This window comes from Pipra filicauda, unplaced genomic scaffold (assembly GCF_003945595.2).
Source record: "Pipra filicauda isolate LSUMZ 115617 unplaced genomic scaffold, ASM394559v2 scaffold163_size1657671_pilon, whole genome shotgun sequence".
Classification (NCBI taxonomy): Eukaryota; Metazoa; Chordata; class Aves; order Passeriformes; family Pipridae; genus Pipra; species Pipra filicauda.
This window is the reverse complement of record NW_024104140.1, coordinates 794,024-1,048,978: the sequence shown is the minus strand read 5'-3', so window position 1 is coordinate 1,048,978 and position 254,955 is coordinate 794,024. Positions and strand designations below refer to the sequence as shown.

Here is a 254,955-nt window from a genome sequence, read left to right as displayed (position 1 = left end):
CAAGCAAAAAAACCCAAAAACAAACAAACAAACAAAAAAAAAAAAAAAGGAGAAAAAAAAAGCGAAGGCAGGGAGGGAGCAAAAGAAAGCAACACAAAGACCACATAACACATAGTTGCATTAAGGATGTGTAAAACAGTTCCATGTCACTCACCCAGACTTGTTTTGCAGGTATATCAGCAAATACTAGATAGAGATCTCAATAAATCGATCTGTTGTTACAAATAATTTTATTCCAAGCAGCTTCAACATGTTATCATTCCGTAGGCTCACCTTCCAACTCTGCATTAGATCAGGGAACAAGACCATCCTACATAAGTGACAAAGAGTTTTCATACAGAACTGACAAATGAACCTCCCTTTATTGTCACCCAAGTATGTGTCACATCTTATCTGGAAATTCTCTGACAATGACCCTAGACCCAAGTCAATGTCCACAGCTTTTTCTTGGACCCCACCCAGGTCATCATTTTCTCCTCAGCCTACTTTCCCCCTCTGCCCTTGCTTTGTAAGGGAAAGAAGAGAAGGTGTACTGGCTTGAGCTTGGAGGCTGTGGCTTGTCTACCTAGACAGCCCTCTTTGCCTGGCTAAGGGAAGGCATCAGTGCCATTTGCTCACCCAGGAATATGACAGCAAAGCTGGTAGAGCAAACAGCCTCACCAATACTTCCACAAAGCCACTCACATTAGCTGTTTTCAGTACTCAGTGCTGGCTGAGCGTTGCTAGCTCTGCTCCTCTCTTGCTAGGTCAGCCAAGAGACAAGGAAACAAAAATAAGCTCTTTCTAGCACCACCTTCCACACCAAGAAAAACATGTTTACTCCTCCCCATCCATGTGAACGCTTCTGTTCCAGAAGCCTGATGGCTTTATTCTTCCTGGAGTCCTGCTGCTGCCAGTTTTCAGGGCAGCGACTCTGCCGCAGCCTCATGGACCAGCAGAGCTGGACTACCCAAGGCAAAATAAGTTTGGGGTGGCCAAAGCCAATGCCAGGTTCACCAACTTGGGCAGAGTCCTGCAGCAGGGCAGGGCAGACAGCACTGATTGGACCCACGGACGCACCCAGACGAGGCGACGTGATGAACCATGTACGAGGTCCAGTATCACTACGAGGTAGTTCAGGAACGATCAGCGGGAGATGGTGCCAGGAATAGAACTGGAAACACAGGTCCAAGGTTCACCCAGGAGATGGGGCTGGAGAGAGGAACTCCTGTAACATAACTGGGCAGGGACTGAAGGTGCTGGACTGAGATGAAATGGAGCTCCTGCCCCATGGGCAGGGTGTGTAACTGGGGCCCCAAAAGTACTTGTGTAAAGGTCATCGAGGTCTAGTTAGCGCACCTAAACTCCAGTTCTCCTAAGCATATCAAGCGGGATTCTGAGGCAAAGTCCTTCCAGACTTGACAGCAGTGTCTCTGCCTCCTGCCCCACTTTTGGAGCCAGCCTAGGAACAGCGGAGGTACAGTGTGGCCACGCAGGCCATGGGGCTAACAGCACAGCTCAGGAGCTTCACTAGCTCCTGGGGGAAGAGGCACTTAGACAACGTGTAGGGAGGAAATGTGTGGGAAGAAAGCATGACTAGATTGCAGAAGAGTGATGCCTAACTGAGGGGATGCTTGGGATCCCACCACAGATGGGGAGATCCAGTGAATGTGTAGATGAGCCACCGAGGCACTCGGTCAGCAAGCTGATTTTGAAGACTTAAATGAGAGATTTCAGTAGCTCTGTCAGAATCACACTGGTATACTGAAGCAAAAGGGATTTATAAAAGACTGGGTGCAAGGAAATTTCCTCATCCTATAAGAATTTCAGGGACTTGCAGAGGGGCAGAGGCAATTGTCTCAAGTAAAGATAATAAATACCACCTCCAAACTAAAAACCTTTTTTTTACATTTCAGTAAGGTTGAAAATGTTTGAAATATGTATAGGCTGTTTCAAACCCTTTCTCTTAACCAATTTTTTCAGAGGAAAACTACATCAAATCCACCCTCTTCTTCCAAGCGACTTTTGGTTTGACAAGTCAGCATGTTTCCTGATGGCCAAGTGTTTGCCTGGCAGACTCCGACGCTCACGTTGTCGCGAGTCGTTAACCCTCGACACCTGCACTATCCTGTGCCCATCCATCACAGTCGCAACTCAAGAGCACCTGCCCACAACAGCCGCCACGCGTGGCCCTTGCTCGCTTTCCTCCCGCAGGATCCGTGCCGCGGCTGGAGCGACGCCCCCGAGGAACCCCTCTGCCCGCACGAAGGCCCCGGCGGCACCTCCTCTCCCGCACCGCAGCGGCGGGGGGAGTCTCCGAGGGGGAGGAGCAGCGCGGGCTCCCCACGGACACCCCACCGGGAAGGCGTTCCGCGCAAGCCCGGCGGGCGGGGGAAGGAGCAAGGGGGGTACCGGCGGTGGCAGCAGGAGGCGGCGACGGGGCGGGCAGCGGACCCGGGGCGTGGCGCGGTCCGGCGGCGCCGGGAGGCGGCTCAGTCCCCGCTGCCAGCCGAGGGCGGCCGGCCCCGCGGAGCAGCCGCCCAGCCCGGCCCGCCCCGCGCCGAAGCCGCCGGCCGGCGAGGGCGGCAGCATGAGCGGCGGGCGTAGCGGGCGATCCGCCGTGAAGATGGAGGCGCCGTTTTACCCCGAGGAAGGACTGGAGCTGCTGCCCGACTTCGTGCCGCTGCCGGGTTTCGGTACCGCCGGCGGACCTGGAGCCGATGCGGCGGCGGCGGGGCAGAAGCTGCTGCTGGGCGCCGGGAAGAAGCGAGACCTGTCGGCCGCCGCCCCCGCGCCGCTCCCGGGGCCCTTCACCCTTCGCCCGCCCGCCGGCGCCCGCGGCAGCGCGGCCGCTCTTCGCCTGCTGCCGCCGCCGCCCGCCGCCGCCGCCGCCCCACCGCCCACCGCGGGCTCCGCGGAGCCGGGGAGCGGCGGCGGGGCGGCGGCGGCCCGCGGCGGCCCGGAGGCCGCGCTGGGGTCGGCTGCGGAGCTGCCGCTGCTGAAGCTGCCGCCGGCCGCCGACCTGGAGCAGCTGCTGATCCAGGGGGGCGCGGGCCTGGGCGCGGGCAGCCCGGGGCCAGCGGCGCCCGGGGCGGGGAGCGGCGGGGCGGCGGCGGCGGGGCCGTTCCTCTACCGGCAGCCGGTGACGCAGGAGCAGGAGGGTTTCGCCGACGGCTTCGTCAAGGCCCTGGCCGACCTGCACAAGCAGAACCAGCTCCTGGCGCCGCCGCCACCGCTGTCCGCGCCGGGACCCTGCTGCACCGCCCGCCCGGGGCCGCCGGGAGCCCCCGCCGCTGCCGCCGCCGACCCTCCGGCCGTCTACACCAACCTGAGCGGCTTCAACCCCGCGGGGCCGCTGAGCCCCTCGGGCAGCGCCTACCCCGCCACCTCCGCCCCGCCGCCGCCGCCGCCGGGCCTGGCCTTCGGCGCGGCGGGTCTGGGGAGCGGGCGGCTGCCGCCGGCGCGGTCCCTGGAGGAGCCGCAGACGGTGCCCGAGGTGCCGCCGTCGGCGGGCGGGGAGGGCGGTAGCAGCGCGCCGACGCCGCCGTCGCTGTCGCCGCTGGACGCGGAGAGCCAGGAGCGGCTGAAAGCAGAGCGCAAGCGGCTGCGGAACCGCATCGCCGCCTCCAAGTGCCGCCGGCGGAAGCTGGAGCGCATCGCCCGGCTGGAGGAGAAGGTGAAGGCGCTCAAGGGGCAGAACGCCGAGCTGGCCGCCACCGCCAACCTGCTCCGCGCCCAGGTCACCCAGCTGCAGGGCCGCGTCCGCAGCCACCTCTCCTCGGGCTGCCACATCAACGCCGCCGGGCATCCTCCTCCCCATGCCGCCGCCCAGCCCAGGGAGGCTCCCCCCGAGGCGGCCGTCGCCGCGCCGGAGACCAGCGCCTGCTGAGGAGGGACACCCCGCCGGCCCCGGCCCCATCCCGCCCGGGGGCACCGCGGGGCCAAGGTGCGCGCCCGCCGCCGCCCTTCTGCTGTTATTATTTTTATTATTATTATTAATTATTATTATTTATTTGCGCCCGGAGAAGGCGTTTTTGCGGGAGCCGGGTGTTGCTAAGCGTTTCCCGAGATCTGTAGATGTCGCATTCAGCAGCGAGGGTCTCCGTGGGTGGTTCTGGGGCAGGTGGTTATTTTTCAGTGAAGTACTTGAGGTCTGTAGAGATTTCGGAAAATAAGAAAATTACTGTTTACAGAAAGATTCAACTTTATTTTCATGGGGGATATAAAACGTGTGTTTCCTAATACACCTTACTGAACTGTATAGCAATGGATAAGCTTTTCAAACTTAAAAAAAATAGCCAGAATCATACCTTTTGAAAAGATGTGCGTGTGTATATATATATTTAAAACATAATATGGCTATGTATATTTTCTTGGTATTGATAAAGAACTTTTTTTAAAATACTGTCTTTCTCTAGAGCTTTAATTTGCCATTGAGAGTTAAGACAGCTGTGTGGGTGCTCTTGCACTTACATGGCTTTGATTTTAAAATCGAACCCTGGAGGGAAGTGATTTTTGTTGTAAATCTTAAGCAGGATGAAATGCATTGCTGACTCAGTCATATGAAAATACTTTTCTAAACTGTATGCTCCATATTTCTTCTGCCAGTGAAAACTTGGGGCATTGATAGTTATTTATTGAAACTTGAACACTTTTGGACGTTGCCTAGACCTTATTTTTCTAGATAACACGTTAGTAGAGAAAATGGTTACTTTGGCAAAAAGAGCTTTACCTTTTTTTCCCTTCACTGTGTACATTCCAGTAGTGTTTGCTCTTTACTCGGTATAGTAACCATTCAGTGCTATACAGAAAAGGGCTCAGGTTTGGGGTGGGTTAGCTGTAAGGTGATAATTCCATTGTATTCTGTTTGAATAAATCACAGAAATATTATGGAGAAGTAGATTTATTTTTCAGTAGAAATCTGTGTATCTTGCTTCTTGGTCTACTTTGTTCTAAAGAAACTTTCTGCAATACTCTAGAGACAGAAAGAGCACTAGAATGTGAAATGTTTTTCTGGTTGGCAAGAATTGGTGTGATTTATTTCTTTGTCAAGAATTTACTAGTAGGAGAGTATAGCAAAGGAACTGTTTCCTCTGATTAGACATAATCCTCAATAAGTTTTTGAAAGCTTTAGGTCCCTTGCTCGGTACCACTGCCTACCTTGCTTCTGCTGCACCTTTTTATTTTGAGCATAGCCGCTACCGCAGCGCTGCCGAGCCCTGTACAGGCGTGGTGCAGTGGGAAGGGTCTGTCGGAGTGTGACGGTCACCCCCACCAGAAGCCCCTCGGTGCAGAGGCCGCGGGCTGGCCCCGCCGCTGGGGGAGGGCAGGGCTTCTCCTGAGCAGATCCAGCTGCAGCGCGGGGCCCTCTCCCCTCGTTGAAACTGTGCTTAAAAACTCTGCTTTAACTCAGAGGCAAATCTTACGTGGGGATATGTGTCTGTGCCAGCTGGTGAAAATGGGGAATTGTGTGAGGAGCCAAGGGGGCATAGACATCTTTATGTGTACAGCAATTGCTCAGATCCCTTAAAGCCACTCAGGAGCTGGTAAACACCTCTTAACTTCTTCGGAAGGCTACACTTGATGATTTGAAATTCAAGAAGAGAGGGATAGACTCACATTTTTTCATGCTTTTATCGGGGATACGTGAGTGCTATCTGTTCAGAAATTTGAGCTGCAGCAATCAAGTGTATGAGCTTTTCCTCGTAGTGCATAGTCGTTCCTGGCACGTGCGAAATGACATGACAATGCATAGTAATTGTGTTATTGTAGCCGAGATGCTCTGAGGATATTTCTTTTCTTAATGCATATGCAAATTAGGTAGAAGCCATATTAATCATTGTATAACTGTTTAATCATGTCACCAGAGCCTTTTTCGGTGGTTGAAGTGATGCCTGTAACAGTACCTTCTGCTATAAGAGTTACTAATGAGCAGATAAAACAATATTTTGATCTTAGCACAGGTTTAAAGACTTCTTAAGGGCATCCTGAACCATACAGCATGCAATCTGTAGCACTTCCTGTTATATAATAACGGGGCGAAAAATATGGTTTTTACTTTCTGGTAGTCCTCACCCTCCATCTGCAAAGATGCTGCAAGACTGGAGAAACTGATAAAGATTTTTCTTTCCCCCCACCCTTAACATGCTTTCCCTAGTGAGAGAGGCAATGCTGCCTGGGAGATGTGAGATGCTTTACTGTAGATGTAGCAAGGTGTGGATTTTTTTTAAGGAATCCTGGAAAAAATCGTAAAAAATTACACTGCTGTTTTGGTCCTTGTATTTGTAAATGAGTGCAGGGCTAGGTAAAGCTCTTGTGGTAGCACACAGGACAAATGCAGCCGTGCAGTACTTGTTCTTATTTTATCATTTATGGTCATAATAAATTAGCAATATGCAAGCGGAAGTGGGGGATCCATAAGACACAAGAAATCACTGCAATTCCCACTCACGGGCAGGGCTGTAATGGGCTGTAGTCTAGGAGGGTTGTAAAGAGCTCCCCCTTCTCAGCATGGTAGTGTTTAAGCTGGAAACCACCCCACGTTACCTCGCTCCCGTTTGAACTTTCTGCAAGAGCAGTCTCACACTCAGCCTCCCAAAGGTCTCGTGTGGCGGCTTCTTCGATAGCCTGCTCTGTGTTCTAGCTGACATCTGTTAGGTGGTAGAAGTGCTGACAGAACTGCCCTGTTACCCTGATGAGAGGCTACTAGTGTGGCCTGCAGCTCTAGCTCTGTGCCAGAGGTTACTATTCTGGTAGTAGGGTTGCCAAAAGAAAAAAAAAATGTGTTCTTTAGAGTGACAGGTTACCTTCATAAATGCCTTCTTTTATCTGGTATTTAGGCTAAGACAGAGGATCTAACACTGACATGATGAAAATTTGAGAATAGTGTTGGGGTGGTTGGTTGTTTTTCCCTATTGATTCTGCTAAAGGTTACTTTATCTATAGCAGATATTTGAGTGGAAAGCCTAAGCACCTAGCAGTTTAAACCAATATAAAAAGACTCAGGAGTGCTTAATTGCTGCAGCTGTCATACTTGATTGTTCTTGTCTTCTAAAATGTATCAGTGCAGACTTCTGGCTCTGCAGTGTTCCTAAATCTTTCAATATGGCTTCTCTATTTTGTCTGCCTTTTTTCTTCAGTTTGTGGCTGAATGTCTATTTCTTGTAGGTTTTGATTTTCTGCCTAAAACTTTGGTCACTGTGAGATGCTAAAAGATAGATACTGGGTAAAAAAATTTCCAGACTGTTTATATGATTTCTATCCATGTAGCTCATTTTCAGTAACTGGCAGCAAGTTGGCTCTGTGTCACTGTGAAGGGAAAAAAAAAAAAAAAAAGGCCCTAATAATCCTCACAAACAAAACCCCAAACAAAACACTTTATGTTCACTGTAATCTTAGCACTTTTTAGCATTTTCCTTCGTCCTTCAAAAGTACCATGCTTTGTTATACTTGTGCACACTACTCGCTTGTCCTTGCGAAGATTCTCGCTGCATGACTTGATTTGCAGGCTACCCCGATGCCCTTCTGATCCGGTTTTGCATTCCAGATGTGGACCCCGTAACAAACAAACACCCCTCTTTGTTTCTTTGCCCTAGGTGTAATCTGTACTCTGGAGATTTCGCAGTCTCTTCCTTTGTCTGTGTCGGGTGGTGGATGCTTGCTTCTGTGCACATCTCGCTAGCTGACGTCTTGGTTTAGATGCAAAGTGCCTTCTTATTTAGGTGCTACAGCAAAATAGCTTTGATTTATATATGGCTTTCGTTTATTTGAATTGTTATCAGATCTTTTCTGTCTTGGGGAGGAGGAGGAGGAGGAGGAATGGTTTTGGTAAGGGAAGTCTTGTTCACCCCTTCCTTGGGCAGAGGGTGGAGCTCCTGTCAGATATGCCCCCACTTGCTGTGAGTACAAGGAAAGTACTCTGCCAGGACTGCCTCAAGTGATGGCATTGCTAAGAAACGTGGTTGGTTTGGTCTACAGCATAGAACAGGTAGTGAAGTCTGTCAGTATCACAAGGTCTCCAGATAGGTCCGGGTGGTCAGCGAGGGGTTCTTACGACTTTCACTGTGGCTCCAGGTCAAGCCCATTTGTCATGCTTAGAGACCAATTCCCAAAACACAAGTACTTTGCACACTTTGAAAAGTGTAGGTGTTTGGGGGTAGTAAGTCCTGAGCATGGAGAGGAGTAATTCTGGTGGTGATAGCGATGATTTCTGTCATGAGCCATTGATGATCTTACAAGATCTAAATATCTCTACAGATTTGGACTCTTCACTGCATGTCAGTAGTCACTGCTGACCTTACCACAATTCTCCATTGTCTTGGTTTGTATTTATGTCTTTACTGAAGGAATAGTCATGAGGCATCCTTTGTTCATTTAAATATCTGATTGACTGTGTCTGTTTCACCTTTGACAAAGGAGTGATCTCCCCAAGTTAAGCCCTGAGGCATTCTGCTGTTTGCAGCTCCTAAAGTGGAAATTCATTTGGCAACTAATTTTCAATCAGTTATATAGCTCATTGATGCTTTCCAGAGTACTGTATGGTATTGTTTGATGGTGTTGAAGTACAGATGTATGCTACGTCTGAATTACTAGTTGTGCTGAAAATAGTGTCTTGGCTGCCATTACCAGAGTCTTGGCTATTGGAATCTAGCAGCTTCTTAGAGAAAAGTTTTCTATATCTGAGATTAATATGCAAGAAAAAAAAAAACACCATCTAATTCTTCATTCTTCATAAGTCATTCTTCAACACATTTTATGTGTCCTGCTTCTGGAGTGCAAGTTAAAAAAGAAAAAGCGATGCGTTACATTTTTGTTTATTCATATGTGCAGCTGTAGCTGCTGCTGGATGATTTTGCCCTTTCCTTACTTGATTCTCCTGGTGTCTATGTTTAGCAAGTAGACAAACTAGAGTATGACATATCCTTTTACATATTTGATTTGTAGAAAACCACTTCCATTTTTCCAGTATTTTGTTTGAAGTTTTATTGTAGGAATGAGTTTTGAAGAGTTCTCAGTCTGTTTTGACACTCGTTGGTTGCTTCTTTTGATCAGCACTGTGTGCAGTGACTGCACATAGTCCAGCAGAGTTAGACAGTAAAATCTGTCAGTAAATCAACTTTTTCAACATTTGGCAAACCTTTATCAGCAGAAAAAGTCTTGGACAGAAAGCTTTCACAGTGCATAATAATCATGCAAATGTTAGCTGATCCTTCTCATGCCACAGTCACTTGCTGTGGGGTTGCAGGGTTTACTGTACCTGATGCAGTATGATAAATGTTCTTGTGACAAAGTGCAGAATCTAAAGTTTGTAGGAAACTTGTTAATCTTGCTGCACATGGTGCAACTTTACTGTGAAGGTGTTGATGAATTAAATCTGAATATATGGAGACTCAGGCCATTATGGTACATTATGAGAGACAAGAGGTTGTAGTAATTTGTAATTACTCCTGTCCACTGTTTCAAAGATCTGTCTCTTTTTATCCTATGAAGTGGCTTGCAGCTGTTTGTGCTGTGAAACTTCTCTCCTCAGTAACTTGAAGGTGGGACAGAAGCAACTTCTCCACGAAGTGGTCATGTGTGACAAGCTAAATGTAGGTTTCTGAGAAACACTACAACAGTGAGTGCACAGTGGAGACCCTACTGCTCTTGTCTGTGTGTTGCTAAAAGGGCCTAGAAATGTATACACATAATTCGTAACAAGAGCAACTTTCAGAGACTCCATCCCCTTGCCTTGCTGCAGGCATTGATCCTTGCTGCTTGCTTAAGTCTGGAAGCACATTTTCCTAAGCTATTGCATACCTGAAGGTTTGCTTTCAATATAGTCACAAACCGGATCTCTGCTTGGATGTTGAAACAGTTGGCTGCGTATGGGTCAATCAGAATGCCTTGCTCTAGTTGCATTTGCAGGGCCCTGCTGAGGAAACAGTGGTGGGGAGAGGAAGGAAGCCAGGCTAGAATCTCTGTCTTCACATCAATGCAACTTTTGGTTGAGTTGTCTTGACGAAAGTGTTATACTGATGTAAAAACACTGAATCTTGGTCTTGTGTCTGCAGGGGACATGAGTTCTTGTGCTGGAGTTCTGCTTTGGGTGGTATCCTCTCAAGTCAGTGAGGACTAACTGAAGAAACAGCAAATCCAACCTTTATGAACTAATTCTTCTGAAGCACACAGACACCTGCAAACACATGTCAAGACATTGTGCATGGATACCAGCATGCATAGAGAAAGGCATGGCCACATAAAGGAACTGTGATTTTCCTTAGCTGCAGCAGTACACGATGGGGGTTTTCATATTCTTTTGTTGTGGTCGAGTTGTTCCAGAAGAAAACTAAGCTGCATTTCTGTCTGTGATTACAACGTGATTTTTTTTTTTTTTTTTTTAGATTTCCAGTCATATCAGAGGACTGTCAAATCTTGCAATGCTAAGTTAACACAAAAAGATAATTTTGAAGTCACATTTAGCCTTAATGTTTTCTGAAGTGCTGCAGTTTGTGTGTAGTAGTTTACTATAAAGTGAAGGGACGGTTATTATAAATAACGTTTGTAAGGGAGTCGCCCTGAAAAATTACCTATCTGCCATTTGCTTTTTTGTGCACTATCAAAAAGTCTGTATCCATAGTGTAGCTAGCTGTAAATTGAGTTTTGCTCTGAGTTTCTAGTGCTAGTAACAAACATAGTCTGCAATAGTTCAAGGAGTATATATTCTGGCTAAATGGCTTTCCTGAAAGAATTATAGTTTCTGTAGGAATGCTTTGAAGTGATGGTTGGGTATGAAGCCTTGCTAACATGGAGATAATAGATATGACCAGTTCACTGTGCACTAATACACTGCTGGATTCTGATATTTAGCACACTGCTGATAAGATTTACTACTACTGTTACTTACTGGTTAAGACCTAGTTATGGGTGGAATTGTAAGCCACCTAAATAAGGTCCATACAGTCCGGAGAGCTGTGTCACTGGAGATCAGTAACAGACCCTCCATCCCATCCCAAGGGAAAAAAAAAAAAGTCTTTGGTTGCAGTCTGTTTGTTTTGGTTTTGCAAGTTCAGTTACTTTTCTAGATTAAGTCCTACTTTACTCTTCCCTCAAAATCTATTTAAATAAATTTTAAAACCTTTCTGCTTAGTACCTTGAAGCATCTCTTGCAACTGTTCCATTACATTCAGTGGCAACTGTGCAATTGTGGTATTACTGCTGTGATAGATGGAGAAAGCTGAGGCTGTTAACAGTCAGGCTTCTCATTGGATCCTGAACATATTAAAAATCATGACCAGTAACTTGAACTCTGAGGAGCTGTTTGGTATCATTTTCTTGTGCTCTTCAGAAAGCATCCCGCTGCCCTCAGGGATGTGTGTCCCTCCTGCCTCATATGGAAAATTGACCTTTAAAAATTAAGTCTTACAAATAAATAAATAAATAAATAAATAAATAAATAAATTCTGGTACATGCTGAGCAGTTTGAAAGATAACACATTGAACTTGACAATCTTTCCCATACCTCTCTTTCATAAATTTCTTGATTTTCCTTATGCAGGACATAAGCAATGAGGTGGCGTAGAATAAAGTTAGTGCACTGTTCCAGAGAATGTGTTTAGGATACCCTCCTTTTTCCCTAGTAACTGCTATGGAAAGATAGCAGTAGAAGATACTGAAATAAAAATTGCCCTTCTTCATGAGTAGGTTGAACTCTTGTTCAGAGGTTGAACGCTTGTTTTTTTCCAACTCTTACCATTCTGTCTTTTAATATTCTTGTTGGTAGGGTGACAGAAATAGCGAGAAAATGCTAACCAATAATTGGGAAATTAAATATTCTTGTTATATATAATATGTCACATAAGCTATGGCCATTAGTAGCTAGGACACCTATTTACAAGTCTGCTAGATGACACCTTCAGAATTGAGAATTCCTAAAATACAGCCTAAGTGTCATTACCAGTTCAAACCATTTTCTACCAGTTACTAGAATGGTATTGTAAATCCTTGTGATTTTTGAAAGTCTTTGTGTACACCCTAGTGAAATCACAGCACAAGCTGATATGTCTGTGGTATTTTTGTGGTATGATATCACTTTCCCAGCAGGCCAAAAGTGTCTAATAAAGTTTACTTCTTTATTCCTTTCCCTATTGATAATAGTTAGAGATGCTAATTGGAGGAATCAGCAACAGTGAGGAAAAAAAAAAAAGGAATCCAAGGAAGAAATAGTATTTATCTCTGAAACAGTATATAATGGTAATACTTATTGTATGTTTAAGTGCCAGATAATTAAGCTTGCTCTTCAGAATGCTTTTTAAGTTACTTTGTTTAGTTATTAGTGCTTAAGTTACTTATCTTCTTTGGAAACTGTGCCCCTCCCTGTTTGGCCTGGTGACTGGTGATTTCACACTTAGCCTTATTTGTTTAAAGCCATAGCAACCACCATGCTGAAATGTCATCAAGTAAAGCCCAGCTCTGAATGCTGACTGATGATGCAAAGCTCTGCTCTCTAATAAAATGCGGCCCGTGAAGGACGAGCTCCAAAAGGCAGCTACGCCCTCTCTTCAAGCATTTGCTCTAATTTCAAGGCTTTGCCATGTGGTGTTGCTCAACGTGTAGCAAAACAAGTTCTTGCAAGCCCCTTGAGCATTCCTCTGAATGTAACAGATTAGATATTCAGGCTTCGTTAACTCTCCCGGCTCCCCCCCCCCCACATCCTTCCTCCTCTCCACCTCCCCGAGGAAAAGAAAAACCAACAGGACCAAACCGAAACAAAGAAAAAAAAAAAACAAAAAACAAAAAAAACCACCAAAACAAACCTAAACCTGGAAGGAAAGGCCCAACACAGGTAAATCTTGGAGAATTGTTTTGCTTTGTTGCAAAGTGCTGTTAATTACAGAGACACTTAGCGCAGTTCTAACATCTGAGCCGTCAATCCAAACACTGATTTTGCTTTAGTTGCACTTTGCTACTTTGTACGGTACAAAGGGAAGTGAATAACTGTTGCAATATGGTATTGTGCAATTCCTGCCTTTTAAATAGAGAATGATCGGCAAGTCTGCATAGGCCTCTCACCCACCAAAATTTGGCCACTGATTTTTGCCACTCCCAGTCTTTTTAATAAGGAATGGGTTTACTGGCTTCTTAAGGTCACGAGGAGAGAAGGGTAGAGTTGTTAAGAGAGGGCAGTATCAGGGCTATTCTGCTGTGAAAGGCCCTGAGCCTCCTGGGCCTTAAAACTCAGATCTGTTTGATTAGCTCTCGTTTATTATGTCTGGAGGTAATTTTTAGGCTCCCTATGTAGGGACTTACCAGGAAAGGTGGCTGGGTTTGTATTGCTGAATAAGTCTTTGGTGAAGTAGCTTTTCAGCTTTCTGTGTTTTTCCATATGTGGAGTACAACATCCTTCCAGGGCAGTTTCTCTTTTCTGGAGTGGCTCATATAAAGCTGGCTTGTTGTTCCTGCAGTTTCTGCCTAGACTGAAAAATCTCTCTGAGGTTTAGGAGACTGCACATGTTCCCTTGCTGTGTGGTGTTCGAGGTGGCATGTTTGTATGACTCAAAATAGAACCCCTGAAAAAGGAGGAGCTCTGGTTAGGTGCAACCTGAAATCCATCCTTCTTTGAGCAGTGTGTCTTTCTGCTCAGTTGAACAGAGCAACTAGCTTCCATGAAATAAAGGAGGAGAGAGCTCTTGGGCAGTGACCCAGCTTCGAAAATGCTTGGTGTTTTCTGGTTCTTGCTGACCTTCCATGATGCAGAAAACACTTAATGGTCTGCAGTACTATAATCACAACACCTTGCAATATTGTGAGCTGGGGCTGCTGCTGGTGTCGTGCAAGTTCTGTCGTCCTCACTGGGATTTGTGCCACATGACAATTAACAGACCAAGTGATTTCCTGAAAATGCAAAGAGGCCCCTCCCTGCTGCATCACGACAAGCATCTCCAAGCTCTCTTTTTGTCCAAAAGGAGAAGTGTGAGCAAACTGCCACTTCTACAGCTCTTCTATCCAAACTGGTTCTTCATAGTGGCATGAAGGCGTGGCGCTGAAACTTTCTTCTTCAGGGTAGCTGTTCGAAATGAAAGGTGGAGGCAGAGCAGTTCAGATTTGGCTTTGCTCTTCCAGCAGCTTACTTGCTGGAAGCTGGGGGGTGGGTGTCTGCCTGCATCTTTTCCTGGGTTTTTGCAAGTTGGGTTTATGTGAACCTTCTTATTCTGCCTTATTAAATTAGCTGGCACAGAGGAAGCCTCTGAGAAACCCTTTAAAAATCTCTGCTTTTGGAAGAATATTATAAGATTACAGCATGTGAATAGATTTAAAAGACCAACCAACCAAACAAAAACCACAAAAGCAACCCAAAACAGACAACAAAACAAATAACCTTCATTCGGATACAATAGATCTTTTTATACCTGATTAATCTTGGGAAGTCTTCAGTCAGGTGTGCTAGCAAGGACATTGCACACAGATGGAGATAATAGCGAAACAAAATTTAGTAGCTACTCATTTGCTGGATTTGGTCAGGAGAGATTTTCAAGAACACTTCTGAGACCTTTTTTTCTGATGTGGTGATTTTTTTTTTTAATGTAAAAAAGCTACAGGGCTTAATAGTATACAACTGAGGATTATGTCCATAGTAATTTTTTTACGTTACTTTTGCAAACTGTGTAGTATTATATTAAAAATACTTATTTCTGAGACAAAGTGGACAATATTGGCATCTTGCACTTGTTTAAATGTAAAACTTTTTCTTAATTTAGTGATGTGCTTAGGAGAATACTGTAACTTACTGAATATACAATGATGATAACTGTGTTTACAATAATTTTCAAATTCCTACTGTTCAGTGGTAGCCAACTTGTTTAGGAATTAAAAGTAAGGCATACTGCAATTGGCAATCTTGGAAAAATTAACTCAGTGCTGCTACCACTAAATACTGTGGGATGGATAACGTGGGTTTAAATGGCAGGAGGATTGTATTCCAAGCCTCTGTCTTAAGTACTTATGACTAAAAGGCGACTTGCCTTGTGCTCATTTATGTATCCCTGTGTGTAGTACATCAGTTAGAAATCTGTTAATGATTGATTTGTAACATTAGAACCTTTATGGAGATCACAGTAGGGGTTTTGTTTGTTTTTGTTTGTGAACAGACACTTAGACATTTTGGAATGTATAACATTGATCCTTGTGCTGGAATTGTTTACATGCAAAAGGTATTTATGATTTTTTGCAAACTGCAATGTGCAATTTTGTACATGTGTTTTAAACTAAAGAGTTTATAAGGAAGATATTGTATGTACAGTACTTGGACATGAGTATTATTTCTTTGATATAAATATCTAGAGGAAAATTAAAATTGCTTTATATTCATATTTTTGGCTGTGTTTTTTATTATTTTAGCAAGAAATCTGAAGTTAGCTTAAGACATAGTTGACATTGTGTTGGAAAATCCAAGAAGAATTTTTTGATCTGGGCTTTTAAAAAATATTTTAAAATCATGTTTAATACACTGCTTCTTTTGATTGTGTCAGCATTTTGAAGTGCAGGGAGGGAAGAATTTCTTCTTGTAAGAATGCTGCTCTTTGGGGTAACTTCCCTATGTGCTAGAACAGTTGCAAGTCAAAAAGTAAACCTTTAAAAGTGGCAAAATTGGATAAGAGACCGATATCACCACCAACTCTGGTGATATCAGATTTCAGGCTCTTACTAAGAAAAGCTGACTGGAGTTGTCAGCCCTGTGGAACAGGACTCCAGTTACCCATGTCTTGACTTTTCTGTTTCAACAGAAAAACCTTTTTTCCAGTTAAACTGTTCTGACCCACATCTGGAATAAATCTGTTGAAATAAGGCAATTCTTTTTCTTTCCCACGATCACTCTTGTGCACATTGATACATCTTGGCGTATTCCCGAAGGAGAGCTACTCAGTAAACATCACCACGTGCTAAAAACACTTCTGAAAGCTCCCCTGCCCTGGGAAGGGAGCCCTGCCTTCCGGATACATCCTTCCAAAGCAGTGATGATGGGATGGACTGAGTGCCAAGCCCCACCAAGAATGCTCCAAGGATGCCAATTTCGAGTGAGAGCTGAGAAACTCGGCAGTGCTGGTGGCGTTGGCTACGCCAGCTCACATGCTGGCACACAGCTGGACCCTGACCATTCTCTAGAGTGCATGGGTTCCAGATCTGGCACTGAGGACACAGTAGAGAGAACATTTTGTTCTGGTTTAGGATAGGAATGCTAGGATTTCAGAAACACGACAAAGTTGGAGGGGTGGGAAGAGCAGAGAAGGAAGCTGTGAGCACACCGTAGTTCAGGCTGTTGTATGTTGGCACTTAGGGTTTAAGGACACATAATCAGCTTGGTGTGTGATTGCTGTGACTTCTAAGTGTCAACTGTGCATCCTCCAGTGCTCTGGGAGTTACTTGATGCTCTTTAATCTCTGTGTTGTGCATGGCTGCAGGCCGTGTTTCACATGTCCTAGTCAGACCATTCTTTGCAGATTTCTGCTCTACTCAAGACAGATTTCTTCCTGTGAGAGTCTGTAGCACTACTGCAATAGTCTTGATGCTTTTCAGATTAATTGCAGACAACAAGATGATGAGAGCCTTTAATGATTTGAGAGATGTTTGGGGGTATTGTTAATTTTTTACATCAATTTGAACTTCAGAGCATAGTTCCATGGAAAAGTGTTTTGAAGATGTGGTGTAGGAACCAGTCTCCTTGTTCTCTTTAAGCTTTGAGTTCCTCTGGCTTTAAGTGCCTCAGAATGGTGCCTCCAGAAGTGCTCAGGGAGGAGATAGTTGAGACTGATTGTGCTTTGTTATCCACAGGGTATGGAGTAAAGTTTGGCTGCTTTGTACTGGTTGAATAACTTGCAGGCTTGTGATCAGGGTTTTTTTCTTCTGAGATGATCCCTTTCTCCTCCGTCACTGCCTCCGGGTTCCTTGCAAGAGTGAAACAGACATGGCCCTTACACAGCTTCCAAAACCAGTGTCCTAATGTAGAACAGCAACTAAATAACATAGTTTATTCGTGGGCGCTGCACATATTCCGGACTGAGTGAGGCAAAGGCCCAGTGGTGCTTTTGCAGCAGACTATTTCTTTTCCTTCAGCCTGGGTGACTGAGGTTCTGGCATACGCCTTTCAGGTAGATCTGGCAATAGCATGAGTTGCCTGAAGTCAAGTAGCAGGTGACACACAAAAGCTGTGAACCTCTCTCACTTGTCCTGATGTGGGCTGGTTACTTTCTGTTTCACCTGCAGCTGGCTGCATTAAAGTAATTTTTGAGTTTTCCCTTTCTCTGGTGTGAGTTAGCAATGCAGAAGATATGACAGGCAAATTGCATTGGGTTTCCCCCCACCAACAGTAAATTAGGTCAGAAAGTATAAATGACAGGATTTTGGAACGCTTGGGCAGATGTATTTCATCATCTGAGCCACTCTGCCGAATCCGAAATTCATACCTTCATCATTCTTGCTACAGCCCTCAAATATCAGTCCCAGAAAGACCCTGCTGCAGGTGGAGAGTTAATGACTGTAAGTGATGGGTACATTGGTTGGATGAACCAGGGACGTGGTTGGATGGCGGGAGGCTGTTCCCTACTGTCAGCCTGTGGTCTGCAAGTTGGGCAGGTGTGGAGGCTTGATTCCTGAGATTCCAAGTTGCAAAGGCTAGTCACAGATCCCTGGATATGTGTCATGTCCCATGATTTGTGTAACGCATCATAACGGGTGAGTTTTGGGGGGCATCTCAAAGATCACTCTTCAGGTATAGAGTAACCCAGACCAGGAGATGCAAGAGAAGACAAGTAGGGCAGCCAGAGCACATCATTTCTACCCATCACCTTGCAGCTTTTAGTAATCTGTGGACACACCTGGAGTCAGCCATTCTCTGAGCCGTACTGCTGAGTTAAAAGGACTCCAGCTGTGCTCTGACCTGGCAGCTCCTGTGCACCTGTAGCTGCAGAATCACATAACCCACACACAGCAGCAGCTCTGCACCAGATATGTCTGGGATTGAATGTCCATCACTTACTGGTTGTTTTTTGTTTCTTTGTTTTCTTTAATCAAGCAAGTTTTTTCCTGGTAAAACAGGTCCAGTTTCCATAGGGAGCAGGATATCAAACAGCTTGGTCGTCCATGGCCCTTAGCTGTGGGGCCCAACTGAAAGGAATATGAAACAGGTTGTTAGCTGCAACTGTTGCACCTGCTTGCCAGCCTCAATGAGGGGCCTTACGCAAATCTTACCCCTGAAGGAGGTTTCCAGCTACCATAGCCTGTGCCCTAAAGTGGAATAGCAATGCACCTGCGTTACCCTATTCCTCATCAAACAGTGGGACCTCCGTGAAGGGTTGACCCTGACTGGATGCCAGGTGCCCACCAAAGCCACTCTATCACTTCCTCCCACAACTGGACAGGGGGAGAGAGAAAATAACAAAAGGCTCAGGGTTGTGATAACGACAGGGAGAGGTCACACACCAATTACCATCACAGGCAAAATGGACTTGACTTGGGAAAACTAGTTGCACTTATTACCAGTCAAAATCTGAGCAGGATAACATGTAAAATAAATCCTAAAAACACCTTCTCCCCACCCCTCCTTCCTTGTTGGGCTAAACTTTATTCCCAGTGCCCTTCCTCCTCCCCCCAGGAGCGCAGGGAGATGAAGAATGGGGGTTATGATCAGTTCATCATGTTATTTCTGGTAGTGCTTCTTCCTCAGGGAGAGGAGTCCTTCTGCTCCAGTGTGGATCCTCCACAGGGTCAAAAGTCTTACCAGCAAACCTGCTCCAGTGTGGGCTCCTCTCCCCAAGGGTCTGCAGGTTCCTTCCAGGACCCAGCTCCAGCATGGCTTTCCCATGGGGTCACAGCCTCCTTTGGGCATCCATGTCTCTGGTGTGGGCTCCTCCATGGGCTGCAGCTGAATCTCTCCATGGACCTCCATGGGCTGCAGGGGAACACCTGCTCCACCATGGTCTGTGCCACGGGCTGCAGGGGAATGTGCTCCAGTGCCTAAAGCACCTCCTCCCCCTCCTTCTCCACCGTCAGTGGTGTCTGCAGAGTTGTTCCTCTCACAATTCTCACTCCTCTCTTCTCTGGGTTGATCTCAATAGATTAACAACTCTCCCTCCTCACCTATAATATCTCTTTCATAGTGCAGCTATTTTTGGTTGGTGTTGAACAACCAAACAGTTCCTTCTATGAAATAACTTTTTTTTGTCCTTAAATATGTTATCACAGAGGCATTACTACCACCTCTGATGGCTCGGCCTTGGCCAGAGGTGGGTCCGTCCTGGACCTGGCTGGGATTTGCTCTGTGGGACATGGAGGGAAGCTTCTACCAGCTTCCCACAGAAGCAACTCCTGTAGCCCTCCTGCTACCACAGTGCTGCCACACAAAACAAATACAACCTCCTGATGTTCTGGAGTTCCTGATGCTTATAGATGGTTGCAAAGAGAAACTCTTTGTCCTCCTCTCCACCCTGTTCCCATCCTTTCTCTATGCCTGAGCTCTCCTTTGGTGCCTCCCACTCACTGCATTTCTCTCACCCTAACACTGCAAATCCATCTGCTCCCTCAGGCTGCATCTGGCAGCCTCCCCAGCTCCCCTCCCTCTCTCTTTGCCTTTCTTGCCCAGGTGTGTGTGGGCACTTTGCTGTGCAGCAAACTAAATACATGTTCCTGGAGAGAGAAGGGCATGTTGGCAGAAGTGTTATCCTCCACAGTTTCATCTGCCAATGTATAAAAGTGGAAAATCTCAGTTCAATGAACTAGTAAACTGATGGACAACCGCAACTGTAGAGGGGAGGGAGCCTCTGCCTAACAGGTGAGTGTTGTGAGCCAGCAGGTTCAGCACAGCCTTGTTCTCCTATGCTGGGCAGGGCCAGAGTAAAGCCACAGAAAGAATGTGGGCTTTGTGGATTTGCCCCTCGGCTCCAGGGAGATCTTGGATCTCACTTCTCTTTGGGTTTCATGTTTAACAGGCTTAAATACTGGAGAAAACGCAGGTAAATCCCAGACAGAAAATTACACAAAATTGAGACTAATGTAAATACTTAGGGGTAAAACACCAGCATGGGGAGACTTGTTACTGTTCTTCAAAACACGCTTTAGAAAATCTGCAACTTGAAGGTAATTAGGGAAGCACATCAGAGGTGCCAGATTACCTCTGCTGTTTTGCCACAGGCCAAGGCTCTCCAGTATTTGCGGTTGAGATTAAATAAGAGTTGACTGGGAGGGAATGTATTCCAATATCCTTCTCTTATCACTGTAGCCTTCTGAGAAGTGATGGAGTTCAAAATCCTGGTGCTGGCCAGCTGGGTTGATCTCAATAGATTAACAACTCTCCCTCCTCACCTATAATATCTCTCTTTCATAGTGCAGCTATTTTTGGTTGGTGTTGAACAAAATGCTTTCTTACTGACTATTCTGAAGTCTGTTGCAGGCTACCTGAGAGCATGTACTATGGATAAAGACAAACCCAAGCCAAAACCCAGCTGTGCAAATGACTGGCCATCTCATTAAACCATTGAACATCCTGAACCCTCAATATCCCCCTTGGATCGCCTCTTCTGAAGGTGCTGAAGTCCAGCTGATCACAAGTTCTGGAGATTCTAAGGGACACTTTTGCCCGTGGGACACTGTTTAGAAACAACCATGTGGGATTTCCTGCGCCTATGGCTCTGACAGCATGACTCACAACAAGCTTTTCCCAATGCCTTACCAGTTAATCCTTTCAGTTTCTTCAAATGAGACATGGGGCAAATGTGACTCATTGTCATTTCTGGAAATGACAGATTTGCAAAGTGAGGCCCAGGGGCGTGTCTGCCTTGTGCCATGCAGCTGGGATCAATGGGCAGTCGATTCCTGACCTCACTCCCTTTCCCTTCTACTTTCAAAATTAGCGTTGCTACTTTCCTTTTGATGGCCAAAACCCAGAGAAACTTTCTAGTGTCCTCTGTCACTTTTATGTGAAGTGAATGTTCTGGGCCAGAAAGAAAGAGAAATTGCTTGAAGGGAAGAATTTGCCACATGTCAAACTCCGTGCTGTTGTTGCTTTACCAAAACCATACACTTCAATTCCTCTGTGAACACACCAACTTTGCAAGAAGCTCCAGGAGGGCAAGCCCTTCCTTTTTGGACAGACTGGTGACTGTTATAGCTGGTTGCTGCAGTGCTGGCAGCTGGTCTAGTGCATCATATTTATCCCTTTGCACTCTTTCTCACTGCTCCATGCCACTGCAGCAGTTGCACTGCCTCCCTAGAGCAGGCATCCTGCAGCACAGTGTGTCCATCTGGCTGGGGACTGGCACGACAGCAGGATCCTGACCTTCCAGTGTGCTGCTCTTCCCCGGTACCAAAGCTGCTACTCCACTCCAACAGTCCTCACGATCTACATTAGGACTGGTGTTAGTCCCGCCTAAACTTCTTCAGGTGCATAAGGGCCATCTTTGCTATCAGGGCACACAGGGAGCACTTTGGGGGCCTTTGCCCCACTGCTGTGGAACAGGAAGCATCTGGCAGCACCTTTGAGCTTTTCGGGCCGTGAGCTTAGGAGAGGGAGGAAAAAAAAAAGAAAAGAGAATTTAAGAAAAGGGAAATTAATTTTATTCTTGCTCCTTGAGTACTAAGGGGAGTATGTGGTACTCAGCCAAACTGGGCACCCCACTGAGAGTGGCTTGCATCTCCTCATGGGAACTCAGTCCAGTGGAATAAGACTACACTCATAAATAAATGTAGCCCACCCAGGTGACAGCTCTGCTTGCAAGGCACCTTCAGGTGGGGGGAAAGGTGCAATTCCAAGCCTCCACTCATCTGGGCTTGCTGCAGAGCAGAGTTGCAGCAGACTGAGACACAGGGGCTTGGCATTTTCACAAATGTCCACGGAAAGCAGGCCTGGTGTCTGCTCCATCTCTTCACATCCTGGCGCTTACTGGAGGGCTACTCACAGCTAGCACACTCCCCAGCCAGGACACACTTGTAAAGACTGTGGGTAGGTTTGACAGCTGGGAACATCTCTGACCTCTGTGTTTGCCTGTGTCAAGGAAGGAGGGCGGGCAGGAGAGCGGTGCATGCAAATCCCGTGCCCTTGTGGCTTGGCCACCCCAGGGTGTGGGTGGGGTAAGCACAACGTTCAAGGCACTGCAGTGAGAACCTGGGCAAGGAGGAATGAGGTAGCGTCTGAGGCCACAGAGCAAATATTTGCCTGCAATGCACTCTGGCAGATAACTGAAAGGCAGCCAGCAAAGGGTGGAGAAGGCTGGTGGAGACAAGGCGCTGCTTGTTTGCTCAGCCACACAGAGGACATGAGTGCAAAGCCAGGGCCATTCAGGCCTCAGAAGTAGCTGTAAAAAGTGAAGAACAGGAGCGGGCCAGTCACAGCCAGTCTACATGTGCCTGAATGCCCTCTGAGCGCAGGTATGAGCATCATATCAGAGGTGGCTCACCTGCCTGTGGTCTGCTGGCTTGTACCTCTGAGAAGTAGCTTTGCAGGCAGGGAGAGGGAGGTTGAAGACCTTCCTGTGCTGTTTCTCTTCCTCCATGCCTGCAGAAGGAGCTGCCCATCACTGAGCTCCGTCTGGGGAGGCTGAGACTGGGGAGGAACACAGGTGACAGCAGCTCCTGACCCCATCTTGAGTCTACGAACTTTACTGTTTGCACAGTCAAACAAGCTGCATTTACCTCCTGCTGGTCTGTGCCATCAGGTGTTTCATGATTCATTCGGCTGGGAACCTTTCTGTTATCTGGTGAGGTGCAAGAGCAGATCATACATCACTAACCTGCTTGCCCTTCTCTTCCCATCAAAAAAGTCACTGGGCTAGGCATAACTTTGTTATGTTCAAAAAATCAGATATAAAAAGGCAGAAAATAGTATTTTGTAGTGCTTTATTCTGAGCAATAGCAAAACTCAGGCTCTGTATGGACGGGACAGATGTTTGGGTTTGTGCTGAAGGGGTGACATTCTTTTTTTTTTTTTTTTGTACTTGGTTCTGTTGTTCACAAAATCTGTGTGTATCTTGCTTCCTCAGACCGATTTGATAGCATGGGGAAGGTTTCATCCTGGTGGTAACAGCTGTCTTGGCCCCAGAAGTGGGTGTTTCGGTGTGACTGTGTCTCCTCCAGCACGAGGAACTACTGGAGCAAGAAGCTCTGGCTCCAGGCCAGGCAGAGAGCACAAGGGCATCCACTTGTGCCCCACTGCCTCTCTCCCAGAAGACTTCAGATGGTTTCTCTTCAGTTTTCTCACAGCCATACTTTTGCTGTGAAAAGCCATATTGAGTTAGACGCCACCTTCGTGTTCAGGGGTGAAAAACTTTTTGTGTACTGGTGTAGCCTTGGAGGGAAGCCTCCCGGCCCCTTTGGAGGTGCAGAGGTGCTGGATGATACACTCCAACACCTGAAAAGAAAGAGGAATGCCCAGTTGTGTCCCTGAGGGATGGTTTGCTGGCTCCCTCCCTGCGCTGGATAATGCTTCCTCCCCGCAGTAACTACTGGGAGTAGGGGGAGATTGTGGTGTGGGGAGCCTCACACAAGGTCCAGCCACCACGACCTGCCCTGCTCCCTGCATTTTTGCCTCTCTCTCCACCTCTGGACTGCACATGGGCTGAGGCAGCTCAGATTGTACCCCCAGAGGAAAAGTCTGCCCTTCGAAGGCAGACCCCACACCCACTCAGGACAAACCCGGGAAGGAGGGGCTGGCGGTACTGTGGGGAGGCAGCTTGCTTTTTCAACTGATCAGTCCTTTCTACAGGGTTGCCCTTTCTTGTCCCAAATCTGTTACAAGCTGGAAACACGATACCAGGTTCTGCGAAACTGCTCATCCAAAGTTGGTGAGACTGTGGGGCTATTTGACACAGCTCCCTGGATGATGGCAGCAGGCTCTTCAGAAAAGAGTGAGGTGGGATAAAAGAACTTCATCTATTGCTGATGAGCATTTGGGAACTTTTGGAGGGAAAGGTTGTCCTAGGGCTTCCACATTTATCAGTTCTCACGGAATTAGTGCCACAGGCCTGTCCAGAGGCTTTTGGAAACTGCACAAACTCTTAACATCACCAGCTCCATCAGCAGAGGGTAACTATGCACCTTGTGAAGCAGCTTGTCCTTTTGCTGAGTTTAAGAACTGTTCTCTGCTAACTCCATGGGGTGTTACCCACACCTGGTGGCATGAGAAGCAGTGAATAGTGATTTCCCTGTCACATATAGCATCTAAGTCCTGGTTTTTTAGACCTCTACCATACCTCCTCTGTTTTGCAGGTTAAGAGTCTTAGTACTTCTGCTGTGTCCTGGCAGAGAACTATCCTGCACTTCCAGCTTCTTGGACTCTATCCTGTCCTGCCACTGCCTCCATCTTAAGATGGGGAGGCATCTAGGTGGAGGGCTCACAACACAGAAAAGTGAGAATTTTATGGTGAGATGCACCAACAAATTAGTTTATTACCTTTATTACCCTTCTCATAATTCTCAACCTTTTATTTCCTTTTCTAACCACTACTGAGCACACCAAACCACCCACAGCAGCTCTGGGATCTCTTCCTTGGTGACAACAGCTGACATGGAGTCCGTCAGTCTGCACCCATGGCAGGGGTTGCTGTTGCCCCATGGCTGCTACTTCATGCTCATGAAAGCTGAGTTCCATCTGCTAATTCATTGCTAAATTACTTTGACATTGTAGGCGCCTTCTGCTGTTGTTAAGTAGAGAGACACTGCTTGTTAGACTCCTGGCCACCAGGTAAACCTTAAACCTTAAACCTTAAAAAAGATGACTAAGGGATCAGGACCCCTGAGTTTGCAAAGAGTCTGAAACAAGAGCATAAAGGTATAACTTACCCTGTCCTCAATGCAGCCACTATTGCTACTTCTCAGAAACACAGAGATGACGGATTGATATTTAGAGATTTACCCCACCCTTTCTTATCTGAGTTGTTTTTCTTTCGGGTCAGCCTTTGGATCTGGTTATGCCTTTGGAAAGGCTAAGGCTGCTCCAAATGTTGGATTGCACTTCAGCACCCAGTGTTGTTGCTGGGGAGCGTTGACTTTCCCCACAGCAGATGGAGCACTCATGTGACACTCCGTACACTATGTATCATCTATTTACATCTTTTTTTACATTAGCAACAGATGGCTTGGCATAATTATATTTTTTTAAATTAGGGGAAAATATGTATCTAAAACTTCACATATTTTCTGGAGCCTATGGTTTTTACTTTTGCAGCACCAATGCTGAGGTCTTTCAGGGAAGGACCTCCCTTACCTTTCCATTGCCTTCTGTGAAGAGGTGTCACTCTAAACATGCAGGTAGATACAATAGCAGTATGGAAGCGGAAACTCTCCCAATCATGCAAGGGGGAGAGAAAAAGGCAGCTCTGAAGGAAGCAGGACAAAAGGGAGAAGAAACAAACTTATGGACAGTATTAGGAGGGAAGGGAAGAAGAAAAGGATTAGTGCTGACAAACCCTACCTTCAAAAGCTGATTGAACTCAAGTCCTACAAAAGCATGACTTTGCTTCAGAGATATAAAACTTAGCAAAACATGAACTCAACAGTTGGTTTCCTCTTGTTCCTCTTTTGGCATATAAGGCTGTAAGCACGGGGGCCCTGCTATCAAATTTTTCTCAGGAAATACACAACTTGCTGTGGAGAACAGTTAGTGTAAACCAGGACTCCTCCATACTCATGTGACTCCCAAAGCTGGGGCTGTAAGCAAGCTGCGAGGTTGGTTTGACTTAGCAGCGCTGATGCTGTCGCAGGAGGAGGCCCTTATTAAGGCCATGAGAAGAGATACAGGACAAACCAAGAGCAGCCAAGGCACTGAAATCTCTTTATCAGACTACATTTGCTTGGAAAGCAAAAGGTGTTTGAATGAGGAGGGACGACAGACATCCCCAAAATCGCCGAACGCAGGCATCACCCTTGTGTACAGTGTCAAGCCTTGTGCACTGGCAATGTGCAAGGCTGCTGCCATCTGTTGGGAAGTGGCTGGGGCTTGGTGGGAGAGGGCTGCCAGAGAAGGGTGTGAGAAAGCTATTGGGACACTGGGTTTAATCTGCATTCCTTACTGCAAAGGGCCGTATCAGAGGGAAAGGAGCCCTCTGTGGGGTAGTACATCTGCCCACAACCTCATCAGTGCCACGGCGCTGTCCGTAGGCAAGTTGTCTGATCTTCCTTGTATCAATGGGACAAATTAGAGTACAGCTTCGAGTGGAAAATATTTTTGATTGCAACAGTCCCTGTGAAACCTCCCTTGGAGCACAGCCCACCTGCAATACCACAATGTGTGGGCAAAGGCCGTGGGACCCCTCGGTGGCCAACGGGCCAGTGGGCTCTGTGTTTGTAAACAGGTCTTTTTCTAGCTCAGGCACGTACCTCTAATGTCTGGGATGTCATTCTTCTGCTAAATTATTCTGACCCGTGGACCTTTGCTTCAGTAAATCAGATGATGTGCCTAGCGGTTATTGCTTGGTGTTTCTTAGCAAGCAAACATGGTATGGTGGGTGGATGCAAAGCTAGTTTACATTTTTACGCTAGTTTTACTCCTCTGTAAATCCTACTCAGTAATGACTAATCCCCAAGTTGATTCCCCTTTCCCATTCGGATTATTTTATTTTTGCTAGATTTTGGTACTTAATAAAGTTTAACCCTTTAGGGTCTATCTGTTGTGTGATTTTTCACATGCTAAAAGAAGTGGCTGGCTCCAAGGCAATACCCCAATGAAGATTAAAGGACACAGCCCCCTCCAAGAAAGCATAAATGCTTAAGGAAAATGCACAGAAAGAGCAGATTGCAAAAGAAACTACGGCAAAGACCTACAAGGAGTCAGACAAGACACCAAGACTAGGTGTAATACTCTGAGAAGCCCACCTGTCTTGTGTCTATTCCTGAATCTTCCCACAATAGCAAGGACAGTTTGGGCCATGCAGTCCCTGCTTCCCTGCCATTGTCTTTAGCAAGAACAACACTACCCAGGAGTCACTCTCCTGCCTGAAGCAAGGAGAACAGAAACAATGCTATGCTCCTTTGAAAAGGCTTGTGCAACCAATTAATTCCTGCTGGGCTTTGGTCACTCTGTCTGCAGCAGCTCAAAGAAGTAACAGACCCTGAGAAGCCAGGTAGTCCTCAAAAAAGGTCTCATTCCGTACTGGGGGCTGCTTTTTAGGCATTTCCTGGCAGGCTGGTGGTCCCTGACCCTCTTTCTTCTCCAAAGGGTAAAGATCTCCCTACTTCCTTCTCCCATTCCTGGCAACGAAACACCAGCAATCTCCTGGATTATGAGGAGATGTTTCAGCTCTCTCCTATGCCCCTTTGCCCCAGATCTACCACAGCATCTGCAGTGCCCTTGTGAGTCACTGAGGCACTCAGTGAGGACAGCAGACTGCTGCAGAGCAGGAGGTAAGACAGGACAAGTTCTGCTGGGGCTGAGGTAGTGTGGCTAATTCTGCTGCTAATCTAACATCTCAAATTACCACCAATTGCCTGTTTCTTATGAGCCAGGTGAATCAACAGTGAAAATCTGAATCCAGGAAAGGGTTTTCCTAGCAGCCTCGAATGGGAAGTTCACAGGATTTCCAGAGGAATGGCTTTGCTGGCACCATGTTGCCAGTCCTTGTGGTTTTAATCATGTGTTTTGTATGGTTGGTTTCTTTCCTAGCTTTCTTGCAGTTGCAGTATGATTACTGACTGAGTTTTCTCTTCTTCTTTTCACCTTGAGACAATCCTTGCTTGTGGGAGTTGCGTACGAAACCGTGAGAATAAGAACCCCAGGGGCTCAAAATACCCATATGTAAATAAAGGTTAGCACCACAGAGATTACTTTCAAAGCAGTGCCTTGTTTTTCATCAAGAAAAGACTTGCACCTGACATCAGTGACAGAGAAAACCAGTCTCTCTAGATGTGACTGAAACTGCGTGCAACAGCTCCTCAGTACACGGGCTCTTCTCCAGCCTCCCAGGCGCAAACACGGCCGTGCCTCACTAGGAGGTCTGTGTGATGCTGTGCTTCTTCTGGTCTTCATTCTCCACAGTCACCAAACCAGGAGGCACTACTAAGGGAAATTACACATATAAGCCAAAAGGCTGCTGGACTGCAAGCTCTTCTTAGGAAAAGGCAGCAGACCCCCCAGCTCCTTGTCTGGAGGAGAGGCAGAACCACAGAGCTGTGCTGAACTGTCTTCTTCAGGTTGCTACATGAGGAGTTTAGCACTTTGACCACAGACATTTCTACCTTCCTTCCCGATGTCTGTGAGATGCAAGAGAGTTAAGGAGTTGGCTATAAGGGATATTCAGGGGTAAGGTGTGAACTGTTGTGGAATATGAGCAAGTGATTAATCAGAATTTGCTTTGCAATTCTCACAGCTTTCCTTACACAGAACAGTAAGAAAGGAGGACTGGAATGAACAAAACTGCAAAAACCTGCAAGGAAAAGAGAAATGAAACTACAGCAGCTTCAGGTCAGGTTGGTTGGATGCTGGAGACCCTAGATGGGATGAAAACATAAACTGACATAAACTGGCAAGCTGATGAGGCATATTTTGGGCCAACCTGCAATAAGTTGAATACCACAACTCTCCTTAGAGCCCAGGCACTATGGCAGTCTCATCAGAAAACACCAACCCCTGGCATCTAGATGGTGAAGAAGGCAAGAAGGACAAAAGTGTGACCTTATGCTCTGGGGAGTAAGGACACATCCCATGGGATGATGGGAAGCCTCTCCCTGGAAAAGGTGATTTACTTGGCAGCACTTGACTGCCCTATATAAAGTGTGGCATGGATTATTTTCAGGTTCTGCTGCAACCCCATCTTGGTAAGCGAAGAAATAAGTTTCCAGAATGAGGGCAAAAAGAGGGAGGAGGGATAAAATAATTCTTGACTGTGAAGCACAACATATGCTAGCGTGAAGCTGAACAGCTTTCCATGAAACATATTCTAGCCAAGCTATTACTAACACCTGATACACCCATGGTTCCCCATCGGTTACCTGCCAGCAATGAGCAATGGACTCAATATTATCAATTATGTTCCTTTCCCCTCTCCTTCCCTCCCACCAATTAAGCATCTGTTAATCATGAAAAAACATTCTTCTTCTTGGAAAATATCGGACAAACAATGAGTTTTACTAATAACATGGAATATTATTGTAAATAATCATTAAGGTGTCCCGAAATAAGGTGGAGCCATATTGCCATAGCATCGATTCTAAACACTGCTATTTAGCAAAAGTTCTGGGGAAAGGAAAGCTGGTCAGGTCTTCCAGATGATGCTTACAGGTAATGTGTATCAGAAACACCAGAAGCAATACAGACTTGGTCAGATCAGGCTTCTTTGGTCTCACACCTATTAAGGCTGAGAACAGCTGCCATGAAAGCAGACACCTTTTAATTGTTCTGCTCCTTCCCCAGGACTGGCTGTGCAGAAAACTGTCACTGCCTGCCTTCAGAAGCCTCCCAGGAGATGTTTCACCAGACAAAATCTTCTCCTCATTCACTTTGGCAAATTTCTTCTAATCTAAGTCTCATTTGCTACTGTTCAAGCTCAGCCATATTCATTCCTCCAATCATACCTAATGCAGGAAATAGCACCCTCTTTTAACATATTTAAAGACTCTTGTCTTCCTCAGTCTATCCTGGAGTCAAAATACCAGTTTCTCCAACCTTTACTTCCGGATCTATTTTCTAGTGTTGTCATAATTCTTGTGCCTTCGACCTAGCATTAGCATAAACAAAGAGAGACAAGATACTCAGATGACCTCATAGAGGACCATGCAGCACCAATAAGAGTAGATCATACAATTAGAAATTTACTCTAAGAGGACACTTTTTGCTCCCCGCCACCCCCGCCACACCCTTTGATTTCACTCACTCAACCCAGCAGCCCTAACACTTGCCCTGAAGGCCGCAGTAGAAATGTCCATGGCAGGATCTGGGATTACTTAGGCACAAACAAAATGTACCTTGGATAGACTTCTATGTGGATGCTGAAGTGACAAATATCTTACATAAGGCAATGTGATACAGAGCAGGGGCAAACCAAGAGGTTGAATCCAAGCTGTAGAATGGGAAACTTAACTCTAACCTCCTGTGTTTTTTTGCTCATTTTGCAGTATTAATTATTTATTATTTGGATTGGCTTCTCACACCCTGAATGAACAAAATGACTGATTTACAGAAAGCACTCCTACTTACCACAGTCTCTGATGATGTGCTGTCCACATGGGAGCAGGATCTGCAGACCTGTCTCTGCCCTGAACATCTGCAGGTTCCTGAGTTGAGGGAATCATATACTGAATGAAATTCAGCAGCTTCTTCCCCTGATCAAAAACACACTGCCCACAAAAGGGAAGAAGGCAACCATCTCAAAGAAACACGGATATTAAGACTTACTGCTCTGTCTCCTTGCAACAAATGCCTGTGTGGCTTCCAGTGTTGGCGACTAACGGGCAGTTTCCTGTTTGGCTGGCAGCTGGGAGCAGAAAATCTACCTACAACGTTAACTGTGCAACAGACTTCCTAAAAAAGCCATCTACTTTGGCAGCCTTGGCTGAGGAACTCTTGAGTGTTTAGCTGAGCTTCCCATGGCAAGCACAGGGGCATCAAGCATAAGGACAAGTGTGTACCTGATTTAACAGCATGTTACCAAATATGCAATTACATGTTTCACCATAAACACTGGAACTGTGTGCCAAAGCAGGCTACAAAGTTCACAAAAGACTTCACCCAACTTGTCACAGGACTTCCCGGCTAATACTTTTTAGACATTTCTTAGCAAAATGGAACATGTTTTCCTGATGCCCAGGGCCTTGTCGTGACGTGAATCAAGGAAGGCCCAGAACCGCAGCACACACCAGCCACATTTGGTTCTTCCCAGCCTTCATCCTTCCTGTAAACCTACAGAGACTATTCGCTGTTTCCTTACATTCTCATCCACTTGGCTTTATACCTTTTTTTTTTGCTTGAGGATTGTTCTGTGAAGGTGCTAACTGCTCATTTGTACCGGTTTATCACCCCGAAAGCTTAGTGCCCACGGATCTGAAGGTACTGCTCAGGGAAGGACATCCCATTTGCAATATACTTTTGGGACTAAGATCTTGGAAATTTCATAATCTTTATAATGGCAATCATAAAGATGAAAACCACTCAGTTATCTCTGAACACTCTGTCCACAGACATCAAGTCAAGAGTTGATCAAGACTGCAGAGGAGTTACTGCCTGCAGAGGCCTAGAAGACAAGGAGGCTAATGTGTATGCCTCAAACACCAACAAGCTGTGGGGTCAACCATGGATTGCTGGTAATTACACACAAGGATTGTTGGTGACAACACACTGTGAGAAAGAACAGGATGTGGCTGGAGAAAGGGCCATATGGAGGTAGGGCAGCACATTTCTGGGACAAACTTCCTTGTTCTGGCTCCTGGAGATAAACACAACACAGCACAGCGTGAGCACAGGAATGAGGTTGAGAATGGGCAGGGGCTGTAGGGGTGGATCAAGACCTCCAAGATCCAAAGATCCCCGAAGCCCTCCAACCCATTTCCAGGAAGGTCTAGGAGAATGGACTGTGCATAAATATTAATTTGCACAGAAAATGAGACATTTATCTCCAAGGCAGATAAATTTGTCTATAAAAGGTACCCACACTGAGCCCAGGTGCACAGTCACCCCCAGGACACCCCAGCTGGCTTGATGCTGGAGCCAGGACTGGTGATCTGTCTTTCCCTCCCCCTTTCTTTCTCTCTGCCCCTCTTTAATTCATCTCTCTGTTCCCTTTCACCCTATCCCACTCTTCAAAACCCACAACCTACTTTTATAGTAGGTCCAGGACTAACACACCAATTTCCATGCGAAGTGTGTAATTCACTAATAAAACCTTGTAAGCTTTTGCAGACCCTCTGATTTTTGTCATTCCTTTCAACCATGAGCACCTATGAATCTTGAGTGCTCCCTTTCCCTTAAGGGTGGGATGCCACACTGACAACTTTAACCCAGGGAAGTGGAAAAAAGGGGAAATAAAAAAATATTGGAGCCAGAAAGTCAATAAAACAATACAGGAGAATCTCTTACTTTAACAGCAATTTATTATCATTAAAAGTAACAACAAGTAGTTTTATATCCTTTTGTCTTAAAAATCTAGTGTAACATACTGCTACAGTTCTATGAAACTTACAGCAAAATTGTATCCCCAAACCACACCGTTCTGCCTGGTCCTCACAGACATCACTGGTGTGGCACACGAACAGCACAGAAACGGATCGCTCTGTACAGCGATGACCATTAGGCCTCAAGATGCTACAAGTTACTGTGTAAGAGCTATTAAATATAACTTCTGTTTTCCTCCTTGTTAATATTGCTGGAACAATCATGTATTTCACAAAGGTTTTTGGTGACACTGTCATCATTTAAGGACTGTATTTTATCTCCGTACCTCTTCCTGATACAGTTTTCCATTTTTTTCTTCCCGCCCCCCCCCCCTCCAGTGACACGCCTACCCCATCCCAGGAGACAAAACCAAGCACACAGCAACACATATTTTCTTCACATCCTGAAGCCAGGGCTCAGCTCTAGCCCTTACCTTTAACGCTGCTGCCAGAACAACTTGGCAGCACACAGTTCAGGAATAACACACGCTCATGTTTTAATCTTCAGCTTCTTGGGAGCTCTAGAGCTTAGGTTAAGTTCAAGATAAGTGCCCAAGACAGCTAATTTACAGCTATTTCAGATTTGTGTAAAGGAGCAGCAGCCAGACGCTGCAGGACAGATGCATCTTCACATTACACAAAAAGGCCTGAGCAAGTCATAATACTGCTTGTCACCAGCTTGCAGGACCAAAAAAAGAGTATCCACAAGCAAGCACGCGTATTGGTGAAAAAGAAGGATGGTCCTAATTCTGTCAAGCATTTAATGTGTTGAATTTAAGCTTACAATGTTACCCAATATTCAAAAGTAAGCAGAAGCCTCTGAGTGAAACCTTTCTGGCCATCAGAAATGTACTGAAGAAAAGGAACATGGGGAAATTTCATACAGGCATTCAGATGTGGTTTGTGTATGACTAAAGGTACGCCAGAAGGTCTGCTCTTCAGGAGCAGACCCCTTAGACTGGATGCATATTTCCGCATGAACTTCACAGTAGCGTGTGGGATTGGGAAGCTCAAAGAACACAAATCAGCAAGCAGGTTCATGTGCATCTATATCCACTCTGGATTTAGAAAACCACGGGAAAATGAGAAACACAATCATAGGGTAAAAGTATGGAGGAGATATTAGATCAACAAATTCTGTGAATGGACTCCAGTTATTGTACAACAGCAGTTCACACTCTTCTCTAAACAGACCTACAAGTTAAACTCCAGGAGAAAAGGGGGCGTTAAATTTACTCAATTAAAAATAAATTTTTGGAGTTTGCCCTCAGCTGGATTTCTCGGGAAAACAAAAAAAACCCCAAAACAATACTTCCAGCAAAACTGTGAAATCTTGTCTTACCTAACATCCTAGACCACTATCTTGCTTTGTAAATGTACCTAACAGCTTATAAATATCCCATGCTTACTCAATAATATTTTAATGACTTTTAACTGAGGTAGCCACTAAACCATCACCATACATTAGCAGTGCCAACAAAATGGGAAAAGCTCAACTGAGAAGCTCAAGAACAGTGAGTTTGCAAAAGCCAACAGCACTTGTTTCCAAAAATTTAATTTTCTGTCTAGCTGTCCTCCTCCTACCCTTGTTGCACTTCCCTTTTCTCTTCTTGCCCATCTCTAACAAACAGCAATAAAGAAAAATTTAGCTTTCCAGTTAATTTGTAGAATGTCTCTGGATTTTCAAAAGTAAGTTTTCAAATGAAGAATCAGAGAATTTTGTTTTAAATGAATGTCATTTAAAACACTGACACTGAAGGACAATCTCCACACCCAACCACTGACACCTCAGGTTCCAGCTCTATCATCTTCCTGCACATGCCTAAGTGTGGAAAGACACCTGCATGGGGAAAACACTGAAATTGTGAAAAGGTCCCTTTCATTGTAAGTCTCATATATGTAAACACGCTAAGAATCATCTGTCAATTCACTGTCTTTCAAGTACTCAGGAAGTTAAAATAAAATTGCAATCATCATTCTTCTAGCTAAAAAATACATTGATCTGTCACATCCTGGACCTTTCTAGTGGCGTTCCCTGCTTAAAATGAAAGTATTTTCAAATTACTATGATAGCCTGTGCTCAAATTCAACATGAAAAAAAAAAAAAAGATCAGCTTTAGGGATGATTAATACCCTGGTATTTTTAAAAACATTTCCAGGATTTTTTTGTGGTCCCTTATCACAGATATTTTTCAAGGTAATTCAGAACCCCTTCTCTCCACATCCAAGTCAACCAACCAAAAAAGAAAATGTAGATCAGATACCTTGTGCACATACCCAAACACAAAACCAAAATGGTATGAATTGCATGCAACTGTACACAGTGCAGTTCAAGCAACACTGAGGTGTCACCCTTGCTTTTGTGAAGCATCTGGACAACAGCAAACTGCGGGGTGATAATTGTAATGCAGTCTTTGGGTTTCTTCTTCCACAGAGACACACAAAGCTACTTTTATTTCAAAAAACTCTACCCCACAACAGTAAGACATCGAACAATTTAGCCATGACAACTGTACTGTGAAGAATTTCTGAATTTTCTTACATTTGTTTAGATCACTCAAATGGACTTACTGTTTGAAGTCCTTTACTAGAATTTTATTTTCACAAACCACAACACACCAAAAAGGTGTTTCCTGCTTTGATTAGATACAGCTGTTCATCAGGTGGAAGTAGATGAAGGTAGTTTATTACAACACAATAAAACTAATCTCCTCCTTATGAAGCATATGAAACGCACAAATTAAAGATTCCAGTTAAGCATCACCACGTATCAACCCTTCATACTTATATGAGCCAACCAGCTAAGAAACTGTTACTACTAAAATTGTACACAGGCACCTTGCCATATCATACTTACACTACAGTTCTCTTTTTAAAACATTCCACAACTGCCTCTGCTTTAGGGCCATTTTCGTCCATTTCATCTGTTCAGACGCTGTGTCACCACTTCTCGGTACATGATAGAGATATATATCAGCAGAAGAAAAATGACAAAGAAATCATCCAAGAAACCCAGAATTCCGAAGAGTGCTTCAGGAAGAAAATCCAGAGGTGAAGCCAGGTAGAGCAAGGCTCCAATTAAGCAGAGGAATATTCTGATGCGAAACATCCAGAAGAGGCCCCCAACAGAAAACATCTCCCTGAAAGCATGTCGCAGTAAAGTGGGCAGATCCATAATTCTTTCCATAATCTATAAAGAAACCAAAAGTTAATATTTGGCTTTAGCAACACATCCACGCTAAATTGAAGTTTCTATTACTACATTACAGATTAGAAACTTTTAGTTTATAGCAATTAAAACAAAAACCAGTAAGAAAAGACTTTAACGATTTAGTTTTGTGGGGTAATACAGCAGATTGGGAATAAATATGCTTTTAATAAATAGTCAAACTATGTTATTGTATAATATAAAACATACATCACTAGGAAATACATTGGCATCTGCTATGAAGGAAAAGCAATGACTACTGGAGGAAAACAAATATACTAAAGAACCTTTAATCCATTCCTGGCTCCTTTCTATTTTTCTACTATGATTCTGACACATTAGTGAGGGACTGCTCAGTAGAAAATATTTGGGCTTTGGTTGTGAAGAGGAGAAAGGGGTGAACTTTTACATTTTTTTTAAACCTGTTCCTTTCTACTGTACACAGTTTCTACACAGGGCCATTAAACTCCATTAAAATGAGTTATTGCCAAGGCTGAAAAGGTTTTCGAGAAAGGAATTTTGTGTGCGGTGAAGGCAAAACACTGTGTATAAATCAAAGACAATTTATCTAGTCTAATTAGGGCATTAGTGCAGACTTCTGATGAGCTGTCAGACGAGTTACTGGGGACTAGACACAGAGCCCACAGAGAGGTCTAATGGAGCCTGAAAGGTAGTCTCAAACCATTCTGGATCAAAAGCATAACTGCTTTGTGGTTTAGAACACGAAAAAAACCCCCTCCCTCTTCTGTCTCTTTGGACTGTAAATTTTTCTTGCTGATGTTTTCTCACTATATCCAAATCCAATGGACAAATGAAGATAAGCAGGGAGTTACTAGTATGTGTGCATGTTCCTTTCACCTTGTGAATCAGCACACACACAGAAGACAGGCTCACAAGGCTGACATTCAAAAGTTTGCAGAACTGTTTAGCTGTTTATAGAAAAAAAAATCCTGTTTTCATCACTCAGAGAGGAGCATAAAGACTGCAGTATAATCTGTGAGGAAAATTAAAAACTCAAGACAGCATATAGCTTGAAATCTGAAGAAGAAAGGCACAGAGTAGAACCTTTTCTAATCAATGTAAAGAGATCAATCAAATGAATATTCTTACTTGCAGGTCATGTATTTCAGTAAGTATTTTTAATAATTATTGATCCTTTCAAAATAATGACTCATACCTAAAAAGCAGCTTAACACATGACCAGGGAACTCAAGGCTTACTAGCAGTTCTCACTCACAACAAAAATGCAAGTTTCTGTACATTTCCACAAATTACAAATGAATAACTTTGAGGTCTTGGGTTTGACCTAACTATATAAATGTGAATTTCCTAAAAAAAAAAACTTGCCTGAGACCCAGGCATCATGAAAAGAAAATCCATACTCCAGGGCAAAACAAAAAAGGAAGGGGGGAAAAATCATAAAAAAATTGCTTTTCATCTCTCCTAAACCCACTGACTTCCGCCCAAATTTACCCAAAACTTACAGATCTAGGCTGTCCAGAGAATCTCCGATTGTAATCACTAACATCTTGAAACACTTGGTTTGCACCCTGCTGATCTTCACCAAAAAGTGGTAAAAACAACGTTACCTAGGCACAAGAGGGAGGTTGTGTTACATGTGCAACTGTTTTTTAAATGCATTGTGAACCATAAATGAGAACAGTCATCTTCAGTTAACTACACAGAACAAACTTTGGTTTAGTTTAATATTTAATAGGAGAATAAACTGAAACTAAATAAACTAACATGGATACCGCTATTAAGTTTTAACTAATTAATTGCTTACAGTTCTTTGCAGAATATTAATTTTTAAAGAGATTGTTAAAAAAAAAACAACCAAGAACCTTCCTTTCAAAAGAGGCTTACAGATATTTTTTCTAAACACCTAAATGCTTTATATTTCATAAGTGGGACAGATGATTATGAGAACAAAGTCAATTTACCAAATTAATCTAATTTTGTTTCTTAAAGTGAAAATCAAATAAAGCAATCAAGGAGGCCTTTCTTTTTCTATTGTTAGAATGGCCTTGTATGTCAACAAACAAGCTGCAAAACTTACATTTTTGCTTATGAGTATTCATACCAAGATGAAGGAGAATAATACAGAATAATAAATGAACAGCTCTTCAGTAAGCACAGAGAATTCTGCTCTGTTCTTGGGTTAACTTTCATGCAAACATAGAGCAATATGGAAGGTCATATTCACAGAATCACAGTATCACAAGTCCTACTCAGCCCTGCACAGACCCATCCCCAAGAGTCACACCATGTGCCTGAGAGTATCATCCAAATCTTCCTTGAACTCTGTCAGCCTTGGTGCTGTGACCACTTCCCAGGGGAGCCTGTTCAGTGCCCAACCACTCTCTGGGTGAAGAACCTCTTCCTAATATCCAACCTAAACCTCCCCTGACATAACTTCAGGCCATTCCTTCAACTCCTGTCACTGGTCACCACAGAGCAGAGATCAGTGCCTGCCCCTCCTCTTCCCCTCCCAAGGAAGTTGTAACTGCAATGAGCTCTCCCCTCAGTCTCCTCTTCTCCAGCTGAACACACCAAGTGCCCTCAGCTGCTCCTCACACGGCTTCTCCTCAAGGCCCTTCACCATGTTCATTGCCCTCCTTTGGACACTCTCTAACAGCTTCATATCCTTCCTGTATTGTGGTGCCCCAAACTGCCACAATATTCACATATATCTTGAATCTGTGTGGCAGTCACGTTTAGCAGATGACAGCATGAGCAGATCTATATTCAACTCCTAGCCCTGCCACAAACCTTCTGTATGACTCATGTTGTTCATGTGTACATACTTCCCCTCCTCATTTATAAATTAGGGTGAGAATGAACACATAACCATGCAAGCAGTACCACCTAATTTATCTGTTGCTCAGAGGAAGGTAAATGAATATAGATGTAAGGAAAGACACTAAAAAAATCACTTTCCCCCTTCCTCACTTTTAGCTTTTGTGTCTTTTTCCTCACTGACTACACTCTAAACCTACACCTTCTTCCTCCAGTCATACCTATTATTCTTTCCTTCATCTGTGTTCTTACAGTCATTTGTCCTGCTGAAAAACACAATCAAAGCAGGATATAATAGAGGGGTAAGGGCAAGAAGCAAGTTATACAATTCATCACAGGTTAGTAGCTTTGTAGTTTGTGCACTGATAAAATAAAGATGTACTTTTGTTAAAACATACACTATCAGAGACTCAAGAGATCCTAAGAAAGAGTTAATGAGTTGCAGGAACATATTTCAAACTGACAATGTAAGTAAGTCGCGTAGGAAGTAAGTTAATGCTTGCTCTACAAAGCTCAAATTAATAATACATACAAGATAAAAATAGGGACAAAATAAGAAATTGACATGGATAGGTTTTTTTGGTAGGGAGAGAAGGAAGGGAGAGGGTACTTCTCAGAAACCAGTAGTGTACTGCCTACTGGCAGTCTTCCAGAACAGCCAGGCCTTTCAGATGCAAGTTCTGGTAAAGAAGTTTTATTAGATCCCAAACAGAAAGCATGAAAGGATCATAGTTAAAATCCCACAATTTTCTGTTTTCATATACTCTTTTACAGAAAAATGTCTGACTTAGCGCTGTTTACTTATATTTGAGTTGCAGAAACAATCCGTATTTTTTGAGCTGTTTGGGAAAGCAAAAAGTTCAGAAAAACTGAATGTCCACTATTGATGTCTTTACATATCTCTCTATTAAGTCAGCTTCTCAGACTTCTTCATCTGTCAGCCTCACTGCTGAGGTTCACATGTAAGTGCCTTGAGGAAAGCTGTACTAGATAGCCAAATTGTCAGGTTCACAACTTCTTAAAATATTACCGTCTGCCTGCAGATTGGACAACGGATGGCACCGAGCCATGAGCCATACCTCCAGTAGGCAATAATGCAGGAACCTGATGAAAGCAAGTTACAGACATTTAAACTTCTGAGCTGAAAAACCTCATTGCCTGAAACAATACGTTACACACCAAGGAAAACAACAGAAGTGTATAAGCAGTTAGGTTAAATCTATGTTTTCTTATGTAATTTTGTATACAGCATTCACTGAAGGTGCCAAGAACCAAAATATTCAAATTCAATGCTATTAATGAGAAAAATCCTGAACAGGATTCAACTGAATCATGAATTTTAAGGTATTACTTCCTGAAAACAAAGCAAATTTTTTAGTCATTAAGAAACAGATAATTAAAATTTTTGCCAGTTCAAAATGTAAAAGTCACAAAAATGTCAGGAGGTATAAAATTTATCCTAAAAACTTGGCTGTATCACCAGAGTTTCAACAGATGAAGAAATATATCAAAATGTGAGTACTTTAACTGTTCTCCAAACTTGTACATTTTTTCATTTAAACAACTAGGCATGGTATGCACTATATGTTCCATAAAACTAGATGAATGCCGTGAAAGAATCCTACTGGGAACCTGAAGGAGAGGAAGCAAAATGCTGTTCAGGATGTTTACATATAAATTTGAATAGCAGGGCCACACACACAAAAAAAAAAAACAACCAGAAAGGCAAACGCTTTAATCATTGTGAACTTGGCCTTAATTCTTCAGGACTTCCAAGAAAAAAAATATTCTCTGAGATAAAAATAATATCAAGCAGAATGTTTTACTCTTTCTAAACCAGTTTTCCTAAATAGCACATTTCCAAATGTTTTTCAGTCTCTTCAGTTGTTTACTGCAATGGAAAAAAATTATACTCTTTGACACTTTAGAATTAACCACATTTGAAGTCCTGATAGCATAGAAAAAAAGTGAAGCACACTCTCAAAGTGACTGTTTATTAACAAATGTGTTTTCTCATCTACTTATATAAAAAAAAAAATGTTTCTAATGCAGACTAAAAGGCAGTTAAAAGCAAACAAAGCTTTGAATTAGGGTGCCTGTACTTGTGCCAAAAGTTTGTATTCCCGTTCTGGTTTTATCTTTGCAACTTGGGAGTTTTTCTTGCTTACCACAGAAGAGATGCCCGCAGTTTGTTTCTATAGGAAACGTAGCCTGCTGCAAACAGACTGGACAGGACATGTCTGTATAAAAGCGATGTCGGTCACCAGCAGAGGCATCCTGCAGGAACAGCAGAGAAATGCAAAGTGTTAAGAGATACTATTTTTATATAAGTCTACTGGGTTTAAAATAATAATAATAAATTAGCATTCATTTACTACAAGTCAAACACACCGAGCTATGTGAAATGAAGGAGAAATATATTTAAACGCAAAAATCAAACCCACTTAAATGCACTGATTCACTAAGCAAGTTCTTCTTGTGACCAGCCCATTATTTTCCCTTCATCTGTTATATAAGTGTGTGCTTCACGGTTGAAGACCACAAAGAAAGAACCTCCTTGGTTCTTCACATTGAGTTAGGCTAGATATGCTGAAGCATGAATAACAACCTCAGATCTATATTGTTATTTCATTATCCTAGACAGTAGATCTGTCCAGAACCAGGTAACTGAACTGCTGCTTACCAGCTGCAGCATTTAGTGTTTTCAAGCCCAAGCACAGACACCAGCTTGTGTAAGTCACTGTCATGAAATAGTTTTTCTCCTCATCTTGCTGTATTTGTCTTCCCCATAAATATGCACTGTCATTATTTCAAGAAGTATCACAGCGAAAGACTCTTCTCAACATTCTCCAGAGGAATGGCTTTTCACTCTGGGGCTGGTACTCAGAAATTTCCAGTAACTTGGCCTAGACTCTACCTGTCAGAACCAGATGCAGTCATAGAATCAAGGAATGGTCTGAACTGGAAGGACCTTTAAAGATCACCCAGTTCCAACCCTTCTGCCAGGGGCAGGGACACCTTTCATTAGACTAGGTTGTTCCATGCCATGTCCAACCTAGCCTTGAACACTTCCAGGGATGGGGCATCCATAACTTCTTTGGGCAACCTGTTCTGGTGCCTCACCACCCTAAGACTAAAGAATTTCTCCCTTATGTCCCATCTAAACCTATCTTCTTTCGGTTTGAAACCATTGCCCCCTATCCTGTTACTAACGGCTTTGGTAAAAGAGTTTCTGTCACTCTTTGCTGCTTGGCTCTTGCTGCTGTGCCATTGTTCTGCTACACACTGTTTTATCAGTCTAAATACCTAAGCCCTCTCCTGCCTCGGCAACTGTACTCCAGATTTCCTTTCCTTTACCACTAAGTTCCCAGGAGCACTGCAGGAAAGCACACAGCGTCATCCAACATACTCCACCTTGTGGCAAAAACTTGTTTGAGAAAAAGAACCAGCCAAATAATTAGTTTTAATTAAGAAAGCCTATGTTATCCCATTACTTGATGAATTTCAAAGATGCCCCTGCACAGTAAGTAAGCTTCTGTAACCAGCTTCTTCCAGAACCTCAGAGAAGTCTACACTACCCCATATCAGAGAGCAGAATGATGGCAAAGCTCAGCACAGCACCTGCTCTGTTTGAAGCTGCTGACGAAGAGCTCGCACTAGCTCTTGATTTTCTGGATGTATGTTCTGATGTTCATTTCTGTGAAAGGAAACACAAGCAATAAAAAAACACTGTGACCCAACGCTGAGAAATAAGTCACTGGAAAAAAATATGAAACTTGAACAAAGGGCAAAAAAAAAATCATTCTTTCCTGCTTTAAAGGACTTTAAAGGAAGTACACAAATAATTAAGGAAACAGGACATTTATTCTGGATCCTAAAGTTACTTTGGACATTTAAAGCTGTAAAGCAGCCAGATTTTTCAGACAGACTCCATAATCAATCATTAAATCCTGTTAAAACTAGATCTGAATCTGAAAAACAATTAAACCACAAACCTACAAAAACTGAAGTTGCTTGAAAGCTTTTATATTAAACATGCAGAAATAATTTTCAATTATGTCTCCACTGCTAGTTTTTTACTTGTTGGTTTACTCATAGATTTATTATTTTTTCACTTACTGCCTAAGTTATAGAGTTGAAACCTCCTAACTATTTCAATTTTATCTGCTACATAACATTTACATAAGAAAGGGTAGACAAACTCTTAGATTTAGAATGTTGAATTTATGTAACTATCAGCAGACTGGATATAAAAAGAAATCATTCTTTTAAAATCACTCTTTTTTTAAAAAAGAAAGACTCTACAGGCAAGAAAACGACAGGTTGGAGATGCCAAGAGGAATCATAGGGAAGGGACTCACTGAAGAAAGGAGGATGGATATATTACAAATTTGAAATTCAAAAGCACAATGGGAACTGAATTGGAATTAAAAAAATATGCTGACAACAATTTTTATGCTTTATTTATTCATATGGATTTCAATGGTGGTACATTCTGCTCATCACTGTTGAGGTCTCAGCTGGATTCTGTTCTCCATTTTGTGCTAAATGCATAAAAACATATAGAGAAGATGGAGGAAGTTCAGAAGAGAATAAGAACTATTGCCCACATTTTTTAAACACTAAAGAAAGAAGAAATGCCAGTCTATAAAGAAGACTGTTCATGGAGAGAAAAGGGGACAGGATAAGGCTTTCATTCTATAGATATGAGCAATTATTTCCCACAGTTATCTAAGGCTCATGGAAAACCATTTTTAACCACTAAGTGTACAAGACAAGAGAAGATTACTTCAGGGTATTGTGATCTATCCTTGACTAGAAGCTAAAAAAAAACAAACATGTTGCAATGCTTCCAGTGATATCTAGGCAAGCTGATCCTCTGTAAAAGATGAGGGCTGGACTGGCCGAATTTTTAGGACATTTTTTGGTCACAGTTCTATTACATCATTTCCTCAATGGCTCCAGGAGCTTCTGCAATATTTTCCTTCATTTAATGTGGGCAATCACAATACTGCATTACTGCTATGTTTAACATTTTATCTACTTCATTCTTTCTTCAAGGAGGAATAGACAAGTCCCATTTTTTTCATACTAATACCTTCATGGCTATCTGTAAAGAGTGAATGTATTTAACATTAATGTGGGTGACATGTATGAAAGTTATATAAAGAGAAGGCTCTATTAAAATTCTTCTTACCCACCCTGAGTCTCCATGAGTCAGATTTTGTGGATGTTGTCTGTCATACATGTTATACGTATAAAAGTATTTTCTTGTTTAGATGCTACAAACCTTCAGTTTGCCAGAACTTTTGATACATATGGAAATTCAATTCAATTCACACAAGAGTAGAAGATGTGAATTATAAGCCAGTTTAATTTGATTTCTCCACAAACAACTAATTGCAAATTCGCTGCTAAAATGTTAATTTATATGACTTTACCCTGGTATCACATGCTGTGCTGAGTAGATGAGAGCATTTGTACAGCTGTAGAGGTATAGCATATACTGTCACTTATGCATAAGATGATGAGGTAGCAAAACACTGTGTAATATTCAGGAAGGTACAGGCACAGCTCGAGACACATCAAACTCATAACTCCTGTCATGTAATTAGAGTGAGAAGATAAATTAAATAAATGAAAACCAGTATGCTGCTATGCAACTAAAGGTATTATCAAACACAGGCCAGAAAGAAATGAAGTTAGATGCAAAGGCTTTTTACTTCCCCACTGCGGAGTGCTAGTACTCCAAAACTTGAGGAAAAAAGTCCCATGATGTGGAAAGATTGTATTATGTACCACAGAGGGACCCACAGAAATACTATTATTGGAAGGAGGAAGGCTGCCTACTCATACAGTGTGCAGTGTCACACAAGGAAAGTTAGGGACAGTACTTATGGGGACTGGTGCATCGCTGTGCAGTGATGGCCACTGTTAATTTTCAAGGATTAAGATCTCACTTCTGCTGAAAATATTGACTTCATCTTATAATCAAACCATATGATGGGATAGAAAAATGAGTTAAAAGGTCTAAACCTGCAGATCCATAAACATAGAGTAGGTAAGTCATCTGGGACAAACAGGAAATCCCTAGTAGAGAATTAAAGGGTAAGTCTCCCTTGTCTCTCTCTCAATTTGTTGACTAGTCTGAATTTTTACAATCTCACTTGTAATGTGACAACCTACTCACCGGTTTTAAAGATGATGGAAAGAAATCTGGCTTCATTTTATCAAAATTCATAATTCAAAAACATACAGGCTTTACAAAAGTATCATGTAGTACCTGGACTAAACATCTGCAACTTGCTACACATGTTAATTATGGATAGTAAGTTTCTCTGCCAGAAGCATGAACACCTTCAGCTCATGCCTTGATGTGATGTTTCATTGAGTTCTCAGCGCTGGAAACAAGTACAGTAACCATATCCCTTAACAGATCTTTCCATATTCCACTTCTGCCTCCTAAGATCTACTGCAACAGGTACTCATCTACTTTTCCTTTTTATTCTGTTCCTGCAACTGTTCATTACCCTAAGCATTCTTTCACGTATTCTTACCCAGGACCTGCTCCTACCCAACTTCAGTATTTCAGATGTTGCGTACAGAAATATGGGTGGCAAAGAGACTGGGCTAATGGACACAGTATAAGGATCACACAGATCATTTTAATGCCTAAGATAACAAGATAAGAAGAAGAAAATACCCTTCTTCTCCCCCACTTTGTGCTAAATAAATTAAAAGTACTATAGCTTTTTTACTGTACAGCTTTTCTACCATACTGTGCAGATTTTTATGGTGACAACACAAAGGAGGTAGAGAAAAAGTGCTGCTGAATACAGGTAATTTCAGAAGGTACCAGAAGGCAGAGCAGAGAGGTAAGAGGATGCTGGTAAGACTGTCAGTCATCACAGAATCCCAGCATATAATGAGCTGGAAGGGACTCACAAGGATCATCAAGTCCAACCTCTGGCCCTATGCAGAATCCCAAGAATCACACCATGTGCCTGAGAGTGCTTCTTGAACTCTGTCAGGTTTGGTGCTGGGACCAGTTCCCTGGGGAGCCCGTTCCAGTGCCCAATCACCCTCTGGGAGAAAAACTTTTTCCTGGTACCTAATCTAAACCTCCCCTGACTCAGCTTCAGGCAATTTCCTCGAGTCCTGTCACTGGACAAGACTCATAAAATGCAGAAGTAAACAAGCTTCCAGACTGGAAGCTTTGTGTCTGAGTTTGTTTGCCCCTCCAGAAAATAAACCAATGAAGTATGTAGCAGGATCCACAGACAAACCTTTTACCTAGGTCATTACACTGCAGAGGTAGTTAGTAATTAGCCCTTATCTCCCTCTCCAAGTAACCTTTCATCATTGATGTATCGCCTCCCTGAACTCCAGTTCTGACTGAACTCCTGCTACTCTTGCCCACTGCTGACCCTCTCTTCTTTTTTCATGTTCCTAACTTACTTAACAAAGTTCAAAAACAAAGTGTTACTTTTTTAATATTTTAAACTTAATTTTTAAACTAAAGACAATTCAAGTCACAAATGCCAAAAATGCCAACATAATGGATAGAGAAGTCATTAGAGAGCAGAGGTAAAAGAGGCCATCTTGAAACAATCTGAGTAACTGGAACAGTTTTGGGGAAAAAAGGCAAGGTGAAGAGAATATGTTTCTCCTAAGATTCCTTTGTGGTCTCCCGGCCCTGAACAGCAGCCCCGCCTTGCAGTCCTATCAAGCTTTCCCACTTCTAGTTTCTTTTCTAGGTTGCTCTCAAGCAACTTCTACCCCCCTAATATTTCTCCTATGGACATATCCTCCTCAGTAAATTTCATAATGCCAATGTGTAACTAAAATTGAGTTCTCTTGGTTGTGAAAACTACTCTGTCTTCAAAAGTCTACAGACATCCATAAAAACAAAAAGAAGCCAATCTGAAGCTCAGACTCATTTTCCCAAAACACATAGGGTAAGATATTTGCTAGATTGTAAAGAAAAACTCTGAAATGAAAATAAGCTTTGATGACTTGACCATTAAGAGTTACTGAATTCTGAATTTAGTGTTTTGATTTATGAAAAGCATATTAAAGTCCACTGTTCTAACAGCATATTCGTCTATAAACAAATCAGTCAATTTGTTTGAAGTTTTTGGGTTTGGCTTCTTTTTTTTTTTTTTTGGGAGGAGACTGTGTCTAAAACATACATTGTAGGATTATACCCCACTTCAGTTTTGGAGTCACTGTTGACAAATCTGTACTTTGTAACCAAATATGACACAGCAGCCATACAGACAGTGAATTCAACCACTTTCAGTTTTAAGGAATGATGAACATTATTCAGTCTGATCATCTGAAGATAAGGAAGAGTTAAACTCCACTTTTGAGAAATGCATCATTTCATTCTAACCGTGAGTTAAACCACGAAAGAGAGTAAGCGATCAAACAAACACTTCCTTAATGTCAAAAAGTCAGTTTTTATGTACCAATGCAAAAATTTGTCAAGAAAGTTAGAATTTTATAAACGCAGGTATGCTGATTAATTCCTGTCAACATATTCTCACCTTAAAAGCGTATATACCAGAGCAGCAATGAAAGTGAAACTGAGCACAACTGCCACCAGTACCTGGTCACTTATTCCTTCTATAACTGAATCATTATCTAGCTTCAAACTCTGAACTTCTGCTTGGTGACTGGCCATCACAGCTCTAAAATGTAAAAAGAAATACACACATATACATAAATATTAAGACACACGTGTGCACACATACATTATAAACATAGTTACAAACAATATATATACTCATCTATTCATATACACAACAAACTCCTGAAACGACAGAATAGTCATTGCTGGGGGAAAAACTGTAAAGGAAGAAGGAATGGATCTATTTTTACTTAACACTGAGCTTGCTGTAAAGGTCTTGTGCAGTAGCAAACAGATCTTAAATGACTGTGTTGTGATTTAAAGATTTAAAAAAAAAAACAACAAACTCTCAGTTTACCTGGGAATCTTTACAAAATAAATTGCATAGAGATAGGTCATTACTGAATCGGACATATTCTAAAGAGAGTTTATTTAAAAAATTTATAATGACTCTGCATTATCAAGCATTTTAGTTATTACACATCACATAATTCCTGCTAGGCTACGCCAACACAGAAACCTAATTTTCACTACTTAGTGAATAAAGAAAAAAGAATATTTGGGGTTTATCTGTTTTTAGTGTTTAATGCCCATTTGCATACACAGGAATCACCCAATGCATATTATACTTTGTCTGTCTTATCTGTGCTTTACTATTCTTCAGCTGGAAAGATGTGTGGAACTCAAAAAAAAAAAAAAAAGAGTATTATCAGGCTTTCCTAGTCAGACTCATTTGTTTTATATTAATTTCACATATGTAGCCATCAGAATGACTGGCAGATGCTAACATTTATTAAGCTACATCACTAACCTACAGCTGGAGACCTGCAAAATAAAATAAGTTTCCAACACACTGCTACATCATTCCTGTTGCAATCACAGTGAAATAAACAACAGCTGTGAATATTATGAAATCAGAAGGGTGAATGACATAAAAAGTCATACTGAAGCTATATCCATACACAGTTGAAGCATTTTTCATATGGAGCTGACATCAAATCCCAGTATCAGTTTCTGAAGGCAGGTAAGACAGGTATCATTTGCTCTATTTCCCAGTCCAGTGTGTTTGCCTTAAGCTTGAAAGCTTTCATCAGTGTTTCTCTACACTTCACGGCCCATGTGTCATATTTTAATTTAAACTTTGCTGTGTAGCAAACATCACCAGACACCCTCTGGCCCTGAATTAATTGCAAAACTGAAATGAAATAACAAGTCATCAGGATTTTAGTGGATACCTGGAATGACTACCCTGGCAATACTTCAACATGCCAGTCAATGGCTAATATGAAAGTGTCATCTTTTCCATAAGACAGCTAGCCTCACCCTTCAGATTTTCTCTAGTATGAGCAGTGGAGCTTTTTTTCCACGCTTCCTTAAGTTTGTGGGGGCTGCCCTCTTGTAGCAGCAACACAAGAAAAGCTGATACATTCTAACAGCATTGTTAAAAAGGGTAAGTGGTATAGCATAATAAAGCACCATAAGAGCAGAGCAAACTCATAGAGAATGAAGGGGAGATTCCTTTAATTGTCATATTTTTGGGTTTTCACTGTGAAAACGAAAATGGAATAATGAAGTATATATGAAGTGAAACAATAAACTAAGTTATCATAAGCGTCCCAGTCTGAACTGAGACTATTATTTCTGTAACTACAGTCATAAGTTTTTGCTAATTACAGCTTTCCATAAGCAACTGTGTCATAGTCTAACTACTGAAATGTCATTTAGTATTTGGAAAGAGTAACTTCTCCCGAAGGTGGAACACCAGTGACTCATCAACAGGCGTGTTTGAAGTAGGTCAGTATTAAGACAAGTTTCGTATATACTAATGAATAAAAGACCAGATCTTTGTGGAAAGGTCTTACATGGGAGCATCAGCCTACATGAGGAGTTACAGCATTTCTCTGCATAGCTAATTACACAATTATATTCCTATAGTTAAAGCCATGAGGCTTTAACTACAAGGAGATATTGTGTAAGTTTTCTGAGCAGCAATTCCCTGGTGCTGAGGATTTGTACTAGATGCTGTGATGCCTCCCCAGCTCAGCATTCCCAAGCTGCATACTTAATTTCTTTGCACATCCAATCCTGAAGAGGATTCTCTCTCTTACAATACACCATTCTGGGACAGTCATTTTCCACAACTGTGCATTCTAGTGCCTTCAGTTCTTATGTTTTCTCTCCTTAAGTACCATCGCCACTCCACTAATTTTTACAGTGTCACATCGTAATTTCTGGGTTGACCACTCAGAACAAAATCAGAAGTAAATGCCAGGGAACTGGTATGTGTTAATCCCTCCATTGTCCTCCATTAGTTCTGTTAGAATAGACCAACATGCCAAGAACAACTATATCCCATGAAGTATGAAAAATTTTTCTTTTCCTTTTTTTTTTTTTTTTCAGAAATACACACTGTGGCAGAGATACAGATGACTTAGCTAACACCTGAAAGGTTTCCTTTGCTTGGTGCACTTTGAAACCAACATATGTATTGTCAATATCACACTAACTTAACTCAGTTTCCCTGAACAGCCTTCAAGACATCCAACCTGGAGCTCTCTCTCCCTCTCTGTATATTCCTTGCAACAACACTCTTAATCCTTATCTGCCTACCATTAATAGTACTCACTACATCTGCTTGCCTTCATTTCTGCTCATGCACTTTTCTTGAAATACCAAACTACAGTGCAAAAGTTACCAGCAGAACCCGAAAAAGAAACACACAGATCCTCACCTTCTCTTCCTTCTTGCACATAACGCCAGTTATTTGTATCTACTTCGCCCCTTCACTTTGCAACATACATGATTTTACAAGAGCCATTTTCACACAAACATAGTGTCCAACGGGAATTCTTGCAAAGTCTTTCTCGCTACATAAGACGCCACTCCCTCAGACACTTCCTCTTCACTTGTGTATCAACACTGCAAAGATGTATAGAGGCGGGAGCGGAATCCCCGCCTCAGTCTCACGCCCAGCTGCTTCTATCACTAAATTCTAGAGAAGACAAGCTATCAATGCTAAAGGCTCATTTTGTTCATATTTTAACTTACTTGCTGCTTCTGGACAGCCAACAAGTGCTGAGCATATTTTCCTCATTATCTCTAGTGCTTTTTCTGAATCAGATCATTGCACAGGAGAGCTGACGTGAATTGTGTAGAACTACACAATTGTGTAGGAACTACAAACAGAAGGGTATCAGTTCAAAAGACCAATACATACTTTCTCTGAATTCAAGCCTCACTAGAGACAGTAACAATCTCCTCCTCCTCCGGTTATCTCTGAGTTAGCATGTTAAAAAAGCAGTGGCTACAAGGAAAAACAACGTTAAAATAAACTATTAGAAAAAAATGTCTGCCTGAAGGAGGAAGGAATTTTCTGATTTCAAGTTTGTTTTGAATGTTTTCAAACAAAATATCTAGAACTGCAAGCTTGCAGTTCATGTTTTTTAAGGTGCAACCACAACAGCCCATGAAGACGTCTGCAGCAGTTTGCATGCGTGGTAGGCTAGGTAACAGTACTAAAATAGCTGCTGAGGAATCTTGCCTCGTAGTGCTTGTGTTTAGCAGAGGTGCTCTTTCAGGTGGTACAACTAATAAGCAAGATATTGGTGATTTAATTCTTAAATAAAGTAATGAACATGCTTCAGTCTTCAAACGGCATTCATAAAGACTGTATGTCAGAGAAGACTTCCAGAATCAGACTTTATCATAAAAACCTACATACTATAGGTATATATTAATTCAATAAAAACCATATATTGGTTATACTTAATACTTTTTCTCTTTTTAGCCATTTAACAAGGATGGCTTTCTTAAATGAAAGCTCAATTCTGCCCTGTGTTCCAATTAGTTGACGAAAACCAAGCCACATCCAACAATACTCACATCAGAACTGGAATTCGTACAATCAACTTCAGAATGTTAAAAGTATCACTTGCAAAGTTTAAAAAAACTGACAAAAATGTTGGGCCTTTTTCCTACATTAAAAACAGCAATAAAGAGGCCTAAAACTTAATTTCCAGTTTTATTTCATCTTATCCTCAGATCATTGGCACTTGCTTGAAGTGAAACAATATAGAAAGAGAAAAAAAAGACAAGGAATCACTCCTCCATTCCACTTGGGATAGCTAAGTTACAGCTTGACATTGCAGCACTGTACGTAGACTGGGATCAGGTTTATCTGATAGCTACAGAATGTAAACAACCTCAGACTGAACTGCCCACAAAATGCTTGGCAATAGAAAGGAATGCAATTTGCTGTTTGCAAAATCACGCAGTTTTGTTTGCAAAAACTGTCAGAAACTAACCATCTGAACAGAAAACCATCTTATCTACTATCAAACTGGAGTGATCATTGACACAACGTAACATTAATTTAGTTACATTTCAAATAAGAATCTACGTACCTTTCAAAAGTTACATTTTTCCCCTCTGTGGTTATGTATGAACAGTGCATGCAGGTTTAAGCAAGAAAAGGAGAGCCATTGTAAGCAATACCGCAAGTACGACGTCTTTCATTCTTGGAAACCCATACAGATCCCATGGAAATGTCAGAGCATGAGGAAATGCACTACTGTGGATGTATCAGTTCTTAATTTTACAGATTTGAAAAGTATTATTAAAATTTTCAATGTTCAACAGACAGCACAGATACGATATCCCATGCTACGGCTCATAAAGAAATTAAAACCATACAGTGTTTACCATGATATGCTAAATACCTGTTGTCAGCTATCCAAAGTGACAGTATTCCCAGAGTTTTCTGAAGGATTTGAACTTTTCCAAGTTTATCAGGGAAGTACCATATGCTAATATACTCTCAAAACCATGGAGAGTTTTAGAACCCACTACCAAAGGAATGTGCAAGTGTAGTGAAAAAGAAATAAGATGCTCTCTTGATGTCTGAGAAATTAACAGTGAGGTAACACACAAGGAATACTGCTGTGAGATACAAGTCATTAACTTTATTAACCTACACGTTATTAACTGTACTGTATTGGCTTTGAGGGTTTGGTACAATTTGCTCAAAATCAGAAAAGTAACCTCTATAACAATATGTCCTTTTGGGGACAGGCTGGGAGTGAACGGGATGGAACAATGGGATTTGGGTTTTTTTCACTTATTTCAGTTTTATTTTGAGTGTCTTCCTCTTGATGCAGTACTGGCAGCCACCATCAGTACTTGAAAAAATTATGAAGTTAAGGCAGTGAAGGTGGGCTAGTGTGCAAATAAGAACTTGCAATTCCTTTTGCCATTTTGTTGTCTTTTATTAGCAAAAACATCATCTCTGCCCCTTAAAAATGCTGCTTAATTTGTAGAGATCATGTGTTTTCCAGGAGAAGATAATTCATCTCCAACTAGTAAAACATTGTGAGTCACGCTTTCTCAAGAACAAAAAGGCTTTAAATCCTCAAAATTTTCTTCCATGGTATGAGAAACAAATAAATTAAAAATTGGCTTAATTTGTATCAACATGTTTCTAATAAGATTGGCCTGTTTTAGATAACACGAATCAACTTCGAAGAATTTAAACATACTAAAACAGAGCATGTTCTGTAATCCGCCTCCTGAACACATATTAGCTTATATTGAAATATCTAAGGCATAAATTTAGCATATTTCATTTCAGGGAAAAATAGACAAAAGTTCCCACAATAAAGGCAAATTCTTATCTGTAGGGCAATAATTGAGATCTCTCCCATCAGATGTTATCCAATTACTTTCTGCTTCAGGTTAGTAACAGGTCACGGCCACTGCGTGTGGTTGAGAACAGGACTCTGTGAATGGATTTGACCCAGCAAACTGGATCTTACAGTTATTTATGCTCTCTTTCTATAAGAGCTCAAAGACACGCCCAGACTGCATTCAGAAAGAGTTAACAACAGCAGGTATGAAATAAGCATGATTAACAGTAAAAGTATTGAAGACTCTATGAGTTTACTGGCCCAAATCCTAGATCAGTTTACTGGCCTAAATCCTGAGATGATACATTTTATACAGGTTCTTCAGTGTACTGAAGTTGGACTTCAAAATAGTGATGTAAGCAAATATAGCACTCTAAACCAGAAACAATGGAAATGATGGATTGTGTACTCCAAAGAAACGGTTCTAAGGAAAGAGAATTTATTAGCTTTTCATTTTTGTGAGCACAGTCTTACTTGAATAAAGCATACACAACAATCTCTAATATTAAGTATCTCCATACAGTTTAAAAATCAGGAGGAGAAATCTAAAGGACACATTTACTAAGTGAAATTAAAAAAAAAAAAATCAAATATAGCAACATATAACAGAAGATACATTCTGTGAGAAAATTGCTAAAACTGACTTGGGATCATCCTACTAGGGTTTCATGTAGTATGTTAATGCATGATTGTTAAGAGTTACAAATTAGCTCAACTGGTACAATGAAATTACAGCCACACTCAGCTGTATATAATATTCAGTTACATCTTCACCGTGAACCATCTTTGCTTTCAGGACTGTACATTCATGTGCATGCATGCTCTTTGCAAAAGAGAAAGGAAAAAGCCTAAAGAGTCTTGCCAAAAGAGGGTAAGAGCAATTTCAGAAGGCAAATAATGGTTTTGTTCAGTCTACCTTAAGAACTGACCAACTGAGGCACTTGCCTGGTAAAGCAGGTTTCTGCAAGGTCTGAGGTCAGCAGTCTCTGAGGCACATTTTTTCCTGAAGAGAAAAGAAGAAAGAAGAAAAAAAGAAATATTTTATTTTGCTGATGGAATCATGCTTTGCAAGTTAAAAATAATGTAGACACGAATTCCAGATGCAATGCAGTAAGGGAAATTCTATTGAGAAAACAAAAAGTCTCTAAATATTTTTCTCGTGAGCTTGAAACCACATGGATGGCTTGAAGCAAAAACGACAAATTCAATGGCCTGTATAGCGTTACTACTTTGAGTATCTGTCTGGGTGATGCACGACCTGTTAAAATGACTCCCAACAAAGTCTTGCACTGCTTTTTAAGGCTAAAACATACCAAAAGGTATAGAGTTGTAAACAAACCAGAGGGTGGACCTGAATCCATATGCAGATAGGAGCATGAGGAAGAGCCTGACAACGCCTTCATTTTGGATATCTGACTTCCCTGATCAGGCAGGAAGAAGAAGAAAATATTGTCACTTAACTATAATAATGTTTACTGAAATACGGTAACGCTTCAGCTAAGAATGTAGAGGCTTCAAATCTCTTCCAGGAAAAGTGCCCAAGAATTCCTTATCATAGAAAGCAACACTGGCATATACAACCTCATATGTAAAATAGGCATCAAGACAAAAAAAAATTACTGTATTTGATTGTGTCAACAAAATACAAGCTACACCTCATGGCAACAAGCAAAGCAGTGGGAAACGGGATCTAAAGGAAGATATGGCAGAAAACCTTAATGAAAAATACCTGTGTTAATCACTGTTTGTCAAAAGTACCAAGCATATTGCTCAAAGCACACATTAAAACTTATAATGGAACGTTATAGTTGTGCAGCTTTCTAAGACTTTAAAACTCATTCCCAAATGTGAAAGCTACCTTTAAATGTAGATTGGATTTATAACTTAAACGGCATGTTATACAATGAGATCAGTCAGATGGTACTTTAGTGGGAAGACTTGAAAGTTTTCATGGCTTCTACAATACATTTTAGTTCAAAATAGGCTGACAAAAAGGGAGCACTCAGATTTTGTCCACGCTACTAATTTATTTAATGGAAGAACTCTGAGAAACAGAGGAAAAAGCGGCAGCTTCTACATTTGCAACCCTTTTTTTCTTGGCTGTTTATCCAATTCTCAGCTGTTATCAGTGCACTGTGCCTGGTACTCCATGCTGTTGCATGTCAGGCCAGCTGTTAACTGATAGGGAACTGCAGAACTTATCATGATGTCACACATTGTCATTGCAAACTTCAGATGGGCCAGAATTTAACTGACTACCAAGAAAGAGTTTCTCAAACTCTTCAGGTGACCCCTTCATGGCATGCTGGAGAGCTCCTCTGGCCAGGGCATAGTGAGGAAGCAGGAGCTCTCTGGCCACAGACAGACTCCTTGTCTTTGAGATTAAAAATTAACTGAATTACCTGAAGAATCACACATAATCAATTAGGTCAGAAGAGACCTCTGAGATCATCAAGCCCAACCTATGACCAAACTCCACCGTGTCAACCAGACCGTGGCACTGAGTGCCATGTCCAGTCTTTCCTTAAACACCTCCAGGGACGGTGACACCACCATCTCCCTGGGCAGCCCATTCCAATGTCTAATCACTCTTTCTGTGAAGAAATTCTTCCTAGTCACCATTTGGAGCTAGTGCTAAGTATAGAATATTAGAATGTTAAGGGTTGGAAGGGACTTTAAAGACGACCTAGTCCCAACCCTCTCTGTCATGAACAGGGACACCTCTCACTAGACCAGGTTGCTCAAGGCCTTATCCAACCTGGCCTTGAACACCCCCAGGGTTGGGACACCCACAACCTCCTTGGGCAATCGGTTCCACTGTCTCACCACACTTACGACAAAATATTTCTTCCTGATATCTTACCTAAACTTCCCCTCTTTCAGTTTGTACCCATTACTGCTTGCCCTATCACTACCGCTCCTGATGAAGAGTCCCTTTCCAGCTTCCCCGTAGGCTCCCTTCAGATACTGGAAGCTTTTCTCTTCTTTAATTTTTACTAGAGCCAAGTTCTGTTGAAAGTAAGTCAACATCTACTCCAAAAAAGAGAGGAAAACCTCGTAGAGGCCACTCCTTCCTCGAACCAAGCCACACTAGATACTAAAAGAAGAATGTCTGATGTCTGTGGGTGCAAAGCTGTTTTCGACTACAAGAAGAGAGGAAAACCTTGCAGAGGCTGCCCCTTTCACTAACAGGAGAACCTCCGTGGGTGCAGGGTCATTTCCTGCTCCAGAAAGAGAATAAAACCTCGTAGGGGCCGCTCCACCCACACGCCAAGCCACAGCACGCTCACAGGAGGACGCTGTGGGTGCAGCACCCTCACAAGCCCACGCTCCCAGCCCCGCCGGACCCTGTCCCAACCAGCTCCTCCGCGCCCGCAGCCGAGGGCACACACACAGCCGGGGGGAGGGAAGGGCGCCGAGCTCTCCTCCCGCAGCGCTGCTGGCGGCGCAGGAGGTGCCGCGGCGGGCCCGCAGCGGAGGGGAGCGGGCCGCGCCCCCCTCTCCGTCCCGCCGGTGCCCTGGCCGGGCGCAGGGGGCGGCCGGCGGGCCCCGCAGTCCCCCGCGGTACCTCAGCTCCGCTCGCCGCCGGCCCGGCCCGGCCCCGCCCCGCTCGCCGCCGGGTCGCGCCGCGACCCCGCCCCGCCCCGCGGCCGCCGTGCGCAGGCGCGCGGCCGGGCCCCGTCAGGGCGCGGTGACGTGTGGGCGCCACCGCCCGGCCCGGGACGGGGCGGGGCGGGAGCGGCGGTACCGACCCGGCCGCGGCCCCGCAGCCCCGCCATGTTCAACGTGGAGAGCCTGGAGCGCGCCGAGCTGGGCGAGAGCCTCCTCACCTGGGTGAGTGCCGCGCTCCCGCCCGCGCTGCGCTGGGCCCTGCCGCAGGGACGCGGCGCCGGGCGCCTCCCGCCCCCCCGCCGCCCCGCTGCGGCGGGAGAGGCGCCGCGCCCCGGAGCCCGCCCCGAGCCGGGCTCTGCGGGGCCCCGGGGGACCGGCCTCGCCTTGTCCGTGCCCTGTCTTGTCGCTCCGGGGGTGCCCGCGGCGAGGCCTTGCTCCGCCCGAGCGCTGCCCCCGCGGCGGGCGAACAAAAGGCCGGGGCCGGCGCGGCCGAGGGAGCGCCCCCGGAGCGCCCGGGCTGTGCGGGTCAGCTGCGGGCCCTGGCTTTGGTCCTGTCCCCGGTCCTGTCCCCGCTGTGCCGTCCGTGTGTCACTGCCCCGCTGTTCTGGCCCGCCCGCCGCTCTCGGCCCCGTTTCTGACCAGAAACTTGTATTTCCGCCTGCTTGTTTTTCTCTGTATTTAAGCAGCGCTTGAGTCTCGAGAGACAAAATTCCACCGGCGAAGTCGAGGATGATACAGTATAAACCTAATCGGTTGATATATCCGTCCCTGGAGGTCTTCAAGGCCATCTTGGATGGGACGCTGAGCAACCTGGTCTAAATGAAAGATGTCTCTGCCCACGGCAGGGGAGTTGGAACAAGATTATCTTCAGTGCCCCCTTCCAACCCAAACCATTCTACGATTCTATGATTTTATGCTAAGAATTACTTTATCTCATTTTAATGTTTGGAGATTTGTCCAAAAACGTCTTCAGGTTACACTGTCACTCCAAGAGCAGCCAAAATATAATGGACGTTTAGCTGGGTTTGCAGTTACTCTGTAACCTGAGCAGGGACTGTAACATAGCCGCAAAACTTTGTATTTCTGTAGCAGCTGATTTGGTGGTTAGTTGTCTCTAACCCCGGGTTTGGTTTTGTGGCAGGTTTGGAGTTTTTTTTCCCCCCTCTATAAAAAAAAATGCCAAGGAAGTACTCGTTTATGAAACTCTGCAGTACAGTTGACTGTTGAAGAGAAACAGAGATTTTCAGGTATCTGGTGTATGAGAGACCAGAGCTGACTGAAGCTCAGATGGTGATGAGTAAGTTCCTGGGGAATGACAGGTTAGGTTTCTCTGTGAAACCTTTCTCAAAAAGGATGAGCAAGGAAAATTCACTAATTGTTAGAGGTGAGCAAGTGGCCTGGACATTACAGAAGGCGAGGTTTTGGGGAAGAATGTGCCCCAGTGCTTCATACAAGTCTGGAATAAGTAACTGAGTTTCTCTTTCCTTCATATTCCTGCCAATTTTAGCATCTTTGTTATGGTTGGCCACTTGTCTTGCTTTTGGTTTTCCATGCTTTCTCTTTCAGAAGTTGGGAAGTCCCAACATGAGGAATTCGATGTGTGTCAATACCGGCAAAGAAAGGCTGAGTGAGAGGCTCAGTCTTTATAATCTGCAGTCCTAAAGCTGTACCTATCCAGTGGGGTCTGGTCCTCTCTGTAGTAATGGTCCACACAGGTCCCTTTACAATTCTCAACTTTGCAGCCCCTCAGATACTGAGCTAATGAAGAAACTAGCCTTATCTTTTTGTGGTCAGCAGAAACAGTAGATCCTCTTGAACAGCTTTAGATTTGGTCAACATGATTCTGAGATGAATGTGTGAAGTTATGGGTTATTTTTACAGTTTCATCATTTTTTATGTGAATGTGGCTTTGAAACAGACTCAATAAAAAAAAAAAGACGATTTCAGAGAGGTGATTTCAGTTTATTCCAGGATACATGAAAATTGCAAAAGAGGCAATGAAGTTTTTTGTTCCTCAATGAAACTGAGTGTTTATAAACAAGATGGCTTTTTTTTTTTTTTTTTTTTTTTTTTTTTTTTTTTTTTGTCTGGCCTTCTCTCAAATCCCATAATGATTCTTGGGAAACCGTTCATTTAGATGGGAGAGGAGAGCTGTCTTAATAGCATTTTATGCGTATCTCGGATGGCCAGCCTTTTCCCATTATGCCAGAGAAGCTGGCTGCTCCTGAAAACTGGTTTAGCCTCCCAGGTTGCTTGTTTAACATTCATACAGATGTACCTAAACAGGTTTGTCTGTGTTTTGAATAGATAAGGCTTTCCACACGTGTGAGAACCTGTTCAACCTAAACTGAATGTTTGCTCAGATGGATATAGGGTCACATGAAAGTGTTCCTCCCCCTGCCAACTCATTGGAGGGGAAAGGGGACTACCAGCCCCTTTTACCTTGCAGGCCTGTGATTCCTATTCTGGTATGTTTAAGCTGGAGCAGGCTGCTTACCTATGAATATGTTTTGGTTTATTTTCAAAGATTTTGCCAATGCCCATTTTTGTCATTATACTCTAACTCGGGGTGTGATTCTCATTTTTTTTTTCACCTCTCTTACGGTAGCATCAAATGGGTTCATAAATAATTTTCGTTCAGGATTTTAAACAGCTGGGTGAGCTTTGGCTTTCTACCACTTTAGCAGGTGACCATGATTTTATTTTCAGGCAGACAGGGTAGTGGTGACTTGAGCAAAACTGAACTGAGGACCTGAGAGCAAATACTGACTGATCTTATATATACTTTAGCAGTGGTTTCTACGTAACTGCCTAACTAACTCTCCACCACTCTCCCCCGCCGGAAACCTCTTCAGAGACTATTCTGTGTGCTATGGGATTGTTATCCAAGATGCACTTCACCCAGGGCACTTTAGAAAAATGTAGCTGTTAAGGTAAAGCTACAATAATATTAAAATTGTTTCAGCGTATCTAATAGAGATTCACAATGTCTTTTTTCGTTTAAAACTTAAGAATGGTCCAAATATAAACAAATGGGTTTTTCTGGTTTGTTTTTGGTTTTGGTTTTTTTTTTTTTTCTTTTTTCTTTTTGTGTAGCGTCAGGGCTGCTCGCAACTCAGATACATAGCTAAGGCATTTCTTAAAACGTGGAGAGCTGTCAAATGTGCCTGTGGCAGTTACACTTTAAAATGTCTTTAAAGTCGGTGTGGTGGCTACAGGCTTTTCCTGTGTAACCTGAGAAATTTTCTTTTTTAACATAGAACTAAGACGTGATACCGAAAAGATTGCTTAGCATTGGTATGTAAACAGTAGGATTCCTCAATGAGGTCACTGCTGAGTGGCTATGAGTAGCAAATTGCTGTGAAGGTGTCATGAAACTTCTTTCATTGTGATGAATATCTCTTATTTTGCTATGTGCTGCCTCCACTGAGCTGTGTCTTGCCTGCTTTCTTTTTTTTTTCAAACCCTCAAGGCCGAATATAGTTTCTGTTAAAACTTCTGTGATAAGTGAGAACTTTTTAAACACTGCAAGGCCCCTGCTTTGGCACCTTCTGTTTTAGAAGCACTTCGGCCACTTATGTGATATGAGTCCTTTGACCTTTCTTCCTTTTCAGCTGAAAAATCTCTTCAGTACAGTGTATCTCTGTCTTCTGTGTGGTGGCCTATCCCCAGCTGGAAGGATTTGTCTGTGTTGGTATGAAATATAGAGACCATGTGAGCAAGTGGTGAAACAGATTTTGATTCCTCAGGAAGGCTGCTTTTAAATGCTTGGTAGGCACCCTTTTCAGAGAGAATCAAATTGCTGGAAATTAGTGGGAAAGCTATTTTCTGCTACTGTCCAGTTATGTTCTTTTTAGATTATGTGGTTCTTGATCCTGTGCATCTATGTTTTTAAGTGCTCTTCCGGTCCTTGTAGATGCCAAGATCATAGGCGACTTGCTAAGCCTGTTTAAATTCTTTCTTCTTCCAGTCCTTGATCACTGACCACAAAGTCGTAGGGTTTCATTTTCTTTTGATGATAGAATTGCATCAGCATCTCTTACCTCTTGAAAAAAAAATCAAATTTCAGGAGTGTTCGATTGTGCTCATGATGACAGCGAGTCAAGAAGGCAGTTTTTTTGAATGATGTTGCTGTTAAGATAGAAGCAAAAAAACACCCTGAGCTTGTCAGCAGTCATGGATTATGGGTTGAGGAACCTGGCAGATCACAGCCCCTGTAACTGATATGAAGGACCAGTAGACTGAGCAACCTTTTTTTATTTTTTATGACCTCTCACTGATATGGTAAAGAATTTATTGCTCCACCCTTTAAAGGGATAGCTGTCTGAGACAGTGATATTCTGAGTGTAACATTTGCTGTGCTTGAAGGAGCTGGAGTGTCTAGCACCATTGTTAGGTTATAGGGATTTTTTTAACCTATTGCCAAGAGGTCAAGCAAAAGCAGAGGCACTTCTCTTCAAGATTACATTGTAAAGCAAGTGATAGGAGGCTGCTAACATATGAATACAATAATTAAAGATAATTAAGATAAAGTTTGCATGTGTTGCTCCCTATTCCCCCATCTTTTAAAAGGCAGCAAGAGAAAGGAAGACTGGAGACAGAATTTGGACCTGCAGGTATTTTTTTGTTATATGCATTTTGACACAGTGTTAGTTTTTCATTCTTTGGGGCCTTGTCCCAAATTCTGCCTTTTTTCAATTTTCTGCTTTCTGAAGAGCTGTTCTGTATGGTGATACATTTATAGCAATTGCAAGTTCTCTGGAGAAATAAACATTTAGCTATGATTTAGTATGTGCTCAATTTCAGCTCCCAGTTCTGCCCCCTCATTTTTTGGTGAGGGGTTGCCTAGAGAAGAAACAGACTTTGCTGCTAGGAACTGTGAACCTTAAACAGTGTAAAGGAAACAACTTTTCTGTTATCTTGTTAATCTTGAGGTGGGAGGTGCAGAGAGAAATCTGTTTCTATCTTTTCTGAAATACTTAAGCAGTTATTTCAGAGAGATGAAGTCAAACTGTGAATTATGCACAATTGTCTGTGTTAACTGTGAGGCCATTTTTTGAGGCCCTGGAACTGTAAGATAATGTTCTGTTATTTTTTTCTTCCTTGACCATCAGAAATTTTTGCTGCGATGTGTTTGACCTATAAAGCAAATCAGACTTGCAAGTTGAGTCTTGGGCCTCTCCCCTGCCCTTGCTGCTCTCTGCTTTCTCGCCTGACTCTTAAGTACTGAGATTATTTAGAAAGACTTGCCTAGATTTGGTTGGCTAAGTGCCTCTAGCTTCAGAGCCTAAGTCTGGGGTTGTTTAATCAATTTAATTTGCAAGTCCTAGTGATTAATTAAAAAAAACAAACAAACAACGAGGTTATTTGCCACACGACAAACTACACTAGCACAAGGTTAAGGCAGGAATGTGTGGCTGGAAGTGAGGGGAAGAGGGTAGTAATGTCCTTGTGGCTTTTGTTGCCAACAGGCTGGTAGGTCCTGCCACACAGGAAAGGGAAAGGGATTAACTCCTTCCCCAAACTGCTGGTAGTGGTTTCCCGCCCTGCAGAGTATGCATGTGTTGTTTTTCTTGTTCCCTTACTTTGCCATACGTGACTAAAGTCATTCCTGTGAGTTACTTAATACTTCCAATTCAGGGCAGGGAACAAAGAGACAACATGGAAAAGAGGAGAAGGTGGAGGGAAAAACTCTCTACGGTTAAAGGCGGGGGAGTCGGGCCAGCACTCCAGTCCTGCCTGTGGCAGGCAAAAGCTTCTGAATGAAGACAAAGCTGGAGTTGTGTTTCAGTGGACTAGCTGGGGCCACAAAGGGATGGGAACTTTTCAAAGGGGGCACACAGGAAATGTTTTTGAGTGGTGCAGGTAGTGGAGCAAGTATTGCACAAGAAGATGCATTGTGAATCTGGTAATAATGTGCTTCAGCCCTTGAATTCTTAAGGCTCTTTCATGCTGTTTAGCTGCAAGCCTCTTTGCAACTGTATACTACACTGAAAGTGAAGTGCTTTGTATCCTCTGTGGAAGTCCTGTTGACTATTTGGAGCTAAATCTTTCAGAGTAGCTAAGTTATTTAAACTAAACAACAAATGCATATTTATGGCCCATATGATTTATGTCTTGGGGACAATAGATCTGGGAAATGAGCATCTGTGTTTTATTCATTGCAGAGTTGCAAAGCAGTAAATGAGTTACAGCCTTTTCTACATTCCAGGATTACATAAGATAAACCTTTGAGTGAACTTTTTTGCCATGGCAGCAAGGTATCCATAGTTTTACTTCAATATAAGAATAAGTAGAAGAAAGTGTGTGATCAACTGCAACAGACGTTATGGGGAGTTTTTTATTTCTTTGTTAGGGTTTTTTTTAATTTTTATTAATTCGACCACACTTTTTGTGGCTAGGGAAAAAACAAATAACAGAACACAAACAGCAGGACTTGATCACTCTGGCACGGTTTAGATGGTTTTATTTTATGGACTATGTCAAAAGATGGCTGCCTTTTTACATGGTGGCTAATGCCTTCTTTAAGGAATCATGGAATTTGGTCTGAAAAATCTTGTTCTGCTTACCTGCACAGTCTCCATGAAGTTCAGGAAAATGTTTGTTAAAATATAAATAAGTAAAAGGAGAAGACTTGAACTGCAAGATATGCTGGTTTTAGTGCTGTGCTATACATTTGTGTTACCAGTTCTAGAATCTGTTAAGTCTGAAATTTCTTATCCTGATGAAAACTTAGTGCCAGCTCTCTCTGGGAGACATCTGAATCCTATCTTTTAGCTGCTAAATCTTTCTTACTCTTGTGATCCTATGAGAGCCTGTGTTTCCACACTGATCAGGAAGTTTGTACAGATGATATTTAAGTAGAACTTAGTGCTTTGGGATTCATCTTCTGTGCCTTTGGGTTCTTTATTTCACCTGTCAATAGAGACAGGATTTCTCTTCTGTATTATAACTGCAAGAAGGTGCAAAGGGAAAAGTGTCACTTATGTTCACTTTATTTTTTTTTGGTTTTTTTTGTTGGTGTGTTGTTGTTGTTTAAGTAATATTAGAAACATGTATAAATTTGGAAAGTTCCTCTGTCTTGCCACTAGCCAAGAATTTAATGGACTTTACTTGGGCTTATGCCATCACATAGAAGCTCTGCCCTGCAGCCTGTTGTTTATTTTAGTATGGATCATTTTGGGCACATTTGCCTGGTGCTATGCAGGTTTCTAGTAGTCTAGCAGTCTTCATTCAGAATAAAAAGAATTTCGCTCTTCTGTTCATTGAGCACTGTTCTGCTATTTGCATTGAACACCTACTTTTAGAGGACAGTTTCATTATCCTCCTTTGGTGAAACTTCATTCATCCCAACTCTATTTGTTAGATTATCATCTAGGTTTCTGTGAGTGAGAATATTGAAGACAGAAGATATGCTGCTCCCATGTTTAATGTTACATAATTTTAAGTGTGTTATTTTGTCATCTCTGGGTAGTAGAGATGGAAATTTTTGTGCTCTGATTGGCAGAGTTTACGGTGGTTCCCGTAAACCCTACCATTTGTGATTTTTTTTTTTTTTTCTTTTTTCCATGAGAAGATGTTCCTAGTCTTAAAAGGCTCTTCTGGGGCTTTCTAAAATTCATTGGTGCTTGGTGGAGGGTGAATGTTTGTATCCTACAAATGCAGGGGCATTGAGGTAATGTTTGGCAATTTTGCACTTTATTAGTAGCTTGTATTTTGAGAAAAGAAGAGAAATCATCAATTGGTAAATACTTCTTTCAAATAAAACATGATGAAATAGGTGGAAGCTTGGAAAGAACTGTTGGTTTATGGTGCTCTGTTAGGCCTTCTTATTATGTATTATATTTTCATTCTATCTTCATTACAAGTGCTGTGTAGAATTCTTTTTCGTCAGTTGGCTCCTCTGGCTCTCAAAGGAATATATTCATTTTTACCCCAGGGGTTGGTAGGTTAGCTTGTCTTCTCATGAATGTTTCTGAAACGGTTAAACCAAATACCATTCAGACTTTGAGACTCTGTTCATTGTATCGTAATGATTTGTCATACTTGAACACTCCAGTTAGCAGCAATTTAGTGGCAATGCCAAGGTAGTGCAGTAGCAACTGGCTTACACTGTCATGGCTGTCTCATCTCCCAAGTCCTTTAGTAAGTAACCTTTAGTCAAGGTGTATCTTCTGCTTTCTGCACTGTGTTTCTGCAAGGGAAATATTTAATCTTTTGAAAATCTGCACTTAGAATGAAGTGTTTTGGTTGAGGTCTTTCATAGGTTTGACCAGTTTAGATATTTGGGGTTAAACACAGTATACATAAAATGAGAAGGAAATTAATAAAAAATTAGCATTCAAGTCCTTCCCCCAAAAGTATCCCTTGCCTGGCCAGTAATGTAATAACCTTGCCATTTCACTGCTTGGCTAATTGAGTGCCTACCATTACAGCTGGATTGCAAAGTATCTCTTGAGGTTTTAATAATAGAAGTCTGAAAACCTAAAAAAATCAGTGGAACTATCCAGAAATTCAAATCCTGGAATGAAACTGTTGCTTATTAGAAATCTATTTCCCCATTGTTTGTCTCATACAGTCTGCTGTTGTCTTGGAAAGCATGAAAAAATAGCTTATGCCATGACTATTCAAGCAGAAGATAGCAGTGCTACCAACTATGAGGAGAAAAATGGGTGAACAAGGATCAAAGTTATCTAGAAGCACGGGATCTGGTTATAGGATAGGAGTCAAATTCTCATTTGAAAGGTGTGTCTTAATACAAGAATTCAGCATCTGAAGGACAACTGTGTGTGAAGAACATAATTAGCTTGCCATTGTGGAAAGAATTTATGTTCTGGTTTCCTCCAGGTATTGAAGCTGAGTAAAATTTGTTTTAATGAGGTTGTTGCAGATCTTGTAGGTAATATGGGGTAACTGTACAAAGACAGAAGTATCCAACCCTCCTTTATCTTCTCTGCCAGTTTACTCTTTCAAGTGTTTTTGCTAATGGTCTGTGTTACGCATCCAACCCAGTGAGGCTGGTTCCTTTCTTGTCTCCTTTCACACCCGCTTCTCCCTGTCTTATATGTGTGATCTGTACCTTCTGTGATGACACAGTATTATTCTAGGCTCTACATGGCAGCTAACTCTAAGCTTGCATAGTCAGTTCCAAACCCATAGGAAAATAGTGGATAAATAATTCTAAACTGTCGTTGACATGGTTTAGCCATGGCTGGCAATTAAGTATCATAGGGGTGCTCTCTTTTTCCCCCCCTGCTCCTGGGCCAGTTGGGAGGAGAATTGCAAAGAAAAGGTAAGCCTTGCAGGTTTAGATAAGAACAATTTAATAATTGGAAAAAACCCACCACCACTCTGATAAATAACTAGTTGGAAACTGGGTGTTACCGTTTGTTGTGTTTGTGCATAAGGTAACCAGTCACACAGTGTTTTATCTGCTAAGAACCACTAAAAGTGATTTCAGGTATTATTTCAAAAGAATACTTAGAAGGTTTATTATGCAACTGCATCAGTGATAAAAACCAAACAGTGTATATAATCACTGTGCAAAGAGCAGGTCTTTCATTATCTCTTAGTGTTGAGAAGAGAAAGGAGAATTTTTTTTTTTCTTTGATGTAGAAGGAGGTTGCTTTGTTTGGTTTTTACTTTTTCTTCCCCTGAAGTTTCGGGGAATGCTGGATTCCCCATCACAAGTTTTATCCCAGTTTTCTCCTACTGTCTTTGACAACTGAGTGTTTATCCGGTTCTCTGACCTTCATATCAAATGTATTTTCATGAAATACATTTTTGCATCCTATCCCTAGTAGATAACAAATCCTTATTAGTCATATATGTAATTGGGAACTGTAACTCAGATTTTTCTAAGGTATTGTCTCTTCCTGAAGCAATTATTTAGTCCCTGGTGATAACTACCTTTGCATTCAAAGAGTTACTTGCTACTCCTTCTTTTAAGGTTTGTATAAAAATACTCAAGTTTGTGTCTGTGTAGATCAGAGATCTGGATTAATATCTAATAAAATTAAATAAAAGAACCCTTAGTTGATGAAAAGGTGTGAAGGCCTATTAGAGGTAGTGATTGAGCCAAGTGGTTGGGTTTTTTTCCTCCCTTTTATTTTCCAAGAGTTTTTTCTTATAAAATCATAGATTAGTTTGTGTAGTAGGGGACTTAAAAGTCAAATAGTCCAATCCCCCTTGCCTTGAGTAGGGGCCTAATGAACTAGATCAGGTTGCTCAGAGCCCAATCCAGCCTTACCAGGGAAGGCTCATCTACCACCTCTCTGAGCAACCTGCTTTAGTGTTTCACCACCCTCATCATAAAATAATTCTTCCTTATATCTAGCCTGGGTCTACGCTCTTTCGGTTTAAAACCATTATCCCTTGTCCTGTCTCTACAGGCCCTATTAAAAAGTCTGTCCCCACCTTTCCTTTAAGTACTGAAAGGCCACAGTGAGGGATCCCTGGAGCCTTCTCCACTCCAGGCTGAACAACCCTGACTCTCTCAGCCTTTTCCTCCTAGGAGGAAAATCCTCTGAGCAGTTTTGTCACTCTCCTCAGGACCTGCTCCAACAGGTCCATGTCTTTCTTGTGCTAAGGGTGGTAAGGTTTCATGAGAGTAGAGTAGAGGGGGAGAATCACCTCCCTTGACATGCTGCTCAGAGTTCTTTTGATGAACCAACCAGGATATGGTTGGCACGTTGATGGGTCATGTCCAGCCTCTCACCCACCAGCACCCCCAAGTCCTTCTCTGCAGGTCTGCTCTCGATCCATGCATCCCCCAGCCTGTGCTGATAACAGGGGTTGCCCTGACCCAGCTGCATCACCGTGCACATGGCCTTGTTGAACCTCATGAGGTTCATGTGGGCCCACACACATGATGTCGGGGCTCCATATAGCGATACTGGGGAAAAATACCCAAGAATCCTGTCAGGGAATGGGAATTAATTGACAGCTTTGTGCAACTAACGATGGGGACCCTATTGCAAAGCACTCAGGATTTAGGAGCAGAGGAGCAGTTCCAGCAGGAAGAGAGAGAAGTCTCCCAGAAGGAAACAAATCACAATGCAGAGGAAGAGCACTGTTTTAACAGGTGTTACTGAATAGCTGTTCAGAGGGACTCACACCCACATGCACACAAAAATTTGCTTATTTGTCTCCATGGCTGGACTCTGCTTCTGCATTGCCACATTCTTATCATTTTGTCCCTTCTAGAAAATGAACTCTGCTGTTTCTTAGAGCACTTCAGGATACTGTAGAACTATCTGAGAATGGTATAGGAGTTTAACTTTGACATAAATTTGTAAAGATGTTTTATGGAAGAGTTTTTGAAGAGAACTTGTTACTATCATATCTCTGAAGGATAATCTCTGAAGGATATGAAAAGGATACAGTTCTTTTTTAAAGATTTGAATAAATGCTTTGCAGCATAAATTTGACACAGTTGAAATATACAAGCAAATAAAATACACTTGTTACGAAATTTAAGTGTATGTGAAGAAACAAGTCATGTTAGTTTCAACCTTTCTTTCTGTTCTTTGTCATCTAACTATGAAAAACATTAGTATTCTCAATGGCACATGAATCCTTGTGCTTTTGAACATGGACATCATTTGTGACTATTCATTGGTCACAGCTGAACTTGATCAGCAAACATACTCTGGGGACTCTTTTCTTTGGCTCTTCATGGATATCATTGCTGGATTTTTTCCTAATTGAATGCTAGGGTTTTTTTCTTCCAGAGTAAAGGAAAGAAAGGAACATTCACCTAGGTGCCTGTTCTCCAAATAAATGTTAAGTGGCATTGCTGGCGTGCTAACATGACGTTCCGAAGGTATTGTGAGAATCTGACTGTTGTGCTCTTGGTTTTTTTGAGGGCCTTCTCTTCAGAGAAGGACCTGCAAAATTTTCCGCTGTTACATGAGTTGCCTTTTATTGTAAGACACATACATAAAGGGTATTTATTGGGAAATGACTCTGACCAGTATTACTGTTTCAAATGCCACTAAAACAGGAATGGTTGTACATTATGTTCAGAAAAAAATTGGTTGACGTATTTATTTATGTACTCTGAAGCTGTAAGAGCTCTTGTAGCATGTCTTGTCTGTGGTGCATATGAGCACTCCTTTCTACAAATAAACCCAGGCTTCTCCTAGGAGAAGGATAGTAGCAGAGAGCATTAGGCAGATACCCTCCAAATAACGTCATCAACGTTATTTTCACAGCACTCATCCACGTCATTTAAAATTAATGTTCATTCGAAATAATGTAGACCCATTAAAAAGATTGTGCTGAAGCAGATAGACTCTTCTTCTCACCAAGAGAGGAAGGAAGAAAAGAGCTTTGCTTTGTGGACTGTAGTGCCTGTCACAGTGTTGATAAAACACCCTGAAGTATTCAGAACACTAGTAGTGCATAGACCCATTAGAGTGTAGCAGCACTTGGTTCTTCTCTTCCGTCTGATAGTAGGGAATAATTAAGTTTGGAATACGTCACTCTGCGTTTGATCTTCTGGTTGTGGGAAGCTGATGAACAATTTGTGTGATCAGCGTTACTTCTAAAAACCGAGTTTCTTACATATGTTAATTGAGACAGTGGATTTTTTTGAATGTATGCTCTGGAAATACTTGCATGGTCCAGTGACTTTTCAAAGTAGAAAATGTGGTGGAAAATTAGCCTTTTGGAGAATGTAGTACTGTTATTTGCAGCAAAGTTTATTGTGAAAGCAAGGATGCTAAGCCCTGTTCTTTTCTTTGAATGCTGTTAAATATAAAGCTTTTTAAACCTAACATGTACACTAAATGCACTTGTGGAGTTTAATCTGTTCTGTTTGCTACTGCTAGAATTTTTTTAAACTTTTGAAAATTCTTTGACATTCAAGTAAAAGAAAATAACCTTTTCCTTTTTACCACAGATCCAGACATTTAATGTTGAGGCACCATGCCAGACCGTGGAAGATTTAACGAGTGGGGTTGTGATGGCCCAGGTCCTTCAAAAAATGTAAGGAATTGTTTACTTAATGAACTAAGTTTTATTATTCGTACATTTTTCTGTATTTACATGTGTTTTAGTTCAGTCTTGGCTGGTATTCCATAAGGATGTGGCTTTTCCTATGCTTAGATGGTACTTGAAACTGGAACATGACTAATGTGATTTTTCTCTGTAGTTTTCAGATAACTAGCTTAAATGAAAAAAAAAAGCTTTGTTTTAGGGAGATGTTTATTCGAGGTGAACTTAGTGAAAATAAGTTGGATTAAAACAAAACTTACAGATTCACACTTAAAGTTGAAACCAGTGCAAGCTGAGGTAACTGGCCCTGATCATTGCTTGAAACTGCAGTCAGTGATGTTAGAATTAGTTTCATGCAATAAAACTTCTGTGATAAACTGAATGGAACTGTCAGTTTAGTGATGCACAGTTGGAAGTACTTGTCTTTCAGTTTGTTTCCACTACCTCTTGCCTGTTCACTGGACACCACTGAGATTATGTGACGGTATAAAGAAGGAGCCATCAGGCTATTTATACACAGGATTGGTAAGATCCTACTGAGCCTTCTCTTCTTGAGGCTAAAAAAACAGAACAGCTCACTCAGTCTCACCTTGTATGACAGATCCTGCAGTCTGTTAATCATCTTATTTGCCCTTTGCTGAACTTCTTTGTATGTCCAGGTCCCTCTCATACTGGAGAACCCAGGATGCAACACTTCAGATGTAGTCTTACCAGACCTGAGTAGTGCCTCCCTTGGCCTGCTGCCAATGATCTTCCCAACACAGCCCAGGTTGTCGTTGGCCTTCTTGGCTACAAGGACATGTTGCTGGAGTGTTTTCAGCTTGGTTTCTACCCAGCTTCTTGTTTGCAAAGCTGCTTTCCAGCCAGTTGGCCCCCAGCATATACTGGTGTATGGTGTTTATTTGCATGTACCTTTGTGAAATGTGTAAGGTTTCTGTCAGCCTGTTTTTCCAGCTCGTCACATTCCTCCTAAATGGCAGCACAACTATCAGGTGTATCAAACACTCCTTCCGTTTTTACACTGTATGACAAATTTCCCTCTGTTCCATCATCTGGGTCCCTATTAAAAACATTTAACGGTATCAACCCCTTGGGTAGGCTGCTAATAGCCTGGGCTCCAGCTGGATTTCATGCTTCTGCTCATAAACCTTTGAGCCTGGCATTTCAGCCATTTTTCAGCCCACCTTGCTATGCACTTACCCAAGTTGTGCTTCATCAGTTTGTCCAGGATGATGTTATCCTGCTCAGGCAATCTGTAGCAGGAATATATAACAGTGTGACTTATCTTGGTCTGCTTGATCATCCTGACCCATAATTTCTTAGCTGGCTCATATCCATCTGAAGACAGAGCTCATGCATTCCCACTGCTCTCTCGCATGAAGGGCATCTCCCTTGTCACTGCCTTCTCAGCTTGTTCTTCCTAAAGAGCCTGTATGCATTCGTGGCAGCAGCCTTGTCATGGGAGCCATCCTACCATGTCTTCATGATCCCAGTGAGACTGTGGCCTTGTAACTACATGCAGAGCTCTGTTTCTTCCTGTTTGTTCTCCATGCTGCATGCATTAGTGCACAAGCACTCCACGTAAGCATCCAGTCTTGCTGAGTCCCAAGAATGAAGCTTTCCCTGGAGTGTTTTTCTGTAGGCCTTTCCTCATTTATGTGCATATGCTTGGGGTGATCCCTCTTCACCCAGCCCTGTTTTGTTGACTGTGAGGTATCTCTTGTTCACATTGTCCCACATTCTTTGTTTTTCAACAGAGTCCACTACTTTGTCACTAAATGTTCCTTTCTCTATTTTTCCTTCTACAAAACTGGTCTAACCAGGTTGGCCAGCCTGTTGGTGAAGATGCATTTGCCCACCACAGTCAGGTGGATCCTATCTCTTCAAAGCAGTCCTTGATTCTCAAAATGATTCAGTGGCCATCGAAACTAAAACCTTGCCAACACCAGTTCACAGCTGGTTGTTGACCTGCAGGATGTGTCTGTTCCTCAGAACCCTCTCACTAACTGATGCAGCTGGGAAGAACATCAGTTGAGCCTTTGCCATAGCTTCGAAAGCCACATAATCACACTGTACTTTCCAGGTTTCCATAGCTGTACAGCTTGTGCCAAGATGGAAGAGCAGGAAGAGTAATTGTGTAAGAGCTGGACAAGCTTTGGCAGTCTTTCAACAATGCCAGGAATTCAAACCCCTAGCAAGCAGCAACCCTTCTTAGATGGTGTTAGTCAGAAGATCAGGGTCCTCCATTGTGCTAACTCTTGCCACTCCCCTCTTGTGTTGCAGCACGGCTCAGGTTTGGTGGACGCAGATGGTTTGTTTGACAGAGCTCCTGACACTGTAACTGCTGTGAGGACACTGAATCTGTTCTGTAGGTTCAGATCCTCAGGAGCAGGAGCCTTACTGCTGGTGAGAGAAGTTCACAGGAAGGATAAAAGAGGGACAAGAGGAAGTCTCCATGTAGTCAGATATTTCAAAGCAACACTTTTAAGCATGTGGTTCTGAGATAGTGTTTTCAATTGATGAAGTGATGTTTCAAAAACAGATGTAAAATACAAATATTGCATTTCTGTAGCATGATTTTAAAATATTTCCTATGACAACTGCGGTACTGCCACTGAACACAGAAATTCTTTACTTTGCCCAGTTTATATAGTAAAGATCACCTAAACAATTTATAATTCTTTCTTTATGCCTTAGGTAATGATTTGAACCTGACAAAATTAGTGTTTGACTATCTTACTTTCTAATAGTTGTGTTTTAGATTTAACATTTTGCTTACTTGTGTAATGGATACGGAGGATCTCATGCAGCAATTTAGCAACAAATATTGCTAAATCTTGATTTAATTCTTGTTGAGATAAACTTTGAAGAGCAACAGCAATCTGATCTTGGATTGTACAAGAGAAATCACAGAATATGGTGAGTTGGAAGGGACTCACAGGGATCATCGAGTCCAAAAATGATGGCCCGAAAGAATACCCCAAGAGTCACACCATGTGCCTGAGAGTATCATCCAAATGCTTCTTGAACTCTGTCAGCCTTGGTGCTGTGCCCACTGCCCTGGGGAGCCTGTTCAGTGCCCAACCACTCTCTGGGTGAAGAACCTTTTTCTAATATCCAACCTAAACTTCCTCTGACAGAACCTCAGGCCATTCCCTCAGGTCCTGTCACTGGTCACCACAGAGAAGAGATCAGTGCCTGCCCCTCCTCTTCCCCTCCCAAGGAAGTTGTAACTGCAATGAGCTCTCCCCTCAGTCTCCTCTTCTCCAGCTGAACACACCAAGTGCCCTCAGCTGCTCCTCACACGGCTTCCCCTCAAGACCCTTCATCATCTTCATTGCCCTTCTTTGGACACTCTCTAACAGCTTCATATCCTTCCTGTATTGTGGTGCCCTAAACTGCCACAATATTCCAGGTCAGGCCGCCCCAGGTCAGAGCAGAGCAGGACAATCCCCTCCCTGGCCTGGCTGGTGATGCTTTGCCTGATGCCCCCAGGACAGGGTTGGCCCTCCTGGCTGCCAGGGCACTGCTGACTCAGACTCAACTTGCCATGACCAGGACCCCCAGGACCCTTTCTGTGGCACTGCTTTCCAGCCTCTCATTCCTCAGTCTGTATGTTAATATATGAACAATCTTTGGGGGAAAGTATTATTGCTGCCTTTTTTTTTTTTTAACCAGAAGAGTAGAAGATACACTTCTTATTACACATTGTTTAACAGCAGATTGGTCTAATTGATTTTTGAAGTAGGGTTGCAGAATAGCCAAACATTGTCTGTTTTCCTGGATGTGAGAGATTGGAATATAGGTCAGATACAGGGATCAGCATTTGTATTGCTGAATAGAAAACTAATCAGGAGCATGTTGACAAAGCCATTTTAAGTATTCCTTCTTTAAAACAAAAACAAATTCAACCCTACCAATGAAATCCTCTTTGTGCTCCTTTGAAAAGATACCACAGGAAGAATGTGTAGGGAATTAGGGAATGTTCAACAATTTGAAGCAAGTCTAGAGCAGGCTTTTGTAGTCTACCCTTCTTTTTATGTAAGGAGCACTGGCAGGTAGAGAAATGTGTAAGAGCAAGACTTAAGGTTATTTGAAAAAGTCATGCAGTGACATTAAATAGCAAAGAAAGGTGCTTTCACAGCCTGAAAGCACCAGATCACTGCAAACCTGTCATTTGCAGTGAAAACTTGAACACTTGTCTTTCACATGAAAATCTGTCAAAAAGGTAATCTTCAAAGGGCAAGTTTATTGTCTTGGCTGCAGACACAAAAGTGAAGTGCTGTTACTTTTATTCCATTGAGGAGGGTAAAGTACTATTTTTGTAATTCATGTTTCTTGGAAATTGGGTGTTTTTCAGTATAGCTGCCTCCTATTTGAGTCTCTTTATCAGTATGTGTTCTTTGAGCCTACTAGTATTAAGAGGTTAATTAGGTAAAGGCTGAAATAACAGATTAATATATCCGGTGAGAATTTAAAAAAAAAAGAAAAAAGTTCATTAGGAATTAAGAAAATATTGTCAATGAAAAAATCAAATTAAGTGAGGCAGAGCAGTGATGAAAATTTAAAGATATTGGGGTGGTCCAGTGATCTGGATGTATTTCCATAGGAGAGTGAGGATAATGTTTGTTCCGGAAAACCTAAAAATTTGAAAGTGAACTGTATTGTTTCTGGTTTTTTTAACCTCTACCTTAATAGGAAGAGTTCACTGGTACTTATGAGGAGAGGAGGTAGTAGTTTATCGTAAGGAACAGTTTTTGAGAGACCCCTAGTTTGGGGAATTTGTTGTTTTAGACATAGAGAAAATGTGCACAATAAAGAACTGTAGGATTTATTGTCAGTAAAATTAAAAAGGAGGAACATTGCTTATTCATCAGCTGATAAAAACTAGCTGTGCCTTGTGCCAAGTGTTCAGAAGGGGCCAAAAGCTTCTTCCATTGTTCTGAATTCTTTTGTACATAGTTCTCAATATTTTTTGGATTCAACCCATTTGTAGGTAAGGACCATTCAATCACAACAAATATATCAGAATTCTTTGTAACAAAGCTGCTGCAAGAAAGGAAGAAAAGGTTGCAGCAGAAATTACTAACCCCTTCAGAAGCTTTTCACTTCTAATGTAGTATGTGGTAGAAAATGGCAGAAATGTGTTCTATGTAACCAAGCATTTTGCTTACAGTCTCAGTTGTTAATAAAGTTATTGGTAAATCCCTGAGGGACATTTTATTTCTTTATAGCATAAACCTTTATCTTCAAATTTCAGGTTAAAGTACCATTGAATGAAATTCTCCAGTGCTGACTATATTGTCTTGGAGGAGGAAAATCAACCTAAGCTTTAGCTTACTTTTTTTTGTGTTATTCTGTAAGATTCACTATTTGTTTGTTTTCAGATGTGAAGGTTATTGGTCCTGACTGGCAGTGGTATGAAATACAGTAAGATAAGATGCCTGTACATAATCAGTGTTGATGATTATTTTACAGAGTGTTGTTGTATTCCAGGAGAAAGATTGGAAGCAAAAGATGTTTAAACTGTCTATGAGTAGACTGTCTACCTAAAATCATGTAGCTTATGCTGGTAGAAGTGCCATAGCTTGCTTCTGAGTTGCATCCTTATTTTCTTTCTTTCTTTTTTTTTTAGCCTTCTCAGGTGTTCTTTATGTTTTTACTGTCCACTGGTATCCCTAGAACAGCATAATTTCCTGTTTTATACTATGTTTTAAAATTTTCCTTTCATCTCACTCTGGAGACTGTTTAGTACCAGGTGTCCCTCTTGTTTTGATTCTCCCTTCCTGTGTCATACTGGCCTTGGTAAATGCAAGAGATGGTATGTATTTTCATCTGTGCATCGTGTCCTCTTAATGAATTATTCATTTGATATATTATACATTGCAGCACACTGTGTATGTTTTGACACATGCAGAACACAAAAGCCATGCTAATACATTATTGCTGGGGGAGGGAATTTTTTGTAAACAGACGTTTCTTGAAGCAGTTTACTGTACCACTGTCAAAATGAGTAATAATCATGAGTTATACTACATGCTCTGTGGGTTGGTTTTCTTCAGAAGAGTATTTCTGTCTCTTGGCATCTGTGATATGGAGAGATGACTGCTTAAATAAAGGAAAATTTGCATACAAAATAAGATGGAGATGGTATAAATGAGCACTGCTGAAAACATCACATGAAGTGATAGAGCATTATCAACAGTGCTCTGAAGAAAAGTCCCAATTATCTACAGTACTATTCAGATACTAGGCAGTAATCAACTGATACACAAATACCTTTCTAAACCTGAAAAGTTATCCAGTGCAAGAGATTGTCTAAGTTTGGATCTAGGCTCAGGAACTTATTGAATTCAAAATACTTGGTTCATGAACGAGTCATCTCCTGGTAATGGTGATGTTCCATCCACTGCCCTTGTTTAGTGCAGTGATTCTTCAAAATGAGATGGCAGGTTTAGCTGTGCAGTTCTCAACACACATTTTTTGTATTTCCTTAGGTGATGCTTTTTCAAACACCATAAGAATGACACTGTTGTTTTCTAATGACGCAGACTAAGGCAGTTAAAAAATTCTGAATATGATTGAATCGTGATTCCCAAAAATTTAGCAGAGGAAAACTTGTTTGCAGCAAGGACTGTGAATGACCTAACATCTAGAAGCCCCTTTTAAGAAGTATGTGTAGAAATCCTTGTGGAATAGCTTTTATTTCAGATTTGATTTCCAATAGTTTGATATATAGAGAAAGCATTTCTGTTGGTATTAATCATGAACTTTAATTGGACTTTCGAAGACAGAAATGAAATTATAAGGGCAGGTGATTTATTTGAAGGAAAGAATGATCTCTGGATTTTCTTGGTGTTGATACCCAACCTGTTGCTTATCTGCTTATTGTATTCCTGGCAAAGTGTTTTTCCAGTATGCAACTAATTATTGTGTAACCTGTATGAAGATTCTCTAAGGGCAGTTTTTGGTGCTATTTTGACAACTGTTATATGGGCATGATTTTGAATGGGTTGCCTGTGAGCTGCTGGACCCTTGGCTGCTTCCATGAGATTTGTATACATAAAAGTAAAAAAACCAATAGGATCTGTGGAAGAGGACTGCCACACTGAGCTTAGATTTAATTCTCAGGGACCTTCCTTACGTATGTCTAATGACATATATAAAGGTTTAGGTAGCCTATGACTCCCATCAAGACTGTAAAAGGTGTTTGCTGATCCATGTGTTATTTTTACAGTAGTAACTGAGAAAAACTGCCTGTTTTCTTTTCCTGAGGCTTCCTGAGTAAAGTGAGTTAGTTCTAACCCTGAAATTAACAGCTGATGCTGTTATTGATGCCCTTATTGTTGTAAATTGGGTATGCAATATCAGCTGTCCAGTCAGTCCAAATATAATTTTCCTTGTGAGAGATATTGTTTATGCTTAGCCATGTTGCTTCTTAGAGTCATTATTTAGCATGAAAATGGTAAGTCAATTTTCATGGCACTGTGGCCTTGAAGTAGCTGGAGATGTAAGTGATCAAGTGCACACAAATGAAGCTATGCCATCAACAGGGTGCAAGGTCTTAGAAAAATGAGTAGTAATAGGATTCTGAACTACTCTACTCAGGCAACGTGTCAGACAGAAGAGGTAGTCATTTAAATGACCTCAAGCCTGAGATTGGGGCTTAATGACTAAGGTGTACTCACAGTTTCTCTAACCTGTTTTTAATGAATACTCTACACTCTTTGTGTTTCAGAGACCCTGCTTACTTCGATGAAAATTGGCTGAACAGAATCAAAACAGAAGTAGGAGATAATTGGAGGCTGAAGGTATTTGAATTACTTTGCTTGTCTGCGAATTTCTATTTCAGTTCTTAATACAGTATTGTGCCTAAACACTGGCATATTTCCAGATTAGGACCTTGCTTTATAGTACATAATTTTGAATTTTCAACTGTTTTAGTTACACTTATTTGATTTTAAATTTCTTATGTTGTTTTAGTACTGCACAGTTTAGCAAAGAAAAGACATTTTGAACTTGTAAATAGGTTTCAATGATTTAAAAGGAAAATATTAAAACAAATTTTATGCATCAATTACCTCTCTTGTTTTTCAGATGTTGAACGAAAGATTTTTCTTTTTAATGCACAGTGTGAAAGTAGCTTTAAAAAAGGAGCTCTGAGAAGCAGCTGCATAAAAAGAGGAGCATAATAAGCAATATATTTAAAGAAAAATGGCAAAGTGTTTCTTCCTTTTACTTTTTCAGTTCTGCGGAACTGCTGAGCTTTAGGAGAGGAAGTTGCGTTTCTTCTGTGTTTCTACTCAGCATGGTTTTCCACCACAGTCTTTTTGCTGGGTCATTTGTATCACTTGGCATTCTAGTACTTTCTCTGCAAACCTTAAGGCAATCAAGTTTCCAGTTCTATGACTGAGGAACATTTTGCTTTAGAACCCAAAGAACACAGTTGTACATGCAGATGGCAGTGTAGTTTCTGAGTACTTTTGTTCAGAGAGTGATCTATGCACCTTTCTGAATTTCCATTTTTAGCCTGACTAGTTGGGAGAACAGAGCAGTTATGGTTTGGCTGTTAGTTCATGTTTCCTGTGTTCCAGCTACCAAAAACCATTCTGAGCATCTCAGGAATGGCTACAGCTGTGAAAAGCTTTAGTACTTGCAGGCTTGTCAGCATCACTGGCTGAATTGCCTGAGACAAAGATGGAGCACGCTGCTGCTGTGTATGTTTTGATTTAGTCAGTAGACCTATCGGCATGGTCTGTGCTGTCTGGCCAGCTGTGTGCAAGTCTGGAATGCTTTAGAATGTTTTGTCTAGTAGGGCTGCCAGCAAAAATGTGGGTAAATTGATGAGGATATATTGACTGACTGATGAATAAAGGACATCATCCTTAAAAAAGCTTTAAAACTCTTTTGAGTTCTGCTGCATGTAGAGCAGTTAATTTAAATGACCTTTCCAAAGAAGTGTATGGAATTGCAAGTGAACGGCTGGATACAAGATTTTACTTTTCTGTAAAATATTTCTTTGGGGTTTTTTTCTAAGTATTAATTTTTTAAGTATTTCATATTGAAGTCTTCACTGTTAAATGCGGAGAACAACAAATTGAGAACTGTTTGTTATAATAGCATTTCAGCTGATTGAAAGCAGAGCAGCAGCTTCTGTAGCTGTCATATGGAGCTTGAGGAATAAATATTTTTTTATGTCTCCCACCAATTTGGCAGATGCAAGGCTTAGCAGGTGTGAAAAAAAAAAAAAAGCTGAGCAATCTAGTAACTTCCTTATGTGACTGACAGTGGAAAAACATCGGGTCAAATTTCAGTTTCTTTCTGATGTCATTCCATCTTGTTTTTCATGTACCTATGTAAACAAGAACTAAAGACTTATTATTTTTTTGTTTAAAAAGGATGTATAATCCAGCTTTTTGTACAGCACTTCCCTTTTCATGAAGAATACTAGAAGACATAAGTGTGATACTTTAACTCTTATTTTTTTAACCAGAAGAGTAATCCTATAGTTTGCCAAGTGTTCTTCTTTATATGTGAGTAAACATTATTAGTAGATGTCTATCAACCAATCAGTCATTTATAGTCTGGCTTGTGGGAACACTTCAGTCTGTGCATTTCTATTCATAGAATCATTTAGGCTGGAAAAGACTTTTAAGATCATCAAGTCCAACTGTTAACTCAGCACTGCCAAGTCCACCACTGAACCATGTCCCCAAGTGGCACATCTACACATCTAAATACCTCCGAGGACAGTGGCTCCACCACTTCCTTGGGCAGGCTGCTCCAGTGCTACATAACCTTTTTGGTGAAGGATTTTTTCCTAATAGCCCATCTAAACTTCCCCTTGTACAACTTGAGGCCATTTCCTCTTGTCCTGTCACTTGCTAATTGGGAGAAGACTGACCCCCCCCACACGTCACTGCAGCCTTCTTTTAGGCGTGTGTTTGTTACTAGATTTAACATGTAGGCAGCATACTTGAATGACTCCATGTTGTAGATTTCCTTTCATGTTTTAAGAAGTGCCATGAGAATTGATAACTGGATTACCTCACTGCCTCACAAGTCGTGATAATGACTGCATTATATTCCTTTTGCTGAACACAGTCACTCTCTGCCTCTGACACCATATGGTATAATAATCACCACATGTACAAGCCCTCAGTGAAGGAACCAGTCTGGGAGGGGAACATATATAAAAACAATCCAAAATTTAACGTGCAGGTAGTTCTGCTTTGTGAAACTCTGGTTAGGAGAGCCTGCAGAGGTAAGTGTAGGCCTGATACAGCCCTCCTAATCACTGTTGATAGAAGTACTCAGAAAATGATAGAATCATAGACTTATTAAGCCTTGGAAAAGACATTTATGATCAAATCTAACTGTCAACCTAGTGCCACTACCATGTTCACCATTACAATGTGTCCCCAAATGCAATATCTGCGTATTTTTTGAACACTTCCAGGGATGGTGACTCCACCACTTGGCTGAGCTGTCTGTTCCAATGTTCTACAACACTTTCCATGAAAGTTTTTTCCTAATATTTAATCCAAAATTCCCTGGCACAACATTAGGCTATTTCCTCTTGTCCTGTCCTGTCCTGTCACTTGTTACCTGGGAGAAGGTAATCGGTGATGTGATTATTAATTTTAAATTGTGTGTTGTCCTGTATGGAGAATAACAAGAATATATGGCTCAGCTTTCATTATTTTTTTTGTTTAGCAGTTCATTTTCTGATAACTGCAATAATGTGGTCATTAAAAATATTTTTCCTGTTGCTGTACCAGTTTAAAAGAAATGGATAAATTCACAAGGATCTTTTTATGTTCTTGGTTTCAGGGCAAGTTGCCAGACTTGAGAGATTGAGAAATGCACAGGATAGAAAAAGGGAAATGTTAGAACTCAGTGGACTTGCAAAGTAGGAACCATTCAGCAAACATTCTAGTTTTTACAGCTGACCAGTGTTTAGTAGAGAAACGTGTTACTTCTTCAGGGTTGCATACATCAGCACGCAGAACAGTTTGTGTCTTCCTTTGGGCAACAAAGAAACTTACTTGTCATCTGCAATTTTATGATGGTTAAAAAAATAAAAGGCAAACCCATTATCTCTTTCATTATGTACAACTGAATGCTTTAGTATAGTCAGAGTTTAAATTGTGTACGACCTAGCATTTCATGCTGAAGAAGATGACATCTTGAACATAAAACCTTTATTGAAAATGGAAGACAGCACAGAAAGGAATTCTGTTGCTAAAATTTTCCAGGAATGAAATTCCTTAACCAAGGTACAAGTTATTGATTTGATACACACATGTCAGTTTTGGCAATTACAGAATAAACTGTTGACTGTCTGAGGTATGGGATAAAATTGTCACCCCTTTTTTTCCTCCCCTTCTATTCAGTGTGGGAAGCTTGGGAAAGGAAGGAAATATATTATTTCCTTGATTTTTGACTTCTGGACTTTTTGCTTTGGCATTCAGACTACAGCATCAGTTTAAAGTACAATTTTATTGATGTATATAGTAGCAAGCTGTGTTTGTTCCAGGTCTGAATAGCACGTTCAAACAGCAGGAGCCACTAGACTTTCTGCAACTAGTACAGTTTGAGTGATACCTGTTTGGTATAATATTGCAAAATGGAATAACCAATGAATGCTGCAATCTAAGTAAACAAACATGATTTTTGAGAATTAATTTTGACTCCCTGCAATAGTACAGTTGTTTTTGCTCTGAATTCTTCTACAGTACAAGCTGGCTTGACTGGTGGAGTAGTGGAAGCTAGTTTTCAGTGTACAGCATTGTTTTGCTACTACTTTCTTGTTCTTTTGCAGGGTAAGGAGCACTTATTCATCAGCATCCTTTTAAAGGGTTTTTATCTGTTATGGGTGGAAGCCTGTCATGTGAATGTTTTTTTTTCTTCAAGCAATAAGCAGAGATTATAGGTGTATTGTAAGCCAGCATTCATTTCTGTCACAAAGATAATTAGCGACTGATATATTTAATTGTCTTTTGATATATCCTTAATTCCTAAGTCAACAGTATCTCCAAATATAAGTTGCACGTGGGACTGCTGTCTGTGGTTCAGACCCGCATTTAATTTTTCTTTCCTTGTCAAGGATGTGGCTGTATATGTTCTTTTGGGGATTTTCTTTCTGTAGAAGACAGTCTGAAGGGGGATAGCCCCCAAAGCTAGTGATATAGTCTTTCTCTAAGTTCAATCTGTAATCAGCAATGAGACATGCTTCTGCAAAATGCAGTATAAGTCAGAAACCTAATGTGTGTGGTGGGAACGATGCAAACGATGCATGCACAGGCTCCCTCCCCACCCACACTCCCACACCCACCTATCCCTTCTCACCCCTCACCCCCCTTTTAAGTGCAGATGGGAAGAATGCACCTTAATGAGATATCTGAATTCTTGAAACGCTTGAGAGTGTGCCATAGCAACACTTCCAGAGGTTACTCAGGATCTGAAATAAACAAAGTCAATTCACACAGGGTCTTCAGCACAAACAGGATTTCAGTCATACTAAGAATAATGCAAAATTGGGGGCTGGCTGTTATAATGTTGGAGAAAAAACAAAAGGCTAGATAACCCATGTCCCCTTTTTGTCAACCATCACAAGCTTAAGGGCATTTTCTGCTGTCCACTTCATCAGGCTTTCCCTTCGTTACACAACTAAATTCATAAAGAGAGAAATCTAGACAGACCTGAGGTTGGAAACAGAGAGTAAATTGTAACTAAATAAATAGAGATTTCATATGACAGGTTTTCATAAAAGGATTTCATAAAAGAAAAATAGGAGAGAAAAAGACCAAACATTGGGTTGAATGGTGTTGCCAGATCACATCATCCCTGCATTCATTCCAGTCAGTTTATCGGGTTAATGCTGTGTTCTAAGGGTCAATCTCATACTGAAAGCTGTGTGCTGAGTATGTAGTACTATACTATAGCCAGATGGCTACTGCCTGAGAGGGTAGTGATAATTGAACATGGAGAACACTCACACAGCTCTGCTGTGGATATTAGTGAAATTTAAGTGTCCAAAGAAGGATTGAGAACATGCAGGTTGCCTTTGTGGATGCAATAGCTCCCGCCCTTTGTGAAAGGAGATTGGGGAAATAAAACAGAAAGGGCAGATGGAAAAAGAGATTGAAAATGGAGAGAGATTTGTCTAGAAACACCTAATGGTCCATCTGTTGTGAGCTGCAACAGCTTTTGAGCATAGTTGTGACTTTTTTTTACCCCAGGAAGTTTCATGTGTTTTCCAACAGAGGTATGGATGCAGGGAATGGATGTTAAAAGGGATTGGGAGGGTAGTGTATGTGCTTTGTATGGAAAAGGAGGAAGTCACATTGCTGATGCAAGCAAACAGCCATCCCATGTAGTCGTGGGCTAATGTCCAAAGGATGATATGGCACTTAATAGTCATGGTTGATATTTGAAATTCTATCTATTGTGTTCTGTCATTACATAATTTAATGGTCTTCATTAACTAGAGTTAGGTTTTCCCCATGTGCTTAAGAAAGAGAAAAGTAATTCTGAGCAACCATCACCTGCTGTGATTTAGATTTCCGATCTAATTGGTTGTCTTTTACACTTTCTCAGGCTGTTCATTTTCATTCAGCTGCTTACAGTCTGCCTTCCTTGTGCTATGACCTCAGAAATGTTAGTGGAGCTGCTGAGTTGAATCTCAAAGTACAAAACATTGGTGATAGTTTCTCTGTGATGATTCTCTGCTGGTGGCAGTAGAACCATTCTAAGTATATTCACTGCAAATGAGTTAAAAAAAAAAGCTGAGAGCCCTCTGAGTAATACTGAAAATCATTGTTAAGTTTAAGTCAGTCTATAAAGAAACTGCTTTACCCTCACAGTTGACTGATTACGTGCCAGATATAAAGATGGTACAGTTAATTCTTGAAAGCAAGTTACTAATACTGTTGGTTGACAGTGGAATAAAATAGGATTGCAAAGTCAAGATTTCTTTTTGATTTTGTTTGTTGTTCTCTTTTTCCAAGGATTCTGCCCTGTGTGCTAGTTTTTGTGACAGATTTTGATCAATATTGGTTTTGTTCCAGTATCTCAACTCTAAGCTTTATGAAGGTTATATAGATGAAGATGACTCTTTGTGTTTAAGGGCTTTTACTTAAAAAATGCTTACAAGGAAAGGGGAAATGAAGTATTTCATAGGTGGATACTTTCCTTTTTGTTTCTCATTTTTTTGGGATTATGTTCAAGTTCAAGGTTCCTCACAATGTTCTCATCGGTAAACTGGACTTAAATTCTGCAACATGGCCTTTGCGTTTCTGTGGCTCTTTCTGCAGCAGACTCAGGTAAATTACAAACTGGAAGATTTCAATGAATCAAGTTTGAAAATTATGTTCCAATCAGCGCAGTATTCTTTGTGGTGATTTGACATAAAAATAAAATTTCTTAATTTCTTTAAATTCTTAAATCTGTTGCAGACTTTGGTTATGATTGTGCATTGCATTTGAGTGGTGGTGGTGGTTGCTTTTGGGCAGATAGCTAAGAGATAGTTGTAGCTCTTACAGAAACATGCTGGGTAGTGCAGAAAAAGTGTATGTTCCAGAGTAGAGGGTGTAAACTAATTATTATGCTGTTATGGGAGGGACAGTAAATGTTGTTATATACTTACTATAAAGTAGCATCTCCAGTTCTCATTCTAGGTTGTCAGGGTATTTGATGTGTCGCTTTTCAAGTCCAAATGAGTTTTTGTTTCTTGCGTCACTTAAAATTCAGTGATTTTGAAGACAAAAATGTTCTTACATCTTAATAAGGGATCAGTTTCTGGTGCTTCTTTCCAAAGGGGAGCGGATTAATAGGAGTAAGGTAATCAGATGTTATCACTGTGGATCTCATGGCAAAAATCTTTTAGTGTGTGTATGTAGTCTGTTCCTTTCTTGAGTTTGGATTTTGCTTTCATCACCTCGTTTTGTCTGTTGACTGTGTTGAAGTGTTGAGTTTGTCCCTGGATTTCAGTATCATGTTTCCTAACAGTGCTTCATCATATCGTTTGAAAGGTAAATGACTTCTGTCAGTGGACAGAATCTCGTAATTGAGTATTTCTGGAATGCAATCAAGAGTCTAAAAGTTATTGTGGGCTTCAAAGACAGTTGGAACTTGAGAGGTTTTGCTCTCCCTTCGTTATAGTTTCAGTTTGCTGCTGTGGCTACTGCAGTCAGCAGCAGACCTTTGTGAGTCCTATTTCAATCACTTTCATTCTCTGCAGATCCTGTTTAGACTTCATGGAGTCATAGGATCATTTAGACCAGAAAAGATCCTTAAGATCATAGAATCAAACCATAAACCCAACCCTACCAAGGCCACCAATAAGCCATGTCCCAACGCACCATATCTATGCATCTCATTCACACCTCTTTGCACACCCCAGGGATGGTGACTCAGTCGCTTCCCTGGGCAGCCTATTCCGATGCTTGATAACTCTTTTTGGTGAAAATATGCTTCCTAATACCCAATCTATACCTGCCCTGGCACAACTTGACAAACTCCCTAGATACAACATCCTTTCAAGTAGCTGCAGAAGGTGATAAAGTCACCCCTAAGCTTCCTTTTCTCCAAGCTAAACAACCCCAGCTCCCTCAACTGCTCCTCCATCCCAGGAAACAGTGCACTCCTACTATTATCTGAATTCTTTGCCTAAATACTTGACCATAAATTGGTGGTAATCTGTTGAAGTTACTTTCAGTAAAGTAACTTTCAGCTTTTTTTTGGTCTAAATTTCACCTACGAGACCCACTGGGCATCTTTATAATTTTAAACACACCCTTTATTCTCAGAGGCGTGATGCAAATGGGTTTTTGGAAAGGGAGCAGTATTCAGTACTAGGGAAATGTGGCATAGATTCTGTACAGCAGGAGACACTTAACTGGTGCTGTTGGTTATGCAAGTGAACAGAAGCTACCTTTGTATAGCAGTGAAGTCATCACTGAGAAATGTGAATTTTGCCTTGATACTGTAAGACAGACATTCAATTGTAAGAACTGAGAGGGGGGTGGGGAGGGAATGACAAGAATAAAAATGAAAGAACTAAGAGGAATAATTATTGAGAAAGATAACAATTTAAATTTACATTGGTTGGGAATAAAGGAGAATATTGAGCAATAGCTGGTTTTGGTTTGGAAGAAGAGGTTTACCTCTACAGAGAGTGGATTACTAGGATACTTCAAGAGAAGAAAGGAGGAAAAGAATGCTTCAACTTCTGGATACAAAGATAATCCTAAGATAAACAAGTGCTCAAAAAAAATTTGTGCTTTAAAATTTGATCTAAAGCCTATCCAAGACAATGTGATCTTTTTCATAGATAGAAATGGATTCTTTCAATTAATAAAGATTTTTGATCCTGTCTGGAAGTCTGATCATAAGAGACTATTGCATAAATTTCATGATTATGTAATTATATGCTTCTTTTGTGTGATTCCTCTGTGATTACTTACTTTAAGATCATTTCTCTGTAATTTATCTCCTGTATTTATTGTATTTCCTCCTTCTTGTCAAATAGGTAAGCAACCTGAAGAAAATTTTGAAAGGAATATTGGATTACAATCATGAGGTAAGAATGGTTTTAAATAATCTACATCTACATACCTTTATAGTTACATATTTTAGTTAACCGGTTGAATATAAATTGTATTCTACAAGTGAAGTACTGATGTTTTCTTGGCATAGATAGTGATTCATGGCCTGTTCTCCAGTCTTAGCCTTCTCTAAAACTTCTCACCTGTTTTATTGACTACTCAGAGGTCCCAGGGAAGCCTGATGTGCAAATTCTGTCATACAAACATTAGATGGCCTTACTGAGTATGTTCTGGTCATGGACTTCAACAGCACCTGTGTTTGATTTTTGTTTTTTCCCCTCCTCCTCTGCAGTTAAAGTCTACCTTTTCCCTTATTTTTCTCGTAAGGAGAGAGAGTAAAGCGTTTCTTGCCTCTCCCCACATTAAGATTTTATATGAAATATTTTAATTCTGGAATATTGGAGTCACCCCGTGGCATTTTCTCTTATTCTGAGAAAACTCAGAAATTAACCATTACAGAGGAGTCAGAATACAGTATTTTTTCCAGTGGTGAATCTTCAGCTGAAATATGTTTTCAGTTTCAGTGATGTTTTGAGGCAAATTGATCTGTACAGGCTGCAGCACAAAATCTATGCTTGTCTCAAAATATTAACTTCTCATAAATACTTCAGAGATTAAGTTATTTGTTAATAAACTGAAGTCTTTCAGAAAAAAAGTTAGACTTATGAGCCATTCAGCAAGTGGTTAGATGTCCATGTTGAAATAAATGTTGAAAATCGGTGGTTAGGCAAGCTGGTCATAACTGGAAATACCAAAAAGAAACATTGGGGTTTTGTTATGGAAAATTAATATTACTAAGACAAAGTGATGCAAGCTTCTTTTTGACTGGTTAGTATATATGATGATTAAGTCTCTGGTGTGAAAACTTTACTACTAGGCAAGTTCTGAGCTGTTTCAAGCTGACTAACTTCTGCAAAGGTAATGCACATTTATAAGTCTGACTGGAATTTGGTTTAGTTTCTTTTTTTTTTCTGCTGAGGGAGGCGATGCTGGTGGTGATAGTTGAGATGACAGGATTCTACTATGAATCCTGCTTATGTTTTCCTCAATCTGATTCCTTCTCCTAGAGCCACCTTGTACTAAAATATAGGTGTGATTGCATGTGGATTTTACCTGATGTAGCTAAAAGACTTTGAAAAATGTATATGCTAACATTTTCCCTTCTCCAGAATTCAGAAATTTGTGTTGTGTTCAGGAGGACAGTCTTTCAATAGCTATGTTACATTGCTGTCTTTATCAATTATACTATGGAAGAACAAGAAGCCAAAGTTAACTATTTATAGCTCGCATGCTTTGTTATGCCCCACTAATCTTGCTGCAGAATTCTACTCCTCTGGAACTGAAATTTTTAAAATTTTTTTGTAAAGATATTTACTTAGTTTTTAAAGGTATTTCGTAACATTTTGAAAAAGGGTTAAATGCTCTTTTTCATCTCAAAATAGTTACTGCAAAGTCTATCCTCCATTTTCGTATTTCTTTCAGGTTTGTTTTTTTTTTCCAACAGGAATGAATCTGGGTCCTTTAAAGTAGACAGATATTTTTAGCAGTGTTGAAACTAATTCTTTGAGAAAACTGTTTAAAAAATTCCACAACACAAAAAGCACCAAACACAACAAGAAAAACTCAACCACAACACTCCCACAAAAACCAACTCTAGAAACTTCTGAGTGCCTTGTTTTCTTTGTGGTCTTCATATACATTACATACTTTTTCTAAATACCTTTACCTAGTTTCTTGTTTTCTCAAGTATTGCACGTAAAGGGCAAGCAGCAAACGACTGATTCCCTCTATAGTCATTGTTTCCTTATTACACCCTGTTTAAGAAGTTAGTTTCTTTTTATCTCCAATTAATGTGTCATAGATGTGTTTTAATTCCAAATTTCATATTCATATTTTCAAGCCTCTCTTCAATAAAGAGCAATTTAGCAGAATTGTTTAATTCCATCTACTGACAATCATTAATGTAGTCGTAATGATAAATCAGATAACACTATTGTGAGTCACATGGGCTTTTGTTTTGTTGGTTTTTTTCTTTCTTTCTGCATGTGGGCTGTTTAATTACATATCATTGTACTACTAACTGAGATTATCTTCCATGGAACATCTCTCTTAGCTGTGAGACTTGCAAGTTATCCTTAAATTTGCTAGAAGTGCAAGGCTTAGTGATCTGAGTTTTTTGCTTATATTTTTCACCTGTCAGTGTTAGACATATGTATTGTATAGGTGAAATATTTAATTTCTTGGCTTTATAGTAGTAAGAAATGTCAGATTTGTGTATAATATTTTATGCTACATGAGGTGTTTTTAGTTGTTGGGTTTTTTTAATGGAGTGCTTTAAAAAAAAATCAATTATCCGTGTGGTGGCCTGCTTTTGTTACCTTCTATCTGAAGAAAAAAAATCTTGCCAAGTGTGTAACTCGTAGTTGCTTATGAGTCGATGCTCATAAGTGTCGTGTTGGTCATGTTTGTCTTCTCCTAAATATTATTTGTGTCAAACAGTATGATTTAATATTTGGATGTTAGGCGATATACTTTGTTTTAAAGGTGGATTTAAAGTAAGAGTGAACTGCTCTTGTTGATTATGAACCATTGTTGTACAAAATGTGTGTGTATGTATATGTGCAGTGATACAGCCATGTAATTACTGGGTCTTTACACAGATTCTGGGGCAACAGATAAATGACTTCACCCTTCCTGATGTTAACCTAATTGGAGAGCATGCTGATGCTGCAGAGCTTGGGAGAATGCTTCAGCTTATTTTGGGATGCGCTGTGAATTGTGAACAGAAGCAAGGTAATAAATTTTAAGAGCATGTTTTCTTGCTTGTTATGTAAATACTTAGAGGAAAAACTCTATTTCCCGTGTTTCTGTCAGAGACAAATGTAGGGTTTTTTTCAGTGGTGACATGATTTTGTCCTACGGGTAGTAACTGTCGTTTTGTTAAAAGCTTCCTTAGTTTTGGAGACTCACACTGTGGAATTGATTTTGCTTCCAACATACATATTTTCAATTTGGGTTTGCTGAGCTGAAAAATCACTCTACAAAGGAAAATTCTGGGGCCTACCTTTTAACCATTTATGAGGTAGATTACGATAGTTAAGAATGGACATATGTGATTGTTGCATTATTCTGTGTGACTCCTGATTTTAGGAATGCATTCCAGTCATTACCTTAACTACACGGGTGAAAGCTTTGCCTGAAGATGTGTCTGGTGTGATCTAGGATGCTGTAGTTTCTGAGAGCAACTGCAAACATTCATTCTAAACACTTAAAACACAAGACATGGTCATATGAATAGAAAATACATGTTTGGGAAAATAAGACTATTTCTACTGCGTTTACGTTACAGTTGCACCAAATATATGTCTCTTCTGATTTAACTCAATCTGGTTTTGGTGGCAGCCAGGGTTTAAGACCTTTTGTCTTCCTCTTGCTTGATTCATCTTAACTTTTACTGCTAGTTTCCCCTTTCAGTTTTCTCAGGTGACTAAATCACTTTAGTTTCTCCTTCTGAAATTACTTTTGTTCTCTTAAACAGGAGATGGTCTGGCTATCTTATTAATTAAAGTAGAGGGAATGTTATTCCATGAGTATATAAATAACTGGTTTATTAACCCTCCTGTCCTCTCTGTTTTCTGTAAAATTATCTTCCTTCCTTTGGGTGACTATTTGTCACCCTCAGGTGGGAAGTATATCTTATTCTTGTCTGTCCTTTACTCTCTCAGTTTGGATATTAAAAATGTACATGTTTGAAATATCAGAACAGTCTAGTTTTATGTACTTGGAGTGAGATTTGGCATGAGGTAATTAACCAGTTAGAGTTGACTTTTCCCCAGTATCTTTCCCTTAGGCACATCATTGAAAGAATACAGGTCATGTGTAAAGGAGTTCATATCTATCTGGAAACTGCATTATACTGGGCAAGTCATTAACTCCTTGACTTAGTCTAAATGTCAGAATTTGCCCTTCTGACCACTGTATTGTTTCTCAAAGTATCTCATCTGTAACTCACATCTATACATACATAGGTGAGGAGTGAAAAAGTGGAGGGGGACTTAATTTGTGGGATAACACAGGAATAAGAGCAGAAAGCAAGAATGGATGTGAAAATGCTTTGAAATGAGAATGCTGTAGGAAGGCAGGACATTATTGTTAAACTTATGGAAAAGTACAACCTATGCAAGGATTGTGTACCTGAAGAGCCTGACTAGTTTGGGAACAAATGGAGAAAAGGACTGAAAGTAGTTATAACAGAACTGTGAGGTGCCAGAAGGAAAAGATAATTATGTACTTTTTTGGTTGTTGTAGAGTTCAAATAAGCTGGATTTATGTCTGATCAGACTTCTGATAAAATCCTGTTGAGTTTGTTGTGGTGGGACTTGACTGGTGATTATGCATTTCAGTGTCATCCATGGCACCTACTCATTTTGTAGGAAGGATGCAGTTTCTGATCTTCTGTTCTCTGACTTGAATTTTAACCGTGACGTTTCAGAATGCTCTTTTTTTTTTTTTCAGAGTACATCCAGACCATAATGATGATGGAAGAATCAGTTCAACATGTTGTCATGACAGCCATTCAGGAGGTATGCTGGGATGCCCCCAGTGTATGAAAGTTCTGCCTTTTTCAGTATTTTACAACAATATGCTTTTTCCTACTTTGGAAAAACTTAGTTGGAAGTAAAGAAAATAAGGGGTGTAGATTTTGCCTTTTTACAGGGAAAAATATCTTATTTTTTCCTTAGAAAAATCTTGCTTTATGTCAAGGAACTCTGGTTGAATGTCCCACTTTTCTTTAAATCTAGAAGATTGGAACTTCTAGATATTTTTTATATTGGATTCCCTTTCCTTTATCTTTCCCACCCTGTGAATCCTAAAATACACTAGACTGATTTTATATGGGTAACCAAATACTCTAGAATTTCATCAAAATTTGTACCTTGAAATTGCAAAACTTCATGGGCTGCTATTTTTTTTTAAATTTTGTTGACAAGTGAAAAGGAAGAGAATTAGAGAGCAGAGTATTCTTCTGTCAGTTGTAGTGTTATGATACATAATGATGATATGTAATGATAAATAATATGAATATATAGGAATAATATAATAGGCTGCTATGTTTTTACAAGTTAGTGAGTATACTCCAGTGCATTTTGTTAGTTGTTTGTTATACTCCAGTGCATTTGTGGTTAAAACCTCAGTGTTAGCCACTATAGCCCTGAACCCCCCATGTGACTTCTTAGAAGCCAGAATACCCACAAGTGAAGTGCCTATCAGTCTTCATAAATGGAGGTTTACTGCGGGGCAGGCCACTAAGGAAAGCTGGAAACCACTGGTAATCCCATTTCTTTTGAACCTGAACAAGAGAAATTAAATTCCACATTAGGCTCTAGAGCAATTTCACTTCTCTGGAATGTCTGAATGTAGAAAGAGGTGTCAGTAAGCCTACAAGGGACCCTGTCCCCTGTCATCACTTCAACCATGCAGTCATACATTCAGTTGTCAGTGTGTGGAGTGCTGTCTACAACCATGTAGAGTAGACTTTTGAAATGAGCATTGAAAGAATTGTTACGCTCAATCATCTTCCAGTGGGTGCTGCCAAGCACCAGTTTGCTGGAGTTTTGGGATATTTTACTTTTTTCTATTTTTTGTGGCTGTAATACAGTGTTTTGGTGAAGCTTTCTAATGCTTTTTATTAAATCCAAATTTCAGCATCACTGTATTCTGCACTGCCTTGAAATAGAAAACCTTATTTTATCCTCCCTCTTTCTGTTAAAAATCTCCTATTTAATTTTTCTAAAAGTCTTCTTCATTTGGTATAATAGCCAGATTTGAAGCAGCCCACAGTTTTCAGCATTTTTGATGAGTAAACTTTGAAGTTTTTTTGTATTTGTGCCCTTTCTCTGAGTCGGTGAGTAGAAGTACGGGAGAAATCACTGGGTCTGTTTTTCTGGAACAGATTTTTGAAACTCACTGAATCAAAAAGCTTACCATTCAGATACTGGCATAGTTCTGAGTGATTTTAATGCTACTTTCCAAGCTGCTTAGAAATCCAAGGCATTTCAGGACCAAATAAGGAGGATCTCAGGTGCTCAATGAAGAGGTGAGAAAGCGTCTCAGACTTTGATACACTTTGAGAGCAGGACCTCCTTCCACTGCTTTTTAATGGGCTTGGAGTCTGGAGAAGTCCAGGGTCAACTGGAAGGTGGCAAAGATTATCCAAATTTTCAAGAAGAGAAAGAAGACAGACACTGGCCACTGCAGGCCTGTCTCATGTCAGTGCTTGGCAAAATTGTGGAGAAGGTTATTCTGGGAGTTAGGTCATAGCCAGCACAGATTCACATGGGGTGAAACTTCACTGGATTTAAGGAGGATTTTCTATTTCTTGGGCTCACAGCAGCTCTCAGAATTCAAGTGACTTGGAACAAGCAATATGTAGGAGACTCCAAAATAAGATGCCTAGGAAAGTAGGTATATGTACGTGTTTGAAAAGTTGCTGTACATCACCTTGTCCAAATGTTCCAAAGTGTTTGACATTGCAGGTACTCTTTCTTTAAAATTAGGTATGTCAGAAGACCTCTCTAAGCTTTACTGATGTATTATGAAATTTATTTTTCTGTTTCAGTCGAGCACATATAAATTTTTTTGGATGCTTCTTTGGTTTTCATAAATCATCTTACTCAGGAAAGTATATCATGAGGCACAGTAGAACAAGTTTTATCTAGTTTTTTTGCATGTAGAAGGTAATTTTTTCAATGGAAGAAGCAGCATATAATGTTCTAAATTTTAGTTGATTATTTTATTTTTTAATAACTTGTGACTCTTCAACATTTCCTTTCTTCACTTATTTAAATGTTTAAAATATGCCTTGTGCTCCATAAGGTTTTATAAATTTAACAGTGCTTGTTTTTAACAAATAACAGTGTTATTTTGTTCAGTGTAGTCAAATTGATCTGGTGTGTTGCCACTACCTAGATTCTTAGATGCTAATCTTCACGTATACACATCTAAAGACAAGCTGTGCACAAGACAGAGGATTTCATGTATTAATATGCATAATATTACAGTTATTTTTAATTTCATGGGGTTTAGATTTTTTAAAGGCCAAAAATCTTTCCTTACGGAAATTATTTTGGCCATTGTGTGTTTTTCTTTCTTTTCCTTTCCTTGACATCTTTTGGAAATTCTTCTGCCACTTTCCCAAGTCTTTTTCTTGAACAGCAAAGTTCAGTATTTATGAAGACGGTAGCTGAGGCAAATAATCTACTTACCTTTGCTGTTTAAAACACCTCTAAACTTGATCACTTAGCAGGTGTCTGTGCAGGTCAAGTTGAGAGTCAGAACAATACTAGAGGTAGTGTCAAAACTTGCCTGGGGTGAATAGGAAAAGGAACTTACTGTCTGGGTTAATACTGACTGTGTTACTTCCACTGTTTGGTTTTGTGGGTTTTTCCCCTGCTGTATTTTGTCTTGACTGTTTAAAGCTTTATCTTGTGTGAAGTAAAAGTGGTTTTTTAATAGTTAGGAAATAATACAAAAGTATTTTGTTGCATCTGTCAACAGATAGACTGGAGGATAGACTGAATACCAACTGGAGGAAGAAAGTCCACCTGCTTTAAAGGATACACAGTGTCATACATAGCCTTGACTCTTTAAAACAAACATAAAGATGTTTCAAAAAAGAAAACCTGAGTACAGAAGCTAGATTTTTGTCATTGTTTTTGTGGACACTTAAACGAACTTGTAAAATATTATCATTACAGAAGAAGCATTTCAGATAAAGCAAGTGTTTTGGACTGTTAAAATCATCAACTGAATGGTTCAACTGCATTTGCAAAATCACATATAGGGGAAAAAAAAGCTTTCATAATTCAGGTTATTCATGCATGCAGATTTTGTGATAGTTTTACCCATTCCCTAATCTTTATGTATCCATGACAACACAACTTGTTCACATTTCCCAAGGAAAGCAATTAAAATGTGAAGGTTTTAATAATATAGGATTAGCAGACCTTCAAGTATTATGTGAGATATCATACCAAAGCTGTGAGCATGAAGAGGTACATATGTAAAGGATTAACATGGAATGACAACTGCTGCTCATAAAACTACACAAATAATTATAAGTATTATCATGTTGTCCAGGTTATTGCACCATTTGTAATCCAGACTGACCTTTTTATGCAAAATAAACCGGAAAAAGAAAAAGACAGTAAATGCTAGTGCATTTCACTGTCAGAAGCTCTTAAGCAGGGTTTTCCTTCTCATGTAGACACCTACTGCAATTGCTTGATTTTGCTGGCACTTCTTTTTTTCCCCTTTTTATAATTTCTGCATATCATCCTCCATTAAAGTTACAGGTGCAAATAAGTAATAATACTATACTTTAGCTAAATGGTGAGCTTGGAACTGAAGGCCAGTTCCAGTGCTGCAGAATCTTGAAGGCAGACCTTTATTCCTCCTGTAGTCTGCTCCAGAAGAAAACTAAAGCTGTAAGGGGAGACTGAGGAGGCCACTTCCTTCTGCTTTTTATTCACTTAACTTATTTGAAATACAAATGAAATGAAGTTTGCCCCTGTAAACTCAAAAGTCTTGGCATTGACCCATACCTCTCAATTCCTCATGTTCTAATATCGCACTTGCAGGCTGCATGTGAAACCCTGAAAGTACAGCAGTATTTAATTAAGTTTTTCTGAATATGAGCTTTAAGTAAAGGAGATATATAGCAGACCCAGTAAGTAAATTTGATTTAAAAATTAGTATCAACCTACTAGTATCATCAGATTAGCAATAAATAATGCATGTACCATTGAGCAGATAACTGATTATACAAGCATTTTGGAGCTCTAAATTTCAGTAATATCAGAGAATGCTGATTGACCAGAAACACAACGAAGAATGGAGGAAACTAGGCAAGTCTCTTACCTTGTATTTTTCAGGTGGATGGAAGGTTGTAGTGTGTGCTTTGAGTTGACAAACATATCTGTATGGAATCCTAAGACACAGCATTCAGTAAAACTTTTCTTGAAATTTTCAGAAAATCTGACTGAAGAGGGAGAAGTTTGGATAGGTGGGTGGAGTTGTGCTCTGTTGGCTGTGCTATTTAGGGTAAAGTGTTTCCTATTAAGTGGGAAGAAACTGTGTAGAGGCGATCCAGAAGCAGAGTGTGATCAAGACATTTTGTTGCATAAACCATTGTCCCAGTGTATGGGGAGATGTGTAGGGGAAAGATGGATACACTCCTTTACCCTGATACCTTTTCATCCCACTCCTTAACTTCAATTTATTATTAACTGTTGATCAGAAGTTGGTTTCCTGTGTCAGTTGTGAGTTATCTGTCAGTATCCTTCCTGTTATTTGTCTGGTTGTGCGACTTACTGGACACAAAACAATCCCTTAGATTTCATCTTTAGCATTCCCCCCATAGCACAGGCCATCAGATTGCAAGGTGCTTCCTGTTGCATTGAGTCAGTCATCTGCACGTGTGTCTATGGCTCTCACCCTCGGTGCCTCATGCATGCTTTCCATGACATTCCTAACGCACCCCATGGAGTTAAATTCACAAGTGCTGTGTAACATTCAGGGTACATCCAGACCACGTATCTCCACTACCTAATCCTGCTCCAGATAATGTCCTCTTTTCTGGACGTTTCTGCTTAAGGGCTCTCCAGAACATTGTGTTTGGCGAGAGATGACAAAACTCACTGAAGAAAATAGGGATTATATTAGTGGCCTTGGCCTGCTTCCTGTACGGCAGTTCACGGGAGCAGTGACACCACAGTGGCCTCTAGTGGGTTGTGCGGTCACTGGTATTCCTTTTTACTGTAAGCCTTGTGGAGGTCCGTTGAGCTTGTTTTCTGAAGAGGAAGTTGTGCTCGGGCCAGAAAGGGGGGGCTGCTGTTAGGGACGTGTTGTTGCACACCCCTGCAGGCTGAGCGGGACCCGCCGGCTGGAAAGTGCTGGCTTGGCGGGCGGAACTTACTTGTGTGCTTGTGAACACACGTGTCCAGTGTTTGCAAACAGTTTTGGGATATGAAACAGGGAAGAGGAGTTCAGTATTTGGTTAATAGGGGATATCCCTTTAGTCATCTGGAAAAGCGTTTTAACAGTAGCTGGTGAAATGCAGTAATTGAAACATGTAAGACTTGTCACAGAGCAGGGAGGGATTGGAAGTTTTTGTTTAAATGATAATAATCTTAGATTAGGGCCTTACATTATAGACAAGTTTGTAATGCCACTATATATGGTAACGAAGAAGACGTGACTTCATTTTTCCAGGGACAGCTCTGAGGCTAGGGAGTTTCTAATTATTGTTACAGGGACTCTGGGCTTCATGCAATGCTTCATCTTGGAGTGGTTTTGTCGTTGTAAACATGTAGACAAAATGGAAGAAATTTGACAAACATTGTCATGGTCTGAGGAGGACTGTTGAGGACAGGTAGATTAATTTAAGCATTAGTTATGCAGGTAAATCCCAATTAAGGATATGGCAAAAGGGAGATGTAAGTGTATAAATATTTGAATGATGTAAATGTCAAACAGAGATTTTTCACTTGTACACACTGGTATAAACAGAAAGGATTGAGAACAAACGAAGGCTCTGTGCCATGTATTCCAAAAACTTTGTCAAGGAAAAGTAATGCGAAAGCACTGTTTTCTGGAAGGAATAAATGAAACCCTGTCTCTGGAGAGAGTAACCAGGCTGGACCAGGGGTCTTAGGGAAAAAATCTAGTCCTGACTTTGGTTAGGACGGGGCTTTTTTGATTGGAACATCCATGAATTGTGTCATTGGAGAGCTCTTAAAACTTATGAGCTCTTTCTCTTTTTTTTAATAAGCTCATCAGTCAATTTTATAGGACTTGATTTGGGGTTTTGTGCTGAGGGTTTGATAGTGGTTTGGGGTTTTTTGTTGTTTTGTTTTAGGTTTTTTGTTTGTTTGTTTCTGGGGTTTGGTTGGTTTTTTTTTTTAAACATATTTTAAATATTACAAAACCACCTTCAGGTATTCCTGCAATAAAATAGGTTAGTACACAATGAATTGTAATATTCATTTCAGGAATGCACTTTACAGAGTTTCTCTTTAAATTTGAAAATTACAGACAACTCCAGAGCAGAATTTTGTTCATCTTTGTTTTGCACTATTAGCTGATGATATGTCCCAAACTTTAGTGAAATAAATAAATGCATATGAACTTCCAGGTAATTGAAGCATGAAAGCCACTAGCAGAGAACAATTAAAAGAAGATCTTGCATGGTGTGTTGGTATCTACCATCATTCCAATGCCACTTCAGTAAAATATTTAGCGGGGTGTACTGTAGACTTCATCATAGATGAAGAATGTGCATTGTCAGAAGAAAAAGAGATGATGTAAGGGGTTTTTTTTTACCACTCTAAATATTATAAATTATGAAGATTATTTTTTTCTGGTTTTGTTTCTGAAGATATCTTATGTAAAAATGAAGTTAAAAACTTTCAAATTAAGTCAGATTAAAACTCCCAAAAGTAAAAACAAGCTTGGTGTTTCGTTGAAACTTAGGTTTTAATATAAAAGTAAGTCCTTGTTTTTTCTAATCCAGTGTAATCTAATTGCAGTTGATGAGTAAAGAGTCTCCAGTCTCTGTTGGAAATGATGCTTACGTTGACCTTGATCGGCAGGTATCTAAGACCAAATGTTTCTTTTCCTTCCATCATACCACATCAGTGGCCAGTCCTTTTTCTGTATTAAGAACTCTGTCTTTTTTTTTTTTTTTTTTTAATCATTAAAGTGTTTTGTGGGAAAGTCAAATGAGGAGTGGAAAACTAAATTTCAGTAGTAAATTTCAGAGTCCTTTAGGTTTATAGATTGAGTTTACTCCTATTCTGTGTTTAAGGGAAAAAAAAAAAAGTTGATTTGGAAAACCAGTCTAGCTGTATGACATAATAAAACAAACTGCAGATTGGTACAAATCTTTAGGTATTGAGAAAGGATAAAAAATGTGTAGTATTTGAATAAAACTTTTTATGCGTGTGAATAAAACTTTTCCTGACTCCCAAAGTCAGTTAAAAAAAAAAATCAACAAACAAATCAAAACAAACACATGCATATTTGAGGTCCTGGAACCGGTCCAGTACATAAGAGAAGTTCTCAAATATAACCCTTCCCTGTCTGATATATTTAAAAAATATGCAAAACCAATTAGTTTTACTAACTTAACTTCATGCTAACCCTATCCTGCTTCCTCAGATTTTTTTCTAATTGAGAAGTATCGTACAGTGGTTTTCCCTGTGTTCCTCCACCATACTTTTTCTGCAGAAATATGTAAATGCTGGCAGATTAAATTAAGTTCTATATGTAAACAGGCCCTGAGAAATAAACTTGCACATACCAAATATGATGATGCTATTTGAGAAAGCCCATTTAAATTTCATCATGTATAATAGCACATCTATATCTATGTCTATATACATAACATGCACACACCTATAGCTATGTTTATGTTAACTGGATTAATTTGTAAACTGACAAGATACATATCTTTGAATATTGAGCCCTTGAAAGGAAATACCTGAATATTTACCACTGCTTACAAGATTCAGTGCCCTTTTTCAGAAGGGTAGGCTTCTCTGTCACCACGTTAGTTGTATCCCTGTTGTGCACTAAGAATAGCTCCCTTTACTAGAGAGATTTTACCCTAATTGTCCATTCCCTGTATTCCGCCTTCCAGTCCTTTCAAAACTAGATTGAAAATTGAAATTATGTACTCTCTGATTCTGTAAAGAAAAGTGGTATTGACAGTTTTTTTCAGTGTAGAGATTTGATGAGTTCTTCAGACCCGAGTTCAAGTGTTTTTGGCTCAATTCATAGAGCAGATGTGATAATTCTAATATAAGAGCAAATATTACTTTTGGGTAGTTTTACTTTTTACTAATACACAAACTAAACAGTAATCACACCTGCTTCTTTTTTTCTTTATAAGAGTGGAATTGCCTGAGCTTTTCAAAAATTTAATATATTACCTAACTGTGAAAATTTTACAGTCATGTAGTTCAGAATATTTTTAATTGGATCACAGAGACTGATGACAGTGTTAATGTTTGTTGTTTATGCTAGCTGAAGAAAACTACAGAAGAATTAAATGAAGCACTAGCAACAAAAGAAGAAATTGCCCAGAGATGTCACGAGTTAGATATGCAGGTAAGTTTGCTATAGTGTCTGTATTGATTTTCAAGTGGGGAAAAAGATGTGTTAACTTTTAGGCAGCTGAAAATAAGCAGTATAGTGTGGAAAACAATTTTTAAACGGGAGATGAAAATGGCACAGTAGTTATTTTGCTTCACTTGTGCTAGCAGAATGAATGTCATTGTTTTCTTATCTTGATGCAAAGTTGCCAGTATGAAGATGACTCACACTGATGAAACTTTTTTTCATTGTGGTAGGAAGGGTTTGAGCTGTGTGGTAAAACTGTTGCGGTAGAGCACTAAGACAGGTTCTGCTGCTGTAACAGTTTCAGTTCAGTGTTAAATACCAGTAGGAAGTTACTGCAGACTATCAGCTGTGCATGGGTTTTGACTAAGTTTTACTTTAAGTCAATCATACCTCATCTGGAAGATACGAGGAGTGTGAGGAGGAAGCCCTGAAAGGCGTTGCCATTGTAACCCTGTTTTGGAGTATAATTCAGGCTTTTTGCCAAACAGTTCAGTAACCGTTGGAATTAATGAAGCTGATCTGTGTGCTCGTGGTTAATATGTGAACCCATGTTTCAGCTGTTGTTTGAGTTGGAGCACTCTGAGTTCTTCACGCCACTGCCTGTTTCCACAGCGTTGGTGGAAACTGAGTCATCTTTGGAACTGTGTTCCTCTTTTGGACCTGCTTGCAGTTAGTCCTTACTGTGGAAAGCTAGTTTTATTTGTTTGCTGGGAGAGTATGCAGACTTAATTATGATGAAGTTATCTTCTGTCATAACAAAGACTTTTTCTTTCAATGCCAGTGCAAAATACGTTAAAGAATAGTTACATATTCTGTGTGGTAAATCTGCCCCTAATGTTGCAATATGTTGGTTACATCACTTAGCAATTGAATGCCTATTAAATGATACAGTATATTCCTGTGAAATGTGATTATTATTGTAATCTATGTGTTTCTGTTTGTGGGTTGTGTTGATATTTTATTATGTGCACAAAAAAGTATTTCTCTCTGAAGCTGGATGGATCAGTTATTCTAGTCCATGCTTTTATTACAACAGGTTGCAGCCCTCCAAGAGGAGAAGAGCAGCCTGCTTGCTGAGAACCAGATTTTGATGGAACGCTTAAATCAGTCTGATTCTATTGAAGATCCCAACAGCCCTGCAGGTCGTAGGCACCTGCAGCTGCAGACACAACTAGAACAGCTCCAAGAGGAAACATTCAGGTAGAAAAGCTACGCTTGATTAGATTGTTTGTAGCTGGCAACATATGTGACTTAGATACTTCTGGTTCTGCTGGCAATTATGAATGAGTATAATGGGTGACATAACCACAGTAGTACAGTTTTTACAGTGTCGTACACATTATGATTTACCTCTTTACAAGCTCTAGCATAACAAAATGCATCGGCTTAATGCTGAAAAGCTGTATACATGTCACTCTCTACTCTGTGAGTTATTTTGAATTGTTTGCATGCAGTCATTTCACCCATGTTTTTCAAAATCAGTGAGAATTAAAAATAGCATGCTTTCCTTTACCCAAATTATTCTAATTGCATTTTTAAGGTGTAGAAATTCGTAGACTAAGGTCTGCTACAGGCAGTTCTACAGGTGGCGTTATTACATAGCAAAGTATGTCCTTCTCTGAACTTGAAAACAGATTGTTTCATATCTGAAACATGGAGATTATCCACATGTGATCTCTGCGTTTCATTTGCATTTCCTCACCCTGTGGAAATACAATCCCTCTGTAAATCTCCTTCCTGGTTCTTTTGAGAATTGCTTCCAGGCTGTGTGTGCCTATTCTGCTGAAGAAAGCTGGTTCACTTCACTTTTTCATCCTCTTTGCCATACTTTCCCTCTCTTTCTTCAGTGAAACCATGGTATTTCTTTACACTGACAGTTTTTCTTTCGCTATGCACTGCCTTTTACTCTAATTTTGGGTTCTGAAGGTCATTCTAAACATTTTTCTCCTGTGAGACTCATTCCTGGTCTCCTTTATCTCCTTCCCCTGCCTTCATAGCATGTGGTTTCTACTGGCAATTTGTACATGTTACTTCCAGCTCTACCTGATCAAGCAGGACATATGTACAGCTGAATTGATGTCCAGTGTGGTACAACTGTTTTTATCCAGTCTTGACTCTTTGTCCTTTGACACTATTAGTCTGTCACGATCCAAATGTTTGTTGTTTGTGGTTTAAATGACTTAAAGACTTTCTCTTGTCTCCATTCTTGTAGACTCTTTTTGGATAAAATCCTTTTTTTACCCCTCATGCCCATATCTCCCTTTCTGGATTGATCATGTTTTAGTTTCAGATCAAAATCGCTGTAGGACTTCTGTTCCAGATTGTGTCCTTTTCCATTCATTCAAAATACTTTGACAAAGTTACTATTACTTGTTCCCTTTTTTCACTGACAGGTCAATGGAGCTTTGCCTATGTGTGCTGTATGCAAGCAGTTTACTCCAGCAACTTTGATCTGAGTTCTTTACTTTTTAACTAAAAACCTGGTTCTTCAGGTGTGCTGGACATGCACAGGCTCTTTATGAGTAAATAAATAAAATGACTTTGTTGAGAGCTCTATGGCATTTATAACATCTGACAATCAGGTCAAAATTGTTGAAGGAGTTGGACAACTGAACAAAATCTTACGATAAATGTATCATGTTCAAACTCTGTATGTTCCAAGATGAAAAAAGGTGAAAATTTCTGCTTGAGCTTCCTTTGTGAAAAACTACTATTGCAGAAGAAACCTGAGGATTGTCTTTATGAGAGCATACATTACCTTTTGATTTTCCAAGTAGAAAGACTGATATCAGGTTGGGAGCATCAAAAAAGTCAATCTGCTTCTATGTTTTGAATAAGCACATTGGGCTGTTCTCCTTCGCTGCAACAGAAGGCCATTTCATGTGTTTTTAGAGGGGATGATGATGAGGAAAGGTAAGTGTGGCTCAAGATGGAAAGTTATTTTCTGTTTTTCTTCATTTTTACAGATTAGAAGCTGCCAAAGATGACTATCGAATACGCTGTGAGGAACTTGAAAAGGAAATTGCAGAATTGAGACAACAAACAGAAGAGCTTACTACACTGGCAGAGGAGGCTCAGTCTTTGAAGGATGAGATAGATGTACTCAGGTAAATTCTGTTCCATTAATCCTTTTTTAACTATTAACTTTTAATTTGTGTACTTAATCTACATTATCTTTTGTTTAAATAATTTAAATATTAAATATAAATGCTTTCTCAATGCCAAGGTTCTTCTGGATCCTCCAGTTTAATTCTGCTTAAGTAAAATAGTTGTTTATTGTGTACCTTGATCACTAGCTATGAGTAGACTTAGCAGTTCTACGCAATCTTATGGTTATTACAGGGCACTTGGTGATCTCTTGAGTATTTGCTACTCACCTTCATCATGACTTGGGCATCTGTTCTCGTCAGGAAACTATGGCCTTTCCTAGGTTTGCATTGTTTGGACTTTGGGTGTGCTTTTGGTTCATCAAATAATGCTAGTATGAACACCTGTTGCAGCTCTCACTGTCACTGGATCTTAGCATACAAAGTTGTCATGATTTGATGATGCTAGGGGTTTGTAGGGTGGGACAGCCACTTTTGCTGTGGAACATAATCCTTCAGTATTGGTGCCTTGCTGCAATGAGTTATTCAGAACAGTTACCCATTCTCTCTCCCAAGGCTTTGTTTTAATATTGCCGTTTCTAATTCGCCAGCAGCTTTCTATCAAAGCTTTCTGTCTTTATCCCCTCTGTCATTAATATAAGGAATGAACCCATCAGGCTGCATAATTTCATAAACTGTCTGTGTGGGTGCCATAGGTTCAAAGAGTAATTCCTTGTTGCAAGAGAGAGGCTCTGCACTTCACTGGGGATCATAGAGATTTGGCTTGCCTCAGCATCTCATAAACTGGCCCATCAATTCGGTGGGAGATTCCCTGGATTTCATAGGAAGTTGAGTCTGTAAATGATTTGGTTCAAAAATGAAACCAAGGCCAGTGCTAGTGGTAGAGGGGTGGGTGGTTGTTGGGGTGTGGGCAGTTGCTGTCCTGGCAGTGCAGTGGATATATTAAAAAAACTCTGAGAAGTTGTGAACAGAGCCTGGTGTTTCTTTTCTTTCTCTCATTTTTTTTTTTTTAGAAGGAATCAAATTCCAAACAAATCAAACACAGTACTTTACTTCTGTGTCACCAAGTGTGAGTTGCCCAGGAGATGGATCTTTATGATTTTATTCCTGGCTCTCATTAAAACAAGTTGGAGGCCAGAAAGTTTTCTTCTTTAGCCTTGTAAAATGCAGAATAGAAGATAATTTGGAATTGAAAGGAAATGAGTGGGAATGAAGTTGTGTTAACTACTGTTTTAAGATTGGAAGCAGATAAGAAAGCTGTATTAGGAAGAGTGATAGTTTCTAAAGGACCTCTATCAGCAGTAATTTGAGTTGACAAACAGTCATATGGGAGGAAAGCAAGTAATATAAAAGTGAAAACATTAGTAATAAGAGAATATGATTGCTTTATTATTCTCCTCATGATGTCTCAGAATGTCTTCTGCATTAAGGCAAAATAGTGAGGAAGCATTTAACTTTGTTAGTTTTATTCGTTTTCTGAGTTCAAATTCAATACAAATCTATCCCTTCAGGCATTCTTCTGATAAAGTAGCCAAGTTAGAAAGCCAGGTAGAGTCATACAAAAAGAAATTGGAAGATCTGGGTGATTTGCGGCGTCAAGTGAAGCTTTTAGAAGAGAAGAATACAATGTACATGCAAAATACTGTGAGCCTGGAGGAAGAATTAAGGAAGGCCAACGCAGCTCGCAGTCAGCTGGAAACATACAAGAGACAGGTGAGGACAAGCACCATCAATGCAACAGTACTCCCTATTGTTCACCACTTTCTCTTCCTAATATGGTTAATACCTCAAAGTAAAAAACAAACTATAAAAAACCATCTCCTTCTGTTTAGAAGATTTCCGTGTTTTGTAGGTACTACCTTTGTCCTCCTTTCCTGCAATTCTTGTCGTTATTACAGGATTATATTAGTTTGCCGATAAGCAGTATTTCTTACATTTAAAAAATCAGCAGAAGTTAGGGGTTCTTTCCTAAATTATTCCCAATTCATATTCAATAGCAGGGCTTGAATTTGAGCCTCTTCTTTTAGAGAAAGTTATCTACCTTTCGCTTAAAATTTTCCAGAAGTGAGGAATGCACCACAGCTGAGGTAGATTATTCCTCCAGTTAAGTAACCTCTCCTTTTTAAGGTTCTGGTCTCTGATACTTCTGAATTTTTCCAGATAAGAAGAGAGAAGGACACATGTCGTCCCTGTTGTTTATATGCACTCAGCAGAGTACAAAATGTGTCACCGGCACACTCTCGGAGTGAAAGGCATCTGCTTATCCTCCTGCTTATCAAAGTGCCATGTGATGCTGTTTCTGTAAAGGTGGACGATGTGCTTTAATCTTCTCTCTGCTTCTATGCTACAGGGACATGACATCATACTGGCATTCTTGCTACAGGGCCAGGCAGAGCATGGGTCATTAAAGTATTAGTGCCTGCTCTGTGTTTCTGCCTGATTGAATGGTCACAGCACAGAGTCCCTGTTTGTCACCTTACAGTAGAATAAAACACAGAAAAAAGCACTAACAACATTGCAAGCCCAGGAGCAATGTGTTTCCCTAAGACTTAATAGCTCTTTTTTCCTGCACTTGGCCATCTCATTTATTAAGACAACTAGTTTCAGCCTCTGTGGCCTAGTTGTAAATACAGCCCAAATATTTTCACCAGAAAAAATATGAAATAACAGACAATTCCTGTAGTGGAACATGTCCTGTGTATGAAGTATCCAACCCCACTCATGAGAATGCCATCAGAGGAATTTTTTCTTTGATTTAGAAGCATTGTGCTATGCAGATGTAAGTGCTTGATTCAAACTCTTATAGTAATTTGCAAGGAAATGGCACCTCCACTGCACACAGCAGAAGCCTTCTCTAAGAAACTTTATTGCAGCGTTAAGAATTGAAATGTGAAGATTCCAGAATAATTTTTTCGTAATTTAATTCAGCCCCTTTGTGCATGTGCATTCTGATATATTTTTAACAGTATGTCTTGCTTTTCTTTGTTGCAAAATTCCTGCTTTACTCATTCCACACTGAGATAACGCTTAGTAAATGTGATGGCAGTTCATTTTTATTTTTTTTAATCTTATGCATTACCATGAAACTGTGTATCTTTCTATACCCTCACAAGTCCTAATTCAAGACAATTATACAATTTATTTCCTGCTGTGTTTTTCTGCATGCCATTACCATAGCTTGAGTGATTACAAACATTAATGCATTTTTTTCAATTTGAGGTGAAAATTTACATCTTTTGCAAGTGGGGACACAATCACAGGTGTGAAGGCCTGTGTATTTTTTTTATACCTGCATTTATTGTGATAACCCCAGTGATGGATGTCACATCCGAGAAACGAAATATTTTCATATCTAATATTTTATTTTTTTAATGTCAGAAAATGCAGGCCTGTGCTGTTTTCACGGCCTTTAATTTAAGAACAACAGCAGCAAATTCCTTCTCTAAGACTTGCATATTTCAGGCCTTGTAGATATTTTGCTGTAGCTGTACACATTGAAAATAAAAGGCAGTAAGAAAAACTGGCTAGTCTTAATGTAAGTAGCGCTTCACAATTTAAGTTAATCTCTTCCTGTCTAATCTGAAAGCCATGAAAAAGCCTTCTTATAAATTCCTTCAGAAGAAGCTGTATGTCTTTATCTGAGTCTTCATTGACCTTTTGTGTTTGCAGTTCAGTTTTTATTGACCTTACTTGCTTCAGTGCTCTCTGCGTTATGAGCTTTACTAATGTTCTGGGAATGAATCTTTGCTAGTAAAGGCTGAGAATTTTGAAAAGGCAAGATTTCACTGATTTGCCTCCTACTGTGCTCAGCTTTCATGTTTCTGCTCACTTAATTTTAAAAGCTCTTTACTGATCTCTAGTTGAAAGCATACCTGCGGCTTTGTTAGCAGTGTTTCTCCCCGAAATAAGGAAAACTCTTTATAAGCCTGTGGCCAAATCTTTATATTAACGTATTAGAAATTATTAGGAAATCTCAGGTTAAGAAATGTTACTTGTCTGCATGAACTGGTAGGTGTAGGTAATTTGCTTTCTTCAGAGTTTTTTCTTCTTACTAGGCTTCTCAGAATGCAGGGAGATTTTTCTGCTTTTCCTAAGCTCTTTGATCCCTAGAATTACATAGCTTTTTTTCTGTAAAACTTGCTTGAGCTTAAATTCTTGTTTTAGATGTACTGAAAATACTTCACTAGTTTTTGTGTCTTTTGCTTGCACTAAGACCTAATATTTGAATGCTGTTTATTTTGCTGAAACACAGAACAACTTATGAAAGAAGTTTTAGTGTGTCCTGTAGGTAGTTATTTCACTTGTTTACAACATGACTCATGGTGCATGGTAACGGGCTACTTTGTCTTTTGTATTTTGTTTTAATATTTGCAGACACATTATTGATTCTTGTTCTCACAGGCAGTTGAACTACAAAACAGGTTATCTGAAGAGTCCAAGAAAGCTGATAAATTAGATTATGAATGCAAACGACTGAAAGAAAAAGTAGACAGCCTCCAAAAAGAAAAAGATGTAAGTGCCAAGGTGTTATTTTTTTGTTAGTAATGATAGCAACTTTGTAACACAGAGATATGGTAATTAGAGTTAGCAGTCTTTTTAAATTAGGAAGTCTTTTTTCAGCTAAAATTTTCTAATGTTTCTGTACAAGATACTTTTTAAACCTAAGAGTTGTACAGCATGGAATAAAGTGACTGTACAAAAACATATGCAACCCATTTTTAAGAGGAGGAGCGTTCTTATTTGGCATCTGAAGTTGTTTACTATTTACCATGAGAAGGTTAATAAATACCCAGGGTAATTTTCATGTATTCTGAAAAACTGTTTACAGTAGGGTTTCTATGGTATCATCTTAGAACTAAACTCCTGTTGCATTTTTTTTTCTAAGGCATTCTTCGAGGTACCATCCGTGTACTTCTCTTTGGGGAGTCATGATTACTGTAGCAAGAGGCTTAGTAGTTGTGTAGAGGGAAGTGTCCTTTGTGGCGATCTCACCTTTTATGACAGCTCCTTGTTGATCTATCTTACACTGCCAACATGGAACACACAGGGTAGATACTAACCTGTCCCCTTCCACTTGTGTCATTTGCTGCTAGTGATTCTGCAATTGATTGCTCTCTTTTGCCAGTACTGATCCTTCAAACTTCTCTTGCACACTGTTGTTTCTTACCAGTTTACTTTGGCTTGTTTCTTGGGAATGTATATGCAGGTGCCTCAGACTACCTCAAACCAAGGTCAGCACTTTGAGTTAGCAGTTTCTTAGACATGTTGTAATTATCAGTCCATCAATACAGCTGTCAGAAGCTCTGTAGGCTTTTTCCTCAATAGTCATATTTCATGTCCAGTTCTTTCTGAAATTTCCAGGCCCTGCACCTGAATATCATTTCAACTGAAAGTTTTCAGTTATTTTATGTTCATAGGTCATTGATTTCTATTTTTTATTAAATTTTTGGACACTTGACCTTCAGATCACTTCAATCTGCCTTTCATTTCAGGCTGAAATGCTTGTAGTAATTGTATTTGTACTGTGCTTTGGCTTTCTTTCCTGCTCTTTATTTTTGAATTTAGGTGGTTTTTTTCCCCAGTGCTTTTGTTTGACAGTGGTAAAGTTGTCTCTGTGGCTTATCCATTGCTTAGTGGACCATTTCATCTTGCACAAAGGATCTGAATTGCAGGCCATTGTCATACAGTTTTCCATTTTACCCCCTGACAAATAGTATTTTTTTGGGCTGTTTTTAAGTATATTCTTTTGGATGCCTGTGAGAAACAGATTACAGCTAGAAGTCTCTCATCATATGGATGTAGTGATTCACTCACTGTCAGTTACCTACTCTTTCTGTTCCCTCTTGTCACAATACTTATCAGTAAGGTAGCCCACCACAGGTCATAAGCTGTGTAGTGCTATCTTGTTAGTTATATTTTGGATGCAGTTACTGAAATTGATTTTACCCTTTTCTTTATGTTCTGGCAAAGCATGGTAGTGTGTTTGATATCTTCAGCTATGTAGCTTGGAACTTTACCTCTGTGGTGTGTTATGTGATAAGTACTAAGATAATTTGATGAGTTGCTTGTCTAAATGAAGCCCTTGAGCTTTTTCTAGCCATTACAATATTCTGGCATTTGATAATCAACTGTTAATAGAATGAAATGCAAGGACCTCTCAGCTAACACAACTTCATACCTACACAGAGCCAAGATCTGTCCTGGACCATTTAGTAATACTGAACGTATCTAATTTTGGAGCAAACTGCAGCTTGGATCATTACAGAGTTGCCATTTTCTTCTTTCGTTTTTGACTCTTGGCAACATTCTGCACAAAGACTTGGTGCTATCTGTAGATTCTCATTTTTTTTTGCCAGAAGGTGACTTGTGCCAAACTGAGAGAGTATTTGCCTGATGCTACTAAATAACACATCTCTCTGGATCCCAAGGTGGTCCAGTCCTGTTCTTCAGTTCTCTTTGGACCGAGTCTTAAGCAACTAGTTTTCTTTTATGGCCAAGATTCTGATGAGTGGCAAGGCCAGCTGATACACAGGTGGAATGGGATATGGAAATGCTGCTCACACTTTCACTGGTAAAAGAAAAACAAAATGGAGTGAAAGCAGTTTGTTTATGTTGACTGTGTACTCGCCTGCTCTTTATTTCGCTCCTGTGTAAACCTTGGATACATGGTGAGGGAAAATTCTATACTCTCTTAATTCACTTCCCTTTGCCTTGGAATCAGCCCCAATGAAAGGAAAAGGAAAATATCTGACTGGCCACAGTGGATACAATTTACTACCCATACTGTAACTTTGCATCTCTAATTATCTCAATTTTGTAAGCTTGTACCCTGTTTTTTCTAGCCTCTTAAGATCAGCAACTCTTCTCCAAAAAAACACCACTGGCCATGTGGAATATATAATACTTAAATTTATTCTATTGTGAAATAGACTGAGATACCTTAATTTCAAAATAATCTCTAGAATTGCATTAAATTCTTTTTGAAGTGTTGAAGTCTATGCCTTTTGGTGACCTGTATACTGTTAAAGATGGGTGTGTAGTGCCAAGACTGATGTTTGTTATTTGTTCTCTTTCCAATTGTTCTCTTTCCAATTGTTCTCTTTCCGATTATTCAGAGATTAAGAACAGAAAGGGATTCCTTGAAAGAAACTATTGAAGAGCTTAGATGTGTACAAGCTCAGGAGGGTCAACTCACCACTACAGGTAAAAGACAAATAAGGAGATTAAATGCCTCTTTTCTAAAATTTACAGGACCTCTCTGGAGAGTGTTGATTGTGCTTTTGTTTAGCACACAATAAGTTTAAGCTCCTCTCAAATCAGAAGTGAAAAACTGCTTCAACTATTCATAACTTCCTGACCAAGCAAAGACTTCGCATATTACTTCAGTCAATCAGAAATTTTACTCTCTTCCCTGGTGTGATATTTTTATAATGTATATCTGATTTCTGTGTAGTTACATAATTTTCTTTAGAGACATATTTTTTCATGATGTTTCATGTGTTGTGGTTCATTTCTATCTGTAATGTTGCATAGCTTTGTAGTTCTTAGATAAGCTAATGAGCAGAAAAGAAATTGCAAAATTATTTCTTCAGAATGGATGAAGTCTGAAGTAATTATTAATCTCCAAATGAACTGGTGCTTGCCTGTCTGTCTTACTGTAGCCTTTGTGTCATTTTACGTTGTCTAGCAGTAGTCTAAAACTGTAAATTTCTAAAACAGTGTTTACTTCTTTTCATGTAAAGAAAGTAAGTGGTGTGCTTGCAAAATTTTTTACTTTTCCTTACTCAGGATTGATGCCTCTGGGAAGACAAGAGCCTTCCGACAGTTTAGCAGCAGAAATCATTACTCCTGAAATAAAGTAAGCTAATATGTGCTTTGTTTTACTAACCTTTACAGTGGTCTAAGGCAAGTTGAATCTGAGTCAGCAGTGCCCTGGTAGCCAGGAGGGCCAACCATGTCCTGGGGGCATCAGGCAAAGCATCACCAGCTGGGTGAGGGAGGGGATTGTCCTACTCTGCTCTGACCTGGGGTGGCCCCAGCCTGAATATTGTGGCAGTTTGGGGCACTGCAATATAAGAAGCACATAAAGCTATTATAGAGTATCCAGAGGAGGGCCATGAGGATGGTGAAGGGACTGAAGGGGAAGCTGTATGAGAAGCAGCTGAGGTCACTTGGTCTGTTCAGCCTGGAGAAGACCTCATGGTGGTTTTCATCTTCCTAGTGAGGGGAAGAGGAGGGGCAGACATTGATCTCTTCTCTGGGGTTACCAGTGACAGAACCTGAGGGAATGGCCTGAACTTGTGTCAGGGGAGGTTTAGATTGGATATTAGGAAAAGATTCTTCCCCCAGAGGGCGGTTGGGCACTGAACAGGCTCCCCAGGGCAGTGGTCACAGCATCAAACCTGGCAGAGTTCAAGAAGATGAGGCTCAGGTGCATGGTGTGGTTCTTGGGGATGGTTCTGAGCAGGGCCAGGAGTTCGACTTTGATGATTCCTCTGGGCTACCAAATTACTGGATTTTCTCTAAGCATACATGTTTCCATGTACACTGTTTCCAGCAGGAAGGTGGCTTCCATGCCTGTTTGTTAGAGATGGACAGTAGCAGTGACTGCTGTATGTCTGAAACTTCCTGATCTGGAGGTCCAGGCTTTTGCTTCTGCTGATGAATGGGGAAGACTGCACAAAGCAGCCCTCTACAGAAGTAGCTGTAGTGCTCTCTTGACCCCCCCCATGGTGACAGAACATGGCACCTTTCTTGGTCCCCTAGAGAAGACCTGCAGACCAAATGGGAGTATTTCCTGAGGCAGTTCAGTCCGTGGCCTATCAGATTACTTGTGGTAATCAGCAAATTAAAGTGACACAAGGAGTTGTCAAGGCTCATTGAAAAAGCTTTAAACTAGATTTAAAGGGGAAATGGATAAAGCCAGGGTCACCAGAGATAAGCCGGGAACCCTGTTGTTCTGTTTTCACAGAATCATTGGGGCATTCACAGCTTCTGAGGGCAACCTGTGCCAGTGCCTCAAAACGCTCACCACCTTCAAAAGAATTTTTTTTCTCGTATCTAATCCAAATATTTTTTACTTTGAAGCCATTCCCCCTTGTCTTTTTACTCCATGTCCTTGTAAAAATTCCCTTTCCAGCTCTCTTGTAGACTTGCTGCAGGTACTGAAAGGCTTCCCTGAGATATCCCTGGATCTTCCTTGGCCTGAACAACCCCAACTCTCTCAACCTTTCCTCATAGGAGAGGTATTCCATCCCTGTGATCAACACAGTGGCGTCCTCTGCACTCACTTCAATTGGTCCTGTGCTGAGCACCCCAGAGCTGGATGCAGTGTTACATGTGGGATCTCACCAGAGCAGACTAGAAGGACAGAATCTCCTCCCTTTCCCTGCTGGCCACGCTGCTATTGATGCAGCCCAGGACACAATTGGCTTTCTGGGCTGTGAGTGCACATTGCTGGGTCATGTCCAGCCTCTCACCCACCAGCACCCCCAGATCCTTCTCAGCAGGGCTGCTCTCAATCTGTTCATCCCCAGCCTGTGCTGATACTGGGAGTTGCCCTGACCCAGGTGCAGCACTGTGCACTTAGCCTTGTTGAACCTTATGAGTTTTCCATGGGCCCACTTCTTGAGCTTGTCCAGGTCCCTCTGGATGGCATCCTGTCATTCAGGGGTAGATTTGGGGGTGTTGTTTAATGGCTGAACATGAGCCAGCAGTGTGCTCAGGTGCCAAGAAGACCAGTGGCATCCTAGCTTGTATCAGCAGTAGTGTGGCCTGCAGGACCAGGGCAGTGATTGTCGCCCTGTACTCAGCACTGATGAGGCCACACCTCAAGTACTGTGTCCAGTTCCAGGCCCGTCACTTCAAGAAGGACATTAGGGTGCTAGAGCATGTCCAGGAAAGGACAATGGAGCCAGTGAAGGGTCTAGAGTATAAATCATACAAGGAGCAGGGGGGAGGAGGTGTTTATTCTGGAGAAAAGGAGGCTCAGGGGTGACCTTGTCACTCTCTACCACCACCTGAAAGGAGGTTTTAACATGGCGGGGGTTGGTCTCTTCTCCCAAGTAATAAGAGGTGGGACAAGAGGATATGGTCTCAAGTTGTGCCAGGGGAGATTTAGACTGGCTATTTGGAATCAAGTGTTGTCTAGCATTGGAACAGCCTACCCAGAGAAGTGTTTGAATCACCATCTCTGAAGGTATTTGAGAAATGTGTAGATGTGGTGCCTGGGAACATGGTTCTATGGTGGACTTGGCAGTGCTGGGGTTATGTTTAGATTTGATGATCTTAATAGTCTTTTTCAGCCCAAATGATTTTGTGAAAACAGATCAACAGGGTTGAAGTGACTTGCTCAGGTTTATGCAGTAGTTCAGTGAGCTGAGATTACAGCCTTCCTTCACACTTGGGTATTGAGTTTTGCATTCTTCGTGTTCGCCCTATATCTATTCAGCTGTACTCTTGAGCTCTAATAGGGGTACTCAGGTGATTTCCTTGTGTTGTGCTTTCTACAGTTACAGTTCCTTGAATTAAGTTTGTGTTTGGGGTTTTGAAGAGACATGGTTGTTGTCTTCAGCTGTCTTAAACTGTCTTGCTTGAATAGGTAAAGATGATATTTGTAAAGATGATACTACCTATGGTAAACTGTCTTCTTCGTTATAGAGTCTGGCATTCTTTTTTCTACAAAATTGTGTTTTATGTGTTTAGGGAGAAACTCATTCGCCTTCAGCATGAGAACAAGATGTTAAAATTGAACCAAGAAGGTTCTGACAATGAAAAGATTGCCTTGTTGCAGAGCCTTCTTGATGATGCAAACTTACGGAAGAATGAACTGGAGACAGAAAACAGGTAAGAATTTTTGTCCTCTGTTTCACTTGACTTTTCTAATAATACCATATACTTTTGACTGTACTGTGTCCAATGCAGGCATCCCCAGGACAAGAAACACATGGACTTAGTGGAGTCAGTACTGTGAAAGGCCACAGTGGTGTGATTACAGGACTGCTGTGTCTTTCATGAGTAGAATCTGAAGGATAGAGACTGTGTAGCATGGAAAAGAGAAGGCTCAGGGTGGATCTTATCAATATATCTTACCAAAGTATCTGATGGGAGAGTCTAAAGGAGATAGAGCTAGACTAGACTCTTCTCTGTGATGCTCAGTAAAAGAGCAAGAGGCAGTGGGCAGAGCTTAAAACACATTTTATTTTGTCTGAATGTAAGAACATACTTTTTTTTTTTATTTTGCTGTGAGGGTTGCTGAACACTGGATTATGTTGCCTAGAGAGGTTGTGTCCATCCTTGGGGATATTTAAAACTCAACAGGACATGTTCCCAGGCAACCTGCCCTAGCTGACCCTGCTAGATTGAGGCAATCGTCATACAGATATCCATGGGACCAGAAAGTGCATCTGAGCATGCCACAGTAGTTGGCTGTTATTGATGTGAGGCTGCTCTCTATCTAACCTTCCTCTGTCTCCCCCTTCAATTGGGTAAAGCACGTGAAGCCTGGGAAAAGGTAAATGCTGCACTCACCTTCAAGAAGAGCAAGAAAAAGAGTATGAAGAACTACAGAGACTGGTCAGCCACAGCTCACTTTCTGGGAAATTCATAAAGCAACTCCATCCAGAATCTGTTTCTAGTTGCATGAGGGACAAGAAAATAATTGGAAAGGTCAACATGAATTTATTCAGAGCAAATCATGCGTAACTAAACCAATTGTCTTGATGATGATATGACTGCACATCTGAAGAAGGGTGAACAGAGGATGGTACTTAGCTTAGCTTCAGCAAAGCCTTTGACACAGTGTCCCATGGTATCCTTATGTTTAGAATGGTGGTTAGATATAAACTAAAGAAGTGGACACTAAAGTGATCAGAAAATTGGCTGGACAGTGGTTGGACAGCTGAGTCTAATATGTTATTGTTAGTGATATGAAACCCAAGTGGCAACCAGTTCCTCAGGCGTCAATACCAGGACCAGTGCTGTCCATCACCTTTATAAACAGCTTGACTGATGAGAGGGACTACTCTCTCAGCAGGTTTGAGGATGGTACCACTTTGGGAGGAGCCACTGATATCCTGAAAGGGAGAGCTGTTATTCAGAGGTGCTCAACAGTACAGAGAAATGAGCTGATGGGAGCCCTGTCCCTGGCTAGGACCAGTAGGCTGTAGAGCAGCTCTGCTGCCAAAGCCTTGGGGTTCTACTGGGCAGCAAAGTAGGATGTGTTATCTGGGGACCTTGCAGTTGACTATGATCTTGACTGCCCTCAGCAAGGTGCAAGCAATCAGTCTGGGAAAATGATTGTTCACCTCTCATCGGTACTTAAGATATCACATCTGGACGTAACATATTTTGGATTCCCCAGTAGAAGGAAGAGGTGGATGTGTAGGAGTGCAGCAGAACACCTCTGAGGTGAGGGATGCTGGAGCACGTGATAGGGGGAGAACAAAATCAAGAACTGGGTTTGTCCAGGCCAAAGAAAAGGTGGATTAGAGGAGATCATACTGTCATCTGCATCTGCATGATGGAAAGGTGTCAAGAAGACAGAGTCAGGCTCTTCTCAAGAGAGTGTAAGTGGAAGGACAAGAGGCAACAGACGCAATATGGAGTACAGGTCTGAGCTCTAGAAGAGAAGCTCAAAGGCCTCTATCCTTAGAAGTGTCCAAACCTGGTACTGCATGTGGTTGCCAGCAATCTGCTGTAGGTGCACCTGCTTTAAGGAGGAGGCTGGATTTATACAACCTCTGGAGATCCCTTTCCAACCTACGGGTCTATAGGATTCTGTAACTGTAAAAGCAGTAAGCTAGCAGCTCTCACACAGTGAACTGATAGTTAGAAACTCCTGTTTCATGTGTATAGAAATGATTTCTGCATGCATTTATGTTGTCCTGGAAGAGTATCAGAATGTTCTGGATGACAATAGTAAATGTTTGTAAGTTTTATGTAAATTTTTTTGCGAATAAATTACAGTATTGCACCTGTTGTGTAGATAATCTGAAAACACCGGACACTAAAAATATGACTTCCTCTTGCAGTTGTTTGGGTTTTTTCTGAAAAACATATGTTGTTTCTGTTATCTCTTTCCTAGATTGGTAAATCAGAGACTTCTAGAAGTGCAGTCCCAGGTTGAAGAACTACAAAAATCTTTACAGGATCAAGGTTCAAAAGCTGAAGATGTAAGTAGAAATGTGCATCAAACTTACATTCGAATACTTACCATTTTTGAAACTTTGACCTTTTTGTAAAAAAAACTATGTAAAAGAAATATACACACAGATTTCTGATAGTTTTCCATATTTACTCGTGTGGTCTTATCACTAAATTGTGCTTCTCTAAATAGGATGTGAGATATTTGTGTAGAATAGAAAACCATCCTATGTAGAGAAGGTGTCAAATATGTTTTATTTGAATAATTGTGTCTGTTCCAATAGAAAACTTAGCATTTATTTAATTAGAATAGAGAGTTTTACAGGGAATTAGGGAAATGTTGATTCTCTGTGAATAAAGTATTTGAAGTTATTTTTGGTTTAGTTTTCTTAATGAGAATTAAGGCCTTTCCAGCCAGTGGAAGCTCTGCAATTGTTGATGTAAATGTATCTCATAATGGAAAAAAACAGGCAGACCAAAAAAGTAAAATAATTAGGCCCTCAACATCATGCAGCATTTTCTGTTTCTATATACAGAGTTAATTTTATTTTAAATGTAAGAATACATATTGCAGCTGAGTTACTGTGGAAAACAACTTTCAGTCTTCCACTCAAAAATTGTTTACCATCTTTTGTATTTGAAAAAAGAAGCTCTAGAACTTTCTTGAAAGCAGTGATTTGTTGGATTGTACATGCACAGTGTATGCTCACACTCTCACTGTATTGTGTTGCTAATTGGCAACAAATTTTAATGTGTTGCTTTCTATTTTTGTGGTTTTGTTTTAACTAATTTATATAAAATATGGAAGTTTCTACTAGCTGCTTATGTTCATTTAAGAGTGTGTTTAATTTAGCTTATCCTTTTAATTTTCAGAATAAACTATATGAATGTAAAACATCTAGTCGATTTCCAATAAGATTATTTTCCTAAGTAACTTAGGGCATATTTTAGAACGCATTTTAAAATAGGCCCATTCTGAGATGTTCTTTGTCTTGGTTATTGGCCAAAATCAAATTTTTCAGGATGAACTAGAATATGAAAAAATTATTCTCAGGCATTGACTATTGTAAATGATCCTTTTCTAATTGTATTCAGCTTTATTTACTATGATTTTAATTGTGTCCCTTTTTGAGGCTCTGGTTGGGACAGAAATTTAGGATGTGTCTGCGTCTCGCTTACAGGACTGATTGCAGCCTGTGTAGGTGCCATCTGAAATGATTCTGTTGACAGCACAACACCACGGCACAGCCTCTGTGTGTGCCAGGCAGCCCTTGTCAAATCAGAGCTGGCAAGTTCGTGGTGCAGTTGCTGCACTCACAAGCCTCTGTGTAGGTCTGACCATACCACTGGTGATTTGTGGGCCCTAATCCCATGGCCTGTTTCGCTTAGTCTGGTGTGTAGGATTTCATGTATTCCTAAAGAAGCAAAGGAGTGAGTGTAGACTCAGAGAAGGGTTGAGGATGCAAGAACCTCTGACGTTATGGTCACCACATGCAGTCTCCCTGACAAAGCAAAGCAAACCTCAGAAGTTAAACCCAGCTGCTTAAGTAGATGGAAGTTGGGGCTAACTGAGTTACCCATAAGGTATTAATACAAACAGAGGGATTCTTCAGAAGCATGAGAAAAAGTGTTAGGAGAGACATGGCGCACAGTTCATTAATAGATCATTTTCAGCACATTTCCTCTGTTTTTTCATTACTTTTCTGCAACAATGCACAGAAATCCATATTTTTATATACTTGGACTTTAAATGTGCTCAATCCAGAAAACTAAAGACTCCAGTTTAATTCAAAATTGTGTGATGAGTGATAAGGTCTGTTTTTTGTTGAGGTTTTGTTTGGTTTTAAAGTTGAAGTTATTTTTAGGCCTGTAAGTAGTAGAAGTACTACCCTAACACAGGCAAGTGTCATTGTGGAGAAACATGCTGTGTGCCAAGGTCCATACGGGGAAGCAGTTTGATTTTGTATTGAAGTGCAGTGGAAGGCAGCTGTTCAAAAGGTGTCGCTGCCACTGGGCCTGTAATGGGCACTGATGTGTTCTCTTGTGATGAATGATTAGTCCATCCTGGCTGTTGCCTTGCTAGCCAGGGAAAAGCCTCCTTACCCCAGCCTTCTGGACTTTAGGATCAACTCAGACATGTCTCGTGTGGTCAGAATAGGTTTGATTTATTGTCCTTTAGAAACCATAGTCATGTGGGGGCTGCTCAGCCGTTACCCCAAACAGTTTTGACTAAATCATTTGTATGCTTATCATCACTGTCCTTTCTCATCCTTGTTCTCATGTTCTCTGCCCTCATCCCTTCCTATATAAACACTGCCTTTAGTTACTTCTGCCCCACTTGCTAAGTCCATCCCACGCCTGATGTTTCTCATAATGTTACACATGCAAACTTGGTCTTATGTGCTGTTACTGACACAACACCTGCCTAGGAGGTCCCCACAACTCCGTTACCTGTGAAGTTTGGCCACTTTGCTCGTTTGGTGAAACACTGGTTGCCTGGAGAAGGTGTGGATGCCCCATCCATGGAAGCATTCAAGGTTGGGCAGGGCTCTGAGCAACCTGATCTCGTTGAAGATGTCCCTGCTTACTGCGGGGAATTTGGCTGAGACCTTTAAAGGTCCCTACCAACCCAAACAATTCTGTGATTACTCTTAACATGTGTGAAATCTGACCATCCCTTGTGGTGTTGTTTGTCACTTTCATCATCCTCTCACAGCCTTACCAGTTTCATCAAGCAGTTTTCTGAAGTGATGTCCCACAGTTTCCCTTACCCTGCTAAGTCAGCTTAACCTCAAGCCAGAGCCTAGCCATCTACCTGTGACATTAACATATAAAACAAAACCAAATTTTGTCCTGAAAAGGTAGACAGACCTGTTTCTTTGGCTTTTTAAGTATGAAAGAAATTTCCAGCAAAAAGACTTTTTTTCAGTATTTTTTTAATGCAAAAGAAAGATAGCAATTGGATACCTGTTTCCTAAAACCACACTGTAAAAAGTATTTTGTTCTGCTGTTTTGTAAGTGGAACTTGGCTGCAGCTGGAGGAAAAAGCAAATTACTAAGCGTGCATTTGCTGATTTTTACAGTTCTGTTATAGATATGTACTTCTATTATGAACAGATAAAACATTTTAATGAAGTTAAATGTAAAGCTGGGTCAAAATTAGATAAAGGTTTTGTTTGGGTTTTTTTGGTTTTTTTTTAGGTTGGGATTTTTATAGGAAACTTCCTATGATATAACAACAATTATAGTAATTACATTGTAGAAGCAGAAGATTTGTGTATGAGTCCTTAAAGCTTACTGAGGCTGCAAAAAAACCAGGAGTAATGTTTGCCCATTTTTAGAGTAATTTATTTGAATTTATCTACCTGGCTACAAGTATATACAGGATCTTTGGGTGTGTAAAATTACACATTTTATGTTTTAGTCTTTTTCCTAATCTTGTCTTTTGGGTAAATTGCTGTGGGTAAACTCAGTTCTGCTTCTTTTAGTTATTTATCACAATTAGTGCTATTTATCACAATTAGTTTCTTACTTGTGAGAACATGATCTGTTTTGGTGAGAGAGGGGTTACTCCCACAACAGTGCAGGTAGGAGGCAAACAAGTGCAGAAATACAGCAGGGGAGTGAATGTGGACTGGTAGTTGTGTCTGTGCCAAGCTAAACCCAAGTGCAATAGAAGGACGGCAAAAGAAAAGCTGAGTTCAGTTTTTATTAGGGAAATGGGCACTGCTTCCAACTTTTTCCTATCCTGTCCTAACCAACCAGTAGTCCCCTGAATGATCAGATATAAGTGGTGATGCCAGTTCAAATGGTTTGTGACCGAGAAAGATGCATACAAATATTTTTTTTGTTACAGAAATGGTGATGTTGCTACAGTTGTTCAGAGGACTGGAAAATTAAAAAGCCACATGGTCAAAACATGCAAATCCTTAACTGCTACAAATTTCTGACTGTGAAATCAATAGAGTTTTGCTGGCTTGTTTTTACAGCTCTCCACCTTGCTTATAGTGGCAGTAAGAAAATCTCATTTGAAATAATGTAAAAACACCCCCCAGGAATGTGATCAAAGACAGTATTTTGAAGTATAGCCAAGCTAAAAAGCAATATTTCTATTAGCAAGGTGTCTAAACCTATATTGAAAGAGCATTGGAGAAAAAACAATGAAGTAATTTTGTTGATGATTTTATCTAATAATTTGATGGTGATCTGGACCATCAGTCACGTGCTAAACCTCAGGCATGATTAGTACTGGATAAATACAAATCAATATGACATTTTCAGATTTAAATGTTCTACGTTGTTTTGTATTCAATCAGTGTGGCAATAACACAATTCAGCATCACACCACAAAAACACACACACATGCATCCCTTAATTTTTATTGTAGCCCAAGAGACTGCTTGTTTCCCTTCGCTTTGTTGGTTGTATGATTTTTATTTTAAAATGACTTTCCAAAATAGCAGTTGCTCTCTTTTGAAATTCTGTGTTTAAACACAATGATTTATAAATGTACTTCCTTATTATTTTTACATTTTTGGGTTTAGTGATGTGTTTTAGAAAATGTTACAGGATGAAATTGCTCATAAGAACAGAGGAAAAAATTGCGCATGTGTGAAAAAGTACATAGCTTTAACTTTTTCTGTTCATGACTTTCTAAATAGTTTCTTCTGTTGGCTGCTGTTTTGCTTTATACTAATGTCATCTCTGTTTCTTGGCATGGGCTTCTGCTCAAGGCTATTGTGAGTATGGCTTTCTATTTACTTAACACTACTTTCAGTTCATAGACATTTATTGGGTTTATTTTTTTTGAAAGATACTCACCCTGTATGAAGTGAGTTTAAAATTTAAAATTTTCCTCAAAGCTTTTATTTAAAGAGCTTATCTAAATGTGATTTAACCAGAAAGTGGAACACTGTAAGTTGTATGGTAATTTTTATGTGTCTGTAATCAGTAAAGATAAGAAACAGAGAAAAGGTAGAATTTCTGCTATGCTTCAGTCAGAAATACTCTACTCCTTCTGGTTTCTATGGGGATGGGAATTTACTTCAACTAATTTGCTACATGTCTTCATGCAAATTGCAGTGCAATGTTGGTAGGATAGCTCTTGCAAATTTTGCTGCACTTTTCAATTTCAGGTTAATTTACCAAGTCTAATTACAAAAGAACTGAACAAATTAAAACAATAGAATTTTGTCATTTATGGATCTTGCTTTTACTGATCTAGTTCCTGGGGAAATATTAGTAAGGTTCTAAAGCATTCTAATTTTACTGAAGTCACACAGTTGTGGAGAGAAAGATTGCTACCACAGAGGGTCCTTTATAGTTGTGATCTAAAACTGAAGTAATAAAGTTGTATTTTGATTAGAATGTCAAAATTACATGTTTTAAAATAATTTTAAAGTTATGCTAAAACTTCACAATATATTAAAATAAAATGTTTAACTTTCTGTTTTAGTCAATTCTTCTGAAAAAGAAACTTGAAGAACATCTGTAAGTATTTCTGTTTGCCTATTTTGTTTGCAATTTGAAATGGTGTGTTTTCCGTATGATAAGGAAGGCAGACAGAATCCTGGATCTGGAAAATATACAGCTCAGAGAAATTAGATAACACAGGAATGTTTGGGAATCTGCTGTTCAGATTCTATTTTTATTTCATACAGAGCCATTGTGAAAGCAATAAGACCCATGAAAAAAAACCATCATTTTGTGTTGGTTAGAAAACTTCACTTAACATTGTGTAAATCTTTGCTCTGAAGGACTAAGTAATTTTGTTCTAAGGAAAGCGTGTTATATATAAACAAAATTAATTTGTTTACTCTTTAGTATATATTATGACACAAAAGGTAATACTTTAGGGAGTCCTATCATTTTGTTGCACTATTTTTGCACATCTTTTACTTGCCTAAAATGCAAAGAGATGTTTGCTTTTTGACTGTCTTTGTTTCTGTTGCCTTTGGGTTTAGCCATTCTTTCTGAGTGTAATCTCCATTATCAGTATTCATTTTAGGCACTCACTGTACAACTAACTCTTAAAGAAACTGTTTCCTGTTGCAGTTCTCCATAGACCATATTTTTCATCTTACTTAACAAATATTTTCACAGTCACACTGTCACTTGTCCTCATGCCCTACAGCAAAAAAATCAATCATGCTCTCAGAAATGTATCACTCTCTGAGGATTTTCTGTACTGCTTAATGGTCATTCAAGCACAGTAATAATATTGGGAAAACAATATGTGCTTTTGTGGTTTGTAACAGTGAGAAGCTCCATGAAGCTAACAATGAGCTACAGAAGAAACGAGCTATTATTGAAGATTTGGAACCAAGATGCAATAACAGTTGTGAGTTACCTGTGCAGTCCATTTCTTTTCTTTGTAAAGTATTTCATGTGCAAGGTCTTTAATTTTAATACCTTAAGGAGGTGTCAGGTAAGCAAAATGTACATTTTTAGTGGAAGTGACATCTATGTTATTAATTTCTCTGAAAACTGTGGTGACCAGAAAGATGGTTCTAACACTTGACGTGCATGGGATAACATTTTAGAGACCACTGTAGTAAGAAATCATAGAATCACAGAACATTAAGGGATTGGAATGGACCTTAGAGATCATCTAGTCCTGACCCCCACTGACAATGGTCATAGAAATATCAGGTCACTGTCATAACTGCCACTGAACTTCAGATGTTCAGAACTGTCATGTCTCATAAGACCCTAATTTAGAAGATCCTTTCTACCATCACGATTTTATTTTTACTTTCAATATATATTCCTTCAGTGTGTTTTCAAAAATATGTTGTAATATATATATATATATATATATATATATATCATATTGCTCAGATGGTATCCAGCACCCAGAGTCTAGCTGGGTTTTAGAACCTTACTGCTACATGTTTTCCAGAGAAGTAATGAAGGAGGTAGTTTGGTTTTTTTTTTCCCAGGACTATTTATAATAGAACAACTTAAAAGATTGTAACCGATGGCAGTTTTTTTGATTTGTGGTAAAAAGATTTCATTCGTAACAAGGTGGTGGAAAAAATAGAAAAAGATAGAGTTTTCTGAGATCTGAAAAGTTGTATAAAGGTGTAAAAGTAATAGTGGCTCGACATATACACTTATACCAACGCAGGAAAAAGCTGTGCAATGAAATTGTCCTACTGGTCTCCATTGCTGCTTAAGAAAATATGAGGAGAAAATTATATTTCTATATGTCATATTTCTAATAAACTGTGTCCAGTGTTACAGTTTAGCAGATTTAAGCAAGAGTTGTGCCTGGTAAGAATTATTCCTCTTACAAAATAGGAAAAATCATATTTGTCTGTATTACATGCCAAGATATTATAGAAGCTGTAAGTCGTTAGTAAACTAGTTTTCTAAGTGTGTTCAGTAAAGAGATTTATTGATTATTCCATTTCTCTTTATTTTTCATAATTTCAAAAAGCAAAATTTGTGTAAAAAAAAGCTGTCTTATGAGATTATATGGGAGTACACATTTGTAGTGTGTTTCTGAGCTGTTCAATAATTAAAATTGTGATATCTGCTAAATCAGGTTCCTTATGTCAGCTTCTCTTAACTGAAATATACTTTAGCTGTGTCTTAAATGTCTGTTGTAAAACATTAAAATATGCATAATATAATGATGATATTTTCCAATGTGTCCCTCTCCTGACATAAAGCACTTAAAATTGAAGAATTACAAGAAGCTTTACGGAAGAAGGAGGAGGAAATGAAACAAATGGAAGAACGATACAAAAAGTATTTGGAAAAGGCCAAAAGTGTAAGTCGATGTGTTTCATGTTAATCATCCTGCTCTGACAGACTGCATTCCATGTGCACTTTGTGGGAATAAAAATAAAGGAGTTATCTGTATACACACTACTAATAAGTAAAAAAGAAGGAAGGTCCAGTGAGTTCTTTTTATCTTCTTATTGTTACGGTACCTAATATGGATTAATTCTGCAGAAGATTTTACCCCATTTTTGTGACTCTTTTATTGATGCTTTTTCCGAGTAAAGGGATCTTTTTAACTATACCACCTTTTCATAGCTGTTACATTCAACTGATGATATTCAGCATTCCCCTTGCCTTTATCTAACACATGCTTCTGTCGAGAAGGTGACTAATATTTAAGTATGATATTGAGGGTGTGGGTAAACTACCAGCTTTGAAATTACAATATTGTGTTCTTAATCATAGTCACATTCCTTCTCTTACTATACTTTGATATTTTGTTTGAGTTTCTCAAAAGCATATCAGTGTCTTTGTTCATCTGACCATGGTGTAGTATCATTTGCATTGGATACGTGTCATTACATTGGAATCTGCAAGTAGGTTCCTAATTTGGCAAAATTTAATCGTGTCTTCCTTTACTTCTGTGTAGTTTCCTGAATGACTGATGTTTCAAAAGTCTTCAGGAAATCTAATCAAATAATTTTTTTTCAATTTTAACTTTTTGTAATCTTTTTGTCAAAAAAAAAAATTATTTTTTTTCCATTTCTTATTGTTGTTATTGTTGGTTTCTGGTGGGGGTTTTTTGTGAAGATCAGTAGAGTCATTATACTCTTCCACTGTACAAAGTGCATTCAGGTCTAACATGTATTTTCTTAGAAAAATAGCATGCTTTTATAGAATCATAGAATCATTAAGGTTGGAAAAGACATCCAAGATCATAGAGTCCATCCTTTGACTCATCACCACCTTGTCAACTAGACCATGGCACCAAGTGCCACGTCCAGTTGCTTCTTGAACACCTCCCGGGATGGTGACTCCACCACCTCCCTGGACAGTCTGTTCCAATGTTTAACAACTCTTTCCATGAAGAAATTCCTCAGATGTTCTAATGCATCATGGTTAATGAGAGAAGTAGATGTGTTTTAAGTCACATTTTTGTTTCTTAACCTGACTTAAAAGGTCCTTAATCCTTAACAAGATTGCTTTTTCAGGATTTAGTGAAAGACAAACTGGTTTTCTTTTACAGGTCATCCGCACATTAGATCCTAAACAGAACCAGGGTGCTGCTCCTGAGATTCAGGCACTGAAAAATCAGTTGCAGGAGCGGGACAGAATGTTTCATTCTCTGGAGGTAGTAATCCTTGTGTTTTGTGGCAGATGATCATTGTTTTTTAGTTAGAGACTTAACACTTTTATTATACTTTGGTTTTAAATCTATGCTTTTTTATGTTTTGTAGAAAGAATATGAGAAAACAAAAAGTCAAAGAGAAATGGAGGAAAAATTTATCGTTAGTGCCTGGTACAATATGGTAAGAATCTACCAAACTTTTTATTTGAAAAAAAAAAGAGGAAAGAAGATGTTAATATTACTTGTTTATGGCTTGTTTATAACAGTATTCATTCATTGACAGTAATTTTGGTTGGAAGGCATTTTCCAACACACAAACACGGAAACAAATACTTTTTAGTAATTTTAAGCTATCACCGTATAAAAATATGTTCCTGTGATAACCTCGGGGTAAATTAAAAGGAACATGCTTGTAATTTTCAAGTTTTAAAATCAGAAATGGCTCAGATCAGTGTTCTGTAATCCCAGACTTTCAATTACACAAAATTACAGTGCTCAAATTTACTTTCTTCTTTGATTCTTTGCTGTTTTTAATGAAGGGGCACTATCAAAGCACTTCAGCTTACTTGCTGCAGTAAGTGCTCTGAAAAATTACCCATTTAACTTCAGAGCAAGTTTGGCCACATACCGATGCTGAGGACAGCAGCAAGACCCTCACCTAAATTATTCAAACAGTAAATCTGAATAGAAGAGGTGACCTGTGCAGCCATACAGCTTTTGCTAGGCCTGTATGCTGGGAGAGTTGTCACCTTCATCAAATGTGTTCAAGACTTCTCTTTGGCATACTAGTTGCATTGAAATTGTTCTTCATATAGAAAGACTCCTTAACCTGTGTAACTTCCATGTTTTGTTCTGCTCCACCATAAAATTCGAATTCCTCCTCTCTGTATTCCCTCGGAAGAGTTTCCTTCTTGCTGTTCTGCATCTTTGTTACGTCCATGAATGGCAAGCCCAAAAGCAGAGTGTTTGAATTGTTTACATACTTGAAGGCATGTTCAGGTGACTAGTGTCCTTGACCAGTTTTATAACCTTAGTCCCACTGACAAGCAGGAGACAAGCCTGAGCTAAGACCTGTCAAGCTAAGACCTGTCTCAGTGTTCAGTGACCTGTCATGAACACTGAGATGATCTCTGATAGCTTTGTCTGTGTCAAGCCTTTAATTAGCCTCTGCTTTTATACACAACTGCACAAGCCATCACAGCTTTCCTGCTTGCATTTATGCCTCATGAAAACATACTGTCTCTCAAGATGTGCTCCTGACATATGAGCTGGTGTTTTCAAAGGGGACCATGATACCTAAACTATTTTCAGAGGAAAAGTACTTTTCTAGCTCAACATGCTAAACAAGCCGGGGATGGGGGGAGCCCTTTTGAAAAGAATTGTCTGGTTGCCGTGAGTTTATGTGGAGAACCATATCTTGAGATCTTAGACAATTGCTCTAAACCTGGACAGCAATTGGGGTGGGGAGGGGGAAGAACTCCACACTGAGTGTTAGGGGAGAATATGTTACCTTTATCCTTGACAATGCGGTGCTTTGTGTATGGAATTCAAGGTGGTCAGGGTTGGTGAAGAAGGAGATAATAAACAAAATGCAAATGATTAAAGTTGTTCAGTGTTATGTGTTGGTATTCACTGAGAAGTTTCTCTTTGTCCGCAGGGGATGACTCTGCACAAAAAAGCAGCAGAAGATAGACTGGCTAGTACAGGCTCAGGACAGTCCTTCCTGGCTAGACAAAGGCAAGCCACGAGCACAAGGAGATCTTACCCTGGTCATGTTCAGCCAGCAACAGCAAGGTAGAGAAGCCTTGCCTTTAGAAAGAAAACTGCCCTGTGATCCAGGCCACTTCTGTTGCAAGTGACAACATTCAAGGAAAATAAACCAGCATCCTTTCTCTTTCTCCCTTGTTACTGCTATTATTTTACAGTTCAGGAAAGGGTTTTATTATGGTTTCTCATTGTTCTGTAATGCCCTTTGCTTATATTTTTGAAGTCCATTTCTCTCTCTCTCTCTCCCTCTCTGCATTTTTTGAATGTGCCAAAATTTTAAAACCATCTAGAGGAGTGCTGTATCATAACAGTCTTATTTGTATGAAGCCTGGTCTCTTATGAAAAGCCTTATGTGGACCATGTAACAATGTAAACTTCTTGTCACAGTTGGTACTTTTGTGCCATAAGGGTTGCTATGCTTTATATAAGACTGTTCTTGTTCAAAGGGAATTAGGCTTTTTATTTCATGTGCTAACCCGTTGCTTCAGAAAAATGCTGAAATCTCATTACAGAAATGCAAAATTAGAATATAATGCTATTGTGAAATATATTTCCTGCTACAAAACTTACCAATGCAAAAAAGAATGATTTTTTTTTTCTTTTCAAACCTCCTACATGCGAAGTTTGTTCTTATTCTTGGCATTTGATAGGGAAGCAGGATGATTTTTTTCAGGTTTTTCTTTATCAACTGGTGTTACCTCTTTTGCTCATAGAGATGAATATTTTCAAATGGTTTGTTCCACTCTTCTTGGTCAAGTGTACACTTAAATACATATTCTAAAAAAGTGGAGAAATACTTAGAATGCTCTAATACGCTACTGCATCATCCATTTAAAAAGGACATTTGTTTTAAATTTTATAATTATGGATGAGCAACACATAATGGATCAAGGCCCCGATTAATATTGTTAATGTATTCCAGTTGTCATCCCCTACTAAAATACTTGCTTTTAATATATTGATTCTGGGGATAATTGTATTAGTTGCCTTACTAATGGTACCAGTGCCTTCAGGTGAGTTTGTTGCTGACTTTGTTGGAAACTGGCTGTGATTTGTTGTACTGCCTTTTGAGTATGTAGCTTCTTAATTGTTGTAGTACCTTCATGTTCATCAGTGGGGTGGATGGAGGTTCCTCCTATTTAGGTTCTGTTCCTACCAAGTTGTGCTTCTTCTCCTGACTAATTCTCTGCATTCCCTATCATTTTTGTTGAAGAATTTTTGGACACAGAGAACCTGAATATTGGTTGAAACTTCCATATACATACATCTTGTTGTAATTTAGTTTTAAATAGTTTTCATTTAGAGACTGTTTGGACCCTGATGCACATGCAGTTGGTTTATAAATTTATTCTTTTACTTTATTTTAATGCCCTCCCAAGTGAAGACATTTTGTTATAAATCCCTTTAGAGAAAATACATAGTAGCATTTATTAATCATCTGAATGTCTATGTTAATTCACAAGTTGGGTAGAATGAGCAAAGGATAATTAAAACAAGCACACATAGATTAAAGGGTAATAAACAGATGAATGACATTTTTAGGTACTGCTGTTTTATTCTCAAGTACATGATCTGTTTCAGTCTAGGCTAAGAAATACATTCAGTATGTGTCTGAAAATAATTTTCAGTTCTGGTTATCCACCCCCCCCCCCGAAAACAGATACTGAATTGTACTGATTGAATGTAGCTTTACTCCTCACATTTGGAAAAAGATGGTTTTCTGAAAGTTCTCTTTACTTATTCAGGGTATGACAGGTCTGGGCTGTGGTTGCAAGGATTAGGTAAGACATTGCAAAGTTTCTTGTGTGCAGGAAGGTAACAATGTGAAGGAAGTTGAGGACAATTTCTGTAGCTCAGTGAGGTGATACTCATTTTGCTGTCTCTTACTGAGATACAGAATGCTGTGTGTGTTGTCTGGCAAGATGACTACAGTTTTTGTGGGACATCTTTCATTGATCTTGTCGTGAAATGTATTCTAGTAATTTGAAGAACTGTTTGCCGCATGCTGTGCGTGAACAGGAGCAAGTAAGATCAGTTGATGTTCTTGTTTGAGATTACAGCATTTTATATCAGAGAAAGAACCTAAGAATACCTAAAGCTTCCTTTTTATTTTAATCTGTCTGGCCTTTTCTGTTACTAAACTGCCAAAGGGTATTTGTGAAAGAAAGGAATGTGACCTTAACGGGGAGCTTTATCTCTTAATTTTGTGTCAAAATTTAATTCCCTATTGCTGTTAATCAAGCACAGGTCTAAAATAACTAGGACATGGTCTGCAAACTAGAATACAACTAGTTGCTTTTATTTTGTTAACACTTGTTTTACCATTTTGCCTCCAAAGTTTGGATGATTAGTTAGGAGATGAACAAATGCTGGTTAGAGGCCTTGTCTTTTCCTTTTACTTTCCAATCTCTCATGACTTCTTTTGCTTCTTGGTGGTTTTTGGCTTTTCTCTTCTGCTTTGTGATTCTGTCTTTCCTTTTCCCTCAAGATAAGACACTGAAGTGTTTTCTGTAGTTCCCTTCAAGCATATATAGCATCATTATGTAGCATCAAAGAGCAAAACAAGACTAATATTGAATCTAAACTTTCCTGTTGCCCACAGTGATTGTTGGGCAAGTGAACAATCATTATGTCTTTTGAGAATTTACAAACCTGCAGAAATTCTGGTATTTCCCAGAATTTTTGCTGAATATAAAAACCTAAAAATGTACTGCACTCTTACAGAAATATACTTGATTGTTGTCCAGTTCCAGTAAGTCATTTGTTCTGCAATAAGGAATTTAATTCCTTATTCTTTAGCATTTTAGTTCTATTACTTGCTGCATGCATCCATTGTTAATCTTTGGGTGTGGATGAATGCAAGTGGTTAACATCATTAAACCTCCTCTTTCACAAGAACAGCTTCTTTATTCGAAGGGTTCAAGCTTCATTATTTTCCTTGCTTGTTATGTAGCTTTGGAAGTAGTGTGGTATTAAGAAAAAGAAGAAGCTCGGAGTGTAACTCCAGGGAATAAACACATATATAGGTGAGCCACCAGTGAATGTTCTTTATTTGTCTTATCTTCAGTAATAAAAGAATATAAGCAATAAACCCAAGCTATAAAACAGAATTCTCTCATTACATTGGATAGTTCTAGAAAGTTTTTAGGGATACTTTTTTCCTGAGGCAATAAAGACTGTTTACATCAAAATTGTTGTTGGTAATTGCTAAAGCAATGCTATATCCTGTCCTGATACACTACAGAAAAAAAACAAACCTACAACTGAGCTTGAAGAGAAAAGGTTCTCTAGGGCAGTGATGAAACAGCTGAGGAGTTCATGAGAGGACTTTGCTGAGCACTGTGCTGAGGGTCTGCCCAGAATAATCTTTCTGACAGATTTTAATTAATACCAATAAAAGTTAACAGATAAATGGATGAATATTTTCATTGTTCAGAGCTGAAGCTTAGTTTCTGACCTTAAAGAATGTCTGTGCAGTCCAGTTTTTATACTTCTGTGGGGAGTTAAGTTGTTAGCGTATCCGATCAGGCATTACAGAGAAAAAATACTCAAGTTTCTTTTCTTGATAGCAACACATAGCCACTTGGATCATAACACGTATTTTCTAAGTGCTAGGAAAACTGAAGTAATCTAATTTAAAGGTTGTGTGTTCCATCCACAGTGTAAGGGAAAACAAATGTCTGGAGCACAGAGCTTTACACATTGCAAAATGAAATAAATATGTAGTGGCTACAGGATGCCTTTCATTCTGTCTTTGAAAATAAGCAAATGCTTAAATAAGCAAAAGCACTTGTCCTGTTCCAGTGTCACCCGAGTTAGCAGTAATGCTTCTGCAAGTTTTCTGTGGCTTTCTGTTCTGTAAGGGGCACTGGCAATTTTATAATCATTGTGTATGAAAGAATTAACAGTGAATATTCCTATTACTGCTTTATGATGATCCTAAATAGTAAGTGGTATGTGCCAGCTGTCAAGAAAATTTAAAAGGATTTGGCAATTTTAAAGTCCTTGGTATATTGTCATATGCAGGTAGCTCTTGCTTTTCCTTGGTTCTCTAGTATATTAGACTATACACTTAAAAACATGTAATCATCCTTTCATGGATGAATTTTAGGGGTTTAATTGTCCTAATGTGTTGACATTTTTTTGTAGATTTGGTAGTTGGAAAACATTTTGGTGTCACCGTTTGATTTCCTTCCTGTTAGTGATTTGGAGGAAGACTGTCCTGAATGTGGCTAACTTTTCTTTTTATTATGAAGCAAAACAGGATCTGAATTTTACTTATTGTATAGGGATTTTTTTTTTTTGTTATTGACCAACATTTTGACTTCTTGCAAGGATTGATGAGGGAGGTATTTTTGCACTCAAAGTCAGCTATGCAGTACTGACTTCCTATGGGTTTTTGCACACGTGTTTTAGGTAGAATGTGGACTCTGTGTTTTGCATTAATGTTGTGTGAATAGCTTCAGTATCTCCAAACCAATTTTAGCAAATTTTGCAGGTGTTTTCCTCAACTGTTATTGCATAAATAAATAGCTAAAAAAGTTTACTATGTCAGAATATACTTTCAAGTCATGGGTTTTTTTTTTTTTTGGAGCAGCCGTGAGACTCTAGGTAGGATCCCAGCCATACCTCCAGTTTGTCACTTTTAAGGAATCAAAAAAATATCTTGGCATGAATGATGTGCATTGCCTTACTCCTGTGATCTTTCTTCCCTCTGGAAGTCTGGAAAAGTAGCAGAAGCTTATCAGTGACCCTGCAGGCTATTACTGAAAATAAGGTGTGATTTTTTTCAGTTTGAAAATGGAGGAGACAGATGCAAGCAACTGTTCAATAAAAAAATGGGAAGAGTAGTGTATCTTCCACCATTTTGCATTTTGGTGTTAATTTTAAAAGTAATGAGAAAGAACCTTTGCTTTTTGAGCTAGGTTTTTCTCCTTTTTTTTTTTAATTAATTTTTAATTTTAACTGATTATTTAATTTTAACTGATTACTTAATCAGGGCAGAAACTGTCATTGCCAGCCAGAGCAACCTCAGACTTCTTGCATCTGGTACAGTGAAACCCTGGAAATTCTGACTCTGCTGCCAGCTCCACTGTACCATTTGGAATTGTTGAGGATTTAACTTTGTCCTCTGTTTTATCTTGACTTTATTTTTGTGGATTCATTAAAATATTGGGACATAAAGTTCATTTTTAAAATGTATCAGCTCATTGAATTAGGTAATGAATGAGTCTTGATTGAGGACCTTTAGAAAACTTGACAAATCCCATGGTGCAGCGATATAGCCAAGCCAGTTTTCCAGACAAATTGTCCTGGTGTCAGATTATAGTCAGTGGATCAACAGGAACTCATACTAACTGCTACAGCTGAAGTCCTCATCTATTAGTTGCTGGGGGATGGTGTTGGTGTCAACTTCACTGAGGCCCAGACCGTAACCTTCAACTTTGGGCCTTACCAAGGTAGTGAAGGACTATCTTGAAATATATCTCTGTATTAGTTGGCTCTGGTGGCAAATCAGGAATTTCCTCTGCTGCTGTTTGCTGTGTGTGTGAAGTCATTTGGAAAATTAAATATCCTTCAATCCCCTTTACACTGTGTGCCAGTTCCAGACTGGAAGCAGATTCCGTTTGTCGGATAAAAATTTCTTGCTCCTGTTCTGCTGACTTGGATCTCAGAGACTGATCCATACAACATGAAAAATATTGTTAGTAGAGGGAAATCTAAGACAATTGGGAAGCCTCTCCTTTCTGGTGGTGACTTTATTCATTGTTTTGCATTAGGGAGGTCCTAATGCAAAGGGCTGAAGTTAGAATAGCATATTTCAGAAGGAGGAACGTGCTTGTTTTAGTCGTTACAAAAGCAGTCATTTGCCAACACTTTGAGGAACTGTTAACCTACCATAGCATGGTACAAACACTGCAAAAGCAAGGGTTTCCCCAGGTAAACAGCAGTTTGTTATCCAAAAGGAACTTGAATCCCCAATGATTATACCTGCCTTAAAGGCCAGTTGTTCTGTTGCCCTGCTTGTGTTGTTAGACTGATCATGAAAATGAGCAGGGTTTTAAGAGAAAAATACCAAATGATGTAATATTTATGGGGCTATAAAATAGTCGTAATGAGACCATCAGATTTTTTTATTTGGGTTTGAATGTAACATCAATTATGTAATTTGAAATTTTGTAAAGCAAGAGATTATTATTTTCAGTCACCAAAGGTTAGTAAGCCAGAGAGTAAACTTATTTCCTGGAGCCATCGGTGGTTTTGAGAGAGATTTTAAAGCTTTTATTTAGAAGTATAGGTAAAGTTTGGGAATAGTTATAAGGATTACATTCTAAAGCCACGATTTTTAAAATCTGTAGTCTGCTTTCTATTCTCTCTGTCATTCCTCCGTAGACACACATTATCTGCTGTATAAACTCTCTCTTTCTGAAGATGCTGGAGATGCAGTGACAGGTTATGCTCAGTGAATTTACCCTCACATCTTGCATCTCTCTTGTCTTCTGAAGTGTTGCTGCCTCGACAGGTAGCTTTAAAATAGAGAGAAAGAAGTTGACAGCCAACTTTTTTTTTAGAACAAGATTAGAATTTTTAGTCAGGAAAGGGCACTGACAGATGACTTTTTTACATCCTTGAAAGATAATACAGTGTCCTGAGTTTACAAGACCTCTCAAAAGTACTATTTACTCGAAGAGAAATCTCCAGTGTCACTTCCTGTGTGCAACAGGACACTTGAAGTGCTACTAAATAGTGAGTCTGAACTAAATAATAGCCAGGTGAGACTAAAGGAGTAGATTATATTCATTTATGCACAATAGAATAGGTACCTGCTTACGTAGCTTGAACTTATAATTTTTTATAGAACAACTACAGTGATCTTCATATTATTAATCCTGAATTCTGTAACTTTATGCACCCAAGCAGTGCCAAGCAAGCTTAACAGACAGTGATTGCTCAAAATACACCCTCAAGGTCTGCTTTGAATGTGTTAAATTTTTTATTCCATTTGATACATGTTTCTATGTTTCTGTTTGTTTTTCGTCTATAGTTAGTATTCTGGGTGGATGAATGAGAAGGGAAAAAAGAGGGATACACAAGCTGCAGGACTTGTAGCAGCTTTGTCATAAATATTCTTTCTTCTCTATTTAACCTGGACTTTCCCATCACAAGAAGCATTCTTAGAATCATTTATGACCAGTGCAATACAAGGGAGAAGGAACTGAGGAGAGAAACGGGCTCTGACTTCAGTCTGGAGAAGCCAGTTTGCTCTTTGCAATGCAAAGACCCAAATGCCCATTTAGTGCTGTGCCAATGCTGTGTAGGGACATCTGTGCCCTGGGGAAGCTGAAAGCACCATGGCTGTGTCAGTAAAGCAGTCCATTCTGGTCACAATGCCCAAGAAAGAGGGTGCATCAGTAAGGATGGAGAAATATGTCAGCCTCTCCAATTCTCTTCCGAACTTCTGCAGCATTGTGATGTGCTCTTTGGACTGCTCAGTGGCTCCTACTCAGCTTTACTTTAACAAGAGTACATATCATTTTCTTGCAATTCCAACCTGTATTTGCCTGCAGTAAACAGAACTTGCCAGTGCAGCACAGCAGTGATGCTGAGTTGTAGCCTCATGCACCAGATGAGCTCTGATGAAACATAAATGCCTAAAGTCTTCAGTGGTGCTCAGAGTTGGAAGACTCAGACAGTCATTGTGACCCTGATTGTCTTTTCATACGTAACCACGTGCAGTGTTGGACAGGCACCTTTCACTTTATATTGCTTTGGTTCTTTAACTGTTGTACTCACAGACAGCAGGAATGCCTGAGACTTTCTCATTGCTGTATAAACCTAGTTTCCATAGCTGTAGTGGCTGAGAATGGTGCCCTGAAGGACTTTACTCAGAAGTGTTTAAATTTGTCTGAATTACAGCTAAATTTAGATATTGCCCAAGGCTGTTTTGTTGCTTTTTCCAGTTATTGGCCTGTAACCTTCCTGTTAATTTGAAGAGTTGCTCTGGCAAAAATGTTTTCCCATGAATTTGCACCACTCTTGAGACAGCCTTACTAAACTGCTCTGAAAAATACCTGTTCTATTCTCTGTTGGTTTTTTTTTTTTCAACAGTAATATGTTATCTGCTTTTTAACTTTCTTCTTTATTCTTTTATTTGCAGTGATGTGGTTGCATGACCTGCAGCATTATTATAACAGGGACTGTTCAGTGCATGACTTGCTTTTCTGTCCAGACTGCATAACCAAAACTTAACCAGTTCTACACTTAAGACTCATGGCCATCCGATTTCAAAGGGGGATCTACTTGCAGAGAAGCTTACCATCCTGGGAAGTGGCTTTCCCATTTCCCGCTTCCATTTACTCTTTCTCTTCACAAAAGGTCTCCTATGAGGCTAGAAGAGAGGAAATCCAGTATTCACAACTCAACAGGAGGCATTCTGCAAACTGACAGAGCACTGTCAGCTCTCCATCTTATTTCCGCCTGTCCACTTTATTTAATTCTGATTAACAGTATTAACACACAGACTTCCTGCAACATTTTCATATGCTGAACTATAAAAATCTAGTCTTAATGAGTTCCTAAAAAAGGCCTTTTGGTTACTGTTAAAATTTCAAAGCACCTGCACCCTTAAAGGATCCACTTTGAATCTTTAAATAAATAAAGTAAAGCGAAGGAGGTGTTTTACCAGGAGAAATGACTAATGAGTTGCTGCTTGGCGATCCCATCTTCCTTAGAAAACCAAGCAAGTTTCATCTGATAATCTCCGAGCCAGTCAAACTACCGGGTGGTATTTTGTTCACAGGCACTGCCTGCTTCCTTAATATGTATATACACAGTAGTTTGTGGCTGTTGTATTTTTCTCTCTACATTGAGCTGTATTGTTCGTTTATATCAGAAACTTTTTTTTTTTTTCCAATCTGTGTACAATTGTTAAAACAATCTGAGGAAAGAACATGAATGGAGATAAGTATGAAAGTCATCTACACTTTCATATTATGCAGACTGTCCTTGCCAGTTTATATTTTGGGTCGTTTGTCTTTCACCTGTACTGGTTTTTTTCCTTTCCTTTTTTTTTTCCTCCTATCACAGTCTTAGCTATTTAATTTCCAATTGCACTAGCTTGGCTTTTCTTTGTATTATGAAGTTTAGCTATAAGATTTGCCATATGTAGACAGTGTAACTCAAAATGCTTTGTACTGCCTGTATTAATTTAAAAAGCTGCTTATTTAATATTCTTAAAGATCTGCACATTTGTACTACTGTATCTTTGTTTTGTATTGGACATCCAGTACTGGCAAGATTCAGAAGACGAGGGAGTGCTGTAGTGTTGTAAGTTAAGAGGTTTATTGTATAGAAGTTAGTACATAACAAACAGGGAAAGGGGCTTTCAAGCCGTAGGACTTGCTGGAAAATCTGAAAAGAGTCTGAATGCTGAGAACGTTAAGTCCAGTTCTAGGGAAACCCCATTCTTGTTCACCTGGATCTTAATCTGCAGAAACACAAGCATGATATGTACTCTGCTGCCTCCAGGAATGGTTTTGCTTATTTAGGCGGTAGCAGAACCACCAGCCCTGTTTTCCAGGCTGAAGAAGTGTTGTGTCCACTCATCTCTGCAGTCCCTTCTGGTCACAAACTCTGTGCCTGCCTCATCCCTGGCCTGTCAGACAGGGCTCTGGACAGAGCCGCAGCTTGTGCGCCGAGACAGCTGCCTGTGCTCAGTCCTCAGGGATCCTGATCCCACAGAGTCAGTGGGCTATGCAGGATGATGTGGAGGAAGGACAGACTGTGTGCCCCCCCAGAGGGGCTGTATTCGGTGCTGCCTGGCAAAGGGAAGGGCAGGTAGGAATGGGCTCCAAGCAGACCAGGCAGGACAGCGAAGGATAAGCATTAAGATCCCAGTGAGAGCTGTGTGGTGTTTTCCCTTCTGAATGCCATACCTGACAGGTGAGCCTGTGGCTACCAGGTGCTCTGGCTGGCAGCTGTCCGTAAAGACTTCAGATGGGGATATGTCTTTCCTGGTCCACCAGGGCCAGGGACAGTGAAGTCTGACGTGACCTGCAGCCAGGATCTGGGGTTTGGTGATAACGAGTCAGCTATTCCTACAGCAGGGGCAGCAGCATTTCATCAGACTGAGTCAGCAGATTTGTGTCCTTCCAGGTCCTAGCCATTGATCCCTTGTTATGTGTCAGGGCAAGCATTACTAGTAAAACTTCTTTTAGTTGGGTGTTAAAGGCATGGTATGTTTTTCATTTGCAAGTGCTGCTCCGGCTGGGACCACACCCTGCCCCAAGCAGGCTGGGTGCAGGATCCCTGAAATCAGGGCTCTGTGCTGGGCGGGAGGGGATGCTTTTTTTTGTGCACCCGCCTGCACAGGTGTCCCAATGTGAAGCCGAGCAGTACCTCATTTCTCCAAGTGGTCTGTGCAGATTAGAGACTAAATATCAGTTGTTCTTGAGCCTTGATGACATTTGTATGTAAGTGTGTTTAGCTTGACAAAAGTTGTTTGAGTTTACTAATGCAACAGAGAGATGTCAGGTGAAGCCAGTAACTTTCAGCAAGGAGCTGGCTACTTTAATTAGATTAGCCTGGCATCTCTGTCATGAAGTGGTTGCAAGCTCTCAACTCAGAGGTGATCTCCAGCATGTCTCTGATTACTAACTTCATTTGTGCTGCATAGAAAACTCTCTTACCTTCTTAATAGCGGCTTGTTTGACAGTCCTGAATTAAATGTTGACCAATTATCAAAGTAACTGTTTGTGAAGTTGCCAGTGATATATTTTCTGTAAAAAAATGGATTCGTAGAGTGTCAAAACATTAATTTCCCATTTGAGTTCATCAACAAATTGTGTAACTACCAGATTGTCATGGTAGCAGTATTAATATACATACCTGTATATAGACAAAAAAAATACTCAGTAATGATAATTGGAATCAAAAGGTTTAATATTTTTTCCCAGTCAAATACACTAATGCTTCAAAGGTGATAGAAGAGTGTACAGTTGTTAAACAAGTTGTAAATAAACGCTTATATAAAATGTAAATGCTTATTTGTCCTTTATTTGGTACTTGATTGTGAACTAGACCAGTGCACAGTTTGTGTTAGAAGTTACTGGTTTGAGCGTAAAGTGCTGTTCTGCTGTGTGAGATGACACCAGCTGGTGGTTAACAGGGACCCCAGTGGAGTGGGAATAACATGGATGAAACAAACCTTGCCCTCAACGCACTTAGAAGCAGGTACTACAGAACAGCTGGGGAAAAAAATCAGACATTTTTACAAAGCACAGCTCTACCTGGGCAGCTTTGGTGTCAGCTCGTCTGAGTCTTACACAGAGAAGTGGCATCATGGAAATGCATTTCCTGGGGCTCTGCAGAGGAAGGTGAGGGGAAGGTGGGCAGCAGCCTCAGAAACAGCAAACCTCCTGACTTTTGCTGGGAAGCATCCCACCTGGCTGCTGAGGTGCACGGCGTAGTTTGCCTCTCAAAGGGCCAAAGCTAAGTGACCAAAATGGACAATTTTCCTGTGCCAATGGAAGCTTCACAACAGGCGTAGCTAAAGGGGGGGGGAAAGACATTGCTCATGTGGACAGAAACAACTGTCCTTCCTTTCTGCACTGGTGAGCAGCTCTGGCATCTGGGGGAGGAGGAGGTGGTGGTCTCAGACACGGGCAAACATTGTGAAAGAAAAGGCAACAGCCACCAAGAGATACTGAGCCCACGAGTGTTGTGGTGCTGGGGTGGAGAAAGCTGTGCCAAGGCCCTGACAGAGCCCTTCAGGGGCTGCTCTGTAGAAGGAAGAGGAGAGCAGAAGCATGAGGGTGCCCTCATGGTGGCAGCAGCAGTAACAGGAGAGCAGAGGCTCAGGGTGGGCCCAGTTTGCTGGCTGGGAAGGGCAGGGGAGCCCCAGGGCTGGTGGCCAGCTTCTCCTGGGCCACAGGGATGGTAGAGGCAGGAAGCTGCCACAGCCTCACTTCTGCCTGCCAGGGATTCACTCTGGTCCCCTGCCCTCCTCCATCCCACCCCAGTCACTCCTCTTCATCTTGGGCATGACTGTAGTGTCTTCTGCCTCTGACCACCATTCCCTCTGCCTGTCCTGTTGTTTCCCACACTGTCAACTTCTCCTAACTTTTCCTATATATTTTTTTCCCTTCCCAGCTCCCCCAACCCCCCAGTGTGCCGAGACCCACATCAGCATCCCTTGTTCTGGCCTCCCCTCCCCATCAACTCCCACAAGGCCAGCACTTGCCTCCCTTATTTTTCACATGGTATAGGGGGGAACTGAGGCCCACTCACCTTCATCCTACCCCTCCACTGTTGCTGGCCCAGCAGGGAGGATGCAGCAGTGCAGGTCATCTTCCAAATGGCACCTCTCCTACACACCCCACAGCTGCAGGGCCCTACTTTTACCACCACATCCTAAGTGTGCTTATCCTTGTGTTGTGTTGGATATTGCAGGAGGCAAAGGCCACTGCTGTGTTAAAGGTTGTGTGGTGGAAGCACACTCCAGAAGCTGCATGGTTCCCCCCTACCGTTCTCCTTTTCCATTTTTATCCATGAGTAACTTTTGAACACCTGTGCTGGATGTGTAAGTACCTGCAAATAAATCCTTGTGCAGAGGCCAGCACGTTTGTACCCGCTGTGTTTGGAAGGCAGGAGCCAGCAGCAAGCTTGGAGGAAGGGCTGTACGAGACTGGCTGCAAGGACTGCAGGGCTGCCAAGGAGGGGAGGGCATGGTCACTCTGCCTCCAGCACAGGACACAGCACCGCAGAGGGGGGTTCCACCAGTGCTGGGCATCCGTACTTCGCTCCTGTTCCTTAGGGGCTGAAATGAAACAACAGCCTCAAAACAGCAAAGTGTCCTTTTGGCAAAGCAGGCAGACCAGAAGTGAAGGTCAGCTACGTCAGGGAAAAGATTCAGTGATGTGACTGGAAAACTCTTCACATACTGAAGGTACCCAGTGCTTTCCTGGTTTAGGTCTTCCAAGAGCCCCAGGAGCCAGTGGCACTTCTCTGCCTCCAGGGCCTTCTGACTGGTGGCATGGAATTGCCTTTACTCCTTTACAACAGACACGTCTCACCTGCAGGTGTGCACACATCTGGATGTTTGGTTTCTGTGCCAAGCTACGCTGTCAACAAGCTAACAGGGAGCACAACTCCGTGCCGAGAAGGGAGGTCTTGCAAACCCACCCTGAGCTAAGGGCAGAGAATGGAACCTCCCAACTTCCCTGAACACAACCAGCCCCCCCACCCTCTCAGAGTCCCAGGAAACTGATGAAGACAGTCACCACAACCCCAAGTAAAACGTGAGGTGGATGCAAGCTAAAATGCATTTTCACTATCACACGTGATGTCTTTCTTTGGCTTTGACCCAAACAGAAAAAAAAAACCACCAGACCTCTGATTAAAACAGATCACAAGATACAAAAATGGACCAGAGTGATATTCCAAACGGCTTTTCAGACTTGTTCCCACCTTCAACACCCTTGTTCCAATCCCTTCAACTGTTATGAAGTATTGGAATGACTGTGTGCCCTTCTGTCTGCCCCAGAGAAGGCTCTTTGGCAGTCCTTACCAGCCGGAGGCTGCACTGGAATGAAGGCTGGCACGGGCTCTGCTGACAGCGCAGCTCTGGTGTCCCACCAGCAGCTGGGGGGTGCCCTGGGGGTGCCTCTGCCCGCTCAGTGCACGGGCACAACTCCAGGCCCAGCACACCCCCTGTGAGCAGCTCGGGACTCGCCCGTGGTGCTGCACATCCTGCCCACGGGCAGTCAGGCTCCCCTTGGCTCGTCAGTAACACTGCCTGTTCCCAGGAATTTCTGCTGCCTAACAAACTGTTTTCTAGCTAGTAGCCTGGGAAACTCATTTTTGTCTGAATCACAGCAGAGTGAAACAATACTATTGTTACTGCACTTTTGAGGAAAATTATTGACCTGGACTGAGGCCAGGATGGAAACTGATGGATGACTAAAGCCAAGCATTTTGCAACCCTATGAACAGGGATCCCAAATGAGGCCCTTTGAACTCCCCTGGGCCACAGCAGCTGTGCCAGCACCTCTCTTGGAGCAGGATGCCTCTGGGAGCTCGTCAACCCACAGGTCTGAGAGCTCAGAGACCGTCACTGAAAACTGACAACGGGGCCTGGGCTGGTACCCCCTGCCCAAGGCTCAACCCATTGCCCACAGAGAAATGCAAAGGCATTCAACGGTACTTCACTGAACTCAGGGGGAATTTTTAAGAGGTACCTTTGCACACACACACACACACACACACACAGGTGCAAACATCCACGTCTGTGTCTGTGTGAATCCATTTCAGTGCCCTACAGCAAGTGTAGCATCAATGTTGTCATCTTAGAGTCATAATTAAGCTACTCTTTTGCTTGTAGTAAATCCTATTGAGTCATTCTGTGAGTGTTAAATTACTCAGTGATTAAGTGCTGCCAAATCCTTTAGGCGTAAACCACTGAGCAATTCCAAGGCTAAGTTTGGCAAGGGGGCTCACTCTCAACCTCCCGACTCAATGGGAGTGCATTCTCCATCCTTACCCTTTTGCATCCCCAGTCTCTGTGCACATTGTTCCAGTTTGACTCCAATCAAATTCTCATTTGTGTTTCTATCTATGTAGTAACAGAGTGAACGTGGCCACAGAACTTTTTTTGTATCAAAATTGCTTTTGCTGGTACCTTTGCCAGTGATTCTTTAAGTGACCTTAATCACCCCTTCACAATACAGGTTTCACTGCATCCAACAACTGTGCAAATGCCAAGTACTAAGGTTCCCTTTTTTGGAAGGGTGGTGTCCATGTTGTGTACTGGGAAGTAGTTTGGGGGTTGTTTTTTCTGCCCCCTCACATGGAAGAATAACCAACCCTCTACAGGAGTCTGCTGCAAAGCTGCTGCTGGCTGTTTTCACTGTAGCCCAAAGCACCCTGAAAATAAATGTTTTGGAAATACCCCACAAATACTAGCCTGACAAAGCTCACTCCGAGAAGGAAAAACACTTCCCCGCAAATAGGAATTGGCAGACTACTCAAAAAAATACCTTCCAAGTAGCCATTTTGTATTATTTTTAAACCTAAAAAACACTCAAAACCTCCACCCCCAAACAAGTGAAGATTTGTACGAGTTGATGTGATGCTCAAGGATACCTTTAAACCCAAGTCAGCATACATTCAGTCTCTAAGTAAGCATGGATAGTACTGGTTTGCATCCCCTTCAAAGCAAGCAGAGTGGAGTCTGGAAGTCATGCAATCCAAGTATCCTCTGGAGACCAGCCATACACCAATACAAAATAACACCACACCTGAGAAGAGCCTCTTTTAAATGCATCTTGGTCTGTGCAATCTTGAATTCACCTACCTGTGAAGAGTTTGGGACTATGTACTTCATCACTGGCCAAAGCGTCTGGTTTCAAAACATGCTTATGTAAATCACTCAGGATGTCTACACGAATTGATCTTGTGTTGGAATATACAGCTGGAATTAAAAACAGCTGCAGAAATTTCTGGAACAGAACTGTCGGCATGATACATCAAAACCAAAGAAAATCAACTGAACAACAGTCTTGAAAATGCTTTATTGAACCGTCTGTCTTATTGTAATGTGCAGAAGATGTGTTTGAAAAACTACAGCTTGAAAAATTTTTGAAAATCCTCAACAATCAATCAATAAAAAAAGTCCCTACTGGGGGTAACTCTCAGGATAACCAGAGGCCGCATGTAAAGTTTCCCTTGAAACATTTTCTGTTGCAGAGACTAAAAAAAACACCACAAAAAAACCCAACAAAGCTAGGGCTGCTCTACATGGAAACTATCAAGATTTGATGATTTAAAAAAAAAAAGGGAGGAACTTAAAGTTCAGTCTATGGGGTTGTTTCTTTTGCTGCTGTTATTTTGGATTAGCATACATGTCACAGTTTTGCTGAGAACACCACATGGTGTCCAAGTCTGTACGTTTACTCTACAATGCTGCTGAGAAGGGAGGATACAGAGAAAGAGAGAGGGGTTGAGGTGAGAGATCTGGAAAGACACCATTATGATATAAGCCTAGTTTAAATTTTCATCAGAAGCTGTGTGCACTTTTGTTTTTATAATCTAACTTTACATTCAGAAAACCCCACACAACCAAAAAAAAAAAAAAAAAAAAAAAAAAAAAAAAACCAAAACCAAACATACCCCTGTCCTTGCCTTGGGGCTATTATAAATTTCTATGCACAAGAACACCATACTCTTTTTTTTTTTTTTTTTCAAACCAGTAGGGTTAACAGTATAGGCATGTAGGTGGCATGATTCAACTAAAAGGCTTTGTCAACTTTTTTTATATCAGAGAAAATAACCAAAAGAAATAATAAATAAAAGTGCTAAAGTTAGCATTAGGAATTCCATTGTAATATACTGACAGTCTGGGAATCCAAATCCTCTAGCTTTCCTGATACCGTCAAGTCTCTGCAAACTATGAAGCAAATACATAAATAACTCAATATGATTGAGGCTGTGAAAGGCTTTTTTAAACTAAGACAATATGATCCAGGTTAACTTTTTTTTTTTTTAAGAAACACAGTGAATATATGAATTGTCTACACCTGAACAAAACATATTTAACAATTAAAAAATTTTAACAACCACAACAAAGAAAAGCTTTAAACAAAAGTGAACGTAATTTGATTTCAGGGCACACAAAAGCCCCTTGCAGTAGCTTCCAGCAGTGGCCTTACTGTTGTGTCTCCTATAGATGCATAAAATGAAGATTAACTCCACACATTGAGGTGACGGCTGACAGGGCAACATAATGATCGCATACAGCAAAATGCCACACCCCGGTCACGACAATGTATCCCACTGCAGAGTTTCCATCCTGTGCAGGAACAGCACATGAAGATGTCATTCTGTCACATATTATTCAAAAGCTACTTTGTGGCCACAAAACTGCTACTCAGCACTAACCTTCTCCTCAGGTAACCTTTGAATAATGGGAAAGCTTTGTGTTTTTTATAGTTTTACTCCTTGTATTTAAATTTTTAAATGACAAGGTCACTAAAACTCATGCACGCTGCAAAAAACGTCATGCAGTAGTTAAGGTAAACCATCCAAGCAGTTTTTATTCATTAATATTCATAAATACACACAGCAGCTTCATTAGAGATTTTTCATTTTTTTTTCCTCTTCAGTTTGAATGTGGAGTATTAGGAGAGCCTTTTGCATGTCAAGGTACAGGACACAGAGCTTTCTGCTCTGCACTGCAACCTACATTTACCTGCTAGAAGTAAAAATTAGTTAAGTGGAAATGATTATCATATATATCTTTTCTCTCTTTCTTTTGAATGTACACAATGTAACAAGAGTGACAGACCTGAAATTACAATCACCAAAACAAACCCAAGATAGTTGTTGTCCACTTTCATTGGCAAATACAGCACAGAGGACATTGTCTGCAAAGTGGGATGTCATCAAAGAGGAGGTGGAGGAGGCTCGTTTCCTTTATTACTCTCTTTTAAATTTAGGTTTTCTAAAGCAACATCTAGAGGCATAATATCTACACAGCCCATAGCACCAAAATCTGCAATCTCCCCCCGCTCATCCTCATCTGAGGAGGAACTTTCTTCCTGCATCAAAGTGGACAGTAGAAGCTCCTGAACAAACAGGCTGCAGTCTGCCCGTTCACTTTCCATTGACTGACGCTCCGCTTCCGACATCTTCGGGTCATTCAACCTGTGCAGCAGCAAGGGAAGAGAAGACAGGCAGTTGCTAAAAGCCCATTTCACCAAAGACACCACCAACAGGCACAGAGATGTGCTCAAAAGCCACTCCCTCAGGACAGTCCTGCCTGCCCTTCCACACGTGCAGCACTGGCAACCTCTGGCCCCGCAGCGCGACAGGTACGGATTTAACAACTCACCCCTTCCCTGTTCCTGCAACAGCATTCAAAGGGCAGCCTGAAGCTAGAGGAGAATCAAAAACTACTTATGAGGTTTCCTGCTATTCAGGTGTCTTTTAGGGAGAGCTGTTTCTCAGTTGAGTGCCTCCTTTGTTTCTACATCAACTTTTAAGCTCACATTTGCCATAAAATACGTTACTGCACATGTAAAGCCTCTGGATTGCTGAAGCACCATACAACGTTCATTCCACCACTTCTCCTAGGGTACAGGGCATGTCCTGATAGGGGCAAGGAAACTGCTCACTCCAGCTCTGAAAGTCACAATATCCATGACACTTGCAGGTGCCTTGATTAAGGTTCTCAAATGAGTTTCTGATTGAAAGATGTCACATGGTACTATTTTGGACTTAGATAAAAATCTCTGTGACTCAAATCCAGGCTTCTTGGCACAGTAGCTGTTAAAATTCCCACACTCTTTCACAATACCAAACAAACAAAAATATGCTTGCAGAGGGCATGGCAAGGGAAATGTGGAAAACACCTTTATTTCAGGTCAATAGTCAATATTTTGAAAGAACTGGAATGCCATAGGAGGTGAATCCTCTTTAAAATAACCCTGGGATTTAAGTATAATTTCTAAACCAGGTAAGTATGCCGTTAACTAACACCACCCTAGTCATGTGCCTAACTCCAAACACCTAAGTTTCACTGAGCTCCTGTATCTCCACCAGAACTAAGGTAAACAGAAATTGTAAGAGGTAAACACAGGTAAACACACCGAACAAGTTACCTTGTAAGAAGGAACTGGGAATTCTGGATAGTCTGCTGACTGTTTTCTGTGTTAGATGTGTTGGTGGTTGTTGTAGATTGTGTCATAGTGGTGTTGACATTGATCGTGTTGGTGCGTCTGGTTGCATTGCGTGCAGTCTCCAGTTGTTGCCTTGCTGCCTGTGCATGTTGTCGTTCCAACTGCAGTTGCATCTGCAGCTGCTGTAACTGAGAAGCAGAAGGGCCAGAGGAGTTGAGCTGTCCTCCTGCAGAACGCCTCACACCTGATAGCTGAGATAAAAGCTCTGCCAGAGAAGAGAAAGCTACTATGACGGAAGATCTTAAATGAGCATCACACAACAGAATGAATACACCCTGAATTTCAGTGCATCGGTTCCTTCTTTTTTCAATCACCAACATCAAAGAACAAACAATGCTCAGAGAGCCCACGAAACTCTTTTTAAAAAAAAAAAAAACAACACTTTTTTTTTTTTTAAAGTCTGAGCATTTAATGGCTCAGAAGGTGAGGAAGATTAAGAGCCAATCCATAGGTATTGTCTGGCAAATTATGTCCTCTGCAGCAATTCTCTGAGACTTCAAGTCAAAATACCAAATGACCCAGAAACTTGTTCATTTTCACTTTGGTTGATTTTTTTTTTCCTTTCAACAATTGTTCCCTGAAAGCACAAGCTTCATCTTCCTGATTGCCCCAGAGGGAAGCTGTGCTGCAGCCAAGAGAAAAACTGTACCATTGTTTCAAACTTTTAATAAAAAACATTTAGCTAAGAAAACATATTGAATCATTGCTTCACATCAAAAGCATTTTGTAGGAATTTTTATTTCTGCTGGAATCACAGAGAAGGCCTAGCAATTAAAAAACCCCTCTGTTCTTAAGTCTTCCAAATCAGAAGGATGGAATGCTTATTGCAAGTTTCATCCACAAGGAATTTTTCGAAATAAGTATTAGCAGCAAATTACTGCTCAGTGTATTACTGCAGAATCTCTTCTACACCCTGTGTAGAAGGTACTTTTTATGTCAGCCAATTGCTGCAGTTGATGCAAGAGCAGAGGAAGCAGAAGACAATCCTGCTCCTGCCCCTCTCTTCCACATTACAAAATTACTACGGAGGTCATGACAATTTTTCTTCCATTGCATTAACAAAATGTAACCATTCTAAAGCAAACCTTCTTTGAGGGAATAAAGCAAAATACAAACTCAGAGTGGTCAAGTAATTTTCACCAGCAGTGACAGCAACAGCAAGATTTTATAACTTTTAATTACTACAGAATGCCACAGGGAGGGAAAACAATTGTAAAAAAAAACAACTCACTGATGCTACAAACTTCATTTAAACAGAAAAATTACTGCAGTCATTCCTATTTATTATGCCAGCAAAAAGGAAGCCATGTTAAAACTTCCAGATGTGATTTAGATATATTTATTCTCACTATAAGTTTAAGCTTAGATAATAGCAAAACAGTATTTTGGAAGCAGGTGTGAACTCGAGACAGTCCTGGAACAAGAAAGACACCCAGCTCAGTGCACTCTAAATGCAGAATCACAGCTTCCACCAAAAGAGAAAAGATGCAGAATAAGCCCATTTTACTCCACATGTAATGCTGCTAAGTGGGAAGGTCTTGTGAGGCTGAAAACAAACTTCAGCAGTCACTCCACATTTAACTGTGCTGAACTAGCTGCCCTTAGAAGAGAAAGATGATGCCTTGCACTGGAAGCTTCATGAACATATTCCCTCCTTGAACAAACCTGAGTCTTTTTCAGACCTCCTGTGACCTTGCTTAACTTATTTTCTTCTCTTGAAGGGCTAATTTAATTTATTCACAGATAATTTAATGAGTTTGACCAGGCCAGTAGAGCACCAGAGCCACCGAGTCTTACACTGGCATGGTCAAAGACCACCATATGAAAATGTTTAGATTTCCCCTCAGGCAAAGCTATATGTGTTTTCAAATTGTCTTTATTTTCTATTTTTAATTTCTTGTAAAAAACCCAGTTTTTTCAAATCAAAGCTAAACACAGGCCAAACAAGGTATTCCTGGGAATCTTGGTGTTGAAAATAGGACACTCTTCCCCTCATCACCATTTTTCTTACCTTGACCAAAACAGACCTCAAATACTTGCAACAGTAAGTTTATAAATGAATTTAGATGTACATCTTATAATAAAGTCTGTAATATTAAATATGAAATAAAAGCCTGGCACTTGAACAGCAGCCTGGAGGCAAACTGAACCAATTTTAAATGTCCATTAATATCAAACTGAGCTAATTTCATCCTCTTTGAGACACGCTCTCCTCCATATAAACACCTTTATCACGTGGCAAATTAAAATGACACATGCTAAATTAGGTGATGGAAGCTGGACACAAGCACCTACACAAATACTCAGTGCCAACACACAGGTTTGGGAATAAGCCTTACACTGCCTGGAATTCAAAGCACAAGCTACAAGCACTCTGCTCACTGGGGGATCCATCTACACAAGCAGCTTCGCAGCAAGAGAAAGCAGGAAACCTTGAGTTTTACGTGAGAGGAGGACGTCAGGGTAAAATCTGTGGTTGTGGCACTTACCAGCTATAGGATCCATGGCTTCTCTATTGCTTGGAGAATAGGAACTCTGAGAAGATGAAAGCCCACCAGGGGAACTGGTAGTAAAGTGCATGTTTGATCTACGTGCACGGGGGCCTCCCAAACCCCGGCCTGGGTGGAACATCCTACGTACATGCCGAACGCCACTGGATTCATCGTAGCCAAGGTGTTAAGAAAACAGAACTGTTTGGTATTGAGTGTTAAATGACCAGGACATCTGATGGGTGAAATACTCAGATGCACACTGCTCTTCACTCACAAAGTAATGATTCAACTTCTGAAGCACACACTGAAGCTATGGTGCAAGTCAGACTTACTGATCTGGTAATTTTTTGTTGTTGTTGTTGTTGTTTTTTGAGGGGATCAAAATTTTCTAATCAGTAATATGAAAACAAACAAACAAAAAAAATATGTTCAGCTAAGCTTACTACTGAGACATAGGGATTTGGTTCTCCCTCCCCAATTCTTACGTTAAGTATTAAAAATATTTTAAAAGTTTATTGCCACTCCTATCGGAATTACGTAATAATTACTGTATTCCTTTTCACTTCTGTAATTCATGCTTTTATCCAAGAAATTTCACCACTTGAGTCTTTAGGAAAACTGTAGGTTTCTGGAGTATTCAGCACATCCATCACACCCCTTTGTTTTACCCCTTCTTCTTTTAGCCGAAGAAATACCACTAATTCCAGTTATGACAATGATGCTTCTCATTTTCCCATTTCCCTCCACTTCTCCCTATCAGATGCTTATATTTCCTGTCAAACCTTTTACAGGTTCTCTCATATAAATTTTGATGCAATCAACAGATTATTTAAAGATTATTTTTGTCATAAAGCTGTCAACATGCATTTCTCCAAGGTAGTTCAGATAAGGCTTCCTTTTAAAAATCATTAGTATAATTCACTGGTGAAAAATAAAATAACATAGACTTTAATACTGTAACTGTTACTAGACTTTTAGCTTAGGTCCTCCATCTCCCATGCTTTTTATTTTTGTAATAGGATGCTCACCACTTGTATGGTATCTACTACAGTAAGGGCAGTGTACCCTGTACGTTTGATAAATCACAGTTATGATGCAGAACCTCCCAACGTCATAGAGGTCAAGAACTTAAGACTGAAAGAAATTACTACACTCCTCATGGAAAGAGAGAGCTTCTGGCTATTACAAAAAGACACAAATATATCACACAACACCTGCAGGATGGACAAGGGATCAGACCCAGTCAGCACGGATTTAGAAGGGACAGGTCCTGTCTGACCAACCTGATCTCCTTTTATGATCAGGTGACCCGCCTGGTGGATGAGGGGAAGGCTGTGGATGTGTCTACCTGGACGTCAGCAAAGCCTTTGACACCGTCTCCCACAGCATTCTCCTGGAAAAGCTGCAGCCATGGCTTGGACAGGGGCACCCTGTGCTGGGTTAGGAACTGGCTGGAGGGCCGGGCCCAGAGAGTGGTGGGGATGGAGCTGCATCCAGTTGGGATCCGGTCACTAGTGGTGTCCCCCAGGGATCAGTGTTGGGCCCAGTTCTGTTTAATATCTTTATTGATGATTTAGATGAGGGGATTGAGTGTACCAATAGCATATTTGCAGATGACACCAAGTTGAGGAGGGAGTGTTGATCTGCTGGAAGGCAGGAGGGCTCTGCAGAGGGACCTGGACAAGCTGGAGAGTTGGGCTGATTCCAATGGGATGAGGTTCAACAAGGCCAAGTGCCGGGTCCTGCACTTTGGCCACAACAACCCCCTGCAGTGCTACAGGCTGGGACAGAGTAGCCAGGCAGGAAGGGACCTGGGAGTCTGGATTGACAGGAAGCTGAACATGAGCCAGAGTGTGCCCAGGTGGCCAAGAAGGCCAATGGATCCTGGCCTGGATCAGGAACAGTGTGGCCAACAGGTCCAGGGAAGTGATTCTTCCCCTGTACTCAGTGCTGGTGAGGCCACCCCTGGAGTGCTGTGTCCAGTTCTGGGCCCCTCACTTCAGGAAGGACATGGAGGAGCTGGAGCAAGTCCAGAGAAGAGCAATGAGGCTGATGAAGGGACTTGAGCACAAGTCCTATGAGGAGAGGCTGAGGAAGCTGGGGGTGTTGAGCCTGGAGAAGAGGAGGCTCAGGGGAGACCTCCTCACTCTCTACAGCTCCCTGAAAGGAAGGTGTAGCCAGGTGGGGGTTGGTCTCTTCTCCCAGGCAACCAGCAGTTGAATCCTTCTATATTTGAAAGCATTATTTTTTATAGCTCAAACATTCCCTAATTAAAAGTCATCTGGTGGCATCTCTGATTCTAGGGGGGAGAAGATGCTGCAGAAGCCTGAATTCTAATCAAATAACTTGTGCGTTTCAGCAGGAAATTAATTTCATTTCCTGGCCTACAGAGCTGTCAAGCCAATGTTGGAAGCCCACAGTCTAACCTTTGGTATAGTGCTACATAGTTATTAGGGATGTAAATCTTGTTAGAAAAAGCCTCATCAGGTACTTAGTTGTAATAGGTGACTCCCTTCTAAATGGAACAGAGGGAATGTAGACCAGACCAAACTCACAGGGAAGTCTGCTGTCTCCCAGGAGCTCCGGTAAGGGACATTACTGGAAAACTCTCCAGTCTAATAAGGCCCTCTGATTACTGTCCATTATTGGTTGTTCAAACTGGCAGTAACAAAATAACAAAGAGAAACCTGAGGGCAATCAAAAGAGACTTCAGGGCCCTGGGACAGGTAGTGATTTCCTCGATCCTTGCGGTAACAAGGAATAACATTGATAGGAATAGGTCAACGAGTGGCTCCGAGGTTTGTGTAATCGGAAAAATGTTGGGTTTGTTGACCATGGGATGATCTACTCAACACCTGGTCTACTGACACCTGATGGGATGCACCTTCCTCAGAAAGAAAAAAAGAGTTCTAGTGCAGGAGTTGGTGGGGCTTGCTGGCAGACCTTTAAACTGGCTTGGAAGGGGGAAGGGGAAAATACCAGGCTCGCCAGTGATGAGAGATGGGATGGTGTGACAAAACTTGAGGACAGCAGCACTAATGGGATCCCTCCATCTGCCTCACGAGGTATTGACTACAACATACCACACCTGAAATGTTCCTACACCAATGCACACAGCATGAGGAGCAAACAAGAGGAGCTCAAAGCTTTGGCCCAGTCCCAGAGATTTGGCATCATTGGCATCAGTGAAACCTGGTGGGATGAGACCTGTGGCTGGAGTGCCCTGCTGGATGGTTCCAGGCTCTCCAGCAGGGACAGGCAGGGCAGAAGAGGTGGAGGGATGGCACTGTGTGTAATAGAAGGGTTAGAAGGTATGGAGCTCACAGCTGGCAATGGCACAGTTGGGAGCCTCTGGGTAAGAATCAAGGGGCAAACAAATGATGCAAATGCCATTGTGGGAGTCTGCCACAGACCTCCCAGCCAGCATGATGCCTCAAAGAATTATTCTTTGAGGAACTAAGGGACACTTCCAAGTCAACTGCCCTTGTCCTTATGGGGACTTTGGCTTGCCAGAAATTAACTGGGAGCATCACACAGCTGGACAAACCACGCCAGAAGATTCCTAGAAAACTTGGATGACAACTTTATGGAACAGGTGCTAAGGGAGCCAACTTGTAAAGATGCCCTCTTTGATCTGCTGCTTGTCCACAGAGTGGATCTCGTGACTAATATTCTTAGACTATCCTTTTTCCCTTTTTAAAAATCTTTAAACAAAAAGCTACTATCAAAGTTATAATGTAGCCTTTTTGTCTGTTTGTTTAAATGAGACACAAAGGAATAGTTCAGAGATTACTTACTGCAGGGATGCTACATAGCCTGTATGTCATTAAGTAAAAGTCCAAAATATATTTCATCAGTTAATTCTACGGAGGAAGAAAATGTTTTAAAAAAGAAAAATATTCCTAGAACAAGGATAAAAAAATCCCTAACAGTTCCACCTCTTCAGCCATCAAGCACAGATAAATCTGCATAACTAGCTGCTAAGGTAACTGAAAGACAGCATACTATTTCCCAAATATTTACAAATTGTCAGTAACACTACGAAATCACATTATTAGATGATTCTGTTAAAATCAGCTAAGAAAATTTAAAATCTTCTGTCAAAACCAGCTAAGCTTGAATCATCTTGATGCCATAAATACACAGAAGCACACTACTGAATCTTGATACACAAAATAGCATCAAGAGTAATGATCAGGCACGATAACCCACAGTGCAAGTAGGAAAACCTCTCTGTGTTGAAGTTCTTTCTGCTGTTAGAGCAAAAAGCATTCTCAAGTATACCTACAGTCTGTGCACAGTCTGGCATTTATACTTTTTTAGACTAGCAAATGAACCTGTTTATTTTTGACATACAATATGTTTACCAACCTAAATTTCACGAAAACCAAAATATGCCCCCTTGACTATAAAAATCAAACCAAGACATCATGGCTGCTAGGTGAAACAGTCTAGCTTCTTTGCCTCAACTTGGAAAGGATATTAAATCTCTAGGAGCTCTGTGTTCCAGTGTAAGATGAGCTGCAAAGTCATCTGTTACGTGATTTGGATCCCCGCCAGGTAATGCTGCGCATATTGGACAAATCTGAAACGACAAAGCAAGAAAAAACTCCGACTTTATAAAGTTTACAAAATAGAACTTATATCATTGAGTCAAACATCATATGCTTTTAAAATCACATTCTAGGTATTCACAAACACCTGGATGTCAACATATTCAAACAAACCCAGAAAATGTACTGAATTGCAGATATTAATTTAGTCATCTTTTACTTCACGATTTTCAGAATACTATGAAAACCAGAGTTATGATTTGCAAATTCTATTTTCAGAGTCTTGAAAAATAGTATTTGTATGCCAATTCTGCCACAGACTGAAGTCTAGTTACACAGGAATGCTATTTGTCTGCTTGACACTCATCTCAGCAGAGGCATCAATGAAACTGCCCGTAAGTATTGGCTAAGTATCAAACCCATCCCACCCAGCAGTGGTTGGATGGTTTTGTTCTGTTTTTAAACCAAAGCACACACTAACTAGGCAGACAAACACTACTTTACAATTGCCATAATTATGACTTCTTTTTGAATAACTCCACAAACAGCTTGAAAAGCATCTTCCATTTTTTTTTTTACAGTAGCTGGGATGGAACATAAACCTCTTGCTCCCAGTGCTCTTCATGCTTATACCCAAGCTGTTGACAGCAGATCTCAAAGACCAAGGGCATTAAGGACACCTACAGAATAGTGCACGTCTGTCTTACTCTCATGGAGGTGAGAACGAAGTCTTGAAGAAAGTTTACTGTAAAATCTCGGCTGCTTTCAACAGCAACTGCTGCATCTAATGCCACTTTAATTTTAGGAGCCAGTTCTGAGCAGAAAACCAGGCATTTTTAAAAGCTTTTTGCTACAACCTCTCCCCCCTTATTTTCCATGTTTAGCATTTGTCTTCATAGATTTTTCACCACTACAGAAGCAAACAAGTGCACACACTACAGGGCACAACTTATCACAGCATAATATAATAAATCCTCAATTAAGCCAACATATCATACAGCTACTCTGTAGGGATATAGGAACAGATGTGTACTGGACAGATGGTTCTGAAGTCTATAAACTTCATTACAGCTGCCTAATCTTCAAGAACGTGTTTCATACCAAAAGAATGCAGCACCTTCAAAGCAATCTTTTTTCATTTAAGCTACTCTGGGGAAGCAGAAACCCAACTCATGAAAAACAACACACTCCTGAAAGTAGCAAAGCAAAAGAAAGTTCTTTGCTAGTAGGACAAAGGCGTTATAAACTGCACATATTTGCCCAAAGAGACTCAGTCCTCAGAAAAACACCAGCTAAGAAAAAGTTACAAGGAACAACGAGAAGGAAGGAATCAAAGTATACCAACCCTAATTCTAAACATCAACTCAACTTTCAAGAACTCTGACCAAGAGAATTTACTAAAGAATTGTTACACACAAACACCAATTTAGTTAAGTAAGCTCTGACAAGAGTCACAACAAAGACTGCTGCATCACTGATTAAGTGTGACACAACTAAGAATCATTGTTAACTAGAACATGCATGAACAAATGCGCAGTCAGAAGTTTCTCTTGAATTTATGAGCATTTGTATTAAGAAATCACCATGCTACCCTGAATGATGACTCCAAAGTCCTAAGTCAATTATACTCACAGAATACCTGCCAGTACTTGCCTATTCATGTGCAAAGCAACCACTTTAAGTGACAGCTTTAAGTTTCTGTAATCTCAACAAGAGTTAACTGTGATCCTCAAGAATGAATAAGGGACCATTCAAACTGTCTCAGATCGTCCATTTCATTGCAAGAAAAGCTCTTCTCAATTTTATCAACAAAGTATCAACAGCCTAGTACTCGAAGTTCATGTACAAGTAGCCTAGTCACTACCTTGCTAAAGGTGAGAAAGCTGATGCAGTGCAATGTAATAGTAGAAAATTTGCATCTCTGTTCCGAAACGAGACTCAGAGACCACATTTGATGAAGTCTCCTAAAATTTTTGTATTTACAATGCCAGCAGACTTACACTGCATCTGATTTGGAACAGTCCAACTAAGTTGAAATCCAACACCAACAAAAAGACAAGGGTGACATTATAGGGGTTTTTTACTATAGGCCACTTAATCAGGAAGAACAATCCATCAAGCAGGTCCTCTAGAGACATATAGCAGCAGCCTCACACTTGCAGAACCTGGTCCTCACGGGGGTCTTCAGCCACCCCAGTATCTGTATTGGAAGGACAACACAGCATGACTGTAACCCAGGAGGTTTCTGGATTGCTCTCATGGTAACTTCCAAGTGACAGAGGAGCCAACAACCAGAGGTGCTGTGCTGGACTTCATACTCACCAACAAGAAGGGCTAATTCAGGATGTGAAGGTCATAGGCAGCCTTGGCTGCAGCGACCTTGTGCAGTTTGAAATTCTGAGGGCAGGTAGGAAGATGAAAAAAAAAAATCTCACAACCTTGGACCGGACCTCAGCAAAGCATACTTTGGCCTCTTAAAAATATCTGTTTGGAGGAGTCCCATGAGATAAGACTGGAGAGTAGAGGGGCCTGAAGAAAGCTTGTTAATATTCTAGGATCATTCCTTCCACGCTCAAGAGTTCCCATCCCAATGAATATGCAGTCAGGCAAAAATGCCAGAAAGCCTACAAGACACTCCGGGCCAAACTCAAACACAAAAAGAGCATATATGAAGGTTATTCTCCTGGGATGACCCTGGAGGAATACATAAACATTATCTAAGCATCACAGGGCAATGTAAGAAAAGCTAAAGCCCAAATCAAATCGAATCTGGTAAGTAATGTCTACTAAGTCTTCTAGAAGTGCATAGGAAACAAAAGCACAACTAGGGAAAACATGGGCCCACTGCTCAAAAGATGAGGGGGGTGGTTTACACAGGACATAAAAGAGGCTGAAGCAGTGAACAACTCCTTTGCCTGTCTTCACTGGCAAAACTGGTCTTCAGGAACTTCAGGCCCCAGAGATCAGGGGGAAGTCTGGAGCAGTGAAGACATTCCTCTGCTGGAAGAGGATTAATTTGCAGAATACCTAAGTGAACTGGACATACTTAAGTCCAGAGGCTGTGATGGGATGCACCAACAAGTGTTGAGGGAGCTGGCAGATGCTATTGGGAGGGTAATCTCAATAACCTTTGAACAATCACAGTGACTGGGAGAGGTACCTGAGGACTGGAGTAAAGCAAGCGTCACTCCTGTCTTAAAGAAGGAAAGTAGGAGGACTTGAGGAACTACAGGCTGGTCAACTTGCCTTGATCCTGGGGAGGTGATGGAGACCATTTCCAGGCACATTAAAGACAAGGAAATCATCAAGAATAGTCAGCATGGAGGGGAAGGCGTGCTTGACCAACTTCATAAACTTTCTGTGATGAAGCGGCTGGCCTGGTAGATGACTGAAGAGCAGGGGTATTGTCTACCTGGACTTCAAGTAAGACTTCTAACACTGTCTCTCACGGGATCCTCAAAGACAAGCTGTTGATACACAGGCTGAATAAGCAGACAGTGAGGTGGAGTGAAAACTATCTCAATGGGAGGAAAGGCTGATATGCCAAGAGCTGTGCTGCCACTTAGAGGGACCTCAAAAAGCTGAAGAAATGGGCCAGTGGGAACCTCACGAAGGGGGAAGTCCTGCAGCTGGGGAAGAACAACCCCAGGAACCAGCACACACTGGAGGCCAGTCATCTGGAACACGGCTCTGCAGCAAAGGACCTGGGGGTCCTGGTGGACCATGAGCCAGCAGTGTGCTCTTGTGGTAAAGAAAGCTAGTGGTGTCCTGGGCTGCATCAGAAAGAGTGTTGCCAGCAGGTTGAGTGTGGTGATCTTTTGCCTTCATCCAGCACAGGTGAGGCTACACCTGGGTACTGTGCCCAGCTCTCAGCTCCACATACATGAGACATGCACACACTGAAGAGAGTTCAGCAAAAGGCTACAAGGATGATTTCAGGAATGGATCGTCTCTCCTGTGAGGAAAGGCTGAGAAAGATGGGACTGTTCGGCCTGGAGAAGGGACTGTTCAGCCTGGAGAAGATCTCTCTCAAGGGGAGATCTTACAAATGTACACAAATACCTGAAGGGAGCCTGAAAGGAGGACGAAGCCAGGCAGCAACAGAACCAGAGACACTGGGCACAAATTCAAACACAGGAGGTTTCCTCGTGAACATAACACTTTTTCATTGTGAGGGTCACTGAGCATTGGCCCATGTTGCCTAGAGAGGCTGTGGAGTCACTGTCCTCAGTGTATTAAAAACTGTCTGAACACGGTCTGGACAATCACCTGTAGGTGGCCCTGCTCAAGTGACCTCAGTGACTTCCAGAGGTCCCTTTCAACATCAGTCAGTCTGTGATTCCTACCCACAAATACCTAACATTGCTGTACATACCTGAGAAAAATCAGCAGAAAGTAAACGTCTTACCTGCACCACCTCTGAATATAAAAATGGTAAAATTTAATTGAGCAAAAATTGCTTGTCTTACTCTTTGAAACATTGTGTATGGGGCTGGGGCTATAAGTGACTATCCCTGTAAACTTCCCTAAAGGTCTAAAAATATCTAAAATAAAACACATCTTTGGATAGACAGAGATACTACAACCACTACAAGCTCGCTATCCAAACACAAACAATTGTTTGAAAACCTACAACCACGAACATTTAGAATCCATAGTATTTTCCTCTTTAGTAATCTTGTAGCCTTTCACTGTCTCAGTAAGGCTACAGCACCCAAGTAGTTTGATGTCCATGCACACAAAACATTTATCATAAAAGCTAGATTCAAAACTCAGCACAAACAGAGACAATTGTATTCGAGGATTAAAACATTGTCCTTTATCGGTGTTTGGAACAAAGATATAGCAGTGTTGCAGACTGATGCACAAAAAGTGTTTTTTTTTTAAACTAATACAACTCTTTCAGGATTCACTGGACTAGCAGGTGTCTAAAATCACAAATTTAGGCTTTAGTTATTAGTTCAGAACTAGTACTGAGTTCTAGAAGTCACAGCTGCAAACAAGGCCGTGTCAAATTTAAAAACCTGAGATCTGTGAACATTTCTGTGTCAGGAACACATCACTGACACCAAGTGGTGCAAATCAGAATTGCAATACTAAGCCACTAAACCAAATAAAGTCATCCAAACGTGGAACTTTGAATGCTTGATGCTATGTTTGAAAGTTGTAAAGTTTGAGAAAAACTCAAGGAGATTACAAAAATCGCAGTGTGTCGCTGAGTTAAATAATGATCCTACAGTCCAGCTGATTGTGCAGTAAACTGTTCAACTTCCTATGTTTTCAAGAAAGGTCAGGACAACTTTGAGTCTCAAAAAAGGTGAACAAACACCCTTTCATATCACTCCTTCACCCAAGTTCCATAATAGGTTTGGAGAGAAATAATTCATTTTCTTCCACAGAATTTCTTGAAAGTTAAGAAAATTACAAGATTAGAATAGGGAACTACTTATAATTAATTTCTTCATAATGCATTAGCAATGAGTAATACATTTCAAGCACCACTTTTTTTCCTAGGAATCTCTGGCAAAACAGTTCACCAGAGAACAACACCCTGCATGTCATTCTGCTAAAACACCTTCTCCTTCTCCCAAGGTCAATCAAGACAGCAGGAGCTAACATCTCTGACTGAAGTATTTGTGTTGACACTTGTTTAAGATGTGCATTTTTAACACATCAAGTGTCCTAATGGTTAGGGAGGGGGGAAAACCTCCCACTTTGACAATAATAGTTTTAAAAGAATGGTAAAATCCCATTGCATAAAAATACCAGGTTCATTAAAATAGTTACTTGAAAAACACACCAAACTGTTTGCATGTCTTCCTCTCTCTTACAGTTACAAAAGACTGGCATAGCTATAAGCTTCCAGGACAATTACATACTGGTTTTGAAAAGGGAGACACAACTAGGCAGAATAACAATGAGAACTTTCAGAAACTGTGTCTTACAGAATAATGATCTCCTATATATGACAGCCATTCTATCAGGACAACAAAACAAAAATCATAAAAGAAGTAAGCAAGCTCACTATATTATGATACCCATAAATCATAGAATTTTGATGTCACTGCCAAGTTAGCTACATCTTCTGACAAAACATTTAAATGAATACATGCCTCAAGACAGAAACAGAACAGAAGGATAACAGTTTTTCGGAAGAGACACTATTTTAAATATATTTCCACCACGAAAGCAATTCTGAAGCTTCTCACCACTTCTGTTGATGTTTCTGCATGCTCAGAAGTAACATGTTCTTGAAGAGATGTTTCCGTATAACCCATTTTCCCACAATAAGGACAAGTAAAAGACTGTGGCTGCTCTACAGAGAAAGCTTCTCCACCATAGTACAAATCTGAAATAGAAAGCATTTAAATAGGGGTTACTTCAACGCTGTATTGTCATTTATTTTGTTTGCATCAACCTTTCTTTATAAATGTACTTCATTGTAATCACTGCCAAGTTAATCTGGCCTGTCATTGAGATGGCTATATTCAAGAAATGTTCAGGCACTGATGACAAAAATCAGAGATTAGATTTCATTCTCATTAATACACATAAACATAGTTTTCTAATATTCATTAGGAACAAGGATTTCTATCATGATGCTGCCAATATTGCCAAACTTTCACTTTTCCACCACTACTCTTATCCCATGCACTGGCTCAACCACGGTATTTTTGAATCATGAGATTTCAAAAGCTGAACTCTTGGCAATAGCTCAAATTTAGATTACAATTTAAAAGTCCTCAGTGATACCATATGTCAATATTTATGCCACAGCTGAACCACTCCTTCGCAGTAAGTACTTCTGGAAATGTCTGAAATATATAACATAAACGTTTGATAGTGAAAAAGGAACCTGATTATCTGTTACACACTGGTTGCAACTTTTAGGTGTGTTGAATGTGGGCACTTTTGTACTACTGATGAAAAGCAGGCACTTTTAAGTTGCTAATGCGGAAGTTCGCCAAATGTAACATGAAAATTTATCAAACCATGCAATAAGAGAATGCTTTCCTCTCCCATTCTCTCAGGTATTAAATGTTCTATAGGGAACAGGACTAAGCTTCACATTCACATAATAAAAACAAAATATGTGCTTTTTTCCCAGCAACGAATGTAAAATCTTTTCACTGATATTTTTTTCTAGGACTCATTGATAAGTAATAGAAAAATACTTTCATGAAATTATGGATCTCCTGCTATAAATTAAAAATTGGACATATTTGAACAGATGCTAGAACTCACGTTCTTCACCACTTGTCCTTGCCTAATACCCTGTAAATCCATGGGGAGAACCAGTGAAGCTAGGAAGAAAAAGGTCTACCTTCCCATATTTGCAGGAGAAGTTGCTGGCCAACACTTAAATGTACCATATTCAACTGAGGATGACAAGACTACCAGACTGGAAAAAAAACTTCTTATAAAACTCTTCAATATGCTTGTTTCATTTATAAATTAAATATGAATCAGCTTTGGACTGTGTTCTGAATGTTCAAAAATAGGAACAACAACAGCATATTCCTCCTTTTTGCACTATCTGTTGTTCTCATCCATTACTCACAGTAAGCATATGTTTATCTTTTGACTTGAGTAGCTTCTCTAAAATTATGATGCACAAATATTACAGGTGTTGACCAGTCTTGCTTCAGTCTCCCATTCTCCTCTTATTTACACATGCAATAGAATGCAATAGAGACTGACGCAAAAATTAAGTTGATCCAAGACTGAGGTGTTATGGAGACTGTTTCATATAACATATGAACGTAATTCACAAGACTTCAAGATTTTGGAACTCCTAACCAGTGTGAGCTCAGTACATCTTTGACTAAGTACTCCTCTGGAAGTTTCTCCAGGAATCACACTTCCCTTCTGATGTACCCAAAAACCTGAGCGTGGGTAAAAAACATTACCAATGTGCTGCAGTGTAATCAAACACAAAGAATTTATGTATGTCATGGTTTCAAATGAGGAAAGTATGAACAAGGTTTATGTGGGACAAAGTCCTAAGCAGTCATTAAAATGATCTCTAAATGGATCAGCCATACAGATTCTGGAACAGATATTCTTTCAGAAAAACGTACCTGTAAACCAAGGGACTCAAATGATGGTTGTTTTTTAAACAGATAACTGCAAAATGCTTTACTGATGATGGATGAAAATCCTCCTTGCAATTATATAATGAAAAATTACAATTAAAGCAGGTCACTACACAAGTTGTTACAGTATACAGCAAAAAAAAAAAAAAAAAAAGCTTTAAAAGCATTTTTATTTCTACAGTGTCATTGCACAGAGTAAATGCAAACTTCTGTTTTCACTTTTTCCAGTGTCCCAAATATATAAGGGAGTTGGAACTTAAATAAAGATACTGGGAACAAAGTAAGTAAGATGGCCAAACTTTTAAGCTGAATAGTTTAAAAGAATTCCAAATTTAACTGCATTTAGTCTGTCCCAAACAACACATGCAAACACTGTATTGTTCTCTGAAACTCAATAACTGAACAAGAATTTCTGCAAAAAAATTCTGCATACCTTTGGGAATACAAAAATACCAGTCAGTCACAAACACATCCAAAGCTAACCATAGTTTGTTTAGCTGATACTCTGATTTCACTTAAGCTTTGCTATGACCCTTGTGATGATGCTTAAATACCTACTTACTGATTGGAAAACTGAAAATCTCCATCACTACAAACACATACACACAAGAATGCCAAGTCAAATTTTCCTCTAAGGACCCTTTCTAGCTGAGCAGTTTAACTTCAGGGAATTTTCTGAGTCCTGGCATTTTATTATACTGGTATGGATAAAACATGACGATTATGACTCAAAGGAGCAAATCATCTTGTTGTTTAAAGACTTTGCACAGAAAAGAAACTTCTGCATTTACTATCTAAAAACAAACAAAAAAATATCCCTTAAAATCATCAGTGGTCTAAAACCCTCTACCTATAAAACTCTCTGAATGAATGAATATAATTGTTTTCAAGTAAAGCATTACCAACTCCAACTTCCCTGGAGCTGAGCAAAGGGCCCAGGGCCACAACCCATCTGAAGAGAGTTGTAAATGGATGAACAGGCACATGAGCACATAAAAGTATCTTTTCCTTAGATACACTGTTAGCTCAACCCAGATGTCAAGAAGTCCGGCAGTACACACTGTTCTATCACAGAGGGGGGAGGTTTGACGAGTACTGTCAAATTCTGTGCTGGTCCTTGTTTTTAAGAGAATACCAAGCAAAACATTTATTCAACAAACAAAAATAAAAAAGTGAGTTCTTCCCAGTCTCACGATTATACCTTTGTGTTCTCCTACTCATACCTCCTTTCCCTTCTTTCTTGTAATGCACATCAAACACACACAGGCACAAGCCAAATAAATATGCCTTCATCTGGAAAAAAATATTAAGAAATGCACCTGTAGAAGTTAAAACGGTCACTGGCAAATCCTAATATTTTTCCTTTGTGAGTTTATACTTCCCTTCTTTTTCCCCTCCCTTAACTTTAATCTCTCTCCATCTCTTACAATCCAAATCTATCCCTTTTCTGGGATACAGATCTGAAATACAGATCACCAGATAAGTTTTCCTTTAAGTAAAATCTAAATTAGAAATTAGAGGCTGGTAATTAGCTGATATCATGAATCTTTGTGTCTGTTTTTCATGCTGAAGGCATTAAATGGCTATTTCCCCATCTGTTTTGTTTTTTCAAGTACATAAAAAAATCCTAAAACTTACGAACAATCATGTTCTTGACTACAAAGAGTTCCTTTGCTAATGAAGATCCTAACAATTAGAGGTCATAAGGGAAAAAATGAAAACGCCATGCCTCCATGGCTGTAGAAGTGAGGCAACCTACAGCTGTGTTACTGTTTTCATTTACAAATCTATCAGTGTTAGAACGCAATGTGCCTATGACCAAAGAATTATCCCTTCTGGCCACAAAGAAACCTTTCGGACACTAAATTTTGGTTCTTTTCAAAGACAGAAGCAGGAGTCCACAACTCTTCAAACTCCTCTGGACCTCTAAAGCCCTCTGTTCAAAGCTAGGAAGACTTAGAGGTTACTTAGCAAGAAGAAAATCAGACTCAATCACAACTCTCTAGGAGAAGATTTGTTACCTGTATCGCTTATCAGTTAGGGGGAGAATACAAAGGAGTAGAAGGATCAAAATACTTTCTGACAAGGCCCCAACAAATGCTTGTGAAGTCATATTTCAAACAACACAGTGTTTAGGCATTATAGCTTTTTCTGGGAGGGGAAAAAACCAACCAAGAAACAATCCAAATTTAATGTGAAAATTCAACCAAAATTATAAGCAGTTTTGCTTTTTTATCCATCTGTAGCTACAAAAGTTACATGTATATTTAATATTTAACTCTAAGTAGCCCGTTCTCAAAATTGGCAGGAGATTAGTAACGAAACAAAAGTACTGTAGGATTCCTTGGATAAAAATCTATCTTTCAAAGAGATGTCTGATTCAGGATTACACTTATAACAGCTTGTCTTTTCTGTTAAGACATAATTCTTTACAAGGGTACATGGCCAAAAGGAATTTCAGTTTCATTTCTCTTTATATGAGTAATGCAATTTCAATGTGATATATATGTATTGATAAAAATACCAGTGTTATATAAGTTGCAGTGTATTTGAATTTTTTTTCAACGTTTGAAGAGACCAAATGGTGGCAACACATCACACTTAACAGAACAAAGTATACATATTCCTGTATCACTGATGAAGCAGCCTTACTATTCTAAACAGTATTACCCTCAAAGCTGCTCCAAAGTCCCCTCCCAAACCAATTATGATGCTATGACTTTGCAATATACACATTTAGCAAACAGATTTTATTCTAGCGGGTGAAAAAAACCCCCTAAATTACCTCACCCTGAATTCTGGTGAATCCAGTCAGACCCCACACCACACATTATCAAGGTACCCATTATTTAATCAGCTCCCTCTGCCTAAGAATCAGGAACAAAAGGTGGCAGGATCTTCTGTCACAAAAGCACCTGAGTTGACAAGTGAAGGTACTTCTGAATTAAGGTTGGTTTTTGACTTTGATGAAAGCCACACAGTATGATTTTGGCAGAGGATTCTACTAACAATTTGTATTACTTTCTCTGTCAGTACAACCACTTTAAAATGATGCAGTAACGTGCAAGCCACATGCTTAGACCCTAAAACATCCTAAGAGCTTAGAATTCTTTTTTAGAAAAAGAAAACTAGGAAATTTGCTCTGAACTTCTCCATTGTCCTGACAAACTGTCCTACAAAGAGCGCAACAGTACAATGACTGCCTGGTAAGCACATTCCTGTTCTCTACACAGGCCTATTGCAATGCTACTCTCTGACCCCTCTGAAATAAACTAATTGGATTTGTACTTTAAAGGCCACATGTGAGACTTCATATTTTATTTTAAGCTCTGTCCCTGTTACAGCAGCATATTACTTTCGTGCTGGTTAAAGCATTTTTTCCAGTAAGTCTTGTGGGGGCTCAGGAACAACAGCACTGGCGTTGTTCTGGATCCCATCTTGGTTCAGAATTAATACTGGGTCATACACTGACTCCTGAAAGACAAACACAGCAACCAGATGGTACGAGAGTAAAGAGGTGTAGCCAGAAAACAGTGGGGCTTTTTACTTCTTTTCAGTGTTCTCATATGAGCTCCTATATTAGTCCCAGTCTCAGTGGGAAAAAATAAACCAAAATGTGTCAAGCTGACAACAAAAGCTCTGTCAGAGTACCTGAACAAGTCCATGTCCTTGCAGTATATTCTGTAATGTTACTACAGTACTAGGAACCCTAAAAACTGATCATAATTTTCACAGAGGTAAACAATATGTTAAGTTTTTCTATGCTGAAAGGATCATCCGTGTGGTTAGCTGTCTACCACAAACCTGAACCTGGTCACAGCCTCAGGCAGAGTACTTACATGAACTCCACAGACATCTGCATATAGAGAGTGATGGCCAGAATGGTGGTAGGAATTAATGCTTCAGGGTCTTTTTATTCAGTTGCAGGTGGACTTTGGGCAAACGACTCACTGATCCCCAAGTTCACTTTTAAAATCAGAAAAACTACACTGATTTCCTCCCAAGTGCTTGCACCAGTTTTGCAATGGAAGGATCCCCCACTCTGCTTCCTTCTCCCTGATAAAATACTCATCTTGCACTAGCTGTCCAGTTTCCTCTGCACCATCAGCAGAAACTGTAAGTTTACTGCTCTTGAAATAGTTTTCATATCTTTGAAACAAACCTGCCCACAGACAACAGTAACGAAGTTTGTCAAAGGCCAGGTAAACCACAATTTGCACACCTACCTACACTTACCAGCCTTCCAGTTTGTGTTTCTAGTGACATTCCCCTTACTTAGGAAAACTCCCTACTCACAGTGTCATACATTAGAAAACACTCTCCTTTCATTTGACTTCTCATATCACCAAGAAGTGACTGAAGACTTCATTACTTCTATGCCTGTGCTGGTTTTGGAAGAGTTAACTTTTTCACGGTGTCCAGTATGGGGCTGTGGTTTGGGTTTGTGCTGAACACAGGGTTGAAATGATAATACAGAGATGTTTTTGTTATTGCTGAGCAGGGTTTACACTGAGCCAAGGCCTTTTCTGCTTTTCGTATTGCCATGCTGGGAAGGAAATTGGGGGTGCATGGGAGGCTGGGAGGAGACAGAGCCAGGACAGGTGACCCAAACTGACCAAAGGGATATTCCAGACCATAGGACATCATGCTCAGCATATAAAGTGGGGGGAAGAAGGAGGAAGGTGGGGGACGATGTTTGGAGTGATGTTGCCTTCCCCAGTAACCATTACACGTGATGGGGCCCTGCTCTCCTGGAGATGGTTGAACACCTGCCTGTCCACAGGAAGCAGTGAATTAATTCCTTGTTTTGCTTTGCCTGTGTGTGTGGCCTCAGCTTTCCCTATTAAACTGTCTTTATCTCAATCCACGAGTTTTCTGGCTTTTACCCTTCTGATTCTCTCCCTGGTCCTGCTGGTGGGGGAGTGAGTGAGCAGCTGTGTGGGGCTTGGCTGCTGGCTGGGGTTAAACCACAATAACGCCATTTAGATTTATGTTGCCAATTTACCCTTGATTATTTTCTTTTCAGCCATTAATATCTACTTCTTTGGTGATTTTTAGTATCCACTAACACAATGATCCTAACAATGCTGAATCATTCTAGACTATTTCTACCATTCATTATTTATTTTCTAACTAAACTTAACATTCCTTAGCCCCTAATTTTTTAGATGTTCCTCAAAATCACATGATTTTCTTGGCTAAACAAGGCCCTTTGAAAAGTTACCAGAGTTTCTTTAAGCATCTGTACAATACCGTTAAGGTATACTCCTTTATGTGTATTCTACAGGGAACTCTAAAACCAAAACATTTTATGAATGATGTCATAGATCTTCCTGAACTATAAGGAATATGTTATTTTTAAATATTTCCCGATTAATTCTCCAGTGTATAAGCTTACAGTAATCAGTAGTTACTGGGTGCCATCAGCTTTTGCTGCGGCTCACAGTTGTGTGATGTTCTTGCTTTACAGAGTTATTCAAACCAGAATTCTTACAGCAGAGCTGAGCTGCAGTATTTTCTTTCCTAACAGTGGTTCTGTGGGAGCAATGCTTGGATACCAAGCCATATGAATTGCTAGACCTTGTTTTCTTATTCTCATTTGGAATATAAGCAGCATAAACACCAAGAGATGCAGAAGTTGCCCTTGGAATACTATTACCCATTTCAATACTTCACTGTGAACCTTCTTCCACCTCACCATCCATATTCTTCATGCATACTTAAATAGAAAAAATAACCCCTCTCTGTCCCCACCACATACACACACAAAATGCATTAAGCCAAAAGATATGTTTATAAAATACTTTCACAAGAGAAGCACCCAAGATGCAAAACAAAATATAATTCCTAGTCATTCTTGGGTTTTGATGACAGGCATTTTTAAAGAAAGTATGGTTTAGAACAAAGTTTTCTCACTGCAGTACACTGAAATCTTTGCCATTTAATACTAGTTTAAGGCTTCATAGCAAGTATGTTTCAGTCTTTTTACTCCTATGATGAGTATTTAACATTTACAGCAATGCTGTCCTTTTAACCCATGTATAATACAGAAAAATGACTGTTGCTAACAGACTAAGAAGTTTCAACTGTGCATCTCAAACAGTGACCTCGATCCCCAATACTGTACACAGAGAAAAAAAAAAAGAAAAAAAGCCCAACAACAAACATATGCAAGCTAAAATGGGGGCATGTATTTTTAATAATGCACTAAATTATCTCCATTCAAACTCTGGATTCCCAGGGTCTGGATTTCTGAAGTCATGACCAGCCAGCCTAAGGGCAAGCGGAGGTCCAAGAATTGAAAGAAAGATATCTTCATATAAGGGTTGTTTTGAGAAACTGCATGTTTTTATACATACCTATTCTCTAAACTTTAAAGCAATCAAGTATAAATTTTATTTCTATTTTAATCAAAAAGGTAAAGAAGTACAGGACTTTAGCTTCCAAGAAATCATCATATTTAAAGGGTTCAAAAATTAAGATTACAGCTGGAATCACCCAAAAAAAAAATAAATTAAAATGCCAGTCCCATGGGCTTAACATCAAAAGAAAATACATGTCCAGCATCAGCAACATCTTAGAGCAGTGGATTGTCACAGAATTATTTTGCAAGTTACAACCTGTGGCAAATACAGTGCAATGGAAACAACAATGGGATAGGAGACAAGAACAATTATTTTTTATTTTAAAACTAGCAAGGCTTTACAGTCAGAAAGAATTCTTAAATCAGTAGATCTACAAAGGAGCTCCAAAAAGACTACATACTTTTCCTTGCCACTAATCTCTCATAATCAATACGACCCTTCCTGCACCTACAGTCTCATATAAGCCACCAGTGAATAACCTTCCCAGAAAATCTCACCAGGATTTTATCTCTTGTAGACTGTGGCACTTCCAGTAACAGTCACTGTTATTAATTAAGTTTATTAGTCTGATAATCTGCTGTTATCAGACCAAAATGAGAAAATCAAAAATACACATGCGCCAATTAAAAAAAAATACATAAAGCAGTTCTTCTGTGCTAAAAATCAAAAAAAAAAAACCCCATGCCTGTTCATTAGAACACGAGAACCTGGCTCTTATTTCAGCGCACTGATGGGGGAAGTGAGTAAACAAGTAGAAACATGAAAATCAGCATTATGTTTGTAGACACAACAGAGCAGCAAATTGCTAGAGTTTGAAATTATCACTTACCAAAATCTACTCTTGTTAGTATGCACTGCATTGGGTGGTCAGTTGTATGTCTCGTTGTCGTTGCACCACTCTCATAACAAGTTGCGCATAGATCGTAATCGTAGCAAATTAAACACTTGTATCGGCGACCTCGAAAATTTCCTTTTAAACATGCATCACAGCTGACACCTGTGAACAAATGAAATTGCTTTAAGACAGTAACAAATGCCCTTTTTTTATGAGGCAGATTTGTTGCTATTGCCTCTCAACAACTAAAAAGAGCCAACCACGTCTGACGCGTGCGGCTGACACGGGACTCAATTTTTAAATGCGCTTGTGCCTTTGAAAGACACGGCTCTCCCAAAGTTACAATCTCGAATTCTTTAAGTAAAATAAGGGCAAGCTCAAGCACCTGAAATTATAAGAGGTTAAGTCATAAAATCTCCTTGGATGCACCCTCCTACAGGCACTGTCACCTCTTAGCATTTGCTGGTATTTTGACTGTTCAATTAGGAATCTTGGGCCACTTCTAAAAGCTAAGTTGCATAATGGCTGATCAAGAGGAAAAAAACCAACAACAAGCAAACCAACCACTGACAAAAACATACTAGCTTTTAAGCCTTTACTTTCACACTTCCTAATATTTTAATTCTGAAGAACGCCATGACCAACCCTGACATCATAAGTGGGGTATAAATTAGGTATAAATTTTTCCATTTAAAACAACAGAAAAGAAAGCTAAGGTGTTTTTTGAAGTTAGGCTGCATCAGTTCTCTCCATTCTATTTCTTTCTCAAGCACAACCTTTGCACTGTAAAGCAGTCACACTGCATGTGTGGTCAGAGGAAAGGCTTTCATACCTTCCAAAGGTTTTAATTTTCCTCCATATGGTTTCAGTTCTCTCTGGGTTACCTATTCAAGTGCAGAAGTGACATTGCCTTGTAATCCGTGAAGGTTAACACAAACTTCCTTTAACCATGGCAGCAAATTAAGGGCCTTCACAAAAGAAACCAGTGTATGCTACTGAAGCAGGATTTTGATCAACATCCTCTTTCAGCATCAGTTAAGACTTGTTCTTCGTAGTTTGGTAAAAGCACAGACAACTTTAGAGAAATAAAACTGCCAGAACTAAATAGTCATATTAGCCATCTCCCTATTTTTTTAAGCCTAACTGTCAGAGGACTGGTGTTAATTACAGAAAATTTTTTTGCCCTTTTTTTTTTTATACTCCACTATATAGCATCTGAACAGAAGCTTTACAACAAGTAATACAGAAACACATCAGTGAGTAATTCCTTTTGAATATATCCTACTTGTTCAAAACAATTGCATCACAATATTTGGATGAACAGTGAGAAAAATAATTTTATAATTTTTTTTATTTACTTTCTTTGTCTACTGGGATAGTTTAAGGCATTTTTAGTAGTTTCTAATATCTAGCACAGTAGTTTTGTGAATACTGAACCTTTTTCTCTATTTGCCTCACTCCATATCTATTCTGCAAGCATCAGTCTACACGGAATAGCATATTAGAAGAAAATATTTCCAGAATCTTTGTTAATAGCGTCAAAGAACCACGTTTTGAAGATGGTCAGATTACCATCTTCAAAATTGTTTTAGGTTTTTCTTGTTTGGTTGGGTTTTGGCTTTTAAATAAAAAATAAATAAAATCTTTCTCACTTAAAATTTGCTTTTCTCTGAAGTTTTATCCATTAGCTCTGGAGGATCTTCAACAATCTGGTGATTTGGACACTGAGAGCAACTTAACTTCTGAGAAAAACTTGCTTTGCTAACTGTAGACTAAATTTCATTGCTTCAGTTGGTTTGTTTGCTTTCTTCCCTTCTCCACACAGAGACCCACAAAATTTTACCTAAGCAGCACGCGCAACTCCCCAACAATGCACACTACACACACAACACTTATCAGTTATTGGCAGCATTGCAAGCCTTTTTGTTGCCTACTAAACTTTCTAGAAAACAGCTGATCAGCAAGTTAGACATCACAGTGAAATAAGCAGACTTATTTAACCCAGAGCCTATGTCAGACACTAACAGCTTTCCAGATGAAGTACTAAGCCACAGTTCTCCAGTAAGTCATATTTTCCCCACTCTTTTCCTTTAGCCTCAGAAAAGTTGATTTAATGCAGGTGTAAGCCTCTTTGCAACAAACTCCTCCGGTCACACGTTGTCTCAAACACCTACATCATTCCTACTTGAACACAGACATTTTTAAGTTTCCATTTACATGTTTTCTTTATGTCAGTACTTCTCCATATTATTCCAAACTGCAACCTCCATATACTACGTGACATTAACTTGGCAGAAATTCAGTCATAAACACAAATCACAGCATAATGTTTGCATTTAAAACGTCGGAGCACTTGCAGTGAAAATGTACCACATCTTCGAACAGCTGATGAACTTCACTTCTGACGATCAATTATCAGAACACCTACAACGCAATTCAAACAGGAAAAACTAACACTAGCACAACAAGTCACTTTGGCTGGGGAAGTCACATTAAGAGAATAACATTTTAGAGACAGTGCACTTTCTACGTGTCTCAGGGTTAGTATTTTGCCACAACTACTACATTCTCCCCTTTAAGCAACCAGCTGGCAGCAGGGGATGTGCCAGGTTACTCTTATATCTTTATTTGTAGCAGAGAATGAAAACTGCAAAAGGAAAAATAACTAAACTGAAATTTAGGAGTTAAGCACATGCTTAAATTCCCAGACCTCCCCTGGAATCCAGCAGGATCTCTTTTCCAGCAATTATATCACTTGTTTTTCCCTTTTTATAACAGTCTGAGTAAAGTCAGGCCTAACAGTTTTTCCTGTTCTTCTTCACGCCTATTATTTGGCTGCCAAAACCTCAACCACCTACCCAACCTGGGATCTGGAAACCGAAATAGCCAAATAATTTCCTCCCACCTTATCTTCTCTACTATAGTAAAAGCTTTGATTTTAGTGTTTCATACTTTAATCTTTACATCAATTGAAATTCCAAAAGTTCACTCTGCGAAAACCCCAAATACTCTAAGATAACATAGCATAGCATGTCTTTCAGTATGTGCCTATCCAACATTTCCTTGCATTTACCTTATATTTGCAACTACAGCAGGTATGTTACAGATTAAAAAAGTCAGATTAAAATGGATGCATCCATATTAATCACTGGGTTTGAGAAGAAAAAAAAAAACATAGTCTGGAAAGATTCGCTTTAAAGCAGGGAACAAATACCTGCTGCCAAAAGAAGAGCATGAACAATGTGTGACATGGATTTTGATACACTTTTGACTTGCACAATTGTTACTACTGACTTTTAAAAGAATCCTAGAATGAAATCCTACTAAACCCCAAACGACTTGCTATTCAGTAAGAGCTTCTGCTTCACCTTTTGCAAAGCATTGACTAGGAATGATAAGAGTAAGAAATATCCATTTTAGTTACAGATCACATTTTCACTATCATAGATAATACTGGAGGTGTCCTCAAATTTTCTTCTACTTTGTGATTGCTACATAAGTCCCAGAATACACTGCATAACACATATCACATCTAATTAAAATTTTTCTGCTCAATGAAAAGTGCTGTTTTAATGCAACACTGTTCCACCAGAGGACAGCATTGTGCTAAAAGCCTAAGGAGCTTTGGTTTACCTTTAACTGTCAAACTTCACATTCTCAAAGTTTCTTCAGCAGTATTCTCTCCTGCAATATTAACAGTCTCAACCTCTCCAGCTTCACATTCAGAGTGAAATGAATCAGGAGACACTTAACAGTCCCACTAATAAAATATGTTTTACCCCTTCAGTACAAAATTTTTACTACATTTATGTCGAGTCATCCCACATCTTCACCTAATTCAGGCCCATGACTTCAGCATTTTACATGCAGTATACTGAATACTGATTGAAAAAAAAAAAAAAAGCCAAAACAACGCTCCTCTCCAACACCTTTCATATTTTGATCCTGACAGCCAAATATAATTTGATTTTATGACATAGAATTGGTTTTGCTAGAAATTAACTAAAATCAAAGCAACTTCTGGGCTTAATAGACATACAAAAGGGAGCACATCATCTGATTCCATAATGGAGAGAATAACACTGAAAAAAACCATATGGTTCAAATACTACATATATCAGAACTAATTTGTATTTACAATTACAAACAAAGCTAAGATATAACTTCAATTAATGCGTCTTTAATATCCCAAGCCATTACTGCCTTGGACAGACATCCATTTGTAAAAAAGTAAAGATTTTTTCCCTAGCTTGGTCTCCTCGGAAACTAGGAGCAATTAGAATAGCAATGATAATAAAAGACCAGATATCTGACCCAGATAAAAAATTACCTGAGAAACTGCAGAAAATTCAGTTGTTTTTTTTTTTTTCTCCTATGGAGAACTTATAGTCAAAGATGAGCTATGCAGAGACACTGAAATATGTTCCAAGCTCAGTAACATGAGCTGCAAAACTTTATCAATACTTTGGATGTATCGCTCAATTTTTAGAAATTTCAAAGAAAATGCCATTCACCACTCACTAGGAAATATTTTAAACACATACAAAGTCTACATTTGAAGTATTCAAACAGAGAAAACACAACAATTACTTCTGAGAGCGATATTTAATCATTCTGCTATTCCTGAGAATGAAACTCCTTGCTTTTAGCAATACACCAGAAGACCTTAGTTTCATGGGCAGTTTCCCCATTTAACATTCCTGTCGGTAGCTCAGTGTCCAAAAACCAACCTTCCAGTCTGTAATTCAGATACTGTTTTTAATTCATCAGTGCTCAGACTGAGGATCACTGAATTTCTTTGATGTCCAACACAAATTGGTTGGACAAAAAAATTGGTCTATCAACGGTTTCTTTTCCAGAATGAAAATGCCACTTACTTCAGAATTTCTTCCTAACTTACATGAGGTACTAAGAGGGTTCACCTTTCTGAAAGACATGCTGAAGTACCACTGAACTTCAAGGGACTGGACAAACTTCATGGTTGCTACGTTTCAAAACCCCCAACTTAAGACATGCAAGTGAAAACTAAAAAGTTCTGCTGCCTCTTTTGTGGTACAAAAGGTTGCAATCTGTTTACAGCATTTTATGTATACTGAAGATCGTAAGTAACACACTGCTTTTAAAATGCGTTTGATACATTTCAGCACAAGATCCTCTTTCAGGGTGTTGTTTTCAGGTTTTGTTTGTTCTCAAATAAATTTGCTTGACATTAACTACCTGTAGTCTACATGCCATACAGCAAGCCCAGACCTAAAGTAAGACATTCTACTCAAGCAGTTCACTTGTTTCCAGGACCAAAGATTGGAAAATACATGCTATTTGACAACATTAAAAAAGAGAATGACAAATGTTTCTTACTTTAATAGCTTCATCTCTTAATGCAGACTACTGCCTAATTTGAGAGGTTAAATTCTAGGAACATAAACTTCTGCTGTGTCTGTCGAAATTTCACCAGAAATTCACACAAACCACAGAACTTTGATTTTTGTTTACTTTTCCTCATGTGTTTACTAGGGCAGATTGTGAAAACAAACACTAAAGACACCTATGACATAGAACAAACTTCATCACCTTTGCAGCTCCAAGTGCTGAACAGAAAATTCATACACCGTGCCCTTGAAATGACTAAAAACACTGTCTCCTCACACAGCTTGTGTGCAGCATGGGTGAACAAGGAGTATCGTCGTATAGAAGAGTGCAAGAAGCAAGAACCAGACTAGCATGTCTGCAAAAAGAACCAGTAGGACTGAAGTTGCAGGAAGAGATGTTGACCTGGAAATGGAAAAAAAAGAGAGGAGGAAAGGGAGGGAATCAGGCCTGTAAAAGGCTTTTGTTTTCTTAACTGCGCTCCTCCTTCCTGCCTAGAGTCTGGAGTAGAAACAGACACCTGAATTTGGTTCATCTCTCTGTCGTCAACAAATTTCATGAAGCTCCCCTGCCCAGTGCCTGATACTCAGAATCACAGAATCATCAGGGTTGAAAGAGATCTTTAAGATCACCCAGTCCAACCATCAACCCAGCACCACCACTGTAACCCCTAAACCACTCAACCACACCACCCAGCACCAGACTGAGATATCTCTTGAACACCTCCAGGGATAGTGACTCCACCGCCTCCCTGGGCAACCTATTCCACTGTCTGACCACTAACAGTGAAAAAAATTTTCTAATATCTAATCTGAATCTCCTCTGCCTCAGCTTAAGGCATGGCCTCTAGTCCTCTCACTATAGACACGGTAGAAGATACCAGTCCCCACCACACTACCTCTTCCTTTCAAGTAGTTGTAGAGAGCAATGAGGTCCCCCAACAAGCCTGCTCTTCTTGAGACAAAACAAACCCAGCTCCTCAGCTGTTCCCCATAAGACACATTTTCTAGACCTTTCATGAGCCTTGTTGCCCTTCTCTGGACGTGCCCCAGCATCAAAATGTCCTTTTTAAAGTGAGGGGCCCAAAACTGAACACAATACTTGAGGCATGGTCTCACCAATGGCATGTATAGGGGGACAATCACTGCCCTCATCCTGCTGGCCTTGTGTAAAAACAAAGAATCAAGCAATACACCTGGCCCAGCAAGTCTGAGCCTTGGTCCATGAGCATCAGCCAGCCTGCTGCAGAAAGGAGTTTTTCCATTTTTGCTTTCACATCCCAGGCTGTGGAAGCTACAAACACAACAGTTTCAGTCAACTCTAGCACTTCAGGAACAAGTCATTAGTAAGCACTGGCAAAACATGCCCAACACTACGAAGGAATCTGACAGGACCTCTTGTCAAGCAGATTTGGATTTCTTATTAATTATCTGATACTGTCACACATGTCTCTTATTATTCAATTTAATATAATTTCATTTGACCACCAAAACCATCACAACACAAAAGCCTGGTAAAGTACTGTAAATATATTAAAGCTAAACAGACTGCAATGAAGCACAGAAACTTTGTAATGTGGCAGCAAAGGAACTGGCACCAAACATGATTTTATTTAACAACTCTGTTAATCTGGAAAACGGCAAATGGCATGCAAATTCTATCAACAGAAAAAAAATTAAACTGGTGAAGTTACAAACAGTGCCAGGGCAAGAAAATAAGAGTAACAGCACTGAGCTACATCCTCTATCTAGGAAAACAATGACGAAGTTTCTCATTTAATAGGACAGGACCAGGTTCCTGAGTTTGTTTCAGGACTAAAGAGACAACAGAAATATACTGCTCAGGTAAGCACCTGCTAAAAGACAATTGGGCTGGGGGAAAGTACATCACACACAAATGGGTTTTACAGGTGTAAGAAGCATGAAGAAACACTAAAAAGAAGTTAAACAAAATAACTTGTGCTTCTCTGTCAAGTCCTGAAAGAATTAAAGGACAGTTTTCTCAGAAAATAAGCCTTTGTGCATTTGGATTAGTGTTATTTATGAAGAGTGGCATAAAAAGGGAAAAACGCACAAGAAAACCAAGACACATATCCCGTCAGGAATGGGAGTGAACTGAGTAGTACAGCCCACCTGAGCAGAGAAGTAAACATGCTTGAAGACTGCTTTTTCTATGACATGTTTCAGGCACATAAGAAAAAAAAAAAATGCAACACCTGGCAGAGGCAAAATGTATTCATTTTCCTTGTAAATTCATACCTTCACAAGAGCCTTAGCAGAAATTAAATTTTTAGGTACACCCTATCCATAGCCCTGGTGTCTGGAACATACGCTCAGTTTTACTTCCTTTTGCACTATCAGATTCATTCCTGATCCTCTTAAACATTCCACAAATAGGCAAACACAGGAAGCTTTTCTACTCCTGTGGGATGGGGAAAAGGCCAAATTTAACCCAGTGCAGAAAGTGGGCAACACTAGCTGGGAAACCAAAGATCTAGAAGTGAAAAATAAAAAAGTTTTCATGCAGCAAGTGCTCCAGCTCTAGCAGTAATGCTCTGAGATTAGACACCCCACAATAACTCAAGACTTAAAGACTTGCACAAAGCAGTCTGGTAATATACAGCCTTTTCATGTGAGGAACACACATCCAGAAAGCAGCTGGAAGAGGCAGGGAAAGAAGAGCAAGTGGTTCTCCTCTTCACCAAAGAGAGCAGCAATGCCTAATACACGGCAGTCACACCTAGATTCCTCCCAAACAATTCAGTTCACAGAGAAGAGCACAAAATCACTTCCAAATTTACTACTTTCAAAAAGCTGTTTTGAATGGCATCACAATATCATAAAAAGAATTTATCTTTCCTTAACACCACAAGAAGTCTAGAACCTTGTAAAAATAATTGAGTTTCTCTGAACACAAGACAGAGCAGCAATAGGTCAAATAGGTTACAGTACATTCATTTAAGTATTAGAAATATTCTACCCTGGGCTTTCTTGGGCATTTTTCTCAGTATGAACATAAACAGACTGCCTTGGCAGTCTTTTCCTCACACTGTTACAGAGAACTGTATCTCAGGCTGGTAAACATGCCTGCAGAAACTACAATTGCTTATGATGGGAAAGTTACACCACAGGAGCGCTGCAAGATATACAATAAGCCAAAATAAAAAACGTTTCACGTCAGGCTTTGAGTTTGTTCCATTCCTCTCTCCCCTTCTTTCTGATTCCTCATGGCACAGACTTTTTGCTAATTCAGAGAATCATACAATAACCTGGGTCGAAAGTGACCTTAAAGATTACCCAGATCCTACCATCCTGCTGTGGGCAGGGACACCTCTCACTAGACCAGGTTGCTTAAAGCCCCATCCAACCTGGCCTTGAACACTCCCAGACATGGGGCATCCAAAACTTCTCTGGGCAACCTGTCCCAGTGCCTCACCACCTTCAAAAGAATTTTTTTCTAATATCTAACCTAAACCTGCCCTCTTTCACTTTGAAGTCATTCCCCCTTGTCCTGTCACTACATTCTCCTGTAAAAAGATTTTCCATCTTTCTTGTAGGCTTTCTTCAGATATTGGAAGGCTGCAATTGGGGCATCCCAAAGCCTTCTCTTCTCCAGGCTGAAAAATTCAGTTCTCTCAGCCTTTCCTCATAGGAGAGGTGCTCCGTCCCTCTCCTCATCTTGGTGGCCCTCCTCTGGACTCCCTCAAACAGGCTGATACCCTTATTGTGCTGAGCACCCCAGAGCTGGATGCAGTGCTCCAGGTGGGGAGTCACAAGAGTAGAGTAGAGGGGCAGAATCCCCTCCCTTGCCTTGCTGGCCACATGCTTTTGATGCAGCCCAGGACACAATTTGTTTTCTGGGCTTTGAGTGCCCATTGCTGGGTCATGTCCAGCCTCTCACCCACCAGCACCCCCGGGTCCTTCTCAGCAGGGCTGCTTATACACGCTCATATGGTCCCTGGATTGGCAACTCAGCCATTTGGCAGCCATACCAAATGCCTTCCTTTCTCTTTGTTCTTCTGATCAGGAGGAGTTTCATTTAGCTTTTTTACTTGCAGTTTCTTTTTTCTTGTCCTCTTAAACCGCACGCGCATAAAGAACCAAAGATGATCAAAGTATTATCTTCTGGAACACTTCCCTGACAGTCCTAATCATCCCACTTATATATCCAACTTACTTTTAAGAATAATTTACTAGCCACCTGTAGTGGGTTGAACCTGGCTGGACGCCAGGCACCCACTAAAGTCTCTTGCTCTCCCTCTGCAATTGGACAGAGGAAAGAAAAAAAAAAACAGCTAAGGATTCATCAGCTGAGATAACAGTTGGGAGAGGTCACTGACTGATCGCCATCACAGGCAAAACAGACTCAAAGCGGGGATAGTACCTAAATTTATTACTAAGAGGGTCAGAGTAAAAGAATGAGAAGTAAAATAACCTTAAAAACACCTTCCTCCTACCCCTCTTTCCTTCTGTGTTCTCCCTCCTCCCCCAGCGGTGCAGGGGGACAGGAATGGGGGTTACAGTCAGTTGTTGTTTCTGCCACTGCTCAGGGAGAGGAGTCCTTCCCCTGCTCCCGTGGGGTCCCTCCACAGGAGACAGTCCTTGATGGACCTCTCCGGTGTGAGTCCATTCCTCAGGCAGCAACTCTTCCCAAACTGCTGTCCATGGGTCACTCCTCCATGGGGTCAGTCCTTCACCAATGAGCTGTCCCAACATGGGTCCCCCACAGGGGCCACAAGTCCTACCCAGGAAAAACCTGCTCCAGCCTGGGCTTCCCTCTCCAGGGGCTGCAGGTCCCCAGCAGGACCCCGCTCCCTCTTGGGCCTCCCACGGGGTCACTGCCTCCTTCAGATATCCACCTGCTCCAGCACGGGCTCATCCATGGGCTGCAGGGGCACCTCTGCCCCACCATGCTCTGCCCCACGGGCTGCAGGGCCTCAGCTCTGGTGCCTGGAGCACCTCCTGCCCCTCCTTCTGCACTGCCCCTGGTGTCTACCTTGTTGTTCCCATCTTCTCACTCTGCTCTTCCCTGGCTGGAATTCTTCTGTTCTTTAATATGTTATCACAGAGGCATTACTGTCACTCCTCACTGGTTTGACCTTGGCCAGCAGCAGGAAGCCCATCCCGGAGCCGGCTGGCATTGGCTCCACGGGACAGGGGAAGCTTCTGGCAGCTTCTACCAGAAGCCATCCCTGTAGCCCCCCCTGCTACCAAAACCCAGCCACAGAAACCCACTACACCACCCTACAAGTCACATCATTTTCCTGAAGAACTTTCAATCTATCACTAAATGCTAAAGCCCAACACTGATTTATAGATCCCAGTTCATGAGTTTTCAAGTACTTAAGTCTCTTTACTGTAATTAGCTCATTCTCTTAAACAAGATCGAGATCTTTCTATTTGCTGAACTACAAAATAAACCAGGTGCCAATAACGCAGCATTTTATCAAAGCAGATAAAACAGACCTCACTTCATGATTTAAGAAAAAAGGAGAGGGAAGGCCAAACACCCAGTATGTCTCATTACTCCCTACTGTGGGTTCGGATACCATGCTACAGTTACAAAATGCATGAAACACTACTTTAAGGATAAAGGAAACATTAACTGTAACAAAGAAATCTGACAGAACTTCATTGAGAAGAGTTTTTAAATGATCACTCTATTACAAAAAAACCTCCAAGTGCTACAATACAAAGATACTACTGAAGAAAAACTAGGTAATGAACTAGGGGAAGGTGGACATAGAGATATTTTAACTGTTTTACCTCAATATCTGCCTCTTGGAAGCACACAACTTTTTTCTTTACATTTTCAGACTAACCTAAAAGCTCTGTTCTCCACTACCCAGTGCACTTCGCTTGAATTCCACACAAAGGTGATTTTCACCCAGTAAGCTACTTTTTCAAGTTCTCAAATGTTTATGAGCAAAATCACTCACCCACGAACTTGCATATTCTGTAATTAGTACCTTTTTAAGAATGCCTTACTGAACACTGTGTTTGATTCTCATGTTTGACATGGGAAGGGGCGTCAAACATGCAACCAGTTCTACCATAAAAATAGCAAGTTCTCTAGTCTAGAGATACCCGTCAAGTAGGGTTGGTATGAGCCTGAAACTCCGTCCATTGCCCTTGGCAGTCCTCTAGGTGGTGTCGATGGGGTACAGAGGTGAAGAGACACCTTCAGCCTGTTCAGCTGAACAGGATGTCCACATTCCCGTACACCTTTTAAGCCAACTGTTATTTTAACAGATTTTCTCAGCTCTCTATCAACTGTTACAACACACCAGGTATTACAAGTAAAAGTAAACATTAACTACTTTCCTTCCAGGCACTTCTGGGTGTGCTAGAGCTGGTAGCTACCTTACTTCACTGATACACCTCTCAGCAGAGCAACGAAACTCAGAATCAATTCAGAAGCTCCTACCTTCCCAAAGTTTACAGTTCCATCAGAGCATAAAATTTTTCAGGGTGAAAGAGGTATAGTAATGTACCTGAAATACTCTCCACATTAAATATATTTCACAGTTGGAGTTTTGTAAGCATTTTTTGATTTGCAGACATCTTTCAGTACAGGTAACAGACCCAACTACTTCAAGTGAGGGCCTATGGTAGAGTCAACAGCAAGCCCATTTTTCTTGTGTACCCTTAGAAGATGCCTTACAATTGTTGCAGGAGGAAAACAAAAGGATCCTATTATTTACACACAACTTCTTTAGTCTTCTTTACCCCTAAGGTTTGCTCCATTCTGAATGTAGGTCATCAGATCATTCAAAGCATTTCCTCTGCAGTTTCTAATTTCTGAGGCATTCCTGAGTCCCCCAGTTTCTCTTGAGTTTTTGGCATAACTGGAACAAACTACAGTATGGACCTTTAAAACTGCTATATGCTACCAAGATCTCCAAATGCTTAGCACTGTGAAAGAGTGTGCAAGGCAGCGCCATCTTACCAATTAGGGACATTTAATGCAATGTTCTATTACAAAAGTTAAGAAAGTGTCTGCTTTCTTGAAAAGTAATAATTTTTTCAAGAGCATTAGAAGAAAGGAAAAAGAGGTGCAAAAGAAGTGCAACACAACGCTTAATGCAAGTACTACAAAGAGTGTTCACCAGCCTCTGACTTGAAATACTTGTTCTGCAAAAATACATCATGGTATTCCTCAAACCTAGAGTCTGGAGTCCTGCATCTCCATGAATTACCACCTCAAAGTACTTCACTCTGCACTAAATAAATGTATTCCGGCATGGAATTCTCAACAATTCATTCCTTCACTTTCTGGTCACTTTCCTTTAATTCCTAATGCTTCCAGGAACAAAATAATAACTGAGCTTTGAGGTACAGTAATGACACCTCCCAGTAACTGGCTCCAATACTTAAGAGTTGGATAATATTCTAACAGATTATAAAATAACCCCCAAACCTGTTAAAATCCTCCATTTATACTTTTATTTTTTTAATGTCACATCAGTCACACTTGAGAGTTTGCATCTTGCAGATCATCTGTTTCCAACTAAACTTCAGACAGCAGTTTGCAACAGCACAAGAACGTTATCAATATCAGCCTCTACCACTAAATAATTGACTAATAACAGTCAATTATTCAATTATTTTCACTATAAAGACAAGGTTATATAGTAAGAAATCTTCACTTGTGTATCTTCATTTCCAAAGCCACTCTTCTATAGCAAAATCTCCAGCTGTTTTCTCCACTCCTCACAAAAGTTTTTCGGAATAAGGAACAGTGTATACGACGACAGACCCTGCCTGGCATTTCACATCCTTATGGCAAAGCAAGCTCAGAAAAGATATCTGCAGATCACAGCATACATTCTTTCTGAATTCAGGAGGGCAAACAAGTTTATTCACCTTTGTACTTTTCCAAAATTGAAGGTAATCAAAGGAGAAGAGAGTTTGAAAATGTGTTTGACCTACTCCTGGGTCAAGACACTCCGTACAGTTTCTACTCCACCTCCTTAAATCTACATGGTATTTAATTATTATAATCAACAGGTCATGGTTTATTCCCATCTACACAGAGATCAAACTACATTTACTGACATTTTCATCTTATCAGAACAGTACAAACCATAGCAGGGAACAGGTACGGAATTAAGATCATCTGAGCTACTGTATTCACATCTAGATTGAAAAAAGCTTAGTCATGACGTAGAAAGCTCTGCATTCTCTACAGCTTACTTTTGCAAAGCTTAGGTGTCCTTCTTCAAGGGCATCCTGAATTCTCTTTCCCTCATCTCTTACCTCATTTTCCACAGCTAGGTTTAGAGAGTCTGCTTTGGGTACTTGAAAAATAATAGTACCAATAATTCAGGTGCTGAAGTTAGTGGCCTTATTTACTCTCAGAAAGTAAAGACAAAGTCAGAAGAAACCCTGGAAACTGCAATGGCACATCTGTGTCAGTCCAAATGTGACCTATGTTCCAGAACTATTACTGTTATTGAAATTGCTCTCACAGACCCCTTTCTTTGGTGGATCACAAGGTTCTTCTACAGAGATTTTCCACTTGCAGAGACAATCTACGCCTCAGCCCGCATACTGATACAAATAATAGCTGTACACTAAACATTGTTTTTGCTAGGTACATCTCAGCATTACTGCCTATATCAAAAGCACATGCAAACGTTTGCAATAATTGAAATATATTTGCTTTGTTGAAGTGAAAAGTGATGTGATGGTACCCTCAGCACAGACAAGTCTCTGTGCCCAAAACACAGATTTCTTCAAAGCTAATTTCATTCTATTACAGAAGGAAGTCCAACAGACAATGGTTATTTTCAAGACTCACAGCAGTTTAAAATTCATTCCAGGTGAACACTGATTTCTAAGATCCTAAGTTAATACACACACATACACACTGCTAAGTTATGCAAAAACATATTTCCCATAAAACTGAACACTGATTCTTAACAGAATCATTTCTTTGGAGATAAAGACAGAAGTTACTGACAATCACAGAGGAAGTCCTTTCATGACTACATCCTAGTGCATTTCTGACCTTGAAAATCATGTATGATCTTGTACTGCTGCTGGAGGTAGGATACTTGAGGTACTTATATCAAGTACAGAGAGTACCACATGTTTAACACAGCTCACAGCACCATTCTCCAACCAGCCACCTCCAGGATGCCTCTATTCAACTGCCAAGTAATTCCAGTGTTGTTCTAGGCACACACCCAGGTGTTTATTTTCCAGAAGCTGCCATGAAGTTCCTGCCATACTGTCAAGCATTCAGAAAGCAACTCATGTTGGTCCCAATATTGGTTGAGAAATCAGTTTAAAACTACAATCCTAACAGGAATATGTATATTTTCCTCTGTCAGATTAATTTATACTAATTTCTACACCGTTTATATGTAAATATTTCACCTCATAGTTTATTTTTTTTAGAGTAAATATAGTCTAATAGAGCAGGTCACTAGTAATCACCTTTAGCCAATAATACTGGCTGCTTTAGTATCAATAAGCTGACAGTAAATAGCATTTACACTAGGAATCAATTGTTCCTGAAGAGTTCTGTAAACAAGGACTCTCCTTGACAAGTAATTAAAGAATACCTCAGTCATAACCTAGTTAAATCTTCACTACTAAAGCCACCTCATCTCATCAGCTAACTAAAAAAAAAAAACCAAAACAAAATACAGATTAATCTCTGTAACTGGCCAAAGAAAACACTGCCTAAAAACCTTTTCAGCCAACAGTTGTTTTCTGAAATAAGCGAGGGCAAGAAATGCCAGAGCTTTGCTTTTCAAAGAGGCTTGCAGAGGCAGGCATTAAATTTCTACTGCACTTGAACCCGACACGGGTCTACAGCTTCCCCCAGGTGTTTTTGAAAATCCCACCCCAGAGCACTCAAAGGAGGAAAGCAAGAGAGGGAGAGCATAATGGGGAAAGGGAAGAAAGAATAGTGACAACAAAGTATGAGGTAAAAGATAAGAGATCAAAGACAAAAAGAAAGAAAGCAAAGAAGATAATTTATCCTACCAGAGACAGCACCTCTTGTCAGTCAAGACAAGAAACATTGCCTCCCAAAAAGAATCTGGCACCAGGAAGTGGCAGAAGTGATGGGGGAAGACCAAATCTGACCTGAGATAAGAAAAAAAAATGCAGTTATAATTTTTTTTAAACTCTGTCTGTTTTTTCATCCTACTTCTGCAGTATTTAAAAAAAAATTACTTTTTTTTTGTTTAAATTAATGTCTTTCTTCAGTTGGATTTTTGTCAGTGATGACAGTGGGATGATACAAATCAATGTGGAACGGGATAAATAGAATCTTGAAAAAAAAAGTGAAATTATACAAATGCTGAAATTAAAAACAAATTTTAAATAGTATAGGAAAACTGTACGAAGTGATAGCTGCAAACAGTATATGCTAGTGAAATGTCCCAATGAGTAAAAAATTTAGAAGAATGGATTTGCATCGACAAAACTCACTGAGATGGGGTACAAGACCACCAATTCCTACCTCTAGAAGACTTTCCTGACTGCTTTCTTACAAAATACAAAATCTCCACCTGATATCCCATGTGCAAATGGGAAAAACATCATGGTCTCTTGTGTCCAGGTTCCACACTTAATTGCAATAAAAAAGTTTTACCCAGGTCTCTCTCTACTGAAAATGGGGCAACTTTTACAGAAAGTCTCCGAGAAGCTCCAAATAAAACAATCACAACAGAAAGAATTAATACATGCAGGAAATTCACTTCAGGGTGAGAAATGGGCAATAAGAAGAGGAATTACCATATAAAAGCAAATCACAGATTAAGCCTAATATTTTTTAAAAAATATTTTAACATTAAAAGACAAAAAAGACAAAAATTACCAAATAAATCCATCCTCCCCCTACCATTCATTCAAACCATATTCTCAGAACAAACCTGGCAGGGGGAACCATTTTCTTCTAATATGTCAGAGGTTCCAGTAACAACTTCTATTAATACTTAAAAGTTAATTCCGAACTAGAACAAATAACTTCAAGTGGTAGAAATCAAGCCATCACCTGTACTTGCCTTTCAAAATAATTCAGGGGCTTCTGTGATGCTATCTCACAATTTTCACTTGGCACAGACCTCACTTCCAAACTCAGTAAATGAAAAGCTGGGTTACACACATATTCCAAAACAGTGAAACTAACGAGTTTGTCTCTATGCTCCACACTGAATTCAAAATGGTCTTATTTCAGTGCACCAAAATTAACTGTCAAAATATTATACTGAGATAAAAATGTGGATAACCCTGTGGACTAGATATACAAAAACCCCATAGGAGTAAGTTCAAACCAGATGCTCAAGTGATGCTTCAGGCAAAGGGACCTAAAATTTAAGATCCTTAAGAAAAACACTTGAATCTGAAATAGACAAAAGACCTGGAGAAGAAAGTTTAAGACAAAATCCAAAGCTTTAATTGTTCAATCTGGATACGAGGTACCCTTAAGAACATTCAATGAAAAAATTCTCACAATCTCATTACATAGTGTATGAAAAAGAAGTTCAGTTTTATTCCCCCTTTTGAATTCATGAAATTTCTTTTTCTATTTGAAAAGGGATATTAGAGATTACATCTTATGCAGATGATGCCTTTCTTTCAGATTCTCTCTCGGTATCAGCCTTTCTGAGGCAAACTGCTTTTCAGCTTCTGTCCATGCAGTAATTCCCCCTCACACATTCCGAGTCACTAACAGCACTCTGCTTGAGTTCTCTGAACTCAGTGTGTCCAAGCTGCTCACAGTACCTTAATAATGTTGTTTCTGTATGAGTGAGCAACATTTCTGCCTACAGTTAAGCTTGTATATCCCTTCTCTGTTATCTCTCAGTTTTCAAAATCTACAGCTTCCAAATCCCCTCATCTGTTCTAAATCCTGTACAGGGAAGAATACACTGCATGTGGAGGATTGATTTAGCCCAAGTTATTCCAAGAACAAAAACTATGGAAGCTCACAACCTTACCAATATAAAAAAATATATATTCCTAGAATCAATCCATGGTCAGAATTCACTGGAAATGCTACCTAACACAATTAGATTCCTTTCCCCAAAAATATCACCTTACTCAGTGCACCAGTGCATATGATCAGTAAACAAACAGGAATGTCTGTTTTGTCCTTGTTTGACAGTCTGAGCCCTTAGTTATCACACGCTTCAAAAAAATTCGCACTGACCACCGATTTTCTCACTGCCTCCTCCCTGCAAGCATTTTCTCTATTGTATTTCAATGCAGCACAAACATCAACAAATTAACTTTAACAGCACTTCTAGAGCAGTATTTTCTTTCTCTTGAAATAGAGGGAAACCCAGGCATGTAAAGATTAAAACTCTAAGTCCACTGAACCCAGCCACCCAATCCAAGAAGCCAAAGGACGGATTTTTCAGAATCCTTGATATTCTAGAATCAAGCGGGTTTTTTTCAAAGCTCACTGCTCAGTTACTACAGTTGCAGGTGTGAATGCTCAATCCCAAAACCCCAGATCAGGCCTTCATAACCAAAGGAACAGCTAACAGCTACCTGTGAATTCTTGCTGAAGGTATTTACCTAGCAGTTCACAAGAACTCTGCAGCACAAGACAGGACAGTAGATCCAGCTCTCCACAACAAAGTTCCACTGTCAACACCTCGACCATCCTTTATTTCTGTAACACCTCTATCTGCTCATTTGCTGCACAATTCCAAACACTGAGAAGTGGTCTAACACAGAGAACCCTCCTGCACACCTTAAAGGAGGCAGGGGTGGTATGCAGTACATAATACGCAACTGTGTACAACATGAAGATACTCAAAAAACACTGAATTACTGCTGTCCCTGCAACCAAATTCTGGTACATCCCAGTTCCTGAGCGACATTCTTCAAATCTGTTGTGGTGTCCAGGGATGTGTTAACACTTCTTGCATTAGTCGCCACTTTGGCTTTTTATTTAACAGTAACAGAAGTAAGGTAACAATGAAGACACAACAACCAAGAAGCGATACCAAAAATTCTCCCTCAAACCTTATCAGTAATGTAAACACGCTAAAGTATTCGAAAAGCTTTCTTTTTATTTAACATGTACGAATTTTATTTGTCCAGTACTGCTCAAGCAATTTTCGTGGCTCTATGAATTTCCCCTGAACCCCTTTTTGTTCAAACAAATATTTGGATGTATGAGTTTTTTCACCATTTGCCTTCTCTCTTCACTCCCACTCAAAAACGGTAAAAGTATCACTGTTCTGTTCCCATTTTTCTGCTTAAGATACAGGTTACCAACATTTTAATATAGATAACTAATTCTAATCTTTTTCTCCTGTTTCCCATGATCCATGGTATTACTTTTTATGATGATCTGAGAGAAAAAATGGTCTCTTTACAAACATTTTTGGAGGACCTTGTTCACAGACTCTGCAGGTACAGCAGCATCTTGGTTCACACTCTGTCTGTTTTTCTAAACCATCAGAACCAGTAACCTTTTTTTAAAATGAAAACCTAGCTTCCACAAAACCAGTACGCATCTTTTCAGTTAAATATGAATTATGTTTCCAGGTCTTTTTATTATTAAATGATCATTCAGTTTCCTACTGAAATCAAACAACAGCTTAATAATAAAGCAAATTACTGTGTTCAAATATTTCTGATCACATTTGCAGCTGTTTATATTTAACATTTTTTGTTCTAAACACAGCTCTCAATAGTCCAATTGTCACACTAACTCATTTTCAGACACTGCACTAGATCTGTAATTAGATGCATTCCTATGCTACCACAGAGTAAAGCTAACAGGAGTATAAAGCACTTTGCATATACAGTTAGGAAATGCTCCGTCAGACTCAAGTAAGTACTGGTACAAATTCAAAAAACCTCACTGTTTTATATTACACATACAACTTAATCTGGATTTATTTTCTACAAAATAGGTTCAAGTGGCAGCAGCATACAAAAGAATTTGTTATTATTCTGTATTGTGAAATAGCAAACTCCATATTTGGAGAATATGTAAGCAAAGTAAGTATCAGAGGGCAGCAAGTTGTAACTGGTCTCACAGATGCACATTTCATCATTAAATGCCATACTTCACTAACACAGTGTCTTGAGCACTTTCTATGAAAAATATGTAGTCTTGGTAACTGAATTAAAAGTTTTACATGCAAAAATATATTAATTCTGCACTTAGTAGCAATTCTGTAACAGACATTACATGATGTATTAAGTTACCCACAACTGCTTAGTGTTATTTGTCTTGTCAGAAGTTTGTAGTACCCTCCTGCAGCTCAAGTATGACACAGCTGTTGCATAATTACAAAGGGCAGAAATTACTCTTTTAACGTTTTCAAGGAGTTTGTTATGAAGTTTTGTTCATGTTTTGTATTGTGAGCATATAGAAAATGTCATCAGCCCAGACTCCCAATTTTTCACTGTACAGCTAGAGGCCTCAAGCTACCATAACCCTTACATTAATTGTTTTTATGTGGTTGGTACATATCCAACTGCAACTATGATGGACTGAATTTCAAAGACCAAGTTCGGTGTCTTTCTTTTTAAAATTTACTTATTTACCCTTCTATTACAAATAAGCACTTGATGTAAGTATCTCTATGCCACACATTTATGTATACACACAAAAGAGAGGAGCACCAAGACATCAGTTCCTTGAAGTACAAGGAGCTTGAAGGCGGCACAGAACATTTGGAAACTCCACAGTCACTCTAAGGAGCTCTCCCTTCCTAGCTGTGTTACCACCATCCATTCACAACTTTACTACATGTGGGACTAGGATTAACTGCAGGGTTTTGCTGATTCATAAAAAAAGATGACAAATGGGCACCATCAAAAATCACTACCACTTATTGCTGACTGTTTCTCGAAGCTTAAAGACTACACCCTTTAGTAAGAATAAGAAAAAAGGATGGAACTAGGTTTGGGAGTGGGGTGCAGAGCATGTGAGACAGAGGTGATGCTGGAGGTATGGCACTGGGAGCCCTCTGGAGCTGCCAGGTGTGGGGAACCTGAAGCTGGGCCAGTAATGCTGCAGTAACCTAGTTCTCCAAAAGAAGTTGCAAAAGTGGTCTTCTAATGACACTCCTGGAAGTGGTAATTCTATACTTTTCTGCTGTCCTGCGTGGTGTCTCCCGACATAGGAGAGAACCATCGCCAGATGCATGCCCACAGAAAGAGATAATCTTTAATAAGCAAAATACTACCGGTAAACTTTCTAGAGCATAAAAAAAAAAAAAAAATGTTACCTACCTGTTCCTTGTAGGTTGCCAAATATTACACCACCACATACTCTGCCACAGAGGGGCTAACCCAGAGAAACACAGCACATTGCTCCTATAAAGGGAACAACATGAAATCCAAGACCAGGGGATGACCTCATGTTGCATTCTACAAAACCAAAGGCAGAGAATAGCTAGTCTCTTAACACCAAATCACAGAATAAAAATGGGTTTGAAAAATTAGAAGAGACCGGCAATAGCAAGTGACAAATACTTAACTCTTGACAGCATTACCAATGAAGTCTCTTAAACAACGAACGAACATTTCAAAAAAAGCAACAATAATTCAAATTCTAGTTGGTGCCCATTTTCCTGAATTCGGGAGAAACACGAGTCTAGAGTTCACGTGTGAAATGAGAGCACAGTGAAAAGGCAGGCTGTGGTCAGAATTTTTCTAAAGCATAAAAAAAATCTCCCTTAAAAAAAATAAACAAAACCAAAAAAACCCCAAAACCAAACAATCAAAAAAACCCCAACAACTGTATTGCAGAGATTATTACACCAAAGAAACAGTCAAGAAACTTTGATGTAAAGTAAGCTTAAGTCTCCATCAGATGCTTCACAACCTATTTAAAGTCCCGAGACTTTAGAATTCTAATTTCTCCATTTAATCCTTTTCCGTCATAAAACTGGTACAGCATCCAGATGCTGTGAAGAACCATCAATAAATCTTTGTAACTTTGCAGATGGACCACTTTAAAGGAAACACACTGAAAAAAAAAAAAGAATCACTTCAACATGACTAAAGCTTTCTTTTTCCCTTTACCATATTCTTCCAAGACAGCCATCCCCAAACTAGTTACACTGCATCAAAAGCTGTCAGCTATGAATGAGCTTGCACATGAATTATTTTTTTAATATATAATTTCTATGGATTTCCAGAGTTCTACCAAAATCAAGTCTCCAAATCCCTTTTCCATGAAGTTGGAAAACCACGACCCCCATACTAATATGTGTTATTCTATCCCTGAAACTAAAGTTGACTAAAAGAAAACATCTGAAGTGTGAGGTAAGAGGAGAATCACTGAGAAACTAAGAGATAGACTAGCTTGTTAATGAAAATGATCACAAGGACAAAGTAGCAGATGTCATTTTTAATCTCACAGTGTTCTCGTGGTTTCAGGAACATATGTGCCTGTTCACACACACACCTGAGTAGTCCACACCCGCAATACAAAATTTACCAAAACTCACACTCACCAGGCAAGAGAGACAACTATTTCCCTTTTTTTTCCTAACTAGGTGTGCCTAACAGAACAATCACTGATGAATCTGCTTCGGAAAGAGAATATTAAGCCTGATTTCATTAACAGTCACTCCTTCTAAAAACATCAACAAATATTTAAGACAGGAAATGTAATTTTCTTTGCTACAAAAAAATCTAACAACTAAACCAAAAATCTACAATATAGTCTCCATCAGAAACACTCTTACACAGAAACCTACCTTCAAGCTTTTTCTGTCTTAAAAAGGCCACTCCAGGACTGAAATGTCTTTTTAGCACACATCACCACCTTTTATAATAGTCCATGCATTTACCACTGAAGAACAACACAGGATATCACTATGATATCACTTCCATAATTTTTGCCTGTTCAGGCTAGAAAAGCTTGTATTCTACTACTGTGCTTCAAAGAAAGTATATGGATACATGCATCACAGCAAAGTCTTACTGACTGTATAGTCCTACAACACCAGCAACAACAACTTTGTGATCAATGCTCACTTCAGTTAAAAACTGCATCTTTAACCATAATGAAATCCATCTCCACCCTCTTGGGAAAACATGTATTTTATGGAGGGCAGGGGGAGGGGAGAAACAGAAAGTAGCACTCCCACTAAATTTAACTTTAACAAGCAAGCAAAAAAAGAGCTAGTGGTTCAGGAAAGACAATTCTTTGATAGGGATGCACACATATTTGCACAAACAAGAAGTCTGCAAAATACTGCATCACACACCAAAAATCCATTGCACATACACCACTGTCCAGCATCAAGCAACTAGAAGTCAGCATTATGAGTTATAAATATTGAATTCCCCTAAAATGTTTTTGTCAAGACATTTTAAGATTAGGTAAAACAGAGAAATGAGAAATTAGATAAAAGAAAAGAGAAATTAGATAAGAGAAAATGGAGACAGGTGCTGAATTAAGTTCCTAACATGGCAGAAGGTTGTATTTTCAAATGTCAAACCCTGCTTTTACAGAGTACTTTAACAGTAGTCCAAACACTTTACACGCTGGTAAACAGGCACAGAAAAACGCAGCGACTTTCTCTCCTGTTTTCACACTCCCATATTCTTCCTGTAGAGACTCCTTTCTTAGCTTCCATCTCTTCCTCCACCCTGCTCCTTCTGACTAATGCTGAACTACCAACCGAACTCCTCTACGGCGGTAAACACAACTGGGAGCAGGGGCAGGCAGCACACAGGACACGTTTCTTCGGCGGCCTCAAAACATGCCACTACTACACCAGCATCGGCCTCCTGCGCCGCAAGGCAAGGCGAAGGGGAAGGGGGCCGCCCCCGGGGCCGCCAGGACGCGACACCCCTCGGCAGGGCCGCGCAGGCTGCTCGCCCCGCTGTGCCCCCGGCCCCGCTCCCCGGCACCCAGCGGGGCCCCCGGCCCGGCGGACCCGCCGCGGCGGGGCCGACACGTCGGCAGGGCCGCCCCGCGCCGCCGCCCACCCACCGCGGCCGGGCCCGCCGGGGGCGCCGCGCCCCGCTCCGCCCGTCCTTCGGGCAGCGGAGCGGGGCCAGCTCCGGGTCCCGCCGGCCGTACCTGCGGCCCGGCCCCGCCCGGCCTCGGCCGCGCGGCGAACGGGCCGTACCGGCCTGCCCCGCTATGACACTGCAGAGCGCGGCCCGCCCGCCCGGGCCTCGCCTTCCTTCCGCCGCCGGGCCCCGGGGCCCGCTCCCGGCGGCGCCATGATGATGATCGGCCCCCGAGGCCGCCGGGCCGGGCCCCGCTGCCGCCGCCGCCGGGAGCGGCCTGGGCGCCCCGCGCCGCTCACCTTCATGTCGGGACATCCTAGTCCAGAGGCGGCGGCCCAGGCCCCTCCCAGGGCTACCGCGGGCAGCTCGGGCGCCGCTGCGGCCTCGCCCCCCCGCCGCCGCCCCGCTGCGAGAGGAGAGGGGCCGGGGCTGGGCCGGGAAGGGGGCGAAAACACAAGAGGCGGCGAGGAGCCGGCCTCCCTCCTCCTCCCTCTCCTCCTCCTCCTTCCTCCTCGCTCGCCCTGCGGGGGGCGGATCCGGCGGCAACGGCTTCCCGGGCGCCGTGACACGGTGACTCCGGGCCCCGCCGGCCGCTGGCGCCGCCTCCCGCGCCGCCCCGCCCCTGCCGCACCAGCGGCGGCCGCGCTGGAGCCTTCCCGGCCCCTTCCCCTTCCTCCTCCTCCTCCTCCTCCTCCTCCTCCCGCCCCGGCCGCGCCGCTGGAGGAAGAGGAAACTCTCCGGCAGGGCGGCGGCTCTCCCGCGCGGGCGGCCGGGCCGGGCCGGGCGGCGCCGGGGGTGGGGGAGGCGGGCAGGAAGCGGCCGAGGTAACGGGACCCAGCGCCGGCCTGACCCGGACGACACGCGTTAATCAGCTTTTTTATGGGGAAGGAGCGGCAGAGAGCAGCCCGGCGCATGCCCTAGGCCGGCGTTCGGTCACCGATCGCGTTACTCTTTTTGCCAGCTTTGGGAAGCTGCGGACCCCAGGCGCAGGGCTGGAGTCTTTTTCCTTCTTGTTTTTCCCCTTCCGCCTTTGTCAGGCCTGTAGAGGACTGCCAGGAGCGTCCTCCAGCCAGGCTCCAGCTCCATGTGGAGGAGGCCCACGGGGTGCCGTGTGTCATCTCACTCACTGAATCACAGAATCTTTTGAGTTGGAAGGGACCTACAAGGATTATCGAGTCCAACTCCTGGCCCTGCGCAGGAGATCCCCATGAGTCACACCATGTACCTGAGAGCATTGTCCACACGCTTCTTGAACTCTGTCAGGCTTGGTGCTGTGACCACTGCCCTGGGGTGCCTGTTCAGTGCCCAAACACCCTCTGGGTGAAGAACCTTTTTATAATATCCAAACTAAACCGCCCCTGGCACAACTTCAGCCCATTCCCTCGTGTCCTGGCCCTGGTCACCACAGAGCAGAGATCAGTGCCTGCGCCTCCTCTTCCCCTCCTGAGGAATTTGTACATTGCAATGAGGTCTCCCTCAGTCTCCCGCAGGCTGAAAGTGAGCCTATGAGCTGCTCCTCATAGGGGTTCTCCTCAAGACCCTTCACTCCAGACAAGTGTCTCGATCTGTCCACACCACGGGGAATTTTCGTCCTGTCATCGTTGCTTTCAGCCCTTTCATGGAAGCAGGCCAGTCTTGACATCTCAAGTGAAAGCCCCATGGCATGGCTGCATTCCTTCCCTGGTACAGATGCATGAGACACACACATCATGTATTTTCATTCTGTGCTGCCTTTCTTACTATGGCATCGTGGCCTTTCCTCAGATTTCATCCATGGTAATAGCACCATCTCTCTCATCTCCCACCTCTAAGTATTTCATCTCCTGCCATGCCCATGGCATTCCTCCATCTTTTCCCTCTGCCAGTACAACATGTCCATCTTCTCTGCTGTCTTACTGCCACAGCCCCCACATGTCTGCCCTAGCCCTGCAATTCTTGTATGTTTACACTGGTGAAGTACCTTTTCAGTCTGTTTCAAAGGCCGTGAGGGCCGAGCTGCTGGGAAAGGCATCAGTGAACCAGTAAGTACTGAAAGGAGGAAGTGCCAACCTCATTCCTTGCGCCACCTCCCTCCATTGCCAATTGTATTATATAGGCTCTGCTTCACACCCTAACAAGCGTGTGCACGCTGCACTCTGACCGCCTGCTTCAATTCCAGCTTTCCCTTAGCCACTTTGCAGTTTCATAAACAGTGCCTACTGAGAGGGCAACCTGGATCTAAAAGTCTAGAAGTCCAGTGGGTTGTGGATTTTCAGTGGTAGCAAGCAATAACTGTGCACTGGATGAGCTGCAGGGGAAACTGGGGGTCATTTTGACTGACGGGAGCCAATGACCACTGCTTGTGAAAGCAGGGGAAGAGTCAATGACCAGGAAAGAAGTTTGCAAGAAGTACACGACAGATGACAAGAAACTGAAGATAAATTTGCAGCTGTCATAAAACTCACTACCAAACTATGAAAGCAGTATCCGCAAGAGAGTTCTGGAGATGAAAATGTACCTGTCTTGCCAGCATTTCACAGCAACAGTGCACAGAGTGGGGCAGTGAGTATCATGTGTCTTGCTACTTTTATTTCATCACCAGCATTTTCAAATGGCAGTTGTCTCACCCAGATGCAAAATACAGTCCGTCAGGTGCTCACGGTTGATGCTCTCTTTCAGTCCCTGGAAGAGCAGGCAAGCTCACAAGCTGGTAACTCAGCTGGTTAGTGATATTTTGTCTCTGTGTCAGATTGCGGTTCCTTGTGTATGTAACTGCCTCACTCTGAGCACTACCATGTTGGCCTGTGCTAGGTTTTATCTTGTTCTGACTGAGTGGCCTCCCACAGGAGCTTCCCCCCACGCATCTGATAAAATACAGACTTCAAACCAGGCATTTCACTGGGACCTGGAAGATTCTGGTTTTAGTCATGGAAGTCCTTGGTCTAATCATCGTGTTTCTCTATGCTTTGGTTGAAAAAAACAGTTTAATAACCTTTTGTCTGTTAAGTGTTAGGTGCATGGATATCCCTTGAGTGCACAAGGACCGATGAGCCCCTCAGCACACAACTTTTCTAAAATACCCCTGGTGCCTCTTCTGTAGCCTCTTCTACATCTTTGTAGGCTTGAGTCCAAAATTAAAACTAGAATCCTGTTATTATCTGCTGTTTTCTTGCCTTAAGGCCAGTATCTATACCCAATGAGACAGTAAATATAAAAGCCTTGGTACTTTTGGAATCACATTAGAATGTGCCTGCATGTGCAACAGTATGTAAAATACACCTGCATTATATCCTGCAGTGGGAATTTTGCTGATTATGTCCACTGCAAATATAGCAAATACTGCAAATCTAAGATGCTCAGATTCCCAGTGATGAGGATGTAGGAACTCTGACTGTGTGTGCAAAGAGGTATGTAACAGCATTTGAAGGTCCTTTACCACGTCATGGCCACCAGTAAAAACTATTATTTTTTTAGCATTATCATGATAATTAATAACTTATACTATCCTGGTTTTGAATGATACTGTTTCTCAGGCCTGTTATTTCACAGGCAGAATGAGAAAGAAAAATTTTAGTCAAGTTTATAAAGTTCTGGTCCACTTGGATCTTTCTGTCCCAAAGGGAAGAACCTAGCATAATTTGGTTTCTTATTCTTTCTCTCACATGCAGCACAAGAACTTAAAGGTGGTACTTCCTATAAAGCCACAACGAAAAAAATTTCAACATTAGTGTTTTCCTGACAGATAAATGCAAGCTGAAAAGCAAAAATTTTCTTACCCAAAATCCTTCAAGGTCAGAGCCAGGCAAGGGATTAGAGACCCGGATCTCACAGCTAATTAGGCCACTGAATAAGCCACAGCGATAAACAGAGAAATTGGTGAATTTTCCCAAAATGAAATAATAATATGATAAAATTTGTGCTTGGAAGTAATAAAATTCTGAAATAGGGAAGACATGTTTGTGTGGCCTCATGTGGCCACTGTAAAAAGGGCCGGTGTCTGGGGCAGAGCAGGAAAAGACTGAATACTGAACTGAACAGTGACATCCTAGAACAGAACTCCCGGGTGTTAAAAATGTTACATTACAAGGATACAGTACATGAATCTTCTTGAAGTCTTTCACCCTCTTGTGGGCTACTGAAAGCCCACTGAAATTGTATTTTTAACTTGTTTCAGTGATAACCTACAAAGCTTCATCCATTTGAGGAAACAGTCTCTGCTTCACTTTGCTTGAACTTGTCATCACCAAGGTGGGGCACCCCACTGCATGCAACACTATCTCTTTTCCAGTTGGGTGGTTCAGCTTCACACTTAGAAGTAAGATACGCTGTTACCCCAGTGGTGTTAAAACTTATATATGTCAGTCGCTTGGATCAACGGGGTCATCAGTGGACACACAGGGAACTGTGATACATACACGCTCAAATATTAAATTTGTACACTGGTACATGTCAGGGCTCCCACTACACTTTCTTTTCTAACTGCTGTTTTTCTGCCTATTCTTCTTCAGTAGGGGTTCAACATGATACAGAGCTGTGTTTTGGCTGTGTTTAGCATGATATGTAAATAAAGATTTTAAGATCAAACAGAGAAAGACAATCTAATTTATAAGGAGACAACTGAAAGGACTTAAGTTCTTACCCTCCTCTGTTTTGTTTTGGCTCCTGTGCCAAGGACACCTGCTTTGCCACGATAATGGACCAGAAAACCCAGAGCCTCTGGGATTCCTGTGACTCGATGCTGGATAGGAAGTTGTATTTCTACATAAACAGTTCTTGTGAACTGAATTTTTTCATGTTCCCAGGCCTGCTTACAGTGTCTTGCAATCCAGCTTGAAGTGACCGGAGCACTGAGGAACAGCACAAGTGAAATTGTAGGAATCAGGAACATCAGATGGCATTCCTTAGTGGCTCTCATTTGGAGCTTTTGCAATGGACTACACCAGATGAGAGCAGACTAGAACTTTTAGCAGGTTTCCCCCCCAACCCTCCCCCATGGTAACTGAATTTGGCCTTGGAGCTAAACTGAGCTAAGATCAACTGAATAGGCTATAAAATGCTCATCATCAGTTTAAAGTTTTATTAGAAGTACTCCTTTTGATTGCTGGGCACCACAAGGATGTGCAATGGAAATGCTACGCTGCTATGGCCATAGTTTATTGGCAGCCAGGAGCTGCAGAAGCTGTTCCATTTTTTTAGACATGCAGTCTAGGTGTAAATGTCACACCTGCCGTCTTTCCTGACCAATGGCATCCCCATAGTCACCTGCACATACCTTGAAATTACTGCCACTCTCAAGCCATCTGTAACAGATTTTGAATGTTCCCAGAATCCTTTTGGAAGTTGGAGAGGTGGCATGAAGAGGTTAAGCTGATTGGTTCTTGTACACGAGTGGACATATGCATGCAGGCAGAATTCTAATATATTCCTGATCTTTTCCTTCTATTAGCAAATATAGGTGGACTTTGGCAAAGTCATGAACTGTCTTGTTCATCTCCTCACCTTTCCAAAGTGCTCCATTTTAGAGTTTGCATTCAGAGGTCATTCATACCCCAGATTGGTCCCTCGCTGCTGACAGATTTCATCCTTCTCAGCAGTCAGTTTTTGATGTTGGTTAAAATACCAGATGTTGATATAAAACTAGAGGTGCCCCAGCTAACTCTTTCTCTTCTGCTTTTCTAGCTAAACCTTTATGAGGAATTTGAGCTAAAATAAACACTGAAAATTCATCTAATCATTCTGTCCTCTTACAAAAATATTCCAAACTGACCACAAAGCCTTGTAATGGCATGATTCCAGTAGGCACACTGTTCTTACAGGACCTAAAGTCACAGCACGCTAGGAAATAGAAACAGCTATTAAAAATTCTCCAAATTCCAGTTCTGCTCTCTGTTAGAAGAGGACAAAGGAAAAAGACTTTATCCTTTCTTGAAATTATTTTCACTGTTCCTTTGGAGATTAGTGCTGAACTGACTTATAATCCTCTACTTGATAACCACAAATGTTGCTGTTTTGACTCGAGTACATGTGAATGAATCTGAAACACAACGTCCCAAGCACTGTTCCAGCCAGGAGGAGATATCAGGGATGTGTCCTGTGTACTTACAAAGCCTGTTTTCTGTGAACAGGAGGAAGCAATTAAAACATTATCTGCTCAACACCATGAACACTCCTCTGCTGTCCAAATATATTTTATGCACGTTTCTCAGAGTCATGCTGCAATACTGGTTCAAGCTACTCTCTGGGTTTTTCTGCCCTTTTCTTCTCTGCTATCCTCTCCCTCTTTCAAAACAACACCTGCACTTATTCACAAGGAATTCCTTTACTCATAGGGAATTCAAATCATTGAGGGATCCTATTTGACCTTTTTTAGTGGTGCTCTGTGCCTGTTCTTCCAGTGGACTCTGACATACAGGAGGCAAGCTACTCTTTGCAGAACACAATGGGTAATCTTTGGATCTGCACACCTCCATTTCAGTCAAATTCAAGCCAACTGCCACCTTATGCCTAGACATCTGAGCTCACCTGCTGGGATCATGTGGTGGATGGGATGCTATAAAGAGGTGATACAATGCCTGTCTCCACCACCAGCCTAAGACTTTGGGATGGGTTGCAGGAGGCCTTCATGGCTAGGTCCTTTTCCATGAGGACCCTTGTGAACTAAGAGACCCCTCAGAAGTCACTGCAAAATCTCATCAACTCCAGGACTACCCAGGCTGAATGCAGCATGGCAAAGCATGGCAAAGGGTTGCCCTGCACCACTTGTGTCTACTATGCAGGCACAGTGCTGAGGAACAGCAGGCAGATGAGATTCCTATGGTGCCAAAGAGACTGCCTGCATTCGTTGGAGCAAGGGGGCATCTCTGTGTACACCAGGCATTTTCAGAGTGTGAGGACGTGTAATTTCTGCTGTAAAAAGCTCATACTATAAAGTGACAGCTGAAAGCTGGCATCATGGGATACAAAGCCCAGGGTATGCAGGCCGTACCTCGGGCTGCTGAGTAGCAATCCTGCAGTAAAATGGGTTATATCTCATCTTTCTCTTCCTCTTCTCTCCCTATAAATTTTATCCTGCACAGCTCAGACAAGCACAGATCTGCCAATGTAATAGCAATTAAAATGAAATGAGGAAGTCAATACAGGCTAACCTGGAGGGAAGACGCTGCTCTTACTGCAAATGCACAGAACTGCTGGGTGTGCTAGGTGGCTCTATCTGGTTCTTCAGCAGGCACTTATCCTGAAATCATTTGCTGTAATAGTTTTAACTGTTGTTAGTGATGCATGAGAAATGATTTTGGCTGGCCCCTTCCCAGTCATCCATCATCTTCCCCTTCCTTCTGCAATGACACAGGAGAAAATTGCAGCTCCAAGAGGGATCTAGCTGTGCCTGGGACACTGCTAATGACAAGCAGATCTCATCCAGCTTTTGGGGTTTTGTCCAGACATCCTTTCTAGCGCTAAACCAGATCTTGCCTAAACCAAATCCCCTCACACGTTTTCCCTCTGAATGTCAGAAGCCAAGGACTTTTCTATTCTCACCTTACAAGTTTTAAATTTTTCAGTTAAAGAATGATAATTTAAAAATGGGTTTCTAAAAACAGATGTCTCTGTTTTTCAGTTGCCCATGCAAAATACTCAACAGTCTCCACTTTTATTGTAGCCTTCAGCTGAATTCAGGATCTTTGCAGGCTAGACCTCAAGCAACTTAGCAAACTGATTGTCAGTACCACCCAGCTGGCAGCAGAGTGCTGGAACAGTGCTCAGAAGGCCTCCACACTGGCCACGCTCTTGGGCTGTGGATACCTGCAAATGGTCATTTTGACTAATTTTGCAGCAGAGAAACTGTTAGTGGAAGAGGCAGCCAGCAAAGCCAGTGAGCCCCATATGTTATGAAGGCAAGTGTGTTCTCATTGTCCTCTGGCAAAACTGGTAATAAAACTCATGTTCATGGTGTGTCTGGAAGCTAGAGCAGGGACAGATGTGTGCAAGCACCTTGAAAGGGAAGAAGGTTATCTGCCTGCCACTGGACAGGGAATGTACAACAACATTACAAACACAGTTCCCTTTCCCTCCTTCCAGGACGAAGCTCCTTGATAGCAGCACAAGCATTTATTCAGCTGGTTTTGGATCTTTTAGAGAGATGACTTAGACAACAGACAGAACACATCAGAAAAACCACTGAAGTAATTAACCAAATGCACCTCCACAAAGCAACCCAAACCCAAAAGAATGAGAAGCCCACATACAGCAAGACCTCTTCTGCCATGGCAAGATCACTGCTCATAAGCAGTACTGAGAAGGCAGCATTACACCTGTCACCTGACCATTTCAGATACGGACAGAGGCACCAGAGGCAGCATTATACCCGTGGGAAGGGGTAATAGTGGCACGTCCTGGCAGCACTTGCATACACACACAGCAAACAGCTGCACCTGAGTCACTCTGGGTGCTCAAGCTGACTTGGCTAAAGTCACAGATGTCATCTCTTCATTTACTTAAAATCTCTGGTAACAACCCTCAAGACTCGGTTTCAACAAACCAGTGGATGAGGAAGAGAGGCCTGTCTTTGACCTTCTTTAGCAAAGTCCCCTGTCTTGCTTACCAGAGTGAGGAAAACACTTTCAGACCTGTAAGAGCATGCTCGACTTCCTCAGTTTAGCCCAAGTCCTCCCCTGACTTCCAAGAAGCAGGAGTAGGTCCTCTTGTCCTTCAGCATATATTCCCAGAAACAGCCAGCAATGGCCAGCACTTCATTACAGAGGGACTGGAGAAATTTATCATAACAAGGCTGGCTTTAGGGGATGAAATCTTCCCAGCTTGTGAGGGCATATGAGTGTAGATCTCTGACTGGAGGCCTGTCTCCAAAAGGTGTAAATGGGCCACAGAACCCAAGTTCTGAGCAGAGGGGTTATTTTTAGAACACCAGGACTAAACAGAGTCCAAATCTGGTGCAAGGTGTCCAATGTCGGAGAAGACACCATTTCAGCTAACGAAAAATTGCTCTCCAATTAACACCAACATGAGGATGGTCACTTAGCCCCTCCCCTCCCAGAATACTTGTGCTTGATGTCTGTGTGGCGCAGCGTATTGAATTACCAAGCAGCTGTTCACCCGTGTTTAATTAGCAGGTGTGAAATTAGCGATGTTGCACGGAGGAGGAGGTGATACAGGTGCTCGCCCGCGCTCAAGCGGCGCCGGCGGGTTGGGGATGTGCGTCGCACTGTCATCTAGTGGCCGCTGTCCTCCTTGTCTGCGGGCCGGCAGTAGAGCAGCAGCGGCAGCAGGATACAGCAATGACTTCAGTTCTGCAAGGCTGAAACCTTAGGTAGGCTTGTATCTCAGGTCATCTTCAGGGACAGTGGAGCACCTCGTGGAGCACAGAGTCCTAGCCGCACGGAAATTTCATAAGACAGCCGGTGTAGGCGCCCAGGGATCCCGAGGTGGGGTCTCTAGCTAAATTTAGTGAAGCTTCTATTAGCTCTTCTTGGCAAGCCCTTTCAGAAACCTAAATAAGTGCATGCACCCTCAATTTTGGCAGACTTGTCCCACCTCTCCGTAAGTCCCTCATTACCACAGCACTGCATGAATTGGCTGCCAGCACTTGGGAAGAAGTGTTCTGCACGGCCGAAAGTGACGAGAAACTCCCCTGCTTCCCTGCTGGAGGATGCTGCTACAGAAGGTCCAGCTGAATGGCACACTCCTAATCTGCCTCAGCACAGCCAGACAGCAACTGATAGAAGCACTTTGCGCTAGCTGAGGTGATTTTGCACTGAATGGATTAGGAAGGACTTGCACACTGTTTTGTCAGACGATTTGCAAAGACAATAAGGTGAAAGTCAATAATGGCTTAGACGGACAGAGCTAGACCAAGGCAAGGACATCAGCCTCTGATGAAAGCAGGCATAGGATAGGATTTCATGCACTTTAATAAAGCTCCATCGTCCACTCGGTGTTCCAATTACACTGATTTACAAGGGACAGTTGTACCAATAGTCCTCCATTTAGACACAGCTCTTCAGTAACAAAATTGTACACGAGAGTCACATCACTACACACTATCAGTAACAACAGTTACATTTTCTTGTACGAAAGAACCCATTAGGACAAATCACTGTGGTGTTTCCCCTGATCAAATGTTGCAGGTTAAAGTCATTGCCTACAGGTTAAAGTCATCTAAAACTTCCTACTATAAGATCCTCCTCTCTGCAGCTCAAATGTTTAGTCAAGCTCCTTGAAAAGAAAGATTTTGTCTCAGACACATTAAAATTAAAGGCTTGGTAGCCGCAGTTGCAACCTGGCTTGCTCAGCCATTGTTTTTCTAGCTCTGACAGCTCAGTATTTCTGTGTACAGCAGACTACCACAGAACTGAGATGCCTTTGCAAGAGAATTTGAGAGCTTCCTTGCAATCCAAATGACAGTAAACATTTGAAAGAAAAAAAGGAACATTTCTGTAACAACATGACTTTTTTTTTGTTGCTGTTGTTTGTTTTTAAGCTAAACCCCAGTGTTCAGCATAGGATTTTTATGATTTGTTTGGTTACACATTTGTTCTACATGAGACAATGTTTTTTCTGTTAAGAGTATGTTCTACACGGGACAATATATTTTCCCTGTTACGTATCTGGTTATTTCCTCATTGGTAAACTTAGCTCAGAAGTGGCATTATCTTTGCAAGTACCACCATGCTTGCATAACCAGTATAAAAACCTACTAACTTTGTCAGTAGATAGCTCTTTAATGATTACTTCTAGACATCATTTTCAAGAATAAGGCCATAAGATGACCACACCCCAACAAAGCATTTTTTCGGAGGAATCCTACTGTTCTTGATACAGAAGATTACAGGACTAAACCTAAGCTCTTCCCTCAGACCATGAGTGACTAAGAGGTCACATTCCAAAATACACTGTCCCGGTGGACACTGTTCATCAATCTTACATTGGGATGACTTATTCTTGCTGAAATTCATGCAAGTGTCTACAAAGAATACTCTGCTTTATTCCAAGTGTCCTCTGAATCCTGTTCGTGAAAGACACGGGAACACCACATACGGAGGAACAATTCTGTTCCCTTCCCATTGATGTTTATTTTAAAGATTGCATTTCACTGTTGTATTTCTGAGCTTTCTTGACTGGTAGTGGCAAATACATTACTTTGTCCTGAAGACCTTGAGCACCCTGTCTGTTCAGTACTCTGTATTTAGTACAGCTTCAATTAGGGACAACTCATAGGGGTAGAAACATACACTTTTTTTCTGTGTTGGAGTTTCAAATGTGTTAAAAGCCCCCCAGACATGCAAAAAAAAAAAAAAAGGCATGCAAAGAATGCATTGAATTAACGTATTTCAAGTGTTAAAAATAATCTCCACTACTGTTGAATTACAGTAGCAGCTTTTAATGTTTAATGTCAGAAAGACAGATTATATTATGGAATAAATACCAGCATTTGTTTGTTCTCTTTACGATCATTTCCAATGAAATGTTTCATATCAGACAAGCACTCTATAAGAACACAGTTTACAATAACTTTTTCCTGAAAACAGAGTAGATGTGGTTTTCTGGTGCAGGTATAGACATCCTTCACAGTTCTGTACTGCAGGTGCCTTCTATCTTTCACAAAGGGGAGGAAAAATACTCCTTGGCTGAATATATGCATGGAAAAGATAGGAAAAGGTACAACAAGGTTAAGACATCTCATGCAAAGAGGTCCCAAATAAAGCCATTCTTTCCCTTCCAGTTCAGAGAAGACACATAACATTACCAGTTAATCTCCTGACCTGTGACTTCAGTTCGATCTGGTTACAAAGGGTGAATAAAAACATTAAAAAAATCAGATTTTCAGCCGTCTGAACAGAATTCCAAGAAAAAACTAAGCAGATCTTCTAGGATCCTCAAAGGATTTTTTCCTGACTGTGCAGATAAGAATTCAAGACTCCACTGAATACATCAAGTATTCAACTGAAAGTTTCCAGGTTAAGAATACTCAGTGCAAAAGACACCTCACTGTGATAGAATGCAATATCCATGAAAGGGGATATTTTATCTCTACTAGCATCTGAGAAGAACAGACTACGCACACATGAAGACCGAAATAAACACACTAAAAAAATTCAGACAAACGCTTTAAGTTATGTTTTTATTATAAAATTACACTTGGAGTTAGTTGCATATAATAGCTTATGCTGACAGTGTTGCACAGCTGCTCCCACATAAGGCAACAACTGCAGAGCCTGCTTGCACTAATCATGTTACTTTATATCCACTACAGCTAAATTAACTACAGTCATTACTGCATCTGATGAGACAGTGTTAGGAACCACAAGTAGGTAAGCCAGGACATGAGAAATTTTTTTATGCCTCAAAAAATCACAGAATAGCTTATTTTGGAAAAAACCTCTAATATCAAGTCCAACCATTAACTGAGTACTGCCAAAATAGTAGGTACAGCTTTATGTATTTTTAGGTAGGAACTAAAACCTTTACTCAGTACATTTCAATAATTAAGCCTTAATACAACCTGGGCCAAAAGATTCCTAAAAAAACCTGGACAACTTTATGGAACAGATCCTGAGGGAGCTGACTTGGAAAGATGCCCTCCTTGATCTGCTGCTTGTCCACAGAGTGGATCTTGTTAAAATGGAGACTGGTGGCCTCTTGACCACAGTGACCACGAAGTGATCGAGTTTAAAATCGCTCAAAATCTCCTTGACAGGAAGAAAAGTGCCAGCAAACCCTCAACTCTGGACATGAGGAGAGCAGACTTCAGGCTGCTCAGGGAATCAGTAAGTAAGGTCCCCTGGGAAAATGTTTTTGCAGGTGCTGGGGTCCATCAGTGCTGGTCACTTTTCAAACATCACCTCCTAAGGGCACAGGAGCAGCAATTCCCAAACGCTGGAAGTCAACCAGCTGAGGCAGAAGGCTGGCTCAGTGCAGCAGGGATCTTCTCTTAGAAATAAGGCAAAAGAGGAAAGTCTATGCCCAGTGGAAGCAAGGTCAAGTGACACGGAAAGAATTCAGAGATGCTCCTTGCCACTGTAGGGAGAAAATTCATATAGCCAAAGCTCTGGGGTTGAAGGTGCCAGAAATGTGGGGGACAATAAAAAGCTTTTTCCAACACATTAATGGCAATAGGCAGTATAGAAATATCATCAGCCCGTTACAGGATGAGCATGGTTGTATGAGTTGGGTTTCAGAAAGGGTGCTGAAAAGCACCCGGGAAGATGTAGTTCCCAAGTACTCCCACACACATGGGCAGTGAGATGCCCTTGGTGACTGGTCGAGGGAGTCATGTGTTATTTTGCACCCATATATATAAGGTGTTGTCTGACTTGAATAAAGAGGATTCGGCTGTGAACCCCCAAACTAGCCGGGTCTGTGTGGTTTGTATTATATTAATACGCCTTATCTGGCGCCCAACGTGGGGCACAACCCTGTATCGGGGAGGATTAGAGACTGCCTTGTAACAAGGAGAATTACAGCAGCGTTCGAATGAGCTTGTTTTAAAAACTTGGAATGCTTTTCTCTGAAAAAAAGTCAGACACTGTAAACCGAGCTAAAAGCAGGCAGAAAACGTCGTTAAACAAAGGACATGGAACACCAGTGCAAAAAGACGACTGGGATGTCGCGTAGCAGAGGACTGTGTGGAGCTCTGAGAATCTAAGTATTGTGCACATGAGAGACCCGGCAGAGTAAAGCTTTGAAAGGAGAAAAGCTAAAGCTACAGAGAACTCGAGGTAAGCAGCCAGCATGGAAAGTTAAAATTCAAGGGAAATGACAGAAATAACTACGCAGGATTCTGTTAAGTAGAATCCTTGGTGTGACTGCTTGAAAAAAAATTTGGGGAGACTGCTCAAGAGAAAGCAGAGATAGAAGATGCGGACACTTTAAAAATCTCACATACAACTCACAAATTTGTCCACGGAGCAAAACTTTAAACCTCTACAAAAACCCAAACTTTGTGATTTAAATAGAGACATAATAAAAATTCTAAGTATGCATGAATGAAGATGAATGAAGTGGCCACTTATGTATGAGTGTGAAAAGGTAGCTCATCATCATGGCTAGGCTTCATGAACGAAGATCTGGGAAGGGCTCTACCCACGTTTGTTGCAAGCATGTTGGAAAAGGTAGCCACCTTGGTGCGAATGAATGAAAGAAGCTGTGTGGACATGTATGTATGTAGACTTGGAGATACTTCTGCTTCATGTGCCCTGAACAAATAACACTTGCATCACGTAACACTTGCTCTCTAAGGGCCCTTTTCTTGAAATGGAGTTGAATTTCTCCTGGTTACCAATTACATGCAAGCCCTTGGGGAACTGAAAGTCAATGTTTTACCCAAGGTTATGCAAAAACCCTCAGTTTAATAAAGTTGTTGTTTATCCCAAATACATACAAACCCTTAGGAAATAAAAGTTCAAATTTATGTCAAGCAAGTTTCAAGGATAAAGGCTCAAATAAGTAAGTTTGTTGAGAGACCAAGGTGGGCAGTGAGCTGAGTCACTGTGATGCAGTGGTGATTGTTAAAGAGGGTTTACAAAGTTTAAAATGTACTGTTATATGCAATGTTCTGTATTTCCTCATAATAATAATGAAGAGGGGAGTCGGGTTTCAGGAAGGGTGCTGAACAGTGCCCAGGGAGATGTAGTTCCCAAGTACTCCCACTCACATGGGCAGTGAGATGCCCTTGGTGACTGGTCAAGGGAGTCATACGTTACTTTGAACCCATATATATAAGGTAATGTCTGATTTGAATAAAGAGGATTTGCCTGTGAACCCCCAAACTAGCCGGGTCTATGTGGTTTGTATTATATTAATATGCCTTAGATGGTCACCTCACACACAGGGACAGAGACAAGGCAGAGCTGTTTAACACATTCTTTGCCTGTGTTCAACATGCATGACAGACCAAGGGAGGTCTGCTCAGCGCCCTGAGCGGGAGGACCGTGACTGCCAGAATGACCAACTCCCAGTCAAACCTGAAATTGTGTGGGATCTGCTGCTCCAGCTGGATGCTTACAAATCCATTGAACCTGACAGGCTTCATCCCAGAATCCTCAAAGAGCTGGCTGACGTCATTGCAAAACCTTTCTTGATAATTTCTGAGTGATCTTGGGGAAGCCACAACTCAACTTGAAGCTGGCAAAGGTTCTTCAGCCGGGAGGAGACTGAGGGGAGAAGCCTGCAACTTTCTCATGAGGGGAAGAGGAGGGACAGGCACTGATCTCTGCTCTGTGGTGACCAGTGACAGGACCCAAGGGAATGGCCTGAAGCTGTGCCCAGGGAGGTTTAGTTTGGATATTATAAAAAGGTTCTTCACCCAGAGGGTGGCTGGGCACTAGAACAGGCTCCCCAGGGCAGTGGTCACAGCACCAAGCCTGACAGAGTTCAAGAGGTGTTTCGATGATGGCACATGGTGTGACTCTTGGGGATGGTCCTGTGCAGAGCTAAGAGTTGGACTTGATGATCTTTGTGGGTTCCTTCCAACTCAGCATATTCTGTGATTTCTTGACTGCACCTAGAGCTATCACCAGAAGCAGCAGTGATCCAGGACTATACAGCACTCTGCACTCCTCTTTCATTGCAACATCTCCTCACCGGGGGAATACTACACAGGATTTTAAACGAGTTTATGACTACTTAGTATTGCTTTAGAATGGCTTGAGAGCTTAACACTGTTTTCTTCCATATTCAGTTACTGTGGCTTATCTGTCAGTGTGCTGGTCTGTTCAGTGCCTGAACTGTGCTTGCTCTTAAGGGACCTTCCAATGTATCTCCAGTATTCCTTTCGAATGGTGTCTTTTTCTTTAGCCAGAATTTCACACAACTATGAAAGAAAAATAGAGAGAATGGAGTGTTATACCAAAAGCTTACAGAATCCTTGTCTTTATAAAGTGCATGCAATATAGTATTAGAATAGTATTAGAAACACCTTTCTCAATAACAGTATTTGTTTTATTCACTGCATTTACAACTGTCGAACAATATGAAACTGATGACAACTCCAACTGGTAGTCAACCAGTCTGACACTGCACAAAAATCCCTCCAGTTCCATTACATTCTCAACGGTTTCCTTGTGACTCCTTTCCATGCCTAGCACTTGTCATCCACCCCAGCCTATTCAGCCTATAGTATATCACAATATATTTCCTGAGAACCTTGACTGTCTTTTTGTGATCCAACAGGTGTAAACCACTTGATTCCAAACACTGGAGGATCATCCTGCTCTTGAATCTTCAGTACTCCTAATGGACAGACAGGAGAAATTCTGTTTCTGTTTTTTCTCAGTAGATTGTCCCAAAAGGGCTCTCCAGACAAGTCAGTAACCATCTCTCATGATATGTTAAGAGTTGGTGCTATACAGACATTGCTACATGTTTGTTTGGATTTTTTTTATTTTGGTTTGGGTAAGCAGTCACATACATCCTACTCACAGGATAGGTTTTGTATATTTTACATGGTATGAACACTGTCTCCAAAAGTTCTAGTAAATTCTCTTTTATTATGCAGATGACATTGCCTTACTCAGTGAAATGGAATCGAGAAATTAGGAGCTTGGATGCTTAAACAGAGGAAGAAATCAAATTCAGTGAAATAGTATAAAGGGGACATAAATCTAGGAGGTACAACTGCACTTAGTTACAATCTCCTCCTAGAACACAACAAAGGGGAAATGTTGAGAAAGAATAATGTTGGAACACAAAGACACCAGGCAAAACTGCAGCTCTAATTACATCAAGCTCCAGTCTGTCCCACAGTGAATGAAAAGTGTAGTAAAAATTACACTACAAACGGCACCAAGGAGTACCCGAATATGAAGACTGGGAGATAAATAACATTGCCAGAAATAATTTATTCTCTGTAGGAAATGGTGCCTGACATTTGTTACTGATGTCCCGAGTGCCTGCTGGCCATAAGCTAATTGTGACAGCTTTCTCAGAGAAAGCTAAGAAGGGCAAAAGGAGTTTGAGATTGTTTGGATACAGATACTCTGAGAAAAAAATCATTAACATACAGAGAAGAGAGTGAGTTCATGCTACAAAGTTAACACTAGAAACCAATTGTTCAAACCTCTTCTTTCTTCTGCAAGCAGTATTAGAAATCTTCCTTTACTACCAGGTGAAGAAAACTTACAGTGATTCTGTAACTGGCGAGTTATTATTTAAATTCATGAGACCCTTGTGACTGTGTGGCTTTTGTGTTCAACTCTTCAGAGACCATTGGTTTTAGCAAGTAACCTGTTTTATTTATGAAAATCAACCCCATTTTGTCAGGCTGTAAAAGCAGACAGCAAGAGATGTCATCGCCGAGAAGCAAAACCAAGCCCTCAAAACGTACCTCCAATGCCTTGTTCAGTGTTTCTTCCTTGTTATCACACTGGTTTTCAAGCATATCTTCATATATGTCCACAAGGAAGGCAATCAGATAGGGTGAACTATGACTGGGCTGTAAATTCAACAGTTCCTCTAACAGATTTGGATACTTAGAAAGACCACGATCCTGTAGAATCCTAGAACAGAGGTTAATAGGCTTGACACATGATCTTGACCATGAATCTGGTGTGAATAATTGCATTTTTGTTATGACTCCTTTGCTTGGAGATCAGTTTTTGCAATCAGGGTGCAAATACAAGTAAGGCAGAAGGTAAGCAGCATGCAGCACTAGGACAGCTTAATGTTGTATAAGCTAGTATAGTTCATGTTCGACTGAACAGAAGTTAGACTGAAAGCATGTTCCTTAATTCCTACTCTATGCTCTTGAACCTAGTAACATTACAGTCAAGATTTTAAAAGCAGAAGTACCTGCAGTCCTCCTACAAGAACTACAGGGTTAGAAGCCTAGTGGAAAGTTACAGAGAAATGAGGTTAATGTAGTAACACCTTGTGTCAGTATTTGCCTGCTTGCTTAAGTACACTACACTAGGATGAACAGCAACAAGTTCTCTTCAGTTAAGAAGTAGGCATAAGACTCCTTATAGAGATATTCTCTTTGCCTCACAGAGAAATAGACCTCACCCTTTTAAATAGTTCCAAGCACTCTCATTATGTGGCACTGCTTTGATCATCTCAAGAGTGTACCTGCAAGAAAAAGAGAACAGGTCATGAATGCAACCGATAACAATACAGTTAGAAACTACCTGGAAGTGCTCAGAAGATTCCGAATACATCCCTCTAGTCTATACTTCAGCCTTTTTGCAGATCATGTCAGTTGGGTCATAGATCAAAAATGGCTCACAATATAATCATCAGAAGTCTCAGAGAGGCAGACACTGTGAAAGGTGTTTTAAAATCTGAAGTGTTCAATTTGGTGGGCTTTATACAATAATTAGCTGGTTCTCAAAATTATTAGCAATAACACTAAGAAACAACATAATATACTCTCCTGGTATGCTAAAGGAATAACTTGTGTCTTGATGCTCAGAAATGGTGAGGGGCTGAAAAAGGCTGGAGTAACTGAAGATCAGGGTGAGCTATGTTAATACGACTGCAAGTGGTATGTTCTGTACCTATTTGCAGAACCTTTTTCATGAGGCTGCACTCAAGCAAACCCATAGAAAGGCAGAGCTTGAGCTTTCAGCTCACACAGCCTTTTGCAACAGTTGCAGCAGTGAGGCAACTGCTCTAAAAGTGAAGCAAGGAAAGGCACCTCCCATACAGTCACAAAGCCGCATTTCATCTCCACCAGACTTTACCTTCTGCCCTTTCCCAGCATAACCAGGCATTCCAATGATTTCCAGAGACAGCAGATACTGACAAAAAGTTACATCAGGCGTACCAGAAAAAGAATACCCCAAATCCTAACTATTTTTTAACATTCTGCAGTCACTAGGACAAAGACTGAGTTTACCAAGCATCAAGCAGCCCAACTACAGTTCTATAATGATATCTGTTAAGTCTTAAACCTTTGACAGTCTGGTTCTTAAGATGGGATCCAATTATCTTGAACAGATCAAGGGAGGATGTCCCATCGAACCTCTCAAGAGAAGAAGTTGAAAATATCCAAGTCTAAGTCATGGAAACAGTTCAAAGTTATAAACTGGCAGAGAAGTACAACTTGCAGCAGGTTGCAAACACAACCATGAAAGGTGGTGAGGCCTGGGATCCTCTAAAAAATGTACTAATGGACATATTCAGAAATTCAGTCTTTCTTCTGAAGAATAACTCCAAAATATTCCAGTTCCTTATTTTGATTGCTTGTCCACATTAGACAAATATCTTCTTGTAACTAATAACCCTGACCAGCAGGCTGAGATACGAAACCTATATAAAAAACCTTCTCTTACCATCATGAGTAGCAAAATACATGTCTAGAAGCCCAGTTTGCCTTCAGTTAAAAACATACCACTCAGAAACAGTGAGCTCATTTTCCTCAAAACTAGCCAACTCACAGAGGTAGTTGTCTTTGTGCCAACCACATACCCCTGAAAGCTCCTTTCTTTTTCCAGCTCCGTCAAATTCCTCACAAAAGGCAACTGCTCTTTCTACAATCCATGTCCACATTACATTTAAATCATTGTGGCTACTGTACTACTGAAACAGCAATTTAGTACAACACAAAGAGTGCCTGTCATTCCAAGCTTTCTAGGGGTAGGATACTAATGAATGGCACAACTTAAGTGGTTCCAGTGTCACGGATTTTCTGCGGGTTTTCCCACTGTAGCTAGTTGATCATAAAAAGCCAAAAGTTTTGTTTGAACAATAAACAGCAGGTTGGGAAAACAGATTTATGAGAGCAGCTTGCCCAGGGTAAGCAGAGCTTGCTTCAGTCTGACACTTGATCAGCTACCCATGACAGCGAACCTCAAAAGTGCATGAAAAACAGGAAACACAAGCCCATGCAGACTGTCAAAGTATTCCTTTGCTTCCATGTAATGGAGAACTCTTAATGTGAGCCTGAATAGCATAACTAACCGGACTTCTCTGTCTAGGACTGCTGGATCGTCGTAGCCAGTGGTGTTGAAAATGACAAAGTGCCGTTGGTTCCAAACAGAGTTGTTTCTCACATCTTCTCTCAAAAGCTGGTCTACATATTCCAGTTCATTGTCCCATAATTTGAACTCCTATAGAAAGGGAAGGAAGAGAGAATCACAATCAGAAGTTTTTATCTTTTTAAAATTAAATACATGACCCTTGCTCCTAAGTTGTCTGAACATCAGATATAGAGACTTTCCTTGAAGAAATCAACACAAAGTTCAAAATAAAAAAATAAGGGTGCACTAAGAACATGCTACGCTATGCAGTTGCACTCAGAAGTTATTAGCTCATCATTAAATTCACACACATAACAGTAAGCAAACAACAGGGCAACTTTTTGACCTCACTTCCTAAAAGGCAAGTTCACAGCTAACCCCTACTGCACACTAAAAATGCAGTTGCTTTTCCCCCTTCAGCCTTAAGAAACAAAGTGCCAAATGCAATTCAGGTTGTATTTAAGAAGCGAAACTCTACAACCTGAGCAGGTTATTTAAGGAACCAATGAGTTCTGTGGATATACAATACCTGAATAACCCACTGTCTGTGTTGCCATGCATGGTAGTTTTTGGCATCTTGGTTAAGAATGTCAGCTATGAACTCAAGCTCTTGGGATGGATCCTGCAGCCACTCCACCAACACTCGTCTGTGATGCCTGATGACAAGAGGAACAAAGCCTAAAATTTTTTTGTGAATGTGTGGTCTGTATTAAAGCAGCATATAGCAACTGTTCTGCTCAGGAAAAAACCCACTAGTTAAATATTTCAAACTAAACACACCAAAGCATGTCACTTGGTTCTGTAAAATGTATGATGTCTACCACTATTACAGTAAATTCTACCTACACATACACATTGGCCAAACATCTCATGTTAGGCAAGTAATGTTCACCTGAAGTAACCTATTTTCACTTTTAACACTCATGGCCAAAATCTTTAGCAGAATAAAATTTTCTAGTACTACATAATTTTCACCAGCAATATCAACATTGCTGTTTTGCCTATTCCCATTCACTTTGGAGAAACCCAACAACAAGCAAGCAAACTCCAAGACACAACAAAAAAAAATACTAATTTCTATTTGCCTCTTTGTTTGCTTTTTCACAAGTCATTTTTCTCATGTCAGACTTATTTTGACAGTTTAAAAATTTAAATTAACAAGAAAACAAGATTTGTTTAGCATGTTATGAGCATACGTTTAGAACGAATAGCTGAAGAGAACTTTGATGTGATGCAACTCCATTTAACTCCTCTGCTACTGCCACTGCAGCAGCTGCAGAATGCAGCTCTTAACAACTTTTAGGACCAATGGTCACAATTTATGGACAATTGACAAAGCAAAAGTTAATTGCAAAAATGTTACAAACTGAAAAGACTGCACAGTTTTACCAGACTTGGTAGTTCTTTGGCTGATCTTCAATGATAGCTGTAATATACTTAAGTTCCTCGTGGAGATCTTTTCCCAAAGACTGCAGGAGGACTCTCCGGAAATGCCTGTATAAAAGTCAAGCATTTGAACACTGCAACAGGACTTTCCTAAAATTCATGGAGGAGAACGCAGAACCACCTTTGTTCACAGTTCTTCTAATAGATATTGAGTTAAAAATAGTGAAAAACCAAAACCAGTGCAAAAACCTAAACCACATATCTAGTTCTGTTGAAGGGCATTCAATTATTCAACAGTGAAGAACTGGAACATGACTGGTTACAACAGTTTGTTACCTAAGATTCTAGCAATGCTGTTTCAAGTTAACATGTCTACACACACTAGTCTTTTTGCCACAGATGTTATGACTTCTGTGCTTAAAATAATGTAAACTTCCTGATTTTGTGGAAGTTAGTGGAATAAAGATGTACAAGAGGCACTTGTTGGCTTTCGCGAGTTAAAAGGACCTACTCTGAATATCAGAAATTCACTGTTTATTCATTACCTATCTAAACAGTAACCTGGCAGATCTTCTAAAATTCACTATTTAATAAGTATAAACTTATTTGCTATCATGCTTTTATGCCTCTTCTTGAAGTCAGCTGAGGGCATCTTTAGCATTTTACCAAGGCCACATTATCAGAAAAGAGATATAATTTTAAACTGCAAAGTCCTTTTTGTGGCTAACCCTGATCTTGACTGATAATATCCCCAAAGCCAAAAAACCCCACTGAATCAAAATGAGATACGGAAAATACTGAACAAAGGCTTTCTTTGGAAGCTCACCAGATATCTACAAACTCCTCTGTGTAAACTCAACTGGTCGTGCCCTTATTGGACTAATAAGATACTGAAGACATAAGAGGTAGGCAATCAAATGACCACAGAAACAATCCCAAGGCGATTACGTACCATACTGTGTAGTTTGCAGCGTTTAACTCAATGGCATCTGCTGTTAGCTTGAAAGCTCTTTCGCTCCTCTCATCCCGCTGCAGAACAGCCCGGAAGTAATCGTAGACATCTCGAACTAAACAGATAACAGCATCTTATCCAAGGCTGTGAAACAACGGCGTAGTGGGCTGACCCTGGCTGGATGCCAGGTACCCACTAAAGCCACCCTCTCAGTCCCCTCTGCAACCGGACAGAGGAGAGACAAAAAAAACGGCTAAGGATTCATCAGCTGAGATAACAGTTGGGAGAGGTCACTGACTGATCGCCATCACAGGCAAAACAGACTCAAAGTGGGGATATTGAGTGAATTTATTACTAAGAGGGTCAGAGCAAAAGAGTGAGAAGTAAAATAACCTTAAAAACACCTTACCCCCACAACTCCTTCCTTCCATGTTCTCCCTTCTCCTCCCCCAGCGGTGCAGGGGGACAGGAATGGGGGTTACAGTCAGTTGTTGTTTCTGCCACTGCTCAGAGAGGGGAGTCCTTTCCCTGCTCCCGTGGGGTCCCTCCACAGGAGATAGTCCTTGAACTGTTGCCATCCCTCAGGCAGCAGCTCTTCCCAAACTGCTGTCCATGGGTCACTCCTCCATGGGGTCAGTCCTTCACCAATGAGCTGTCCCGACATGGGTCCCCCACAGGGGCCACAAGTCCTACCCAGGAAAAACCTGCTCCAGCCTGGGCTTCCCTCTCCAGGGGCTGCAGGTCCCCAGCAGGACCCCGCTCCCTCTTGGGCCTCCCACGGGGTCACTGCCTCCTTCAGATATCCACCTGCTCCAGCACGGGCTCATCCATGGGCTGTAGGGGGGTCTCTGCACTCCGATGCTCCCCCATGGGCTGCAGGGGCACCCCTGCCCCACCATGCTCTGCACCACGGGCTGCAGGGCCTCAGCTCCGGTGCCTGGAGCACCTCCTGCCCCTCCTTCTGCACTGCCCTTGGTGTCTACCTTGTTGTTCCCATCTTCTCACTCTGCTCTTCCCTGGCTGGAATTCTTTCTGTGACACAATCTTCTTTTCTTAAATATATTATCACAGAGGCGTTACTGTCACTCCTCCTTGGTTCAGCCTTGGCCAGCAGCAAGAAGCCCGTCCTGGAGCCGGCTGGCATTGGCTCCACTGGACAGGGGAAGCTTCTGGCAGCTTCTACCAGAAGCCACCCCTGTAGCCCCCCCACCCATCAGACCCAGTCACAGAAACCCACTACAAATGGCCTGATTAGAGGGTAACGTTAATAATCCTTTGAAGTTATTTCTTGTTTTGTGTACTTGAAATATACCTCTTTAAAACAGTAGCTACATATTGCTATGACACCACTTTCGACTAAAACCTCTGCATGACACTAGCCCACTGAAAAGCTGCAAAAGTATGTTAGAAATACACCATCTGAGTAATATCCAAAACAATCATAAAAGTTCCATGCTGCCTACTCACCCTATTTCTCGAGACGCAGGAGTTTCGCATCTCACTTTCACTTGTGGGCTGGAAATGCCTTATGTCATAAACCACACTACCTGCTGTGTTACCTCTTAAGCCATAGGATTTTAAAGGAGTACCTTGGCTACTAACATCTCAGGTGAAGATTCACCTTCAGAGAAGCCTGGTGAAAACATCACATGCAACCACCATAACACAATTGTAGAAAATATTATCCAAAACATGAAGTCTTGCTTTAACAACGCTATGGGCAGAAGTTTTCAGTGATGAACATATTTAAGACTTACATTTTTCACTGTAGATGATCTGAACAACAGGATTTGGCCCATCATTTTGAGGGACAGGTTCAATATCTGCCCATTCCTTCCTGTCCCTGTAAATACATTGTTTTGTCGTTTTAATGTTTCTAATTAATGCACAAAATGCTACGTAAACGACGACACACACACACAAATGTCCAGAAATACATCCTCGTTCCCAACAGCCACTATTATTGCCACTACATTATTGGCTATAACACAGACCGGTATACAAACAGGTAAAGGTGTTCCAACATAACAGGGACATGGAACTGTTGGAGCGAGTCCAGGGGAGGGCTACGAAGTTGACAAGCGGGTTGGGGCTGAAGAGAAAGATGCATGGAAACCTCACAGCAACCTTCCAGTATCTAAAAGGGGCCTACAGGGAAGCCACAGAGGGACTTCCGTCAGGAACTGTATAGTGATGGGACAAGGAGTAAGGGGTACAGACTGAAACAACGTATATTTAGGTTAGATATAGGAAGAAATTCTTTACCGTGAGGGTGGTGAGACAATAGAACAGGTTGCCCAGGGACATTGCGGATGCCCCAAAGCCGGGGGCGTTCAAGGCCAGGTTGGATGAGGCCTTGAGCAACCTGGTCTACCGGGAGGTGTCCCTGCCCCTCCCTTCGGCTCCCCGCTCCTCCGGCCCCCCCGCAGCTCCGCCACCCCGCGCCCCCCAGCCCGTGAGGCGCCGCGAGGGTCCGCCCCGGCCCCGGGGGCCGCGGCCGCACCTGTAGAGCACGTAGCCGGCGTCCTCCCCGTCCTCCTCCTCCTCCAGTAGCTGCCCGAAGCCGCCCTCCGGCTCGCCGCCGCCGCCGCCCTCCGCGTCCCCCTCCGGCTGCAGCTCGGCGGCCGCCGCCCTGCCCTCCGCCGCCATGGCCGCGCCGCCGCTGCCGGGGCCGGGGCGGCCGCTCGGCCCCACAGCGCCGCGCCTGGCGCGGAGGGCGGGCGGCGGGGCCGCTGCTGAGGAGCGGGGAGGGGGGGGAAACGCGGACCCTCCCCTATGGAAAGCCCCGCTTTGTTTCCACACCGGGAGCTTCCGTAAGGGAGGGAAAACAGAAATGCCGCGGTTTCGGGTTCAGGCTTTCCCAGCAGGGCAAGGCCGAGGAATCTGGGCTCTGTGAAAGGAGAAACTAGAGGGGGATTTGAAACAGGCCGTTCTAAACAAGTGGGTGAAATTGGAGGGGGCAGCAGATCCAGCGGGAACTGGGGTCGTTTAGCCTGGAGAAGAGGGGGCTCAGGGGTGACCTTATCGCTCTCTACAGCTGCCTGAAAGGGGGTTGTAGTGAGGTGGGGGTCGGTCTTTTCTCCCAGGCAACCAGCGACAGGACAAGAGGCGACAAGTCTCAAGCTGGACCAGAGGAGGTTTAGGTTGGACATTAGGAAAAATTCCTTCATAAAAAGGGTGATTAGGCATTGGAATGGGCTGCCCAGGGGAGGTGGTGGAGTCACCGTCCCTGGAGGTGTTTAAGAAAAGGCTGGACGTGGCACTTGGTGCCACGGTCTAGTTGCCGTGACGGTGTCAGGGATCACAGGTTGGACTCGATGATCTCAGAGGTCTTCTCCAGCCTGATTCTGTGATCCTCTGATGTGATGTTGGTCAGCAGGACAACTGAACAGAAGACAGTCGTCAGGAAAAGCAGCTGACCCAGCGTTATGGGTTTATAATCCACGGCATGCTGAGATGCTTTAGTGTGGAGAGGATTAAAGACAGGCAGAGCATGTGCAGTATTAAGGGCTGGATTGGTCCTACATATTCAGGGAGGTGGGAAGTCATTCCATGTGTGGTGGAAATGGTTCAAGTCTTTAATTCTGGGGCACTCAAGTTGAAAGGACTGTTGTGTGTGTCACATGTTTTACAGTGATTTTATGGAAAGAAGAATGGTGCCACAGCAACAATGAGGGAGTATAAATGCACGGCTGCAAATTGAAACACAAGATCCAGGACGAGGAAGAATTGGGCCTGCAGGTGGTTCTTCTGTCACAGACAGCTTTGTCTCCTTGGAAAGTCACTTGAACTCTGTGCTTTCCTTGTCTCTCTGCCTTTTTTTTCTGCCCTATTTTAATGGTGCACTTGGGGACTTCTTTTGTTCCTGCCAGGAGGTTTCTACAGTGACTCTTTGGAGTGGATAGCATGGTTGTTGCTTCTGGGTGTTACAGTAATATAGAGTATAGCAATATCATAATGGAGGGTAAAGACCAGAGCAATCTACGGAAAAGCTACTCTGGGTAACAGGACTATGAATAGAACAGAAAGGAAATTGACATCCCTAGAGACAGAGAGGATACCCAGCAATATCTAAGTGAAAGAAAAAAGTTCTAAAATGCAGAACACTAAAAAAAAAGAGAGAGGTAAAAGTAAGATGGGCATAAAAAGAAACACAAAGTATATTATAAACCTATCAGACAAAATGTGTACATATGAATAAGAAAAACCTCAAAGGCAGTAAATCCTGTTTCATAAGAGACAGAGCAGAAAGAAAAGCTGCTGTTCCTGACCCATGGAGAGAAAAGTTGCATTGCAAGTTTGTTAGATACCAACAGCTCTCTCCATGGACAGAGGGCACTTGAGACACAGATCTTTAAGAAATCTGGTTTATTAGCTCAGCTGTTTGAGCAACAGTTGGGGTTTCTTTTGGTTGTGCTTCCTCCAGAACGAATATGTAACGATGTGCCCCTGCCAGTGTTTATGCTGGTATCATCTTTGCCAGCTATTTAACATTGGTTACAGACAGGCCAGATCCTGCAATAGGAGCTTATTTCCTCAGAGTGGCATAGCAGGACAAGGAAAAAAAAAAAAGAGCTTCTCTAATGCCAGCCACTGGATGGAGCTGGTCCAAGAATACCTTGCTCATGGCATGGGGCAGATAGCAGATAGTACAGCTATCCCACTGCCCTAAGCACTAGCTTCTGCATTTTCAGTCTGAACCTGTGGGTTGTTGGATCTGTGGACTGCTTCTAAAGGCTTGAGGGACAGCAACTGAAAAGTCAAGCCTGTTGAAGGAAGCTAAAATGTTACAAACAAGCTGTATCCTCATGAGAGCAACTTAGGAGTCTGCCAACTAAGGAAATGTGAAAGCCAAGAGTATGACTGAGTTTAAAATTACGGGCCAGACCAAAACCTAGTGGGTTCATAGCAAATCCCTCCATAAACTGTACCAGGCTTCTGATCCATTTCTGACCACTCCATTAAATTTACTGAACTACACACTCATTTTGCCATGAAGTCTCATCAGTCCTCACAGCCTCTGGGCACTCTGAAAGCCTTAGTCAGGCCTGCAAAAGCAGGATTCTGCCTTTGCATGGATCTGCTTTACAAAATAACTCTTGGGGATTCTTGCTGCATGCCTCATGGCTTAGAGCCAGTGGAGATCTTCATGTTACAGGTCAAGTATCTGAAACTACACTTCAAAGATAGTATTAAAACCCCACCTGAAAGCTTCTACTTAAAAATATGACTCCAGCAGCTAGAACCTTTGTGAGGAAGCAACAAATAGGACGAGAGCCGTGATGAATCACTAAACGAAGACTGGAAGAAAAGTAAATCTGCATGTCCCAGCATTGCAGTGTCAGTTGCTGGTTTTCATCTTAGGAGGAGCCTGGTAGTTCAGAGAGAAATCAGAGCTCTGTGGTGCAGTATGTGCAGCAAGAGGTGCTCAAAGGTGCTGCTGGTAAGAGTAGCTGTGGTGAAAAGGGGGACAGAGTTGGTGTGGCAGGGGTCACTGAGGGCTGGATTCAGGTTGTCTACTGGGTACACTTCTGAGCCTCTCAAGGAGACTATAGGCATTAGCCACCCAGAGTAAGAAGATGAGCTGTGTACATAACATTTGCACAGTTTTTATCAGTCATGATTTCACACTGAGGCACATCAAGTGTCCCTTCTGCCTCCTCTGGAATTCTTGCTTCTTCCACTCCCTCAGGTAATCACCCCCTTGCACCTCCCCTGCCTGCCACATCTGGTTTAAAAACTGCAGACACCGCAATTTCAAGTGTTTGTGTATAAATACGAGTACCTATGAAGAAGTGTATAGGTATCAGGTATTTCTGCATTAATACAAATGTGTAAGTATGAGACAGAAGAATTACAAAAACAAACATGTATCCACATGTACGTCCGTATCATGTGGATAAATACGGCCTCTGCCCTGGGCTAGCAGAACCAGCCTGTCAGAGTAAACATCTACAAACAGCAAACGGTGCATAAAGTGGCTCCCAGCCGCAGGGAGCCCCGAGCGGGCAGACAGGACCCTTCCCCTGGTGGGTACGCACGGCCCCGCGGGGGACGCCCTGGCAAGGCTGGAAGCAAGGCATGGTCTCAGCTGCGGGATGCGTGCCGCAGCTCCGCGCCAGAGGGACGAGGGATGCGTTCCCTCGGCCAGCGCGGGCCGGCTCTCCTGGCTCTTCGGGGCTTCCCAGCTGCCATGACGCATTTCTTTTTCTGACAGCCCGCTAGCTTCAGGCAGACAATCTAAAGTCTCCGTCAGTCTCTTTTACAACCGGCACTGTTGCAAAAGAAAATAAAACCGCAAAGAGCGCGATTATGCGAACAGCTGTAGGAATAGGTGACAGGGGCCGGATTTATTTTGGCGATCGTGTGAGGTCTTGCAGTGAGGGGGTTTGCAGAATAGCAGCCGGGCGGGTGGAAGTGATGGCGCTCTCAGGCCGATTAGCCCTGCGCGTTCCCTCTACAGGGCCCTGGGGTCCCCGAAAAGAGCTGCCCCCCCTTCCCCGCCCCCGCGGCGGGGCAGAGGGAGGCGCGGAGCCGCACCGCCCCCGCCCGGCGCCCGCCCCCCCTCCGCGCTCCAAGAGGGGGCACGGACTGAAAGTTAAAAAAAACCGACAAAACACCCCAAACCCCCTCAGATCCAGCCGGAGGGGGACGGCGGCGTTGAGGCGGGAGCGACTTTTCTCGGGGTGAGTACAGCGGCGGGCCCCCGGCCGAGGATGCCCGACCCACGGGCGGGGAGCAGGGCCGGGGCTGCGGGACGGGCAGAGTCTCGGGAAGGGAAGGGGCAGCGTTTTGGGGAGCACGCAAAACCCTAGCTGGGATGCTGGGCCCAGGGAATTGCGGCAAGACAGGTCTGGAAGGAGAGGCTGCGGGGAGAGCTGGCAGGAAGTTTGGAAGGATTTGCAGGGAGCTGCTGCTCCCGCAGGGCAGCAGGGCGTGGTGATTTATCTGTATTTCATGGAGTCCACAGGGCCTCCGCTCGGCCTGACCGGAGTGGGAAAACCGTGCAAGGTCATCCTTGTCAGTGGAGTTGGGACGGGATGGAGCCTTGCCTGGCCCACTCCAAGTACGCGCCACCTCGCACCACTGGGCAGAAGTACTGCATGTCGGGCACCACAGGCACGAGAATGAAGCCATGGCTCAGTGCAGTACCCTGGGTCAGTAGGTACAGCACACCCATGCTGTGGGTCAGTTCAACCTCAGAACAATACCTAAAAATGTGACGATTACTACTCTTTTACCAGAGCAGGGGGTAGGGCAGCATTCAGTGGGTCATCCGAGTCTTACCTTTTGCCATGCACAGGGTAAGACGTGGTGTTAAAGGTACTGTTCAGCTCCAAGGTGTGCCTTGAGCAGATATTCACCGACACAGCAGTGGGCAGAATTCAGCTCCTTCCCCTCCGGGTGCCCCTTTTTTTGGCTGTACTGCCGGAGGCACAGAAGGTGCAGAGGGTTTGCAGAAGATCCTGCCTGATTTGAGAAGAGCTTAACTGGCAGCGCTGTTGCACCCACACAGACCTTCAGAAGTAAGGCCTGTGCAGAGCAGAACTCACACAGCAGGGGTTCATGTGATCTTTTAAAGAGGCCTTTCTGATGTTTGAGGGGAAGGGATGAACTGATGTGGCAGTGGAAGCAGAAACAGGATAGTTTTTTTGGCTTTAGCTGCGAGAACCACAGTGATAGTTCTACAGCAGGCAGTAGGTTGGGGATCCATCTGTCAGGGTTGTGAAACTTTGTGATTGGGATTAGAATGGGGGGAAAGTTGGCAGGCAAACCAGCATAAATTACAAGGGGCATATCTCTGAAAGAGAGGAGTTTAAAAATAGCAATTTATTAAACAGTTTGTGTGTGTTTCTGCTTTTTGAGCTTTCAGAATACCCACATTTTCAAACTTCTCTGTGTTGAGTGATAGAGTCTTATCTTTCTACCGTCCTTTTTTTTTTTTTTTTTTTTTTTTTTTTTTTTTTTTTTTTTTTTTTTTTTTTTTTTTTTTTTTTTTTTTTTGAGATGAAGCTGGAATTTGCAACTTCAGTTGCCAGGAGCTGGGATTTTCACACGGTAATATTCAGCATGCAGCAAAACAGTAGGGCTCTGTGAAAACTAAAAAAAGCATCAGGGAAGGGAAAGAGTTATTTGAGGAGAGGCAGACCAGCACAGATGTAGATTACTGGGAAAGGGGAACTTGTTAAATTGAAATGTTCTTAGATGTGGGGAGAGTTTCTGTGTGTATACTGTGTCATTACTTTCTCTAGGCATTGGACACAGAGCATCTTGCACAAGCATTCCATATGCTCGTGAAGAGAAGTCCCAGAAGACCACAGTATAGTAAGTCCCAAGGCCAGGTAGTTGTGTGCTTTCTCCAGGAGCATTTTCAGATCTTGCCCAGGGAAGGAGAGTCTTTCACTGCTCCCCTGTTAATGCGTCTGCTGAAAAGCAGCAGAGTTTGACATCTGGAAACTCAGGAATATAGGTGCTCTCCTCACACAGGACTGACCTGTGGCCATCAGCATTTCTCTGCGCTGACTGCAAGGGTGAGAGGATGTGTTACCCTGCTCAGAGAGGATCTCCAGGATGACCATGGGGAGAGTAGATGAGGGCCATGTGAGCGAGAGCACTGTTTTGTGCAGACTGTTTCCTGGGTACCTGGCTCAAAATGTGGCTCTGGCACCTACAAAAAGCTATGGGTAGACATCAGACTAACCACTGAGCTTGAGGAGCAGTCTTTGTTGATGCTCTACTCTTTTTCAGCAGCAGTCACCATGAAGAGCAGTAAGGATGAAATGGGAAAGCCCAGCAGCAAAGGCTGAAGACTTCAGACAAGCTGACCTTCCCAATGCCAAGCTGTAACTGCTCTGACTGACCTGGTAGTGCAGTATGATCAGGATGAAGAGGAGGATACTGTGGGCATCTTGCTTCTGTTTTGCGGCTGCCTTTTTCCTTGTGGTGACACTCCAGGTACAGGGGCAAGGGGGTGGGGTATGCATGAGATTGCTGTCAAAGCAGGACACAGTTCTGTCAGATGAGAGAGAACATTGAAGGCAACAGACATTTTAGGTACTAGTCTGTGCTTTAACAGGAGTGTTTACAGAAGCTCTGTCAGCAACACTGGCCTGGTGGCAATAGCTGACTCCAGAAGTGACATTACACAGAGAACACGTCTCTTGTAGAGCTCCTTGGATCTTGGAGGAATTTCTCAGGAGCGTTGGAACATACTATGCCATGTCACGTTGCCTCCATCCAGCATTGCCTCCCTGTGTTTGAACTCATTAGGCAGGGGAGGCAATGCTGGACCCATGGAGACATAAAAACTTTATGGTTTTTTTTAACAACTACTAGAAGAGACTTGGCTGCTGAATGGCCATCCTTTGTCCTGAGCGTTTTCCAGGGAGAAAGCAGAAGTTGTGTTGTTAAATCATATCTGATGTGGCCATATCTCAGTATAGAAAGGTATTTCCTGCCTCCTCGTTACAAATTCAAAGTAAAGCTTTTGCTGTTCTGACATAAGATCACCTGGGCGGTGGCTGCAGTCAGTGAAATGCATGTGATTTGATTGACAGAAACTTCACGTACGGACTTAGTGCTTGATGCTTAAATTCTGATTTGTCAGGCAGATGTCCTGGCTGATAACAGTGACATGTTGTGATATGTGTATTTATTTCCCTGAAGGTTATCACCGAACTGGGCAATTCAGAGAACAAGGTGTCAGTTATCTCCAGTTTACACAGCGGCCCATTAAGGCCTGTGGAGGGACACACTTTTCAGCTTAAGAAGCAGGAACTTCACAGCAGCTTCAAGGCAGAGTCTGATGTAAATCACTATCCTGTCCTGCTCTGGTGGTCTCCCCTGACTGGAGAGACAGGAAGACTCGGTCAGTGTGGAGAGGATTTTTGCTTCTTTACTATCAACAAGACCTACCAGCACGATCAGATGACAAGGGCTTTTCTGTTCTATGGTAAGAATATTTCTTTTCTTTCTCTCCTGATTAATTATTTTCCTTTGGAGATTAAATATTCTAAGTGGCAATGACAGAACAGGAAATTTATGCAGCTTGTTGGACTAAATTTTGCCTGGTGCTAAATACCATCCAGGGATGCACATTCTCAGTAAAAGTACTCTGAAAACTGGCTGTGCACGTTCTGTGGGATGACTGATGCCTTGTCTCATACTGCTTTCCAATCACATGTACTCCCTGTTCGTGGGAGAAAAGACAATTAATTTCATGTAGTTGCCAAGGCGTTTAAAGACAGTCTGAGATCAAGCCAGCTTTTTCCAGTCTTCTGGCTTGTCACCCCTAGCAGAGGGGGTGCAAGGCCTTTGTTGCACTTGTGCAAGTCTTTTGTCTAAAAATGATGCCCTTGCTGGTAACAGTGCAACTCCCCTGCCTCATGTGCTGAGAGATTGCTAGCAGACTGTAAATAGAAAGTAGTGAAAGAAACCTATTGATTCTGCACAGGGAGCAGCAGCTAGTGCAACCTTCTGAGCTGCTCTGGCTCTATCAGAAACTTCCCACTACATTTACTGTAAGGTTAATCTACAAAACACAAAAGATACATTTTTTAAAAGTAGACCTTACTTCATTAGTTTTGTTCTTTTTCCCCACGTGGTTGCTTTTGAAAGAAAAAAAAATGAATTTTAGGCGGAAAAATAAATTCAGTTTTTTCCTCTGACTGGTAGGTTCAAATCTTTTGTTTGGAAACAAAACAAAATAAAACAGGGTCCTGAATCTCATTCACTCAGTCAGAATACAGGTGAACTGGAAATATAGGAAAGAAGGGCCTTTTGCTTGATTGTTAACAGTGAACCAAAAACTTCTCATGACTAATCTTTTCAGACCTCCAAGTAGGTCAGCTTTGTCAATTGATAATGTAGTGGTCAAGCATGAAAGCAAAGGAATAACAGCAAAGGAATGAGAAGCTGACCCAATTAAAGACAAGGAAAGCTGGCTTGCATCACAGGAAGCTGTGAAGTCTGGTGATTTTGGTCTCTGATAGTAATTTTGTCTGTCTGTTTCAGCATTAAAAAGACTGTTATTCTTTATTTTTAGCAGGCTTGTGGACACAGTATACTTTCACTGGGCAAAAGACTTTTCCTGTAGTGTTTCTTTTTCTTCTTTTTTTAGTGATGGTGGCTATCTGTGACTGTGTAAAGGAAAGTGTCAAAATATGCAAAATTGTAACTTATTTTTAAACCACAGTAAATGACCTCACAGTGCTAAAACCCAGAGAGTGTGACTTTTTCTCTCTGTCTCTCTTTCTCTCTCCATCCCTCTTTCTCCCACCCCCACCCCCACCCCCTTGATGCACTGAGCTGTGACCCTGCAAAAAGGCATGTCTTACTGTTACAGAATTTCCCTCTAAACAGCCTGCTGAATGAAAACTTGAATATCTGAATTTCCATGCTATGGCTGGATCAGAGCACAGTTTCCCCTTCCAAAGAAAGTGCTTTAATTTTGGTCAGTAGGCTAGTAAAGAGAAGAATGATCCAAAGATTAGGAAAAATACCGTGCAAAAATGTGGGGTTCGGATGTTTTCCAGCACAGCTGCTTTACTAGGAACACCAACTTTTCTACATCTTGTCCTGGCTTACAATCCTGGCCTGGGAAGCCCATAGGTGTAGGCGATGCCTTTGGCAAGTGCCACCTCCTCCTGTTTGTAAATGAGGTGTGGCATCCACTTGCTAGACTTTGTCTCTGCTTTTGGGAGGGATTCCCGGTTCCACCTTTTCAGTGTCACATAATTCACAGAGTGTTGTGTTCAGCATGAGCTGCCAATGTGACTGAGTCAGCATGAGCTGGATCTGTCAGAGCCTCAGGGGTGTTGTTCCTAAGGGAGGAGGATGTCCAGCTGTTCTGTGCTGGAGTGTTGTGTGCTGGACCATGACTCCTGAAGGAAAGATGTCTCCTAAAATGTAGAATTTCTTGTAACAGCATGTATCTTTCGCTTCTGCACTTTGCCACGTACCTAAGATTTACAGAGTAATAGTTTGGAAGTTGAAATTGCTCATAATTCTAGTCTTATAGTGCTTTTTCTTTTATCCCATTGTATGCTCCTTTATTTCCTTTGTCTCATGGGATAGGGAACATGCAGATGGTATCTTGCCTTTAATAATTTTGGTTTTCTTGCTGGACTGGGATCGATTAAGTGCTGTATTAGAGTCTGTCATTCTGATGTGCTCTGATCTGTATTGTGTCCAGTTCTGGACCCTCACTTCAAGAAAGACATTGAGGTGCTGGGGCATGTCCAGGGAAGGGCAGCAGAGCTGGGGAGGGGTCTAGAGAGTAAGTCCTATGAGGAGTGGCTGAGGGCGTTGGAGTTGTTTAGCCTGGAGGAGTCTCAGGGGAGACCTCATCACTCTCTACAACTGGATTGTAGCCAGGTGGGGATGGCATCTTCTGCCAGGCAGGGAGAAGTAACAGTATGAGAGGACATGGCCTCAAACTGCATCAGGAAAGGTTCAGGTTGGACATTAGAAGGAATTTCTTCATGGAAAGGGTTGTTTAACATTTGAATGGACTGCCCAGTGAGGTGGTGGAGTCACTGTCCCTGGAAGTGTTCACGAAATGACTGGACATGGCACTTAGTGCCATGGTCTAGTTGACAAGGTAGTGATCAGTCCAAGATTGAACTCGATGATCTCAGAGGTCTTTTCCAACCTAAATGATTCTGTGATTCTACAGTGCATTTTTTCTTTAGGTTTCTCCTTTGCCTAACATAACTGTCTTCTAGTTAGTGAGTTTTACATGTTGCCTTTTTGTTTTTCTCTCATTCTTGCCTGCATTTTCCCCTTCTCTTCTCTGGAATGCTACTTTAAAGAGGGAGAACCCTTGCAAGAGTCCGAGCTGAAGTGCTACGGTTTCACCCCACAGCATTTCATTATTGTCAGTATGCACTGCTGCTTCTCTTCTTGGCATCACTTAGAATGAAGTGTTTTCAAAACCAGATAGACCTTATAAACTTCTCCATGAGAATTTGATTCACTTTCAGTTTTTGTCACCTTCTTGTATCACTATAATACATCAAAAATAGAATAAGCAAATAGCATTTTGCATTGAATGGCACAGCCCTTCATCCTACTGGTGTTGAGGGCTTGGGACCAGTCTTGAGTGGAAAATGGAAGGTCAAATACTTCATCATCATGGCCAGGCTTCGTGAATGAAGATTTGGGAAGGGCTCTACCCACGTTTGTTGCGAGCGCGTTGGTGGCTGATGAGGCCAATACAAGATAAGCACGTCCGATTGCAAAAGGCACAGCAGAAAGACTCCTTAGGTGGTAAATTCTGCAAGACACGGTTCTTTCTGCGTTGCCTTTTTTCCTCGAGAGTGATCCTGCTGCGTTCTCAAAGGAGACAGCTGCGTTATAGATGATGTGTCTCCAGGCCTCCCGATTGGAGGCCAGAGTAGACCAGTTATGATGATCAATATGGCCAAGGCTGAGATGTTGTTGTACAAGGGAGTCCTTGTATCTTCTCTTCAGGGCTCCTCTCGTGCGGCAGCCAGTGGCAAGTTCACCATAAAGCAAGATCTTAGGGAGGCGGTGGTTGGTCCTTCATCCTGGAGATGTGCCCTGCCCAGCACAGCTGTGCTCTCAGCAACATGGCCTCAATAGTTGTGACTGCTGCTTGCTCTAGAACAGATGTATTGGTCACATAGTCTGACCAGTGGATGTTTAGGATTGTGCGGAGGCAGCGTTGATGGAAGCGTTCTAGGAGACGCCGGTGGTGGTGGTAGATGACCCATGATTCGGATCCGTATAAGAGAGTGGACAGCACTATGGCTCTGTAAACACTTGAGTGGAAAATGGAAGGTCAAATACTTAGTGGCCCTGAAAAACTCCATGTGATGCCCTTGAAGGATCTTGCCCTATAGGAGGTTTTTGTTACTGACAGCTAGCTTTTGTCTTCACTGCAGTAGTGAAGTCTTACGTTGGTTTTATAAGGTCATCCTTGGAGTCATCTTGGCAGGCTCATGCAGCTGCAAAGGCCGCTGGGTGTTTTTTTATTGTATTTTGGTTTTTAGATCAATGTTCTGTGTAAGAATTTTGCTAGTACCCTCTTTTTTGCCATCAGTGATTTGAAGTCAAGGGTAGAATGGAAAGTGAAAAGTTACAAGTGTGACTGAGATGATGTTATGACCCGCCTCTGAGGCAGGGTGAGTGAGCTTTTGTTTATAAATCCCCTGGGGTGAATTACAGTGAAATGAAACTGAATGACTGGTGTGTATATATGAGCCAGGTTTATTTTAAAACAGTTTAATTGCAGTGGAAAGGAGGTATGTGGCTGTTTTGCTTCTTTTCGGTATAAGTATAAAAATTTCATGAAGAAAAAAATGTAAGGAAAAGAAAGGAAGAGAAGGAAGAGATAAGAGTATAGTGGAGAGGAAAGATAGAACCTCTGATGGAGGTTCATAGGGGTGATGGTCACAGTCTTTATCTGTTGGGGGTGGGGGCCCTCAAAACAGAGAATTCATCTAGGATGGGAACTCCTAGATCCCTCCCCAGGATGGGAATTCTTTGTGTCTGATGCAACACTATGAGGCATGGTCAGTCTTCTGCTGGAGAGTTCCTGAAAGAGTCAGGAGTGCTTTTGGGTCCTTGGTGGCCTATAGCCCCCTCTAGGATATGACTGCTGTTTGACCCTGCTTCTTGTGTCTGCACAGCTGTGCAGCAGAAGTTGGCATCAGGAAAGCATTACCCCACCTCCACAGAATCTGCTTCTTACCCGGCCGTTCCCCTTAGTTGCTTTGAGAACAGCTTGTTTAAGACATCATGTTCCCAATTGTCCTAGATGCAGTCAACCACGGAGTTTACTAAACAAAGGTTAGATTGCCACAGATGGTAGAGTAGCTTGTCCAAAGATAAGGATCTGTGGTCTTTTCTAAGACAGCTGTTCAGTATTTGTTTCAGTTTTTGAACTTCTCCTGCTTGACAATACACGTTAAAAGTTTTCTATACTCAGTGCTTTTACTTAAATGGAAAACAGATACATTTATAAGACAGTGAGGAAGTATCTGGACAGAGATTCAGCAACTTTGCATTTAGTCTGCAATAAGACTAAGTATACAAGTGTAGTGCAGTGGTGCTGAAGGGAGAGTAAGAGTTAGATTCATGAGCTGATATTTTCAACTCAGTTTTGCACAGGCTTTGAGAAAAATCTTCTAGGTTTGTCCTAAGGCTTCTACCACAGTTTTCCTAAGTTATTCTATGGTTGTCTGTTTTTAGAGTTAAGACATGGTTCTTCTTCTATTATTGGCATTAGTTTGGGGAGCTGTCTTCTGCCAGAAGCTACTTCTTTATGTATCTGGAAGGCAGCTGTGGTACGTCACCTCTTAATTTTCTCTTTGATAAGTTAACAGCTTGGCTTTCAAAGTCTCTACAGTACAGCGTCTTTCCAAAACTTGAAGTCGTTCTTGTACTTTTTCTTCTTAGCCCTTTCCAATATTTTAGCATCCCTTTTGTTGTTTTGCTACTAGAACCAAATTGAGCCTGCAGGAACCATGTCCTCACATCATAGAGGAAGTACCTCTGTTCTCCTATTTAGAGAACCAGGGGATTATTAAGCATCTCAACTAGTCTCATTTAAGTGCATGAAAATAAAAAATTCCTAGTGATCCTTTGAAGTGAGAGGCCTTTAAAGTTAATATGACATGAAAGGAAAACACATCTAATATTACATACTGATCCCCCCTTTCTAGATTCTTCTGCTGAGAAATTCAGTTTTATCTGGCATTACACTCTTGTGTCTTTGCATGATTGCACTTTTTGAAACAACTGCCTTTTAATGTCAGAAATGTGATGGTTGTAGGGCTGATACTAAATTAAAACTAGATTTCTTTGTCATTGTAGTGTCACATGACAGATAACAGAATGAACACTGCTTTTTTCTAGGTACCGACTTCAGTATAGACAGCTTGCCCCTCCCTCGTAAAGAATATCATGATTGGGCCCTTTTCCATGAAGAGTCACCAAAAAACAACTACAAACTCTTCCATGAAGCAACCATCACCTTATTCAACCACACTGCAACATTTAGCCGCCATTCTCACCTGCCACTGACCACTCAGTACCTTGAGGGTGTAGAAGTCCTGAAGTCCTTGAGGTTCATGATCCCCCTGCAGATGAAAAACATCCTGAGGAAGAGACTTGCACCACTTGTGTACGTGCAGTCCGACTGCGACCCCCCTTCTGATCGGGACAGCTATGTGCGTGAGCTGATGTGCCACATCGAAGTAGACTCTTATGGGGAATGTCTGCATAATAGAGACCTTCCTCAGCATCTTAGAAATCCGTCTGCCATGGATGATGGGGACTTTTTAAAAATACTGGCACAGTACAAGTTCATTCTTGCTTTTGAAAATGCTATTTGTGAAGATTATATCACTGAAAAACTCTGGCGGCCGCTGAAGCTGGGAGTGGTACCAGTGTACTTTGGGTCTCCCAGCGTTGTAGACTGGCTTCCTAGTAACAGGAGTGCAATCCTGGTATCCAGTTTTTCACACCCTCGGGAGCTGGCCCACTATATCAAAACACTGGATAGAAATGATGAAGAGTATGAGTCCTACCTGCAATGGAAAGTGAAAGGGGACATTTCCAACCCAAGGCTGCTTACAGCAATGAAGGAACGCAAGTGGGGAGTGCAAGATATCACCCAGGACAATTACATTGACACCTTTGAGTGCATGGTGTGTAACAGAGTGTGGGAAAACATCAGACAGAAAGAAAAGGTATGAGTGAATTTGTCATTGTGTCTTGGAGGGGCTTCAAAGTGGCACTAGGGTCAGATTTGTCCCAGGAAGTTCAGCTGCCAGTTTTCTGGCCAGCCGACAGCCACTGGTATTCCAGTGCCATTGTTTTGTGCATCCTCATGTAAAAAGGTGTTGGCAGAAGGTGTGGGTGTGCAACCAGAGCACGTGTTTCCTCAGACTGCTGCAGTGCTTGAGCTCATACACATTGACATTGGCAGTTGAGCTGGTGGTCACTTCAGCCAAAGACTTGAATTGTTCAGGAAGGAGGGTTTTTCTCAGGCTGCAGAAAGTAGCCTAACTTGCTGACCTTTTTTAAGATGACCTGAAACATTTGGAAACAGGTTGCCCAGAAAGATTGTGGTATCTCTGTCCTTGGAGGTGTTTTAAGACTCAGCTCAGTTCTGCCCTAGGCAATTAGATACACCTGTATCTAATATCCAAACACCTGTTTGGAAGAGGGGACTGGACTAGAGAGCCCTGTCTTAAGATCTGTCTTAAGTACCCTGTGACTGTCAGGTTCTGCACACATGTGGTGTTCAAACCTGTAGTGACAACATGCCGTTGTCTGTGGCCACAATTGGTGACTAAACATTGAAACGTCCATGTTTAAGTCAGACTCTGTGTTTGTGAGAGGAATTGGACCTCTTCCTCCTAATCTAATCCTTTTGAAAGTACGCTGATAGGACACTAGCTAGTAATGGGTGTCTTACCAGGCAACCCAGCACTGAGAGCCCAGCAGTCTTGCAGGGGTGACAGCCATGCCACCAGAAGACGTTTTCAAAGACACCATGAGCTGTTCAGTTGTCTGAGGCTACCAGCTGTGAGGGATTTGGGTGGTATAAACAGAACATTACTTGGAACTAGACTGAAGCTAAAAATTCTCACCATATATCTTTCTGAGTTTGTCATTGTAATTGCCACATTCCATGAAGGTTTCCAGGTTTATGTACAAAGGGTCATTAGCTGCTTTTTAAACTCTCCACGAGCTCAGTTATCAGCATGAATCAAAAGTCCCCCTTTTTGTGTCCGGTAATTGAACTGGTCAATGCCGTTGGTATCCTACAGCCAATTAGGCTGTATTTTAGCTAATCACAGTCTGAGCAATGTGGTCAACCAGTAGAAGGGAGATGAAGGAAACATTTGAAGTTACTAAGGTGAGCTAAAGGGATGGGAAATCCAAACTGGTAAGCATTACATTTAACCAGACTTTGCTGTTTGAAGCTGGTGCAAATTTGGACAGATATCCTCTCTCTGAGTTAGGAATACAATGATGGAAAAGTATGGAATAGTTTAGGTACAGGTATTCCTTCCCCATGCTTTTGTGGCTCTCTAGTCAATAAGATGATGAAGAGCCGTTTGCTCTCCTGGTCAGATTCATGGCTTGATTTTTCTCCTTAAAAGAATATATATCATTAAGTGTGTGCATATATGAGGTGAAAACTATATAATGATGAAAATAGAACTCCTTGCCTTAGAATTTTAGTTTGGATGGGCTGATGCTGTTCATTTGCAGCCAGACCTTATCTGAGATTCAGGCTCTTGTCAGTGTGACTGACCTGATCCCAGACACTTTGGAGAGGGCTTTCCCAGTGACATCCACAGGGACATGGTCAGAGCCTGTAGATGGAAGGAAGGTGTGACTGACATGCTTTGATAGTTTACTAATGGCATAGCACCTTTATTCTCTGTTTGCATGGGTCCCTGAATAACCCCTCTGATTTGTCTCCATTGCCAGGGATGGCTGCCCCGGAGGTGGGAGGCTCAGGTTAACCATCTGAGCTGCCCCAAACCAGAGGCGTTCTGGTTCTCATCCTCAAACCCTGGCTGGACTTCTCTCCAAAAGCTGTGGATACCAAGCTTCGAGCAATCCAAGAAAGAAGCCTCGGCACTGAGGCACTTGGTGGAAAGGAACAGGAATTTTACAGCTGAAGAATTTTGGATGCTTGTATTCAAAGAATAAACGCAACGACCTGTAAAACAGAGTGAGCTCCTCAGAGGAGTCTGTGAAATTTTCTTTTGTTAGTGGCCTTATCATTTAGGATTAATAGCCATAGCAAGTAGACCTGTAAGACTGAATTTGGTATTTTCAGTGCTCAGAGGTCACTAAGAAATGCTTAACAATAAAATTACGCTGCCAGGTAATATGTGTACATATATATATATAAATATATATATATATAATTATTTATATTATTATTAATTGCCATTAGTTCACATGTTTGAACACTAAGGCCCCAGTCGTCAGGGCTCTCAAAGCCCAGCTTTCAGCAGACAGCTAGTTGCCATGAAGCAGGTGGATCTCCCTCCATCTTTAGATACATACCAGCATGGCCTCTGGACCCCTTTTTCCGCCGTCCAGGGCCCTCCTTTGCTTCACTTATAGCTACAAGCTGGAGAGCATCTGACATCATTGCACTGGTACAGCTTCTGTGCTGCTTTGGAGGTAGAGTAAAAACTTGGGACTGTGTCCCTGGCTAGTTGTTTATTATCAATTTTCCTGGCACCAGCAGGATTAGCAGGGACTTGGCGAGCTTTGTGTCCTGACACAGAGTGCCAATGTAAAGTGCATTAGTGCTTGGCATGAGGAAGCACCATCTGTTAGTGGCCAGGGACAGACTGAATGAAGAATGTGCTGGCTCAGATTTACCCACCATCTTTTGCTAAAAATAAGCAGAACACATGAATATCTCTACTCCCCAGAAATAGTGTTGGCCTCAATCTGACTTACCTTCTTGCCTTTCTGATGATGTATTTGTATTCTGATGATAGGATTTGTATCATGTATAAACATGGAATTATATGATTGAAAGGGCAAGGATAAAACTGAGAGTCCATTAGTGCTGAAAGGCCTGCAGTAGGCCCAAGGAGAAGTAGGCAAGCAGCCTGCATGTTTTAACAGAGAAAATCTCAAATTACTTTGACAAAGAATAAAATTTCGTGATCTTGGTCATCACTTGCCAAAGGATACACCTTTGCCTGGTATGCAGACTGTTGCAGTTTTTATCCCAAGTACTTTCAACCTCAGTCTATGGAGGAGTCAACCTCTACAGTATCTGCATGGCCACACAGGCAAATCCAGCTAGTAATATAGAGTTCTTCACATTGCCAGAAAGGCAGTTTTTCACCTGTCTGATAATTTCCATGCAATTGTTCCTTGTAGCAGGCTATTTTAAAATTTCTTTCAAACATCTGGCTGTTTTATGGAGTGGTAGCCACATAGTGACAATAAGGAAGGATATGAATAGCATAGGTGCAAAAGTTACTTACCTTGGAAAAATTTCCTCAATGAAAGCCGGTGAATTTTTTTTATTACTTTTAAATCTAGCATCAGAAGGAGCAGTTTTGTGGCCACAAACAATATAGTATTGATCAGTAGTACCAGTCATTGTTTCTACGAGAATTGTACTTAGTTTTGATTACACAAAATAGTCCCACTGAAATTTCTCACCACTAGTGTTTTGCCAATGTGGCACACAGCATTTGTGTCTTAAACTCGTTCGAAAGTGGTCTGCAGTGCAAATGATATCTAGGATACACAAATGAAGCCCTTCAGGAAAGCGACATTAACACCAGACTTGGAGGCTTCCCTAAACCGAGACCAAGAGCTGGACGTAAACCCCAAAACATTTGCAAAAGGAACTCTTGAATCCCCATCAGTTGCCATGAATCTCTGTTTCTCCTCCTAGGATGATGAGTATTTGAAACGCGAAGGACTAATTGGTTTGTTTGTGGTGTTTTTTTTTTTTTTTTTTTGGTGGTGTTCTGCCATCTCCTTTGCCAAAAATCTCAAGCCGTGTTTTTTAAAGACCTCAAGAGCTGCATAACTGGAGATTTTTTCCCTTTGTTTCCATGGTGGAATCTGTCAGATCATGAGCTTCCTGAGCAGTCTGGTACAGATGTTATCCAAAAATATGAGGCATATTTATCTCAGTTTTTATTGCATTATTATCCTTCATTTCAGTTTGGTGGAGCGTGAGGGAAAGGAGGAGTGAAGTGACTGGTTTGCAGTCCACATTCTGAAATTTTAAGTGGTCAGCAGCGGGTGTTTCAGAAGAGGTAACATGTTTGTCCACTGCTATACAAAATAGAAAGATTAGTTTCTGGAGCAGTTGCCTGAAGAGGTGCTGTGGTATAATTGTCAGTCATCTCAAAGTACATTCTTTTTACAGGGTAAACTCTTGGTTCCCACAAGCTAATTCAGAGCAACCTCACTTTGACCTCTTTGGCTTTAATCACTCTCTGGAATCTTTTTTCCTGTGCTGGGTGGAGGGAAGTCTTTGTGAACATCACCCTGGGAGACTTAGGGCAAGAATTTGTGCAGGCTAATTAAGTGTAAGAAAGACTGACCATCGTGAATTCTAAGTTGATCTCTTTTCTCCCCCTACTGCTCTGAGAAAGAATTAGCAGAAGCAGGTGACCAGTCTTTTTTTTTTTTTTAATCAGATTTGCTAGCCTTCCTGCCATGTACAGGTATTTAATTCTAGCCAACAGAGGGATCCAGTTTCTTTGGCAGACTTATGTATGGTCTAGATGGCACAGTCCTTTCTTTTTCAGTTGCTTTTTGCCTTAGAAAGACAATAGCAAAACAGCTGAGAAAAACTCCATACTTCCAACAACAAGAGCTGATTCTAGACGAATGAGTGCATGCTTCCCAGCCTCTTACACAGTGGTAACAACCTGTCCTGATATCCCCTGCAGTGGCACATAAGGCACAAAACCAGTTCCTACTAGGCTTACAATAATATCACTGAACCCATACCCATCAGCTAGCCCAGGGGTCATAGATATTAGTGGCCTCTGATGCTGCAGTGACTTTTGCATTTGAAGTACAAAACCACAAGACCAGACTGCCCCATCAGAGGATGCCTGGTTCAGCTTGGAGGCGTCTCTGGGAATCTGCAGCATCTCACTGGTGGGACTGGGAAAGCCTGAGGAAAGAGGTGGTCCTAAAGGTCAGCCTTAGACATGGTCCTGCTCCCTCTCCCTGGGGAAAATTAGGACAGGGGCACAGACAAAAGGGAGCAGAGATTGCTCTTATGCTTCCTACACTCTCCTGTCCTCTCTGTGTCTGGCCTCTGCCTTCTACCAGCTCCCTCTGATGTACCTGTACCTCCTGTTCTCCATGACATCTAGTTGTGTAGGGAGACAAAAGAGGATTTTTTTTCAGTGCACACATTTGCTCACATTTCTCCGCTTCATTTTCACTGCATCAGAGACCTGAGCCTCCAACTTGTCCTTCTTAGGTTATGGCTGCCTGTGCTTGAGGCAAGCTCTGCCTTGGTGCAGTGATGCCTGGGAGCAGGCTGCAGGGAAACAGCTAAGGTGAGCATGAGAAGCAGCTGGGAGGAGCCTCACCTGAGGCCTCCCCTGTCACACCAAGAGCTGCCTCTGAGGTCAAAAGCCCTTGTCCAGGTTGTACTCTCCCATGCCCATTCCTGGTCGCAGTTCTGTCTCGATCTGTTTCGTCCCTGTGGACCTGCTGGGTGATTACTGGTCTGTCACTGACCATGCCCTCCACCACCCCCCTGCATTGTGGAGGTGGTGTATCCTGCCTATGGGGCAGCATTCCCTGAACCCTGGTGGAGATGCTGCCCCACTGGCTCCACTCCCAGAGAACATTTTGTGCCACAGCCTGGGATCCTTCCAGAAGCTATTGCTGGGGGCAAAAGTCCCCTGGGAACACCTGGTCCTGCCATCAAGAAGCTTCCTCCAAGTGCCTAAGAGTTGCTTCACCTCCCGGTGAGGTTGTCTGCAGCAGATGCCCTCACACCACCCCTGGGGTTGCCCATCCCCTGACCATTACCCATGAGCTCTCAATGGTGTCTCAGCAGTGCCCTGTGTCATGGCAGAGAGCTGTGCAGTTGGGCTGTCCTTTGCCTCCCATGCTCTGTCTCCTCCTTGCTTTCTCTCTCCTGCCACGCCACTTGACCTGCCTTTCCCAGACTGGTTCATTTTTGCATATTTGTTTGCTTTAGGAGGGCCTGGTGGTATGGGTGTTAATACAGCAAATCATATGAGATTGTTGTGCTCAGAATACATTAAAGGAACAAGGGAGTATTTGCCCCATAAAATGAACAGCAAGCCAATGACTGAAGAAGTGATCCTGTGCTGTGGGTGCACAACTGTGCTTTGTGGGCTTCAGAAGTGAAATCCCAGCTTCTCTCTCTCATCCAGCATTTACTGAGAAACAAAGCCAAACTCTTGGCGTGTGGCAGGCATTAAAGAAACCCAGCGCTGGTAACACACGTTTGCAGAGCATGTGATCCTCTGTTTTGTCAGCAGTGTGGCGTTAGCCTGACGTGAAACACAACGAGAGTGGCTCGTGCTTCTGTAGAAAGGCGTGTTGCTGTTGCGTGTGTGTGAGGTGGGCAGGTCTCGTATAACTGGCACTGTAGAGCCATGTACTGCACAGTTCTGTGGAGACTGTCAAAAAACCAGGCTAGGGTTAAATCCAGGCTTGCTTTGTGTCATTAATGGAAAGAGAGAGGTCATCTGAACTACCCTTCACAGGTGCCCTTTCTGCAGCAGCAGGAAGGATGGAAGGCGAGGTAGTGTGGGGTGATATGGACATGTGCTGCTGTGTCCTGCTGGCTGGCATTCCCCTTACGTGTTTTTAAACCATTGTTATTGAACCCTCATGTGCAGACCTTGTTTTTAGTTAGTCTTCTAAGCTCGTGGTTAGTGAATTAATTATTAAAAACCTAGAGCCATTTGCTGATCTCTTAACTCTCTGGCCTTGGAAGAAGACAGGGTATAGAGACTTTATTTTGCATCTGATCAATCAAATGTCTTGAAATCAATCTTGCTTAATATATGTACGTATATTCTGCAGGGAAAAACTGACCTGAAGATTGCTAAAGTTGCAGATTAAAGCAGAATGAAGAACACTCATGGGTCTTCTTAAACCCAGGATTTTTCCCCTGAAATATTGTGAGAAGTTGGGGCATCATCAACTTCATGAAGCCCAATCAATTTTGCTTTCCCAATCCCATTCCAAAACCACACTCAAGTTGGTTACCTTCTTCTCCTACTTCTTTCATTTACTGTACCTCCTGAACCCAGAGTGAGGTGAGAATCTGGGAAAAGCACCACCAAAAGAGACAGCCAGAAGTTATATCCTTCTGCCCAGGCACAGGGTAAACACCTGGCATCTCTAACCTGTGGGGCATTTGACTTGCCAGTCTGTTAGTCTTCTATACACGACAAGCCACATTAATTGGCAAGAGGCTGCATGTTGCTTTCAGATCTCTTCCAATAGAGAGCACCCTTCCTGGGCTCTGGGTCCCCTGAATATGCAGATCTGTGGTCCCCTGGCTCCCTGGCCTGGGAGGAGTGAGTGGGACAGCAGGCTCACACAAAACTACTGCACACAGCAGTTTTGGGGAAGCCTGAGCAAAACCATCTCTGTTCAAGGGACTTTGCTGCAAGCTCTGGGACTGCTTGGCAGCTTTGTTAGTTTCCTTTTCAATGCTGTATGTTGTCAGCAGGAAGCCAGCTCCTGGCTCACCAGCATGTGTCTTCTGGATGGTGGGGTGTCCTCAGGTCTCCAGAGGACAGTCCTCAGAGCAGGGCTGGATCTGAGACAGGTTGAAGTCCAGCAGCTGCAACCTGGAGTGAAAGTGCATCAGTAATGATCCAGGGTCATGAGGGTTAGAGGGTAAATGTATGCTTTTCCCCTTTTGTTGGCAACCTTTCTGAATGTTTCTCTGTGCACATCTTGCAGTTTTGGGTGTTTCTTTAGCATGGGTAGGCCTCAGAAGACTTTTTTTCTTTATATGGATGAGGAAATAAGTGCTCTTGTGCTGTACTCCGGTTGAGAGAGACACTGTACAAACTGTACAGCAAAAACTGTGATGATACCAGGAGTCTTGGCAGTCATAGGCTTGCTATAGATCTGTTATCCCCAGAATCATGTGTGCCTTTTGTAAACCATGCCACAAAACTCTCACTTGCATAAATTAAACTTTCCATGGAATGTAAATTATTAATGCACTAAAATGTGCTGCTAACAGATGTTTGCATTTGAAGCTATTACTCTCTGTTCCTGATGGATGCATTTGGTCATTTATCATTTTCCTGGAGTCAGCAAAAATATATCCTTTCTCTCCATGCTGTGTGTTTTGTACAAAGACCACAGAAACCCAAGGTGATTCATTCCAGGGGTGGGAGCAGTACACACGAAAACCTGGTAATAATGGAAGTTGATTCAAACTGATTAAAAAAAGGCCCCTTCATTGCCCAAAAAGACTTAATCTTGGAATTAAAGAAAAACCCTTCTCCTGTCTGAGAGATCAGAATTAGTCTGTCTGGCCCGATGACTAGAGTCAAAGCCCACAGTCAAAATGTGGCCAGGAATCCAGGCAGTAGACAGCAGCCACAGGGACATCACTGCTGGTTGTGGGTCACTCAGAGGGTGGTGTGATAGAGGGACTACAGTTTTACAGAATCACAGAATCAATTAGGTTGGAAAAGACCTCTGAGCTCATCAAGCCCAACCTATGATGAAACACCATCATGTCAATTAGACCATGGCACTAAGTGCCCTGTCCAGTCTTTCCTTAAACACCTCCAGGGATGGTGACTCCACCACTTTACTGGGCAGCCCATTCCAATGTTTAATTACCTTTTCTGTGGAGAAATTCCTCCTAATGTCCAACCTAAACCTCCTCTGGTCCAGCTTGAGACTATGCCCTCCAACCTTAGTTTGGTTGAACAGCCTTGCTCCAGCTTCCAGTGAATCTATGCCACAGAGAAGCTGGTCCCAGACCCTTGGGATGTTGAGGCACGAGGAACACTTGAGGTGTGCAAGGCAGCTGGGATCATTGTCACCGAGGGAGGGTTTCTGTCCATGCTCAGCAGTGCTTCTTGCTTGCTGGGCTCTACTCTTTCAAAGTGGGAAGCAAAGGCTTGAAATATCACCTTGGACAAGGCCAAAGGAAAGGGAATCTCTGCCCCCTTGCTGTGGAACATTTTAATTTAATCCCGGCCCCTCCTCAGACCCCTGCAGAAAACCAACCTGTCCAACAGGGAGCTGCTTCTGGTAAATAAGTGTAAGACTGGTTTGAGCTATGAGCTCATCAAAGGGGTTTTACTTTGGGAATATGTAAGGCTCCAAAGGTCCTCTTGCCAGATCTATTAAAAGGGCCTTCAGTTCTTTTAATACCTTGAGAGAATGCACGGGAGAAGATGCTGCACATGTTTCTCAGGAGGTCAAATAACACATTTTTACTGCCAAACTTTAGAAAATAAGGGAGCTTGGCAAAAGTTTAAAGGGCCAAAATAAAGCATTTCACAAAGCAATGACTTAGCATGCTAACATGCTAACCCATATAGCTTAGCAAATCAAGCTTTAAGTTACCCAAGTATCAAGAAAGGAGGTTAGGAGAAGAAGTAAAGAAAGAGAGAGAAAAAGAAAGAATTGTAGCTACCGCCCCAGATCCAACATAGGAGTCCATGGCAGGGCCATGACCACATGGTGGCTGCATGGTGCTGCTTTTATGTGCTCTGGCCCCCTGTGGCCATCCTCCACACACACTTGAGTTGGTCTGAGGCAATAATTAATGTAATAATCCAGTGTCTTACAATAGGAAACACCATTATATACATGACATAAACCCAATTTTAGAATGAAAGAAACAGATACAAGAACTGTTGGAAAAAAACTCACCTTTTTGGGGCCTGCCAAGCTCAGAGAAAATGGAAGATGATGTCCACACAATTTGCTATTATTACTGAGTTTTTCAGACTCCCTTTTGAAGAAAGGGGTTGGTCTTTCCCTGCTGCTGAAGGAAGAACTCTCAAAACTCGCCAGGCATAGTGGAAGTTATTGCTGCCCCATCCCTGCACTAAGTGGGAGGCTTTATGTGCACTGTCCCACCTCTGTATATAACAATGTTAATTTGTTCACACAAATACCAAACTCACTTTTGCTACTGTCATCCAGGTTGTGCCATTGCTGGTAGGATTACTGATCAAAACTGATTAAAGCTTCATCCAGCAGCAAATTTGTCCAGTAACCTGATAACAGAGAACCAAGCATGAAACACAAGTTGCTAGATCCTCCTTATACTGCAAGGGCATTGCAAAGGGGCTCACAGTAACCATAGTGTAATGTAATCCTACTTAGAAGTTGCTGTACATCATCAGAATAGTATAAATGTAGATCTAGGGTGAGGGCTTAATGTTTGAAACACCAGCTCACAGTGTGGGAGCTGGTGAGATCACCAGGACACAGAAGATTGTAGATAATGCAAATGCTGGGTTGTCGTCATGGGAGGGTGGTGGTGACCAATCTTTTTGGGTGGGGTTCCTGGGGTGTATCTATGCCCCTCTGCTGAAGCTGTTCCAGCATCCCCTTTCCCACCTGTCCAAAAGACATGCCTGCAACCTGACATCAGAGCTCTGTTCTAGAACAAAAAATTAGTTTGAGGGGCTGGAAACCAGCTCAAGGGGTGCTGGTGAGTGCTGGAGGGAGATACCCAGAGGTTTTTCTAGAGGAACAGCAGCAGTGATTTGGGTGATATAGAAAGCTGCAAGGCTGTAGAAATGTTTCTGCTTACGGAGATGCAGACACAGCTGCTCTGAAGCCATTCTAGAGTGTGTGTGTGGCTCCTTGTCTCTTCAGTTTTCTAGGCTGTATTTTGTCTTTGAAACCCACCTCAGCATCAGTCGAGAGCAGCCAGAGGCTGTACTGCACCTGTTCTGTGCTTTTTGACAAGGTGCTATGTGAAAGTGCTCATACCTGTACTCAGGGGAAAAGCCTTCAGAAAAATGTTTCTCATTTCTGTGGAGGGGTTTAGCTTCTTGATGGCTTTTTCTCTGCCTGTGGCCAAATGTACTGCTGAGGTGCCAGAGGAGATTATCCCTGTCAGCACGTCTTTCCAAGCTCTTTGCAGACTCAGGCAGTTGCTGGAGTATCCCTTGCTAGGGACATCTTTTGAAAAGAGGCTAACTAGTTCAACACCTGAAATGGAAACATCTGAATACTCTGCCACTTTGGAAGTACGGTTTTTAGAAACTGACTTTCTCTATTAAGGGATCAAAATTAGATTTCACCTGCAGATGTGTCCTCTGGCATGTGACAGACCTCCTGTCCTCAGAGGAAGCCTTCAGGTCTCACCTGACATGGGCTGGATGGATTGGGTGAACATAGCCCTAAACTGGGGAGATATGGGGTCTGTCCTTTGATCTGCGACAGGTACCAGGGACGACTGTGGGTACCCAAAATACTGCTCTGTGCATCAGCATCCCAATGCCCCAGACAGCAGCGGGACTGCCTGTGAAATTGTCCCGGATATCCGTTAGTAGATGGGGCAACATAACCTTGAGAGATGACGGGACTGACTCAGCCCTGCGGATGCATTTCGCGGTCGATACATCCTGCGTCGATTAGCCTGAATTCACATCCATGATGCCTCAGCCAACCGCATCCTCGGAACCAGTATCAATATTTAACAACACTCCTCCCCCTCTCCCCACCTTCCCCTCCTCCCCCGGCTACCCGAGCAGCAAAAAACATTCCGGCAAAACCCCTCCGGTGAGCCCACCCCCCGATGCTGCCGGCGCCGCGGGTGTGGGTGGCCCGCGGGGCCACCAGGTGCCACTGCAGGGCAGACGCTGCTGTCCCTCTGCAGGGCAGGCGTCGCCGTCTTGCCACTGCCACATGCCCTCTTCGTGCTGTCAGCCACTTTGGTAGCTCTGACCCTTCTCGAAAAGGGGGAACCTCGCCTAAAGCAGCGTGTGAGCTCTGCATCTTATTCACCCGTAAAGACAAAGGAACTAGCCTTCGCCTGGGCGGTATCCGAGTTGAGAACTTGTGCAGAAAATTAAAACACATGGTTCTTCATGTAAGAAATGTCTTCTGACATAGTCACTTGTGGTTCCTGCCCTGTCAGGCCAGGGAATCCTTCATACTTCCTTGCACGAAACACGAGTGTTCTCTAGTGTGCTTTGAAGGAGGTGCCTCAAAGGTCTGTTTATTTTCCTGTGGCATGTAGTCATGGGAATGATGTGCCCAAGTACTTTGGAGGATGAAAAGAATTAAGCCTTCAGACTTCTAGAATGCACAAGCCCAGGCAAATGTGAGCACAAGTGAATGATTTTTAGTATGCTGGATTTATGGACTGCTCTGTCTTCATGATCCTTTTTGTACAGCAAAGGCAAAAGCTGCCATTATATTAGATTCAAGAAAGCACGAACTGTTAGCATGTTAACTGTTTCATGATTTATTTACAAATTCACACCAAACTGTGTGTTATTTAAATGTTATTATAGAAGATGGATGTGGAGAATGTTACCATTCCGCAACCTGTAGCTGACCATGATCATGTCAGGACTTCTATGACATGAGCCTTACTTCGATGTGGGTGCCTTTGGCACAACACAGCCAGACTTAACACCAATCTTAAGACTGTGTTGAGAAGACAGTTTTCACTTCAGGACAGATTTCTGGAGAGACACTGAGGCTCTCTCTGCTCTGCTCTGCACAATGACATGTGAACTGCTTTTGTGATCATCTGATGCTACTGTGTCTCTTGGATTCAGGGCACTGTTCTGTGGCTGCATAACTAGCTCATATGTCCTCATATGTGCCTGGAAGCCTTTTGAGGCACATGAAGGATATGTGGCATAGGCAGTCTGCTGTCCTGGCTGCATTGCCAGGACACCTACACCTACTCTGCATTGCCCAGCACAACAGGGGACTGAGTTCAACAGCACTTGTGGCACCCAAAATCCTATGAATGTGGCCCTCCCCTCACTATCCTATAAAACATTGTGCTCTAAGAGATAGCAGCTAATGGAAATATTCACTTTCAGTCCAATACAGGCTCTTTGGGATGCCAATACAGTAAGCTAACTGCAAAACGACAATGTCAGTGACAGCAAGAAAGCACAAAAGGAGGAAAACGAAAATGTTAAATCCCTAAAACACTGTTAACACACCCCATTGTGAGAGACTGTGTTTACAAACATCTAGGCTTGCTCCTGAGCAGCAGTTATCTGCAGTTTATTGATCAGTTTAATAATGGTATATGAATGGTTTTACATTAGTAATACTGTAGTACTAAAATAATATAAATCAGTATATTATACTACAGTTTATTTGCTCAAATGAAGAAAATGGGTAAGTACTGTTTTGCAAGTATTTAATGTTGTGTGACTTTTCTTCCTTTTTTATAAGAAGAATCCACAGGTAATTATTAATGTTCTCATATTCGGATTGGTATTCCACCCAGGATCAAACTGAAATGTGGCTGACCCTTGTTCAACATTTCTGAAGTTTCATTTGCAGTTAAAGTACTTCCTACAGCAGCAGATAGGATTGTGCAGTTAATCAGTAAGGTCTGGCCCATCTTCCTCGATCTCCGCAGGGAGGGACAGTTCTACTTCTGTGTAGTGTCCTGGCTGGTGACAGAACCCCCTAGTTTTGCTTTCCCACACTCAATTCTGTCATTGAGTGCAGGGGTTGTTTGTCTGTCATTGTCATCTGTGCAGTTCTCCCTGGCAATCACCCTGCTGCCTCACCGGGGTGTGTCTGTCTCCCTGCATGTGACAAAGACTCCTGCTATGTACCAGGGTTTCCTCGTGTGGTTTTTCTTACCTGTTACCTAAAAGTAGTAAAACCCCAGAACACTGGACGCTCATGAAATAAAGGAAAACACTGGAAGCTGCATGATAAAACACAACTAACAAATGGGCAATTGGAGATTACAAAAGGAAAAAGTTTTAGTAAAAAATGTACGGAGTTGGCCTCCTCATTCTGTTGCTGACAGACATATATAAAATCATTCAAAAGGATTACCAGAGATGACTGAAGCACACTTTACAGTGTTTATGGGCACCTTCTCAGAAGACCAACGTATTTGAATAAACCAGGGGAAGGGCTTCCTGCATGACCCCTCAAGGACCAGGGCAGTATAGCACTAAGATAAAAATTCCTATAGGTTTGGCAGAATGTCTGGAAACATTGCCAGCATGTGGGCATGGGAGTGCCTCTGCAGCCATTCCCACTTCCATGAAGAGGCAGGTTTTGTTGCTGCCATGCAGCTGGACCTGGTCCCCAGATGGGTGGATTGTGTTGTGCTGTAAGCTGACTCTGTGCCCAGGCGTTGTGGTGCCCAAAATCTGGCACAGAGGGCCAAGATAAGCTTGACTGCTGAAGTGGCTGTTGGAGAAAGCAAGTCTGCTTTCTCCCTGACACACGAGGAACTGACAGAGCATCTGCTCAAACAAGGAAAGAGTGTGCAAAGCAGTGATGAGATGAGCTGAGAGGCAGTTGTACACTCCTGCTACACTGGAAGGAAGGAGACTGCACAGGGAATCTTCTTATGGTTGGCTTGGACAGACATACTGCGTGTTGTTTGGTCTGAGCAGCATGAAACAGCCACCTGTAAAGCAAAGCTAAGTAAGAGGGAGACTTCACATGGACACAGATACTAGAAGAAAACTAGGCAAAGTATGACCTTCATCTGAATTTTCTTAATACACAACTTTACCATGTGCTCCAGGAGATCTCTATTCTGCTTGCCATGATTTTAACTGCATGTAGCATTCCTTATGACAAAGAAGTTCAGTATCTGTGGCAATAACAGAATGAACAGAAGAAAATGGAATTAAATGGAAAAAAAAAGGGGGTGGGGAAGCAGGATTAAACTTTCCACCCTGCCCCCTTCTTCCATGTAACCTGTGCTGACTAATAGCTGAGCCTTTCTGACTGAAAATTTAGATGCATCGATTTAACAGTTTTGATAAGAGGAGAAATTAATTTTTCGTGAAGATTTAAAACATTATGTTTAATCATGATTTAAATCAAAAAGCAAGGACCTTCAATTTAAATTACTGTTTACATTTTACTATGTGTGGGCTTTCAGGGTTTTTTTTTGTCAAAGAAAGTCTGACTCTCATTTGCAGATAAAATCCAGCATATCTTCTGGCTGAGCTAGGGATACACTCAGCTATTCTTCACTCGTTTACAATGTTTAACATGTTTATTCAGATGAATAGTTTTTACTTTCTTTATGGTTCTGGAGACTGATGAAGACCCATTTGCTTTTCCTAGTTAATGGTTCTTGTGATCTTGATTAAACATCTTCTGGAAGAGAACTGGGATTTGATTAGCTCCCAAGCAGCATGTCAGCTGGGGTTTTGTATGTGTGAAGAAAAGTACCTAATTTCTTCTTTTTTCCTTTGTACTTCCATAGAAGTACTACAGGCATACTGCAAAAGGGGAGGTTTATCAAAATATGTCCAGCATTTAAAACTAAGTGATTTATTAAACAAAAGTGATATGATCCTTAGCCAGTGATTTGAATTTAGCTCCTGATCATAATGACCTTCAAGATTTTGACAGTAATAAATCTCATTTCACATCTTGTTTATATTCATAGATTAGAAGAGGAAAATTAAACCTTTCTGCTCTTCCTTTTACTTTCCAGTTCTCAGCACTAAACAGCCAAATAAGTGATCCTGAATTCAGAAAATATTCTCTCAGAACCTTTGGAAGTGACTGCTCTCTCACGCTGACTTCACCTTTTCAAAATACCTCTGCTGCAGGGCATAGGTAAGGATTTCCACTGGTTCAGGGTTCCCTTTTCCCTTCAAAAGTCAGCTCCGTTTTTTTAAACTAGACTCACCTAATCCGATATAAAGAAAAATGACTCGTGTTTTCATGTACATAAATGAAGAAAAGGTAAGTAATCAGTTTATTTTCTACCTCCTGGTAGAAAGAAGGAACGACTGGTGTTCCCTCTGAGTGAGCTCTGCCAGAGAGGCAGATATGTTTTTCCTTTGAGCCCTAAGGAGACCTGAGCGATAACCAGCTGCTCCCTCATGGCCTGAGACGGTGACAGGGGCATGTAGCACGGGGGCAGCCCAGCCAGGAGAAGCCCTCTTTGCTGCCATCACCCTTGGCAGCTCTGGAAAGGTTTCAAGTGAAGCAATCCCAATAAATGGCAAAGCTGAAGGATATGCTCCAAGTCACCAAAATCCTGTGACCATGCGCACAAGATGTGTGAGAACCGGTGCAGAGCAGCTGATTTCCAGGGAAGATGTAGCAGCAGCATGGAGACGGCAGCGGTGATACTCCTGAGAAGCCCTGGCATTCACTGTAGTTCACAAGCCCTGGCATTCACATTCCTGTGCTTTTCAGGCAGAGGTCACACCTTCCTGGCCCAAACCTTAACGAAATGTGAAGTGGTAGTGACTGCCTACCATGACCTATTTCTGGGCTGATAGGTGGGGAATTCATAACCCAGCTCAGTACTGCCACAAGACGTGAGCCAATGTCCCAGCTCCTGGAGTCAAAAGGTGATGGGAGAACACTAGGTTTTCTTTTGTTTATTTTGGTTTTTTTTTTTTTTTTAAGTGCAGGTTTTGAGGATGTCCAATTGGAGAGGAAATCTGACCTCCCCTGTGGTACGGTCTTTTCTGCTCCCAGGTGGAGAGAACACACTCTGCATTTTGAAAAATGCAATGAGCTATTTTCAGCAACTGAGGATGAGAAAAAGAATTCCTCCACTTCCTTTAGCTGGAACAAGTAGTTTAACTTCAGCTGAGGGTCATGTGCAGAGCAAATAGGAAGCTTTTCACCAGGACTTCACTGCAGCAGCAATGACTCCTTTTAAATTTTAGTGGTGGTGCTAAAAGAATATCAGACTGAAACACAAAAGTCTACATCTGGTGCTCAATGACCTAACTTGTCCCCTTTAAAAGTGTAGATTATCAAACATGAGTTTATTGAAGGGAAAAAAGAGAAAATAGTACAGATAATCATAGAATCATAGAATGGCCTGGGTTGTAGGGGACCTTAAAGATCATCTGGTTCCAACCCTTTGCCATCCGCAGGGACAAATTCCACTAGACCAGATTGCTCAGAGCCTCATCCAAGCCAGCCCTGAACACTTCCAGGGGTGGGGCATCCACAAGTTCTCTGGGCAACCTGTTCCAGTGCCTCACCACTCTCACAGTAAAGAATTTCTTCCTAATATTTAATCTAAACCTCTCTTTCAATTTGAAGCCATTCCCCCCTGTCCTGTCACTACATGCTCTTGTAAAAAGTCTCTCTCCATCTTCTTTGTAAAAAGTCTGTCTCTATCTTTCTTGGCAGCAGACCTCCTTATGGACCCAGTTAGCATATTTTGGTCCTCTGTTCCCCTTAGAATGGAATTGCCTACAACTATAGCTCATCGTTTCTTCCTCTTGGAAATGGTTATAATATGGAGAGGTTGACTTTTCTGATTGTGGTGTGACCCCTGGTGTAACCAGACCTTCATCCTCTTCGTCTTTTGGCTGGTGTTCCATGTACAAAGCCTCATACCTTTTGTGCTGAGGGAGTGAGGTGGTGAAGAATGATTTTTCTCACCACCCCGAGCATGGACTCAGTTTGGCCCTTTCTTTACAACTACTGCCTTCTTGCTGGAGGACGGATGTAGGATTCCCTTGACCTTGAATTATTTCTGGCGGCTGCTCCTGTCTCGGGGCAGCCAGAGCTTGGTTCCACCAGCCTATCACCCTTTCTGATTCTCTAATACTCCTTAACATTTCCACTTCATCCTGCAGCTCTGCTACCAGGATAGGCAGCTCATCCACCTGGTCACATCTGACACAACTGCTATCTCTGTTACGATGCAGTGAAAGGCTTAGGCATTCCCTGCAGCCTGTGGCCTGCACAGCCATGTGTTTCTTTGGGAGCTCTGTCTGGGTCGCTACAACCCTTTTCATGAGTGTAGATGACTTGGCTCCCTGATGAGTGGACACCATACCCGAGCTGCTCCCAAGAGAGCAATGACACCACTGAGCTCTGGAGCTGGGAGAGCTGCACACCTGCTGCACACCCCACCTGTGTGAACTGTCACAGACCAGGTACTGTAGAGACCAGTCACTCCTTTTCCAGTGTGTATGGATATATATTTTTAGCATGGCCAACAGACTACCAGATTCCTTCTTTGTCATCAGTATCACCTTAGGACTTACCCTACTGTCTCCTTGGGCAAGTAAATGCTGCTGCTTGCTGTAGCTGATTTGCACTTGTCTAACTGTTCCTGTTAGGAGCTCCAGATCTCCTCTACCACTCTGATGACTACTAGCTTGTAGCTCTGTAATTCCACAGTCAGTGCTGGGTCAGGTTGTGCCTTCTGCAAGACCATGCAGAACCACAGGCAGCCCTCCTGCATGCAAGAGACTCTGCAGCTGCTTAGTAGGTAAGCCTGGTTTAAATTCAGCAAAAGAAAAGGACCAAGTAAGCTTTCCATCAAAAAACCAGGAAAAACTAAACATAGAGCAGAAATAAAGTAAAAGCAACCCAGCTGTAGATTATATTAAGCACAAAGTTCTCTACTCCTTTCCTGTGCCAGTACCTTAGCAAGGTGCAAGGATAATGCAGATTAGTTTCATCAGCAGATGAGAACTACTGATGCAATTGCCTTGCTTTCCTGGGGGTAGATTTTTTTTCCCTGTTTATCCAGGATTGCCCCTTCTTCTGTCCCTGCAAGCTCTCCTTTGCCCCCATGTCACTACCCTTCTGAAGGAGTTTGTTCTCCATAACCCCTGGGGTTCCTTAGCTACGCTGTGCGACATGCACAGCTCAGCAAACTTTCTGGTGAAATTTCCTTCTGTAGCTTATTGTGAGAGCGTAAAGAAGAATTCACAAAAGTAAATGCAAGTGACAGGCTTGGTATTTAGGTGTGTTTTTTAAAAAGCTACCTTCTCTCAATCACTGTATGTTTCGAGAGCCTTGGTGGTCCTGCCAACACTATGTGTTCTTTGAAACAGAGAAACTGAACTAAGTCCTGCTCCACTATCTGAGCCTGTTCAGATCACAGCTGTTCTCCTAAGGTTTGCTAGCCATCCTCTTAAAATTATCCATGGTGTTAAGAGCTGTGGAGCTAAAGCAGCCAGAAATCATTCTTCTGGGGGCCTTTACACAGTATAAAAAGGCCCAAAGTGCCCTTTGAGCTGCTGTCACAAATATCTCAGAACCATGGCTTAGAACATGCTTGAAGAAATCTGGGAAAACTGCTTGCAGATGCAAAACACTGAATGGAAGGAGTATCTGTGAGGCTAGACCTCCATTGTCAGGGTCAGATCAAGAACTATCAAGAGGTTCCTGTGTATCTGGGCCATCACTAAAACCCATTCATCATAAGGCAGACCCTTCTGCAGCATTGCAGTGGGGCTTGCCTATGAGTCATTGTTTCTCTAAGCTACTTCTGCCTTGGGAGGCTGTGATCTCTGTGGCAACACTGTCTGAAATCCCATCTTGTCTGAAGCTGAGGAGTCAAGGGAGGAATTCAGACCCTCGAATTGTGGATGTGGTAGGTGATGGTATAAAAAATAGGCAGTAAGTATCTGGGAAACCTTCCTGCAGAAAAGGAGCCCATGCAGAAAGGATTGGTCATCCCTCTTCATAATGGAACTTGTCTACTGGCACAAGAAAGGAGAAAAGTAGAGGAATATGTCAGCTCTGGGCTGGGACAAAGCACCTTGTTCAGACTGGCATGGCCTACAAGGTGGATTTGGCTAACACTCAGTGTGTCTAAGAAAGGGTCAGTAGAGAAATAGAGAGCACAATCACATGGAAAAGTAGGTCACCTGCAATTCCAGATGCTTGGTATGTGTCAGAAGACAAAGCAAGGGCAAAATTTACAAGTGCCAGACTGCGTCAGTGCCAGGAGCCTGAAAGCCTGACAAGTGTCTGGCTCCTTGGTTACTAAGATATTAACAAGTTCCTATGACCAGATGGCATTCACTGGAGGGCGGAGTGATAGCTCAGTTGTGAACCTGGAGATCTGCTGCCTGAGGTGCCTAAACTGTCATTACGAACAACAAGGGTGTCAGGTGGCTGCTGGAACTACCAAACAGTGGATGACTTACATTCCTGAGAGCATGATGTAAGTGTACAGTCAAAACTAAAATCACAGAGCACATGGGTAAACTCGGTATATTGAGAAATAACGGGTGTGATTTTCTAAAGCTGTGTACTGCCCATTTGCCCAATGAGGCTTAATGGAAGGCACTCCAGAGACTAGTGCTGGCACAAATTTTATTCAGCATGTCCATCAAAATGCTGGAAAAGGGTGTGAATGGGAAAATTTAATTCACTGGGTTTTGAGCAGAGAGTGCATATCTTGTCCCTCCTGTCTACAAGAAAAACATGCTGGATAGAGAGAATGGAAGAAAAGAGCAATTAGAATGAATGTGGAGTGGAAGAAGTTACTTTCAAAGACAGTAAAAGTTTGGAAGCTTTAGTCTGGGACTGAACTGAAGGGTATGAGACAGGCACATGCAAAAGCAGCAAAGAGGAGCATGAACTTAAAGTGGAACCATAGCTCATCAAAACCTGCAATACTGGGTCCATAGAGACAGTTTAAAGCAGAAACAGAAAAGAAAGGAACTGCTTCTTCTGCTGAACTACAGAGGGAAAGGGAATTTTTTGAACTTTATGACATAGGAGGTTGTGACAGCAGACTGTCTCACAAAGAGCTGGAGAAACTCATGAAAGGGGATGGGCTTGTATATTGTACCTAAGTAGCATTTCCTACTTCCACAGTTGGAGACAGAGTACTATCCAAGAGGACTACTGTGCAGCAGCAGGAGAGTATTTCTCATGCTTTCTAATCCCTGTGTGTTTGCTCCAGATCCCATGTTTTCTCCAACGTGCTCACCCCTCCTTTAGGAGACCCCTCCTTTAGGAGCCACGTGATGGACAGTGGGAGATGGGATGGAGAAGGGTTATATGGGACACCTTTGTTGGGAAAGATCCTGCCTGGTGCTTAGCTGGATGGGGTCTCTCCCATCCGGCCCTGTAGCTTTTCCACCCCCAGCCCAGCAGTGGACCCTGCGGGCACTGAGGTGTGTGGTGTGAGCATCTCAAAGCACAAGCATCATGCAGAGGTGCAGCGATAAACCAAGGGTGGACGAGCACGAGCTGGCTGCTCCCACTCATCCCATAAGACAAGGCAGGTCCACCTCACTGTACAACATTTCCTGACTAAATTGCTTTCATTACAGGGCTAAGAGCTGACCCCACGGAGGGTCAAGTTATTAAAAAATAAAAAAAGTGAGGGAGAATGACACAAAACAAGGGAGGAAAGAAAACACTGGTCTCAAATGTTTGAGATGTCAGCCTCATAAATTCAGCATCAGCTTCCTTTGGTCCTCGAACCAAGTCAGCTCTAATGCTATTTGCAGATATAGATTGGTGTCTTTTTCATTACTGTTATCGAATGATGCATTTGTGGTGCAGCTTCAGAGCCCTCTTTGCCCTGGTAAGTGGATTATGCATCCTGGTGCCAGCACTACTCAAGTTATACTTCTAATACTAAAAATAAAAAAGAAATAATAAAATATCTTCCAGGCTTTTAGATTTTTTTCTTTTTTCTCTCTCAAAGATCTAATTAAGATATTTATATCCCAACAGGCAGAAGGGACCTAACCCCTGCTTTATTAGCAAAATGTGACAAAAAGCTCTTTGCTAAGCATTTGCAATCACCGCTATTGTCAGCTAAACTTCTGGGAAATGGTGTCACTGTTTCTTCTTGCTGCCCAAAGCTGAGCCAAGCTTCACGAGATGAACATCCCTCAGCAAGCTAGCTGGCTGCCTCATGTCACTACGGCATTTTCCACTCTCCCCGCCAGCACTGGGTATGAGGAATTGTGTCCCCTCCCTGAGGCTGCTGCAGTGGAAATAGAGATGTCCCTCATCCCTCTCCATATTGCACATCCAACCGCATCACACCCACACTTCCAACCACAGGTGGCACATTTTATGCCCGTGTTTGGCAGGCCCACCTGGCTGGGAGTTGTGCTGCTTGCAGACACTGCAGGAAGTGATGGATTGCTTTCAGAATCCAAGATTAATGTGCTCTATTGTGCTCGGTAGGAGAGGGCTTTAGTAAACATGACCATGGCCCTTTAAAGGAATGTTTCTCTCCCTTTAGGGTTAACCTCACCAGTGCCCACTAGAAAGAAGACATCAGGAGAGGTCTGAGTGCTCTTGGGTCTGTTGAGGTACCAGAAAAATACCAGTGCGACAGTAGGTATTTCCTTTATTTCCTTTCTTATTATTTGACTTCTTAAACCCTAAGGGTTTTGAAAGAAGCTGCATAATTCCGAATTTATGCAGTAACAGAGAAAGCACCTTGGCAATAACCTCATGTGCAGTCACAAGCACAGGAACCTCTGGGTCTACTCTGTCAGTATCTGTTCACCCAGCAGAGGTAATCCTCAGCTAGTGGGACTGTAGGAGTTAATTTACTTACTATCCATCTAAGTGCTGTAAACCTGATGGTTTTATGCTCCAGTTTTCTTTGTTTCTACTCACGTGCCTATGATTCTGTCCAGCTTTCAGACTGTTCAGATCTCACACATGTGAGATCCACCCGAAATCCTTATTTCTGCCATGACCTGTAGCCTCCCTACCCTCATTTACCCACCCTCCTTATTTCACGAGGACAGCATGTGCCTAAGGGCATAGTGGCATTAGTTAAAATGCTACTAAAATCCAGTGGAGAAAGGATGAAAAGGTTCCCTGAGACCAAAAGTGGTGTATAAAAATAACACCAGAAGAGAAAAGCAGGCTCTGCAATTTGCTCTTCCAATAAGAGTGGTATTGACCTCAAGGAGTGAAACAAAAGGTGGAAACACGAGCTATAATCAATTGTTTATTTTTTTAACATTAAAAAAAGGAAAGGGAATAAATTGGTTGATAGCTTCTGAGTCAGGTCTGTAGCACCCAGCATGTCAGGTTCATGCTAAAGAGAGAGTGAGAAGCCAGGCAGTTCTGTAGGTGCTGCACAAAGACCTGCAGAAGTCATTGGGCTGGGATGAGCTCATCATGATGGTTATGAAACTTGCCCAATCGATGCAAAACTGTCTTGACTTCAGATGGTATTGGATCAGTCCCTAACACTGCACTGTAGGAACTAATCCATTTCACTTGGTAAACATTAAAGCTGAAGTCTGCAAAACAGATGTTTTACTATATTGCTCCTGTTAATGCTGTTGAAAGCTCATTCTCCAATGCCCTTCAGCAGGCTTGAAAATCTTGTCCTCCTTCATTCTTAGAGAGATTCTGAAGAGAAAGCAGAAGACAGAGAGAAAAAGATGCAGGACCAGATTTTCAGTAGGCAGAAGCTTGTGTTCCTTAACTGAAGTCAGTGGAGCAGCACTGAACTACGCCAGTCAAGCTGTGGTGTAGCAATGGCTGCAGAGACCTCAAAAGCAATAAATGGCCTGATTGACCACCAAAATTTACAGCCACCACAAAGAGTCGTGGTGTCAGAAACCACAGAGCACAAAAGTGTTCATCACATTAACAGGCCTGACTTTCTGTGGGGGTGTGTCACCTCAAGTTTTCTACTATTTAGCACATTGATCAGGTGGCCAGAATGAATGTGGAAACATAAAATCAAATGCAACACATTAAAATCAAGCAAAAATAGCAACAGACACAAATATGCAGCCTGGGAAGACGTTGGGATCTAGCCCAGGGGGAATATGAGAAGAGATTGTCTTTGATTTTAAGAGCTGGGAACTCTGTTTGAATGACATCATTGTCTAGTCATGTCAGCTAGAAAGGTTTTATGTGAAGAGAGATCATTACAGCAAAATCATGGATTCAGCCACCTAGCCCACATCAGTTAGGAAGGCAATTGTCAGCTTGTCTTTACTTTGATCAGGAGTTAAGCACGCAGAGGAAGAAGACAAGTTCAATCTCCCATGCTTGTGCAGCTCAGGTGTAAGATGACTGGTAAGGCTCAGGATCTGCCAGCCAGCTGACATACTAAAAAGCAAATACATCAAGGAGCTGAAGGTCACAGCTTAGGTCAACCCTTAGCTCATGTTTCCCTGGGCACAGCGTGAATGTTAAGTGCTGCTTCTACAAGCAGACAATGGCTGAGATGAAGAATTGATTGGCTTGGGAAGAACCTGGACACAATTTCAACATTTTTCAGAGGTTTCTACTTCTCTTTGGCTGTGTTATATAGTAGAACAGCTGCCTTCTGCTTGATAAGACTGAATTTTCATGAATTCACTCAGCCAACGACAGTCATCTCTAAGTTAGCCTGCAGCATTTGCAGAGCAGGACATGCTCCTGCAGGTTTCTTCTTGGCCCCAAACCACTGACCATTCTTAATAGCAGTGACTGATGGGGCTTGTTAGCATCACTGCCTTAGCATGTTCTTTTTCCCTTCGCTGACTGCAGCATCTCTCTCGGATGGATGTCTCCTGGCTTTGCTTTAATTCTTGTTTGTGAAGACCCAAGGAGGGCCCTAGCTCCCTTTAGTGAGAGAAGGTGGGTTTAATCAGTACTGGTGGCCACAGATTGCTTAATGGATTGCATGAAAAACTGAAAAAAAGGGAATGTGGGAGCATGAAGGTGCATGAAAGTAGAGGCCTAAAATGTTGGAGTCTTGGGAGAGGCGGTTGGCTCACAGTGTCTTTGTAAAGAAGGCTCCTTTCTCCTTTCTGCCTTTCCTCCCCTGAGTAATTAAAAATCCACTGGTAATTGCTGTGACAGTAGCTGATATGTCCATGTTGTTAGTTCTTATTACAGGGTATTTGCTGGGCCGCCAAGGCAAATGAGCACAGTTCTACCAAAGTCATTTGAATGTCTCTGAATTACAACAGCTGAGAATCATTTTTACTAGTTGCAATAAATAACAACCCTGACAGCCTGGCTTGAATCCAAAGTGCAGTGCAAAATTTTATGCAAGTTGTTGGAAGGAAATTATTCTGCAGGCTCCAGGCACTCCTCTGGGACACAAAAATTAATGAGCAGCACTTAAGTTTATCAGAATTTAAAAGAAAAATGTTCTCTAGCAGCCCCCAGTAGTGCCTCTTTGTTGTATTAATCTTCATAGATTGATGCAGATTTCAACTATGAAGACAAAATTTAGATGAGAAAAATATAATCAGAGATTTGCTAGAAAATAACCAGCAGCTTTCAGTGCAAGGGCAAGAGGGTACTGAAAAATATATATTTATCTACACAATTCTATAATGCTAATATGTGTATTTATCTATCCATACATAGAGCTATTATGTATAATATGTTATATACATTATCTGCGATGTATCTTCCCATTGTGAATACAGGGGGTGAATATTCAAAATCGACTCCAGGCAGCCCTTTTTGAAGCGCATGTGGTGAGACTGGGAAATCCTCAAGCCAGAAGAATACCTTGGGGCCGATGATTTCACAAGTCCAAAAATTTGCAATTTCCACAGAGCAGAAGAACGGCCATTGTAACAGGTACTGCACAGTGGTAGGAGGGAGAGGAAAATTTTTTGTCTGCATTCTCACTGGTTAGGACAATCCCTTCTACTTACTACATCACTCACAGTTTAAACCTACTGCATGAAGTTAGGCAAACAGAAGGTTGTGAGACAGCTCTGAAATATGCTAGTTCATGGTGTAAGTCATATGAGGAATGGCTGAGGGAGCTGGTGTCTTTAGCCTGGAGTAAAGGGAGACATTTTCACTCTCTACAACTACCTGAAAGGAGGCTGTAGCCAGGTGAGGGTCGGCCTCTTCTCCCAGGCAAATAACGATAGGACAGGAGGAAACATCCTCAGGCTGCACCAGGGGAGGTTCAGGTTGGACATCAGAAGCATCACTGAATTTCTGAA

At 41.6% G+C, this 254,955-nt stretch overlaps 5 protein-coding genes and 1 long non-coding RNA gene across 16 annotated transcripts; 2 read left to right on the top strand and 4 right to left on the bottom strand.

The window, feature by feature from the left end:
• Nucleotides 1-27,756: 27,756 nt before the first annotated feature.
• Nucleotides 27,757-29,640, bottom strand: LOC120322873. Its single transcript, XR_005562808.1, has 2 exons — nt 29,506-29,640; nt 27,757-27,991 (listed from the first exon to the last, which is right to left on the bottom strand). It is a non-coding gene; the product is annotated as an uncharacterized LOC120322873 (long non-coding RNA).
• A 2,354-nt stretch (nt 29,641-31,994) lies between these two features.
• RNF170 (ring finger protein 170) lies at nt 31,995-55,999 on the bottom strand. Of its 2 annotated transcripts, none has more exons than XM_027745222.2 (8): nt 55,965-55,999; nt 53,342-53,399; nt 46,633-46,776; nt 41,705-41,780; nt 40,252-40,360; nt 39,114-39,187; nt 36,769-36,873; nt 31,995-35,266 (listed from the first exon to the last, which is right to left on the bottom strand). In XM_027745222.2, exons 3-8 carry the CDS (start codon nt 46,767-46,769, stop codon nt 34,997-34,999), a joined length of 771 nt encoding a protein of 256 aa, XP_027601023.1. In that variant the 5' UTR covers nt 46,770-46,776; nt 53,342-53,399; nt 55,965-55,999; the 3' UTR covers nt 31,995-34,996. The 2 variants fall into 2 exon arrangements, with proteins under 2 accessions (XP_027601023.1, XP_039235230.1); XM_039379296.1 differs by having other exon boundaries at nt 46,695-46,776; nt 55,965-55,983.
• Nucleotides 56,000-56,104: 105 nt separating this feature from the next.
• Nucleotides 56,105-136,934, top strand: HOOK3 (hook microtubule tethering protein 3). 5 transcript variants are annotated; one of them, XM_027745215.2, is made up of 24 exons: nt 56,105-56,230; nt 68,913-68,998; nt 76,746-76,818; nt 85,542-85,592; nt 88,278-88,410; nt 90,133-90,200; nt 97,206-97,268; nt 98,704-98,787; nt 99,836-99,999; nt 101,766-101,906; nt 103,418-103,619; nt 106,308-106,418; nt 109,022-109,109; nt 109,695-109,764; nt 112,611-112,751; nt 114,991-115,078; nt 119,711-119,788; nt 120,505-120,539; nt 121,307-121,389; nt 122,726-122,826; nt 124,027-124,131; nt 124,238-124,309; nt 125,786-125,922; nt 134,054-136,934. In XM_027745215.2, exons 1-24 carry the CDS (start codon nt 56,174-56,176, stop codon nt 134,067-134,069), a joined length of 2,247 nt encoding a protein of 748 aa, XP_027601016.1. In that variant the 5' UTR covers nt 56,105-56,173; the 3' UTR covers nt 134,070-136,934. The 5 variants fall into 5 exon arrangements, with proteins under 5 accessions (XP_027601016.1, XP_027601020.1, XP_027601018.1 ...); XM_027745217.2 differs by having other exon boundaries at nt 56,106-56,230; nt 119,783-119,788; XM_027745219.2 differs by lacking the exon at nt 106,308-106,418.
• Nucleotides 136,935-141,445: 4,511 nt separating this feature from the next.
• On the bottom strand, nt 141,446-190,791 carry KCMF1 (potassium channel modulatory factor 1). Of its 2 annotated transcripts, XM_027745179.2 has the most exons (8): nt 190,603-190,791; nt 182,336-182,437; nt 166,965-167,132; nt 157,884-158,023; nt 151,605-151,706; nt 147,119-147,293; nt 144,552-144,834; nt 141,446-143,595 (listed from the first exon to the last, which is right to left on the bottom strand). In XM_027745179.2, the coding sequence occupies exons 3-8, from the start codon at nt 166,993-166,995 to the stop codon at nt 143,334-143,336; spliced, it is 993 nt and encodes a 330-aa protein (XP_027600980.1). In that variant the 5' UTR covers nt 166,996-167,132; nt 182,336-182,437; nt 190,603-190,791; the 3' UTR covers nt 141,446-143,333. The 2 variants fall into 2 exon arrangements, with proteins under 2 accessions (XP_027600980.1, XP_027600978.1); XM_027745177.2 differs by lacking the exon at nt 182,336-182,437.
• Nucleotides 190,792-205,711: 14,920 nt separating this feature from the next.
• FNTA (farnesyltransferase, CAAX box, alpha) lies at nt 205,712-215,271 on the bottom strand. Its single transcript, XM_027745207.2, has 9 exons — nt 215,091-215,271; nt 214,345-214,430; nt 212,588-212,702; nt 211,639-211,743; nt 210,779-210,905; nt 210,191-210,339; nt 208,295-208,357; nt 207,618-207,789; nt 205,712-206,105 (listed from the first exon to the last, which is right to left on the bottom strand). Exons 1-9 carry the CDS (start codon nt 215,234-215,236, stop codon nt 205,974-205,976), a joined length of 1,095 nt encoding a protein of 364 aa, XP_027601008.1. The 5' UTR covers nt 215,237-215,271; the 3' UTR covers nt 205,712-205,973.
• A 47-nt stretch (nt 215,272-215,318) lies between these two features.
• FUT10 (fucosyltransferase 10) lies at nt 215,319-231,468 on the top strand. 5 transcript variants are annotated; one of them, XM_027745203.2, is made up of 6 exons: nt 215,319-215,400; nt 216,222-216,328; nt 221,339-221,542; nt 222,254-222,539; nt 228,470-229,305; nt 231,062-231,468. In XM_027745203.2, the coding sequence occupies exons 3-6, from the start codon at nt 221,462-221,464 to the stop codon at nt 231,284-231,286; spliced, it is 1,428 nt and encodes a 475-aa protein (XP_027601004.1). In that variant the 5' UTR covers nt 215,319-215,400; nt 216,222-216,328; nt 221,339-221,461; the 3' UTR covers nt 231,287-231,468. The 5 variants fall into 5 exon arrangements, with proteins under 5 accessions (XP_027601004.1, XP_027601007.1, XP_027600998.1 ...); XM_027745197.2 differs by lacking the exons at nt 215,319-215,400; nt 216,222-216,328 and adding exons at nt 219,066-219,273; nt 220,840-220,912; XM_027745198.2 differs by lacking the exons at nt 215,319-215,400; nt 216,222-216,328 and adding exons at nt 219,066-219,273; nt 220,840-220,912 and having other exon boundaries at nt 221,336-221,542.
• The last annotated feature ends 23,487 nt before the right edge of the window (nt 231,469-254,955 follow it).

Excerpts from the sequence above, each read along its gene's own strand:
- HOOK3 (XM_027745215.2), top strand. The coding sequence starts at position 56,174 with ATGTTCAACGTGGAGAGCCTGGAGCGCGCCGAGCTGGGCGAGAGCCTC. Across the intron at positions 103,620-106,307 it reads TGGAAACATACAAGAGACAG|GCAGTTGAACTACAAAACAG; the intron begins GTGAGGACAAGC and ends TTGTTCTCACAG. Across the intron at positions 119,789-120,504 it reads GGCTTCTGCTCAAGGCTATT|TCAATTCTTCTGAAAAAGAA; the intron begins GTGAGTATGGCT and ends TTTCTGTTTTAG.
- FUT10 (XM_027745203.2), top strand. The coding sequence starts at position 221,462 with ATGATCAGGATGAAGAGGAGGATACTGTGGGCATCTTGCTTCTGTTTT. Across the intron at positions 221,543-222,253 it reads TCCTTGTGGTGACACTCCAG|GTTATCACCGAACTGGGCAA; the intron begins GTACAGGGGCAA and ends ATTTCCCTGAAG. Across the intron at positions 222,540-228,469 it reads AAGGGCTTTTCTGTTCTATG|GTACCGACTTCAGTATAGAC; the intron begins GTAAGAATATTT and ends GCTTTTTTCTAG.
- RNF170 (XM_027745222.2), bottom strand. The coding sequence starts at position 46,769 with ATGGCCAGTCACCAAGCAGAAGTTCAGAGTTTGAAGCTAGATAATGAT. Across the intron at positions 41,781-46,632 it reads CTGGTATATACGCTTTTAAG|AAATGAACATCAGAACATAC; the intron begins GTGAGAATATGT and ends TTCCTTTCACAG. Across the intron at positions 36,874-39,113 it reads GTCCAATCTGCAGGCAGACG|GTAACGTTGTTTTTACCACT; the intron begins GTAATATTTTAA and ends TCTTGTGCCTAG.
- KCMF1 (XM_027745177.2), bottom strand. Across the intron at positions 158,024-166,964 it reads ACTAACAAGAGTAGATTTTG|ATTTGTACTATGGTGGAGAA; the intron begins GTAAGTGATAAT and ends TTTCTATTTCAG. Across the intron at positions 151,707-157,883 it reads CAGAAACATCAACAGAAGTG|ATTTGTCCAATATGCGCAGC; the intron begins GTGAGAAGCTTC and ends TTGTCGTTTCAG.
- FNTA (XM_027745207.2), bottom strand. The coding sequence starts at position 215,236 with ATGGCGGCGGAGGGCAGGGCGGCGGCCGCCGAGCTGCAGCCGGAGGGG. Across the intron at positions 210,340-210,778 it reads ACAGACAGTGGGTTATTCAG|GAGTTCAAATTATGGGACAA; the intron begins GTATTGTATATC and ends CCCTTTCTATAG. Across the intron at positions 207,790-208,294 it reads GCTTGGAACTATTTAAAAGG|GATTCTACAGGATCGTGGTC; the intron begins GTGAGGTCTATT and ends CCTCTGTTCTAG.